The sequence below is a fragment of the Brassica rapa genome, chromosome A10, assembly GCF_000309985.2.
Source record: "Brassica rapa cultivar Chiifu-401-42 chromosome A10, CAAS_Brap_v3.01, whole genome shotgun sequence".
Classification (NCBI taxonomy): domain Eukaryota; kingdom Viridiplantae; phylum Streptophyta; class Magnoliopsida; order Brassicales; family Brassicaceae; genus Brassica; species Brassica rapa.
Window position 1 is genome coordinate 20248604 of NC_024804.2, and position 219283 is coordinate 20467886.

The 219283-nt window shown below is 36.7% G+C and overlaps 55 protein-coding genes, 2 long non-coding RNA genes and 2 other non-coding genes across 73 annotated transcripts; 33 read left to right on the forward strand and 26 right to left on the reverse strand.

Annotated features, from left to right (window-relative positions):
• Positions 1–6056: 6056 nt before the first annotated feature.
• Positions 6057–8259, reverse strand: LOC103847389 (serine/threonine-protein kinase PCRK2). The gene is made up of 4 exons (XM_009124467.3): positions 8010–8259; positions 7026–7669; positions 6829–6951; positions 6057–6748 (listed from the first exon to the last, which is right to left on the reverse strand). Exons 1-4 carry the CDS (start codon positions 8029–8031, stop codon positions 6248–6250), a joined length of 1290 nt encoding a protein of 429 aa, XP_009122715.2. The 5' UTR covers positions 8032–8259; the 3' UTR covers positions 6057–6247.
• Positions 8260–8503: 244 nt separating this feature from the next.
• On the forward strand, positions 8504–11914 carry LOC103847392 (auxin-induced protein 15A). Its single transcript, XM_009124469.3, has one exon. It carries the CDS (start codon positions 11322–11324, stop codon positions 11643–11645), a length of 324 nt encoding a protein of 107 aa, XP_009122717.1. The 5' UTR covers positions 8504–11321; the 3' UTR covers positions 11646–11914.
• LOC103847390 (adenosine kinase 2) lies at positions 11836–14480 on the reverse strand. Its single transcript, XM_009124468.2, has 11 exons — positions 14222–14480; positions 14011–14064; positions 13644–13690; positions 13516–13547; positions 13324–13425; positions 13064–13208; positions 12872–12969; positions 12706–12776; positions 12552–12618; positions 12276–12459; positions 11836–12153 (listed from the first exon to the last, which is right to left on the reverse strand). The coding sequence occupies exons 1-11, from the start codon at positions 14311–14313 to the stop codon at positions 12011–12013; spliced, it is 1035 nt and encodes a 344-aa protein (XP_009122716.1). The 5' UTR covers positions 14314–14480; the 3' UTR covers positions 11836–12010.
• Positions 14481–14724: 244 nt separating this feature from the next.
• Positions 14725–16865, reverse strand: LOC103847393 (isocitrate dehydrogenase [NAD] catalytic subunit 5, mitochondrial). Its single transcript, XM_009124470.2, has 7 exons — positions 16438–16865; positions 16051–16371; positions 15805–15966; positions 15609–15683; positions 15417–15526; positions 15265–15337; positions 14725–15154 (listed from the first exon to the last, which is right to left on the reverse strand). Exons 1-7 carry the CDS (start codon positions 16618–16620, stop codon positions 14963–14965), a joined length of 1116 nt encoding a protein of 371 aa, XP_009122718.1. The 5' UTR covers positions 16621–16865; the 3' UTR covers positions 14725–14962.
• A 432-nt stretch (positions 16866–17297) lies between these two features.
• LOC103847394 (ethylene-insensitive protein 2) lies at positions 17298–22970 on the reverse strand. The gene is made up of 9 exons (XM_009124471.3): positions 22761–22970; positions 22043–22306; positions 21694–21957; positions 21503–21589; positions 21303–21413; positions 20996–21208; positions 20726–20911; positions 17954–20647; positions 17298–17884 (listed from the first exon to the last, which is right to left on the reverse strand). The coding sequence occupies exons 3-9, from the start codon at positions 21943–21945 to the stop codon at positions 17492–17494; spliced, it is 3936 nt and encodes a 1311-aa protein (XP_009122719.1). The 5' UTR covers positions 21946–21957; positions 22043–22306; positions 22761–22970; the 3' UTR covers positions 17298–17491.
• A 447-nt stretch (positions 22971–23417) lies between these two features.
• On the forward strand, positions 23418–29964 carry LOC103847396 (laccase-11). The gene is made up of 6 exons (XM_009124474.3): positions 23418–27550; positions 27679–27830; positions 27913–28157; positions 28245–28373; positions 28451–29374; positions 29687–29964. Exons 1-6 carry the CDS (start codon positions 27446–27448, stop codon positions 29815–29817), a joined length of 1686 nt encoding a protein of 561 aa, XP_009122722.1. The 5' UTR covers positions 23418–27445; the 3' UTR covers positions 29818–29964.
• On the reverse strand, positions 29900–37760 carry LOC103847395 (BTB/POZ domain-containing protein At5g03250). Its single transcript, XM_009124473.3, has 5 exons — positions 37621–37760; positions 37459–37528; positions 36768–37123; positions 35811–36612; positions 29900–30566 (listed from the first exon to the last, which is right to left on the reverse strand). The coding sequence occupies exons 1-5, from the start codon at positions 37677–37679 to the stop codon at positions 30135–30137; spliced, it is 1719 nt and encodes a 572-aa protein (XP_009122721.2). The 5' UTR covers positions 37680–37760; the 3' UTR covers positions 29900–30134.
• A 1347-nt stretch (positions 37761–39107) lies between these two features.
• LOC103847397 (polyubiquitin 3) lies at positions 39108–40750 on the forward strand. Its single transcript, XM_009124475.2, has 2 exons — positions 39108–39333; positions 39612–40750. The coding sequence occupies exon 2, from the start codon at positions 39612–39614 to the stop codon at positions 40530–40532; it is 921 nt and encodes a 306-aa protein (XP_009122723.1). The 5' UTR covers positions 39108–39333; the 3' UTR covers positions 40533–40750.
• A 1681-nt stretch (positions 40751–42431) lies between these two features.
• On the reverse strand, positions 42432–43328 carry LOC103847398. Its single transcript, XM_009124476.3, has one exon. It carries the CDS (start codon positions 43314–43316, stop codon positions 42696–42698), a length of 621 nt encoding a protein of 206 aa, XP_009122724.1. The 5' UTR covers positions 43317–43328; the 3' UTR covers positions 42432–42695.
• A 248-nt stretch (positions 43329–43576) lies between these two features.
• Positions 43577–45550, forward strand: LOC103847399 (mediator of RNA polymerase II transcription subunit 7a). Of its 3 annotated transcripts, none has more exons than XM_009124478.3 (6): positions 43577–44201; positions 44308–44446; positions 44531–44600; positions 44692–44858; positions 44943–45016; positions 45104–45550. In XM_009124478.3, exons 2-6 carry the CDS (start codon positions 44312–44314, stop codon positions 45117–45119), a joined length of 462 nt encoding a protein of 153 aa, XP_009122726.1. In that variant the 5' UTR covers positions 43577–44201; positions 44308–44311; the 3' UTR covers positions 45120–45550. The 3 variants fall into 3 exon arrangements, with proteins under 3 accessions (XP_009122726.1, XP_009122725.1, NP_001288979.1); XM_009124477.3 differs by having other exon boundaries at positions 45144–45386; NM_001302050.1 differs by lacking the exon at positions 43577–44201 and having other exon boundaries at positions 44312–44446; positions 45144–45204.
• Positions 45551–48391: 2841 nt separating this feature from the next.
• On the forward strand, positions 48392–49691 carry LOC103847400. The gene is given in 2 exon segments (XM_009124479.3): positions 48392–48650; positions 48652–49691. Coding segments are annotated over 2 exon segments (192 nt in total). The 5' UTR covers positions 48392–48632; the 3' UTR covers positions 48826–49691.
• Positions 49692–52542: 2851 nt separating this feature from the next.
• LOC117128910 lies at positions 52543–54457 on the forward strand. The gene has a single exon (XM_033281766.1). It carries the CDS (start codon positions 54110–54112, stop codon positions 54299–54301), a length of 192 nt encoding a protein of 63 aa, XP_033137657.1. The 5' UTR covers positions 52543–54109; the 3' UTR covers positions 54302–54457.
• Positions 54458–54698: 241 nt separating this feature from the next.
• On the forward strand, positions 54699–57668 carry LOC103847401 (probable E3 ubiquitin-protein ligase LUL1). The gene is made up of 3 exons (XM_009124480.2): positions 54699–55475; positions 55603–56059; positions 56137–57668. Exons 1-3 carry the CDS (start codon positions 55144–55146, stop codon positions 56239–56241), a joined length of 894 nt encoding a protein of 297 aa, XP_009122728.1. The 5' UTR covers positions 54699–55143; the 3' UTR covers positions 56242–57668.
• A 3337-nt stretch (positions 57669–61005) lies between these two features.
• LOC103847406 (dnaJ protein P58IPK homolog) lies at positions 61006–63582 on the reverse strand. Its single transcript, XM_009124484.2, has 9 exons — positions 63276–63582; positions 62885–63050; positions 62604–62805; positions 62358–62518; positions 62196–62289; positions 61906–62118; positions 61758–61835; positions 61454–61672; positions 61006–61364 (listed from the first exon to the last, which is right to left on the reverse strand). Exons 1-9 carry the CDS (start codon positions 63403–63405, stop codon positions 61173–61175), a joined length of 1455 nt encoding a protein of 484 aa, XP_009122732.1. The 5' UTR covers positions 63406–63582; the 3' UTR covers positions 61006–61172.
• A 1293-nt stretch (positions 63583–64875) lies between these two features.
• On the reverse strand, positions 64876–68282 carry LOC103847405 (zinc finger protein JACKDAW). 2 transcript variants are annotated; one of them, XM_009124482.3, is made up of 5 exons: positions 67829–68281; positions 67083–67482; positions 65992–66257; positions 65789–65917; positions 64876–65758 (listed from the first exon to the last, which is right to left on the reverse strand). In XM_009124482.3, exons 1-5 carry the CDS (start codon positions 68013–68015, stop codon positions 65220–65222), a joined length of 1521 nt encoding a protein of 506 aa, XP_009122730.2. In that variant the 5' UTR covers positions 68016–68281; the 3' UTR covers positions 64876–65219. The 2 variants fall into 2 exon arrangements, with proteins under 2 accessions (XP_009122730.2, XP_009122729.2); XM_009124481.3 differs by having other exon boundaries at positions 64876–65917; positions 67829–68282.
• Positions 68283–69017: 735 nt separating this feature from the next.
• LOC103847404 lies at positions 69018–74000 on the forward strand. Of its 2 annotated transcripts, XR_004452325.1 has the most exons (3): positions 69021–69261; positions 69439–69640; positions 69720–74000. It is a non-coding gene; the product is annotated as an uncharacterized LOC103847404 (long non-coding RNA). The 2 variants fall into 2 exon arrangements; XR_001956786.2 differs by having other exon boundaries at positions 69018–69261; positions 69439–74000.
• Positions 73724–75631, reverse strand: LOC103847407 (lipid phosphate phosphatase gamma). 2 transcript variants are annotated; one of them, XR_004452324.1, is made up of 2 exons: positions 74612–75631; positions 73724–73999 (listed from the first exon to the last, which is right to left on the reverse strand). XR_004452324.1 is itself a non-coding variant. In XM_009124485.3 (2 exons), exon 1 carries the CDS (start codon positions 75372–75374, stop codon positions 74694–74696), a length of 681 nt encoding a protein of 226 aa, XP_009122733.1. In that variant the 5' UTR covers positions 75375–75595; the 3' UTR covers positions 73730–73999; positions 74680–74693. The 2 variants fall into 2 exon arrangements, 1 of the variants encoding a protein (XP_009122733.1); XM_009124485.3 differs by having other exon boundaries at positions 73730–73999; positions 74680–75595.
• Positions 75632–76161: 530 nt separating this feature from the next.
• LOC103847590 (importin subunit alpha-9-like) lies at positions 76162–78514 on the forward strand. The gene is made up of 9 exons (XM_009124685.3): positions 76162–76218; positions 76445–76591; positions 76711–76815; positions 76924–77003; positions 77085–77235; positions 77334–77415; positions 77505–77563; positions 77629–77934; positions 78050–78514. Exons 1-9 carry the CDS (start codon positions 76162–76164, stop codon positions 78212–78214), a joined length of 1152 nt encoding a protein of 383 aa, XP_009122933.2. The 3' UTR covers positions 78215–78514.
• A 498-nt stretch (positions 78515–79012) lies between these two features.
• LOC103847408 lies at positions 79013–80580 on the forward strand. 2 transcript variants are annotated; one of them, XM_009124486.3, is made up of 3 exons: positions 79013–79189; positions 79545–80085; positions 80167–80580. In XM_009124486.3, exons 2-3 carry the CDS (start codon positions 79563–79565, stop codon positions 80424–80426), a joined length of 783 nt encoding a protein of 260 aa, XP_009122734.1. In that variant the 5' UTR covers positions 79013–79189; positions 79545–79562; the 3' UTR covers positions 80427–80580. The 2 variants fall into 2 exon arrangements, with proteins under 2 accessions (XP_009122734.1, XP_009122735.1); XM_009124487.3 differs by having other exon boundaries at positions 79076–79194.
• An 82-nt stretch (positions 80581–80662) lies between these two features.
• On the forward strand, positions 80663–83822 carry LOC103847409. 2 transcript variants are annotated; one of them, XM_009124489.3, is made up of 6 exons: positions 80663–80830; positions 81065–81134; positions 81240–81374; positions 81455–81528; positions 81598–81734; positions 83638–83822. In XM_009124489.3, the coding sequence occupies exons 2-5, from the start codon at positions 81084–81086 to the stop codon at positions 81731–81733; spliced, it is 396 nt and encodes a 131-aa protein (XP_009122737.1). In that variant the 5' UTR covers positions 80663–80830; positions 81065–81083; the 3' UTR covers position 81734; positions 83638–83822. The 2 variants fall into 2 exon arrangements, with proteins under 2 accessions (XP_009122737.1, XP_009122736.1); XM_009124488.3 differs by lacking the exon at positions 83638–83822 and having other exon boundaries at positions 80664–80830; positions 81598–82253.
• A 295-nt stretch (positions 83823–84117) lies between these two features.
• LOC103847410 (protein IQ-DOMAIN 1) lies at positions 84118–86498 on the forward strand. Its single transcript, XM_033281768.1, has 6 exons — positions 84118–84493; positions 84676–84757; positions 84832–85104; positions 85196–85417; positions 85502–85621; positions 85689–86498. Coding segments are annotated over exons 1-6 (1302 nt in total). The 5' UTR covers positions 84118–84491; the 3' UTR covers positions 86292–86498.
• Positions 86499–88010: 1512 nt separating this feature from the next.
• LOC103847412 (mitochondrial import inner membrane translocase subunit TIM14-3) lies at positions 88011–89066 on the forward strand. Its single transcript, XM_009124491.2, has 3 exons — positions 88011–88167; positions 88370–88548; positions 88760–89066. The coding sequence occupies exons 1-3, from the start codon at positions 88165–88167 to the stop codon at positions 88914–88916; spliced, it is 339 nt and encodes a 112-aa protein (XP_009122739.1). The 5' UTR covers positions 88011–88164; the 3' UTR covers positions 88917–89066.
• A 40-nt stretch (positions 89067–89106) lies between these two features.
• LOC103847413 lies at positions 89107–91939 on the reverse strand. 2 transcript variants are annotated; one of them, XM_009124492.3, is made up of 7 exons: positions 91696–91939; positions 91074–91532; positions 90728–90919; positions 90401–90640; positions 90055–90272; positions 89721–89975; positions 89107–89632 (listed from the first exon to the last, which is right to left on the reverse strand). In XM_009124492.3, exons 2-7 carry the CDS (start codon positions 91486–91488, stop codon positions 89369–89371), a joined length of 1584 nt encoding a protein of 527 aa, XP_009122740.1. In that variant the 5' UTR covers positions 91489–91532; positions 91696–91939; the 3' UTR covers positions 89107–89368. The 2 variants fall into 2 exon arrangements, with proteins under 2 accessions (XP_009122740.1, XP_009122741.1); XM_009124493.3 differs by having other exon boundaries at positions 91074–91518; positions 91696–91867.
• Positions 91940–92121: 182 nt separating this feature from the next.
• On the forward strand, positions 92122–93432 carry LOC103847414 (40S ribosomal protein S23-2). The gene is made up of 4 exons (XM_009124495.3): positions 92122–92362; positions 92663–92818; positions 92904–93030; positions 93131–93432. The coding sequence occupies exons 1-4, from the start codon at positions 92358–92360 to the stop codon at positions 93269–93271; spliced, it is 429 nt and encodes a 142-aa protein (XP_009122743.1). The 5' UTR covers positions 92122–92357; the 3' UTR covers positions 93272–93432.
• Positions 93433–93487: 55 nt separating this feature from the next.
• LOC103847415 (F-box/LRR-repeat protein At5g02910) lies at positions 93488–95735 on the reverse strand. The gene is made up of 3 exons (XM_009124496.3): positions 94543–95735; positions 94123–94296; positions 93488–93992 (listed from the first exon to the last, which is right to left on the reverse strand). The coding sequence occupies exons 1-3, from the start codon at positions 95407–95409 to the stop codon at positions 93663–93665; spliced, it is 1371 nt and encodes a 456-aa protein (XP_009122744.1). The 5' UTR covers positions 95410–95735; the 3' UTR covers positions 93488–93662.
• A 335-nt stretch (positions 95736–96070) lies between these two features.
• Positions 96071–99672, forward strand: LOC103847416. 2 transcript variants are annotated; one of them, XM_033281769.1, is made up of 3 exons: positions 96071–97452; positions 98209–98686; positions 98921–99672. In XM_033281769.1, the coding sequence occupies exons 2-3, from the start codon at positions 98216–98218 to the stop codon at positions 99527–99529; spliced, it is 1080 nt and encodes a 359-aa protein (XP_033137660.1). In that variant the 5' UTR covers positions 96071–97452; positions 98209–98215; the 3' UTR covers positions 99530–99672. The 2 variants fall into 2 exon arrangements, with proteins under 2 accessions (XP_033137660.1, XP_009122745.1); XM_009124497.3 differs by lacking the exon at positions 96071–97452 and having other exon boundaries at positions 97733–98686.
• A 170-nt stretch (positions 99673–99842) lies between these two features.
• LOC103847417 (60S ribosomal protein L4-1) lies at positions 99843–101546 on the reverse strand. Its single transcript, XM_009124498.3, has 2 exons — positions 100382–101546; positions 99843–100055 (listed from the first exon to the last, which is right to left on the reverse strand). Exons 1-2 carry the CDS (start codon positions 101486–101488, stop codon positions 99942–99944), a joined length of 1221 nt encoding a protein of 406 aa, XP_009122746.1. The 5' UTR covers positions 101489–101546; the 3' UTR covers positions 99843–99941.
• A 3792-nt stretch (positions 101547–105338) lies between these two features.
• LOC103847418 (mediator of RNA polymerase II transcription subunit 4) lies at positions 105339–106964 on the reverse strand. Its single transcript, XM_009124499.3, has one exon. It carries the CDS (start codon positions 106828–106830, stop codon positions 105568–105570), a length of 1263 nt encoding a protein of 420 aa, XP_009122747.1. The 5' UTR covers positions 106831–106964; the 3' UTR covers positions 105339–105567.
• A 103-nt stretch (positions 106965–107067) lies between these two features.
• On the reverse strand, positions 107068–109509 carry LOC103847419 (protein REVEILLE 4). 2 transcript variants are annotated; one of them, XM_009124500.3, is made up of 9 exons: positions 109224–109509; positions 108782–108839; positions 108561–108684; positions 108333–108494; positions 108109–108225; positions 107917–108026; positions 107724–107783; positions 107441–107584; positions 107068–107328 (listed from the first exon to the last, which is right to left on the reverse strand). In XM_009124500.3, exons 1-8 carry the CDS (start codon positions 109412–109414, stop codon positions 107534–107536), a joined length of 873 nt encoding a protein of 290 aa, XP_009122748.1. In that variant the 5' UTR covers positions 109415–109509; the 3' UTR covers positions 107068–107328; positions 107441–107533. The 2 variants fall into 2 exon arrangements, with proteins under 2 accessions (XP_009122748.1, XP_009122749.1); XM_009124501.3 differs by having other exon boundaries at positions 107441–107562; positions 109224–109508.
• Positions 109510–109739: 230 nt separating this feature from the next.
• On the forward strand, positions 109740–113713 carry LOC103847423 (pentatricopeptide repeat-containing protein At5g02830, chloroplastic). The gene is made up of 12 exons (XM_009124503.3): positions 109740–110298; positions 110376–110463; positions 110541–110745; positions 110890–110997; positions 111178–111342; positions 111417–112007; positions 112097–112162; positions 112254–112334; positions 112552–112649; positions 112765–112975; positions 113088–113148; positions 113280–113713. The coding sequence occupies exons 1-12, from the start codon at positions 109740–109742 to the stop codon at positions 113606–113608; spliced, it is 2562 nt and encodes an 853-aa protein (XP_009122751.1). The 3' UTR covers positions 113609–113713.
• On the reverse strand, positions 113690–115395 carry LOC103847420 (DNA topoisomerase 6 subunit A). The gene is made up of 2 exons (XM_009124502.3): positions 114776–115395; positions 113690–114632 (listed from the first exon to the last, which is right to left on the reverse strand). The coding sequence occupies exons 1-2, from the start codon at positions 115310–115312 to the stop codon at positions 113880–113882; spliced, it is 1290 nt and encodes a 429-aa protein (XP_009122750.1). The 5' UTR covers positions 115313–115395; the 3' UTR covers positions 113690–113879.
• Positions 115396–115480: 85 nt separating this feature from the next.
• Positions 115481–115562, forward strand: TRNAS-UGA. The gene has a single exon. It is a non-coding gene; the product is annotated as a tRNA-Ser (tRNA).
• A 311-nt stretch (positions 115563–115873) lies between these two features.
• On the forward strand, positions 115874–119674 carry LOC103847424 (two-component response regulator-like APRR7). 3 transcript variants are annotated; one of them, XM_009124505.3, is made up of 9 exons: positions 115874–116030; positions 116425–116740; positions 116824–116985; positions 117077–117210; positions 117316–117480; positions 117634–117811; positions 117913–118312; positions 118390–119047; positions 119215–119674. In XM_009124505.3, the coding sequence occupies exons 2-9, from the start codon at positions 116443–116445 to the stop codon at positions 119332–119334; spliced, it is 2115 nt and encodes a 704-aa protein (XP_009122753.1). In that variant the 5' UTR covers positions 115874–116030; positions 116425–116442; the 3' UTR covers positions 119335–119674. The 3 variants fall into 3 exon arrangements, with proteins under 3 accessions (XP_009122753.1, XP_009122752.1, NP_001288808.1); XM_009124504.3 differs by having other exon boundaries at positions 115912–116153; NM_001301879.1 differs by lacking the exon at positions 115874–116030 and having other exon boundaries at positions 116443–116740; positions 119215–119334.
• An 888-nt stretch (positions 119675–120562) lies between these two features.
• Positions 120563–125088, forward strand: LOC103847425. Its single transcript, XM_009124507.3, is given in 2 exon segments — positions 120563–124739; positions 124742–125088. Coding segments are annotated over 2 exon segments (2253 nt in total). The 5' UTR covers positions 120563–122659; the 3' UTR covers positions 124915–125088.
• A 1858-nt stretch (positions 125089–126946) lies between these two features.
• LOC103847427 (protein MODIFIER OF SNC1 11) lies at positions 126947–128915 on the forward strand. The gene is made up of 5 exons (XM_009124509.3): positions 126947–127343; positions 127464–127694; positions 127770–127830; positions 127937–127997; positions 128096–128915. Exons 1-4 carry the CDS (start codon positions 127033–127035, stop codon positions 127958–127960), a joined length of 627 nt encoding a protein of 208 aa, XP_009122757.1. The 5' UTR covers positions 126947–127032; the 3' UTR covers positions 127961–127997; positions 128096–128915.
• A 73-nt stretch (positions 128916–128988) lies between these two features.
• LOC103847426 (probable protein phosphatase 2C 67) lies at positions 128989–131570 on the reverse strand. The gene is made up of 4 exons (XM_009124508.3): positions 130260–131570; positions 129822–130186; positions 129491–129727; positions 128989–129406 (listed from the first exon to the last, which is right to left on the reverse strand). Exons 1-4 carry the CDS (start codon positions 130549–130551, stop codon positions 129209–129211), a joined length of 1092 nt encoding a protein of 363 aa, XP_009122756.2. The 5' UTR covers positions 130552–131570; the 3' UTR covers positions 128989–129208.
• A 218-nt stretch (positions 131571–131788) lies between these two features.
• Positions 131789–135930, forward strand: LOC103847428. The gene is made up of 2 exons (XR_628772.3): positions 131789–135481; positions 135625–135930. It is a non-coding gene; the product is annotated as an uncharacterized LOC103847428 (long non-coding RNA).
• Positions 135931–135980: 50 nt separating this feature from the next.
• LOC103847429 (E3 ubiquitin-protein ligase SGR9, amyloplastic) lies at positions 135981–138043 on the reverse strand. The gene has a single exon (XM_009124510.3). It carries the CDS (start codon positions 137106–137108, stop codon positions 136224–136226), a length of 885 nt encoding a protein of 294 aa, XP_009122758.1. The 5' UTR covers positions 137109–138043; the 3' UTR covers positions 135981–136223.
• A 357-nt stretch (positions 138044–138400) lies between these two features.
• LOC103847430 lies at positions 138401–140257 on the reverse strand. Its single transcript, XM_009124511.3, has 6 exons — positions 139988–140257; positions 139719–139860; positions 139537–139621; positions 139409–139456; positions 139219–139319; positions 138401–138844 (listed from the first exon to the last, which is right to left on the reverse strand). The coding sequence occupies exons 1-6, from the start codon at positions 140184–140186 to the stop codon at positions 138712–138714; spliced, it is 708 nt and encodes a 235-aa protein (XP_009122759.1). The 5' UTR covers positions 140187–140257; the 3' UTR covers positions 138401–138711.
• A 175-nt stretch (positions 140258–140432) lies between these two features.
• LOC103847431 (pathogenesis-related protein PRB1-3) lies at positions 140433–141114 on the reverse strand. Its single transcript, XM_009124512.3, has one exon. It carries the CDS (start codon positions 141066–141068, stop codon positions 140508–140510), a length of 561 nt encoding a protein of 186 aa, XP_009122760.1. The 5' UTR covers positions 141069–141114; the 3' UTR covers positions 140433–140507.
• Positions 141115–141222: 108 nt separating this feature from the next.
• Positions 141223–143059, forward strand: LOC103847591. Its single transcript, XM_033281692.1, has 4 exons — positions 141223–141708; positions 141917–142092; positions 142202–142397; positions 142503–143059. Exons 1-4 carry the CDS (start codon positions 141639–141641, stop codon positions 142736–142738), a joined length of 678 nt encoding a protein of 225 aa, XP_033137583.1. The 5' UTR covers positions 141223–141638; the 3' UTR covers positions 142739–143059.
• On the reverse strand, positions 142103–144292 carry LOC103847433. 3 transcript variants are annotated; one of them, XM_033281690.1, is made up of 5 exons: positions 143643–144292; positions 143468–143546; positions 143237–143390; positions 142934–143049; positions 142103–142427 (listed from the first exon to the last, which is right to left on the reverse strand). In XM_033281690.1, the coding sequence occupies exons 1-4, from the start codon at positions 144048–144050 to the stop codon at positions 142953–142955; spliced, it is 738 nt and encodes a 245-aa protein (XP_033137581.1). In that variant the 5' UTR covers positions 144051–144292; the 3' UTR covers positions 142103–142427; positions 142934–142952. The 3 variants fall into 3 exon arrangements, with proteins under 3 accessions (XP_033137581.1, XP_009122761.1, XP_033137582.1); XM_009124513.3 differs by having other exon boundaries at positions 143303–143390; positions 143643–143990; XM_033281691.1 differs by lacking the exon at positions 142103–142427 and having other exon boundaries at positions 142933–143049; positions 143303–143390.
• Positions 144293–144784: 492 nt separating this feature from the next.
• On the forward strand, positions 144785–145741 carry LOC103847434. Its single transcript, XM_009124514.3, has one exon. It carries the CDS (start codon positions 145030–145032, stop codon positions 145510–145512), a length of 483 nt encoding a protein of 160 aa, XP_009122762.2. The 5' UTR covers positions 144785–145029; the 3' UTR covers positions 145513–145741.
• A 1651-nt stretch (positions 145742–147392) lies between these two features.
• Positions 147393–150518, reverse strand: LOC103847435 (ankyrin repeat-containing protein At5g02620). The gene is made up of 3 exons (XM_009124515.3): positions 149384–150518; positions 148904–149313; positions 147393–148481 (listed from the first exon to the last, which is right to left on the reverse strand). Exons 1-3 carry the CDS (start codon positions 149703–149705, stop codon positions 147630–147632), a joined length of 1584 nt encoding a protein of 527 aa, XP_009122763.1. The 5' UTR covers positions 149706–150518; the 3' UTR covers positions 147393–147629.
• A 340-nt stretch (positions 150519–150858) lies between these two features.
• On the forward strand, positions 150859–150932 carry TRNAR-UCG. The gene has a single exon. It is a non-coding gene; the product is annotated as a tRNA-Arg (tRNA).
• An 85-nt stretch (positions 150933–151017) lies between these two features.
• On the reverse strand, positions 151018–152340 carry LOC103847436 (60S ribosomal protein L35-4). The gene is made up of 4 exons (XM_009124517.3): positions 152128–152340; positions 151911–152046; positions 151419–151575; positions 151018–151301 (listed from the first exon to the last, which is right to left on the reverse strand). The coding sequence occupies exons 1-4, from the start codon at positions 152129–152131 to the stop codon at positions 151227–151229; spliced, it is 372 nt and encodes a 123-aa protein (XP_009122765.1). The 5' UTR covers positions 152132–152340; the 3' UTR covers positions 151018–151226.
• A 161-nt stretch (positions 152341–152501) lies between these two features.
• Positions 152502–154124, forward strand: LOC103847437 (protein SODIUM POTASSIUM ROOT DEFECTIVE 1). Its single transcript, XM_009124518.3, has 3 exons — positions 152502–153579; positions 153661–153736; positions 153834–154124. The coding sequence occupies exons 1-3, from the start codon at positions 152755–152757 to the stop codon at positions 153965–153967; spliced, it is 1035 nt and encodes a 344-aa protein (XP_009122766.2). The 5' UTR covers positions 152502–152754; the 3' UTR covers positions 153968–154124.
• Positions 154125–155802: 1678 nt separating this feature from the next.
• On the reverse strand, positions 155803–156868 carry LOC103847438. The gene is made up of 3 exons (XM_009124519.2): positions 156496–156868; positions 156247–156352; positions 155803–156138 (listed from the first exon to the last, which is right to left on the reverse strand). Exons 1-3 carry the CDS (start codon positions 156634–156636, stop codon positions 156011–156013), a joined length of 375 nt encoding a protein of 124 aa, XP_009122767.2. The 5' UTR covers positions 156637–156868; the 3' UTR covers positions 155803–156010.
• Positions 156869–157130: 262 nt separating this feature from the next.
• Positions 157131–160653, forward strand: LOC103847439. The gene has a single exon (XM_033281700.1). The coding sequence runs from the start codon at positions 160126–160128 to the stop codon at positions 160483–160485; it is 360 nt and encodes a 119-aa protein (XP_033137591.1). The 5' UTR covers positions 157131–160125; the 3' UTR covers positions 160486–160653.
• Positions 160654–167663: 7010 nt separating this feature from the next.
• LOC103847440 (short-chain dehydrogenase TIC 32 A, chloroplastic) lies at positions 167664–170454 on the reverse strand. Its single transcript, XM_009124521.3, has 8 exons — positions 170195–170454; positions 169658–169889; positions 169036–169115; positions 168727–168880; positions 168534–168612; positions 168303–168387; positions 168184–168230; positions 167664–168035 (listed from the first exon to the last, which is right to left on the reverse strand). Exons 1-8 carry the CDS (start codon positions 170310–170312, stop codon positions 167835–167837), a joined length of 996 nt encoding a protein of 331 aa, XP_009122769.1. The 5' UTR covers positions 170313–170454; the 3' UTR covers positions 167664–167834.
• An 8208-nt stretch (positions 170455–178662) lies between these two features.
• On the forward strand, positions 178663–179928 carry LOC103847592. The gene is made up of 2 exons (XM_033282952.1): positions 178663–179281; positions 179423–179928. Exons 1-2 carry the CDS (start codon positions 178663–178665, stop codon positions 179926–179928), a joined length of 1125 nt encoding a protein of 374 aa, XP_033138843.1.
• Positions 179929–180195: 267 nt separating this feature from the next.
• Positions 180196–181696, forward strand: LOC103847441 (THO complex subunit 4B). Its single transcript, XM_009124522.3, has 5 exons — positions 180196–180452; positions 180549–180740; positions 180813–180881; positions 180945–181174; positions 181301–181696. The coding sequence occupies exons 1-5, from the start codon at positions 180285–180287 to the stop codon at positions 181470–181472; spliced, it is 831 nt and encodes a 276-aa protein (XP_009122770.1). The 5' UTR covers positions 180196–180284; the 3' UTR covers positions 181473–181696.
• An 86-nt stretch (positions 181697–181782) lies between these two features.
• On the forward strand, positions 181783–184831 carry LOC103847442 (protein PAF1 homolog). The gene is made up of 12 exons (XM_009124523.3): positions 181783–182424; positions 182491–182559; positions 182640–182747; positions 182817–182997; positions 183090–183166; positions 183249–183368; positions 183533–183638; positions 183778–183864; positions 183942–184010; positions 184104–184175; positions 184257–184400; positions 184481–184831. The coding sequence occupies exons 1-12, from the start codon at positions 181871–181873 to the stop codon at positions 184622–184624; spliced, it is 1731 nt and encodes a 576-aa protein (XP_009122771.1). The 5' UTR covers positions 181783–181870; the 3' UTR covers positions 184625–184831.
• Positions 184832–185981: 1150 nt separating this feature from the next.
• LOC103847444 (probable mediator of RNA polymerase II transcription subunit 37e) lies at positions 185982–188660 on the reverse strand. The gene is made up of 2 exons (XM_009124524.3): positions 188283–188660; positions 185982–187947 (listed from the first exon to the last, which is right to left on the reverse strand). The coding sequence occupies exons 1-2, from the start codon at positions 188494–188496 to the stop codon at positions 186221–186223; spliced, it is 1941 nt and encodes a 646-aa protein (XP_009122772.2). The 5' UTR covers positions 188497–188660; the 3' UTR covers positions 185982–186220.
• A 2192-nt stretch (positions 188661–190852) lies between these two features.
• Positions 190853–192913, forward strand: LOC103847445 (dolichyl-diphosphooligosaccharide--protein glycosyltransferase subunit 4C-like). The gene has a single exon (XM_033281701.1). It carries the CDS (start codon positions 191602–191604, stop codon positions 191716–191718), a length of 117 nt encoding a protein of 38 aa, XP_033137592.1. The 5' UTR covers positions 190853–191601; the 3' UTR covers positions 191719–192913.
• A 4206-nt stretch (positions 192914–197119) lies between these two features.
• LOC103847447 (probable mediator of RNA polymerase II transcription subunit 37e) lies at positions 197120–199654 on the forward strand. The gene is made up of 2 exons (XM_009124526.3): positions 197120–197424; positions 197753–199654. Exons 1-2 carry the CDS (start codon positions 197211–197213, stop codon positions 199477–199479), a joined length of 1941 nt encoding a protein of 646 aa, XP_009122774.3. The 5' UTR covers positions 197120–197210; the 3' UTR covers positions 199480–199654.
• A 652-nt stretch (positions 199655–200306) lies between these two features.
• Positions 200307–202627, reverse strand: LOC103847448. The gene has a single exon (XM_009124528.3). The coding sequence runs from the start codon at positions 202038–202040 to the stop codon at positions 200493–200495; it is 1548 nt and encodes a 515-aa protein (XP_009122776.1). The 5' UTR covers positions 202041–202627; the 3' UTR covers positions 200307–200492.
• Positions 202628–206140: 3513 nt separating this feature from the next.
• Positions 206141–208578, forward strand: LOC103847449 (transcription factor-like protein DPA; the record flags this gene model as incomplete). Its single annotated transcript, XM_009124529.3, has 9 exons — positions 206141–206203; positions 206565–206754; positions 206857–206900; positions 207151–207222; positions 207311–207451; positions 207531–207599; positions 207808–207906; positions 207992–208062; positions 208148–208578. Coding segments are annotated over 9 exons (948 nt in total), but the record flags the coding sequence as incomplete, so codon positions are not given.
• Positions 208579–208968: 390 nt separating this feature from the next.
• Positions 208969–210947, forward strand: LOC117128901 (dof zinc finger protein DOF5.1). Its single transcript, XM_033281694.1, has 2 exons — positions 208969–210142; positions 210397–210947. Exons 1-2 carry the CDS (start codon positions 210089–210091, stop codon positions 210874–210876), a joined length of 534 nt encoding a protein of 177 aa, XP_033137585.1. The 5' UTR covers positions 208969–210088; the 3' UTR covers positions 210877–210947.
• Positions 210948–219283: the final 8336 nt, after the last annotated feature.

A 219283-nucleotide genomic window follows, 5' to 3' on the forward strand; every position in this document is an offset into this window, starting at 1 on the left:
CAAAGGCACTTAACTGCTCCTTATACTCCACAACAAAACGGAGTAGTGGAAAGGCGCAATAGGACCTTAATGGAGATGACCCGGAGTATCTTGAAACACATGAACCTACCTAACTACCTATGGGGAGAAGCCGTGAGACATGCGTGTTATATCATTAACAGAGTCGCAACCAGGTCGTTGAGCTCTCAAACACCATATGAAGTCTTTAAAGGGAGAAAGCCAAGTGTTGGGCATCTTAAAGTCTTCGGTTGCATTGGATATGTGAAAGTTGATAAACATCAACTTAGAAAACTAGATGATAGGTCAAGAAGTTTGGTACATCTTGGAACAGAACCAGGCTCTAAGGCGTATAGAATGTTCGATCCAACAAGCCAGAGAATTGTTGTGAGCAGAGATGTTACTTTTGATGAAAATAAAAGCTGGAGATGGAGCAACAAGACAAAAGGCATAGAAGAAGAAGAGCCGGGAGAGTTCCAACTGTTCTTTGATCCAGATGGGAATCAAAGGATAGAAACAGAGGATGATAATGTGGATATCACAGAAGATATCCACAAGGATCTTGAGGACAGTAGCGAGGTTGTTGAAGAAACAACACTTAGGAGATCAACAAGAGAAAGCAAGAAGCCGGCTTACTTAGATGACTATGTGTTACTCGCTGACGACGAAGCAGAACGCCTGCTTCTACTTTTGGATGAAGAACCGTGGAGCTATGAAGAAGCTGTAAAAGAAAAGGTATGGAGAGACGCTTGTCAAGATGAGATAGAATCTATCATAAAAAATAGAACATGGGATCTTGTAGACTTACCTAAAGGAGCTAAAGCCATAGGTCTCAAGTGGATATTCAAGATTAAGAGAAACGCAGATGGAAGTATAAACAAATATAAATCAAGGTTGGTGGCTAAGGGTTATATACAACGTCATGGTGTCGACTTTGAAGAAGTCTTTGCTCCTGTAGCTCGGATAGAGACCGTCCGATTCATTATTGCCTTAGCTGCATCAAGAGGATGGGAAATACACCACCTAGATGTGAAAACCGCGTTTCTCCATGGAGACTTGAAAGAAGATGTTTACGTTCAGCAACCAGAAGGTTTTAGAGTAAAAGGCAAGGAGGAAAAAGTATATAAGCTAAGGAAAGCATTGTACGGTCTGAGACAAGCGCCTCGAGCATGGAATGAAAAGCTTAACAAAGTTCTAGAAGGCTTAAAATTCGTCAAGTGCTCTAAGGAACCATCCTTATACCGCAAGGCAACGAGCAACCAGTTCCTATTAGTCGCTGTATACGTCGATGATCTCCTTGTTGCAGGGTCATGTACTAAGATGATCAAAGAATTCAAACAAGAGATGTCTGATGTCTTTGATATGAGTGACCTTGGGCTGCTAACGTACTACTTGGGAATCGAAGTCGATCAACAGGAGGATGCAATCACATTAAGGCAAGAAAGATATGCAAACAAAATTCTTAGCGAGACCGGCATGGAAGGATGCAACTCAACGCACACTCCTATGGAATTTGGTCTAAAAATCTCAAAGGCACAAGAGGAACAGAGCATCGATGAAGGGGAGTACAGACACAACATTGGGTGTCTCAGGTACCTCTTACATACGCGACCTGATCTTTCTTTCAGCGTGGGGCTACTCAGTAGATACATGCATCAACCTAAACAATCACACGCAGCAGCATTGAAGCAAGTATTGCGATATCTTAAGGGTACGACGACTCTTGGTCTTAAATACACTCGAGCAAAGAATGAAGTACTGGTCGGATATAGTGACTCAAGTCACAATATCGATGAAGACGACGGCCGCAGCACTACTGGTCACGTCTTTTATTTGAATGAATGTCCGATCACGTGGTGCTCAACAAAGCAGGAGACTGTGGCGCTATCATCATGTGAAGCCGAGTTCATGGCCGCTACCGAAGCTTCCAAACAGGCTATCTGGTTACAGGAACTACTTGAGGAAGTAACCGAGCAGGAGTATCAGAGGATTGTAATTCATATAGACAATAAATCTGCAATAGCTCTTACCAAGAATCCTGTATTCCATGGGCGTAGTAAACATATACACAAGCGCTATCACTTCATACGGGAATGCGTCGAGAACGGGCAAGTAGATGTTCAGCACATACCAGGAATCGAGCAACGAGCTGACATCCTAACTAAAGCACTTGGGAGAATCAAATTCAAGGAGATGAGAGAGCTTATTGGAGTTCATGATATAAGCGAAGTTAACATCAAGCTTAAGGGGGAAAATGTTAAAAGTAAACTTGATGATAACTTGGAGATCAAGAAAGAGTAATCCTATTTGATTTGGGTTTAGAAGAAAAAGGAAATATGTTTTGTTAAATAGGATTAGGATCTATTTTGCTTCTATATAAAGAAGATATCGACTAGCGATATAGTGTGTGTGTTAAATAAGATCATTGTGTGAGCTAAAGATTTGAGTGTTATCTTTAAGCTAATTATAAGAATTGAGTTATTCTTATCTAAGATCTTTGAGTTATATATTGAGGTTTGAGTTTCATACATTGAGGTTGAAACTACAATAATAAGTGAACTAGGTTCTACGTTCTGGCGGTGAATTGTATGGATGCTTTTGTGAATTCTTTAGTTTATTTAAGAGAATGAATTGAATATAATAAAGTAGTTTAGGCTTAATTTCAGGATTGTGACAAAAAAAAAAATCACTACCTATACACCTAACCATATTTCAACCAATATAAAAATAAACTAAAGAATATTGTTAATAATTTTTTGCACTGAAAACATAAAACGACGTTTAAAATGAAATAACATTTTAACTCTAAGACAACAACTAATATGAAACAGAAGGAGTATTAAGTAAGATAAAAAGGTATTAAGTAATATGGATTAAAAAGGCCAATTGAAATAAAATAGTCAAATTGTTTGTAAAAAAAAAGAGAGAATAAAAGTGTTAATTTATTTTGAATCAGCATGTAATAAACTAATAATACAACATACTTTAATAGGCAAATCTCATAAAAAAAAAATATATTTTTTTACTAAAAGAACATATAATGTAAAAATGATCAAAAGATGTTTTATTAAAGAGATAAATAACAATTATATTCTAATATATAAATACATAATTTAAATAAATAATAAGAAAAATATATAAAGTTTTGAAAAATTATTATTCAATATTCAAAACTTCTTCGATTTTTTTCATATTTGGAAAAAAATATTTCAAATACCGATTTTTTTTTAAAAAAAATTCTTATCATCATAAATTCAAAATTAAAATCCCACTCACTTCCAAAATCTTATCCTAAAATCTAAATATAATTAGTTAATACTAAAGTATAAATGTGTTTTATTTCTTGAGTGAAGTCTATTTTTTATCATTTTGATCATTAAGAGATCATTTTTATAATAAAAAAAATAGTGCTATCTTACAATGTTTCTCTATTTTAATTATGTGGCATGGGTCATGAACGATTTGAGAAACTCAAAAAGCTAGTTCTTATGTAATTTATGTATTTTACAAACATTAGTCGTTGCGAAGATTATGCTGATGTAGTCATTAGCAACACTGTTTTGTCAATCATCATATCTGCATCATATATTATATGTTACATGTCCATTATCGAATATTATAACTAAAATGGTCCATTTCAAAAAGGGTCAATGCATAATTGAGAAGCAAACATATTAATGTATTGTTTCTTATCAACTCTATGTTCAAACCTTTTTTTTTCAAACATACCATGCCATAGAAATAGATTCAGAAAGCTAGTTGCAGTTGATACGTTATTTATATATAACTCTAAATACTGAACAAAAAAATATAACTCTAAATATAACAGAATAATCAAATGTTGATTTAATTATATAGTACCAAACAAAGTACAGTGAGATTGAGATATCAAGGTGGTCTAATGGTTTTTTGATATTTTCATAGACGACGGAGTGGAATTAATCACTATAAAAAACCTACTCACAACAGTTTTTTCATTAAAAAAAATCTTCATAAAAAAAAATACTGTGAGATTAACCTGGGTGCTTGTATAAGAGAATGGTGCGTATCATCCAACAGATATAAGAAACTTAAACATGCTTTGGGATGCAACAAGGGTTGATTATGTAAATATAATATAACTTTATAACTAAGTTTGCATAAATATACATAATGTTTTAACAGTCTGTAACTAGATTCAATAAGAAAATTTTCTTAAACTTAACTATTAGTTGACACATTGATATCATTAGCTCTCAAGTGTTTTTCACTGTAATTTTACACAGAAAAGCAAACATATTTGATTAATGTTAAGCTATTTATAGGTTTAATTGCCTACTATTTGCTTTCAAGATTACTTTTTCCTGAAATTATTCTTTTGTTTTTCTTAAGAAGCTATGATAAATCTACTAAAAGCTCTACATTTAATGGCTTCCCCTGTTTTCAGCCAAAAATCAATGCTTCAGAAGTCAAGTTGTTTGTCATTGTTAGTACACATGAGTTAATACAATCTTATCAAAATTATTACTCCTGATGCCTCTTTTTGCTTCAGGTATTTACATTTCAAAGTTTGAATTCTTAAAACTAAATTAAATTATCCTCGATCTTTTTTTAAAATTAAATAAATATGAATATAATGATAGATAAATATACTTTGCATAATGCATTCTATCAAGTCGTACACGATCCTCTCTTGATCCAGAAAAGTTTAGATTTGAGCCGTTTGTTATTAGACTGGAGTCTCAAGTCTCAACCTTAATGAACCTACTTACTGGGCCTTATTTAACGTCCTTTTATACTGCAACTAGTTTCCACTAATGGTCTGTTCATAGGAAACATTGACAATTTGACATGCTGCCAATATAAGACCGCCAAGTCGTATAAGTCTAAATATGTTCATCTTCGTCCCAACAAACCATCAAAACAAGTATTTTCTTGCTTTGCATGTTAGGAAAGTCTATCGTGAAGCCTCTTACACTTTTGGATATTGAGAACATTGCTGCGTGACAAAATGTATTTAAGAGTTGAAGAAACAGAATCATGGATGTTTTGAGTTGTTTCCGCCAACTATTTTAAAAGAAACAATCAAACATGCAAAAACGTTAGATTTTAAGATTTTAGAAGAGAAAATTTTATTGCTATATTGGATAGGGGGAACTTAATAATCATAAATGTAGTGGCAAATAAAACATAATGATCAAATCACTGATATGACGCAATATTTAATTTGTTTTCACACATTATGAATTAGTATAAATTTTCATTGTCAGTTAAACAATATAAGAAAATCTCCTAAAAACTTTAACAAAAAACAATATTAAATCCATAAAATAACATAATGCAAATGAATACACACAAAGTTTTTTTTTTGGACATCAAAAATACTAGTTAGCAACTTCTTGGTTAGGGTAAGGAGTTAGCCAACCTGGGGCAAAACAGTTGAAAGAAGAACCGAATACGCGTAACGCGTGATCTTCCTCTTTTAGCAAGAGAGTCGGCATGGACGTTCCATAATCTTGGAATGTATGCTATAGAGAAGTCAGTAAAGTCTGCAGATAAAGCTTTGATCTCATCCAATACACACAAGTTCTTATTTTATATCTCATCCAATACACACAAGTTCTTATTTTATTTGTTTCTACACATTATGACTAAACATAAGTTCCCATTATCAATACTCCCTCCGTTTTGTTTTATATGACGTTTTGAAACAATTTTTTTGTTTTAGTATATTTGACGTTCTCATAAACCAATGTAAACTATCGTAATAAAAGACTCTATTTGCCCTGCATTTATTATATTACTCATGTGTTTTACGATACAAATAGTTAATTAATGAAAGGCAAAAAAGATATTGGACTTAGTTTCTTAATCTTTGTGTAAGTCTGTCTAACGTCATATAAAGAAAAACAGAGGGAGTAGTAATGTAAAACTCCTTCAAACAAAATTCTTTGACAAAATTTATTTTTCCTAAAATAGTTTAAAATCTACAAGGAAACAAAACAAATAAGCAACAAGCAAAGACGTTCTTTTTTTTTTTTAGAAACCATGAAAATAAGCTATTTTTTTTTATTAATGGATTGACTAGGAACAACTTACTATTATAAGTGTGGAATACATTAATTTGTTTATTATATTGCTTATTATGGAAACAACACAACCACTTTTAAGTTACAAATATTAAATTAACAAACCAGAAATAAAAAATATTTGAATTTGTTGAATTACAGAAGATAAGCAAAGGCTGTAGTAGTGTGTACTTGTATCCGAATCAACAAGCTCTAACATTCTTTGGGTTCCATAACTTATCCAACCAACCTCCTTCTCCACCATCAACAACCTTGTTGCTCTTCTCTTCCTCGTCTCTAGATAGACTCCTGAGTGGAAGCAGCTGCTTCTTGCCACCACTCCTAGGCGAAGAAGTTTCCACAATCTTCGTCACCATCTCCAACACCTCACTCATCTTCGGACGTGCCTTTGGGTTCCTAGCAAGGCAGAGGTTGGCTACGACAGCTAGTCTCTGAACCGGTTTGATCAAGTATTTGCCTTCAAGCCTCGGGTCTATAATGAGCCTAAACCTCTTTGTGTCGGTTAAGTAAGGCCTCACCCATTCAAGAAGCTTCTGCTCTCCTTTAGGCCTGTTCTTGTCTAGCGGCCTCCTCCCTGTGATGAGCTCGTAGATGAACACTCCATAGCCCCACACGTCGCTTTTCGACGTCAGACGACCTGTCTGGATGTATTCTGGTGCTGCGTAGCCCATTGTTCCTACCACCTGTTAAACCCCATTAAAAAAAAGTATAACTTAATGATTTGTATGAACCAAATGAAGTGTGAAATGTACAAAAGACTTACACCAGTAGAGACATGAGTCGATCCTGGTTCAGGACCTAACCGAGCCAAACCGAAATCAGAAAGCTTTGCTTTCCAATCCTCGTCTAGTAGAATGTTGGAGGACTTGAAATCTCGAAATATTATCTACAAAATTATATTGAGTTGTAATCGAGTCTGTTTATGTTGATGACAAAAAAAAAAGAGTTCATGTTCCTTACTTGGAAGTCCATTTCTTCATGGAGGTAAGTTAAACCCCGGGCCGCGTCTTGCGCTATTCTCAACCTGAGATCCCAAGTAAGCACAGTGGGCGAACGAGGAGCTAAATGAAACTCAACGCTTTGGTTTGGCATGTATTCATAAACCAAAAGCCTCTGGATCCCACGTTCGTCGTCCTCGGCGCAATGGCCCAAGAGCTTCACCAAGTTCGGATGCTCCACCACCCCAAGAAAGTTCACTTCCGTCACCCACTCCTTATGACCCTGCAACCCTCTCTTGCCGAGCTGTTTCACGGCGACTTCGATTTTCTTGGAAGGGTCTTGCGAGCTCTTGATGGTTCCCCAGTAGACGCAGCCGAACCCGCCTTCGCCTATCATGACAGAGCGGCTGAAGTTCTTGGTAGCGGATTTGAGATCGGCGATGGTGAACTCTCTGAGGTTGTTTTCTCTAACGGGCAAGGAGGTCCTCCCGGTGGATGAAGATACCGTGCTGGTTCCAGAGCCGCTAGTAGAACCGTTATTGGTGAAACCAGAACGGTGGTCGGAGAGGGGTGAGAGAGGTTTAGGGCTTCTCTGTTCGTCTCTCTGGAATAAGAAGCACTTCATTCTCCCGAGGAGAGGAAGGCACCCACTTGGAGGCTTCTCCACTGAAACCAAAACAAAGACAAGAACTAAAGTAATCAAATGGAACTAGTTACTTAGTTCGATTCATTCCTGATTTGATCTATTGAATCAAACTGATCAGCAACAGCACAGGGAACGCTATGAATAGTACAAAGATCAGAGATTGAAGAAAAAGCCCCAAAATTTATTTAGCAAACGAACCCTAAATTTCGAGCTATTGCAACTCGCAAGCAATTCGCAAGTTAATAAATTTAAAACTAGAGATAAAGAATAAAAACGTTTCCTTTCTTCTCTAAGCAGAGATTTGAGCAAAGTATGAATTTCGTAAAGTAAGTTGGAGACGATGATCACAGCTCAGCTCACCTTTGAGATCTTTTGAGTACATAAACAAAAACCTTTTTCCACAGAATCGCGAAATGAAGGAGTTAGATTGCGAAATTGGATTGAGGAGCTGGAAGAAAAATCAATATGTAAAAGGGTCTTTTGATATGGATTCGGAAATAAAAGTTGGAAGGAGAAGAAGACGAAGACGACGACTAGGAGAGGAGATGGAACAAGTCAACGTTCTTGACTGCATAAGCAAACGACTTGTCTTTTTTTTTAAATCATCAAATATACTCCCTCTAAATTTTAAAAGATCGTTGTTTTAAGATATACACACACTTATTAATAAAAATAAAATACATACTTTAATTTATTAATTTTTGTTAATTTTATTTGCTTTCCAATAAAGTTTTGTCATTCATATTTTTAGGTTTTAATTTACATTTTATTTTTAAAACAAAATGTATTAATTAAAGTTAGAACATCAATTTTAATATAGAAAGTAAAAACTAAAATATACATAGAAAGAGTATAATACTGTATTTAAATTCTCTCGTGAATCTTGGTTTTAAAACTAAATTTATGGAGTATACAAATCTTCCGTAAGTAAATATTTAACATGGAGCTTGGATTTATTGTTTCGTGACAATGATCAGACCAATGAATTCCATTTGCATCTTTTTAATATGAAAAAAGGTGAGTAAATGTTTTATCATTCATGTGTCTCATCTTATATGGGGGAGAACTGTGCAACCAAGCACACAAAATAAAGTTGTATTCATCACACTTCAAAAGTTTAATGCGTCTTTGTCATAAATCGAGCACATGTTCGTTTTTCCTGAATTGGGTATGAACAAGGGATATGCCAGTGCGAATGATGAACGTATTACTGCTGTATTAGCACACCGTACGTGCTGCATAAAAAGAAAATACATATTTGAAACCGAAAGAGTCGAGGTGACAGAGTTCGCACACGAAGCCAAGAACCATTTATTTGGGCTCAAGATGGTTCAAGAGTGTAAGTGAATAGGCATGCTTCATGCAGTAGAACATAATCACATTCTATGCGAAAGCAGGAAGCATGCACGTCTTTTCTTAAAAAGCTTTTTTCATCCTACAATGTTTTGATATCTTCATCAAATCGCATTAGATATTAACTAAAATGTAGGCTAAGCCCATCACTTATCTCCTCATAATGATGGCTTTTATATATTTTCTCTGGCTCTCTTTTTCATTCACTCCCACACATTTGATCTCGTCGCACATTTAGATTAACCTTATCACAGTTTGGAAAACAAGTCACTGAATTATCTAGTCCTTCCCCGCAAGACACGATACGAACTGTAGAAAAAAATACTTAATACTTCTCATCAGTTACATCTAGAGTATCATAGATAAAGATACCTATCATCCCTTCAAAGATCAGACAATTTGCATTTGTGAACAAGTATTTCGAATTCAAATTTTAATTAACGCATATTTACGGGAATCTTCCTGCATGCATGCATGAAAAGGAGACACTTCGGCTACACGATACGTCGATACGTACTACTAACAAACCATGTACAGATTACATGTATGCAATTCTGAGTATGTTAACAATTTTCTCCGTAAAACATCTAAGGATTATGCGAATTATGTTAGGCATCCACCGTATATTAACACAAAACATATGGTCAACCACCAATTATATATAATGGTTCATGGTTGACAGCCTTTAACCACTATTGAACATGCTTACGCGTGATACCATGATTTATAAAATACTATTTATAGGTGTATGTTAAGATTTTGGTAATCACCAGTGACACATCACGATGGTTAATTCCAGCATTACAAATCGGTTCGGATAAGATATATATTAATTAGTTTAATAATTTGATGATATTTTAGCAGTATTTTGATTTTGGTAATCGCCAGTGACACATCACAATGGTGAAATCCAGCAAAACAAATCGGCCATTCGATTTATATAACACAACCAATTTACCTTCAAGTTATACACATATAACGAATTCATGCATACACCTTGTCTCAAATTTTGAATTTAAAAATGCTTAGAATTCTTCATTTTGGATGATTACATGAACAACTTTAAGAACGAGGGTAACATATCGATGCACTATGTCCAAGAGTCTTATCCCATTTCTCATGTCTTTTAGATCTTATCTTCCTCCTACATTTAATCAAACCGTGGGGATACCCTTATTTTCACAGCTTCAAAAATAATGCATATCTCCTTTTAATCAGAAACATAAATGTGTCTCCATAAGTTTTAGTTATTTGTTTAAAATTTTGATAAAGGTTTCCTACATAAAAACTACACAAAGCTATATGAATTACTTGATATATGGGTATAAACTTCCAACTCAAAAATCAGCTGAGATTGCATAGGGTAGTCTACATCATCATTCATATATTAGATTATGCTATTTCTTACATTACCAATGAATACATGTGTAATGTTTGCATCTGATTGGGCCGGATTGATAACTTTATTGTTTCACTTTCAATCAAAATGGTACTAAAATCGTAAGTTGATAAACTGGATTTGAATATAAGAATAAAAATGAACAATAACCTAATTAAAGTGATTCTACCACTTAGCATACTTGTGGCTGAATGGAGATGCGTGTACAGCATTTACGGTCTCCTGTGTGTTTTTTTTGGGCAACAAAGGATCGCATTAATAAAACATGTAAGTGGTACATGGGCTCCTGTGTGTATTTTATCATAATATAAATGGAGATGCGTGTACAGCATGTACTTTTATGTATATATGGGCAAACACACAAATATACTTTACTATTTTTTTTAGGGTTTTCTTTATTAAAGAAAGGTTTATATATTATTATTTTTTGTTGCCCAATAGTTGAGTGCCAGGGCAAGCCATGCCCATAGAGATTGTTTGTTTTCATGAGAAATTAAAAGATTACAAAACTAATAAATTAGGGAAGATGCATGTTCGTGCGATCTCGTATGTCAAAGTACAGCATGGCCGTAGTTGACAAACGAATGACACATATTATAGGTTTTTTTAGTAAATATCATATGAATATTTATATATCTTTTTCATGGTAGTAAAGTATACGGAATGGAACATTTATATAGTTTTCATAATAACTATGTAGATCATGTATTATTGCAAAAGAAGACGACATGGTCCAAAACAAATCATTAACAATACACATTCATCCATATATATATACACAAAAACACATATAGTGGACCTACGTTTATGACTTTGTGTATATATATACAACGTACGAAACTAGTACCTCTATACATTTCATCTCACACTAAACCTCCAAAGAAAACGTCCATCTCTCTTCTCTCTCATAAATCATAACCATGATGAAGAAGAGCAAGCTGATCACAAAGGCATGGAAGCAAATGTCTAGCAGAATAGCCAAACATCGGGCTTCCACCGAGAACCTTCATATACCACATGACGTACCAAAGGGACACCTAGTGGTGTACGTAGGCAAAGAAGAGGAGAGTTACAAGAGGTTCGTGATCAAGATCACGTTGCTTCACGATCCCACCATCAGGGCTTTGCTTGATCAATCAAAAGACGAAGCTTACGATGATTTCACTTCCGGAGATTCTAAGCTTTGTATCCCTTGCGATGAAATCCTCTTCCTCGAGGTCCTCCGTTGCGCTTCTCCCCGTTAGTCTTGACTTTTGATCTTGATGAGTCTCTAATTCGAGTAAAGGTTTAGTTGTTCGGCTAATGTAACACGGGTCCTCTTGAGATCTATGTAGAGTTAATGAAGAGATTTGTAATGTGAACCATTTTTAGCTGATATAAGACCTTATTGATTGCGTTGCATCAACTTATCATATACTTTATATTACGGAGCAAGATATAATTTTTCTCAACTGATATGTAGTAATAATGATATTAAAGTATCAATGATTATGGTAAATAAAAACAAAAGCCAGAAAAATAAAAAACACTCGTTGAGAGATTGTTGAATCAAAGATGCTTGTTTTTATTTGGAAGAAATCACAAAACTGAGGATGGCTCAGTATATAATTTAGTTGAAGTCGGGCTTCTCAGGGTAAGTGCAGCCAGATCTTTGGATCACCACGTTAGACGCGTAGCATCCGGCCTTCACGCACTCCTCAATCGATTTCCCTTTCACCAACTGTGACATGAATCCTCCCACAAATGCATCACCTGCCAGAGATATGTCAACAGACAACGGTTAAGTTGCTTGAAATGACAAGGATGCGCTTATTCTATGGTCATATCACTAAGCCTATAGTTGAATGTTGGAGGTTTGGCTATTAAATGAGTACCTGCACCGTTGGTGTCAACAAGCTTCTCCTTCGAGAGAGGGATCACAGGGTACTTCGTGACCTTTCCATCTTCAGCAACAACCACTGGGTCTGCGCCCTGTGTAATCACGGTGGTCCTCTTGTATGTTCCGGTGGCCTTGGGAAGCTGTGAAATCTTGATGGCTATTTGTTCCACATCTTCGGTCTATATATACATTATAAACAGGTTAAGTATTATCTCTTTTATACAAAAACAGAACAGCTTGTTGAAATTTAGTGGTGTAAGAGAAATGGTACCTCCCAGCCATGAACCTTGGAGAAGGTTCTTGCCTCTGTCTCATTGCCAAAAACAAAGTCCATGTACCTGACCGAGCAAGGCAGGGTGCTTTTAAGTTCATTTACGCAAATCATAAACTCTTCAATATATTAAAAATGATTAGAGATTGCTTACGGCAAGAACTTCTCCTGCGCATCTTTGAAGAATTCACAGATGAATGGAGCAGAGAGGTTCATTGTGAACACCTGAAAGATTAGTGAACACGTCAAGGATGTTAATACAAAAAGTAAAGACTCTGTGCAACAGGGTCTCATGGAATGGATGATCAAATGAAGTATACCTTGTTGTTAGCAGCAGCGTGCTCAGATACCAACTGAATGGATTCGGGAGACACCGTGAGGAAGAATCCAGCAATGTAGTAGAACTTGGCCTTCTCAACTATCCAAAACATATTTGATGACAGATACATCAGCTCATGAAGAAACAGAAACAGATCTTTTTAACGCATGCAGAAATGGGAAAGGGATCTTACCCAATGCCCAGTTTTCAGGCTTCTTAAGGTGCTCAACCTTGTAGCAGTTAGCAGCTGAAAGATTGGCAATAAGCGACCTCTCTCCACCAACAACACAGACACCGCAAGTTCCAGTAGGTGCTGACTCATCCTCATAGTAGTGAACCTGATACAAAAGCATATTGTCATGTTAATACACCTTGGTTTCAACAACTATGCCCAAAGACAAACAGAACATAGACTCAACATGAAACCAGAGGAGATAAGGACACATGGCTTACATTGACACCAGCAGCTGTAGCATCCTTCTTCATAGCCTCACCGTATTTGTCCTTTCCAATGGAACCCATGTAACTGGTTGCCCCAGGAATTTGAAGCATCCACTGCAGGCCAGCAAGTAAAAAAAAACACTTGATTTAGCAGTTGCATTGATACATCCCAAAAAGAAAGCAGAAGAAGGCAAAAGAATGTACCTGAGCCACTTTGATAGAGTTCTGAGTAGCACCTGAAAAGGAATGAATAAAGAAAATATCATCACCAGCTTGTCAACGAATATACGATTAAAGTTTTAGAGGATACTCAGAAAGAAAAGATGAAAAACCTCCGGCAATGTATTCAACATTGAACTTGCTACTCATCTCATCATACCTATAAAAAAAACAAAATTGAAAATTGCATTGTTGAGCTCATGCATAATAAAACCCATCATCTATGTGTTTAACAATGAATTTGAACACAGTGTGTCAAAGGGTAGCCGTAAAAGATAAAACAAAGAGAGATTAAATATCCTTTTTGTTTACTGAAACAGTCCACAGACTTGTCAGTTTATATATAACATGATAAACATTATTGATTACACAGCCTAATTTATCCAATCAATATGCAACATTATTAACACGACTTGTAACGATTCCACTAACATGAAAACAAAGTTTAAACGTAGAGCAAAAAGCAGCAATAATGCTTACATGGGCAAATGTTTTTCCTCGGCGAGAATCGCATTGTTCAGCTTGACGTCGTATCTGTTCACACACGGTTACAAACGCAATCTTAGAGCTGACGACGCCATCGGAAAAGATTTAAACGATCAAATCTAGATTCAAATGAAACGATTGCGATAGAGAAAAAAACAAACAAACAAACAAACAATAGAGCGATTTGAAAAGAGAGGGATCTGACTTGGTGAGAAAGTCCTCGTCGACGACGGCAGAGATGTCGAGGAGTGGGTTCCCCATTCCGAGAAGGATTCCATCGTAGTTAGAGGATGACATGATGTGATGATGATGAGAAGAGAGGTTTAGATTCAGATCTGCTTTTTATTTGTATGCCGAGTTGAGTGGTGAGTGTGTGAAGGCGTCTGTTTATATTCAAAGAGCTCGCGGAAGGTTGGTACACCTACGACATTTTCTTCTTTCTCCCTTATTGGGTTTCTTTTTTTGTTTTAAAATGTGTTTATTTTGTCGGTAGGCTTCGTGGGCCGAGTAATTATGCCCATTCATTGAATGTTAATTAATCTAAAATTTCCACAAAAGAATGATTACACGGCATGAAATTTTGTAATTAGTTTATTATTATTATTTTTAAACATCATTCTCTAACGTTTTTTTCCATGCGAGGACTGTACCACGTTTGTTAACGATCAATTGATGTGAATAACAACAAACAAAGATAACAAGTGGGTAAAAATAATTCAAGCAAGAAACCAAAACTCTTGTCAGAAAACCATCATCCTTTTTCCCTGTGTTAATAATCTTGCCTTACGGCAGCAGCACAGAAAATTGTAAAGAACACGTGTTGGAGGCAGAAACAATGAACTTCCAAAGGGTATATAAAACTTCATTAGCCAATACCTTTTTTATTCTAATCGTAATCGAGAAAGGAAAAATTCGATAAAGAATTTGAGTACTTTTTACGATTGTTTCAGAGATGGTCACAGATTGCCTTTGTGAAGTCCGTGGTGGTCGAACTTCCTCCAAGATCCGCGGTTCTGTATTTTCCCTCTGCTATGGTGTTGATGATTGCTCTGTGGATCTGTTCTGCTTGTTCGTTCAGCTTCAGGTGACGCAACATCATCACTCCACTCAGTAGCAATGCTGTTGGGTTTGCCAAGTTCTACATCATTCCCCAAAACAACAAGGACACTAAACTTGATCAGCTTTATTACGACAAGAGCTGATGGGAGTTTACTTGCTTAGTAATATGAAGATATACAAATGGTTTACCTTTCCAGCGATATCAGGTGCAGAACCGTGAACTGCTTCAGCAAGGGCCACTCCATCTTCTCCTATATTACAACTGCGTCAAAGATTAAAAAAAGGCATTTCAGTTGATTTAGCTCATAATCATACTAAAGATGAAGGAACGAATGTTTCACCTTGGAGTCAATCCTAGTCCTCCAACCAATCCAGCACACAAGTCGCTGATAATGTCACCGTACAGGTTTGGCATCACCAACACATCAAACAGTGCTGGGTTTTTCACAAGCTGCAGGCCCATCTCAAGATTATCATTCACACGTTCCACACAAAACAATAACTGATAGTTTTCCCAAAGTAGGCTAGCTTACCATCATACAGCAGTTGTCAATGACTACTTCCTCGTAAGTGATCTCAGGATACTTCTCAGCAACCTCACGACAACACTGCAAAAAAAAAAAAAATAATAAACAAGGTCTCAGAACAAACGGTAAAAAAACACTAAGCAGACACTTGTAATCATAACAGCATTGATCTCCTTATAAGAAAATGTTAAAATGGGCAGACCTTGAGGAAAAGACCATCAGTTTTCTGCATAATGTTAGCTTTGTGAATAGCAGAAACCCTCTCTCTCCCATGAGTCTTAGCATAGTGAAAAGCATACTCCGCAACTCTCAAACTCGCCTGACGTGTAATGATCTTAAGACTCTCCACCACACCTCTAACAACCTATCAACAACACACCTCCATAAATAAAATAAAAAACACTTCTTAAAAGAAACTTAACCATAATTACTCAAAACTTAAATAAACCTGATGTTCAAGCCCACTGTATTCTCCCTCAGTGTTCTCCCTAATGGTGATGAGATTCACATCATCGTAACGAGTCTTGTACCCAGGAAGACTGTAGCAAGGCCTAACATTGGCGTATAGATTCAGCTCTTTCCTAAGAGTCAAATTCAAAGAACGGTGACCTTTCCCGATCGGAGTCGCCATTGGCCCTTTCAAACCGACTTTGTTTCTGCGCACGGATTCGAGACTCTCCCAGGTTAAAAAACTCTGCGTTCTCGGATCTATCTCAGTCCCAACGAAGTGTTCTTCCCAATCAATCGGCACACCGGCCGTCGTAAAGACCTGGATCAAATATCAATTCCCATCAATCAACGATCAATAGGTGATGATGATGATGATGATGATTACCTTTTTGACGGATTCAGCGATCTCGGGGCCGATCCCATCGCCGGGGAACAAGGTTGCGGTGATTGGAGTGGTGGACGAGCAGAAAGCCCTAGTGGTTGCGGTTGAGGTGGAGTTCACAGTCCCGAGGATCTGGCTCGATCGGCTTCCGATTAGACGTTTCGCGAAGGTTGCTGCCATGGTCATCTCTTCAAAGCACCAAAAGGACGCAGAGAAATGATTCGAGAGGGAGACTTTCTGCGTTGGGACTAAAATTTTTGGAAGACTTTCTTTAGAGCGAATATTATAAAAACGGCATGAAGTAAGTACGCTAAAGTACAAAACGGAACGAAGTGTTTTCTCAAAATATCTAGGCCCAGTAAAGAGCTTATTTGTTTCCGCATTGGCCCAATAACGAGTGAAATACACTTCATTGAACAAAGTACAAGTTTACGTCATATTATTACATCATCGTTTACAGACAACGTTTGCTAAACCTCCGGTGTAGCTTTTTGCGGCGGTGCAGGTGCCGGCATACCAGCCAACGGCGGACCGTAGTGAAGCTGCGACATACCTTCTCGCCGGCCGATTTTTCTTCCGATGAGGTAAAAAGCGATGGCGACGATCAAAAGGAGAAGGATCGCCGAAAACGATATGTAGATCACAAACGCCATTAGAGTTATTGCTCTGCTGGTTGGTTCCTTTTCCTTGAGCTTGAATGATTTAAGTAACCAGAAGACTGATAATAACTGACTCATGCAGCCACGTGTCGAATGTATCAGCCACGCACTGAGACCTGGTTAAGGAGATTTTAACCATTCAAACCGACGAACTAGTTTATGAATCCGGAACAAATTACACAAACCGGATTCGGTTTGTAGCTATGGTCCTATATGATATGTATGGATAACATAACACTCGATAACATAACATTACAACCAACTTAACAAGAAAGAAAAATTCTGAAGCAACAAAAATTCATTTTTTTTCTTAATACACAATAACGAAGCAGAGGTTTCGACTCTTCGGCTTCTTCTCGACGTCTCTTTGATCATCATGAGTTTCAAATGGTCCTTCTTCAACCCATTGGTCCGTACGCGGAAGCTGCAGCATTCAGGCTCTTTCTCGAACCGGGTCCATCCTGACTCATACCTCCCGGTTTATTCGATAACCGACGCTTATACCGCTTCAATACAGAAGCCAAATTCTCTTTCCCCTTTGGGAAAGCCACGTCTCCAGCAGCCGTACCGGTCCGGCCTTTCCTACAAGAGATTGATATCTCAACGTCTTTGATTAGATCAAGAAGTGTGACTGCTGTTGTGCATTTGCCTTTGGCTGGTCTTGCAGCTGGAGGTAACATTCCGTTTGAAGCTGAAGGCGGACTCGCTCTTTGGTGGCTCGCCGGAATCTGAAGGCAGAAGCATGGTGTCATCGGTGTCCGCAGCTTTGCGAACGCCGGTTCTATAACTCCCTGTTGAATCAAATTTTAGTCAAGCTTGCGGTTTCAGTGAAGAAGAAAGAATGAAGGTTTTGTTTTTACCTGAAGGCGGTTGAGAACGTAAGTGTACTTTCCCCAGAGCTCAGGACGACTCTCCATGAGAGACAAGTCAAGGACACGGTGAATGCACCAGACTCCAAAGCTCACTATCAAATCAGCTCTCCAAACGCAACCATCTCCACAGTTAGGAACCGATGAAACCTGTGGCTCTCCCATGTGACCCGCTTCTCGTGTTTCAGCTTCATAGATAAACTTTTCTCTTGCAGCTACCTTGTCAATCAGTTCTTCATCGACTCCATCGCTTTGCCCAAACAACCATTCCGATCCTTCCAGTTTAATAAGCTTCAGTATACAGTTCCTGAACGACTGAAGAAGCTTAGCCTCTGCATCGACGGTAGAAGCGTTGTTGTTGTTGTCTATATTTATCGGAGCTGATCTATTCCTGACTTCCTCACCAACAGCGCCATTCCTCTCCGCTACACCAAACTGCTCAAAGGGCTGTCTGGACCAAAGCGATCCAGTCCCTGTTGTTGCACTCTGTGGCAACGTATATGCATCTCTGTAGCCTCCTCTCGACTGAGACATGGTTTCATAACCTGAGGCTACTCCAACCCTTGACCCCAAATTAGAATATAATGATGATGATTCATTGCTTAACCGACCATACGAAGAAGCGCTATACCCTGCTCCTCCTCCTCCAGTTGATGCATCCCAGTACCCACTCTTGTTGTTTGGCGAATGCATGTTCCTTGCTGACATAGACAATCCAGATATATCTGGCATGCTACTATACTTCTTCTCATTAGCAACTACTGCGTTTACAGAATCGGTGTTTCCAGAAGATGGAACACCGTAGTAAGATCTTTCAGATTGTCGCGATACGTTTCTAGACCCAGCAAAGTTCTCAAACCCAGGAGCTGGTCCAGGGGTTAGACCATTCTGGGACTTCTGTTTCAAGGCTAAAGCCAGTTGCTGTGTGTAGCTCAAAGAACCCAGGGCCATAGATCGAGATGTTGGGATCTCTCCACGGGACTGTAAAGCTTCAAGCCTTTCTTTTGCCAAATTGTCAACGTAGGACTTAATCTGGTATCCATGAATTGTAGCTGGTTGTTGGTGTTCCCGAGACTCTGAGGACGATGGAGCACGCAGGCTAGAGTATCTTCTCTCACTCAATTCATAAGCATTATTACTATTGGGAGTGTTACCGTATGCAGTCAACATCTGCATACGGTTGACCAGCGGTGATGATGACGGTGATGAACCACCTCTTTGTAGTCCATATAAAGAATCGATACTTCCAGGTGTCCTCTGCTGCTTCAGTGAATCATACAAACTCGAATTCATCTGTGATTCCAATCCCTTTGTTGTTGGTGACATGCAATATCCACTGCTAGTGTTGTCCCTTACAAAAGAATCCACTTTCACAGGAGAGGGTGACTTTTGATCAGCGCCAAACAACTGGTCTAGTTTCTTTGCCCTGGCTTCAGCAACTAATTGCCCATGAAAATCATATAAATGTCCCCAAAACTCATCAAGAATCGCAGACAAGTGTCGTCGAGCAGCACGACCCAAACCTTGCAACCGGGAAAGGCTTCCGGTACCACTTCCCCCTTCCTCGCTTCTTAGGCTGCGGAATGAAGGTGGACCGTCAGATACAACAGCAGGAAAGTTGCTTGCAGGGGAGGCAGCTTTAGTAGCTTCTTCTGTTTCCCATGAAACTCCTTCAACGTCCTTTGCAATGAACTTGATATTATTCTCCATGCTAACAGTCTTCTCCACAGGACTCGTCGGTTCAATCTTTGCCATCTTTGTTTCAACAACCAAATCCTTATCATCAGTAACCTCATTGATCACCGTTGACTGCAAAACCGTCTGTTCCTTCACATCTGAAATTTCCCCAAAACTAGTAAGTTGAGAGGCGGAGACTTTCACGTCCAACTTGCTTTCCTCTAGAGGAGACGAACGGATTTTTTGATCCGTCATTAGAATGTTATCTGGCAGATCATAGACCGAGCTAGTGACAGACGTAGTATCTAACTGATCTTTTACCCTGCTTTCCAGCTGCTGCACTGCCGATTCTTCTTCATCCTGCCTTGTTTCAAGTTTTCCAGTTTCCTCTTCTTGAACAGATGGATAAGATAAAGCATTTTGAACATCCATGTTCCATATCTGAGCTTCTACTAGGTTACTGGCAGATTTCAGCGGCGTAGCTGCAAGCCAGAGCATCAGGCATAAGGATGCACAAGACGATACAAGCAAAGTGGTGTACTGAACAGAGGTGCCCGTCAAGGTGTTCCATCTCAAACCGCCAGCCCAGTCACTGTTCCCAAATACCATTTCCACAACGAAAACGACATTCAAACCCAGAAACCCCAAAAGCGTTGCAAGTGCAAGGAACTCCCCAACCTGTGAAATTTTATGGACACCCATTATTTGCCTGGACGAGGCAATGCGGAACAGCGGTATTGCAGCGGACGGCAGCATCATCGCCACGAGGACCTGGGTGAATATAAGTAGCTGGTATATACCGTCTGCACCGCATGTCCACACGCAATAAAGGGCAGGAGCAACTGCAAGGATTCTGATTGTAGCACGATGAAGCCAACTAGGTATTTCTATCTTCAGGAAGTCATGCAGGACTACTTCTCCACCGAAAGCCCAAGCTAGTGCCGTGATTTGACTAGAGAAGAACAAGAGCATCAAAAAGACCAACGGAATGAGTGGGCTCCCAAATACCTGTGCTCGAAAAATCAAGAACCAAATAGTTAATAATCAGACTGTCTTCCTAAAATTGAATTAATTGTCAGAACAAACCTGCTCCATCAGTGACATGGCGTCCTGAAATGTCAGTACCACAAGGCCAGTACTGTGGAACACATTTGCTGCTGCATTCATCAGTACATAATTCACAACTGAAAGTCCGCTGAAGACACAAAAGATGGCGAACAAATGGTCTTGACACAAGCTGCTCTTGTCGGCATCCGACGAAGATGTACTTCCCTGCAATAAAGCGTTCACTGCTTAGCAAGACTATTGTTTTGCTTAACAGAATTATAAAAATTAGTAGGAAAAGATAGAGGTTACCCCAGCAAAATAAGAATGGATATAAAAATTGTGAGGGGCGACGCTTGCTCCAAGAAGACCCATCAGTGCGAATGTGCTTTCTCCATTTAAGCGAGTTAACACCCCGTTCATAGAGAATGGGATCTCCGACTGACTCAGCAAGACACCAGAAACATATAGAAATAAAAACAGGCCTGCTGAGCAAATGGATACTGTATTTGCCATCCCATTTTCCTGTAAATTTTTGATGCAAATCAGCTAATTTTCCAAATAATGCTACTTAAAAGAGAACAGAGAAAAAAAAAAGAAGATGAGAGGCCAGTCATACAAGGAAAGAGGCGAAAACAGGGAAGAAAAATGCGTCCATGGCGGCTAAAAACACTCCAGTGGATAACTCCACCCCTAAGAGAAGGTTAAGTGCATGTGCAACACCCAAAACCTGTTCAATTGAGAAGCTCAAGTCAGAGGGATAGAATAATCATTCTCGCATCAAAAAAAAAATTTAACTTTAAGATTGTAAGTAACTACCATGGTAAGGTCGAGTAGAATTGCAGAGAATTCCGCCTGAACGCCCAAGAACATGCACGTCCACTTATCATATTCTTCATTGCAGATCTGTCCAAGTAAACAACATTAAAATGTTATAATTGCAGAACTGAAATTCATCCAAAATAGCAAATCTGACAACAACAAAGCGCAGAGAAAGAGTGAACAAATACCTGAGCTAAGTTTCTACCAGTTGCAACGCTGATTCGAGCAGCTACATACTGACACAAGATGGCAGCTAAATTGAAGAGCAGAGTAACTGCCACCAAGTCATACCCAAAACGGGCACCTCCTTCGATATTCGCAACCCATTTTCCAGGATCAATATATCCGACAGAGACCAAAAGGACTGGTAACAGAGCAGGAACCACTCGCTGGACGAACCCTTGCTGAGGAGGTCTCACACTCACAGCTTCACCTTCCATCCTATTATATACCTGAAAATATAATTATAATCAAATTACTCAAGAGGAAGGTTAACACTAACAAATCAAATTAGTAGTTACACTGAAAGAGACTCACCGAGTTATATAAATAACAGATTATTATGATCTTAAACAACCCCTCCCCTGGCTAAATTAGACTCCCTTTAACGCTCATCCGCAGATTCTTCTGTTACTATCCGCTGTTGTCTCTTGCTTTACAGCTCTGTACAGTCTTTTACTTAAATAACCGTAAGATTCCTTCTAGTAACCAACTTCCTTGAGCTAAGTCGGCCCAAATGGAGCCAAGAACAAAATACACACTCCCATATGATCCTTAAACTATCCACAAACAGCTTCAGAGCTGAAAACAAAAACAAAAAAAAATGGTAAGCTCAATTAATTGGAAAAAAAAATAGCGAATCCCAACGCAGCTTCAGTGAATTGAAGATAAGCAGAATCGTAACGGTGACGAAAAGGTGAGATCCGCGTATGATGTACGCATTCAGATTTTCGAGATTAGGAAAAAAAAAGGTCAACCACAAAAAAAAATACACACAGTAGAGAAGATTAGCTTCAATCTCCTCTCATTGATTTTAAAAAAAAAAAAAACTAGATCAGAGAAAACAATCCTAACGTCTGCGAATCCACAAATATCGAGAGAGGGAGATCTAGCTCGAATACGATCCACCTAATTAAAAAAAAAGCTGAAACGAGTGTATACATAGGCAAACAACAGCTCCATCCGAGGATGAAAGTCCGTACAAAATCCCAGAAATTAGTTAGGGTTTCTGTGAAGAGGAGATAGTAGTAGTAACCTGTGAAATCGCTATGATCCCAAAGTTTGACCTAGTAATTATCCAGTGAGGGAGAGAGAGATGTGTAGAAACGGATCTTCTCAGAGAAAACTCTTATAGGTAGAGAGAAAAGGAAAGAGAGAACTTAGAGATCAGTTTCGTCCAAGAGAAAGAAAGAAAAGAAAGATGAGATTAAAAAAAAAAAAAAGAGATCCAAAATGAAATATTATATAAATTGTATATTTACATACACACTCACATTATGGGTGCTTGTGCCACCTTCAAAGAGAGAGAGAGATATTTTTTACTGTATATAAAAAAAAAAACAAAATTTAAGAAAGTAATATTCTTTTTTCTTCCGACACAAAAAAATAAACGTCTTTTTAATTAAGTTCAGTTTTTACAAATATCTTAATGTTTTGATTCCGATATAAGTGGACAAGAGATTTATTAATTTTAATATTCTGGTCCCCCTCACATTGCATTGGTGATCAAAACTAATATACCTTTTTAATATCAACTTAACATTTTTAAATTGCTATATCAAATAACTATTTCTCGCAAGGGCCATCGGAAGAATGAATATGATCAATTGACTATTTGCAAATGTTAGCTACAGATGTGTAGGCCTTTGGTTTTTTGTTAGGTGTGTAACTTAGATATATGTTATACTTGTTTCACTTTTAACGTAACGTTCTTTCTAATAATAATTTATACATTTTAGTTTATCTAATTTTTATAAGCAAATCTAAAATATATAAATACTTTTGAAATCCATGCAAAACTTAACTTAGTGGTCTGAAAATTTGGACTTCTAGATATATTACATTGTTCACTTAGTCAGCTTGTGGTCTTTCTGGTCCAGGATCGACACACCTGAACGGCTACTAGCTATTACTCTAGCTCGGTTAACAACTTCATGATTTATCCGGGAGAATATAGCACAAGTCATTCTATAAGAAAAAGTTGGACTAATTAGAACAAGCAAAATAAAAGAAAGAGTTAAGTCTTTGTTCTGGCCATAAACTCTTTTCAGACCGATATTTTTTTATGTTAGCATTAAATGGTTTTAAAATATAGAAGAAATATATTCCTGATACTTGAAATTAAATGCCTGAAAATGTTCCATAAATTAAATCTACCATTTACGTATAAAATAATAAAATTGCGAGTGGCAAATTACGTTATTTGACACAATATAACAAAACAATTTGGTACAAAGGGAAGTTATTTAAGTTGTTGACTACGAAAAAAAATGGAAGAATAAATGAGAACGTTAATGTCGTCCATGAATATATAAAACCGGCAATTAAAACAGGATTAGTTAGTTCTTCAAAGCCTCCAAGTGTTCTCGGACTCTCAGGTCCTTGTTTCGACCCTTGATGCAGGGGTGGATTTGAATGAGATTGCAGGTGTCCTCCAGGATATCAAAAGCCTTGCCACTCTCTTCTGTCCTTTGTCGTTTATTTTTATTCCTCGTGTAGAAAACTCTCAGGCTGATACTCTTGCTAAGTCAAGCCTCTCTAGATTGTTAATTGCTGTTTGAACTGGTTGGATTTGAAGTAATGCAAGTGGTTTGACAAAAAAAAAAACAGGATTAGTTAGTATACTCCACGTAATACTAAAAATAGCATGTCTTTATATGGAAAGCTTTTATGTATAACTAAAATAGATATCATAGATGTTACAAGAAAACTTTAAAAATAATAGATATCATACGTTTTTTTCTTTTGGAACATAGATATTATACGTAAATATGTGTGTATAACTCTGTGTATTCATATTTTACCAAAAAAAAAAACTATGTATACATATTAAGTTTAAAAAAACAACTATGTATACATATTTAATTATATTTTCCAAGCGCCATGTTTGTTGTCATATATTTTTCATCTTCTTTTTTTTTAAATAAGTTATTTTCATCTTGTTAATTGTTTTATAGTCGTTTTCTTGTCATTTGATTCTAATATACTGGAAAGTACTTAAATCTCATTAGTATTTGATAAGGATATCTTATCGTCTTCAACAAAAAAGAAGAAGAAAAAAACTCATTAGTTATTAGATGTAACATAATTATCATGATAACTTACGTCAAACAAAAATATAAATTACATGTATATACTCATACGGTTTAAGGTGAAACAGAAAATAAACCATGTCATAATTTACTAACCTGAACCAAACTAACGAAACAACAAATCAAACCAAAAACCAAAGAAGAATTTCTCCTACTTATAATCAAATATAATCCACGTGTTCATAATCATCTCCAACATAAATGGAAGTACAGCTTGGGCTTTCGTTACTCATACATTGTACCTTACTATATTTCCCGATTGGATTTGTTTTCCGCTTTTCATTTAAGTTGTCCCTATATATTTAACTTACTCATCACTATCCATGCTCTTGGCATATATGTATACTGGATAGGAAGCAAATTTAAATACAAGAAACTAAAACTTTGCAGCAATGTAAAGAACATGGGCTCCTCCCAGTCCTATGTTTGATGTATATGTTCAATGAACCATAACATAGAAAGTACACTTGTTTTTATATACACTCACATTATACATAGCTTTAATTGTTGAAACAAAAAACAAAATGAAATTTCTAATGTCAAAAAGAAATTAATTGAAGATAGCTTCATGATTTGATCAATAAATCAACTTCAAATATTTTAAAAAGCCTCAGCAATGTTGTTTGGGCAGTTAAGTAAGCGTAAACACCCAAAAAGGGAACAAAGCTACATGGTACAGATCATCCATCAGCTTAAAGAATCTTTCTTGTCTCTCTTTATTAACTAGATCGTAATCTTTTGGGCTTTGTGTCCAAATAATTAATTATTATTAACGTATTAATTAATTGGATTTTGTAACATAACCTTTCATTAGTGTAAGAGACACAATTGAAATTATTTTCCTTCCTGGTTCACTGAATCTCTCTTGGACTTAAAACACATGCAGGGTGGATTCATAAGAATTAACGATATGATCATTTTCTAATTAACCTCGAAACAAGATACGTCAGTTACAAATCAAACTCGCTAATTTCTTAGTTAACCAGTTTGATTCAACGAATGTTTTAGGTTAAACAAGTGGCTTTTCTTTATCTTTCGGTTTTCTTTCATTTACTAGAGTTTTTTTAACGATAAGGATAAGATCGACTCGGAGTGTTTAGCCTTTTAGGCAGAGATATATGTTAAACTATGTGATATTATGTTATGATTCCATTTATAGTTAAAGAATAGTTGACTCGTGACTTGTCACTTGTGAGAAGGTGGTAGCTCAGGTAAATATTTTGAAAATTGATTTCGAAACTTTAAAGAAAAGTTATATATACAGTTAAATATTATAACAAGATTTATGGAGCAAAATTATGTAATATCACAAGCGATATTGTAGTCTAACAAATTTGTTTATGTTGATTGATTCTTTTTTTTTGAGCAAATGTTGTTGGTTGATTCTAAATATAATATATTATCAACAAATTGTTTTAGTTACAACTAGACAGTAGATAATTCACTAGAAAAGGTTCAAGACTAATGAGTTTCACTCTATAAAAGATCCCACATGAAAAAAAATGTATGGTATATGATGACCAACCGTTGGTCATCTTTTTTTTCCTTCTTAACACAGCCAGTAATTATATTTTTAGCTACCAAGTATTAATGGATATCAGGGTGACAAGGTTACATTAATCTCAAGGAAAATGCAGTTATTAGATATGGCTAACACATTCCATTTGGGCCTGTGGACATTACATTAACTTGGGTTTACTTAGCATGATAATGAGCTGTCTTATCGTTTTGCATATGGACGTTTGGACCAAAGTGTGGTCAGATAATTCAACTAACTAGTATTACATTGACCGGTCAGTAGCGTAATTTCCTGATAAATTGATAAACAAAACAAAAAAAAAAACATGATTCAAAGACCAGTCATTTTCCCTTACCCAATAACATCACTATCTATTTGCAATGTTTACCACAATAAAACTAATTATATATAGACTATAAACGATTGTCTAAGCAACATGTTACTGTAAAGCGAGTCAAGTTTGTTATAGGAGGATTGTCTACTAATATCGAAATATTACCAAAACAATCTTCAAAAAGCAATACACAGTTATTTATTTACACGTAGAATAGGTGAATTCTCAAAATGTAAAATGTAAAAACTCGGTTTTACGGAATTCATTATTTGATTTTGAGGGCTTATGGAACAAGTACAAAACAGGTATGGGTAGACATCTACTAGAAACTTTCTTGAATTAAAGAGACTTGAACCGAAATATTGATATTTTTAAATTTAAAAAAAAAATCATGGTAAACGAACAAGTCAAAAAGATTATAGTTTAAAGCTCAGATATCAACTTCGAAGGTACTCCATATTATTAACAAACGTTACGCTGATCCCCCAACGTCTTTCAGGAAGTTGCTTAAAAGCCTTCTTCTTCGATTATTGTTTTCAAATTTTCTTGATAATGTATTTTAGTCCGGTTTTCACATTAATTTCTCATTTAAAGACGTAAACATGAGTATTTTATATATATTTTGAGAGATTCACCAACCTTTTATTTACACCATGACGCTATATAAGAATTTGTACTCAGCCACGATATCTTCAATACAATCTACATAACCAAAACAAGAGATTTAATACAAAGTACAATCTCATCATTGCATAAAACCGGAAAATTAACCGGAAATGAAGATGATCCGGTACCCCAGTTTTCTCTTTCTCTTCTTGTATCTTCTTGGGTTTCTTGGCCAATCTCCGGTGGATGCAGCGGTGAAGAAGTACCAATTCGATGTACGTTTTCAACTTCCTGGTGACAATAAGTCCAAACACAAATTATATTGGTTTAACTAAGCCGATTTATATGTTTGAGTTATATTCGATATGTACGGTTATGCATAATGTTTGGCAATTTGGAACAGGTTCAAATGAAGAACGTAAGCCGGTTATGCAATGCTAAACCGATTGTCACTGTCAACGGAATGTTCCCTGGACCAACGGTTTACGCAAGAGAAGGTGATCGAGTCATCATCAACGTCACCAACCATGTACAATACAACTTGTCCATCCATTGGTAAAGATCCTCTTTCCTACGTCTCAAACCGGTTTAGTCATATTTATATAAACCAAAATGTAACGGTTTGATTTTCTTATAGGCATGGGCTTAAACAGTACCGGAACGGTTGGGCAGATGGTCCAGCATACATAACTCAATGTCCGATGCAGACCGGACAGAGTTATGTTTATGATTTCAACGTAACCGGACAACGTGGGACTCTCTGGTGGCACGCACACATCCTCTGGTTACGAGCCACCGTGTACGGAGCTATCGTTATCTTGCCTCAACCAGGAAAACCGTATCCTTTCCCACAACCATACCAAGAAACCAACATAGTCCTCGGTTAGTGAATATAAAATAACCGGTTTAGCCTGGACTGGTTTAATTTACCGAACTTTTTTCTCATTTCCCGGGCTTTTTTAAATATAGGAGAGTGGTGGAACGGAGACGTTGAGACGGCGGTTAACCAAGCCAACAAGCTGGGCGCACCGCCTCCGATGTCGGATGCTCATACCATAAACGGAAAGCCCGGACCGCTCTTTCCATGTTCAGAGAAACGTAAAAAAAAAATCTTAACCTTATAAAACCGGTTTTAACCGGATTGAATTTTACCTAAATTATTTGTTTTTGTATAGACACGTTCGTGGTGGAGGTGGAAGCAGACAAAACATACCTTCTAAGAATCATCAACGCAGCGCTAAACGACGAGCTATTCTTCGGTATTGCAGGCCACGACATGACCGTGGTGGAGATCGATGCAGTCTACACTAAACCGTTCACAACAAAATTTATTCTACTCGGACCAGGTCAAACCACAAACGTTCTAGTCAAAACCAACCAGTCTCCAAACCGTTACTTCATGGCAGCTGGTCCATTCATGGACGCTCCAGTAACCGTAGACAACAAAACCGTAACCGCGATTCTTCAATACAAAGGCGTACCAAACACGATCATACCGATTCTACCAAAGCTTCCTTCGCCTAACGACACATCGTACGCTTTGGACTATAACCAAAAGCTCAGAAGCCTCAACACGCCAAACTTTCCAGCTCTTGTTCCTTTAAAAGTCGACCGTAGATTGTTCTACACGATCGGTCTAGGCATCAACGCGTGTCCGACATGTGTGAACGGGACAAATCTCGCAGCTTCGATAAACAACATCACATTCGTTATGCCTAAAACTGCTCTCTTGAAAGCTCATTACTTCAACATCCCGAACGTTTTCAGGACGGACTTCCCTGATAGACCGCCTAAACCGTTTAACTATACCGGTGTCCCACTCACGGCTAACCTTGGAACTTCTACGGGGACTAGACTGAGCCGAGTTAAGTTCAATACGACAATTGAGCTTATTTTGCAAGATACCAATCTCCTAACCGTTGAGTCACATCCTTTCCATCTCCACGGCTATAACTTTTTTGTGGTTGGAACTGGTGTTGGAAACTTTGATCCCAAGAAAGATCCGGCTAAGTTCAATCTCATTGACCCCCCTGAGAGAAACACAGTTGGAGTACCTACTGGTGGGTGGGCTGCCATCAGATTCAGAGCTGATAATCCAGGTATGATAAGTCAATGCACATATATGATGAGAATGATTATACTCCCTCCTTACATAAAATGCATGTTTAAAAGAAAAAAAAAATTGTTTTAAAAGATTTTTTTTTATTTTAATGCATATTTATCAATTAGATGTAATTTTTTTTTAAAAATTAATTACATTAACTGAATTTTTATTGGTTTAGCTAGATAATAAGAATAATTTATGCATTTATTTTATTAATATGTGTGAAAATTTAAAATATTTTATCTATTTTGAAAGAGATGGAGTATATGATAAGCAGATAAACTGATCAATGCATATGTTGTTGTAGGTGTTTGGTTTATGCACTGTCACTTGGAAGTCCACACAATGTGGGGTTTGAAGATGGCTTTTGTCGTCGAGAACGGGAACACACCTGAGCTTTCCGTTCTACCACCGCCTAAGGATTATCCGTCCTGTTAAGAATCTGATTATTTGTTTATTGTATTTCCCTTTCTCTGTTTATTTGTGTGTTTGAGATTGTTTCATGTGGGGTTGCACAACATCAACACCACCACAAAATTTGCATAAGAAATGTAACTAAATGTTTTCCAACAAAGATCTTCAATAGGAATCTAAAACCAATCAAATCTCTCAGCGAGATACTGAGAGAAAGATGAAAGATTTTGAAAAACAGAGCTACTCTGTTTCGAACTTCCTACCTAAGTGAATAAAAACAGAGATACTCTGTTTCAAAACAGAGTAGTTTGATCGATGGATCTAGCTGAGCCAGTTGTTTGCTAAACCGCTGGCTTAGCTTGATCCTTAGGGTTGAAGCATTCTGATTTCTTCTTGAAGTTAAGCTTCCTCGTAAAATTCTTCCAGCTTCTCTTCGACCTCACCAGCTTCTGAAGCTCTTCTTTCATGTTCATGCACTCTTTCTCCAGCTCACAAACCTTTTCTCTCACGTTCTCACCTCTTGGTTTTAACAAACCACCGTTGCCCCCACTTTGATAGAGCAGCTCAGGGTTGTCTAGATTCTCAGAGACAAAGAACCAACCCGATATAGATGTCCTGAGCCTAAGCTGCTCGAAAAACAGAACCTGAACTATCACACGAAGAGGCAGCCTCTCGTTCTGAGCCGCGTGCGTGCTAGCTTCAAGTGAGAGCTTCTGGCAGTTCATGAGTCTGCATATCTGCTCTCTTTCTGAATCCGTAATCCATGCATGCGCCTGCAAAGTAAAGCCTCTTAAAAAAATAATAATATGCAAAGTAAAGCCTCTTAAATAAATATTAATACAGTAAAAACTCCATAAATTAATGAGGTTTGGACTTTTGATAATTTATTAATTTATACAGTTGTTAATTTACAGAATCTTTTTTTTATTTTTTAGACTTATATATTTTGAAGTAGGTTTTATGTAAAACTAGGTGTCGCGGGCATAAACATTTTCATAAATTTTTGAAAAGTTATTTACATACTATACTAGTTATATTGTGTTTTCCAAAAAGAATTCTTGCGATCAATTTAGTATCATCTATGCATTGTCTACTCTCGAATATATAAATATATATATTTCTGAACAATTAAATATTAAAATATTTTAGTGGTATAATTTAAACTTGAGTCTCTAGTCAAAAAACAAAACTTGTTTCTAATTTATGTAAAGAATATTTTTTTTTGAATGAGCAAAGATTTAAGGATGGTTATTGTTTTAAGAACATTAACTTGTTATTTCTGAACAATTAAATCTTAAAATATTTTAGTGGTATAATTTAAACTGTGGTCTCTAGTCATAAAACAAAACTTGTTTCCAATTTATGTAAAAAATATTATTTTTTGTGAATAACCAAAGATTTAAGGATGTTTATTGGCAAATATACGTTTGAGAACTTTAATTTTGTTTTTTTTTTTAGATTCTACTGCTATAATAGTTTAAGGGTTTTTGAAATATTACTAATTAATTGTTATTGATTCGAAGATTTTCAAATTTCATCAAAATTCTTTATTTATTCGTGATAATTGTTTTTCATTCTATTTTAACAAAATTTAACGTTATTAAAATATAATTTACCTTTTTTATTAAAAAGATACAACTTTCAAAATATTTTTGCAATTAAAATAATAGATAAAAGATTTAAAATCTGCTATGTAATTTGTTATTTGAATATCACAACAACAAATTACATAGCGGTAGAGTTTAGGTTTTTTTAGCTTTAAGTTTTGAGATTATTTTTTCGTGTTTAGGGTTGGTAGAGTTTTAGCGTTAGATAGGATTTATGTTTAGGCAGGGTTTAGGGTTAGCAGGGTTTAGGGTTAGGTAGGGTTTAGGGTTAGGAAGGGTTTAGGGTTAGGTAGGATTTTAGGGTAGGTAGGGTTTAGGGTTAGGTAGAGTTTGGGGTTAGGTAGGGTTTAGGGTTGGTACGGTTTAGGGTTAGGTAGGCTTTAGGGTTAGTAGGGTTTAGGGTTAGGTAGGGTTTAGGGTTAGGTAGGGTTTAGGGTTAGTAGGGTTTAGGGTTAGTAGGGTTTAGAGTTAGTAGGGTTTAGGGTTTAGACAAATTATTTGTGATAATTGTTTTTCATTCTATTTTAACAAAATTTAACGTTATTAAAATATAATTTACCTTTTTTATTCATAAGATGTGACTTTCAAAATATTTTGGCAATTAAAATAATGGATGTAAGATTTAAAATTCACAATATAATTTGTTAGTTGAATATCACAACAACCAAATTACATAGCGGTATAATTTAGGTTTTTTTAGCTTTAAGTTTTGAGATTATTTTTTAGTATTTAGGGTTGGTAGAATTTTAGCGTTAGATGGGATTTATGGTTAGGTTTAGATAGGGTTTTTGGGTTAGGTTTAGGTAGGGTTTAGGGTTAGAAAGGGTTTAGGGTTAGGTAGGGTTTAGGGTTAGTAGGGTTTAGGGTTAGAAAGGGTTTAGGGTTAGGTAGGGTTTAGGGTTATCTAGGGTTTAGGGTTAGGTAGGGTTAGTAGGGTTTAGGGTTAGGTAGGTTTTAGGGTTAGAAAGGTTTTAGGGTTAGGTAGGGTTTAGGTTAGGTAGTGTTTAGGGTTAGTAGGGTAGGGTTAAGGTTAGGTAGGGTTTAAGATTAGCATGGTTTGGGGTTAGAAAGGGTTTAGGGTTAGTAGGATTTAGGGCTAGAAAGGGTTAGGTAGGGTTTAGGGTTAGGCAGGATTTAGGGTTAGGTAGGGTTTAGGGTTAGAAGGGGCTTAGGGTTAGATAGGGTTTAGGGTTAGAAAGGGTTTAGGGTTAGGTAGGGTTTAGGGTTAGGTAGGGTTAGGTAGGGTTTAGGGTTAGAAGGGGCTTAGGGTTAGATAGGGTTTAGGGTTAGAAAGGGTTTAGGGTTAGGTAGGGTTTAGGGTTAGGTAGGGTTAGGTAGGGTTTAGGGTTAGGTAGGGTTTAGGGTTAGAAAGGGTTTAGGGTTAGTAGGGTTTAAGGTTAGTAGGGTTTAGGGTTAGTAGGGTTAAAGGTTAGGTAGGGTTTAGGGCTAGAAAGGGTTTAGGGTTAGAAAGGTTTTAGGTTAGGTAGGGTTATGTAGGGTTAGGGTTATGTAGGGTTTAGGGCAGGTAGGGTTTAGGGTTAGGGTTAGATAGGGGTTTAGGGTTAGGTAGGGTTTAGGGTTAGGTAGGGTTTAGGGTTAGAAAGGGTTTAGGGTTAGTAGGGTTTAAGGTTAGTAGGGTTTAGGGTTAGTAGGGTTAAAGGTTAGGTAGGGTTTAGGGATAGAAAGGGTTTAGGGTTAGAAAGGGTTTAGGGTTAGAAAGGTTTTAGGTTATGTAGGGTTTAGGTTAGGTAGGGTTAGTAGGGTTTAGGTTTATGTAGGGTTTAGGGTTAGTAGGGTTTAGGGTTAGGTAGGGTTTAGGGTTAGGGTTAGGTAGGGTTTTAGGGTTAGGAAGGGTTTAGGGTTAGGATGGGTTTAGGGTTAGGTAGGGTTTAGGGTTAGGTAAGGTTTACGTTTAGGGTTAGGTCGGTTTGCGGTTAGATAGGTTTAGGGTTTAGGTAGTATGAAGGGTTAGGGATTAGGGTTAGGTTTATGTAGGGTTTAGGGTTAGATTTATGTAGGGTTTAGGGTTAAGGTCTAGGTTTAGGTAGGGTTTAGGGTTAAGTAGGAAAAGTTTAGCGTTTGGTTTAGGTTGGGTTTAAGGTTTGGTTTAGAATAATGATTAGGATTATAGGGTTTAGGGTTTGTTTATGCATTTAATGGTGAGTTTTTCGGATAAAATTGTATATTAATATTATTGATTCATAATTTTTCTTAAAAAGTTAAAAATTTTAATGTGATTAAAACATAGTATGTATTTTTTTATTAAGTTTTTTGTGACAATAAGTTGAATATATCTTAGACCACAAATCATAAATATTCTGAGTCTTATACATTTTGTTCTTCAAGTTATTGTTACTTTTATTTCCTTTTATACATTTCTCTTAACATTTATGTGTTTCCATAATATTTTTAAAAAGGATTTTTCATTAACTAATGTATTTATTGTAGTTTTAAATATATTATAGTTTTCGTGTAGTTGATTAAATTTTTTTGGCGTTGGTGGTATTTGAAGTGGTTGAGAACCTGAATGGATATTTACTTTTATAAAATTTTTGGTGTATGTTTAAAAATAAAAATTTGTAAAGACTTTTAAATCATATGAATATAATATTCAACACACTACTGTTGACTGTTTATATACTTAAAATTCTGAAGTAAGTAATTGCAAATTTGCTGAACTCATAGATTCGTTGCTAATTTATAAATTATCACAGAATGAGGTACTTATGATAAAGATTGCTTTGATGATAATATAACATCCATATCGTAATGTATTTTTTTTGTTTTATCTATTATGTATTAAGAAATAATTAACACATTGAATAATATTAAAGAGTAAAAAGTTATGTCAATTGTTCATAGTATAAGTCCAAAATTAAACTCAAGTCTAGCCAAAGAAATAAAACCGAGAGACACATGTCGGTCTGTCAGAGAGTGAGTTTCCACGTGGATAGCTTAGGAGAGAGGCAAACATATTTTATATATATATATATAGATAGATTCATTACTAAAATAAATCTTAAAATAACTCAATATTATATTTTTAATTATATAATTAAAAAATTATTTGATTAATATTTAATTTATGTTTTTAACGTTTTACTAAAACACTTTTTCATATAACAATATATATATATATATATATTATCTTTTTAATTATAATTTTTAGATTTTGGATAATTCAATATTCTATTTTAATTATATAATTAATAATTTTATTTAATTAATATTTAGTTATAGAATTTATGTTTTTAAATTTCTACTTAAAGACTTTTTCAGATAACAATACAATATATACAGAAGTTATCTCTTTTTTAAATTATATTTTCAGATTCTAGATAATTCTTACTATTCTTAATATTAATCAATTATCTAATCAAAATCAATTAAAGTTTCGTTCTTATTTTTTAATTTATTTATACATTTTATTCATTAAGGGTTAAACGATATTAACCACTCTAACTTTCAACGTGAGAACTGTATTGCAAAAAATTACTTCTCAAATAATAGTTTTAAATTATATAATCAAAAAAATTGTTTGATTGATATTTAATCATATAATTTATGTTTTTAACGTTTTACTAAAATATTTTTTCAGATAACGATACAATATATATATATAGAAATTATCTTTTTAAATTATATTTTTAGATTTTGGATAATTCAATATTCTATTTTTAATTATATAATTAATAATTTTATTTAATTAATATTTAGTTATAGAATTTATGTTTTTAACTTTTTACTTAAAGACTTTTTCAGATAACAATAGAATATATACAGAAGTTATCTCTTTTTTAAATTATATTTTCAGATTTTGGATAATTCTTACTATTCTTAATAATAATCAATTATCTAATCAAAATCAATTAAAATTTCGTTTTTATTTTTAAATTTATTTATATATATTATTCATTAATGGTATAAACGATATTAACCACTCTAACTTTCAACGTGAGAGCTTCATTGCAAAAATTTACCTCGCAAATAATAGTATAGATTAAGAAAAATACTTGATTTTTCAATATATGTATTAATTAAATTTTACATATTCAAATTTTATGTTATTCTTATTCGATTATTGGTGTATTGAATGTACTGTAATTGTAAATGAATTTTTAGGTTTAAAATGAAAAAAACAACATCACTATATTTACAAAAACTAAAGATATACTTCAATGTGAATAAAAATAAACTATACAATATAATTTATATTAATATAAATTATATATAATCTATTAATTACTAATTTATGTTTATATTATTTTATTATCTTATTGAATTGTATCATATTTTATACCGGTGCAACTCGAACTATTAAATTTATTAGTTAACGTATTTATTATTTATTGAGTACTAGTTTATGGAATTTCTACTTTTAACTAATAGCAAAAACAGCATTGTGGTTACCTTCAAGTAGACGTCTATTGCGTGGTAAACTCCATCATCAAGTGGTCTTGCGTAATCAGGTATCGCAGCAGCGATAGCTTCGAACTTTGTTAGCTTTAGATTCACGTCAGGTGCCACCTCAGCGAGATAACCGTCGACAAGAGTTGCTACCAACGTTGTAGGAGTTAGCAAATCGTCTCCATCCTTCCCCAAATCACCTTCAGTGATGGAAGGAGAAGGGACAATGCCTGCTTGTTCTGTCGAAGAGACAAACTGTTCGATCATTCTCAAAACGCATTCCACGTCGTAAAGCGTTTCAGAGTATCCCATGTTCGGTATGAGAAGATCCACTAGAGCAGCTTGGTCGAGCTGGTTACCGATCCTCGTCTCGAGATCTTCTCTCGAGGATTGGCTTGCGTGAAGCACCATTGCGGTCTGGAGCAGCCTGAGGAGAAACTTTGTCGGGTTTACGCCTTTCTTGCTAGGAAGCAACTCGACTATCTCTTCGAGAGTGGTCTTCTGTTCGGCTTCTGAAGGACTCGTCGCTTGCTCTTCATCTCTGTTCATCAGAGGGATATGTTTCCTTGTGTAGTACATAACCGCCATGGCGATGTTCTCGGGCTTCATCCCTCGCGATTCGATGGCGGTGATGAGTCTTTTGAAGAGAGGCAAGATGAGGAGAGAAGCATCATCGAACCACCAGTCTTCACCGTTCGGTTGCAGCATTGAGATACCGTTCCAAAGATGCGTTTCGTCTTCGTTCTTCTTCTTTCCTAAAAGGCTCGGGTCAGCACAGGCCTTGCTAGCTAAAGAATCAACGCACCTGTATTGGAGTTAATAGAGAACCGGTTAGCCATGTGGTTATGAAAATGTGACTTAACGTTCTGTTACAATTAATATCTACTTATATACTATATGAACCCGGTTTAATACAATCATAACCACATGGTTAACCGGTTCTCTATTAACTCCAATAACCTGGAGATGATGTTGAGATCTTCGGCGTGATCGGTGACTTCCTCGCACGTCTGGAGAGCTTTGATGGAGTCGGTCCAGTTGCTAAACACTTCGTTGAGGAAAGTTTCTGTCGTACCGACGAGGTTCCTTTCTCCGTAGCTATCGGTCATGTCGAGATACTCGGCTGCGCATCTGAGGGCGACGACGTTGAGTGCTGTGAGCTCGATTTTGACGCCGTAGCAGAATTTTGTAATGAGCTCGAACGTTTTGCCGCCTCCTGGTATCTCGTCTAGAGTTAAGACACAGGCTGGTCCGTCGTCGTTTGATGACTCTTCGATTAGTCTCTCGAGAAGCCCACTTCTAGAGAGCAATGGGAACTATACACCACAAACCAAGACACATGAAATGACACACGATCAGAAACAGCCTAGTCAATCATCAAGCTTTCACATTATGCATAACAAAAATTTATACAAACTAATTCATAATTTTCATAAAATTTAAGAAAAAAAAATCATATTTAAATAATTTTATATTATTCATATCTAAAGCTTAATAATATGAAATTAATTTTTTTTACCAATTATCCTTTTTATTTGATTTATAAGTTTTATATTTACATATCAAATACATATACATATACATTTTTTTTAAATGTGGGGCCTCATAAAAGTGGAGCCTCGTTAAAATGTTTTTAAATCTTCCTTGTTACCTTGTGAAGGTGAAACTTCATGTCTCCAACTTCAATGGTAACATCACTCACGAGTCCTGTAGTGCAAAGCCTGCAAAACAAGAAAGAGCTAAAGCTTTATGCGTAACCGATGGAAACCCATGTCAATTCAGGACTAACAAGTAAAATGTGGGAAAGAAGTACCAGGTTTGGCCTTCGCGATGGAAAGCTTCGGATTTGGAGCCAAGTCTCATAAACGCCATTTTTGGAAGAAGATCAATCTCAGAGGCTTCTGTGCTCGTAATGATATATAGTAGTCACAACAGAGAGGAGAGAGAGTAGGAGACAAGATTTTTCGGACAACGATCGTCATCTATTTTTAGCAGATTGTACAGAGAAAGAACGAGTCTGTAGCAGAAGAGTGAGGAGAAAAGTGGGGTCTTTGGACTTAGAATTTTAGCCTCTTGAAAACTTCAATCCCGAAAACCGGTACTTAATTTTCCCCCGCTGGTCCGGTTCTACGATTTTCGGTTTAATATTTACATTTTAATTCAGTTGTGGCCTTGTGGCCATCCATGATAGAGTTTGATTTTGAATACATATATAGTCCACAAGGATCGTACTACTACGCAGGTGTCTGTTCATTTCAAGTACTGTACTTTCGTTCTTTGTATATTATAATTTTATCTTATTTGATTTTGCAAATTTTCTTTTATAAATAAAGTACATTCTGGAGTACAAAATGTTAATAATCAGATAAAATTACATTTCAAAGTACATTATGTGCATGTTGGTGTACAAATTCTTATTGTTTATGTTTAAATGTTAGGCAACATCTCTTACCTAACATACCTTTCAATTTCTTAACTATAAATAAAAATCTTATTTAAAAATGGGGAACAGACGTTGGATTTTTATGTAGGTAATTCTTAGATTGTACGCAAAGTTTTATGACTATCAAACTGATACGAATTGCATTACTGGATTTATTTAGCTCAGGTTAGTAGAGTTTACCACCATAGTTAAAGCAAGTCAACATATAAGCAGCTTTTTGATGGGCCAATGACTGAAGATCATTATAGCACAACAAACTGGGCTTTTAAAACAGCGTGGGCCTTCTAACATATATATAAAGTGATGCAACTCATAGTCTTTGGGCTCGATAAAGACTACATTTTAGGCCTTATACGATTTTCAGCCTACCAAAATATAACCTGTTTATAAAGAAAAGGCAAAAGTGTTATTTTTTAATTATTGAATCTAACAATCTTAACTGTATTTCCTAAGATTAGGTGAAAGTTTTAGGAGATTAAATAATTTTAGCAAATTAGCTTTCTTTTTTTTGGTCAATGGTAGATAAGTTCTATTTTTAATAGAAAATCAAATTAGATGAGAATCTTATATACCAAATATTGATATGTTAATATCAAAAAAAGAAGATATACTATCATAATCAATATAGTAATTTACTATTTATCATGATTGCTTATACTTGTTGGGTTGGGTGAACCAAGACATATTCTTAGTGGCAAAGAATATTTTTTGTAATTAAATAGAAAAAATCTGGTAGACAAAAAAAGTAAATATAAAAACAAAAAGGAAAGATAATATTTGAGTTTTGCCAGTGGTGCATAAGTCATCAATGACCTAATCCAACCACCAATGGATGTTTCTAGTTGAGTCGGTCTTTGTAAAACGAACGGTTGTTAACATAGACACGTGTAAATCCCTTTAAATGTTAATTTTAATATCAAGAGATTTTCTCAAATTGATATTTAACATTTTTTAACAAAAACTCGGCTATATAAGAAAACCTTCTCGCTACGGATCAGAATCATCCCTTCGTCTCTCTCTCTCAGATTCAACATCAAATCTCTCTCAGAAACCTAAATCGCTCTCTCGATCCTCTCTTTCAAGGTATGTATATGCTTCAACGATTGCTTTTGTTTTTGATTTCGCTTATGATCGTTCGTCTCGTATCCTGTGTTGCTTAGATTATTGACTCCTTGGTTAATCGATTTGTAAAATTCTTTGTTGGTTTCGCCGATCTAGCTTATTGTTATATGAACGATGATGATTAAGATCTCAATCTGTAGTTTCTTCTGCGAAATTGCATGATCTAATTCGATTTAGGATTTGCTAGCATACGGTTCTAATCTTGGCTGAGTGTTGAATACTTGTTTTCTTGTTTGCAGATGCAAATTTTCGTGAAAACGCTCACCGGCAAGACCATTACTCTCGAGGTCGAGAGCTCTGACACCATCGATAACGTCAAGGCTAAGATCCAGGACAAGGAAGGCATCCCTCCGGATCAGCAGAGGCTCATCTTCGCCGGTAAGCAGCTAGAGGATGGAAGGACTCTCGCTGACTACAACATCCAGAAGGAGTCTACTCTCCATCTGGTTCTCAGGTTGAGGGGTGGTATGCAGATCTTTGTCAAGACTTTGACTGGCAAGACCATCACCCTCGAGGTTGAGAGCTCCGACACTATTGACAACGTCAAGGCTAAGATCCAGGACAAGGAAGGTATTCCTCCGGACCAGCAGAGGCTTATCTTCGCCGGTAAGCAGCTAGAGGATGGACGCACACTCGCTGATTACAATATCCAGAAGGAGTCTACTCTCCACCTTGTTCTGCGTCTTCGTGGTGGTATGCAGATCTTTGTCAAGACCTTGACCGGTAAAACAATTACCTTGGAGGTTGAGAGCTCTGACACGATTGACAACGTCAAAGCAAAGATTCAGGACAAGGAAGGCATCCCACCAGACCAGCAGAGACTCATCTTCGCTGGGAAACAGCTTGAGGATGGTCGTACGCTTGCGGATTATAATATTCAGAAGGAGTCTACCCTTCACCTTGTGTTGCGTCTCCGTGGTGGAATGCAAATATTTGTGAAGACTTTGACAGGCAAGACTATAACCTTGGAAGTTGAGAGCTCAGACACGATAGACAACGTGAAGGCTAAGATTCAGGACAAGGAAGGGATTCCTCCGGACCAACAGAGACTCATCTTCGCTGGTAAACAGCTTGAGGATGGTAGGACTTTGGCTGATTACAACATCCAGAAGGAGTCGACTCTTCACCTTGTGTTGCGTCTTCGTGGTGGAAGCTTCTAAAGCTTGTTGATCTGTGTGGTCAAAAGTTCTGTTCTTTGAGCTTTGTTAATGCACTTGGGAGGTGATCTTTGTTTGCTTCTGCAAAAATGGATCCTCTGTGTTAATGTTTTTTTATTTTCTGTCCTTTATTTTCTTGTCGTTGTGAACCTTTCGGTTGGGCTCGTAATGGCCTTTTGTGTTTGAAGTTTTAATAATAATCCAAGTGCATTTTATGAACTTTGTTTATGCTTTAAAGTTGTACGTTTATTGTTGATAGGAGAGAATCAGAGATTTTCTTGAACTCGCTGGCACTTACATGGTTAATGGGATTTGTGTTTCTGCTCATGGTGAAATTTAATATGACTAATTAGTCAACTAGTTGCTCAAGAAATTGAAACCTGTGGGATTAAGAAAAATCTTGGACAAGTAGAGCAAAGACCGAGAAGAAGCAACAGATGTGTTTCATAGAATTCCTTGATGAGTACCTCGAAACATAACATACAAATTTGTTATTTTCTTTATTGTATTTTATTTCAGCAGGTGTCAATTCTCAATGCTTACCTAGGCCAATATCTACCTAATTGGCGTGTGAGATCATACACTTATCTCGTTGTCCAGCCAATATTTTTATTTGAAGAGCGTTAATATAGTCCTAAACATAACTAATATATATATATATAAATATATATATATATATTTAGAACATACAATTAACTTTTGTGAACTGTATAAATATTGCAACAGTCCAAAACCAATGTCTCTTCTCATACCAAGAAACCAAGGGCGCCGCTTGTTTACCACTCTGTATGCGACAGTGTGATTGCCACTTCTCCACATTCCATAACACTATTCGATTTTGATTGCTCATTCTTTATTCTACCAGACCATTGTTTTCTCAAAATCTTGGTTGTTTTCTTTGTGCTACTGCGTGTTGTTCATAAGTCAATTTGTGTAACCATTTAATATCCTAGCTCTCGAGATAACTTTTATCACACAGGTTTTGCGTTTGCTGAATGGTTACTAGGAAATTTAAATTTTCTGTTTGAAGTAGTGTATTTGCGTTTAAAACCAGTCGGCTCTATTTGTCAAAACTTACGAAGCAAGTAACGCGTATTAACGAGGGAAAAAGGAATATTACAACTTTTTGACAAAAACAAGAAAGAGAAAAAAAAAATACTCTGGTGATTGGTGCAGAAAGAAAATGCTGTCAAATCTTGAACTCTATGTTGCAAAAGCATATCAGAAAGTGGGAGACACAGAAATAGAAATTGCAATAATTTTCAGTGAAAAAGAAATATCACTTCAACTTTTTAATACAGTATGTTATTGAGTGTTTCTCATAGAAAAATGTATAAACACACATCATTTCTATCTGAGGACTTTTGTGGCCTAATAGTACAAATCGCGACCTTCAAAAGACGTGACACTTGGTATATGAAACATTTTGAGTAGATGTTTTGTGGAGAATTTAGTTAAAATGTTGGAGTGTCTAATCCTGTTTTTATATGTTGGTTGGTTTGTGACCTATTTATAGATTGGTTGGTTTGTGAAAAACTTTATAATTTAATATGTTGAATAAAATCAGAATTCAGAATTCTTATCTAACAATACATTCCTCAGTTCAAATACTTCTGATATAAATATTTAACATTCGCTTTCTTTCTTTCCTTTATTCTAATACATAGTTAACAAATGAATAATTTGAAAATATTTTTGCTTCTGTTTAGGTCACCGTTCAACAATGAATCTTACATTTTTTTTGTGTATCTTATAATGTATATGATTAATCATTACATATTATGAAAATATTACTATACAATTGCTTTTGTTGTTTTTGATTATTTTATTTCTCGACCGTTTTTGATTGATTTTATCATTGAATTTTTGTAGTGATGCAAGGACATACCAATTAGTTTTAACTTTTAAGACACAAAAACATAAAATTATCATTTATCATTTCCGAACACGAACAGGGATAGGATGATCAAAACTTCAGAAAAAACAAGAACAAATATGCAAAAAAAAAAAGAAAATAGGATATCGAAAAATTCTCCTTCGGACCGAAACTATAACCGATCCTAACCCCCCCCAGAAAAACACGAAGTCCTCCTTATGTTCTAAGTAATAGTTTTAACATAATCTATATAACCTATCACAGTTTTATTATTAATCCTATAGTTGTTATTAATCCTGAAACCCAATCTTCTCCCAAATCGCGTTCCTCAACAGCCTTAGATCTCTTCCCTTTGCCGTTCCACCAATCCCTTCGTGCACCGTGAACGAAGATCCCCTCCGCCGCGCTAAATATTCGTGCGGCGGAATCATCCGTCTTCCTCCCGTCGTGTCACCGTCGTTGATCTCTTCATCGTCCTCGTCGTCTTCGTCGCTGTCGTAGTCTGGTATCACAACATGGCTCCTATACTCACTCTTCAGGATCTTCGACCAATCGGGGATGTTAACCGGAACCGAACCGGTCTTCGCCGTTTTCCGGTTATCGAAACCGGAAGAATCTGCGACTTTCGCCGGTTTTCTCCTCAGTCGCGAGATTGATATTGATCTCTTGGCTTCAAATGAACTCGGCTTCTGATGATCGCCTAAATTGTGAATATCAGATTCCTCGAATTCGAAGACATTCTTGTCGTTTTCGGACATAACTGGTTCTGGTTGTGGATATGTGTGTTTAGGCTTGGCAAAAAAATGCTTCATTGACGCCATTGATGAAAAGAGAGCTATTCTGGGTTTTGTGATCAGCTTGTCGCCGACGACTCTTAGGTGGGTTTTGTTAAATGAAGGAGTTGAGATCATTTTATAGAGAGATGTGGTGAAGAAGATAAGCCCATTGGTTATGTGAGTTACGACTTATTACAAGTAAACGACAAAGAAAAGTGTTCAGGTGTGGCCAGTCTCACGTTCTTATCGTGAGCTCTTTACCTCCTGATTCTCACATTCTCGTCCATTGTTTTCTCTCTTTATTATAAAAAGTAAAAAAACTTAGTAAGAATATGTGATCTAAATTATTAATTTAATGGAATTATACGTTTTCATTTAGTTTCATTTATCATCTAATTTAAAAAAAAATCACCATCAAACTTATTGCTGTTTGATGCATTCATAAAACATGATATTGAGAATTAAATGCTGTTAGATATGAAGTTTGTTGATATACAGTTAATTAGTTAACAATCTTCTAAATTTCTATTTAAATTAAAGAGCTGCTGATATTTATTTTATGTAAATTTAATTTAAAGTCCTTTTTTTAAGATTTGATTTCCACTAATGTTTATAGCTTAAACCTTGGCTTGAAAAAGATATTTGCCTATTTATACCGAACCAAACCTAGTCTATCTAATTTGTTGATATACAGTTAAATTAATTAATAATCTGCTGAAATTCTATTTAAATTAAAGTGCTGCTGATATGTATTTTATGTAAATTTATTTTAAAAGTCATTTTTAAGATTTGATTTCCACTAATATTTTTAGCTTAACCTTTGCTTGAAAAAAGATAATTGTTTAATTATACCGAACCAAACCTAATCTATCTAAACCATTGATTGAACCATTTAACCGGTTATCTACAAAGGGGGAAAATCTATTAGTCCTTCCTTCTTCCTCGTTCCGCTCCGGCTTCACATTGTCGCCGACGCAAAGCAAGCTTCTCCGATCTTCGATCTTCCGCATCCGCCAAAAGGTTTGTGTCGATGTAAACCTTACTTGCTGTATTTCAATTTTTAACTCCACTCTTTAGATTAGGGATCGCGAATGTTATGGAGTGATGATTATATGATCTGTTGTAGGAGAATGGCTACAGCTACGTATCCGCCGCCTCCTCCGTATTACAGACTCTACAAGGATTACTCTGAAAGCCCTAGCTCTGTTCCTGAACCTCCGTCTCCGATTGAAGGAAGCTACGTTTGTTTCGGTGGCAATTATACTGTGAGATTCTCTCCCTTCGCATTTCCTCTTATCAAAGTTTCAAACTTTATGAGTTTCAGTTTATAATTTTTTTTTTTTTTGCAGACGGAGGATGTTCTTCCAAGCTTGGAAGAGCAAGGAGTTCCACAGCTTTATCCCAATGATTCAAATGTTGGTATGTCACGTACTTGTATATTGCAATGCAAATGCTTTTAAGCTTCTTGTCTCTTTGTTTTTGTTGACGAGATTCCATTCATCTTGTGTAGATTACAAGAAGGAACTCCGGTCTTTAAATAGAGAGCTCCAGCTACATATATTGGAGCTTGCTGATGTTCTCGTTGAGAGGCCTTCTCAATATGCAAAGAGAATTGGTGATATATCCTCAGTCTTCAAGAACTTGCATCACCTTCTCAATTCCCTGAGGCCTCACCAGGTAAGAAGATATTGTTACAGCATGTTTTCATCGGTTTTTGGTGTTTAATTGTTTTTTTTTTATCATCTCTTTATGTTCTGTCAGGCGAGAGCAACGCTTATTCACGTTATGGAGCTTCAAATTCAACAGCGGAAGCAAGCTGTGGAGGACATTAAGAGGTTTGTGATACTTTTTAAGTTTTCTGTATTAATGTTATCAAAGATCAGTCTATTAACTAAGTAGTCTTTAAAACTTCTTTGTGTCAACACAATTAATTGGTGATAGTGTTGATTTGGTTGTGTGCAGGAGGAGAGAAGAAGTACAGCGACTTCTAAAGGATGCGTTCATCACTTTAGATGGACAATAGAGTGACCCATTTCATGTAAAACTTATTTCTCTGATTGCTACCTTCCAAGCTTATTTGACCAAGACTTGGGTAGATACAGTGTACATGGAATGTATTATACCAGAACTAACCGCTTCTTTTCTTCTTGAGAAAAGTAAACCGGTTATATAATACGCCCAGAATGAACCGGAGTTAGATATGAATTGATTGGTGTGTTGGTGAAAAAAGACTCAAGTGGGATTGTCCGCAGGGGAACATAACCCAAACTCCGTGTTTTTTCATTTTGTCAACAGACGTGTCAAAAGCTGAATGACACGTCCTATTATCTTCACCTCTTATTCAGTAAAATAAACACGTCGGATTACTTCACGTGGACTATAATAGGGACATGACTTGTCACTCGATAGTTCTATTAAAATACTACCATTATTAGTAATTTTGGGATTCATTTGTTTCCACTATTATTTATTATTTGTTCTTGTGAAAGATAAAACAAGAACGAATTTCAAAACCAAAAATAGTAAATAAATAAAATTGTTGTTTCTGAGAGAAGAGAACCAAAAACGATTGGACATCACATAATCCCATTTTTGTTTTGTCTGAATTTCTCACATCATCCCAATTTTATTATCATAATAAAATGCTATTATATATTTACAAATGTCTTAAAAGTGGACGCATGCAATGTGAGAGGTCATAATTTATGATTATTTTTTTAAGAGTTGAACATAAAAATATTAATATGTATCTTAATTTCAAACCCGTAATTCTTTTTTTTTGTTATCTGTTAAATTATATTAAAAACATGAAGTTTTACCCAAGCCAACAAAACACACTTTCCTTCTGGAGTTGAAATCTTTTAAGAGCCAGACAGATAAAAGCACTACAAAGATAAAACAAATTAGAATACTAAAACAGTTGATTCTTGAACAATTGATTTTTCACTATATATTATTTCACTTTGATTAACGTTTTCTTTATTCTACCTTTAGCTCGAGTTTGTGCTCAATTTGATTGATATGACTCTTTAAATTATACCATTTACAATGCATTTTTTTATGGAGGATAACAAAGAAGACCTGGGCCAATAATAGGTGAGATGTCGCTTGTCAGCAAACGCTGGCCCACTGGACATCATCTCATTTTGAAACGATCTTTCAGATGTCAATATCTTGACGCGTCACCCAGGTCCCTCAATTCCATTATTTAATTTTTATAATGTAAACCTACAGTATGGACAAAAGATGCCAGATTTTTACAACGCGCACGTACATTGTATGCTTATCAGTTATCATCTTTTCCACTACTACTTCTAATTACTAGTACGTTATGAAAATGAAAATGCAATATCCAACTAACAAGATAATAATATAAAACATATATAATTGGTAAATATGCTGGACAATTTTCTGATAATAGCAAAACACTTTGGGATCGCGAATAAATATTCTTGCCAAGATCGTGTTCAGTATGAATTTTAACTGTAGTTTAAATATAAATATGTAGTTGTAAAGACTTTCGTTGCCAATGCAGTACATATATGGTAGCTAAAAGTCTTTGACAAAAAAAAGACCAATGCAGTATACATATGGTAGTAGACTAAAAAAGGTAGTAGACTGGTATAGCTGTGAAATTGTTGGATATCATCCACATCTCCATGATTTTCTGCGAACGAAGAAACTACAATTGGTACTATATTAGCTAGTTTAATGTATTTTCGAGTCATATATGTATACTGTTGAAATAACGTGAACAGTAGCGTGGCCAAGAAATTATTGGCCGATAAGACCTCTCCATAATTAGAGCTTTAGATAACTTGTAGCAAAACCGAAGTACCAATGGAAAAAACAAATAAAAATAATGTTAGCTAAGTCAATAATTGAGCTTCTTAATTATTAAACACATATTTGGCGGTATATACTTTATAACTATATACCTGATCTATAATTTCCTACGTTATTTTAAAAAGGCAGCCAGCCATATTATCATTATCTTATTTGTTTTTACATATTTTTCTACTTTTAGGATTTTATTGCTGCTTTTTGCCCAAACCAAATAATTCTTGGAAAATGTCATATATTTGTCAAGTGACCTGCTGCTTGTTGCACCTTTGTATCTGCTATATTTAAGAACTCGACTCATAGACCAAATGATTGATCACTGATTCATTTTACATTTAAATCAATTTTCAACTAAACTGATGAACCCAAAAAGAGAGGAACAGAAACACATAGAATATCGAAATGTCTAGTGACAACTTGGCACCTACCTATTCAGTTATTATATAAATGTTATGCAACCTATATTATAATGTTATATCTATTTACAAGGTACACACAAAATCAAGAAAATATTCTACATGTCAAGGAACAAAAGCAAAAGGACTGATATCAATCTTTCACCTATCCTTATCTTATCCAATCTTTTCAGGTCATTGACTAATTGTCCAATTAATCTAAATATTAAAAAATTACGCATCCAATATTTATATATTTTATATACATTGTTAATATAACTTTAGTTACATAAAATTTGATTAACTTTCCAAGTGGCATAAACGATTTAAGCCAATATTTAAAGAAGATGGTTTGTTGACAAAAAAGAAGCTTATGGTTTACATCATCACTAAAATTGTATAATTTATTTCTATTTTTCCGGAGTATTCGTCTTAATTTCGAGATTTTTTTTTATCAAATTGTTATGCGTATGTTGTACGTCTCAGTAATTGTTATTGCTTTGGAAAAATATGTGAGAAAAATACGAATACAAGACGAATCTCTACTCTTAAAAATGTAAATGTACGCACATTATCTGAGGAATTTTTGAATTAGCGCCGAGAATAACCCACTTTGCCTAGAGTGATTAAAATGCATCTCTGGACTATGGGCCTCATTTAATTCTCATAATACTAAGCATTTCATCTCATGGGTTTCTAATATCATGAACCCACATGAATAAAAGTATAAACGAGCCCTTGATACTCTAGTGTGTGCCTAAACAATTGTCTGCACTGCTTGAAACGCTTAATCATAGTTAAAGCTGAAATAGTGATTAGAAAAACGACATACGACGCATAAGCATGGGTTGATATAACTGCACAAAAGCGACATACGACGCAGAAATAAATATCTTAACACTTGAAAGAAAAGTGTAGGAACGTAAAGATACACGCGTGTCTCTCATGCACTACCAAAAACTCATGCAAGACAAAAAAAAAACTAGAGGTTCTAGAATATTCTTGTTTGTTTCATCGTTTTGTAATTTATAGCAAACAAGACCAAGTCGTCAACAAACAACGTCGTTCACTATGGATCGTCCATTTGTCTAGCTTTCAAATCAACCAATCATGGCTCTTTCTCTATTTATATCATTCAACAATAACACTTCTTCAACCTAAAACGTAGTATTTTGAATTTAATTCTGCAGCTTCAAATCTAACTCTCGATCGAATGTGTTTCTTTGATAATTCGGCGCGATCAAAATTTGACGGTGGTGAAGATGGATGTGGCTTGGTGGATGGAAGCGGCTCCTCCGCAGATAATTTTCCCTGAGAAGCCATCAACTTGTCCGATTCTAGAGACCATTTTAGAAGAACGAGAGACCGAAGAAGACGATGATGAACATGAAAAGGAAGACGTCTAATGATCATTTGATCGACATTTCGTCTTGATTATAGATAGACCCGACCTTTGGTTGTATTTTTCTATGAATGTATAAGACGAGATTTTGTATATTTATAAATCATATCATAAATCTTATGATAATTATATAATAGTCCTTTTGGGGTAAAATACCTCAAGATAATAGTTCTTTGTGTGTGTGTTTTAGAACTCTTATGACTCGTAGTAATTAGATGATCACTTCAAATATACCCACCCATACAAAATGTTTAGTTCGAGCTAATAGTTATTTTACGCGTCACTCCTCCTCTTGTTCTAATCAGAAGCGAGGCAATCTCGATATGAGATATACATTTTTTTTTATGATCCGCATATCCGAACTAGAAGTCCTACCTAATCACCTGAACCAACTCATCAGTGACATGCAAGCTCCGGTACGTGTAGATATCTACGCCGTCTTACTACACATATGGATAAATCTAATTGTTAAATTTCGAACCAATGACACTAACACAATTTTTCGAACCCACTGTACACATTTCTGCACGTGACTTTTTGTATCTTGTTCTTTTACCCCCTTGCATGTTTTTTTCCTCATTCTTGGTTGTATTCTTGTTGAAACTCCTTTTGCTTTAAAAAGTTATCAACAATCTTTTATGGAAGTGACTGGAAGAGGCTTATTTCTACAGTCTTCTTTTAAAACAATCATGTTTTTTTTAATTGAATCTAAAGGCAAAACATTATAAAATGAAATATAAAATATTGCTTCTAAAAATTAATTTCTCTAGAGTTTTTATTCAATGCTTTATAAGAATCTACAACAAAAGAAATCAAAAGCCATAACTAAAAATCTAAACATAAATATTAAAAAGCAAAAAAAAAAATAAAGCCACAACTTCAACCAATCAAACCCTATATAATCATAATCCAAGATTTAAAATCTTATTCTATCTAAAATTCTTAAGAAAATATTTTGCTGTATAAAGTGGGAGGATATTTTTATAATCAAAACATTACAAAATTAGAATATCAAAGAAATATAAAGGAAAACTCTGACTTTTGACTGATACGTAATCCCGCCAAATTCAAGCTTTAAACAAATGTTTTCGACCAAACCTAGCTACCAAATGCTTTAAACTCTGAGTTTTGACTGATATTTTTTTTATCATATGTTTGATTAATAAATTTCTCTAGAGAATAAAAGGTTAGTCCGGGTTAGTCCAAATTAATTATAAGATTGCCACATAAGCAATGTAGAAACCTAAGGTATTGACGACTTATCAAGATTAAAATGTAATTAATACAAAATAGAAGATTACATTTTTCGAATGATCCTTAGATAATGTACAGTAGAAAATTTTATAAATTAATATTTAATAAATTGATATTTGATAAATTAATAAATACTATAAATTAATAAATTTTCTAGTCTCAAATTGGACCAATTCATAATATGACACAAATCAATAAAATAATAAGATAATATTTTTTAGTAACTTTTACGTAAATATATGGTCTCATTAAAATTATAAATTAATAATTTATATGTATATACATTTTAATAAGTATTAACCAACCATTATATTGTTTATCTTTATATTTCTTAACACTTAATATATTTTGATGAGATTTAATAATATTATATCTAAAACCGTATTTAAATTCTATGAGACATATTTCATATACACTAAATAACATAATAAAACTAATATAAGTGCCAAATTTCAAAAATATAATTAATGTATATAGACTAAAATAAAATATTTTTTTTATTTTATAAAAATATATTTTAAATAGAAAAATCTAAAAAAATGAAACTTTTTGTAAGTTAATAACTCTATAAATTAATAAAATACCAAAGTCCCAACATTATTAACTTATAGAACTTTACTGTGTATAGGATTAAAAGAAAAATTAATATCAATTTTATTTATCTATATATATTAGAAGAAAAATAAATTAAAATATCCACTTAAACTATAAAATATTATTATGGTTTGGGTAACTTGCCCTCTAGGCCGTACCAGTGTAAGATATGTATCTAAAATTCTTTAGAAAAGATTTTGTTGTATGAGTGGTGAGATACTTTCTATAATCAAATTCTTACAAATTTAGAAGAGTTATTCTTGGGTTCACCCCATAGGATGAACTTATAGGTTCACAAACAATATGATTTCATTATTTTAAACTCGATATCTTTTGGAAAAAGAAATAAAATATTGTCAAGTTATATTATATTTTTAAAATGAAAAGATAAAAAAAAAATAGTAGCTACAGAAAAAAGAAGTTAAAAAATAGCTACAGAAAAAAGAAGTTAAAAAAATATTTTTAACATCGTCATCAAAACACTAAACCCTAAACCCTAAAATCTTAAACTCTAAACCCTTGGATAAACCCTAATTCCTTGGATAAATCATAAAATCTAAATCAAAAACACTAAACACTAAAACACTAAACTCTAAATCCTAAATCCTAGTCTGTCACGGGAGGAACCTAGCTTCTTCAGCAAAACTGGAGGAACCCCTTGAGTCTCTAACATCAGAATCCGAACAAAAGACCTACAGGTCGGCCACAGCTGCCTACGATCCAGTGTGCAGGGTGCTCGCTTAAAAAAAGTGATCGGAGATATATCTTTCGATCGAGCTGCTATCTTATTGAACATGCGCAGAGAGTGGCTACTGCTAGTGTTTAGTGTTTAGTGTTTTTGATTTAGAGTTTGAGATTTATCTAAGGGTTTATAGTTTATCCAAAAGTTTAGGATTTAGTATTTAGGGTTTAGAGATTAGGATTTAGGGTTTAGTGTTTTACTGACGACGTTAATTTTTTTTTTTTTGTAATTACTACTATTTTTTTATTTTCTATTTTTATTCTTTTAAAAACATAATATAATTTGACAATATCTCATTTTTTTTAAAAGATATCAAATATAAAATAACACAATCATATTGGTTGGTAAACTTTAGGAGGTGAACCCAAAAATAAGTCAATTAAGAATACCAAAGAAAAAACAGACTTTGACTATGACTGATATGTAGTCCTGACTTTGACTATGACTTTACACAAATGTTTTCCACCAACCACCTAACACAATTAATATAAAAGGCGAACTTGGTTTTCATCACAGAAAGACACACTACTTTTTGAGTCTTACATCACTCAGTCATGGGGAATATCGTCGGCTACTTCAGCATAGGATGGAGAAGAAATGTTCCTCCAACGACGGAAACATCTACTGTTCAACCACGATCACATTCACAGAGTGTAGTTAATCAATCTGTATCCGCAGCCTCGAAGTCGAAACCTTCTTCGTCCAGAACTATGGTAGAGCCGCCTCGAAACGGAGCAAGGTGAGATTAAGTCAAGTGTGATGAAGTAGTTGCTATTGGTGAATGTGACCAGTTATAAGTTGTAGGACATTTAATAATATCCAAACTTTATGACATGTAATGTAATATTATGCAACTTTGTGATCATACTCTTACTTTTATTTTATACAATCCTTCTTCAATATATATGTGTCCTCTCTTGTGCATTACTTCTTATTTTTAGTAGACATAAAACAGCGAAGAAGATAAGACAAAGGTAAAGGTTACATTCATCATCTTAGGCTGCTTAAACACCAATATTGAAAACTAACTTTGACATGTTACGAGTTGACCACCTACTAGCAAAAATAATAAAATACATGGCTGTAAATAAAGATAGGCTAATTTGGGTGAATAACCAAAACAAGATTGTTAATTAGGTAAGTGGACATTGTTTTTATTAATTGGCGAACAAGTGAAACGAGTTAGGAGAAAGTCGATATTAACCTCCGCAATGTCTAACGCATCCGATAATGTGTTACCTGCAACCGGTTACTTCAAAGACAAGGGTTTCTTTAAAAAAAAAATTATATTACTCATTTCATCTACACGTGATCACACAAACAATTGTTATGATAGTATAAAAGTGTGATGTATTTGTCGAGTATTTGTCCTCTCCTCGACAAACAGGTATGCTTCCCATAAGTGTAGAGGATAATGGCTGGAGTTTTGAGGTTGCAAACCGGCAATAAATACAGGGCAACATAAGAAGGCGAAGATTTGGAAGAAAAGACAACGTTGAACCGGCAGGTTGTTGTACAAAAATTTCATCAGTTGATGAATAAATATTTTCAGGCTTGGTATAACAAATATGGTGTATATACGGATTAAAAGTAGTGGCTGGGAGTGCGACGATGCGAAGAAGATATTTTCGTAGACGTGAAGCGGGAATGTATAGAACTCTTGATTCAAGAGCTTCAAGAATTGTGTTTAGCGCACGCGACGACTGGTATGTCAGAACCCTAACACCGACGGGTTCCTCTCCCTCGGCGAACATCATTTCCGGTAAGGGTACGGTGGTTTCCTCCAGGTCTTCTTCGGAAAAATCACGACTCCGTGAAGACGCCATGTCGATTACCATAACTGTGTGGTTGATAGAGAAGTGAAAATGAAATGCCTGATGAGAGATGATAGAAAATGAAAGGCGTACAATACGAAGGAAACGATAAATATATTATAAAAAGGGATAGACATAAATATAGGTTTTTTGCACGCTTTGAAAGTACAGTTTTATTGTACCAAAGATATTTTCATCTACAGTACAAAGCGTGTTCTACCGCCTTCTCCCGGTTGTCTGCACAAAGCGCCATACTAGTTTTGTGGCCCTACATCCTCCGTTCTCTCTCATAGTAAGGATACTGTCGGTATTACCGAAAACTCAACAATACGATGCCCACTTACCTAATTTACATCTCTTCCATGTATATCTAGTGCAAAAATCCATAAAGATATATACATTATCGTACGACATACTGACAAAAAATATTAAAAATTAATACTATTAAAACAGAAGAACTATGTATGACACACTGAAATAGTGATTAGAAAATCGACACACGACGCATAAGCTTGGGGTGATGTAAACTGCACAAAAGCGACATACGACGCAGAAATAAATATCTAAACATTTGAAAGAAAAGTGTAGGAACGTAAAGATACACGCGTGTCTCTCATGCAGTACCAAAAACTCATGCAAGACAAAAAAAAAACTAGAGGTTCTAGAATATTCTTGTTGGTTTCATCGTTTTGTATGTAATTTATAGCAAACAAGACCAAGTCGTCAACAAACAACATCGTTCACTATGGATCGTCCATTTTTCCAGCTTTCAAATCAACCAATCATTCTCTCTTGCGCTATATATGTCCTTGAACCAGAACACTTCTTCAACCTAAAAAGTAGTATTTTGAATTAATCTGCAGCTTCAAATCTATCTCTCGAATATGTGTTTCTTTGATATTCAGCGCCATCGAAATTTGACGGTGGTGAAGATGGATGTGGCATGGTGGATGGAAGCGGCTCCTCCGCAGATAATTTTTCCGGAGAAGCCATCAACTTGTCCGGTTCTTGAGACCATTTTAGAAGAACGAGAGACCGAAAAAGACGATCATGAACATGTTAAAGACGACGTTTAATGACCATTTGATCGACCATTCGTCTTGATCATAGATAGACCTTTTGTTGTATTCTTCTATAAATGTATAAGACGAGATTTTGTATATTTACAAATTATATCATAAAATCTTATGATAATTAATAGTTATTTTTTGGGGGTAAAATATCTCATGATATTAGTTATTTGTATTTTTTTTTAAGAACTCTTATGACTTGTAGTTAGACGATCACTTCAAATATCACCCATACAATATGTAGTGTTCGTGCTAATAGTTATCTTAGCGTCACTCAGCCTCTTGTTTTAATCATATCCCAACCAGAAGGCACTAGTCCCCGTGGAAATTGATTTACCGGCGCCATTTATTTTACGTGAAAGTTATGTACCCATGCCGCCTTACCACGCAGAAAGATAACTATAAATGGTAGGTTCCGAATTGGGGCGTTTACCACATTTCCGAACCCACCGTAAATATTTTCCCATATGACTTTTTTTATCTTCTTTTTTTTTAACCACTTGCATGTTTTATTTCTCATTCTTGGTTTGTATTCTAGTTCAAAAACTCTTTTTGCATTGAAAATTATCAATGATCTTATATAATCATAATCCAAGATTTATCTAAAATTCGTAAGGAAATATTTTGCTGTAAAAGAAAGGGGTGGGCTGCTTTCAAAACGTTAATATCAAAGAAAAAAAAAGGAAAACATTGACTTTTGACTGATACTAATCCCGCCAAAATTCAAGCTTTAAACAAATGTTTTCCACCAAACCTACCACACAACACAAACTGATATAAAAAGGCCAACTTCGATTTCATCGCAGAAAGACACACACCACTTTCTGAGAACCTGAGAGATCGAGATCATGGAGAATATCTTCTGCTGCTGTGGTGGAAGAAGGCGGAGGAGCAATGTTCCTCCGGAGGCGACGGAAACAACTCCTCCTCAACCACATCCACCCAAGATTCCAGTTAATCAATCTGTATCCTCAGCCGCGACGTCGTATTATCCGCCGGGAACTATGTCGAAGCCGTACGATCATCCGATGCCGCCGCCTCGTGATGTCGTGGACGAGAACCCCGTCACGATTCGCAACGACACTAATCTGATGAAGGAGACTCTGAGCCTCGAACCGGACCCGGTTAACCCGGGTCGTCTTCTCGTTGCATTCACGTTTGATGCACTCGTCTCCGGAAGGTTTAAACTCTTTACCACTTTCGTTGCGTTTTTTAAAAAAAAAAAGTTTTTATTTTTTTTGGTCGTAAAGTTTGAGTCTTTATTGAATCTTAGTTAACCCTTTTGTTTGTCTTGGGGGAGAACACAGGATCACAGTCGTTTTCTTTGCAAAAGAAGTCCCAGAGTTCCAGCTCACAGCAACAAAGGCAGACACTTTGCAGCCAATCACATTTGATTTTGAGAAAGGACTTGATCAGAAGTTCATACAACCATCTGGAACCGGTGTGGACTTATCGGCGTTTGAAGATTCAGAGCTATTCAAGGAGGCAGAAACAGATATTTTCCCGCTGGCAATTAATCTGGAGGCAGCTCCAGAAGGAGGAAAGTCATCTAGATGCATGCAGATTACGCAAGTGACTTATGTGAAGGAGGACGGTGAGATTAAGCCAAGTGTGATCAAGCAGTTCATATCGGTGAATGGGACCAGGTATGAGTTGCAGGATATTTATGGGATTGGGGACGCTGTTGATGAGAATGCAAGAAAGGAATGCGTTATCTGCTTGTCAGAACCACGCGATGTGCTGGTTCTTCCTTGCAGACACATGGTATGTAATAAAGTTTATACTACTGAAGTTCTTTTTTGTGTTGTGGAGTTTTGAATTGGTTTATGTGTGTGTAACAGTGTATGTGTGTCGGATGCGCTAAGGAGCTAAGGTTTCAGACAAATTTGTGTCCGGTTTGCAGACAACCTGTAGAGAGGCTTTTGAAGATTCCGCTAAAATATTAAAAGCAGTGGAAGAAATGGAGATGGAGATGAACAAAATTATTTAAGCAATCAACTTGTGTTTTGTAATAATTATGCAACATTATGATCATATATCTTTATATTCATCAGATCCTTTCATATTTTTTTGGTACTATGCTCATAAATCCCATTTGTGTTTTACTAATTTATAGGTCTAGTTCGGTTCGGTTTCTTTCAAATTTGGTTAGAATTGAACTATAACTAATTCTGAAATCGCTCCAAAATACTTCTAAGAAACTTTAAAAATTAACAAAAATACTCAAAGATATAAATTATTCAAAAATGTAATTAAAGCTAATTAAACTACCTAAACTAACTAAAAGATATTCGAAATAACGAACATGAAAATACCAAGCTCTTAAATCCCATTCGATATTTTTGTATAACGGTTTGGGTATGAGACATATTTTATATACACTAAATAATATAATAAAACTAATATAAATGTTAAATTTGAAAAACGATTGTTAATGTATATAGACTAAAATCAAGTATTTTTCTTATTTTATAAAAATATATTTTAAATAGAAAAATCTAAAAAATAAAACTTTTTGTAAATTAATAACTCTATAAATTAATAAAATACCAAAGTCCCAACATTATTAATTTATAGAGTTTTTACTGTCTTTAGGAATAAAAAAAAATTAATATCAATTTTATTTATCTATATATATTAGAAGAAAAATAAATTAAAATATCCACTTAAACCATAAAATATTATTATGGTTTGGGTAACTTGCCCTCTGGGTCGTACCAGTGTAAGATCGTATGTATCTAAATTTCTTAAAAAAAGATTTTGTTATATAAGTGGTGGGATACTTTCTATAACCAAATTATTACAAATTTAAAATATCAAAGAAAAAAACAGACTTTGACTTTGAATGATACGTAGTCCCGCCAAAGTCAAACTTTACACAAATGTTTTCCACCAACCACACAACACAATTAATATAAAAGCCGAACTTCGATTTCATCGCAGAAAGACACACCACTTTTTGAGTCTTACATCACTCAGTCATGGGGAATATCTTCAGCTACTTCACCACAGGATGGGGAAGCAATGTTCCTCCAGCGACGGAAACAACTACTGTTCAACCACGATCACATTCAGCGACAAAAACAACTACTGTTCAACCAAGATCACATTCACAGAGTGTAGTTAATCAGTCTATATCCTCAGCCTCGAGGTCGTATTATTCGGCCCATTCTTCCCCCAGAACAGAGTCGTATCGTGGCGGAGCAAGGTGAAATTAAGTCAAATGTGATGAAGCAGTTGCTATTGGTGAATGAGACCAGTTATAAGTTGTAGGACATTTAATAATATCCAAACTTTATGACATGTAATGTAATATTATGCAACTTTGTGATCAAACTCGTACTTTTATTTTATACAATCCTTCTTTGATATATATGTGTCTTCTCTTAAAGTGCATTGCTTCTTATTTTTTAGTAGACATAAAACAGCGAAGAAGATAAGACAAACGCAAAGGCTACATTCATCATATTCTCAGGTCGCTTAAACACCAATGCTCATAAATCCCATTTGTATTTTACTAATTTATAGGTCTAGTTCGATTCGGTTTCTTTCAAATTTGGTTAGAATTGAACTATACCTAATTCTGAAATCGCTCCAAAATACTTTTAAGAAACTTAAAAATTAACAAAAATACTCAAATATATAAATTATTCAAAAATGTAATTAAAGCTATTTAAACTACCTAAACTAACTAAAAGATATTCGAAATAACGAACATGAAAATACCAAGCTCTTAAATCCCATTCAATATTTTTGTATAACGGTTTGGGTCTGGTCTTGGTTTTTCGGTTCGGGTTAAAGTTTGAGTTTCAATTTGGGGTAAAACACCCATTCCTATTTGTATCTTTATTTTTTTAACCACTTTACATGTTTCCCTCATTTTTGGTTGTATTCTCGTTAAAACTCTTTTTGAATTGAAAATTATCACGATCTTTTATATAATTATAATCTAGGATTTAAGATCTTATCTTTATCTAACATTTAATTAAATATTTTGCTGTATAACTGGTGGGAGACTTTCTGTAATCAAACATTACAAAATTAGAATATCAAAGAAAAAAAGCTAGTTTTGACTTTGACTGATAAGTAGTCCCGCCAAAGTCAAACTTTACACAAATGTTTTCCACCAACCACGTAACACAATTAATATAAAAATATATTTTCAATAGAAAAATCTTAAAAATAACTTTTTTTTGTAAATTAATAACTCTATAAATTAATAAAATACCAAAGTCCCAATATTATTAATTTATAGAGATTTACTGTATATAGGATTAACAGAAAAATTAATATCAATTTTATTTATCTATATATATTAGAAGAAAAATAAATCAAAATATCCACTAAAACCATAAAAATACTATTATGGTTTGGGTAACTTGACTTCTGGGTCGTACCAGTGTTAGATCTTATGTATCTAAAATTCTCAAAAAAAGATTTTGTTTTATAAGTGGTGGGATACTTTCTATAATCAAATTATTACAAATTTAGAATATCAAAGAAAAAAACAGACTTTGACTATGACTGATACATAGTCCCGCCAAAGTCAAACTTTACACAAATGTTTTCCACCAACCACACAACAAAATTAGTATAAAATCCGAACTTCGATTTTATCGTAGATAGACACCACTTTTTGAGTCTTACATCACTTAGTCATGGGGAATATTTTCACCTGCTGCACTGGAGGAAAGGGAACAACCGAATCAACTAATGTTCAACCACAATCACATCCACAGAGTGTAGTTAATCTATCCTCAGCCTCGAAGTCGAACCATTCTTCGCTGACAAGTATAGCAGAGCGATACAATCGTGGCTGAGGAAGGTAAGAGATTAAGTCAAGTGTGATGAAGCAGTTGCTATTGGTGAATGACACCATACAAAAGTTGAAGGACATTTAATAATATCCAACTTTATGACATGTAATATTATGCAACTTTGTTATCATACTCTTTACTTTTATTTTATACAATCCTTCTTCAATATATATGTGTCCTCTCTTAAAGTGCACTGCTTCTTATTTTTTTTTTGTTTTTCCAATATTGAAAACTAACTTACATGGCTGTAAATAAAGATATATACATACACCACAACACGTTGACAAAAAGTATTAAGAATCTATGCTTAAAAAGTAATAGTATATTTTCACCCCCAAAAAGTAATAGTATATAACTTAACGTGGACAAAAATTCAAACCCAAATCTAGGCCTTATAGTAAAGAGAAACGGTGGGGGCATTCACTGAACCGACGGATGTCAAGACGATACATGATTGAAGAGTTATCATCATTTTACCTCAAAAAGGGTCCGACAGATTCATCCTTTTTATTATTAAACTGTCTTGGCTCTGAGTTTAGTTTTGAACTAGGATGATGGATGGTGATCAAGATAACATTCGCCAAGTAGAAGAACATGATGATGGTTCCTGCCAAGATATTTCTCCTGCTGTAATGGTAGAGTTTTTTTAATTTTTTAGCTGAGCCCTTGAGGTCTTTTTTTAAAAGGTTTTAGGTGTGATCTTCTGCAAAGACTTTTAATGGTTTCTCCTTGATCGAATTTTTGTGAGGAACTGATACGAAAACTAAGTGAATAATCTTCTCTTCTTTTGTGTGTTTTGTAGAATAAACTTTCTGCTGAGATTACTGAAGAGATATCACCAAGCCAACATGAAAGATGGAGAGACCTTGTGTTTGATATACAGTTGAGACCACAAGAAAACGATTTCTTGAGAGCAAATGGATACTTTACTCCTCCACTCCCGTGTAGAAAAGGTTCAACTTCTCTCCCATGGCAAGTCCTAGAATCAGAAGACGCGTTGGATCCATCAGTCCTTCCTCGTCAAGAATAAGGACTAATCTGAAGAATGTCTTTAACTTCAAAAACCGGAACAACAATGCAGATATTGAGGAAGGCGTGGCTTTGGTGTATAACGGCAGAGATAAGTCTAATATTCCAAGAACATGGTCTCTCACTAATCTCTTTAACTCCTAGAAAATCCAAGAAGACAGAGTCTTTACCCGTTACCCCTTTAGCTCACTCAAATCCTGAGTCCATGCATGGGAGCTATGCGGTTGATGATCATGTTACATCCATGGTCAGTATCCTATCTTAGAGAACCTGGTTATACAATAAGCAGAGTTGATCAAGTTACAGTCATTGTACAAAGGTTTTTTTTTACCGAATAAATTTAACATTCATTCAAAAAAAAATATCAAGTTACGGTTATTGTAAAAAAAAAATTTTTTTAGTGAATAAATTTAACTTCCATTAAAAAAAAGTTGATGAACTGCCATTAAATTTAACTTTGGTTCTCACAAATTTTCAACAACTGGTATGCAGGTTAAGCAGCCGGTTTCGTGCATTGCTTAGCCACTATGGTTGGATTTGGACTCACCATGTCCGGCACAACGGTTATTACCATGTTTATCGAATGGAGGAGAAGCCATGCTCATCACCAGCCAACAAACACTCATGCGACTACACCACCGTGTTTCAGACAACAGAGTAGGAAATCCTAAATGAGATTGAAAACTATAAACTGCTCGCTTTGTTTCTTACCGATTGGTACTCTGACATTTTTCAGACTAAAAAAATGATTGAAATATATTTATGTTCTTATTAGTTATACATATTTAATTAATAGTATTTTAGATAAATAAATTTATTTGTAAAATCGATAATGAGTATGTTTAAAGTTGAGACAGTGTTAAAGATTGTGCTATCATGTGTTATTGTTTTGATTCTAAATGAAATAAACATTAAGATTGCAGTTGAACAAAAACTTTTTTGAAGAAAGAATGCAACAAGTGTTTTTGAGTATAGTTTGAAAGAAAAAAGCTTAGTCTTTAGGTTACATGATGATGCCTTTCATGCCTAAGTTAGAAACCAAAACCGCCAAAACCACCACCACCACCACCACCGGGAAAACCGCCCTCGAAATGGAAGGTGTATCCACCACCTCCACCGCCGCCAAATGGATCAAATCCTCCATGATGGCCGCCGCCTCCGCCCATCTCTTCAAGATCCTCTCCTCTGTCAAATCTCGCCCGTTTATCGTCATCTCCAAGAACCTGATCAATTTTACAAAAGTTAGATATTATACCCTCACTCTCTCTGTATGTGTAAGTGAATGTGAAAGAGATTTTTGTTATTTGGGAACCTCATAAGCTGCAGCGATCTCCCTGAATTGATTCTCAGCTTCTTCTCTATTGTCAACGTTTTTATCAGGATGCCATTTCAGAGCAAGCTTCTTGTATGCTCTTTTGATTTCAGAGATGGATGCAGTTTTGGAAATGCCAAGGATCTTATACCAATCTTTTCTTTTGCTCATCTTCAATGCCTTCTCTGCTCTACCAAGTGCTTCATGAATCTCCATGTCCTAAATAACAATTAAACATGTGTGCTGCTGAGTTCTAAAAGATCCAAGTTTAAGGTTATTACAACAAAGCTTAGCTTTAACTAACCTGGGAGCTTTGAGCGGCTTGTTTCAAATCCTCCACAGCTCCTTCCCAATCTTCAAGCAACAGTTTAGCTTCTCCCCTCTGAGGAAGTCGTAATAATCAGATCAGTAACCTGATGAGAGTTAATGATATGATTTAATTGATATGAAACCTGATGTAATGCTTCGGTGAGTTCTGAATCAATGTTAAGTGCTTCGTTACAGCTATCTAAGCCTTCTTTTCCACGGCCAAGCCTGACGGAGACCTTGCATAGTCCAAGGTAGAGATGAACGTTATGTGCAGTGTGTTCAGGGTCCATAGCTATAGCTGCTTTGTAGTCCTCTATCGAAACTCTCAGCTTTCCTTTGCTTGCATTATCTTCTGCCTGCAAAAAAAAAGAGAGCAGGTGGTTAAAGCTCAGTGTTCTATAGGAAGACTAAAGAGGTTTGCAGGAGGACTCACGCTTTTTGTTTTCTTGAGCAGTTTTTTCAGACCGAAGTATGCTTTCTTCAGCTCACTGTGTTCTGGATCAAGACGAAGCCCTTTTTGGTAATGCCTGAAACAGAGAGTTTATCAGTTTTGGATACAAACATTCCCTCTGATTGAAATAAGTTTGAAGTTAACCTTTGGGCAACATCATGATCTGCTAAATAGTAATAGGCACGGCCACGGAGGAGAAGAGCTTCGAGGTTGTTTTCATCTTCCTTGAGGATATAACCAGTCTCTGAAATTGCAGCTGAGTAGTCTTTAGACACCATAAGCAGCTTCACTTTAAGAAGCTTCGCCTGAAGTGACAAAACAATGTTGACAATAAGAAAATTGTAAGATCAAAAGAGTTATTAAAAAGATATTAGAAATAGGATCGATCACCTTAGAGCAAGCTGGGGAGAAGACAAGAACAACTTTATCAACAAACTCAAGAGCCTTCCCAATATCCTTTGACTCATAAAGAGACGAAGCAGTCTCCAAAGCACTCTTAGCTTGATGAAGCTGAGAGAGCTCTTTCTCAGCATTGGAGTCGCCTGGATGTAGCTCTAGATATTTATGGTAGCTATTTTCAGAGTCTTCGTATCTACAACAACACATGAAACAGAGAATATAACTCAAATGCCAAACCAAAGATAAAAACTTTTAGCCATTATCTAATATACCTGCAAAAATGACGAAGCACGGACGCACGTTTGAAATAAGCATCAGAAAGTGCAGGGTCTACTTCAATAGCAGCATTGAGATCATCGAGGGCATCGCTAAAACGCTTGACCTTGATGCTCTGTGAAGCTCTCTCAAATAACTCAGCAGCATCTACAGATTGTCCATCTGTACAAAACAACATAAGCTAAAAATTTAAAAAAAAAATGCATTATTATTGCTTCACTCTCACAAGCTCACAACACAACCTAAGCTTCCAAATTTGATCAATTCTCGAATCGGATCCAATCACAAGCCCAGGCCCAACACCAAAAGGAGCAATTCGCTAATTAGTGACGATTTGTAAACCCTAAATCAACTAAACAGCTAATCAATTTTACGAAACGAATTTACCTAAAGCGGAGACGAGAGGATGGAGAAGAAGAAGCTGGCAAGCGAAGACGAAGTTGAGGAGGAGAAGAGTGTACGCCATTCCTCTCCACGCTAACAAATCCATACCCGACCCGACTCGTAACAGATCCATTCTTCGATTTCAATTCATACACATACAATTTGGAGTATATTCTGAATCAGAGAGACAACGAACGACAACGAAGAAGAAGAAGAATAAGAAGAATCTCTGATTCAAAGCTCGCACGAACTCGAGTTTTCAGATTATCGTCCTCGATCGATTTTTAAGCTTTAGATTTTGATTTTGCAGTGTGACTGGTAAGAACACGTTGGTTTATCCAATAAATATGCTCCACGTGTAACGTGTTTTAAGTAGGTCCTAATACCGTATACGCCTGCTAATGAAAAGCTAACACGTGTGAATGAGCTATTTACACGCTGGCCTAACTCTGCCACGTAAGGGTAGAAGGCTATTGGGCCCCTATTGAGATTCTACACGAGATTTTGAAAATTGAGGGTCCTAAATAGAACCTGACGAGGTTAATATGGGCTTCGGGCCTATAATGTTAACCGGATCAGTAACGAGTTTTAACAAGTAAAAGGGAAATTCAGGTTTAGCAAAAATGTACGAAATCCTATCTCCATGAAATAAATCGGATTTTTATTTTCATTATTTTTTTCATAATTCTCTTGATTTGGATGAAAACAAACATTACTTTTCCAAAGACGTTATTAATCTTAAAATGTTTTTAAATTTTAAAAGTAGCTATTTTAATAGTAAAATAACATATACAAAGCCCTACATATATAGAGACTAGAGAGGTAGGTAGAGTGCTCTTTCTTTTCATGAATCCCTGCATTTCTAGCTTATGGTTAAGTGGCACTTAGGATTAGTTAGTTATTGGTGGAGAAATTAACTTTTACAATTATATATTGTGTTTGACAATGAAAAAAGAATAGTGCATGGATCCACAAAACGACATATTTCATTTTTTCTCTATCTCGTGGATGAGTTAGAGATAGTCAAAATAAAGACAAGGCCTATATGTCTACTGAAAGCTCATATCGTTAAAAATAGTTTTAGTTTTTGCAGAATCCAAAGGAACATAGACCTCGCATCTCGAGAACATGGGTCTGCATCAACTACCTATATTAAAAGGAAATTTAAACAATAATGTCGTTTTTAGGTTTATGTAGTTCTATATAAAATTAAAATTGCGTCACGAACTAAAGATTACATTGAAGAAACAGTTATGTAAACGTAACTGGGATATTACTCTGACGTTAAAAACTAAGTTTACTTGTTTTCTTTACCTTTGTTGCGACATTGTGTGTCAAGGAGAATGTTTTTAGGTTATTAATTGGGATATATCAAATTTGTTTGTGAATTAAAATTCTAGACGTAATTTTTTTGGATTTAAGTAGATCATCATGAACATACCACAATATATTTAACATATGATTCTTTTTTTTTTTAACATATGATTCTATGAACAACGTAACCAATTTCTCTTCATATGCATCACTACATTCAAGTTCGGTTGGTGACAAACTGACAATGAAAAGCATTATCTGGTAGTAAATAGCCTGGAAAGCCTGAAGATAATTATACGGACCAAATACTTGAATATCCCAATAATTGTAATAACGAAAACAAATAACATTTACGAAACGACAATATCGCGAAATACAAACCCATGCATGTCATGGTATACATATATGATGATCATCATGAACATATTAAAAGTACATAACATATAATGTATGACGATGTCTTGTCAACCTTTGTCCCTACATTCCGACCGCTTCACAAGGGGGGTATGATTCTTAGACTTGTCTTCTCAAAGAAACTTCCAGTCCTAAACCCCAAAAATTGTCCCCCCATCTCTCTCTTGATTCACAGTCCACATATGTAGTGGATCAGATCTAATAACATAAGACAATCTATCAACCCGATGGAGCAAACCTTGCGAGTTCCTGAGGCAAAAACGGACGATGACCAGTTTGGTGAGGGTGGTGCTCGTTGCTCACTCCAAGAAAATCCCGGGTTAGACCCATCTGCTGAACCGGGGTTATACCTGACCGGTTTGATTGAAATCGATGGTTATTATCTACACTACTCGTGGTTACACCACTGCTAGGAGGAGCAAGATTATGGATCTCTCTTGGGACATTAGTGTTGAAGTTGTTGTTGAGCTGTTGTTGGATCATCATTGGAGAAGATGATCGAGGTGGAGGAGAAGCGGCGGATGAGGATGACGTCATTGTAGGGCCGGCAAAGATGGACGGAGCCGTGGTGGAGTTGCTTCTAGTGGATCCCATTTGTGCAGCTTTTTGTAAGAGAGCAGTGGCAGACATTGGAGAGAGAGGCTTGTTTTGTTTGGTTTCGGAGGAGGATGAGAAGAGTGGGGAGAAAGAAGAGTCTTTCAGGGTTTGGTGTTGTTGCTGTAGTGATGGTAGTGAAGCTGAGGTTTGTTGTGATGTTGAGGATGATGATAAGGTGAGATTAGGGTTTGTGGAAGTAGTGGGAATTTGGAATTGTTGGTTGTGGTGGTGGCCGGAAAAGTCAGGGAGGACTGATGATGAAGACAACGGAAAGAGATGGTGGTTCCCAGAGGAGGTCATTTGTACCATCTCGGATAAACCTATATGAAATTTAACATTTAAGCAAACAAAAAAATAATATGAAAATTAGGAATATGGTTGAGATATGATGTACCTTGCGGATGCATTCCAGTTAGGTCATGTCCAAACCCTAAACCGAACTGAGAGATAGCAGCATTAATGTCGGGATGATGAACTCCTCGGTGGACAAATCCATGTGGAAGATTTGAATTATTCATAACATGTGAATCATTTCCAAAGTTAAGATTCGTCGTCATCGTTGTTGTAGAGATCGCTGAATTATTACTAAGTGAACTCATCCTTGCACCTTCTTCTGTCAATGCATCGCAGAACGCTCTATGCGTAATGAAACTATCTTTCCTATAATAGAAAACGATTAAGGTTTTTAGATAAATTGATAAGATGTGATAATAATAATAATTATTATTATTATTAATTTAACAGTTGTAAAAAAAAATTAAGAAGTCAGATAATGGCATTGATTACTAAACATAGCATTGAATTTGAAATCATTTGTAAAACAAACAAAGACATTCTTGCCGGATGAAGCATTTATTTCTCCTATGCAAAATCAAGACATGAAGACAGAAACAAACACAAAACTCGATTATTAAAATAAAAAGCATACTGTAAAACACTAAAACTCATCAGACATATGTACATGTGTGTTTGTGTTGTCGATATATATATATGTATAGTTCCTTGCCATATTGATCGTGTGAATAGGGGAAAAGAGTGAAGCCAAATAGACATGTACACATACAAACACACAAAATAAATAGATGCTCATACCATCAAAAATGTCATAGAATATCATACTCATAATTCATAAAGTATGCAGCTTTTTTTGTCAAAATCTTAGACTAAAATAAAATAGTGCTCCCCAAAAGTCAGAAACTCTTCAATTAATGCTCTGCACTCTATCAAACTTCTCAACAGTATCAAATCACAGGATATGTACACACACAATCATACTTACACTATAGCTAGATATCATACATATACATCATTTCTATTAGTTTTTTCACACAAATTTCTTAGTTTCTAACACTTACATTATTTCAATGCCTTGTTGTCATTCGATATTGCAATAAAAAGATTACCGAGTTCGAGTATAAACTTAATTAACTTCTACATCAACTAGCCAAAAGCCAATACCAAATAAATGATCAAATGTAGTAGTACCTGGAGAACAACGTGCCACAGTCGCACTTATACTCACGAGTGCCACAAGTTTTCGCGTGCGCCTTCCAATCAGATTGAACAGCATATTTCTTAGAACACTTTTCGCACTTAAACTTCTTTTCGCCGTGCTTGCGGCTATAGTGTTTCTTGATTCCAGTGAGGTCTCCAAGGGCCCTAGAAGAATCATGGTGAACACAAGTCTTGATAGGACATATGTATACTTTCTTCTTTATCACCTCTTTGTTGGACCGTTGCTTCAGCTTCCATGGAAGGTTGTGGCCACGGCGATGGAGTTGTAGGTTCTGGTCCCTTTGAAATCCTTTGTTGCAGATCTCGCACACGAATCTGTTTGTTGCCATGAGGGTGGTTGGCGATAGAGCGATGACATCCGCATCTGGATCTGTCCATATATATGTGTATAAATATGATGTACTATTTTCTTGTAATGAATACTAGTATGTGTGTATAAATATGATGTTTCTATTTTCTTGTAATGAATATTTTGTTATAATGAATTCAACGATCTCTTACTTATATAGAGACTATAAAAGAAACACACTTATACGTATGTTGACCATTCGGATATAACCAAAGAATGGAATATACACAATATCCATATGCATATACATAAATATATGGGTAAGTATTTCAGCAAAACATATATACATATATATATGGGTAAGTGTTTCAGCAAAACATATATACAAATATATATAAGTATATTGTGATGATGATTAAGGTAGTACCTGGGGTGCCAGGCTGATTTCTCTTCTTCTTAGCTGATGAAGAGTTTGGTTTAGCATTAGGGTTAGGGTTAGAATTAGGGTTAATGTCCTGGATATGCTGCTGAAGATGATGAAGATGCTGTTCTTGATGGACAAACCCTCCCATCGAAGATGAAATAGAAAATGGATCTCCTGGAATCATCTGCATATTTTTGTTTTTGATGTAAAACAGAGCTAGAGAACAAGAACTGGGTTTTGTTTTTTTTGTTTTTATAAAACTTTGCAAGAAAACAAGAAGGTGGTCAGGAGATTTAGAACAGTATACAAACAAAATAGATAGTTAATTAGGGTTTAGTTTGTAGAGGGAGAACAAGAACAAGAGCATATAAGTTTCTTTTGGGATTTAGGGCTTGAGAATGTTTGAATGTGCTTGACTCTTTGGTTATGCCAAATGACAAGAAAATACCAAAGAAGATGAGGAAGAAGGCACGAAAGTATATGTATATATAAAGATTATATTGAAAGATGATTTGTTATTTAAAAAAAAAAAAAAAACAGAACTAACGCATGAATAAAGTTTTTTTTCTAAATAAAGTTTTCCGTCTAAATAATGGAGAGATTTGGGAGATGTTCTTATAGAGACCTACCTTTTTTCTTTTGGTTTAGTTGATCTATAATTTCTTTCAAAAGGGAAAGTAATTGTTTACAATAGTATATAATACTAGTAATTTCTTCGGAAATGCCAGTCTCTCCCTTTCTAGCCGATCGCAGTTACATAGACACACGTGCATGTGTAAATCTTTTTTTTTTTTGAACTGGCTTTCATGTGTTGTACATCCATGGGGTGTTTAAAAGTTGGGGGAACTTTTTTTAAGGGAGATCCACATTGATACATTTATGATATTGTTATAAAAAAAAGTGTATGTATATGTGTTTTAGTTATGTTATGTCGATATTTTGGAATTTAATTATTTTATCAAAAGAAATTAATACATTTGAATACTTTATCAGTATGATTTTAAATGATTGACTTATTAATTATTACATTTATCTATCACTTTTTATTTGGTATTTATTAAATTTATCTATCAGTCATAACTTATAAGATTTTAATTAGTTTCTGGTATTTTTGTTATTTATGATAAGTTTAGTTATTTGTTGTTGATCCTTAGAGCATCATTATCGGGCTTCTTAGCCCGATTCTTATTTTTACTTTGGGCCAAATTTAAATAAAAAAAGGAGTTAATTAATGGAATCGATTTTTACCTAAGAAGTTTTTGGTAGTGTTGCTTGTGTCACGTGGCGAGTTGTGATAGGAGATAGGAGACAGCGAAGACGATGGCGATGTTAGAGACCATGAGCAAATGCTTCTCCTCCTCATCATCATCCTTTTCGTCTGCAAGCCATGGCGCTTCCTTCTCTGTTCCTGATCCTCCCCTTTCTCTACCTTCAAGGTAACCTCCCTTAATCTCCCGATCTTTGCTAAATGATCAACCTTTAACGCTTGATCATAACCAATGACTTGGTGGCGTTACATTGATGTATCATGGCTCCTTTGGCTTTTTTTTGATCGATTAGCCTTGGATCAACTCTTTATAGCTATGATACTTATTATTTTTTTTACTTGTCAGGTGGGGGATTTGCAGAGACCGCTTGTATCTCATGATGAGAATCTGATCCAAGGCCAAAGCAGTGAGGTCTCAAGGGAATTTGATTTAGAAGAAGCTTGTTTCCAAAACGAAGGCCTGTTGCGTTCTTCTCTCACTGAGGGACGAGGGGTTTACAAACCAAGGCTTCCTTCTTCTTCTTCTTCTTCTCCCCATCTCGCCCAAGGTAAAGTCTTTCAGCATCCCTCTTCCCTATCCAGTCGGCATTCTTGAGCTTATCCATCGGGTCCTTAAAATTTATGAAGGTGAAAGCTTTGATCTACAAATAATCTCTGAACCTTCTGACAATGCTTTGGTGGGGAAGACGCTTAAGCATCCAGCTGATAAAGTTAGCTCCCAAGAGGTGCAAACCTATGGCTCGCAGCAACCTGATTTGGAAAAGGATATACTTTCCCAGCTTTCTCCAAGAGTTGTTGTTAAAGATCAAAGTAATTTCCTTTTATTTTGTTTTCCTAAGTTTATAAATAATACAACTTCAATCTATATCTTTAATTAGTCGTGCAAGATATATAACATATCTTGTGTTAGATATACACCTAAGCATTGTATATCTAAATGGTCTCTGTAAGTTTTATCTGAATGGTCTCTGTAAGTTTTATCTGAATGGTTGAACTTGAAGGTGTTGCTGATAAATTCTTAAGTATGTGGATGAACTAAGATTCCATTGATAATGTTGTATTTTACTTAAGTATCTTAGAAAACTTCTTAGACTAAAAATAGTAATTAAAAATTCTAAGATGTTTGCTAAGAGTTGCCATTGATAATGTTGCTCTTAGATATATAGAATTATTCATTTTACCATCTTCAAACACATATATGCATGCATCTTAAAACACATGCATATATAGACTCCTTTATATGTGATCGCCTAAATATGTAAAATATATACTCTTTTTAAGTCTAAATCTTTATCTTACTTATGATAATATTTTTTGCATGACACAGAGTTGCCTTTCAAGTATGGTTTCTTAACGATATCAATTTCATTAGGTTAATAAAATCTTAACACTTCGTTGATAGATTTAGTTGTCAATTCCTCACAGCAGTTTTTGTTAATTAATTTATGAAAAACTACGTTAATATGTACTGTACTTGCTATGTTTTGGACCTATATATAATTTTAATTGAACATAGTTTCAACTCCTACTTTATTATAAGTAGTAAAAGTTTTGTACATCCAAGAAATTGTATTTCACAAAGAAAATGTTCTGTGTCCCAAGAACAAAGCATATAGGTAGATGCAAAAAGTTCCCGGTTTTTTAAGGGAGCACCATCTTTGACTCCCAAAAAGTTTTAGGAACTCAAAAAGCCTTTTTGTAATTTGTATTCGTTCAACTATAATCTATGCAAATATTTTTTTTTTTTAAACTGGAAGTGCAAACTATGATTCATTGTCATATGCCAAGAAAAGTGACTTAGTTTTCAACTAAATGTGATTTAGTGTTTTTTCTAAAAGTGATTTAGGTTCAAATGTAATTAAATGTACACACAAGAGAAGTCAACATGTGGTACTAACGATCAGTATATTGACACGAAAACAAAGATCTATTGATGACCATGACACCAATAATACAGCGATCAAATGATATATAGCCTAGTACTACCCTTTTTTTTTTTTTAATCTGAAGCCTATTACTATACTACACGTAGACACGTAGTAAAACATGTAGTAATGTTAGCCGGAATTAAACTAAAAGTCTTGTTGGAAGCAGAACATGGTTCAATCACAGGTGAATTATTTATCTTTTGTGTTATCAATTTGAGCATAAAAGAGTAAAACAGGTCTGAAATATTACGAATTTGGATTTCCAAAATAACGATCATGTGCGTGGACATAATAAAGCTATTTGATAGATCTTGAATGGACTAAATGCTTTTTTTTTTTTTTGAACGACGAAGACTAAATGCTTTCTTCTATCAACTTATCATACAAGTTAGATCTTCCTAACTTCTTCTTCTTTAGGTTTGTGATATCGAGGAAGTGAGAAGACGGGAATGCCTTTAAGGAGATACTGGAAAGAAATGATTAAGGCATAATTACAGAGTTGGCCCAAACATGGCATGTTGCATGTTGTTTTGTACTGTGTTAGAGAGAGGATCTTTGGCATTTCCCGATGAAGACGATAGGACAGTCCGTGACGCCTGTCTCTCTGTCTGTGGGACCCTCTTTCTGAAGCTATGATTTTCATGCACATTTCTCTTCTTCTTCTATTATCAATGTAGTACTCCTTCCGTTTTATAATAGATGATATTATTCATTGGTGCACAAATATTAAAAAATTTACTTTTCTCTAAAAAGTAATTTTAAAAATATAATTTAAAAATCATTCAACCAATTACATAAATGACTATAACATCTAATTGGTTACACAGTTTTCAATAAAATTAAAAATAACATAAAATATCAAAACATCATCTATTTTGAAACAATAAAAATCTTCTAAAACATCATCTATTATGAAACAGAAGAAGTATAATATTTTCTTTCTAATCTTCAGTCATATAGACTTTGACTGAATGGTATACCTTGCGCAACTGTCATTAGTGGAAAATTTGATTCCTAGTTAAGCTGTAAAACTGCCAATCAGGTAAAACTACATTTTCCTACATTTTCTCTAGTTACTATTCAATCAAAAGTAAAGTTACACTCATTGTTGGGCTACATTTTACGAAAGTAATTCTTGTGTTTCATTTTTCCTCTTTTTTATTTTCTTTCATTTCCACCTTTTTTGTTACTTTCATTTACTCCAAAAGTTCCCAATCAGGCTCCTAGAAGTTCATGAGCATCATGGTGATAACGATAACTGTCACTTCCAGTTTTTAGATTTGGATCCAAATCTAAAATAGTGATGGCTTTCTAGTATTTGCTTACGCTGGTATAAACAACTTTTATATATCTTTGATTGTATTACACATTTTAAAATTGTCTACTGAACATGGTTTACGTTTACAATTTTGATGCTTGATAAAATAATTATAGAATTTTCAAATTCAACGCTTAATATGTGTGAGAGGTTGTTATATGAAGGTGATGGTTTGATATATCTCTATTTCAACTCATTTAAACATCGATGTTGTTTTTTTAATAAATAGATATATTATTTGGAAGTTATGTTTATTTTATATTTATATCAACAGTTTTGAAAGGTGAATGCAAGTTTAAAATTCTCTGGCATCACCACACTTCGCGCGAGTCCACTAACTACTACAATTACATCAAAATCATTAAGAATATTAAGGTCTGTTTTTTACTGGTAAAAAATCTTTGAAAAAGGTAACGCAGACATGCATATATGAGAAGATCGACGGTAGTATTAAATATAATTTCTGATAGTTAATTCTCGAAATGTAACATAAACGAACAAGTATACAATAATTATACATATCTTATAGATTAGATTACATTGAAAATTCCATAAATAATGCAACTCAACCTCTATTTTGGCTTTTTGTGTTTGCCTTCTTTTGGTCCATTGGATGCTTTAATATTCCCTTCTTGGTATCCAAAGTTTGTATATACGACTTTAAAATCTCATTATTTAGTTTTATCATATGTAATTGATACGTCTATACAATTATACAAAATAATTTTTTTTGATTCAACCGTAAATTCTGGAACTAAAACTTTGATTCCAATATAGATCGGATTTATCTCTTTTTGTATCTTTACAACACAAAGTTAGCATAAATATTGTTATATAAACGTCATATTATGACTCCACTTGTGCCTTGTTAATTATTACTTTGTGTAACAATTGTATTTGAATATGGATGCTGGTGTTATTATTAAACTCCCTCCGGTCAATATTCAAATAAGTTAGACGTCACGTCATTATAAAAATATGATTTAGACGTATCAAACAACATGATGGATATATAGCATATCTGCAAAAGTTGGTTTCTGGTTAAAAACTTGGAATAAAAGTTATTTTAGTTTAAGCTTTGAAAGACAGAAAAGTCGCGGGCTGTGTTTCAGCTAGAACACAAGGAACCGACATGATTCTACCGACCCTTGAAACACTATAACATTCACTTTGGATTAAGTTGCATGGCTCTGTAACCTGACACAGTTAACAAACTTGCCTATCCATATACCCGCGAGATAACACTTTTGTAGTATTTGGGCTAAAGTGGTTTGCAACCCAAGTCCATAACGTATAGCAGAGCGTTTTGTACTTAAAATAGGACTATGCAGCGGTGAATAGTGTCTTACTGTTTGTTCATTAAACAACTCCGAAAATTTGAAAACTGTAAATAATGTGTAATGTGTCCTGATAACTAAAGAAATACACACAAGAGTGCTTGAATCCCGAAACGAGAGATCAATAAGTCATTAACTTTTTCTCTTTACGATTATGAAGCAATGTCTCTTTCAATATAGATCAAAGAAAATGGAAGTAAAGATGACATAATAAATAATAAGTGTGAAGAAGGCTCTTCTTCTTGTGAGTTTCATGATTATATGACAGCTAATCTCACCAATGTCATAAAGTCTTAGACAGTGGCTAAACAATGCTTTCCCGACCTGCAAGCAAATAAGACGCGTTTCCGGAAAAACATACAAGAAACTGAATCAGATCTTCATTTGTTGGCGGTATTAAGCAATGCACAAAAATAATAATGTTATGAGGGATGATCACAGAATAGCTCAATGAGCTACAAGAAGAATGGTTCAGTTCTACTATCTTAAACAACCGAGATGGGAGAACAAATTGTTTGCTCATGCATCCATTATTAGTGTTTTAATGAATCAATCAAACTGCTTGAATATAGTTCTCAAAATCTTTTGATAGCGAATAAGTTATAAAAGCTTATAATCAGCATGCAACAAGCACTCCATGAACGAATACATATGTCAAAAGTATGGCAAGCAACTCCTTAGTACAAAATCTAAACTGCGCCAAAACTGTAAAATGAGTAAAAAACAAGTTCTGAAAACTTCTTTCGATAAATGCATTTCATTAACTTTCACCCTGTTCTTCATGTTTGTATCTACTGCCAAAATTGGCACACACACCTCCAACGAACAAAGATAACAGATTCTTATCCACAAGTACTCTGACTAGCTATTCTATTTCCATTCATTTAATTCGTCCTATAGCAAAACAAGATGAACCAACAAGTAATGAGCATTTACCATTGAGCAGTCACCATTGATTCCCCATATGCTTATTCTAACAAACAGTGATGAAATTTCAGACTCACCAGAAAAAAACAAATCAATCAGACTTTGGGCCGCCCTCCATGTTCTTCCTAGCAGCCCTAGCATTATCATACTCAAACTTCAACACATCAGGAATATGAGAAGTATCCTTAACACACAGCATCCTCCCCAACGCACTCTCCTCAATCACCTCAAAATAACGATACAACACACTATTCACCACCCAGAACCAACTCCCCCCAACAACCACCCCCAACGCCGCCCCCGCGAAAACCTGCACCACCGTGTGATACCCCAAATAAACCCTAGAATACATCGTCACAACCGCAAGACACCAATGCAACAGATTCAGAATCCATCTGCTCCTCAACCCGAACCAGAACCCGATCCCTTTGCACCCCATCAAACTAAAGTACGTCGCGAAGAAGAACATGAACTGCGAGTGGCTCGACGGCCACCCGTGCGAGTCGCAGGCCTCGAGCAGGGCGCACGTCTCGGGGCGGGCCTGCTCGACTGTGGTCTTGATGAACTCGTTGATGAACTGCGAGATCACGAGGCCTACGCCGAAGAAGATCCCCTGGAGCTCGCGGCGGAAGAGGAAATGGGAGACGAATCCGCCGAGGCTGATGAAGACGGGGACGAGGGAGATCCAGGCGAGGAAGTGGCCGAGCTGATCGCCGCGGCGGTAGCGGACGTGCGTGAGAGTTACGGCTTTGAGCTGGTGTGGTAGGTCCATTTGGGGTGGGTAGATCCAGAGGAATCTTTGAGCTTCTTCGTCTTCTCCCTTGACGGAAACGTGGATGAGAAAGAAAGAGCCAGACGGTGAGGCTCCGGAGGAAATGTGGATGCGTGACACGTGTCACGTGCGTCACGTTACATTACGGTGTACGCAATCGACAAGTTAGAAGTCGACACGTTATGTATAGGGTTTGCCACATCAGCAACAGCAGGTTTGGTCAATTTGTTATTTGCCGACAAAAGACGAAGAAGCTAAATTGCTATTTTTTTTTTTAATTTTATCGTTGACCAAAATAAATAAAAATTGCTATTTTATCTACACTTGGAAATACGAACTAGTCATTCAAAAAAAAAAGGAAATACAAACTTGTTTTATACTCCTTAGCTGTGAAACCTAATTGTCTCACCAACCAAAGTTAGAGATGGTGGACGAGACACGAGACGGAGTGGCAGCATCATCGCTAGTGGAGTCGCTAGACACAGCTCCGATTCTTCCCCAGACACCAAACTAGTCGACAAAACAGTGGAAGGTGTTGATATCATCAGCTGTATGCCGCATGAGATCATCCACTATATGTTTGGTGCATCACAGTGGAAGGTGTTGATATCATCAGCTGTATGCTGCATGGAGGCATGTTTGGTGCCACACACCTTGTCTCGACTTTGATTGTTTCAACAAATATGGACATTGGGCACAGTTGAAGGCTCCAGATATAAACCAAACCCTACGTTCCTACAGAGCACCGAAAATCACGAGGTTCCATCTTCAAACAGGGGTCTTAAAGATGCTAGCCAAATTACAAAACGCAGAAAGGCTTTCTTTTGGGGGTTCCCTTTTTCAGGTTTGTATGCTCATCCTATCTAGTTAGTTAATTAAGGTCGGCTTAAAAACTTTCTATAACGTAGAATCACTGTTTGTTTGATGATTAACTAAGGGTTTCATTGTTTAACAAAACGTTTTAAAGCCAAATAAACATCATCCGTAATATGAACGCTTTCTAAACATCAAGCTGGTCTGTAACAAACATTTTCATTAACCCGTGAGACCTTCTCATTATTTTTTGCTAGATTCTGTCTCTCGCTGAGCTCCGTGGTGTTTCTTTCCCAACGTTCAAGGTCCAAACATTGACGCTTAAAACCAGCTTTGCAAAATCTTTTGTTCCTGGTATAACAAGGTTACTACATAACTCACCTGGATTAAAGAAGCTAATAGTAGTACACACATTTATGACATTGACATAGAGGTATTTTTTTTTTCTTTGTATAATAAACAATGCATGCTATTATGCTAATATGTATGTATGCGTTGGAGTAACTCTTTTGATGCTCTACAGGATTGGTATCTGGACAACTATTTGAATTCGCAAGGCTTGAATCCAGATCAATGTTGGAGATCAAAATATGATGTGTTTCCTACCTCAGATGAGTCTGATATGATTGTACGTAATGAGGCATCATTATGGGAACTCGTGGTGTCGTTCGTTGAAATGGTGCTCAAAAATTACATTGTAATCTGAGATTACTAGTCTCATTATGGATTAGTATAGGGACCTGAATCAAAGGCGGCAGCACAACTTGTCAGAGTCGATGGGATAGTTGACGTAATTCTCCGACATTTAAAAAAATCGTGAGCAAAGTTTCATCTCTCTTATCTCTTATTGCAGCAAGTGATAAATTTATCTTAAATGTTATTGATTTTTGGATTCAGGGATGAAGAAATTGCCATGGAAATTGCTTGGATCATTGTGTACCTTTCTGCCCTCTCAGATATCGCTACAAGTATGCTTTTGAAAGGAGGCATTCTTCAACTACTAGTCGAAAGATTAGCATCGTCAGATAGTCTACAACTTCTCATTCCGGTAACTTTCCGAGAGTCCTAATTGTTCCCAAGAGACAGGATTCTAGTTAGCGCAGTTCATATATTACCGTGGATTATGAAACTTGAGTTTAGTTTCAGGTTCTACGAAGTTTAGGCAACCTTGTCTCTGTGGATCCGAAAGCAATGTTAACCATCCTTATCGGTGGAAAGAACACTGAAGGTTAGTATCTGTTAACTATTTCGGTTGAAACACCATTACCTTAATCATTTCTCTTGTTCAAGCTACTGACATTCCGGATGTAATTCCAGAAAGTGTCATTGGTGTGCTTGCAAAGTGCTTAAGGAGCGATCACCGTGTCTTAAAGAAGGTCAGTTCGTTTTTTCTATTTTATCTGAAGATTTCCCTTTCTCATCACTGAACTCATTTTTTTAGGAAGCTGCGTGGGTGTTATCTAATATAGCTGCGGGATCTATTGAACACAAGAGAATGATACATTCTACTGAAGCAATGCCCTTGTTGATAGGGCTTCTTTCTACATCACCCTTTGATATAAGGAAAGAAGTTGCGTACGTCTTGGGAAATCTCTGTGTAGAATCTGCAGAAGGAGACACAAAACCAAGGATAATTCAAGAGCACTTGGTCTCCATTGTCAGTGGCGGTTGCCTCCCGGGTTTTATTAACCTGGTCAGATCTCCTGATATCGAAGCTGCTAGGCTTGGTCTTCAGTTCATTGAGCTGGTAAGCAACTAACTGAACGGTCCAAAAAGCTCAGTGAGACCCGAGGTTGAGTTTCCTTCTATGTTTTTGGATCCAGAATCATCCTGATGGATTTTGATTATTCTGGTATGGTTAGGTATTAAGAGGAATGCCAAACGGAGAAGGTTCAATGATTGTGGAAGGAGAAGACGGCATAGATGCAATGGAAAGGTTCCAGTTCCATGAAAACGAAGAGCTGAGAGTGATGGCAAACAGTCTTGTGGATAAATACTTTGGTGAAGATTATGGAATCAATGAATGAAATCTCCTCGGAGTTTAGGGTAATCCCTGTGAGAATAGAAAGAAAGAAAGTCTGGATGATGGAATCAAAGAAAAGCATTCATCGTGGCTTTGCTTATACGGAAAGAAACTGAGAGAGAAAGAGTTGACAACATTAGGGCTTGGATCTTTTTTTTTGGGTTGTGTTGTTGTATTGACATGTGTAATACAGTTTTGCCTCCCCAGGTGGGATTTTTTGTATTAATATTACTAGCAGGCCAATATGAGTGCAGGAGTAGTAAATTGCTCAACCTTTGCTATTGGCGCACAAGGTTAACTCTAATCAATTTATTAGCTGTATGCATTTTCAAGGATTTGAAACCCAATTCCCCCAAAGACAAATTAATTTAGTGAATTGTGTTTTTAACAAGAAAATACTTTTTCCATTTCATATTAAATGTTGTTATAGCCAAAGTTTTCGTTATGAAATAAATGTTTTATGATTTCAATACAATTTTTTCTTAATTTATCCTTTTCATCTTTAATTAAACTAAAATAAATAATAAATATATTATATAATTCTAATGGTCAAAGTAGAGTAATTTGAGCATTTAACCAATTTTTTAATTTGTTGCAAAACTATACAACATAACTAATTTGCAAAGGAAGGAGTATCTAGCAATCACCATGGAATGAAATTAATTGAAAACTAAGGTAAGTATATTAAAGAAGTGCACGAAGGGTTTAAGAATTTGGATTAAGTTAATCTAACATTAAACAATAGTTTAGTTTGAAATTAGTATTAGTTCAATGCGAGATAATGATCAATGGATACTGTCTTTTCGTATTCCCGCTTCATCTTCTGTGCTTTTAATAATTTAGCGCTGAGTTTCTTCCTCTCTAGCCACTTCCTCTCTCTCTCTCTCTCTCTCTCTCTCTCTCTCTCTCTCTCTCTCTTGTGCCCTTTTTGACTAATTGCTCTCTAGCTTTGAAGAAGAAGAAGAGAAAGAGATCCTGGGTAAGGTTCTCGTCACAATTATTCTTCTTTCCAGTCCACATTTTGTTTGGTTAAGAACTTAAGATTTTGAGAAAATTACTCTAAATCCGAGATTTTTTTTTAAAAAAAATTGTTCTTTTCTTCGTTGCAGCTTAGAAAGATTCAAACTTTAGGTTGCTGCTGGTTAGAACCTTGTTGATTTCTCTTTTATTGTACATTTCTGACTCAAAATTATGAAAAAAATTGCTGGAAACCCGAGGCTAAGTAAGCAGCTTAGAACGAAAATGGGTTTATGATTTCTTCATAATCTGTGAAAAAGTTTGTAAATTTGAGCTCTAGCGAAAGCTTGGGGATGATTCTGTTTGTGTTGTTTCAGGGTTAGGGTTCGAAGGCCATGTCTGCTGCTCAGGAGGACTTGTTGTTGACGACAAGACACCAGATGCTGATGGAGAATCACGAGAGCCTGAAGCAAGACTACGCGAGCCTCGAGCAAAGGTTTAAGCTTGTGGAAGATTTGAATGCGATGATGAAGCCGCGTCTTCAGAATCAGAGCCAGTCTAAGGAGCTGCGCTTGCTCAAGGATCTCGAGAGGGAGAGGAAGGAGAAGGAAGAGTTCAAGAAGATGGTCGAGGTCCTTGAGGCCACGAACAGTGAACTGATGCTCAAGAACGAGGAGCTTTTGACTGCGTTGGAGAAACAAGAGGATGAGGAGAAGAGGCAGGAGGAGAAGTTTGATGAGTTAGCGAGGATATGTGATGAGCTTGAAAAGGAGTGTTTGCATTTAAAATCACTCTATGATGATCCTAAGAGACTCAACGGTGGGCAAGGAAAGAGCAATGTGGGTTTGGAAGATGATGTCTTTGTGGTGGGTGAGAGTCATAATGCTGTGAAGAACAACAACAACAACACAGTGGCTGGTATGTTTGATGAAGCTCTTGTTATATATGTTATGTAAACAAAAAAGGTTTTGCTTTGAATCTTTCTCTGTGTGTGTGCAGATGCGATTGTGCTCAGTGACGAGAGTGATGCTGAGTCTGATAGACCCACGAGAGAGAGCAACGTAAACACTCCATTGCGTGGTGTTATAAAACAAGAAGAAGAAGAAAGCAGCAATGGAGTAAACTCATCACAAGTAAAGCGTTCATCAAAATCAAAAGTGAAGCATCCATCAAGCTCCTCCTCGTCATCATCATCATCAGATGTATATGTTGTTTCGCTTAAAGGATGCAGGGATGATGGTTATAACAAGACGTTGTAGAAGCCGTCGGGTGCAGGGTTATTATATTAAGTTTCATCTTGTTTAGGTGAATTCTATTTGTTTTCAAGTACACTACTTAGACCGTATATATATACGGAGTATTATTCGGCTTAATATCTAATCTGCTTCCTAATCCATGCATGGTTTTAAGTTCTTTTTATTTTAGTATCGTATTAGGAATTTTAATCATCCACTAGTAATGAGGAAGTGGTGGTTTTATACTCGTAATAATTAAAATATTAATTAATTATACCAAACTTAAATGTTCAAATGGTTAATTCGTCGCTCGCTGCTTCCCATTTTCTACACTCGCGCTCACACTAAACCTCCTTCATCTTCTTCTCTCAAGCTCCTCCCGAGCGAGCGAGCGATTCTTCGCTCTTCTTCATCGCGTTTGCTAAATCGTAAGTTTTCTCTCTGTTTCGTTTGTCGATCTCGATCTAGTTTCTCTTTTCGGTTCGATTGTAGAATCTTCAGAGTAGATTGATAGTTCTGGATGTTAATTACCGTATACAGTTTTAGATCGGGAATCGAGAATCTGTTGCGATGCTTTAGGTAGTGATGGATTCCATCGATTTGATTAGAATCCTTAATCGAAACCTGCTTATGTTCATGAGAATCGTCTCCAACTGCTGCAGGTTTAGGTGATCACTGAAAATGGAGGAGGAAGGAGGAGACGGAGGGTCTCGTAAACGCGTGAAACCATCTGTATGTTTCTTATCTTCCGTTGATCATCTTCTGATTATGATGATCTGATTGATTCTCTAGTAGTGGATTTAGTTAGATACTTTTTTTTTTGAAAATTTTTGATAGGATGAAGAGGAGAAAGAAGGAGAGACGAGAGATGGAATGAGGCTTGATGAGAATGAGACGAAACTTGTTGCTTCTGATGAGATGGAACTTCGCATTTCTCAAATTCTCGACAAGATTGAGAGCTTCACTCACACTGTAAAAGCTCTCTGATGAATTACACAACGCATTATTGTTATTTTCGTCATCACTGATGATTATGATTCTGCTTGCTGTAGGTTTCTAATCTGCTGGATTCAGGAAAGACGATGTTCAAGGAACTGAGTAACGAATTTGAAGAACGTTTGATCATGTAAGATTGGAAAAGAGACTCTATAAGGTTTATGTATGTACCACAATTTGAGATGTTGAGATGAAACAGGATACACAAGGAACATGTTGAGAAGTGGCAGGAGGAGATCAAGGAGTTGCGTTTGCTTGATGCATCAAACGAGGAGACTACTTCCCTCTTGCACAACGCTCGCTTTCTGATTCAGAATCCTAACATTGAGGCTTGAGGTAATAATCTAAAACCCATATAGGACGTACTTATCAGCCATTACTAAGTACAGATTATCTTCTGCCGAGTGGTTTAAGAACTGATTATATATACTATTACCTTAGACCAACTATATATGTTTGGTTGGGAAATTTAGACTTGCCCAGTTTAAAAACTTATATGATGTCTTGAAGGGAACATAGAACAATCTTATCATGAACCTTCTCGGATTAATTACTCCGCGACCAACCCATTCAAATTTTTTTACCTGAGACTCAGTCATGAGGATTTAAGAAATTAGACAAGTATCTGCATAATATGCATGTTGCTCTATTGAGTCACCGAATCTTCAGAAATAATAATACTATCATAGCATATTTCTAGTTCCATTAAAATCCAGTGACTTCCCATCCTCTTTACTGATCTTTGATGTTGTTTTTAGTTCTTGTTTTAACTCTACTGTTTTTAAGGAAACTGTATACAACCTCTTTTTCCTGGTCGTACTACTAGTTTGTAATCATCATCTACATGTTTAGCTCTATCTTCTCTACTGCCTTTATTATACAACCTTATTTTTAAATAATAATATTTAACAATTCAAACAACATAGAGAAAAGTATTTGTTAGTAAAAAAAAGAGTTGAATAAGTTTATTAGTTTATATTCAATTAGATTCACTGCAATAAAAAGTATGGGTTATTCATGATAGTGAGGTTTAAGTGTTAGTTAATCGTCTACCGTCATCCTTCAGCAAAAAAAACATAAAATAAAATAAAAATGTTCTACCGTTGTGTTATGTTGCAAAACGACAAGACATGATGTCGGGTCGTTACCAAACTCTCTGGCTCATCTATCTATTCACATGCTAACGGCCCTGACTATTTTACATGACCCACTGACATTGCATATAACGCCAAGCCGATTTTTGGTTCAATTTACACTTGCTTTTGTTTCCTAATTTCTATTGGTTTATAAATATTATTAGTCAAAATTAAAACAGTAAATATAAACATAAGGTTTGTCGATATATATATTTCACTTGCTGCCGAAAAACAAAGTGGAGCGACTCCTGGAAATGCCTCGCACATTATCTTAAGTATTTTACAAAAAAAAAAAAGTGGAGCGACGGAATAAACGTTTCATAAGGGAACAAATTGATTCATATTTTCGTGACAAACATGATAGAATTATACTTTAGTTGAATGTCTATATCCCCAAATCAACTACCAGTTTTGGCGATAAGTTAAATATTATAAATTATCAGAAACATATTTTTAAAACATACACAAATGTTGGAATATCGCATATTTAGTTGAAATTATTAAATTCCAACGGCTAATTCTCACTTGTTTTATATTCATATATGATAATATGAGAACAGCTTTATTATTTAAAAATGTTTTCTGTTAAGAGAAGACGCCACATGGAGTGATGGGAAATTTAAAATGCAAATTCGTTTTTAATAAGGAAATTAGTAAGAAGACTGGTACAACTACAAGCTGGCCAGTGATAAGAAAACTCATTGGGCTTATCTTTTGGTTCCAAAATAGTCAATGATCTAGGCAGGTATACTTAATCCATATCACAAACTATATACTGTTTCAATAATCATTTAGTTCCTTGGTGCATGAATTTAGGTATATATGTCAAATATACTATTTGATCACTCATTTATTGGAATTTTATTTAGAAATCAAAGTCGGGGGATAAAGCCAAATGGAACATTCAATTCTAGTTTCTAATTTTTTTTTTGGAAAAAAATACATAGATAAAACCTTTCAAATTTGTAAAAAAAATTATTGAAACTTTTAATAAATCGCTTATAGTAATTGTGGTGGAACTGACCATAAAATAGGACGTGGTGAATAATGATCCACTAATTTTCATGATATTTGTCAATCCTGATAATATTAACATTATACAGGTGGCTTAGTAGAGCATACTGTATTTAACGGCTGTCTCATTGGAGGATATTTTTGTTCACATGTTTTGTCGGTTCTACTTCTAGTTATGTAAGCGTGTTTTAGCTAAACGATGTTATACTAATGCTAATTATTTTGCGAGAAAACGATGTTGATTCAAAAATATATTTCGGTGTCTTATCAGTTTTACCCCCACTAAAGACGAATAAGCTTCCAAAGCTTTTTAGCCGTAGAGAACTGATCTTACTGGATAACGTTATTTTTATCAGTTGTAAATTTAGATGGTCACTCTATTGCCGATCCCACATCTTGACAAACTTTAAGTCATTTGAATACATCGTTAATCTTTGTTATAACTTCATTAAATGTTTGTTGGAAAAAACAAGATTCATATAGCTATCGTTGACATCATTGACAAGTTAATGAACCTTAATGAATCAAACTTATCACGGCAACAAGTTTACCTTTAGAAAAAAAAAACTAAATAGAAATGAGTAAAGAAGAAGCTGGTAAAAGAAAAAGGCAAGTGGGATCCATAGGAGGGGCCAATAAGTGGCTTCACGCACAAACACACACATAAACACCTTCACTGACAGCCTTTTGAATCCTCCTCTGTCTCCTCTCTCTCTCTCTCTCTCTCTCGGCAATAATGATAACGTGAAGAAGAGGCACCTCAGCAAAGATCTAAAACTCACCCGCTCCCATTAGCCTTATCGTCTTCTTGCACCGGTTAGCTCACAGAGCAGCGCCCTTGAAGTAGTTGGACTTTCTCGAGACTTTTGTTGTGAAGACTTTTGGAGCTCTTCCTCTTCTTACAGATCTGGTGTTGCTGTCTACCGCAGGTACGCTTTTCTCTATGTTAGTCATTGAGTTTAACAGAAGAATTTAGCTCATAGATATGGAGATCTGGCAATAATCTTACTGATTTAAGCTTAGTATCTTCTTGAGTGTTTGCTCAGGAGGAATGTGTTTGAGATCACTACTAGATTAAAATTTTCTTTGAAATAACTTATTTTTTGTTTTAATTAATCTCTGTGAAGGATCAAAACAGAGGACGGTGAAGGGATGGGCAAGGCAAAATGGTTTTCTAGCGTCAAGAAAGCATTCAGCCCAGATTCAAAGGTAACGGATAAGTTAGTGACTTTATGCAAATTCATATGTCTCTTGACATCTTTGTTGTTTGATGTTTTTTTCAGAAGTCGAAGAAGCACAAATCACCCGAGAGCCCAAATGGCGTCAGGCAATCTCCTCCTCCTCCTCTTGAGGTGAGAGTAGCTGAAGTGGTTGCTGAACGGAACATGAATCTTTCCCCTGTGAATGCTACGACCACTGATGTTCTTGTAGTCCCATCTTCATCCTCTGCTCCTCCTCCTCCTGAGGTGGTGGTTCGTCCTCGTGCTCGGTTTGCTGGAAAGTCAAACGAAGAAGCGGCTGCAATCTTGATCCAGACTGTATTCAGAGGCTATTTGGTATGTTCTCTGGTTCCTGGATCTTTCAGTTGTTTGTTTTACTGTTCTGTTTCGCTGTGGTGTATTAACTTTTGTCTTTGCGTGATACAAGGCAAAAAGAGCAATACGCGCAATGAGGGGTTTGGTGAGGCTTAAGACATTGATGGAAGGATCTGCTGTTAAACGTCAAGCTGCAAACACTTTAAAATGTATGCAGACTCTCTCCCGTGTCCAGTCCCAAATCCGAGCTAGGAGAATCAGGATGTCAGAAGAGAATCAAGCTCGCCAGAAACAACTCCTTCAGAAGCATGCCAAAGAGCTTGCTGGCTTGAAGGTTAGTCACTCTTTTCTTACAATTTCATCTCATTCACTTTACAATCTTTGAGCGAATCTGACTTATGCTAATACATTCTCTTAGAACGGGGATAACTGGAATGATAGCATTCAATCAAAGGAAAAAGTTGAAGCGAATCTGCTGAGCAAGTACGAGGCAACGATGAGAAGAGAAAGGGCATTGGCTTATGCTTACACTCATCAGGTAATCTCATCAAATATAACAATTAAAAAGTGAAACACATAACATTAATATGTTTCATGTATTGCAGCAAAACTGGAAGAACAATTCTAAATCTGGTAATCCGATGTTCATGGATCCGAGCAATCCGACATGGGGTTGGAGCTGGTTAGAGAGATGGATGGCTGGTCCTGGTCGGCCATTGGAAGAACCAAACAATAACTTAACTCAACCTACCACACCATCATCCGCAAGAGGTGGCACTACTCCAAGAAACAAAAACAAAAACAAAAACAGTTTCTTCTCTCCTCCAACTCCCTCAAGACTAAACCAATCCTCCAGAAAATCCAAAGACGAGGACGACGCCAAAAGCACGATCTCGGTTCTGTCCGAGAGGAACCGTAGACACAGCATCGGTGGTTCGTCAGTCAAAGATGACGAGAGTATGGCTGGATCACAGGCTCTACCGAGCTATATGGTTACCACTAAATCAGCTAGAGCTAGGCTGAAGCCGCAGAGTCCGTTAAGTGGTGGTACCATCACACAGGAGAACGATGGGGTTGCTGACAAGGCGTCGGCTAAGAAACGCCTCTCTTATACGAATTCACATGCGTTGCCTAAACCAAGGAGGTTCTCAGCTCCGCCTAAGGTGGAAAGTGTCGACGTTGCCGTGACCAATGGAGGAGGAAGCTAAGCTATTTATGATTTGTCTTAAAAAAAAAGAAGATATATTTTCCACGTTATGGATCTGTCCGAGATTGTTGTTGCATGTTGTTATGTGTTCCCTTTCATTTGATAATTCATTTGTGCAGAGTGTAAGCGTCTGTTATTTAAAATTTTACTACAAATTTGATTATTCGACGATAAAGTTTACCTTATAACTTCAAATTTTTATTTTATTCTGTTGAATATTTCATAGATTTTGTATATACTGACAAATCCATTTCTATGGCGCCATTTGCGACATCTTTGTTCTATTTTTCTGCAGCATTTTTATTCGAATGTATGAATTGAAATATGAGGTCGTAACGATGTCTTACAAAACAGGGTTAGGAGTCTATAGACGATCCTCTGAAAGATGAAGAAGGTGTTGACTTTGACTCACCTAACCGACCTCAAAATCTATTCTATTAAAACAGCAGATTGACCAATTGATAAAAGTTGTGTTCAATTATGTATTCCTATTATTTAGGGGTAATTTTTATAACTGCATCATTTATTACTTTTTTATATAACCAACTTTTATTTACGGGTCATTTTTTTGTAACTGCACCACTTATTATTTCTTTATATAACCATGATTTTGTTTATAACTTCCATTTGATTCTCTCATTTCCGGACCCACTTATGTCAAAGTCTACGGTTTCATTCAGCAATAATCAGTCCTTTCTTTTTTCTGACATCATTTTTTTCTTTTTAATTATATTACACTGTTCTATATTCGAATTATAATTATTAGAGCAAATTATCATTTTAATCTATTATGGACCATATTAAATTAGGACCCATATGAACACCATTAACACAGTCCCAATAATAATACTAATATCAACATAGTTAATGAATGTTAAGGTATATATTAGCCTATTTAAATCATATACTGTTTTTTTAACAATCGTATATTAAAATTTAAATCTATTTTATTAAATTAGAATCATGCCAATTTATAAGTGTTATGTCCAACTAATTATTCCCATGTTTTACTCTTTCAAAAATGAAATATAATTCTTTATTTTATGTAACTAAATATAATATTCTGGTTTCAGAGTTAAAAAACTTAACTCTCTATTAATTTACAAAGCACATAATGTTAAAATAAGATTTAATAGGGTTTAACTGGATTTTTAATAGAAATAGAAAATTTATATAAACTCATTTAGCTTAACAGAGTTTAAATAAGTTATTTAATTAACAACATTTATTAAATGTGATTTTACTTAAAGTTATTGAAGACCATATTAACCATATATATAGATATATAACATAATATATTAGAATTTATCTTTTTCAAACACTTTTCAAATATTTTGTTCAGTTTTCGGTGCAGGTTGAATTTCATATTGGTTTTCGGATATAACATTTTTTAAGGAAAGTTTAAGTATATAGGTCTAATAGAGTATGAGACTTTAATTTTCAGATCTTTTTAAGTACGGATATTTTTGACTATTATGTTAGGTAATTAATAAAAAAATATAATATATTGCAAACTTTATAATTTTTTTTTAAAAAAATCTGAAATGCATATAGTATGTGAATAGTTATGCAGTTTGACATATTTAATGTAGTTACCAAAAATTATATTCAATTAAATCAACATTTAATATAAATACGATTACAAAAAATAACATAAATATAAAAGTGTTATTTCTCAAAAACGTTAAAACAAAAATATACCCGCCCTTTCAAGGACGGGTCAAAATCTAGTATAAAATTAAGACAAGGAGAGGACGTGGCAGACCTCCTCGTTTTTTTTTCCTCTAGAAGAGCCCTAAACCCATCCGCATCCCCCAATTGGATAATTTTTTTGGAGAAATTATCATTTGTTTAATCCGATTGATACGTGAACGATGGTAAGTTGTTGGGTCTATCTATCCCTTGTTTCCGTTAAATCCCGATGTTCTTCATCATGAACATGTTTTGGTGCTTTTCATTTTGGATACAGAGAGGATAGATCTTTGCTCATCTTCTTCTTGATTCCAAAGCCATGTTGGTTCCTTTTTTATATATATTTTGTATCTGACGTTTTGCTTGTCGTTGTGGTTGGTTATACAGGAAACGCCAATGGTTGCAGGTGCTGCTGTAGCGGCAGCTGCTTTAGCTGGTAGATACGGTATACTGGCTTGGCAAGCCTTCAAGGCCAGGCCACCCGCGGCTAGGATGCGCAGGTTTTATGAAGGTGGTTTTCAAACTGCCATGACGCGGCGTGAAGCGGCTCTCATTCTTGGTGTTAGGTCTGTCATTCATTCCTCTTGCTTCTCAAATTGAAAAAAAAAAAAGATGACATTAGCTAGAGTATGTTTAATAAATCAGACAAAAGGCAATTGCACATTTGATTTAGTAGGTTTTGAAATTATGAGAAGAACTTTATAAAAAGATTTGGGTAAGCGTTCTCCAGTGGTTTGACTGTGTGTTTTTGTTTATGGTGTTTTACAATAATAACAGGGAGAGGGTTGTGGCTGAGAAGGTGAAAGAAGCTCACAGGAGAGTGATGGTTGCAAACCACCCTGACGCTGGAGGTAGTCACTATCTCGCTTCCAAGATCAATGAAGCCAAAGATATTTTGCTTGGCAAATCCAACAACTCCGGCTCTGCTTTTTGATTGATACCAAACCCAATATGAAACTCTTTTTCATTTGATTATGTTTCTGAATTTAATACCATTTATCTTGTTTGTATCTCATTATTATGTTTCGGAAGCAGATGCTCAAGATTTTGATATATATGAAGAATCATTTTTTATGGGTTCTTTCTTGACACATCCATGATTAACTAACAGAAACAAAAACTGCGACACTAGGAGAAATCTTTTTAGTTAAATGTGTGACAGTAGTCAGTAGCAGACGTGCTATACGAAATTGGACTGAATCCATCAGACAGACAACTGTAACATCAGAACGAGAAAAGCATTGACAGATTCTCATTCACCACTGCTTGTAGAATGCAAAATGTGATCCAAAATAAAATTCTGTTTGGTGTAAAGCCCTATAGAATCCGAAGCAAAAAAAAAAAAATGTAGCTATCATTTCTATAGTTATCCACCTCTTTACTTCTTTACTCTTTGGTGGTTGTTGTAGCAGCACTAGTGTCCTTATGTGCGGCCTCTGTTTCGACTAGCGTCTCCTTTGTTTCTTTTACTTTCTCGAGCTGCCCTTTTGGTTCTCCGAATAAAGCAAAGAAAATCTGTCTATGGCACTCATCACAGAAATAGAAGAACGAGAAGTGACCTTCATTTGGAATCTTATGTACAGTAGCTTCCGGTATCATCCTGCCAATGTAGTCACTCATCGATGGTGGAGCCACCCGATCTTCCATTCCCTTTAAGGACTCAAATAGTAAACTTGTGTTAAAGATACACATAGACAGATTAACTAAAATGAGTTTTACAGATTTAACTATGCATTACCTGCCATATGTGAATAGGCTTTCGAAACCCGACAAGTTCACATTCAGCTTCACTGTACATTGACATGAGCCAAGAGAGGACACCATTAGTTGTACATTTCTTCTGTGTGCGGAACTCTGAAAGAGTAAAGCCCCATCTCGACACTTGAAGCACGGATTCTTCTACAAATGGCTTTGTGATTCCTTGACGGACGGATTCCTCCACGTTCCGTTGGTAAAATTCTTGGAAAGTTGGGTCTTTGAGTAGAAGCTTATCCTTAAAGAAAGAAAGAAGAACAGAGTTAGCAAGCGTGAGTCTCTGCTTTGTAACCTCTAACCACTGATGAAATTTATACCTTTTCTCCTAAAGAGAGTGACATCCACTGATCGAGATGATCAAGTTTACCAGAGAGAAATGATCTACGGTAGAAGAAAGGGAGAAGAGCTGGAAACCGGCGAGCTAAAAAGTACATGAACTTCCTCTTTGTTAACCAGTGCTCCCATGTTTTCACCATCTCTTCCTTGGCCATGCTTGGCTCATAAGGATTGATCACCGGAGCCACCATTGCAGCTCCTATAGTTTCACAAAACCAAACCAATTGAGCAACACTCTAGACGATTCCAATACAAGTTTTTCTTGCAAACAATCACAGTGTCAAATGATATGAAACGTATAAGTCGTTATAGGGACATTGTTAGTACCTGCAATTTTGTCAGGGAAGTACTTCATTGCAGCCCATGTATGCATACTACCAGTAGAGTAACCCAGCAACCAGAATTTCTCATCAATTCCAATAGCAGCCGCAAGGTTAATCAAATCCGAGGCAGATGAGCTAAGGTTTCGACCTCGGTGAGGATCACTCTCTCCAGACCCTGGCAGATCATACGAAACTAAACGGACACCATACTCCACAAGCAGTGACTTCTTCACTCCAGGTATACCTTAATCAGGTAAAAATTTCAACCATTAGAAGACAAAACTAAACGTAAACAGAAACTGATGAAAAACTAATTGAATATATCCATTACCTGCAAGTCGAGAGGAGATAAAAGAATGAGGAGTAACTAAAGAGTATCTCGCTCTCTCTGCTGAAACACCAAGCTCTTGGTAAGCTAAGTATCTACCATCAGGAAGCTGTACACGAGCTGCATTGGTGGGATGTACACGCAGTTTCTTTATCACCGCCACTGGTCTATCCTGCTCGGGGCTAAAGCTTAACGCTGCACTTCAAAGATCAACATGTCACAATGCAAGGAACATAGAGTCTCTTACATTTGTAAAACGGCACGCAGTTATCAGGCTTAGTACACAGGTTACTATTTGTAAAACGGCATGCAGTTCTCAGGCTAAGTACAACACATTGTGATGATTTACCTGCGAGAGCTAAGAGGAAGACGAAGAAGATCACAGGCCACGCGTGAACCGGATCGCGATCCTCCGGCAAGTACTCGTTCATAAAGCTAAGCTTCTTCGAAACTTTAGCCGCCGGTTTCGCGAGCTTCCGCACGACGTACGAGTCCTCGGTGACCACCGTCTGCTCCACGATGTCCTTGCATCCTTTGGCGAGGTGGAGAAGCATCTCTCCCCACGACTTCATAAACCCCGTCACTTGATCTTTCAATGTCTCTCTCGCCTCGGATCCGGATCCATCCAAGTAACCCGACGATCTCTTTGCGGTGGATTCAGTAGCCGCCGTTAGATCGATCGGCGCGCCGTCGTATCGCAATCCAGCGTCGACGAGACTCGCGAGCTCTTCCTGCCACGTAGGCACTCCTCTAATCTCATCCATTCTTCGATTTTAAAATCCCTAATCCGAACTCTAAACCCGAACCACTGTGAAAATCAGTTACATATATATAAATTTAAAAAATGAATGAGCTGACACCTTTACAAAGCGTGAGTTTCAAGCTCTCTTACTAACGAATCGTTATCTCTCTCTCTCTCTTTTTTTTTCTTTAACTAAAGAAAGCGAAAGGAGACAAAAGTGTTCTCTTACCTCCGATTCGTATCTCCACCTAAACTTTATTCTTCCTTTACAATATTCTCCATCGCCTCCTTGATTTGACTGGTGGCTACTTAAGGTTAAAAGTCACCCTCCGCCATTGACGAGATTCTCCAGCTCTCTTTCTCTCTGTTTCTTTGTAATTTCCTCTTTTCGTATTTTGCTGGCGCATTAATAAAATAGAAATATGGACCACAGAATCGAAATTGCCTTTTTTGAAATAAACGGTTGTTGTTTGTACACGTCGGTCTGCCGTGGTATCGACGGTTAAGTGGTGGGGGACCGGTTCAGCCTGTAAGGTGTTGTACGGAGTGGGTTACTAGAGCCGGGTTTTGTAAAGAGTGTGAGGCTGACGTGGCGGAAGTTGTAGGTAGGTACGGTGGGGTAGGTTGCATGTGACTTGTATTCTTTAATAAGATAAAAGGAGTATTTATACACGAGCGTATATGTATACATCATGTTCAAAAGAGGTTATTGGCAATTTATAAGCCCAATATGAGATGGGCCGATTAATTTGTAAATGGGCTGAGGTATCGCGGATCCTTTACATATATTAGGAGTCACTGATATAACTAGGTTTAGGGTTTTCAGTATCTTCTCTTGCTTGCCGCATCAACCTCTTTGCTGTTGATCTTCTCCTCCTTCGAAGAACAAACATGGGGTACGTTTCACCTCTCTTAGATCCTTTGCTGTTTTCTGATTCTTTGAATTACTAGGGATTTAATCGAGTCTGCTATTATTTTTCTGCTGGAAATGGCTTCACGATTCACATTTTTGTTTTCATTGTGGTTTCTGATTATCATTGAGTTCTGTAATGATTGTGACACAATGCGTCTCTCTTGATTATAGTTAATTGACCTTCTATTCTATTCTAGAGTCTTCATCTAGTAAATGCTTATTTTGGATGACAGTTCATCTTTTGTCTCAATTGTTTTGTTGTTGATGTGATGATATGGAACAGTAAGACAAGGGGTATGGGAGCTGGGCGCAAGCTCAAGAGGCTTCGTATCAATCAGAGGTGGGCTGACAAGCAGTACAAGAAGTCTCATCAGGGTAACGAGTGGAAGAAGCCTTTTGCTGGTTCTTCTCACGCCAAGGGTATCGTTCTTGAGAAAATGTAAGGCCAATCAAAAATATTGTAATTTTAGTTTCTTTAGTATATAGATATTGGAGCTGATGGGTCTTTTTGATTGATTATGCAGTGGTATTGAGGCTAAGCAGCCTAACTCTGCTATCCGTAAGTGTGCTAGAGTTCAGCTTATCAAGAACGGAAAGAAGATTGCCGCTTTTGTCCCCAACGATGGTTGCTTGAACTACATTGAGGAAAATGTAAGTCTGATCGTCTTAAAGCCTTTGTAACTGATCATTTGACATTAGTATTTTTTCTGTCAAAATGTTGAATTTTCCTCTGTTGCTGTTGTTGTTGCAGGACGAGGTGTTGATTGCTGGGTTTGGTCGTAAGGGTCACGCTGTGGGAGATATTCCCGGAGTCAGGTTCAAGGTCGTCAAGGTTTCTGGTGTCTCACTCTTGGCCCTCTTCAAGGAGAAGAAGGAGAAGCCTAGATCTTAGATGATGCATCAAGCTTTTGAAATTTGTTTTGATGTTATAAGCACCTTTTGTTAGTTCAGTTTGTTTTTGAAAACTCGTATGTTCTGTTCCATTCTAAACAAAGGTTCCTGAACTTATTGTGTTTAATTACGTTTTCAATGAATCTTGATTATATTTGAATTTACCAACAAATAATCACTTTTGTTTTTCTCATTTTTTACTTTTGATCATTATCAATTACTCTTAAGACTTTTCTTTATCATCTTGTTTAAACTTTATATGAAATACAATTAATCTAACGTCAAAGATTACATACAAACTTCTGTGGAATTCAACTCTAAAGCCTTATGACACCTATTTAACAATGACTTTTGCTTAATCAAATAATTAATGATACAAAGTTCATTACGACTTACGAGAAAGTGTTGGATACATTTTGAACATGGCTTTGCTTGATGGAAATGAAGACATTGCGCTTGTGAGAAAGTCTTGTAGCCATTGCAACAAGCTCTTCAAAACCTGACGCATCGAGGTAACCCACCAAGAGCACAACCATTGTCTCCAGACTTCTTGTGCTTCTCAGCAAACGCTCCACGAACGAAGCCACAAGATTGGACTCTGCGTACTTACCCACCAACATTGAAATGGTCTCCATAGATCCCGGGAAGGCCATGTCTTTTGATCTCCAGCACTGACGCTGATTCAAGCTATGTGAACGCAGGTAACTGTTCAAATGTGCTTCCTGCGACACAGAAAAACAAAATATTCATAACAAAAACTAAGACATTTCATCCAAAATAAATGTCAACATCTCACATAGTAACAGTATATTAGAAGGATAATAAAAAGAGGTTTTTAGTTGGTAAAGATACCGATATGATGCTGCATTTCACGGTATGTATCGTTAGCTTTCGTAATCCAGGTGAGTTCTGTAGAAGCTTTGTTATACCAGGAACAACAGACCGAACAATCATCGTTTCAAGAGTCAAATACTCGACCTTGAGCGTCGGAAAACGTACATCACAGAGCGCAGCAAGAGACAACATCTAAAGGGCACATGCACATAAACACAAAAGTAGAACAAGACAAGAGCCATTGGTCAAAATTGCACTTAGAAACGTTCACGTTTTCAGAACATCTACAAGAGAATGACAGAGAAGGATCGTTTCGAATGTGATTATGCATTTGAACAAAATGCTCCTACGCGCTACTAATCCATCAACTATGCACACCAATTATTGATTCCAGGCTATGTGATTCTACTGACATAGAGAGTTGTTGGCAAAACATACCTGGAGAAAGGTAGCACCAACAGTAAGCTTCTCAACATTCTGCAACTTTGCTAACATCTTCACCACGTTACCTTGAAGAAAATCAGCCGTGAGGGTCCCAAGATCGCAGAAGTAAATGTTTAAGTTCGCTTCAGTTAAACAAGACACATCCACTAATCTACACGGTAGCCTAGAATGTCTCAATCTCAAACAATGCACATGCGGTGCCACAATCTCCGTTGGCCCGAGAAACCAATCGCTTCGATCCATCTCCAATCTTATCAAACGCGGTGAACGACTCAGATCAACACATCGAAACTCATCGCAAAACATCAGCTCCAAGCTCTCAAGCAGAGGACAGCCACACAGAATCTTGACAAGTGCATCGTCAGAGAGCTTACAGTAACTCAAAAACAAGTTTTTTAAGGAAGTCCACGACACGTGGCACTTAGGTTTCATCACAACGGATCCAGACTCGATCAAGAGCTCCTTCACGGTAGAGTTCGCGTAGAAGGAGTCGGGGAAGTCGTAGTCCCTGACACGTGTATCACGAAACTCGAGAGAGAGCTTCTCCGCGTGACGGTTAACGGCGAACTCGATCCAGGCGTCGACGTGCTGGGTCCTATTGGCTAAGCATGTTCGGAGGTGAAAGGTCGCGACTTTGGGAGATGAGAAGGCGGATAAGGTTTTGTTTATCGATCTGGCGACCACTCTGTGGCTGTCGATGGAGAGGGAAGGGGTCTCGGACCAGACGTGTCTCCATCGTTTGGACAGGGCGGAGGTTCTGATCGCTGACTTTGTCGGAATTGAGGAGAGGATGAGGTGGAGAATCGCGTCTGGTAGAGAGCTGATGAAATCGTGACCGTCGGTTGGATCGTCTCCGTTCATTTTGTTTTCGGTGAGGGATGATTGGAGAGGTTGATAAGGGTTTCAACGGCTTCCGGTAGTGACGCCGGCTTGCTGTCGGAAGTTCTCAGCCAATGGCTAGGCTATCCATCGAATCTCAAAATATCTTTTTGCGTGTAAGAAAGTGGTGTTAAATGTCACTATGTATTTGATTAGCATATTCTCCTGAAAATAATAAAAAGTTAGGTACTTAAAAGGTAATATTCCATAATATATCATTCTTTATTACAAAATCTGGTTTTAAACTTTTAAAAAACACTTCGAAGGACCACACTGATTTTGCAAGTAGACTCATCTTAGGAACCACTGTTGCAGAATAGTGTTAGATTTCACGATAAGTGAGAATCAATACTATGGATTGGTTTTTGAGAGACAGAGTGTGTGTATTCTTGGTGTGAACTATGAGTTGTTAAATGATCATTTAGCTTGAGAATAGTGGAGACCTTGTTGTTGCGTCCGTGAAAGTGATGAAGCCACTTGAAACATCTCGTGCAAAACTTTGTTACAAGTTTAAATGGGCCTGAGGCCTTCTTTTAATTTAAATGAATGCATGTGTCACAAAAAAAAAAGTCAAAGTAAGCTTGTATATCGTTTATCAGCTTAAAAAAAGTTTTGGTTATACAAGCAATTATCTAGGAATATATCGTACAACGCAATGCCCTTTCTTCTTCATCACACTGAGAAGTTCTTGTAGAAAATGTTCCTAGCAACAAGGGTAGTTGTCCCTGAGAGAAACTTATTTTAAGATCATAACGGATACCTTGTCCCTCAGAAAAAAGTGTTGAGGCCAGAAGGAGCTCTTCAAACCCTGTTTCATAAGTATTCATCAGAAAATAATGTAAATATATATAACCATTAAAGACAATACTATAACTTCTCAGTTTGAGTTGCTTTCAGTAAGGATTGGCATAGTGCGGACCTGGAAACGTTTAACTATATGTAGCTAGAACGTACGTACGTACGATTTTTACTGGATAATATAATGTGTATAGGTTTACAACTTTGGGTTATGTGTATATCTCTGTGTGTTTAATCAAAAGCTAACTAGAAAATTTGAAAAATGTCATGTGTATAAGAGGTTGACTTGTTTTTTTGGTTGACTTGGTTTTGTAAAACTTGATTGATTCTCACATCTAAGCTCTAACAAAAATATGCAATGGTTAAATAACTAAATAAATTTACAAGCAATGGCTAACAATGTCGCGATTGCTACGTGCTGGAGGACCTATAAAAGTTTGTTGCTAATGGGTGGCATTTATTGTGAGTATCCAAAGCTTCGAAAGTAGATTAAAAGATTACAGTCTACATACGGAAATCATGGGTTCAATTCATTTGGTTCGAATTTTAGCTGGGCAGTCTCACAATAATACAAAAAGTAGGTGGAAGGCTGGACGCTGAACACTTTCTTTTTGTAGAAGTATCTACTGTCTACTTAAAGCATTATGATACAATAGAGACTGTATGATATTTTGCTTTTTAATTAACAACACCTAATCATAACGTTTAAGTATACATCAGTACTTAATCATATCTAAAACTATATTTTAAGATACTCAACACTATTATTTATCATTTTATTATATTTTGAGAACTTCTCATAGATATCCTCAACTAAGAGCATGATTATCCAGGTTGCTTAGGTAGATTGCTTAGATTAATTTTGATTAAAAGAAAAAGAAAATTATCTTTTAATTCAAGCACCGTCGCTTAATTAGGAACAATAAGCTACGTTGCTTATCTCCTTCTCTCTCTCATCTCTATCTCAGTTCTCTCCCCACTTCCTGAAATCAATAGATTTCGATTTCCATGTTCCTTCTGATCCCATTTATGTTTCTCGTGTAACCACAAAAATGGAACACACTTTTAGTAGTCCTATCTTTTTTTCAAGTCTCTGTTTTTTCTTTTTTTTTGGTAGTTGTGCCATCTCTGATTGTTTGCTTTTTGTTTATGATGGAAATGCAGATAACTTCTTGGGGTTTGAGGAGGTGGTCTCTTATTCCCTGGAGGATGGCCGGATTCTAACAAGTGAATACTCTTCTTCTCTTCTCCTCTCTTGCCGTATGTTTTGTGTATTGAATTGTCTCCTTTGAAGAACATAATATTGGCAAAAGAATCTTTAAAAAATTTAAGCACCCTAAAATAAGAGCCTTGCAATGGAGGAGGAAAAATGTCAAGTTGCTTAGCTAAGTCTCTTACCCAAATTATCTCCTTAAATACTATTATTATATTATTAAGCAACCCATTATGAGTTGGTAGGATAATGATGCTCTAAGGTGTTTTACAATACTATATACTCTCTTTAACAGAAAAAGTTGGCGGTAGTACATACACATATTAACGTATTAATGTTATGTATGTAGTTTCAACTTCGTATTGAATATTCACACATGCTAGACTGCTAATAACATAACAGAGGTCCAGTCATTAACTGCAAAGTTTACAACCATTACGGTTTAATACTTACTACCTTTCCGCATCCAACTGCAAATCTTGGACTAAGGTCAAATGCTCATTAAAACTCCATACTTACATTTTACGCAACTGAGAAAAAGAAAATGGATAAAGAAGATTTGTAAAATAGTTTCAATTAAATGCAGGTCGGCTCAGATTGGATATGTATCTACATATTACCGTTGGTTTTCTTTTATGAAATTAAAGCACATCTCTTATAGTTTACAATCAATTAATTACAAAGTTGATTTGGCTTTGTATAACCAAACATAATTTTTTTATGCTCCTATAAATAGAAGAGGACTAACTAATGCCAACTTCACAAATTAGAGCTAAAATGGAAACCATAGTCCACAAGTCGATGATCGCCGGAGTACAGAGCGTTATGCCGGTGGAAGTGACGCAACACCGTGAAGTACGTTCCATATCCGTCGGAGATCCCGTCGGAGCAGGAATATTCAGGAGAACACTAAACATAGTTACGTACTACAAGCAATCCGGTGATAGTGGTGAGAGAGGGTGGTTAGTCGCCGGTTGGATAAAGGAGTCGTTAGGGAGAGCCTTGACCGAGCAGCCTTTGCTTTGTGGTAGACTGCGGCGGAGGAGGACGGTGAAGGGAGAGGAAGATGGTCTGGAGGTGGTGACCAACGATAGTGGCGCTAGGCTGGTGGAGGCTAGGTTCCCGGCGAGTTTGCCGGAGTTTTTTGAAATGGTGAAGAGAGACAAAAACATAGCTGAAGCACAGACTGTCTTCTGGAGAGACATTGATGAAGTTGATCCTCAGTTCTCTCCATTGTTCTATGTTCAGGTAACTAATCAACAGTAAAACTATTCATAAGATAAACTGAGTATTCAGAAGAAAAAAAAAGTATAATATAACTTTACAAGTGTAGAGTTATATTATATATATATAACAATTATATTAGAGCTATATACTATATCTTAACACGTTTTTGATCAGCTATTTCTATTGATATTGTTTTCATTTTTCAACTTTTAAATGTGGTTGAGGTTGTTTTTGGTATTTTATATATCTTAATAGGTGACTAATTTCGAGAGTGGTGGATACTCAATTGGGATAAGCTGCAGCATCCTAATAGCTGATCTCCTCATTGAGACAGATTTCTTGAAAAAATGGGCTAAAATCCAAAGCTCTTTGGCTCATTCTCAGACCACACTCAAACCAATCTTCTACCTCCCACCAGTCAAAAGAGATAAATTCATCAATGAACTTCCTAGGCCAGTCTCGGTTCTTGACCGCGGTGGACCCCTTGTAATCCGGGCCAAAACATGCTCGAAAACGCCACTAGCATGCATGAAAAAATCTGTTAAAGCTGCTGAGGATGTATTCTTGTTCCTCAAGGAACAAAGCGCTGGCGAAAATACTACTACTGAGCGTCATGGTATGAAGGTAGAGATACACTCGAGAGATGAAGCGATTGGCGATTGCGATTGTGGTGACCATTTGGAGGAGACAGATGTTGGATTACTACTTGATGTGAGTTTAGCGTTCGAGGATAAGTTTGAATTCAATTCATGTTGGGTTGGGTCTGTCGCGAAAGGGCTTGTGCTTATCGTCCCATCTACTTTGGGAGGTACCAAGTCGCTTGTCAAATTTATTGCTGCATCGCCAAAAAATGCGACTCATTAATATCAGTGGCATTATTATTTAACTTTTTATTGTATGGTTTCTAAAATTAAATAAATCGACGATGAAATAACTCCTTACAAAAATATGGTTTGTTAGAATAATGTCTTGATAATATTTACGTATTTATCTTTTAAAACCAAGCATACCTATATTCGCTTTGATTAATTCAGATCTTTAAATAGACTTTCACTAATACTGATTGTTATGACGAAGATGATCAAAGAGATTGGTTTATAAAATTGCGAATTTTAGGGGGGAAAAGAGAAGCAAAAGAACTAATAATTGAACAGAGTTTAAAACATGTTTCATACTCTTTAAATTCAAAAAGACCAAACAACTCCAGAGATTAAATCCAACACAAATGAATATCATAAAGCGACAACCAAAATCTTTGCCTAAAAACCCGATAGAACTACTGACTGGCTCCGAGCCACTTGGTGAAGTTATCAAACTCTGTGTAATCACTGTCAGAGATCATAGTCTGGTACCACGCCTTGCCTGCAGCTTTAATAGCTTGTGCCTCCTCCTAGAGGAAAAGAATACAGCAAAATGGTTAAAGACATGAGACAGCTTTGAGATTCTAATTCACAACAACCTATGAAATGTTCAGAAAAGAACATGATCTTCTCTCCAAACTTAATCTTATCAATCAAAGAACAATTTCCAGCAACAAATCACATCAACAGACACACAGATTATTTGCAACGCATACGAATGCAACAGAAGATAAAACTTAATCAACACAGTATAGACTGCTTAGCACAAAATGAAAACAACCATCCACTAGAAGTGACTTAAAAGTACTAACAAAACTTTAACCAAGGTAAAGAGAGAGGAGAGCGTTGAGCATACCTTAGTGACGGGTTTCCTCTTTTTCTCGAGCTTCTCCTTCTTAGACTTAACCCTTTGTGCTTCAGCCAAAAGAGACATCCTCTTTGCAGTCTTAGCATAAGGATTCAACTTAAGCATCACATTAAGGTTCTTCAACGGATTCTTCTTCATCACAGCCCTCTTTGCATCCTTCTTAATCGGCTTCACCACGCTCTGAACCTCATCAGAGTTAATAATCCTAGCCAAATCAGCATTCACCATCTTCGCACGAGGCAAAACATAACCCTTCTTCTTCTCAGACGGCTTCTCGAAAGATCCATAGATAGACTCAAGCTTCTCAAAAGCAGACTTAGTCCAAATCACAAACCTCCCAAGGTGACCACCAGGAGCAAGCTTCAACAAGTTAAGCCTCTCAACGTGACAAAGCTCAACACCAGTAATGTTCCTAAACGCTTTCACAATCTTCGCTCCCTCGGTTCCGTAAACCACAAGAGGACCTTTCCGACAAATGTAACGACGGTTCCTCATCTTACCAACACCAGACCTAATCCCAATACTATCCTTAGCCTTCTCGGCGTCATCGTAAGCACCGATCTGCTTCAAAACCTTGATCGCAGCGGAGGTCTTCTCAACAGCCTCAGCTGAATCGCTGACAACGAGAGGCATCTCGGGGACATTCTCGATCTTGTGACCACGAGCCATCACAAGAGAGGGAACAGCTGTCGCAGCAATGGCGGAGACGATCGCGTGCCTCTTCATGTTGACGTTGACGCGACGGTGCCAGCGTCTCCAGATCTTAGTCGGAGCGAACATACGACCACCGCGACACATGTTTCCGAAGGCCGCTTGACCGGCACGGTGAGTTCCGCCGCCGGGAACACGAGGGATACGGGAGACGGCACGTCCGGTTCCCCAGGACTCGGCGGAGGTCTGGTGACCGGCTTTCTTGGAGACGGCGTAAGGCTGACGGCTGTTGTTGGAGATCTGGGCGTGGACGAAGTTGACGATGTCTGGCCTCACGGGAGCTGTCATGACGTCTGGTAAACAGACGGTGGTGGATTGGTCGGTGGTCATGTCACCGTCGAGTCCTTGGACGGAGACTAGAGGGCGTGCGGCGGCGGCTGCCATTGTTTTTTGGAGGGAAATGAGGATTTGGGATCGAGGCTGTGCGTTAGGGTTTTTGGGGAAATCCTTACTAATAAAAGGGACCTTTTGAGGCTCCATAAAGCGTCCACATCAGCAAAAAAAACTTCTCACGTAAGATGACACATGGCATAAAATATAGTTTTACATTTTAATATTACTAATTTTCGAAAATTATAAATAATATGTAAACATACAGCATAAAAAAATGAAAAAACTACATTAAACATATGTAAGATTATAATGTAACATTACCGTTTTATAAAAAAAATAAAAAACATTATATATAATTTGGAAAATAATAAATATAATATAAACATACAACATAAAAAATAGAAATACTACATTAAACATATGTACGATTACCATTTTACATTTTTATTTTAAATAAATAATAAGTAAACATACAATATAAAAAATGGAAAAACTACATTAAACATATGTAAGACTACCATTTTTCACTAAAAAAAAGACGTCTTATCTCCATAATGTAACATTACTATTTTGTAAAAAAAACATTATATATAATTTTAAAAATAATAAATAATATGTAAACATACAAGATAAAAAAATGAAAATACTACATTAAACATATGTAATATTACCATTTTACACTTAAAAAAACGGCTTATCTCCATAATGTAACATTACCATTTTATAAAAAAAATAAAAAAACATAAATATAACTATTTGACTATTTGTCCAAGTTCTTCTATTAAATATTACCGTTTTACATTAAAAATGGAAAAATACATTAAGACTTAAAATATAAAATATAAATATTAACTAAATATAAAGTATAAGAAAGAGAAATACTCAATATATAGAAAAATAAATAATAATTAAATATTATAAATATATTAATATACGAATTATATATACAATAATAAGTAAATGCACAATTTTAAAAAAAATGGAAAGAGTACATTAAATATTAAACATCTATCTTAAAATGTAAAATATAGATATTAAGTAAATAGAAAGTATAAGAAAAAGAAATACACAACTTAAAAACATTGGAAAAAGTATATTAAGATTTAAACATCTATCTTAAAATGAAAAATATAGATATTACGCAAATAGAAAGTATAAGAAAAAGAAATACACAATTTGAAAAAAATGGAAAAATTACATTAGTATTTAAACATCTATCTTAAAATGTAAATCTATCTTAAATTATAAAATTATTAGTAAATAGAAAGTATAAGAAGTAGAAATACACAATATAAAGAAAAATAAATATTAAGTAAATATATAATATAAGTAAATCCCCAATTTAAAAAATGGAACATTAAATTAAGATTTCAAAATATATCTGAAAATTTAAAATATAGATATTACGTAAATAGAAAGTATAACAAATGGAAATATACAATTAAAAAAAATGGAAAACATACATTAAGATTTAAACATCTATCTTAAAATGTAAAATAGAGACATTAAGTAAATAAAAAGTACAAGAAATGGAAATACATATACAGGAAAATAAATAATAAGTAAATAATATAATATATAATATATGAATTATATAAATAATAATAAGTAAATATACAATTTTTTAAAAAAATGGAAAAGTTCATGAAGCATTAAACATCTATCTTAAAATGTAAAATGTAAAATATATAATAAAAGTAAATACACAATTTAAAAAAATGGAAAATGTACATTAAGATTTAAATATCTATTTTAAAATATAAAATATAGATATTATGTAAATAAAAAATATAAGAAATGGAAATAAACATTTTAAAAAATGGAAAAAGTACATTAAAATTTATACATCTATCTTAAAATGTACATCTATTTTAAAATGGTAGTAAACTATATAAAAATGGAAATACCATATTAAACAAAAAAAATAAAAATGTATAGTTTTACATCAAGAAAGTCTCTATAAAACTCACTATTCCATCAACATCAACCTCACACTATCAAGGAAAACTTCAAAACACTCGAGCAAAAAAATGGTTCCACCATCAACTCTTGCCGTCCCAAAAACTTTTAATGACCTTGAAGGAGATTTTTTATAACAACGAACTTTTTGTTAGGTGGATTCATTGTTGGGAAACCCGCAACTTCCAAAAGCCAAACTTATTCATGGGAATTGAATTGCTTTTCATAGACTCAAAGGTATTCTTACAAATTTAAATTAATCTAATCCATAATTTTATTGTTAATATTCATACTAACTCTTTCATGATCAAACCATTACAATTAATAACTATTCAAGCGTTTATCCCGAAACCATTACATCATGTTGGTTTAGTATTGTTTTTGGTTTAGTAACCGGTTTAGGATGGTCCTATTGTAAATATAATTTAAGTTGGTTTAGCATATTTTATGATTAAAATAACTTAAATTAAATAATAGTAATATTATGCTTAAAATACAATTTTAGAGAGTTTTCAAATATAGTTTACATAACATTATAGGTGATGAATTTAATTTATTAAATTTTTTTATTACTTAAAACTATTTTTTTTAAACATACTGAGTTATAAATATCAATGATGGATTGGTGAGTATAACATGAAGACAAAAATATAAATATTTGATTTTCAAGATAAGAAATTCAGCTTTTATTCAGTTACTCAATATATAATATCTTAAATTATTTTTTAAAAAATATACATAATTTATATATATATATATATATATATATATATATATATTAATCTTCCAAACTTAAACTATTATATTATATATGAATAATGTTTTTAAATAAAAATCATTTCTGATTTAAAAATAAAATAAAAACAACAAATGGTATTTTCAAATAATGGATATAATTTACATTATACTATCATTTAATAAGTATTACATACGTTTTGATATATCATTATTTTCTATTTCCAGAAAACAATAAATTGTTAAACATCAATATCACCTAGGTTAAGTATACGAACAACACAAATTCAAACATCACAAAAATATATTTACATAAACATTATAATACAATGATTTAATCAGAAAATACAATTCAAAAAAAAACAATATTCAAAAGAATAGTAATATTTAAAAATCAAAGATATTTTTGCTAAATTTGTACTTACCTGGCTAAGTAGATCGACCATCTTTTTACGGATCGATCGATTGTTGAGCATGTGGTCGATCCGAAAATACTCTGCAGTTTGATTAAATTTCTAAAACATTTATTCCAACACTCAACAGATAGTTTTGATAAATATGATAACTAGATAGCCAACAAAATTCAAAAAAAATATTTAAATAGTAAAAAATATGTTAATTTAATGTGTTATAATTTAAAAATAAATTTTAATTATGACATGCATCTTAACATTTATATAAATATATATCATAACCTAAATATAAATAATTTAACAACTTAAATTAAAGAAAAAAAAAATCCCGGGCGTAGCCCGGGTTAATCCCTAGTATATATAGTAAATGGTTGATGTATCTCTTGTCTGAAAATCTATTGTCTGAAAAGCCCATAGGCCCAAATATGAGAAAATCCTATTTTCTTGGGCCTTTCCTCAAATTATACTGGGCTGAATAGTTTTATAGTATTAATTAGTTTGGAAATGTATAATCCTTGTACTCGAGAGTAAAATGGCTGATATTAGTCTGAATAAATTTGAAATATGAGAGTACTGTATAGTTTTAATATATACGAAAAGTAGGTTACAGTATGTACTCTGATAGTTTTTTTGAGTATGTGGTATGTGGCATTTTACTCTGTAGAGAAATCTGCTGAACATTCTGAACTTTTGCTACAAAACATTTAAATTTCCAAGTTCCACACTTCACTTGTGATCATTTGAAACAAGATCAACGACGATCCAACTTAACTTTGTAGCCGAACGGCATCAAATGCTTTCATGAAAGTTAGAACTTTTATTAGAAACACGCTAAACACTGGCTCTCTAGAAAAAGATGCAACAACTCTTTCTGTAAACAGAATTCGAATCCATATTTTGGTGCGAAAAGCCTCTAGAGACTTAGCAAGTAGAACATTTTACATCAGTCACACAAACTTTAATCAAGAACTATCAGTAACATAGGATAACCATTACCTTTATATCGAGAATCATAGTGTTTGATTATTCCTCGTCGTCTGAACTCTCATCGCTGCTGTATTCACTGCTATCATCCTCCATAATGTCAAGCTGAACCTCTCGGACATGTATGACGTCAGGCGGCCTGTGAAGTCCCTGAGGAGGCCGCTGCTCCTGGGCTCTAGGTGCAGGAACTAACTCAGGAGGCAACACAACAGGGTCTCCTGGTTTCCATCCAGGAGGCGGAGCCGGCAAGCGCCAATCTTTCGGCAGTTCCACCGGCATTCCCGGTTTCCATCCCGAAGGAACTGCGATATTCGGTGGAAGCAGGCCCTGAATCGCAGAAAGATTCATGCTTTCTGGTGGAGGTGGTGGCTCCATGAGTGCTTCAACCTTCTTCTCGATGTTCTCCACGGTTTTAGGTAGACCAATGTCGAGATCAGCGAAGGCGTAGAGCTGAGAAGCTCTCATTTGCTCGTCTTGTGGAGCTGGTGGCAATGCGCCACGGAGAGGCGCTTGCCCTGCGCCGAACTCAGGAGGAGCGAATGTTGTGTAGCTGATCTTGTGAGCGTAGGCTAAGATGTCCTTAAGCTTGAGCTGAGAAGAGACTGTGGTGGTAACAGAGGGAGAAGACTCATTGTCATTCTCTTCGTCTTCAGTTTTGGTTCGTTTTGGTTTGCGGTAATCGGCGTAATCGTCAACGAGCATATCGAGAACACGTTCAGCTTCCTTGAGCTTGTTGGCGAAGGCGAGGAGAGACGAGTCTTTGGATTTGATCTCACGCGCGAGCTTCTGCTTCGCGTCCTGGAGATCTAGGATCTCTTGAAGCTCCGTGACGGCTTCGAAGAGCTGCATCTGGAGGGAATTGAACTGAGAGAGGATCTCCTTGGTGGACGAAGGATTAGGGATTTCGAGCGGCGGAGGCGGCGGGAGCGAGTGCGAGGTGAGGAACGAAGGGAGGGAGCCGCGGAAGGCGGAGAGCCAGAGCGCGCGATTAGGAGAGACGTCGAAGAGCTTGGATGATAAAACCGCCATCTGCTGGAGAAGAGCCTGCGCTCGGGGAAGCGGCGGAAGGAGTGATAGCAAAGCGGACGAGGAAACAGCCGCCGAGGATGAGGATGAGGCTGCGGCGGAGGAAGGTGGTAGGTTAGGAGGTTGTTGGATCTGTTGTTGTTGGTGGTGAGATTGGGAGGAGGAAGAGGAGGTTGGATGGCCATGACGAGAAGGCGTTAGGTTTTGTACGGAAGGAGAGCCAGGGCCTGTTAGCCCTAGTCTCGCCGGAGATTGACCGATCTGATGCTGTAGCATCCTCGCCGCCGGCGAAAAATTGAGAACAGTCTAGGGAGAGTACATCGAAGAACTTCCTTTGGTATATAGATCGACGGTTGTGATCAGTTGCGAAAACACCCAAACTTTCAAACCTTCAGGCCACGACAGAGGGTTTTAAAGACCCTTGCGGCCCATAAAGACCCTCTCGGCCCATACCAATTCGATCCTTTTCTGGTTACCGTTAACCGGGTTTTCAAAATATTAAGAGAAGCTGGATACAGATACAACAATGCGACGGTTTGGATACTTTGCCTTTGGTTTCAGTATATGTATGTATGACCAAAAAATAAATACAATCGTGACTACAAATTACAGAACGCATGAACAAATAAATAGATATCATTTTTTTAACTACATACACACACATTGATAAATATATATAGAGATCTACCATTCACCGAACTGGTTCTGACCAAAACTGCCATATTCCCCTCTTGGTCAGTTATGTTCTCCTCAGACAACAACCGCAAGCAACATCTGACACAATCCACCAAATGCAAAGAGATTAGATAGCCAATTGGTAAGCTCCTTAAGAGAAATGAGATACGGATTATAGGCAGCAGAGGGACGAGATCAAAACCAGACTTACTTGATAGCTGATAGACAGTTGTTGTGAGCAAGAAGTTCCCCAAGAAGATATATCACTTGTTTGGTTCTTGACCAGGGGTCCCGCACTGCCCTGCTAAGAGCTTAATTGTTCAGGACCTTCCCCTGCAGCATCAGAGTATTCAGACTATTTCAAGGTTAAATTACATTTGTTGCAATAATCCAGAAGTCAGTAGTTCATGTGCCTAACGAGCATGAACACAAACCAAGATAGAAATAGACTTATTTCCAACGAGCATGGAAGTTATGATCAACGTAACACTTACAGCAGGTTCGAAGTCAGGGTTTGACAAGTTCACTGTGAGGTTTCTCATCAATAGCAGAACCTGCAAGGCATACTGCGATTAGTGAAGGGTACTCAAGGAGAACGCAGAGTTCAAGACACGCTTAAATGATGAATATATTACTGTCACACACATGATTTTACTTAAAAAGGCAATCAAGCAGGTTCTAACTCACAGTTTCGAAATTAATAGGATCCATTTCCTTGAGTTTTTTCATGCGGCCTTTGCTGTCAGGATCGAAGACACTCCCAATGAAGTTATAAACTTCAGCAAAATCAGGAAGACCTGCAAAAACTACCAATTAGAACAATGTCTACCATAAAATAAAAGCTCAAGAAGTAGTTTCCACAATTGTTTGAATAATCACCGTGCATTGAGGGAGCTTGATTCGCCGTTTTGGAATCAGATAGTGTTCTGCTTGAGCTTCCTATACCAGATGCTGAAGGACTACCCCCACTTGTTGACCCATTCGATTCAATAACATCTGAAACAAATAACATATTTAGCATATGAACCTTCATCATGTGGAGAAACTCAAATGCCAAGCAAAATACAAAAAAAAAAAAAAAGAGTACAAATGAGAATGCATGCCTTCTCCTCCTCCACAAAGAGTAGTAAGTTCATCTTTTGGTAGAATAACCTCGCTTACGGCTATGTTAAGCAATGCAGAGGTATCATCATCCCATGAAGTGAATCCAGGCACGTTATTTATTTGAGTAGGAAAGGACATTGAAACATGAAGCGACATTTGAGCTGCAAACAATTGAGTTTTTAGTTCAGATCCGACTCAATGTAATTTCTAATCATAATAGAACTAACCATTCTTCGATGCCTTTTGAGGATAAGGATGAGCAGCTTTGCGTTTAGGCCTAGGAGGTGGCACGTGTGCTAAAGTCCCGTTTTTCTGGACCTTCAAAAAGTATTTTTGCGCATGGCTCCTGATCTGTTGTAAATCAAGTAGGCACATTAAGACTGTGTGGAGAAACACGCCAATGTATTTTATTACTAAAACCAAAATCGAAAGCAGCTGGATCTCAAACCTGAATAACTGTCTTTGAACCAACAAAATCTTCAATCTTTTTCCAGTCACGATCAAACCTAAGAACCGCAAGAGAATTGTCAGATACCAGTAAGTAGTATCAGCAACAAAGTGTCTGAATAAAAGACATAGGCTTTTGCAATAAAAATTCATTAATTAAGGAAAACCACTTGCTAAATCCTCTACTGAAACATGTTGACAACGTAAGATGACAAAGTAGCTTCTGCAAAATCCCAATTAACATTCATCTGACACGCAAAAATCTAGATGATCTACTACATAACCAGACCAAAAATACAAACTTTTGTCTGATTAGTGTATTAAGCACAGACTAAGAAGAAATGAAGCAAATTTAAGCAGATTCAACTACAATTAGAGCTCAGGACGACACGAATTCAGCAAACCAAATCCAAAGGTAGAAGAAGAGAGAAAGAGATTTTTACAATTGAAGAGCTTCGAGGAACTTATCGTGCTCTCCTTCCGTCCAACTCTCTCTGGACTTAGTGATCGTGTAGGCTTTCCTCACCTTCTTCTCCGGAGCTTCCGTCGTCGTTGTCTCTATAAGATCTGTTGACGTTTCCATCGGTCTTTCTTCTTCAGCGACCATCGGATTGCTTGAAAGCGACGAAGTCATCGGTTTTTCCAAGATAGCGATCGTTTAGAGAGAGAGAGTGAAGAGAGAGAGAGAGATGAGGATTATCCACATGGCGGGCAAGAAGTTGGTGATAAATATGTGGAGACGGTTCGCTTCGATTTTGAGGCCATACATTTTTCTCCCTTTTTTAATTTTATTAAAAATTAAATGTCAAACCGGTGTACTGTACCACCACAAACCCGGTCCGGTTCAGTAGTCGTAAGAACAGCCTCTCAAATCCAATCCAATAAAAATAAAATAAAATAAAAAGCAGAGAGAGTGAGCCAGTGTGATTGATGATGATGATCCTAACCGTTGGCGAGGAATGAGAGACCTTGTCATCGTCTTCCCCTCCTCCTCCCTCATAACCAATCCTCACCACCACCACCACAATCACCGCCGCCGCTACGCCACCGCACCGGAGCACAACCGTAAAACTAAATACACTTCTTCTCTCACCAAGCAACTGCCTTCACTTTCATCGGCGAATCATCTCTCAAATCACTTCCCCGACGCCGTGAGATGGACTCCAGACGGTTCCGTGGAGTATTACGCCGATTTCGCCTCGAAGCTCGCCGAGGACGGCAGAATCCAAGACGTAGCGCTCATCGCCGAGACCTTAGCTGCGGAGTCCGGAGCCAATGCGGCGCGATTCGCTTCGATGGTTGATTCTGATCTCTTATCGAAAGGGATTGCATTGAATCTTAGGCAAGGGAAGGTTGAGAGCGTGGTTTACACTCTGAAGAGAATTGAGAAGGTAGGGATTGCTCCGTTGGACCTCGTCAATGATGACTCGTCTGTGAAGCTGATGAGGAAGCAGTTTCGCGCAATGGCTAACTCTGTGCAAGTTGAGAAAGCTATTGACTTGATGGAGATACTTGCCGGTATATATACCATCAATCTTGCTGTTACATTGTGCTGTTAAAACAGACTTTGAACCTCGGATGATTGATATTTACAGGTTTCAGATTCAAAATCAAAGACCTGGTGGATCCGTTTGATGTCATCAAGATTTGTGTTGACATTTCCAATCCCCAGTTAGCTCTTAGGTAAGGCTTGTTCTGGTCTTCTTTGGGCCAATAACCACGAGTGTGTGTGTTAATGATTTGATGAATATGCAATGCAGATACGCATGTCTTTTGCCGCATACAGAGATACTGCTTTGTAGAATTATTCTTGGTTTTGGGAAGAAAGGAGATATGGCCTCTGTAATGACAGCATATGAAGCCTGCAAACAGATTTTGGATGCTCCTAACATGTATATATACCGCACTATGATAGATGTTTGTGGCCTTTGTGGTGATTATGTCAAATCAAGGTACATATATGAGGTAATTCCCTGATTATACTGGCTTTTCACGTAAGCATCACTTAATTGAAATACTAAGTTGCTACTACAGAAGTGCATGCGCTCTTCAAGTTTTTTTTTTCATTTGGGTACATTCACTTGAAGTTAACTCAAATTCTTGTGGCAGGATCTACTGAAAGAAGACATTAAGCCAAATATTTATGTTATGAACAGCCTAATGAATGTTAATTCCCATGATCTTGGGTACACACTAAAAGTATACAAGAATATGCAGGTGTGTGCTTCCTTCTCTCTTGATAACACTATGTAATTTAATGAGTAGGTGAACTGTCCTAGATAGTTTTTCGAATTGGTAGGTTATATTTTGATGTTGGTTCTAGTTATGAGTAGGTGAACTGTTTCAGATTTACGAGTGCGTATTGACTGACCTTCAAACTCTACATGTCATGCGCAGAAACTTAATGTTACAGCTGACATGACATCCTACAACATACTACTGAAAACATGTTGCCTGGCTGGACGGGTTGATCTCGCCCAGGACATATACAAAGAAGCAAAACGAATGGAATCCTCTGGACTGTTGAAGTTGGACGCCTTTACATATTGTACTATTATAAAGGTATATTATTGGCATGTTTGGTAAAGCAAGACATATTGTATCCCTTGGGTCTCTAAATAATGCCTCGAGATCAGGTTTTTGCAGATGCAAAGATGTGGAAAATGGCTCTAAAAGTCAAAGAGGATATGCAATCTGTTGGTGTAACCCCAAATACTCATACATGGTCGTCGTTAATCAGCGCATGTGCCAACGCAGGCTTAGTGGAGCAGGCAAATCACCTATTTGAAGAAATGCTTGCATCTGGTTGCGAGCCCAATTCTCAGTGTTTCAACATCCTACTGCATGCTTGCGTTGAAGCTTGCCAGTATGATCGAGCCTTTCGACTTTTTCAATCTTGGAAGGGAAGCTCCGCAAAGGAAGCCTTGTATGCAGATGATATAATTAGTAAAGGTGGCGTTTTCAACCCAAATAAATTGAACCATCATGGTCCAGGGTCTTTGGTGAAAAGCAATTCTTCACCTTATATCCAAGCTTCAAATAGATTCTTCTTCAAACCAACAACAGCAACGTATAATATACTCTTGAAAGCTTGTGGTACCGATTACTATAGAGGAAAAGAATTGATGGACGAAATGAAGAGCCTAGGTCTTGCGCCTAATCAAATAACGTGGTCGACTTTGATTGATATATGTGGAGGTTCAGGCGATGTAGAAGGTGCCGTACGGGTGAGTCAACTCTTCTCTTGATATTTTTTGAATTTGTTATATGCAGAAAGGTTATAAGTTCCCTAACAGAAATTCTTCTTCCAGCACAGATTCTGAGAACTATGCATTCAGATGGAACCAGACCTGATGTTGTTGCCTACACAACAGCTATCAAGGTTTATTCTCTCTCTTAGTAGTGCTGACATTTCTCCCTTGTTCTTAGTTATTGCTCAACTCAGAGGTGTAAAGTTTCAACATGTCTTGTAGATATGCGCGGAAAATAAAAGTTTAAAGTTGGCATTTTCTTTGTTCGAGGAGATGAGGAGATTTCAGATAAAGCCAAACTGGGTAACTCTCCTTGTCGGATGGCTTTATTGCTTTTTGTTCTCTTATTTCCTGTATATTAATCCTTCAGCAAAAGGATTTAACTGTTTACGCCACCTTAGCAGCAGACCGGAATTAAGTAAATAAAGTCTTTTAGCTAAACGAACTACATTTAGATAGGACAGGGTAAGCAGTTTCTCAGTTGTTTCAGCATTTCTGATACCAGAAATTTGTTTCTCAGGTGACCTATAATACGCTTCTCAAAGCACGAAGCAAATATGGTTCTTTACTTGAAGTGAGGCAATGCTTAGCCATATATCAGGACATGCGAAAAGCAGGGTAAAGTACAATCAAGTTTTATAATATACTTCTATTTCTCGTTTGATCGTTCTGTATCTTCATACAACTGAAGAGATGTTCCTCTTTTCTCACAAGCAAAACCACTATACTGCAGGTACAAACCTAACGATCACTTTCTCAAGGAACTTATTGAGGAGTGGTGCGAAGGAGTCATTCAGGAAAACAGCCAAAGCCAAAACAAAGCAAGCGACCTGGAAGGTACTGACTTTGGGAGACCTGTTAGTCTACTCATTGAAAAAGTAGCTTCGCACTTGCAAGAGAGAACATCCGGACACCTTGCAATTGACCTTCAAGAACTTACCAAGGTAAGTTAATGGTGACAACCAATGAGGCATTGAAGTATTTTATGTGCTTATACTCCTATCAATCCAACTCCTGAAGCATATGCTCATGTCAACCTTATTCATCCATTAACAGGTTGAGGCTCGACTTGTTGTTCTAGCAGTTTTGCGAATGATCAAGGAAGACTATACACGAGGTAAGAATCAATACACATAAACCAATACATCCTCTCTCTTTCATTTACTGTTTTGACTCACTAACCACTTCAAATTGGATCATACAAGTATCACATGCACTATTGTAACTAACTGAATCTCCCTCTTGCAGGTGATGTTGTGAAAGATGATTTGGTGATCATCCTAGGAACCGGTGAAGCAAATACCGATTCAGGGAAGCAAGAGGTTGCTGTAAAAGATGCGCTAGTAAAGCTCCTGAAAGATGAATTGTCTCTGGTGGTTCTTCCTGCTGGACAAAGACGTGTGCTAGATATAACACAGGATGCAAGATTTGTGGATGATGCAGACCAAAATACAGAACATACTTCAGAGAACACCAAGTCGATTGTCGGTATGTCCACTACGAGGAGGCCTGCAATTCTGGAGAGGTTGATGGTGACAAAGGCGTCTTTGCATAAGTGGCTGCAGCGCAAAAAGTAGTTGATCCTGACTGGTACATAACTAATCATCTTTGTATTCTATGCAAATTTCAAACTAAATTGGAGAAAAATAACGAGGAAAGATTGCAGAATATCTTGATGCAAATATCTGTGTACATTCAGAAAAAACAGCTTACAAATATCTTCCCAGTTCTGTGTAAACCGATACAACACAATTTAAAACCCAAATATCGATCTCTGCGATAACACATATCAGTAAACTTGTTGGTCTCTAATTGAACAGTAACTCAATAAGAACAGCAACCTGAAGATCAGAGCCAATCCTGCTGCTGCAGTTTCAGGGGCAAGTAAACTTCTGATAAATACTGGAAACCAAAAGAACTCAACGCCTGAATCTCAGCCTTCTGCTTTGTCTTCACCATCAGGTTAAGTTCTTCGACCCACCCAGGATTCTTCTTCACGAAATCCTCCTCCAGCATATCCTTCCCGGTCTTAATATCCTGCTCAGTCATCGGCAACCTACACTGCTCAGGAATCTTGTACTTATCCAAATCACTTGGCCTGATCCCAAGCCACTTAATATCAGGTGTAGTCAAGTTTGCGCTATCGTAAGACATGTTCTTCGACCCGCATCCATAAACCGACAAGATCTTCAACCCGTAAGGATCACTATCCACCAAGGCAAGCACCGGAAGCTTAAGCTCCATTTTCATCTTCCTCAAGAACAGCCTCGTGGCTACATCGGGCTGGCCTTTTGCAGTGACGATGATGCAGGGGAACCGGTTGTAGAATCTGTCTTCAGCTAGCCTTATGTAAGCTGCATCTTTCTCAACTAAGAGTATGAACATAGCATCACTCTGCATGTCTCCAACTCGATCGATGTTCGGTGGAATGGCTTTCCCACCCATCCCCATCTTTGTGCAGTCTATCATGTCTCCGTTGTCACTGAATATGAGCCTTCCCACCACCACACCTTTCTCCGCTGCAATTACATTGAGGCTTGACCTTGTGCAGCCGAGCATACACGACACGTCGTCCAACACAGCATCACTCTGTGTCTGGTCCTGAGATTAATCAAGGTTGCAAATTGGTTCCAAACTATTCCACATAATCAATGCGGAGAGTTTCTTTCGAATCAAAAAGTGACAATCTTTATTATCAAATCTGAGAGCTTGGAATGTGTAAAACTGAAAGGAAGAAACTTTACCTGGAAAAGCTTAACGTCAGTGTAGAAGAGATCACGCTTGGTGACGTGGATGTTCCTGAGGCAGAGTTGGTGGATAAGGGCGAGTATCCGCGTGGTGATAGTTGTCTTCCTGACAGAAGAAACTGATGCAAAGGGACGGAGGGTAGATTTGTCTTTAAGCACTATGCGGTCTAGCTCAGGGACATAGAGCTGGTTAGATGCGGCGCGCGAGGGAACGCTGAAGGAGAAGCCATCGCCTGCGAGGATTGAACGGGCGATCTGAACGATGACCGTCTCTATTTCCGTCTGGACGGAGGAGAGGGAGAGATCAGCAACTTCACGGCAGGAAGATGAGAGGGAGAGGTCAGCTAGAGTTAGCGGTTTCGATGAAGACGAGGAGGAGGCGCCGCTACTTCCTGCGGCGGCGGCGGTTAGAGAAGAGGAGATGTAGGATTTGAGAAGTTTCAGGATAGCTTCGTCTGATTCAAGGATGCTTTTGAAAGGAAGATCCTCATCTTTGTCCTCTTTAGTTCGCTTTCGCTTCTTCTTATCCGCCATGACGGCGACGGAGATGCGGCTGCGGCTGAGAGAGTTCTGGTACTAACGATGGCGGGAAAATATTACACTAGGTCAACGTTTCTGGTGAGTGAGAGGCTTATTCTAGGTTTATATAAGCGATAATAGATATGATTAGTGAGCAATCTAGTGAGGAAGAAACAACAAGAAGTCGATATGTCCGAGTGGTTAAGGAGATAAAATTGAAATCTATTGGGCTTCGCCCGCGCAGGTTCGAACCCTGCTGTCGACGTTTTTTTTTATTGGATTTCTTCTTAAAAGCCTGATTTACGGCCCATATATTGAGCCCAGTATTAATCACATCTGCTAAAATCTTTAAACGGCAGCCTCTTTGGCCAGAATCAAGTCGACGGTCCAGATGAGATTAAACTTGGCGTTCCCTACCCACTACGCGACGTGTCAACCCAAAAAGATCTAAAGATCCGCCACTAGCGTCGGGAACGTGTGTTTTTGATATGCTCCACGTCAGCAATCCCTGCGAATACGTGATGTGGAAATATCCGATCAGACGTGGGTCTTATCGGACGTTCGGGACCTCTAGTTTTATCCACGTCAGATATTTCAATTTTTATTTTCTTTTTTTTGGTTCCGCGACAAACTTTCTAATATCTATCCATCTCCGGGAAAGAAAAAAAAACTTATGGTCGTCTCCGATATCCACTCTCTGGGGAGATAAATCAAATTGGCTCACTCTCTTTGTGTAATTTGTTCTTCTTTCCATAAGCAGAGAAGCTCAGATTCTCTTTGTGTATTTGCTTTCCTTTCTTAATTATTGATTCCATGTTTAGCTGCTTGTGCTGGATCTGAATTTCTGGATGCTAAGGTAGAGCTCGATTCTTCGTTTTAGAATCTGATTATTGTAGGAATTGGAATTCAGATGATTTTGTTTGATGTGATTAGGTCGAGAATCGAGATTCAGTTTTTTAGGTTTTGATGATTTTGCAGTAATCAAGTCTTTGTTTAGTTAACTTGAGTTACTCTTTGATTCTTATATAACCCCTCTAGCTTTTTGCGTTTATCGAAATTAGGGATTCAGGTTTGTGCTTAGAGTGGTGAGGAGAAGCGTTTTAATATTTTGATTATTTTGAACACAGGGAAGCAGAGCTGGTGTGATGAATGTTAATGAGGAGGGTGAGGGTTCGCGTTACCCAGTCACTGATCAGAAGCCCGTTGAGACGAAAGAGAGGCTTAGTGGAGAAGATAAAGCTAATGGAGTTGTTATGGATGTGAGAAACGGGAGTGCAGGAGGGGCTGGGGGTGGACTGCAAATTCCAATTTCGCAGCAAACACCGGCCACTGTTTGTTGGGAAAGGTTTCTTCATGTGAGAACAATAAGAGTGCTGCTGGTGGAGAATGATGACTGTACTCGTTATATAGTTACTGCGCTTCTTCGTAATTGTAGCTATGAAGGTCAGTTTTGAAGCCTATATGTGTATATATTTGCATCCATTAATTGATAATGAGAAGTAACTTCTTTTTTTATTTCATGGCAGTTGTTGAGGTAGCTAATGGTGTACAAGCTTGGAAGGTGTTGGAAGATCTAAACAATCATATTGATATTGTGTTGACGGAGGTAGTCATGCCTTACTTATCTGGTATCGGCCTCTTATGCAAGATCTTAAATCACAAATCCCGTCGGAACATCCCTGTCATTAGTGAGTTCTTTATCTCTCTTGTCGTTGTGCATCAGTCACTTCCCCTGTGATGCTTTTTAACTACATTCCCCTGTGAGATTTGTTGTTGCAGTGATGTCATCTCATGACTCAATGGGGCTGGTCTTCAAGTGCTTATCAAAAGGAGCTGTTGACTTTCTCGTTAAGCCCATAAGAAAAAACGAGCTTAAAATCCTTTGGCAACATGTTTGGAGAAGATGTCAGAGTGTAAGTGCTTTGCTCATATTTGAAACACTGTTGGGAGTTGTTTTATCTGTTTGATGTGATGAAGTCATTTTCAAATTATTGATTTCCTTGTTTTGTTGTTCACAGTCTAGCGGCAGTGGAAGTGAAAGCGGAACTCACCAAACTCAAAAGTCTGTGAAATCAAAGACTATTATGAAATCTGACAACGATTCAGGACGCAGTGGTGAGAATGAGAATGAGAGCAATGGCCTGAATGCTAGTGATGGAAGTAGTGATGGCAGTGGTGCTCAGGTTAGAAAAATGTGCAAATATCAATAATCTAATATATTATCTGATAAGTTGCCTTCCCCGTGATGAATTAAATGATGTTAACCAATTCTGAAGTTTTATTTGTAAAATCTAGATTTGTTTTTGATATATATATATTTTTTTTTTTTTCTTCAGAGCTCTTGGACGAAAAAAGCTGTGGAGGTTGATGATGACAGTCCACGAGCGGTATCTCCATGGGATCGAGTTGATAGCACTTGCGCACAAGTGGTACATTCCAACCCCGAGGTTCCCGGTAATCACTTGATCGCAGCACCTGCTGAGAAGGAGACTCAAGAACAGGATGAAAAATTTGGTAAAGAAAAGAAGTTGTGATCTCTCAGTTTCTTCCATACTCTTCTTTATCACAAACTTTAAAATATGTTATTGAATAAATCTTTTAAATAATTTTTGCAGAAGATATCACAATGGGTAGAGACTTGGAGATTAGTATACATGGAAATTGTGATCTGACACTGGAGCCAAAAGATGAACCCTTAACCAAAAGCACTGGCGTTGGAAAGGGACCTTTGGACCTCAATAGTGAAAGCCGTTCAAGTAAACAAATGCATGAAGACGGAGGCTCGGGTTTCAAAGCTACGTCTGGTCATCAACTTCAAGATAACAGAGAACCCGAGGCACCTACTACCACACACTGCAAAACTGTAGACACCAATGAAGCTGCCATCAAAAACCCCGAAGAGCCAATGCACGTTGAACATAGTTCAAAGAGGCATAGAGGAGCTAAAGATGATGAGACAATAGTTAGAGATGACCGCAATGTGCTGAGGCGTTCAGAGGGTTCAGCTTTCTCAAGGTACTTACTGTAGAATCATAAACAAATCCTAAAAGTTCTGTTTTTATATATAATGTTATATTGTTGGACTTGAACAGGTATAATCCAGCCTTAAACAACAATAAGCTTTCTGGCGGGAACTTGGGAAGCAATGCTCGGCATGATAATAATTGCCAAGAACTTATAAAAAGGACTGAAGCGGCATGTGATTGTCACTCAAACATGAACGAGAGTCTCCCTAGCAATCATCACTCCCGCGTCGGTAGCAATAACGTGGAAATGAGTTCCACAACTGTGAACAACGCTTTCACAAAGCCTGGAGCTCCAAAAGTAAGCCCGGCAGGATCTTCATCAGCAAAGCGTTCATTGTTTCAGCCTCTACCGTGTGATCATCATCACTCCTCGCATAATCTTGTTCACGTCCCTGAGCGGAAGTTACCACCACAATATGGATCGTCTAATGTGTACAATGAGACGATTGAAGGTAACAACAACAACAACAACACAGTCAATTACAGTGTGAATGGAAGTGGATCAGGTAGTGGTCATGGAAGCAATGACCCATATGGAAGCAGTAATGGCATGAATGCTGGAGGAGTGAACATGGGAAGTGAAAATGGTGCTGGCAAAAGCGGAAGTGGTGATGGTAGCGGAAGTGGAAGTGGGAATGTAGCAGATGAGAATAAGATCTCTCAAAGGGAAGCTGCTTTGACAAAGTTCCGTCAGAAGAGAAAGGAGAGGTGCTTCAGAAAGAAGGTAATTTGATTGTTAGATACTTGTGTGTTTATGTATTATAGTCATCATTTAAGATACACAGTATATAACGCAGGAAACTTAAAGATATAAATCCATTGTATTTGAAAATATTGACAATTGTTGCCTTAGTGGGTGATAGATAAAAGTGGTTTGTTATTTTTACTCAGGTGCGATACCAAAGCAGGAAAAAACTAGCGGAACAACGACCTCGTGTCCGTGGCCAGTTCGTCCGAAAAACAGCTGCTGCAACGGATGATAACGACGTAAAAACGCCGAGGGATAGCTAACGGGAAAAACTGCTAAACCAACACTTGTCCGCAGGAAAAAAAACTTGCAAGGTTCTCATCATCCTTGTTGGGATCTGTCTATCAGTCTATATATCACTTCTTTTTAACAATTTTTCTTTACCCTCAAAGTGTGATTCTTTGATACTACTACACTAGTATTCCACGAACACACACGACAGACAAATTGATTGTTTGTTATTTTGTCATCGTATAGTGTGGTTTGTGGATTCAGGACAGGATTTGGTTCATGAGTTGGAGGGTGTGGTTGTAGATGTTGTAAACTTCTGTAAAACAATAACCCACTGTTTGTTTGTATAAGCTATATTGGTTTTGGAGCATATATATTGTAGTTTACTGATATTATCTCCTTTCTTTTGTTTTTCAACAAATATTTCAACTCCATTTCTAAAAAAGAACACTCTTATATCAATTGATTGCAACCGCTATGATGAACTACGGTTGTTGCGTATACAAGTTGTGTGTGATTAGTCACTACAACTTGGAAAGAATATTCTATCTTGTGTTGAAACTCGAGAAAAAAATAAAATTCGATGGGTAGTTAGTTGGTTCTACTTTGCTAGAAACCCAATTAATTTACTTATATTATTATTTTTATTTACGAAGTGATTATTCGCATTTCTCGCTATTAAAAATTAATATGCTAAAGTTTTTACTATGTTTTCATGTGCAGGTATCTCTACAGTTTTGTAAAGCTTGTTTCTTTAATATTCACTTGGGATAAAATTAATTATTATTTTTTCCTATAATATTTATAATTATTTTTAGTCAGGTATATTAAAATAGATAAATTTGTGTGAAAAATAGAATTTCAAAGACAACTTATTGAATTGAGTTTTTTTTATAAGAAATATAAACTGTGTTTAAAACAAAAATTTTAATTATCACACATTTGTTTGAAAACTTATACTCTCTCTGTTTCATATTAAGTGTCATTTTGATATTTTTTTTTTTACTACATAAAAATGTTATTTTAAAATTCTAATGCAACTTCCAACTTAAAATTAATTACAAATGTATTGATTTTATAAATAATTTTATTTATCTTAAATGCTATTGGTTGAATATGTGTAATTTATAAAAAAACTTTAAAGTATTTTAATCATTTTTTAATCTATGTAAAAAATGTAAAAGTGGTATTTTTTATGAAACGGAAAGAGTATAATTTTCAACTGCTACTTAAGAAAGGAACTATATCATGTTAAATATTTTTTATTATAATAAAAAAGAGGGACAATACATATTAATCAATCAAATATGCAAAATTAGATAGAAAACGTATGCATTGGAAAAGTTAATAATTTTCACTACCAGAAGCAAATATCGAATGTGTCGCAGAACCTACGTATAGGATTTCGATAAGGGCGAGTAAGAGGGAATTGATTGATGTTGTACTGTCCATTTTTCTTCGGATCCCACATTATCTTACAAGAGGTGTAACATATCCCTGGAATAGCTAGTTTCGGTACTTTTATGCATTGGTTCATGATACAATTTTTCATACATTCCTTTGTTACGATGGAATCAGAAACTTGTGCTGAAAGCAACATTGTAAATAAATTTACAACAATGAAGGCGCGGTAAATATTCTTTGACACTTGAACTGCCATCATGTGAATATACAAAACTTCGAGACAATTTTTTTTTCTTGTTTGTTTATTTTAGTGAGAAAATAGATGATTTGCTGAGGATGTGTGCATGATCACGATGATTTATATAGAAAATTTGTTTTATCAAATTTTGGAAGTTCGTCACAAAATCACTTTATTTCCTATTCCGTTTTTTATACTTGACGTTTCAGGTAGTTTTTTCATTTCAAACCTGATAACGTTAGTTTTTATTGTAAAATTTATTAGTTTTAAGTTATTAAACCATTTATATTTAATAATTGTGGTTTTGTAGATAAATTATTTAAATTTTATTTTTAAAAATAAATATTTTGTTAATTTGTGTATACAACTATAAAATGTCAGCTAAATAAAAATGGAGGGAATATTATTTTGTTAATTGGTTTTGTTGATTATGTTTTTTGAAAACTTTAGTGTATAATATCTTTGGTCATTTAAAGAACTATTTTGTATCAATAAATGTAACTAATTTTCATATTGTCAATTTTAGCTTACAAACACACATACAGAAGCGTCATTTTTGTAGCCACATCTTTCTCTGAAAAGTGAAAACATATTTTAAAACTCATAATATTTACCTATAGTTAAACCCATGACACGTTTTGTATCAAATATTCACAAACATTTATTAAATTTAGAAAGAGAAAAAGAAAAAGAAAACAAAAGTCCAGCGATTGGCGTATCCACATTTTCAAAGTTCCGGACTTGCATCGAAGAAGATAGAGAAGCTAATGGGTTGGATCCCGTGTTCAGGGAAGAGTTGTAAGAGAAGGAGGAACATAATTGACGAAAACCATGCCTCCAGTCATCTACCGGGATTCGAAATGCTCCAATATTTTGCTCGGGATGACTACTATCCGAAGCTATCTGACTTTGGTTTGGCTCAACTTGGCCCGGTGGGTCACAAGTCTCAAATGAGACGTTTATACGTATACCAATAATAGGTGATGTTCTTTCACATGTAATGTTTTGTAGCATTTGTTTCAGTATATGGTATTTTGAGTAATGTCTCTATTTTCATTTCCAGAAATGTTGTATTACATGTTATAGTTTTGAATTTTGACACTATGTTTTGATGGTATTATCATGTGTTTTGTGTTTACTGCTATAAACTGCGATGCTAGTGTATTAGTTTCTTGGTCTAGCGATAGAATCATAAGAGTAACATTGTGGTTCTGTCGGAACAGAGCATGTCGGAAGCTAGCTGAACGAACTATCTTCTTACAACACTCAACACTGTCTGAAAAGGATCAAGAATGCAAAAAAAAAACGACAAAGTTTAAGTAAAGACATCAACTCATCTAGTAGAAAAAGTTCGATAATTTGTCAGAGTTTCTAGTTAGCGATAGAATCATAAGAGGTAACATTGTGGTTCTGTCGGAACAGAGTATGTCGGAAGCTAGCTGAGCGATCTTCTTACAACACTCAACACTGTCTGAAAAGGATCAAGGATGCAAAAAATCGACAAAGCTCAAGTAAAAAACATTAACTGACCATGACCATGACCGCGACTGATCTAGTAGAAAACAGTACGAAAATTCAACAAAATTGGATCTTTAAAAAAACCCAGAATCCCAAAATTGACCAAAACTCATCACAAAAAGAAAAAAGAAAAAACAAGACTCGTCTCCCCCATCTATGGAGTCAACAGGAAGAGCTTCTCGATAGAGAAACCACCGATGAGTACCCTCGGATGCGACTCCCATGGCGTCTTAAACGACGCAGAGTTCAGCAAACCTATGCCTTCGATTGGTTTATACGTAGCTATCGCTTCGCTCCTCTGCGCACTAGCCATGGCCGCCGACCTTCTCCACGGCTTCCTCCACCGAAAATTCTGGTTCCCCTGTAAGTTCTTCTCTCTCAACGCGACTTCTCTGACTTTCATCGGCGTCGGGATCAAACTCTCAGTAGATCTCAACACCTCCATGCCTAGTCGCCACGACCAGCTATCCAAGCTCAGCAGCAGCGTCTTCGTCTGCACAGTGATGGGCAACTCGATGCCTTCTCTTGGTTCAATGGACAACAAAGATCTTTTAATGAACCTCGTAGCCTTAGCGATCCTTGTGGTCACGGACGTTGTCAACATCTGTATCCAGCTAGGGACAGGCGCCATCTACGTCTTCAAAGAAGAACACTTCATGGTCGTCCTCCTCATGATGCTTATGCTGATGATCTTGAGTTTCTCGGCGACCACGGTTCCCACCACGAAGAGGATCCTGGAAGCTAAGTACAAGAAGAAGTACGAGGTGGCTTTGAAGTGTCCTTTGGCTACAGAGAGAACAACTGTAGCGAAAAAGATTCAGCAAGATTTGTCAAAGTTCTGGATGATGGCTCACACTAGTAGTCCTCAGTTCGTGATGGCACGTTCCGTCACGTGCACTGCTTCTGGCTTCTTCTGTCTTCTTAGCGCCGTTACGCTTGGTGAAGCTGTTGTCCGGTCTTACTTGCTGAGACCGGGGACGACGACGACGCTTGAGTTTTGCCGAGGTGATTCTGATTATAAATGGTCGACCTCTCTGGTTCTCGTTTGTCAGGGGAGCGCTGTAGCTGTAGGGACTGTCGCTCCTGCGATTCGTTGGTTTACAGCTGTTAAGTTCAGGTGTCCGATTAGAGGGAGTAGGAGTTATAGAGACGAGTTTCGAATAGAGAGTTACTGGACGCAGTGGTTCTCTGAGAAGAAACAACGTCCCTTACCCTTAAGCCGTCTTTCGATTCTCAAAGATCGCAGCTGCAGGAAGACAGCGCACGATGCGAAACGCTGGCTGTTGGATGTGTGTATAGGTGTGCAGTATGTTATAGTGTTTGCCAGCAAGATCATCCGTTACGTCTCTGTCTACTGCGTGAGCAGAATCTTGATTTGTCTTCATTTGGCGTTCAGAGCGACGGGTAGAAGTACAGTCTCTCACGTTGACTCGGAGATGTCTGGTGGTGGTTCGAGACAGGAGCTGGCGAGCTTTGTACTGCATCTTGAAGGAGAGGACGAGCTTGTGGATTTGATGGTGAGGAGCAATAGGGAGGCTACTGATCATTGGGTAAAGAAGGGTAGAAAGAACCAGCCGGTGAATCTGATAGAGCTTTTGGAAGCGACGACGAAGATTTCGAAAGGGTTTGAAGGGATTAGAGAGTTTGACAGCAGCGAGGTGGCTTCTCTTGCACCGTCGGGAGAGCCGCCTAACTGCTGGGCTCTCCCGTTGGTGACAATGACAGCCATCGCTCTAGCTCTCGCCAACGTCAAGCCGAAGTTGCTTAACGCTGTCAGCGAGGCGCTAGACTCTGTTAACAAGTTTGAATGCGTCTTAGATACAGGAGGAGAGTTGGCTAACCTCAGGAAAGCTGCTGAGGTGGTTTGGCTAGGAGTTGATCTCTACCATAAGTGGTTCGATGTGGATCTTCGGAAACTATCTAAGCAGGAGAAGAGTCCTGAAGAGACGCTTAGGGAGCTAGCGGAAGTGGCGAAGAGAGAGTTTTCGGAGTCGTGGCAGATGAACTTGATGGTGTGCATGAAGCACAAGCCTTCTCATTGGCCCATCAAGACTCTAGCTGCCAACTCCATGTACAGAATCTGTCAAACCATTCTTCTCAATTACGAAACGAGAGACTACGGAACAGGGGAAGCTCTGTTGAGGAAGCTGGAAACCACGATCTCGGACATAGTTTCAGGCTGTTTCTGCAACGTGGTACAGGTTGTGTCTGTTAAGTGTTTGGTGACGGCTGTAGAAGTGAGGGAAGAATCGGTTAGAGGAGCGGCTCTGCATCTCGGAAAACAGAGAAGATTCTAGAGATTGTAGAGAGGAGACGATTACCTGAACTGAGATGTGATCAGATGAAGAATATTGATGAGTGGAGAGCGTTCTACAAGATGAACTCTTCTGAGTGTAATAGCAGCAAGGCAGTTTCTTCCGAGTCAAATGAAGTGTGCATCACTGTTGACTAATTTGTAAAAAACTGTTTGTAGATAAGAGACCGTTTTATGATTGTTATTGGTGATGTATTACTCACATGTAATAATTATATGTATTACTTGCGTGAAATGTAACAGTATCTCACTATATGCTATTTGTAGATATATAAGAAAATAATAATTTTACGAATAAATTTTTATATTTTTTTTTAAAATGTATATATTTTTGAAAATTTTAGTAATAAAATTGTATAATTTAAAAATATATAATTATATTATATTTCGAAATTTATAATGACATATTTGAATATATTTAATTTAATGATGATTTATGAGTTATTCTCATATTCTAAAAAAAAATTAAAAATATAAATTAACATTAAATGTAATATATGAGTTATTACCATATTTTAAAAAGTTTACCAAAAATATAAATTAACAGTAAATGTAATTGTCCATGTCATTTAAGCTATAAGACATGTCATCAGTTTCAGTAGTCATGCCATATTTGTTTTGTGAAATTGATTGTAGAAAAAACATGTGGCAAAATCACTTCGTAAATATAATCTAGAGAATTGGTTGCTTAAATAAGATATTTTTTTTGTTAGCATGGTGACTATTTCCTTTTTAATCTCTTGACCAAAAAAGGAAAATAATAATAATTTAATATGCAAAGTTAAGTTTTACGATCTCAATGTTCATTGTTCTTCAGAGTGATTATCTACTAACTTGGCTAAACAATCAATTCGGAAGATTAGAAGATGAATGCTTTGTGTTTCCAAAACTTGTGAGTACACACAGATTTGATGTTTGGTTGGCTGCTTTGAGAACCTACTAGTTCATATATAGGAATTTGGGAACCGAATATGCAAAGATAGTGCAGTTTTTAGAAGATGTTAAAGCTAAGCAAGGAACTTGTGGAGTAAAAGTCAACACAAACAACTTGTATTTGTTCTATCACATACGTGTGAAAATATAAGTGAGAGGAGCAACTACTTCTTATGTGCGGTTCTTGATGTCCTCAACGGAGAAAACCCATTTGTTGTTGCCTATCGAGATGGTAGCGTTGATGTTACAAGTGATTTGCGTCAACAAATGATCGATGTTGATGATGCAGTATTGAAGTCCTTAGATACTTTTCAGTCGGTGGTCAAAGAGAAGGTTTTATGATCTGAACTTTTCTTTCATTTTAACTTCATAGACATGTTATTTACCTTGTTTTTTGTTTGCAGATTGCTCTAACAGATTCAAAGATTACTCTGATTTAGTGTTTAAGGATCAACTTGCTAAACCAACTCACTGGACTTGCTGCTTTTGACTATCTCTCTTATATTCATCGTCCACTGAAAAATTTCCTACGTGTTGTCTGACAGAGCGGTGGATGCACTGAACCGGGGTTGATGGAGTACGGTCAGTCTCAAAAATGAAGTTTTAGGCATAGAAAAGATAGAGATGAAACAGTGTTTTTTCTGTCTTTCTTTAGTTGTTGAGTCCATACATTCTATTGATATGAGCGGTGATGTTCGCATGTTGTTCTTGGTGGAGAAATGATGGTTTTGGCAAAGAGATTTTCTTTTGTTGATATAGTATAATTAAAACAATGACATATGTTACAGCCAGAGTCGGCTTATGCATAGGAGCAAAGAGGTGTGGGTCTCGGACCCCAAACATTTTTTGAATAAATAGTGTAGAAAAAAGGTCTAATTTTTTTTTGAAAAAGTTAAAGATAAGTATATGTAAAAAAAATATATGTAAAAAAGTATTTAAAACTATATTGTCCATGGGCCGAAGATATTATTTTTGAGCCGGCCGTGGTTACAGCGTGTTCCTTATGACTGAGATTATATCTTGTGCTCATGTTATGGTTCATGGTTACTCATTCAATAGAAAAAGTAAAAAAGATTCCAAGTGTATGATGTTATCTCTCGTTGAATTTTCCAATATTCATGATGTGAAGAAATGTTAGACGAATATACTGGGCCCATGGACCGGAATACTTTTGATCCGATCCGGCCCATAAAAATCGATTTTCTTTAATTTGACGATAGTACCCCTTATTTGAAGAGAGACCGGCCTCTTCGACGGATTTATTAACCCTACAAAGACCGACGAAATAGATAATCTCACAAATCTCTCTCCCTACGATTCACAATGGCGAGCAACGGAGTGAAGGACACGACTACGGCGGAGAATGGCTCGGGGCTTACTAAGAAGATCCTCGACCTCAACACGGCGGAGCCAGATGACATCCTCGACGGAGGAGAAGTCAAGGGATTATTATCGGATTCTGCTGATGTTTCCGGTGAGAAGAAGGAAGAATCCGACTCCAAGGCTATTGGAGCTGGTTCTGGTGATGTATCATCTCCCGTCGATGATGTTCAGAAGAAGATTCGACGTGCCGAGAGGTTTGGCGTTTCTGTGAAGCTAACCGAAGAGGAGAAACGCAATTCTCGTGCTGAGAGGTAACATTAACACTTCGATTCGTCGATTTAGGTTAAGTTTATTCGTTTGATTTCCCCTAGATTTGCAAAATTAGGGTTCCTGGAATGTATAATTGAAACGTGTTTCACTGTGGATTACAGGTTTGGGACTGTAGCAGCAGCGGTGAAAGGCTCAGAGGGAACGAAGAAAGCTGAGGAGTTGAAGCGAAAGGCTAGAGCTGACAGATTTGGGGTTCCTGCATCATCATCATCCACTACTAAAGCTGATAACACTGAGGAAGAGGCCAAGAAGAAAGCTAGGCTCGCTCGTTTCGGGAAGGATACTAAAGCTGATTCGGCTGAGGAAGATAAACGCAAAGCTAGGGCATTGAGGTACTTTTCCATTGCAGCCCAATGTCCTTTAGTACCTGAGTTTTGAAGTACTGATTTTGAATTGCTTATCTTTAGGTTTTCAAAGCCTGCTTCTGATTCATCTTCAGAGTTACCTGGGAAGCTTAACGTTGGCAAGGTATGAACTCCTTTAACTTGTTTTTTGTTTTCTTCACGTCTGTTTGAATGAAAGAATAACTAGAATAGCTAACCGTATGTGTTTTTTATATTCTTTGTTTCATCAGGAGGCAGCAGGAAACGCTGCATAAGGTTCCTGAATAAGGTTCCTTCTATCTTTTTAGTTAGGTGAGTTTAATTAAATACTTGTGATTCCATTGCAAAAATCTAGTGGTGCCTGTTTTATTTCTCGTATCTAACTCCACAATCTTTGTGTTTTTTTGCAGGTAGTGTTCTAGCGTTTTATGATTCCCTCTCTGGCTGCTTGATTCTCTCTTTATGTTTCTGCATTAGAAGTCCCCCGTAGGTAGCGTCTTTATTAAGGTCGAAGTTTGGTCGTGGAGTTATGTGGTCATGCAATGGTTCTCTCAGATGGACGGAAGCTAAACTGTCACCAGATGAGATCATGAGAAACCAATAAAGTAACCTATAGTTCTGATTGTCTTAGAAAAGCAAATGTGTTAGGACCTCGGAGTTCTGAAGTGGCTCGTTTTGATGTTTTTCATGTTGCAGGTGCTTGAATTGGTAAGTTAGAATGAGTAGTGCCTTTATTTCGTTAAACTATTTGGAAATGTGGATGGTCTTTCTGGCACTTGGCATCAATAGAGATTGTTATATGATGTTCTTGAGAATGTGTTCCTAGGCTTGTTAGAAATTAGTAATGTTGAATCTGTTGATTGCTTTTGAGTTCTGAGAATGCCTATTTTGCTAGCTTATCCATCAAAAGTATATTGCAAAACGGTTGTTTGGTTTGCTTATTATTCATATGACTTGTCAAGCCGCTACTTCAGAATTCCTTTGCTATCTAAGACTTATCATTAGAACTATAGAAGTGCTTGTTGGTTTCCATATCTCTGGTCTCTATGGCAGTGGAAGCGAAGGGACGTTGAATCTCTGTTCGTGGGACTGGGACTTTGCTGGCTTTCTGATGCTACACAATTTCTTATGCGTCTGTAATAGTTTTTAGATAAAACTTTGTTGTATAACTTTGGATCAAGCGCCAGAAAACTTTTTATTGAGGGAATACAACATTCAGTTTTACTTATTTTCGAAATGTTTCTACTTATTATAACCCACGCATGTCGTTTATGTTACGTGTTATGCTCAAAACACTATTTTATTGCTTCTGAAAAACTAGCATCATTGACAATTGATGAGGTATACCTCCTGTGTAATTTGCATACAGGGGTAAATTTGAATTTATGTTATCTTAAAAACAACATAACATATCAAAGATATCGCAATGTAATATTGTTCTAGCTATACTAATTGTGGCAACCGGTTCCAATTTCGTCTGCCCCTGAGGCATAACACAGGCAATAATGTAGCGAGAGATAGGTTCATGGGTAGCCACCTCTAATTGACAGTGGAGAAGCCCAACCATTGGTTTGTGTGTTGAGATAGACAACAATAACAGTTATGTCGTCATGGAAATGCCTTCTGACACCAGGAAGGATCTCTTGCAAGTCAGAGTATCTCATCTCTCGTTTCTTTGCTGCTTCCTTCAGTGCAGCTTTGAGTAGTTTCCTTGCTATTCCCTGGAGATTATGAAGATATTAACAAACAATACTACAAAAAAAGTATCACATTTAATATGAGTGAGACTCAGGCATGGAACTTACTTGACGAGGGGAGCTATGTACAATATCAACAGCGTCCTGGTTGCTAAGATGCTCCCAAAGCCCATCTGAAGCAAGAATCATAAACTCGTCTTCTGGTTTAAGCCGTGTAACCGTGACTGATGGATCCGCGCTAAGGATTGGCTTGGTGAAAGGTTCTGCTACTCTGAACTTAGGCAGCAAAGGCTCTCTGTTGAACTCTGCTCTTTTGAGGTATGCATCCCCTATTGATTTTGTGACCTGATTAAAATTAAAAACACATTTTCACGTGAGTTTTTTTTTTACATCATGATACCAACTAGTTTTTTCACAAGTGTTTGTAATGGTTTTTTACCTGGATGATGCCTTTCACACGCCACATACGGTGCTTCATCACAAGGATGTCAGGGTCATTAGGATGCATTGACCACAACTCTTGTCTCGCAGACTCTACGTTTGCATTGTGCTCTACTGATAACTGAACAGCTCTCACTCCACCACCTCTCTCATATCTTCCCAACACAGCCCTTGAGTCTCCTGCGTTTGCGATGTACACCAGACCGTTGCATATCACTCCTGCCAAGCAACATGACCCCACTGATGCCATCTGCGGGTTCTTGCGCCATTTCTTCTTCACTGCGTTGAGAAAATCTTCGTCCGTCTCTGCAAACGCGTTCCTGATCACCTCCTCTGAAACCTCTCCACTCTCTGAGGCAAACTCTGTTGATATGTGAAAACATGAGTGTTAGTATGCCCGACAGTTTTCAAGAATGAGGATGTAAAGAGTTCTTACTCTTTAAGTTGGGGAAGAGGTTGTCTGCAATGAATCTAGAAGCCTCTGGACCTCCATGACCATCGTAAACTCCAACGAACGTGCCTTGGACTGCAAGATTGTTGAACGTCAATGGCCCTGATTCGATCTGGCACTGATCCTCCATCACACTGTTGGCTTGGATCATTGCCATTGAAAACTCTCCAAAGGCGTGAAGGCCAAGGTCTTTATACCATGTCAAGCCATCATTCTTTGTTGGACTGATCTTACTTCTTTCCGTACCGGAACCTTTTCTCCAAAAGGGTTTAACCATCTTCGTGCGCTAAATTAATATATACAGGTAAGACTATAAAGATCGTATTTGGTGTGATAACAAGTAGTACAACTGATGAATGTTGAATTATGAGTTTCAAGTTAAAGGAAGGGACCTATATATATATAGCCGTGGAAGCCCTAGAGTAAATAGAAGGTGTTGGAGACTATGGGAAGTGGCCAAAAATGTTATGGGTCAAAATAACTGAATTAAATGACTCTTGAGAGTTGAGACAAGAGGGCAGTAGTTTAAAGTGGATATTCAGAGATTCTCTTCTTTCTTTACTGTTCAATGTTCATTCTCTGTCTTCAGTATGGTTTAAGTAAAAGCTGTCATATTCTACTTTCTGCTATATTTAATTCATGCGACGTTTTCCCCCTCTTGAGATAATCTTTCCTTTGTTTCTTACAGGTTCAAAATCTTGTAAAAGTAGGAAGCGAGAATGTTCACAGCCGAATTAGTTACTTGATTATATATTGTTTGTTAACTTTTGGTTTGAATCAGTGGTTGCTATAATGCCTTCATATTAGACTCTCTTTTTTTATGGGTAAAATCTTAAGTTTATAAGTATTAGACTTTATGTTGCAGTTGGAGACCAAACTGAAACATAGATAATGATCAGCGTTTATATGAACTTTTTTTTTTTGAAACCTCAGAGTTTATATGAACTTATATGAGGACTTCTAATATCATGGAAAATTATGTTTTCACAGTTGAGATGGTGTGTCACAGTCTCTCCTTAATTTCTCATCTTAGTAAATAATGTTTTTGGCATTTGGTGTCGTAGTCAGGTAATTTGTGGGAAGAAAATGGATAGAAAAGGAAAGGTCATAGGATGCATGTGTGAGGGGAGATGAGGGCGTGGGTTTCTGGAGCATTGAACTTGGAACCATTTAACAAGAGCTGAGAGAGACTTAAGAGAGAGGAGAGAAGACATTTTTGTGGGGCGACTGAGGAACACTCTTAGCTGTCTTAACCCCTACTCGTCTTGCCCTTTTCTCAATCTCTTTTGTCTTCTTTGTACTTCAAAAGAAAGTTATTACAAAAATATATCTTTGCTAGTGAGATTTAGATCGAAATTTATTTCATGGATTATGGGGGTTGTAATGAATTTTCCAAAGAGGATGGATCTTTTTGGTATTTTTCCTAAGTTCCAACTTGTATTTGGCCCTCCTTCCATGACCATCATTGTCTCTCCTCGTTTTCTGTTCATAAGATTCCACAGTGTAGTGTAATGGTGGCGAGAAACACTGACGTGTGTTGATCGTCATATTACATTGATGAGTAGTTTACATAAACACTGACGTTTCTTTTCTCTTGATGCTTTGAAATTAGGAATTCAACAAGTGGGGTTACGCAACTTTCACTTCCACTTGTTTTTATTTTCTTATTGACAACGAGTTGTATGTTCTGTAGCTTTTTCGGGTTAGGACCCAAAAACATGTACACGATACTTGTTAATGGGTCTCAATTTTTCATTCATTTGCTGATATTTGATTTAGCATATGACGGTTTCCACTAGTTGGAGATGGCCAATCTTATCGATGGTGTCGGCTAGATCGTGTGACTTGACACAGAATTTAGTAAACAAATTGAAAATATAGATCGAAAGTCAAATCAAAGAGTAAGAAAATCACGTGTAGGTTAGTCTAAATATAAATAGAAAGAATGGTCCAGGTACATTTTCTCTACAGCATATCAAAATAACTTTCATAGATGGACCGATTAAATACTGAACATGTGGCATTGGGACTAATTGAAGAGTCCTTGAATGCACCATTACAGTACAATGTATTATTATCATGTGCATGCTCTTTATCCTTGAATTAAATTCCTATCATGTAACAATATTAAACAAACACAGTCTCGTTTTGATTAAATAAGAAGAGTATATATATATACGCAAATAAAAAAATAAAACAAGTTCTTATATATATGTTATCATTTTAAAAGAGAGTTGTGTTGACAGCTAGGCCATTCATGCTGCACTGAGTGTTTTGTCTTTTGGTTGAGGGAGCATGGATGTCAGTCTATCTCTTTAGCTTCTTACTTCGTTTTAGTTTTTTTATTTCTTTCTCTTGGGTTTAATATTGACCTGAACATTAACATTAGTTATCCCTTCTTTGTTACTTTTAACTTTGTGTAGAACGAAATGCAACTACAATTCAGAAACCTCTCAAATAAATTGATTTAGACTAAATATTAGTATAGTAGGAAACTAACTGTCTACAAACCTAATAGCCAACGTTTTACTCTTTTGTTTACTAGTAATAACAAGTAACGAAATGTTGTGTAGAACGTCAGTCACTAATGTAACCAATGTTTTACTTCTTCTTTTTTGCTGTAAATGTTAAGAACCAACGTTTTACTTGTTATACTAGTGCATTAATATATACCTCATCCGTTTCCTTGCAAAATGTTTTGTAAACAATTTCTAAATCAGTTAATTACGAACGATCTAGTATATTTAACGATATAGCCAGGTCGATCGACTGTTTCATAGTGTTACGTAATTTTCCTTTATTTACACGGCAAAAAAGTTTTAAATCAATCGAAACTAAAACCGTTATACTTAGAAGCGAATAGGACAACAAAGAACATATTATCTTGAAAAGCCGTTCTACGTAAATTTATTAGATAATTCGTAGCTCGATTTGTTTCTACAAAAGTTATATTGCATGCTTCGAATCAAATTATCATTAGCAAAATGTCAATCAGTTAAGTATTTCCGGTTTTTTTTTATTTAAATGCTCCATATATGATAAGAAAATTGAATGCCTAACGTCGACGTTCTATTTCCAGTATTGAAAATGTTTCTGATGTTATCTATTGAATTTGGAGTAGAGTTTAAACAAGCATTTACGTGCATCTCATCTTTCAAGAAACTAGCTTACTATAATGTATTATAGCTAATTGAACCTACCTTTTTAAAAAAAAATGAACCTACCTTTAGAAGAAAGAATCTTCAATGCTAATTATACGAGATTAATCGTACCAACATGTAAGAAAAGAGATCCAGTTTAGCATATATTCTAACTTTATTCACAAGTTTTAGTAATCACAGATAAGAAAATGAATAAAGGTGGAGAGGTGGGCACGTAGAGAACGAAAGAGTAAATAGAATGCATGGCATGCAGGAAACATGAGACAGACATCGTGAAGGTCCCATATTGTCTGGTCTAACCAAACCTTGACATTTTATTACAACACTATCTATCTAGTAACTAGCGTTCTTCGTAGTGTCGTAGTACTTTATTTTTTTTCATATTACAATCAATCTAAATTCGTATAATACTAGATTTGATTTTGTTATCTAGCTCATTTCTTTGATATTATATCTAGACGTACTCTTATCAGTTTAATTTTTACTTTTTAATAGATTATACTTTTCATTTCATCTAGCAAGTAGCAAGTAACTATCAATCATCATCGTTAGCAGTTTTATTAAAAATCTGTACATCTAGTAATTGCATATTATAGTCTTTGTAGCTTCAACTCTATAAACTCGATCGGAAACGTTGATAATATTTCATATATTTTAGGAAAGTAATATTCGAAAATGATTACTATTTATTTAAGCCTTTTGAAATTTGTTACTAGCTTACACATACTATCCTCTAATAGTGAAGTTTCGTGGTTAACAAATACAAATTCAAATCATCTATTAATAGTATAAATTATTCGTGATTTTTAAAGATGGAATATATGCACATGACTATGATTACTCTAGTCAATTGATTGATCAAATTAAAAACGTATATATTGTATTATTGACGGCTGTGCGATTACCAAGTGGAAGATATTTTTTATCATTTTCTTTTATACGCATATTAGTCTCAGGGAATCTTTCTTAAATTCGAAAACACTTTGATAATAAAACTTTTTCACTGAATAACTTAGCTAAAATCTATCAATTTTAGTAGTTAAACGATCTTTTTATTGAAATCTAATAATATACCTTGTTAAACTTCATCTTATACCACTGACATGAGCCTCATACATTATATGATATTTCCTGTTATATTATATGATATTGATACTCATTAAATTTTGGTTCAAATTCTGTTTGGCTTCAAGCGTTATGGTTCAATAAAAATTTCTCATTTTCACAGTTTTGAGTAAATAATAAGAGAACATAAAGTTAATAATCTGAAGCACAACAAAAAAAAAAAAATTTGATCGAAATTTTAAGCAGAAAGGAAAAACGAAAACACTTTGAAGTTAAATTGTTATATGAAAATAGGAATTTGGCACAGACCATAATGAATGTGATGCCCACTCAAAGCCCAGTAATAATATTACATCAAAAATCTTCCCGAATTGTCAATCGTATAACTCGCACTAGTTACAAAAGGCCTATTTTTAAATATCAATGTTTAGCTCGCATTAGTTACAAAAGGCCCAATTCTAAAAATATTAATTTTAAATATAGGCTCACTAGTCCCTTTCATTTCAACGTTTTTATTTTCTTTTATATCATCAATGGAATGGAAACCAATTAATCGTCTGTACAAGGATGCTACATAATATATGTGAAAAAAGTTATAAAAAGAAAACCATATCAGACATGATGGATTTTACTTGATATGGTAATGAAACAGTCCCAAGAAAAAGAATGGCAAAAATAAACAATATTGGAATAAGATGAGGACATCAAGTCATCATCAGAAAAGGAGAAAGAAATCAGGAGAAAACCAGTGGAGAACATGAAGCTGAGAAGAGCTAAAGAAGCCGATCAGGACATATGTGCAATCAAAACTCCGTATTTTACCAACCAGGAGGAATTTATTCATGAAACTGGTTTTGATGGATTCTGCACTCAACAAGAGCACGCGGCGAATTGGTTTTATATCAAAACGATAAATGGTTTGGAAGATATGTCATTTTCAAGTCAAGGGCCACGACTTATAAAAGCTCACTCTATTGCTTTGTACAAATTACCTTTCAATCAATCAAAAAATTATTCAGTTTATTTTGTTTTATCAGAGTTTGTCTTTACATAAAATCTGTCTTTAGAATTCAGTGAGAGATTCATTGTTTTTCTATTGATTTGTCTTGTATTTTGTTTGTTAGATTTAAGCAACTTCAAGATCCAAAGATTGAGAGAGTCAATCAGCCCACCAAATTGAGAGAGTCAATCATTTTCACCACCATCTCTACCATCAGTCCATCTTCCGTACAAGCTTATTTGATCTCTTTTGATCTCCATACGAGGACATGTTCATGGAGTGATTCTGTGCCTACATCACAAAGTATTCGACGCATATGTGTATTCGATCGCTAACGAGTAAGACGTCTGGTTACCATAATAAGAATGCATCGTGAATTTTATTTCTTTGTATATAGCGCACATAAATGGTTATGTAATAATTTTAGTTTTGTGATTTTGTAACTTTGATATAATTCAATAAAATTTAGTCGAAGAAAAGAAAAGCAACAAAAAAACATTGTTTTAATATACGAAATTCGTCGTTGTCACAGTTTATAACAAGAAATGTTGTCATATTAGTCTAAAACCACATGTGTCCTTATCAAAATGAAAAAAACTAGCATAAATTCTAGAGATCAAAACGGTCCGAACATTCCTATCTATACATACATACTTATAGTACTTGACACATCTAGTATAGATAACGATATACTCATATACACGTATCATGCACGTGTAACCATCACGCCACGTGTAACTCGCTGGTCTTGACGAGGATGTCCCATAGCCGCTGGATCTCGGAGAAGACATCGTCGGTGGGAAGTTGAAACCTACAGAAAGGACACGTGTTCCTCTTGCTAAGCCATGGCAAAATACACTTCCAATGGAACAAATGCTGACATGGCATTTCACAAACATCTCTTCCTTCACTCATCTCTTCCTTGCAAATCACGCATTCTACTTCTCCGGCGGCGTTCAACACCTCAACCCCGCGTAGCGCCACCACAGCCGCTCTAGCCGCCGGGATTTCATATCCTTCTTTCTCTCCTCGTAGACGACGGTGGTGGTAGCCTCCCATTATGTCGACGAATCTTTTGCACCTAACTAGAGTTTCTATGTAAGGCATCAAGATTCCGGCGTCGCAAGTCCATAGACCGGAGATACTGTTTAACATAGTGTCAGAGCACATAGCACCGAGGATTTCCCGCCAATTATCAGCTGAAGCTTCTAGAACATCTGGATCTAGCTGATGCGTTTCGCAGAGAAAGAGGAGGAGCACCACCGCGTCGAGGTCCCGGAGCTTCATAGCGGCGGCGGAGGAGGGGAGAGAGTGGTGGTTACGGTGGAGTAGGAGAGGGTGGAGAAGAGAAAGGAGGTGAGTAGCGATGAGGAGGGTTTTCTGAGGAAGGGAGAGAGAAAGGAGGTGGCGGAGAGTGAGGGAGAAAAGCGTCGGAGAGGAGAGGACGGAGGCGAGACGACGGCGGTGGTGGTGGGAGAGAGAAAGAATGGTGTGAGTAAGATTCGTGAGGTGTGAAGGAGAAAGAGTAGAGAGTGACGTCATGATGATTGTGTTGTTTTCTTCTTCCATATTGGATCTTGTGTGTGTGCTTCGTTTCTCACTTCTCATTGCACTTTTAACCTTTTGATGAATCTTTGCTTATATACATGTATTAAGTCATTGGGAGTTTGGTAGTGGTAATAATAAACTATTGTCATTTTTCTATTAGGGAAAAAACAAAAGGTTGTGGTACAAAAGAGATTATTGTCGGCTTTACTTGTTTGGTTTTCGATTTTAATTGATTGATGCCAATATGGAATTGGAGAATAAAGGTGAAGAAGCTATGAATGGAGAAGGGTTGGCAAAAGTTCACTTTAGTAACTGTTGGTGACAGGAATAATTAGCTTGCCAGACTTTATCCCAAAAACAAATATTTCATCAAAACTATAACAAGAATTTTTGAAGAACAAAAGATTTGTGCAACTAATTACGTTTACCATCCATTAAAAAGGTTGGTCATGTTGAACTAGTGGAGCAGACAAAGTGTGTGGAATAGATAAAGCATTTGGATAGGCTCTGTATAAATCTACTTGCCTTGTGGAGTTTGTCTACTTTCATAACACACATCATATCATTCAATACCAAATGATCCGATAAGATTATTTACCAGACTCGTGTTGCCGTTTAGGACAAATAGATCATCCTGTTGGGGCTTATGACAAAACAATAACAACAAGAGGAAGGTTGTCGGAAGTCAAAACTATATAGGATTTCAGGAACAAGAGGTTTGGCTAAATCCACGGCGTCTTCCACTTTTTAATTGTTGTATTCAAGGAACAGTGTTGAAAGATTAATAATTCACATGACCACACCAATTCACAACTCTAGTCTCTATGCATTTGTCCCGGTGTGTTGTCCATACTTTCACAAACTCTCATGTCTCTCTAATCCCAAAGAAATTTCGGTGATCAAATTATCAAAGACTTATTTACATTTTCACCCCTCTAAAACAACTTACCAATCTCTAACACGAATCTAAGTTCACTAGTTTGATCTCATAGCTCAATGATGATCCTAATAGATTGATTTGGCCATTGAGTTTACTAAATCTTGCTTAATTATTTAACCAACTATCGAAATATTACTCATCATAAGCATATCAGAAGACTTGCAAGTTTATAAATATCAATCAATGCAATAAAGCTATCAGATCTTCCACACAACCGGTGTAACTCATGAAGGAAGTTCGATAACAGTGAAAAGATATGATAGCAAGATGCTTAAACTACAAGCAAAGATGACCCACTATAGAAAAGCAACTGATCAATAAAATAATCATAATATTATTCTAGTCTGGTCGATTTCTATGGCCCTGGTGAAAAGTGTACCCCACGAAGCCCTTATAGTACAAAGTCATTCACTTTCTAAAGCAAGAAGGATCACTTCACCACATGGGCATCCAAAGTTAGTCAAATACAAAGAAGAAAAAACATCACATGGAGTAGCTGTAATCTGCTTATATCAGACTTTCTTCTTCTACTTAGACACCAAGAAGTTTTTTATTTGTGAACTTCTAACCGAACCAGAAAAAACGGACAACTGTAATTTCAGAATCCTGGAGTTTGCAGATAAAATCTCAGAGAATCAAATTGACCTAGAATATCAAAACAGGAAAGACAAAGGATCTGTTGCCATTGGAACACACCATGAGAATGAAAAGAGAACTAAGCAATTACTGCAGAACTTGCAACGTGATTCGTTGGTTGAGAAGGAAGTTCCTGTTCTTTGTAATGTACGCATTCATCGCCTGGGTCTGTGATGTGAACCGCACCAGTGCCACCCTCTTAGGACTTCCGAGTCCTTGACTGCATGGTCAAAGAAAGCATTCAAAATACTTCCATGTCATTCATTATTTCAGAAATTCAGAAATTTAAAAACAACACATTAATCGAGCACAAAGAGCTCTAGACATGATGAATCAAACAAGATGACAACAAAAAAAAAGTAACGACGGTCAGGAGATAGGTGCTATCACAGAGAAATGGTGTGTTTATTCTATAGGGATCTGATTAACCCAAGTGTATAGAAAAAGCACATTGTAATTGATTAATCATACATGAGAATGAAAGAACAGTGGGTTTGCAAGATTGTGGGTCCAACTAATATCTATTCAAGTGAGCAAGCAAAGGCAAACATATACGACAAGAATAAGTAAAAAAAAATAAAAAATTTTACTCACATGGTGAGGAACTGGATGGATCCAGGATGAAAAAGACAGCCGGATAAGAACCTATCTATGTCTTCGATTATAGCATTCGGCGGAAGGCCATGTAACGCAATCTAAACAACATAAAACCACATCAAATTAGCTCTAATCAATTGTCTCTGCATACAGGAACTCGATAATACTAACAGAAAACATAGCTTACCACTTTGCCTTCATAAGGAACAATGGGATCCCACTGAGACTGAGTAGCCTAATCAATAACAAGGAACCAGGTTAAGTCAGATGCATATAAATACGGACTCTATTAGTTTTGTCAAAAGGATTAATTACCCTTTCTAATCTGTATAGCCTTCCCTTCTTGGCAATCGCCCGCATTGCACTATCATATGATGAACGGGAAGGGAATTGCACATAACTGAAAAACACCAAACATTTGTTTTGCAATCCAATTTTACTAAAGAATATAACTTTGTAACAACAAGGAGAAGCATTAATATAAAGCTAGAACTCACACTCCTGCAGGATTCAAGTTTCCACCGCGCATGTAGCTGAACTTGAGATCATCTGATGTCACATTGCATCCTTCAAGTATGTTCATGACATCACTCCTCAGCGTATGTTTTGAGAAGCCTGAAAATTTCCCATACAACCTCCCTGAAACAACAAAACACACAATCCTTCCTTATTCACATTCATTGGTTCATCTTCAAAATGAGCTAAAGTCCCACAATCATAACAATCCAGCTCACATTCTACACTGAATCAATAAAAATAACACAACCTTCTGACGCAGGCTTCTTTACTCCGTCAACCGGAGAACTTCCCGGAGGCGGTGGTGACGGAGAGGAAGGAGGCTGCTCTGCGACGGTAGATAGACATTTCCGCGACTCCTGAAGAAATGGGAGAGAGTTACGACTGATCACCGGATCCGACGTCCGGAGGCTGAAACTCGATCTGATCGCGTTGCGGATGATACTCATCGCTCGCCGGTAAATGCTTAGGGTTTTTCTCTACCGAGTCTCAGTGACGAACAACGACGAAGATGTGAAATTGAGCTACATTCAGATTATTAAACGACAACGTTTTACGCACTTGAACAGAAAAGCCTTATAATAATTTTTACCAGACCATGATTCAAGCCCAAGCCCAATAACAAGCCCATTAAAAACACGATCCACGTTAGTACAATACATTGGTTGAAGTAGAACATTAGCTAAAAACATTGTGGAAGAAAAATTGTTTCATTTGAATTTGAGAGAACAATTAGAGAAAAACAACATTGAAGTTGTATGATTATAATATCATTTAGGCGAATCAAATGGACTTTCGCCATCGTAATTTCCACCAGGTGAATACTCGCAAACCACTAGGAATCCAAGCTCGTTGTCACACTTGACACGTGCGCATCCAACGGCTGTGGTTGTGCGCCAAATGATCTGCGTATAGTGACCGCACATCTTACCAGCTCCGCACGAGTTAGTCGTCCGATCGTAGTGCAAGCTTTCGTCCACCCACGTCGCAACCACTCTCTTCGGCGTCCAGTTCACACTCCTTTGGTACCAGAATATATTCTCCCCGTGGGGCCCACCCGAATGGGTCATTTTACAATCCGATTTGCGTTGTTTGGCCCAATCGTTTGCGAAACGGGCCAGGCCTTGATCCCACCTGAGATGCGACGCGCCTGAAGCTACCCGCGCTGTGTTGTGCGCGTTTAAAAACTCCATCGTTTGCAGCTTGTTCCGTCTTTCTCGCATCATCGCACGTGTAGAGGGAGCTCCGGCGGCGGAGGGAACATCGCCGGAGAAGAGAAGGACGAGAGAGGAGATGCAGAGAAAAATTTGACGAAACAACGAAGACGACATTCTCTCTTAGTCGTCTCCGCGTCTCTCATTCCTCGATCTCTCTGTTCTGTCTCAGGTTTTTCCTTTTTTACTTTGGAGAGATTCATTATTCGGTTAGTAGTTTGCCATTTTTCTGACAAGCTTTGACAGAGTGTCTCATCTGTTCGTTTTCAGTTTTTTTTTAATGTTCTTAATTTGTTGAAAAGAAAACGGCCATACAGAACATATGTAAACTGATTTTGTTCGATTTATTACTGAAAGAAAGTTTCAAAAATTTAACTAAATAATTTCGAAAAAATGTTTTATACTCTTAACGAACCTAAGAATGATAATAAGGTCTTTATGAGTTGTTTTGACTGAAATATTCATTTTGTCACTGTCGATATTCTATTCGAACGTTACCAATTGTTGTGTATTGAATATGCAATTGAAGATGGAGAATGTCTAAGAGGATGTGTGCGTGGCACGCACGTGTCGTTCTGGATCTCTCTCCCTCTTTTTCCTCTAATGCTTTCTTCTTCATCCTCTGTTTCCTTGGTAAAAAATAAAAGAGAGCTTTGAACGAAAACAAATCAACAAAAGCAAATAAAAATGACGATTATGAATATGTTGATCTGGAGAAATCTTCTATTCTGGCTCCTCTCAAATACGTTGATTCCAGGTAACGTACACAACAATTTTCCCAGGGAACAAAACAGCTTGTTGCCTTTACCAAATTTGTACCCATGTCTTCATGTTCTGTTTCCATAGAACGATTTGCGTGGGAGAGTTTTGCATTAGGATATCAAAGATTTGGAGTATGTCTCCTTTGTGCATTAGCCACCAACATATATTATTATAGAAATGGGTTTCTATCTTCGAAATTGCAGGATCTGTTAGAGCACAATCTATCACACTGAACTCCATCGAGATATTCACGAAGCATGACTGGTTCAAACTCAAACACACGGTCTACTTCCAATGCAAAGGAGAGAACAAGACTGTTCTTCCTGATGTTACCAAATCAGATATATTGTACACTTTTCGCGGTCAAGAATCATGGCAGGCAAGTTTCATTTTGCTTTTACATATGTTTATATTACTAACATCAATTAATAAGAGTCAAAGATTGTAATAACTTAGATGTCTCTTTTCTCTATTTGCTTATTACACAGCCTATGACAGAGATCAGTGGCGAGAAATGTAAGAGATGCGGAATCTATGAACAAGGCAGTCTGATATCAGACAAAGAGTTTGATGAATGGGAGCTTTGTCCATCTGATTTCTCTGCTAGCCAAATCTATATGCACTTTAAGGAAAAAGAGATTAATGCTACTTTTGTCTGCCATGGTTGTGCCAAACTTGACTCCGGTGAGTAATAACCTTTGATTTATCTGTTTCCTGTCAAAATAAACGAAATTGATGAACAGAAGTAACAGATATGAATCTAAATGCAATAATGTGTGTGTGTTGCAGTATCTGCTGGAGCAACGACGGGTTCAAGTTCAAAAGAGGAAGGAGATAATGGGTCAAAAGTTGCGATAGCGATTGTGGCAGGGGTGTTGTGTGCAACTCTTGTTGTGATTGGAGGGGTATTCATGTTTAGGCACTCAAAGAGGATGAAGCTGCAGCGAGATCAAGCCAGGTTTATGAAGCTGTTTGAGGAAAATGATGAACCTGAAGATGAACTTGGACTTGAACCTGTGCTATGACATGGCCTTTGCACAGGAACCTTTTTTGGTCTTTCATGATTTTTTTGCAGGTTATTTTGATTTTTAGGGAAGAGAGATGGCAGTAACGATCTCAGTTTTTGGTATAACTTTCTAATACTATAAGGCTATTGTACTCATTGCATTACACAAGTGCATTGAGGGAACATTATATAAACGTAGTGAATCAGAACCTACCTTAGAGTTAATCAGGCTGCTAACTCGAGCTTGGACTACTTCTGATAGCACGGTTGAAATTATCTAGTTCTTTGGAATCTGGGCCATGAATCGTCTTAATGGTATCAATGCAGCAGCTGAAACGTAAAAAAAAAAAAAACAATAATCAGTTCCTTCTCACATTTTAGCGTCCCACATTGTTTTATTACCGGTAAGAAAATGAGTTGTGGAATCATCCATTTATCTTAGCAAGTTTACACAGCTGAACCCAAGAGTTTCTTAATAATATTCGGATATAAATTTAGAGTTAGCATCAGATAAGACCTTGTGAAAGAGGCTTCTTGCAAGGGAAAATGATAAAGACCAACCAAAGAGGAACACTGATGATACCTGCAAGCTTCCTTGTTGAATTTCTTTTCTTCGATCCCATACAGAGTCTTGAAAACCTCTGGCTCAACCCGGCAGAAATATGGACGATCTGGACTCACAAACCGTTCATCATTGTCTCAGTCTTCAAATCAGATATAACCACAGAGAATTGCTAACAAAATTTACCAGCATAAATGGAGCATTTGCGTGTAGCTTTGTCGTAGTTTATGCACCATCCATCATCACCAATCATACTTCGATACAGCTATAATATATTAAAAAGCAATAACATCTCAACTTTCAAAAGCAATTAACAGAGGACTTTCGTCGAACAAGTGGTGGGTGACAAAACAAAACAGACCTCAACGTCATCAGGGTCGTCGAAGATTTCGTCAGGTGTGGCGAAAGCGAAGTCCTTCGCAAGCTTACAGCAAGCTCCACAGCCTTCTATGCACTGCCACGTCAGCTCCTTCGATGTTCTTCCCGAGAAACCGCTCGTCGACGTTGTCGTTGCCCGCTTCTTCTCCGGTTTGGTTTTCTTTGCGTAAAGTTGCGTGACTTGGGACCGTCTCCTTGCAGAGATTATCGTCAAGGCCATTGGTGCCGTCGCTAACGCAAGCGAAGGAAACATTTTTTTGGCGCAAAATGTTTCTTTCGTCAAGATAAGCTTTTTACCTCTGCGAAAAATGTTTAAAACAAAAGCTTTTCTTATACAGGCCCATTTAAAGCTAAGCAAATGTGGGAGCTTGATTCTTGCATGGCCCATCATATATTCATATCAAAAACTGAGGCCATGAGAGCTTGACGAATAATTTAACATTTGTGGTTATTAATCAGAATGTATTATTATACATCGTTCGGTTGTTTTGTCGTTTACAGTTCACTCAGTATACACTACCACATTTTAAGCCATGTTATGATACGTTAGAATCACTAACACTATTTATAAAGATTAACAATTCAAAAATTAAGTCGGAACTTTGATTTTTAAACTATAAATATGACTATGAGTGAGTAAAAGAAACAATTGCTTACATGACATACCTAATGTTTAAAATATGCGGAATGAAATGACCGACATTACCCAAATTTTGATTTTCTTATTTGAAATAGTGAAAAATCTATAAAAATATTATTGAATTTAAGACCTTGCAAATCACATATTCATTATGTTATACTACTATTTTACGTATTACTAATTACTTATCATTTTCAACAAGAAAAAACACCAACTGTACATTTTAATCACACCAAATCATAACAACCCATTCTCGTTAATTACTACTAATATTGCTTTCATTTTAAAACATAACAACAAAAAAGCAGTCATTACCACCCCCACCACTACTAATTGTCATATGTATTCTTTTGAGTAAATTAGCTAAATATACTAACAAAGGTGGGATATCATTGAATGGGGGGAAAATGGTATGTTGAGGGAAGAAAATTGGAGGGATATAGGGTATGAAGTGCAAATAGGAGAAAAGTGGTGTGTAAGGAGTACAAATTCTCTATTCTTTTTCTCCTTCTCTTCTATGAAAGTAAAATAATATCCCCTGCCTCCCTTAATCATGCTCTTTCAACATTTCTTCTTTCACCTCCACTTATCTTTTCTTTAAATTTAAGCTTCACTTATTCCTCCACGTCTCTAAACCTTTTTAAAATATACACTCATATATAGTACACATACACAATACAGATTCACCGGAGAGGAAAAGTCACAACAACAACAACAAATACTAGAGAACATGAACTCAGTATGCATCTCTAGCTGCATCGACGATGCACGTGATACACGCGTGCCGGTTCGTACCACTTATGTGAATCTCTATAAGTGGCCTGAGTCGGACGCAGAGTTCGTCCGCTCCGTCCGACGTGGAGGCGGCGTACCAACGGCGCGTGTAGTGGATAGCATATCTTGCCGGCAGATGTATCTCCGAAGCTACACGTTCTCTCGGGAAGATGACGACGACAAGAGCAAATCGGCGAAGGTACTGCCATCAGCGACGCAAACCTCGTGTCTAGGGAGGTTTAAGGAAACGGCCTCGTTCAGGAAGGGGAATAAGGAGGAAACTGATGTCATCGTTGAGATGTCAAAACCGGGTCGCCGTCGTGAGAAGAGGAGAGTTAGAAAGAAGAAGAAGAGAGAACAAGCTTGTTCTGTTATGTTCAGGTTTTTTCGAAGATTACTCTCTTGTGCTGCGACCGTAGATGTTGTTGATCCAAACTAGCTAAGTTCATGCATTACCTTCTTGTATCAAACTTTTAATTAATATTTGAGTTTTTTTTTCTTTGTTTTGAGAGTATCTTAAACTGGTCTTTTTGCCTCCTTCTTTTTCTTCTTTCTTTACTTTTGATTTTGTTTTGTATTTAAATTTGTAGTATAGAGAATTTTAATGGCATATCTTGGTTTTGTATAATTATTTTGTAGTATATATAGATGATCTTTCAATTCATGCATGAGTATTTTGTTAACTTCAGGATGATAGAAAATAACAAAAATATATCGGTTGCGAGTTAAAATTAATGTTAAAATCTTAACAAAAAAAAAATTAATAACAATTTTTTGAAAGAATAGTTATTTTGCAATGTTTTCATATAAAACCTCGAAAAAGTCTATGAACTTGTGACAATGTATTACTTTGCATTTACATATGATTTTCAAGAAACGTTTAAGAAGAAAAACCTAAAATAGGGGGGACTATAATGTTAGAATTGCAAAGTATACATGTTATGAGTTTTTTTTTAAATATGGAGCTTTCTTACCCCCAAAAAAATAGTTATATTGAAAAACTGTTAGGCGGGGAATTCCAGCATCGGATGCCCATGGATTACTAAAGGTGTAAAAAAACATTCCCCGTAAAAGTGTAAAATAAAGTTGTTCAACACAAGTAAAAGAAGAATCGTAGCTAAAAACATATATTATTTTCCAAGTTGTTATATCTTTCAAATTAAATTACTAGATAGACCATATAGATGATCATGTATGTGTTTCAAGATTCAACTAACACGTCGTATATATAAATTTTAACATCAATCATACACCAAAAAAACTCAACTTCTGACGTAGGAATAGATAATCTCAATAAACCTACATTTTCGTTTCGAATATTATTTATGAACGGAAAAGGTACCATGTTGATTCATTTTCCTTCGCAGTGTTAACCTATGCATATTCAGTCACCAACATTCTTTGTGTTGACTTTGAAGAGAATGAGGTAAAGTATTCATTCAATTAAAATATGTGTCCCATTTAATTAGTTGGCATCGTCGTGTGTAATACTGGAAGAGTCAACAGACCGTCGTTTTACAAATTAACCGCATTATAAGATTTAGCTTGCACAATCTACAAATTATAAATGATACAGAAATATATATTAGTCACACTTATACGAAGGTTGTTTAGTGCATGATGGATAGTTAAGTGGAACAATTAGAGGATTTAATATTCAAGTGCTTACCAAAATCCGTGTCACGCCTGCTATGATTATTGATTAGTGGGGGCTTAGAGAACCACACATAATCACGTTTCACGACCACGAAAGAAACTAATATATGAAAACCTTTTGTCGTGTCAAGAGTTTTCTTTTAAACAATAATATTACGTGGAAGATAACCAAACCTGAATGTATTTCCTAAAACTCGGAAATGAATACATAAGATATTTTTCCTTAATTTGTTATACATTATTGATAAATCGAATTTAGATAGACGTGGTCCCGTGGACAAGTAATGTCGCTTAATTTGTACAATAATGGCAGAAAGCTTCAAACTCCCAATTAATAATTTCCGGATGAAACAGAGATGGTGGCAAAATTTTCTTGAATAAATGGGGTTTTAAAACAATAATTGGATATAAAATTACAAAAGATATTAAAAAACAAAAAAAAATCATGATATTGCCATACACCAAACATGGCATGCTTGATTTCTGACGCTTAAGCTTCAAGACTCATCAACGAGACAGTATGTCGCCAGACTATATATTATCCAGCTCTCTTATTCTTCGTTAATTTATTATTTGCTTATATCTGAAATCATTATAATCATTGCATAAAATTTTCACGTAGTCTGAACTCGGAAGGTCCTAGATCACCTTAGAAGAGTTAGGTAGGTAGCCTAGGTCATACAAAGCGAGACCCGGCTGATAAGTAATCCATTACTTTTCTTATGTTACTTGCAACGTAATGTTTAGGTAAAAGCTTATACAATGGTATATACTATTTTTCATTTCTTACATTACATATACAGAATCTTCACAAACAAAGAGATCTCCTTTTATTTCTGGATACAAAAATCTCTCTGTTCTTGAATGTGTCTTCTTCAACTACTATCTCTTTCACTCCAATCAAACCGCATAAAGCTTCCGGTTATGCTTGTGATCAACTAAATCAGCATCTGACATCATTGAAGCTGGAGACGACTTAGACCCTTCAATCCTATTAGCAACAACCCAATAACACATAGTCCCAAGTGTTGAAACCATAATCAAAGCTCCAATGGCTGTTATACCAATCGCCAACGGCCTCTCCTTATCACCCACAACTACGAAAGACAGCGACAAGAACGCCACCGAGATCATTATGCAAGCCATCCACATTAGCTTGTTGATTATCGCCATCATTTGCTTCTTAGCCTTCCTCTCTATAACCACAACCGATGTCTGAACCACAACAACAGCTAGAGAGATGAAGAGCGCGAAAGAATCAAACACTACAAAGATCAAGAACTCGGGTCTCGAAGCTGCTCTCGCCTCTCCGAGTGTATACCCTGAAGGAACGTTTTTAGGATCGTCCGTGTACTGGCCTGGAACGTTGAAGATAGCTCCAAAGGCAACGGTTGCTATGAGAATGGCTACGACAGTCGTCGAGTTTATGGCGTTGTTGAGTCCTTCCGTGTGCATTTTGTTGACACGTTTGCCGATTCCTTGGATCTCTCTCCTCGTTCTCACGGTTTGTTCGAGCTGAGTGTGCACCTCGTGGCCTATCTCGCTGACCGTTTCTTTCAGTTTCTTAGAGGAGCCTGATGGTTCAACACTTGCAGCTGGCTTGATGGATCTTGCGTTCTGCATACCGATCTTCTGAAGAAGCGGTACAATCTCGTGAAGGCTGGTCTTCTCAGCGATGTCAAGAGCTGTCTCTCCTGATTTGTTAACCGCCACTCTACTCACTTCATCGTACTGTAAAACCGTCTGAACAATCTGCAAAGAAAACAAGAAAAGAGTATTCACTTTGAAACAACATTAACAACAATAAACCATGAAAAATTCTATAACCCCTGACCGCCCAAGGACTAATGGTTTTTCACGCCCGTTCACTCGGTTTTGGGTTTCATTCCATCCAACAAGTGGTGCATTAATTTTTCAAAAGCTTTAAATACTTGTTTACTGAATCTACAATCACTACGTGACTTTTCTTGGTGCTCTGGTCTTACTACATAACGAATCAATTTTCAATAGATCACACATCGTTTCACTACATAGAGTTTTTTTTATGGAGATATGACCGAAAAAGTAAATATAATTTGGTGATATACGTAACCAAATAATTTCTCTTTAGCCTTTTAAATTATACCAAAAACCGAGATGTTACAATAAGTAACTTTGAAACAACAACAACTTACCTCTGCTCTGTTTTTACGGACAGCGATATGCAGAGGAGTGTTTCCTTTATTATCAGCAGCATTGATCAACGAAGGATCTGCTTTCATCAACGCATCAACGATCTCAGCGTTCTGTCCTTTAACCGCCATATGAAGCGAGGTTTGACCTTTCTTGTCGACTCTCGTAACCATTCCAACTTTCTTCCCAATCAGCTCCTTCACAATCTCCGTGTGCCCGTTTCTAGCGGCAGAGTGCAAAGCGGTTTTACCGTTGCTTCTCGCAATAGCTGCTAAGTCCACACCTTTGTCCAACAGGAAACAGACAATCTCTCCATGCCCTTGTGAAGCCGCCGTGTGAAGCGCTGTCGTTTTGGATGAATCGAATGTAAACGATAGCTCCGGGTTTGCCTCCATTAACACATCAAGAACCTCTACAACATTGAATTCGAATTAAAATTCACAAATTAACTAAAGTAAAGATTCACATGGAAGTCAACTCACTTAGATTGCCGTTTTTGGCGGCGATGTGGAAGGCGTCGAAGCCGTTTTTGGCTTTGGTTCCGGCTAAGACGGAGTCGGAGTGTTTCATCAGAATCTTGACCATGTCGGTGTGGCCGAACTCAGCTGCAACGTACAGAGCCGTTTCACCTGACTGGTTTTGCTCCGCCAGCAGCTCTTTCAGCTCTGCGCCGTCGTCGTCGTGTTCGCCGATCATCTCTAAGAGAATCTCTGTTTTGCCTTCTCTGACCGCCGTGTGTAGCGGCGTGTCGTCGCGCCTCGTAGTTATCTGCTTCGTCATCGTCTTCTTGTTATCCTCTTTCATGATGACGATTCTTGTTTCAATCTTTGGGATTTGAGATTTGGCCAGACAAATGAAGAACACAGATCGAAGAAGATGAATTCGACAAGAGTCACATGAATTTTGGAGAAGAAACAGAACTTCTCTGCTCGTGGTTTTGGCCTCTTGTGCTGTTTCGTATCATAATTATCTTCTTATTACAATAACATTATCAGACCTACTTACTGTCGACTCAAAATAGTACATCACTTGCTCGTTGTTATTGATTTCCAATTTAATTTTATATACTAAACAGTTGTGAACCTAAACATCATATTTGCTTCGAGTCTTTGAGATATTGCAAACTGATATAACACATGTACTAAACTCGGTTTTATTTGGTTACTAATGATTGTTTTTAAAGCTTAGAAAAACAAAAGGTTAAACGACAGTTTGAATAAAGCTGAATGAAACATAAAACTTAAATCTAAATTTAACATTTTAATTTAGAATTTTCATTCAATAACAGTTTTACCAAACATCTGATATATAAGTCAAAAGCTTATCTAATCTATGATGCATAAAATGAGGAGTACCCTTTTTCAGATATTGGTTGTCAATCAGAGAATTAGAGAAAAGTGTTATCTTATAGATTTTAATCTTTTATGAAGAACAATCAGGAAGATGCCAAAAATTATAGTAAAAGTAAGAATACTTTTCTCCATTTTTAATTTATTACCATTCAAGTTGATAGAACAGACTATAATTTATTGAATATCATGAAGTGCAGAGAACAAAGCATGTTATCGGCAAACAAATAGTATCAACTTTAAATAAATAAGTTGATAGAAAACAAAGGAAATTGAACTGAAATGAAGTTTTTCTCTGCGCCACTGAACAATATAGATAAACAAACTTATCGTCACTGCCTATTTAAAGAAAATAAAACTATTGTCACTGGAACATGACATCAAGATATTTTTAATAAAGGACCCTCCATTATTGGGGTATTATCTGTGTGGACGTGGGAAAACAACGGACACTGATACAAAACGTTACGGCCATTTAGTTAGTTAACTCTGGTTGGAATGCTGAAAAATACTTAATTATCGTTGAAAGTTGGGTTGAAACTCCTAAATCGTACCATGGCAAACATGATATAAGCGAATGAATCAAACGTCAAACACTTTATCAACAAGACCGCATAGCGCAGTGGATTAGCGCGTTTGACTTCGGATCAAAAGGTCGTGGGTTCGACTCCCACTGTGGTCGTTAAAGTTTTTTATATTTTTAATCAACCACATTCAGCTGCAATACGTTACATTTATAATCCTAAAAAGCTCGAACCATAAAGCTATTAACCAAACTGACTTGTTTTCATTTATCCTCTTCAACTAAACGATGACAAAATGAAACGTTCAATTTCAACAAGGTCTTTGAAGATATTCATAACAAAACTTGAGTAAAAATGAAAGGTGGAAAAAAAAAAAAAAGAGGAGAATACATAAGCGAAACAATCAAGAAGCAGAATCACTTCTAGTAGCGCTAAGAAGGAGAGAAGGAAAACTAGACTTTGATAGCATACTTCCTCAGAGGGAAATACATCTCTTTCTTCTTCTCACGCTCTGTCTTCAAAGAAGACTGCAACACAAATAACCCAATGATATACAAATGTCAGATAAGGATAACTTGCAATGATGGAACAATTTTATAACAAGAACCAAGCAAAATGTGGACGTTGGAAATGAGGATAAAGACCTGATGCTTGGTAAGACGTCTGCGGATAGCACGAGTCTTCTTGGGACGGAGATCAAGAGGTAAAAACTTCTTGCTCTTGTATGCTTCCCTTAGTGCTAATTTCTGCTTCTGGGAGATGACTGTCAATACCTGAGCGATTGATTTCCTCACCACCTTGCTGAAAGATCAAAGTAAATATTACAAGTAATATATTTGTCAAATAAAAACCCAACAAAAACTAAGAATACAAATAATATAGTTTTGAGATATAAGTTTGTTTGCATATCTACAACACACATTATATATTCAAAATGTGAACTATTCCTCCAAATGCTACAAAACCAAAACATATGCTAACTTTCTCTGACCTTCTCGATTTAACTAACAATAAAGACAATGCTAAATAATGCTTTTGTCATCCTAAAATTGAAATGATAAATTAGACTAATTCGAAACAAATGTATACATGCTCTGTCACTGTGTTATGAGTAAATGTAGAAGGCAAATACATACATTTTGGAAAGCTTGTTAGGGGCACCGCCGGTGACTTTAGCGACACGGAGGAGAGCGAGCTCAGCCTTAAACTCCTGAAGCTGACTCTGAAGATCTGTCTTCGATCTCTCTCTGAGCTCATGAACCTTAATCCTTGCTAAACAACAGTTAAACTAATCAGAACTACGTAATTTAAAAAGGAAGGATACTCAATGGATCTATCTATTCATCTTCATACCCATCGTGAGCTTGCTGGTGTTGAACTCTGCTTCCTCGTTTCTGGTTCCAAATGTTGCAAAACCCTAATTTTGAGTAACAATGCAAATTTATACGATGCGAATGAGTTGAAAACCCATTTATGAGTCAAATATAATGGGCCGTAAAAGCCCAAGAACCATATATTTGAGTCATGGGCTATATAACTAAAGGACACACTTCATGGGCTGTATTTGTAGGCGAAAAGATGAGAGAAAAGTGGAATAGTGAAAGCAGAGAGGAATAAGTTCGTCAATAAGCCCCCAAAAGAGCATCAGATTCTGAACTTTTTTTGGTATGGTTTTTATGAGAATTAGATTCGAAATTATCAGTAAGGCATGGCCATCAACTCATTCGAATCACAATAATTCGACACGGTTTCAAAGTCCACCTAACAATCTCAATACATTGGTTTGATAAGAATCCGAATAACAATACTACTTTTTTTAAAGTCGATTCTCTCAACCAAAAAATTATCTTTTAACAGAACCTAAATATATACATTTATGTCACCAAAGCAACCTCTCCCCATTTTTATTTCTATACAACAACTATAGACTGTTTCTTAAAACTATTTTACATCGTAAGAAAAAAAAAAAGAGCATTAAAAATGTTATGTGCATCTCAAGCATCAACAAGAAACATTTGCTCAACCATGGACCAACCCTCACAACCTTCTTCTTCTTCACCCACGGTCCGGCTCGGTGGTCGAGCCATCGACCGTCATAACCCAATCATACGTGACGGTCGGAGGTTCACTCCTCCACCTTCTCCTAACCACAACTCCTCATCTGCTCCTCCTTCTTCGTCTTCTACGTATCATACTCCTCTCAAGACTAGACTTGGTCTAGAGAGCAGCGAGACAACACGTGTTTCGAAGAGGAAGAGCAAGAAAAGTCAATGTGACGCTGGTAAGTCGTCCATTAGTTGTTTTACCAGTGACACTCCTCAAGGTTCTTCAAGGTACTTACTGAGCAACCCGGTTTTCTTTGACGGGTTTGTGGACTCTGACCCGATTCCAGTACCTATTGAACCGGAGATAACCATGGATGAAGATTTGGATAAGACTCATGAAGATAGATTGGTAATAAACGCCTCTAAGCATCTCTCTTCTTCTTCTTTCTTGGAGAAGAAGCAACCTGATTTCTTCGATGGATTCTTGGACTATGACCCGGTTATGTCTCCGAATAATCCTTTCTATGAATCCACAAAAGCTTCTCCGATAGCATCTCAAAGCTCTCATGAAGATAAAGATGTTTCATCTCCAGATAATCCTTTGTCCGAACACACAAAAGCTTCTCCGACAGCATCTCAAAGCTCTCTTGAAGATAAAGATGTTTCGTCTCCGGATTTCAAGTTCTCTCCTCCACAACCTCCACCACCTCCTCCTCCACCGTCGCCTCCGCCAACAGAGAAGGACCCGTCTTCCGACCAAGTAAATAATCAAACACTACGTTAATTTTTGCAAGCATGAGGTTATGTCTGAAACAAAAACTTAACAATATTTCTTTTAAAGGTGGTAGTCTTGAGAGTGTCACTTCACTGCAAAGGCTGTGCAGGAAAAGTCAAGAAACATCTTTCGAAACTGAAAGGTATTAACAATTAATTTAATTATATTGTTGAATTTTATCTTTCGATCTTTAAGGTTGTTAAAATACCTGTTTTGGTGTTTTTGGTCGTTGTGTGTAGGCGTGACGTCGTTTAACATAGACTTCGCTGCGAAGAAGGTTACTGTGACAGGAGACGTAACGCCGTTAGCTGTGCTAGCGAGTATTTCCAAAGTTAAAAACGCCCAGGTGTGGCCTGAGACTATTCAGAAGTAATCTCTCTTTACATGTATTCCTTTTTCTGTTAAGTTTATTGCTATGTTTTCTTCAGTGTTGTTATGTTTATTTTGGAAGACAGTTTGTGAAAAACGTTACTCTCTTTTGTAAGTTCATTGTGTGTGTTGGCATCAGAATTTACAAAATTTCTTAAGTAGTTAGTATCGAGCAGTTTACCAAAAAAAAAAAGTAATGATTCTACCAAAGGGGAAGATACCAAAATCTTCATTGACAAAACTAAAAGTTTAATATTTGGTTAAAGTGTGTATGAAATGAAAAACATCCTTTCATCGCGATAGAGGCATCATTTAGATAGTAGATTTCATCATCAATCCCTTCATATCAATACAAATAAAACAAAATCTCATTGTTTTTATTCAATGTCTTTGATTCGTTTTAAACTTTTAATCATTTCGCTGGTTTCCATTCTAATAAACCTAGTTGTCATGACGTCTAAGAAGTTAGTCCTCTTTAGGTTACCGCTAGTATCAGCATTACTCATACAAAACAAAAGTCATAACTGAATCACAACAAAAAAGAATCCCATCATTTGCTGATTTTTTTTCTTCATTGGAACTCTTTTTCGTCTTATACTCGTGTGAACTTGTGGCTACGAATTTTTGTTTTGATTTCTACGTTCATGAAAACACTTAGATTGAGCAAATGTGATGTTAACGTTAGAACAACAAGTATATGCGAAGTTTACGCAAATAAAATGGACCGTCCAAAACTTTTTTCTAATAACAAATAGAAAATAAAATAACTGAAACTGCATGAAAAACATTACATTACGTATTCATTGGTGTTTCCAAAGTTTGTCGTTTTAAACATTTCGTTTTCTTGCTTGCTCTTTTTCTCTTTTGTGGTGTTGACATCTTTTCTTGTTCGCTTTCTAGAATTTAAATTTCGTTTTGCAAACTCTGAAAGTAAAAAAAATGGTACCACACTCAATTTTGAAGAAACAATGTTGACTGACTTTTACATTTAGGTACTTGTTTGTTCTTTTAAATTTGGCAAACGGTGTAAAGGAAAAAAAAACAAATTGGGCAATCCATAGGGGAAACATTAACAGTGTCTTGTAAAGCAGATGTCCAAGATCAACAATCTGAGAGAGGAATTTAATCTCGTTTGTAATCACTTTGACATGTTTTTATCTATAGAAATATAAACAAAGATTGTATGTTGTTTGATATGTGATTTAACTTCAGTCATATATTTTAACAAATACGATCCTTTTATTTAGGAATACTTTAACATAGTATAGATGTCTATTGGTTCAGTTATAACGAGTATAGACCATGTCGAAGTTTATTTACAAGATGTTGTTTGTCACGCTTCAACTAACAGCCAATGAAAATCAATTGGCCAAAACTATTAACTTTTACAGGCTCACAAATCAGAATGAGATTAATATTGTAAAAGTATATAAGAAGAAATGAATAACGTATATAACTTATTTGAAACTAAATTTGTCATCTCAAGTACATACCGATGTTCGTCCACTATTATTCATCTCTATACATACGGAAAAAGTTAAAGAATGGTCCAGTCGGGTCGGTCCAATTAATAGACCGAAAATACGGTGTTTGAATATGGAGGGAGCAATAAATAAAAGATGAGAGTAATAGTTCTTCGCCATACAAACCAACCTTTAGCTTCAACACTAAAAAGACAAGAAAACAAAAAGGCAACCATAGCTTTTAACAGTCATCACCAAATCCTAACACGCAATCCTATGCAGTGACGAACATTCCCACGTCATTCCACGTGTATTTCACGTGGCATATCCACCATTCGATGTCTGTCAGTTTTCTTACCGTAAAATCGCCACAATCTAAACAAATCGTATCATAGTTATAAGATGATACAAATCTTCAATTAGGAAGTAAAATGAAAAGCATATTTTCCATTGGTGAAAGCTTATTCATTCCCTTCTGAAAAATAAAAGTACATATTTTAAAGCATATAGAATCGGTTCATTCATACATACATATATAAAAACACATGCATATATGTATGTGTAAGTACGAAGGTGTCGTGATCTTAGATTGTAGTTCGTGAGAGCAAATCTTGGATTATTCGAGCTGTCTCTTTCTCGGTCGCTATTTCTTCTCTTCTTCTCTCGTATGCCTCGAAGAACTCTTTGTTCTCTTTCTCTAGCTCCTTCCACACTGCCAAATTTACCAGTTATCGTATATTCATATCTAATATATCTATTAATTTCCATATATATAGATATATATGTGTGTGTGTCAGGGATGTGTTTTGTGTGTGTTTACCTGTGGAAGTGATGATAGGCTTGATATTAGCATGCTTGAACAGAGCATCCATACACTCTTCTTTGCCCATGTTGAGTACTATACATTCTTCTATCAAATGATGCACCTGCGTCCCATAAAAGACAATTTGTATACTATGATGAGGAATGACGATCGTATAGTATATACCATATAATCAGCATCAACCAAGAGACGACATGTCAAGATCAGAGTGATTTGAGAACAAGAAAAAGTGATTAAAATCGGTACCAAATGTATGTAAGATGCTTGTGAGCTGTTATGATCACCCATGATATGAGATTTAAAGAGTAGTTTCGTATGTCGAGAGAAATGATGAGGGAAGAAGAAGGCAGGTGAAAACACTACAAGAAAAGAAATGAAGATGGACATCAAAAATATTTATAAGACAAAATATCTAGAAGAGAAAAGGAGAAAATGTTTTTTTTATTATATAGTGACGGAATGGCCTAAAATGGACAAGGGTTTGTTTTATTTTTATTGATTATAGGTAACTAAAATTCAAATCACGTATGTTGCTTTTTAATTTAAATTGACATGTTTATGTTTATATTCATGGAATCAGCTAATAGTGATTATACAACCTGATAACTGATAATTAGAAGAACATAAAGTAAAAAAAGAGACTCAAAGAGCATATATCAGTTAGAAATAAAAGAAATGATACAATGACATATTCCTAATATTTTAATAATTAAATATATTATCCTTAATCGAAAGGGGGTGGTGGTTTCTGCTAGTATCAGCTGCTGAGAGCTGACTTGTAACTTTGGGATCGTGATGGGTCCCATAATCCCACGTGGGCTTCTGCTTATGATTGGTTGAGAGGAGATTACAAGAGATTTTACGGGACGGGACGGGGAATGCAATGAACTATGCATAACTGGTAAGCTTACGTGACGATGGAGCCCGAACCACGTGAAGTTAGACCCACCTATATGGTTAATACTTAATAGTAAAAGTATGACCGTAATCATTATCCTTTAGCATCTGTTAAATAGTGCTTTTATGTGTTCATGTCATTAGTATCTAATTAATCATATTCTTTTGTATTTTGCCCTGTAGTAATGCCACCAAATTCTAAACTACTTCTATTGATTTACATGGTCTTTTGTCGATAATTTACATGTTTGTTCGTACCAGCTACCGACAATTTTGGTTTTGAACTGACATGTTTAGACCGTGAGAGTTTTATTTTTACAAAATATATCTTACTAATGAATACTATTTACAATTCAACTCAAAACCGCTGTTTTTCAATTATGATGGTTCAAATTCTTAATTTGATTTGAGCTCACCTAACAAAAACCGAAGTAAGAGATTATTTCATGGCCTAGTTTTACACCAGCATCAGATTGAATAATTAAAATTATAGCAAAAAGTAAGACAGTTTAGATCTTGTCTGGTATTGGTTGATAGTGCTACGACAAAAACAGTGTTGTGGAATAAAAAAGCCCCTTTTAATGTTAGGTTGATAAATGAAAGTTTGGCTAAATTTTATGAAGCATTTTACAACAACAATTATGCCATTTCATTATATATAAAATCAAACGTCAGCCTAACTTTTTCAATGAACCAAACAACAAGTGTGTATCAAATAAAGTATACTTATGGAGATGGACAGTTCACGGGTGTGTGTGTGTCCGGAACCCATATGGACGGGTAATGGTAATGGTAATGGCCAAGAGAGGTTGTAATATGATACCACATTATATAATGAATAATATGGGTTTTATAAAAAATACATATGGAGATGGACAGTTCACGGGTGTGTGTGTTTGTCCGGAACCCATATGGACGGGTAGTGGTAATGGTAATGGCCAAGAGAGGTTGTAGTATGATACCACATTATATAATGAATAATATGGGTTTTATAGAAAATAGTCTTACAAATAACAAATCCAAAATGCAATTCCCTGACAAACGTTGGTTGGAAACAAAATACTAACATTCGTACATTCAACTCACTTACTCACGTACTATTATATGACGATGTGGTTTGTTATTTTCTCAACCCATCATTCCGATAAAATCAAAACTAACCCCCAGTACTGTGTTCCACAAAATTATAAGTACTTAGTATACTAGGACATGAGTTCGATGTACGTGTGTTTCCCCCACATCTTCTGTTGTTGGATTCTCGAACCTTTTGGCCATTTGGGGGACCACCAACACCAAGTTTGGTAACGGTATTTTTCGAAGGACTCCTTGTTGGGAAACTCAATAGCTGGTACAAAGTTCACAAGATCACTAATACAATATAGTTATTGCAACACACATCCATCAGCTGGTACCGGTTTCAACAAATACTTTGGAAGTGGAAACAATAAGAATATATAAATTCAAAATAGCTGCAGTATATATATATATATATTTATTTTGAACTGGTATATATATATATATATATATATATTTTTAACTGGTATATATATATATATATATTTTTTTTTTTTTTGAACTGGTATATATTTTTCTGTTTAACGCAATTTCATTCGCAGTGTATGCATAAATACTCATCTATTTATAAACCATCTAATCTAATCTCAATGCATATTTAGTGAACAAACCCTAATATGATTTTTTTTTTTTGTAAAAGCAGTCAAAGCTAAACAATTTCAGAGAAAACGAAAATGAAACCCAAATAATTAGCGCTGTTATCATACTTCCAAAACAATTTTTGCTCAGTTATCATCCGAGTTTGATTGGTAAACGTTTGTCATATCTACGGGCCTAAACTATTTTCACGTGTGCTGAGAGTCACAAAGCCCAATAAAGCCCAACTCAGTGCAGTGGCACAACGAACTACTGAAGTTGCTAGAGATCCAGCGAACTTCCGAGTTCATCTATAATTAGCAGTGTCCATAACTCTCTGTGTTTGTCTTTGGTCTTTACCTCTTTACCCTCTGTGTATGTAGGTTCCCATTTGTGTTTGAATCATCTACAACAATATGTACTGTAACTTCTTTAGATCATTTAAAAAAAAAAACAACTCCAAATTTTTAATCATCATACGTATTTGCATACGTGTCTGTATGACTCTACGGGACTTGTAACAACATTTACTTCCAATGAGACTGACATCTCCCCACATGGGGGAGAAATGTTTGTCCTCTAGGCAGGAAAAAGTAAAGTTATTACAATCATAAAATAATTGAGGGTTCCTAATTTAATGTTCAAAAATCTTATCGGGAGTTTTTAATATCTGTCAGACCTATATTTTTTTACATGTCACATGTTCTCAGCAAATGCAGTGAACTTATCGGTTACCACTAAATGCAATGAACTTTGTTGGTTATTGGAGAAGATTACAATTAATTGTAGTAATTACTTTTTTCACCAATAAGATACTGCAGAAGTATTACTATTCAGATACAACTAACCATGTATCGATCTCCTACGCCGTGTGGACTCGTGTATCTGATGGATACATTGCAACTTATTTACCTAAAACACGTATAATTTTATGGTCAAATCTTAGTTAAACATTTGCCTAAGCAAAGTCAGACCTTTTTAGGTAACTTGTATTTTGACTTGTTGGAGATGTTTACTATTCATAACTTTGGATCTGAATCATCTGACCATGCACAAAACTATGAAAACATTAAAGATAATTACTAAATACATAGAACCAATGGTGGTACACGTTGGAAAGAGTTTTTAAAACGAATTCTTCTTCAACTCTGATAATCACTTACTTCAAATGTAGTAGGATCGAATATCTTTCTACTTTGCAAAGAGTTCCATATTTCATTTAATTCATACTTTTTATAATAGTTAAAAATTATAAATTGACTATTATTTAAACAAAAGAATTTACCATTGCATGCGCTCAATTCGGATAATCACCGTCTACCTAACCCCATGTGTTTTAACCCTCCCTATATAAACTCACTATCTCGATCTCATCACTCGAAACAAATCAAACACTCTCTCTCTATCTCTATCTCTCTCTCTTTCTCTGCTCCCTATCCATCTTGTCTGAATCCACAACTCACAATGTCGGAGAGACCAAGCCGTCACCAGAGAAGACCTTCTCAGACCGTTTTTCCTATCTCTCTCGAGGATCTCTCAGACATCTCTCTCACAGCAAATCCTCCATCCTCTATCCCTTCTCAGCCACCACGCCATCAGATCCCTCCGCCATCTCCGGCAGCTCCTCCGGCAAACCGTCACAGCAATGACGACAATGTTAGCAAGGAAGGGAACGCCTCTTCTAATTGATATCAAATTATCCTTTGTTTTAATTTAAAATATAAGCCATTTTGTTGTTGTTCTTCTGTCTTCTTTTAAAGCTCTCGCTTAATGATCAGATTTGTCTTTGTTTAATAACTGAAATGATAATGAATCGATCGTAATTTTGTATTTACATATGTTAAATGATTTTGGACTTCTGCTGGTGCTGAATGAATAATACAGGGGAAAGCTTATAAGTTTATAACATATTTTGATGTTCTAAATCGTGACAAGCAAAATTTACTGTGGTAAAACTGTGATTCAGAATTGCCTTTTTCGTGTAAATATTAAGAAATTACCATATTTTGAAAATTTTATCTGAATCTTACAAGCTATAGTTGACATTGACCGCGAGATTCGTGGGTCTTCTACATTGAAATATGAAAAGGCTTTGAAGTCCGGAAACAATTATATTAAAATATATCAACTAGACGCAAAACTCAATAATAAATACAGAATTTTGTTAGTATATTAAATCTTTTTTTTTTTTTTTTTTTTGTCGTCAACTTTACAGACTCATATAGACTCTGTAAACCAAGCCGGAAGATATTGATCCATGTGAACGACGAAAGACGGCTGAATCCTAACACTGCGTGCTAGGCTATCCGCCTTTGTATTCTGCGCTCTTGGTACATGGACGATCTCTGATTGTAGGAAACTTGCTCTCAGACTTTTGATGTCTTCCAAATAACTTGCAAACGCTGGCCACTCTTCTGGTTCCGAAACCATCTTCACCAATTGAGAACAATCCGTTGCAAACGTAACCTGAGATTGACGTAAATTCCTCATACATTCCATAGCCCATAGTAGTGCTTCCATCTCCGCATGTAGAGGAGAAAGGCTAGCCCGAACATTCCTCGCCCCCAGCAACCCAGCGAAGCCTTCTAAAGTGCTGTGCCAACCCTGGCCGGAGAAAGTATCTTTCTCTTTCCAGGAACCATCTGTGAAACACCATCGTCCTGGATTTAACAGTGAAGACCTAATCTCTTCCTGTGGGACCATTCTCTGTTCATTCACTAGTTGGGCTTCAGCCCAAAGGGTTGATTCTGTTTCCGCCAATTTGAGCGTATCCCTAGGATCAATATCCAGATTACTAAAAACCTTACTATTCCTTCCTTTCCAGATATACCATAGTATCCATGCGAACTGATGATCATCTAACTGCGGAAATACTCTCCAGAAAAGATGATCCATATTTGCAAAAAGGGATTGTGTGGGAAATGTAGTTGGATTTGATGGTATCTTTGAGAGAGCCCAAACCTGAAGTGCTGGAGGACATTCGAAAAACACATGATTTATCGATTCCTCCTCAGCTCCGCATCTTGTACAACATATATCGCCAGTTATCCCTCTCGCTTGTAAATTTTTCTTAACCGCTATACACCCTGTCACCAACTGCCAGAGAAAATGTTTAAGCTTTGGTGGACACCTGACTTTCCAGCAGAATGATTTCAAACCATCGACCGTAGGTCCAAAAAATGCTGGTGGTTTTGCTCTATCCGGGTAAACTCGTTCTACCTGATATCCCGATTTAACCGTGTATTTCCCAGTTGTTGTGAAATGCCATCCATCTTTGTCCTCCAACTGATATCTACTCAGTCGTATACTCTCGATAATTTTCACATCCTGTGGATCCACTAGAGCCTGAAGTGCCTGCGAGTTCCAAATTCCCAAAGTGGGGTCTATAAGAGAAGCCACTGTGAGGTCAGGGTAAAGATTGTGTTGGTTTTTATTTGCTGGTCTCGGGCGAGTGGTTGGGAGCCAAGGATCATTCCATACAGAGATAGAAGATCCTGATCCCACCCGTTTGATTAGTCCTTTGCTAACCAGAGATCTAGCTGATGTAATACTCCGCCATCCATATGACGGAGAGTATGAGCGAATCGGTTCCAGGGGTGAGGCATTCCTGAAATATCGACCTTTAAAAACTCGAGAAAATAAAGTATTTGGCTTCTCGATCAATCGCCAAAACTGTTTACCAAGCATCGCTGTATTGAAATCAGTGATGTCTTTAAAACCCAGTCCTCCTTCCTCCTTGCTAACACATACTTTATCCCAAGATTTCCAATGCATACCTCTCGTACTTCCCCCGGGGCTCCACCAAAATTGGGCTACCGCACCTGTCAGTTTCTTTACGGTTGCCTTAGGCAATCGATAGCAAGACATCACATGATTTGGTAATGCCGTAATCACCGATTTAATAATCACCTCTTTTCCTCCTTTTGTAAAGAACTTAAAAGTCCAACCATTAACCCGTTTGTTTAGTCTATCCTGCACAAAACTAAAAACCTGAACCTTTGAACCCCCAAGATTTTCTGGTAATCCTAGATAAGTTCCCATTCCTCCATGATTCTGAATGCCCAGGATGTCTCTCATTTCCTGTCTGTTGGACTCTTCAATTTTATGTCCAAATTGGATCGAAGACTTCTCAAAATTAATGAGTTGACCTGACACCATCTCATATTCCTTTAAGATTCTGAGAATAGTTTGACATTCCTCTCTCTGGGCTTTGCAAAAGAAAAGACTATCATCCGCAAACAGTAGATGTGAAATGGAAGGACATGCTCGAGCTACCTTCATTCCTGTCAATTGTTTCCCATCCTCCGCCTTTTTAATATTTGCAATCAAAGCCTCAGTGCACAAAATAAATAAATAAGGAGATAACGGATCTCCTTGCCGTAACCCTCTATTCGGAATAATAAGGCCTCTTGGTTGTCCATTTAGTAAAACCCGATATTGAACCGATGATATGCATTCCATCATTAATTTAATCCAATGAAGATCAAAACCCATCTTCTCTAGTAAAGCTTTAATAAAGTCCCATTCCACTCTATCATACGCTTTGCTCATATCCGTTTTAATTGCCATATATTTTCCTTGACATGATTTGTTAGTCCGTAATCCATGAAACATCTCCTGAGCTATAAGAATATTATCAGTTATCAACCTCCCTGCCACGAATGCCGATTGCGTTTCCGAAATAAGAGACGGCAGACAAAGTTTCAGCCGCTGGCACAGAACCTTCGAGATAATTTTATACCCGACATTACATAGACTAATGGGTCTCAATTCCGTCATCCTAGTAGGCCTCTCCGTCTTTGGGATCATACATATATTAGTAATATTTAACCGTGGATCCAAGTCCCCAGACACCAAAAAATTATTTACCATTGTTACCAAATCATTCTTAATGATATGCCAGGAATGCTGGAAAAAAAGAGCCGTCATACCATCCGGTCCTGGCGCCTTCTCTGGATGCATCATAAACAAAGCCTCTTTTACCTCACTCTCAGTCGCCACTCTCAACAATCGTTGATTCATCTGAGGAGTGATACCCGTTGTTACCTCTGAGAGAAAACTATCAAATCCTGTCGGCGAAGTGGTACTAAACAGCTCTTCAAAATAGTCAACAGCCACCTTTTCCACTCCAATATCTTCTGTAATCCAGTTCCCCGCAGCATCATGTAAGCCAACAATCCTATTCCGAACTCGTCGTTGCTTAGTTAAGGCATGATAGAACTTGGTATTTAGATCCCCCGAAGAGTACCACATATTCCTACTTTTCTGGTGCCAATAATCTTCTTCATCCTTATAAGCTTCTTGTAACTTTCTGGAGACCTCCACAATATCCTCCTGTGACCTAGCATTATCTGTCTGAACCTCCTCGAGGGCCTTTTGTAAATCGCTTATTTTCTCCTTGCCATAAGGTGGATTATTTTTCCGCCATTTTGCAATTTCATGTCGACAATTGCTAATTTTTGCTACTATATCATCCTCGCTACGAATCCTATCATCTGACCAACCCGTCGTAATGGATTCCAGAAGCCCCTCTTGCCCTACCCACCTCTTATCAAACCGAAATTGCCCTTTCCTTCTGTGAACTTTATCGTCTAGATACGCCACCACTGGTCGATGATCGGATGCCACCAAACCTAGATATTCTGTGTAAGAACAGGGAAATAGAGTATGCCACTCCTCATTTGCTAGAGCGCGATCTAACCGACACCTTACAGTCACAGCCCCTTTTCCTTTTCCTCTTCTCCCCTGCCACGACATTTTGTTCCCTCTAGCCGGAAATTCCAGAAGTCCAGTATTTCTTATCATGTTATTAAAAGGGATAAAAGAATCCGCACTTCTCAAAGCTCCTCCATCTTTTTCATGATTTCCCGTAATCTCGTTTAAATCACCAATAATAAACCAGGGCTCAGATCTTGCAATGCCATACCTAGTTAATCTTTCCCACACTTGTTCCCTCATTTGTTGAACCGGATCTCCATAAACAAATGTGAGAAACACCTTTTTCCCCAAAGCCACCGCCTCCACATCTATCATTCGATTACTTGAATAGAGTATATTAACTTGATACTCATTATTATAGAAAAGTGCTAGACCACCACTCCTTCCATTTGGTTCCACTGTAACCAGATTATCAAAACCCGAATGTAATTGAAATCTGTGTACAAAGTCATACTCCTGTTTGGTCTCTGATAAAAAAAGAAAATCTGGTTTATGTTTGTGCCATATCTCTCGCAGATAACTCATTGTCCATTTACTTCCCATTCCTCTACAGTTCCAACTTAGTGCTCTCATTAAAAAATATAAAAATACTCCCAAGAGTTAGCAAAATTGGGTTTAATGATACCCTGAAATCCCAACCACCAAAACACCATAACCCCATAAAACACCAAACTTTCACTCCACCCGTCACAATAAAACGGCTTCAATATAATAATGGTACGCCCTGTCCCTATTCCAATGATATACATTATTTCCAAATCCACCTCATCATCTAGTTTGAAACCAATAAACACCATGATAGAAAAAACAAACATATGAGACTTGTTCTTCACGTAAAGCAGAGAAGAATAATCTGTATACATTTCTAAATCATCTTCAATATCTATACCAAATATCAATTCCTTTATTTCCAAAGTAACCACTCTAATCTTCACCAAATAAACCATCTGCGACTGGTTTAAAGAGACCAGCCACAGGTCTCGAGTCGATACAACAAGAACGTTATGTTCTGTCGTGAGCCACTTCCCAAAACCAACAAAACACACAAGTGCCAAATCATTTATTTGTCTTTTAAGAACAATAACCAGCATAAATAATACCGCTTCGAGAATACCAACCCTCCTGTTATGATCACATACGCTCAACAAAATAAACCAAATCCAAAAACCAATACCAAAAATATTATTCCATACGTTCCAAAGACCAAACAAACCACATTTTAATAAATGCCCATTTAAAACCCAGACATACCAAATAAAACTTGAACTGCTCGTAGAGCTTATTGAACCAACAAAAAAACTGAAAGTAAAAAAAAACAAACAAACCCGTAATATAGCTGTCTTCAAAACACCCACAATCCATAAACAGTTAAGGCTTGGGTAGCTGTTTCGGGTGTGAGGTACCCTTTTCTTCCACTTGCTTAGCACCACCACCCCTGTGGAGGCTCTGTTTAGCTTGTACCCGTTTGCGAGGCTACATAAGCACTTGAGCAAACTTGGAGTTGTGTCCACCAGTAACTGAAAACAAAGGCTTGCGCAGCCCCGTTTTCTTCTCCGCCGCCGTTTCCCCCTTACCCTCAACAATGCCTCCAGTTCTATCTTCTTCGACAACTTCTGTTGTCCCCACCTGATCCATATCTGTTCCTTCTCCATCTGTAAGATATTTCCAGTTCGACCCCTTAATGATTGTGCTTGATCTTCTGGATTCCGCATCCACTCCGAGGATCTGAATGATAACCATATCCTAAAAAGCCCAATCGTATCTCCATTCCCAACCCCTTTCGATTGAAACTCTATCGAACTCGTTATTAGGTAATTGATTCGCAGATCTCCGCTGAGTTCCCCTAATTTCCCATCTCCATATGATTCTCCTCGAATCGTGAAATTCCTATGAGCACCCGGATCCCAATCTCGATCGAACATCCAAACCCTAATTTGAACTCGCCATCACCCAGTATATTAAATCTATTCAAAGAGTAGTAGTATTCTCTCCGTTTTAAAAATTAAATATTCTAAAATAATAATTTTTTTTAAAAAGATATATATTTTATATTTAAATATAATTTTTGTCAATTAATAATAAAAATTATCAATTTCAAGAACATTAATTACGTTTTTAAGTTTTACCGATTTAGAAATATAGGAAATATAAAATTACAAAAAATTATATACTAAATTTTATTATGTTTTATTAATAAATGCAAAAATCCTAAAATATGTATTATTCTTAAACGTAGAGAGTATTTGCTTATATCTTATGTATAGATAGATGATTTTATTCCTTTTTTAGTAATAAAATGTAGTTTGACCAGAAAAAAAAAAAGAAAGATAGATGATCTTCTTCATTTTTCACCCTTCTTTCTGACTTAAGATGTATTTTAAAGCATTGATTACATATTTTATTTTATTCATTTAAGCAAATAGTCAACATAAATTTTAATTTCCAAGTTGGTTATAAATTTTATCGTCAATGTATTATTTAAATTTTATAAAATATACAAAATGAACTGCAAATGACAACATGCTAATTGATATCTCAATCGGGCACTTTCTTTTGAACGTCTATTGATTATTTTTCCAACTGTGTAAATAATCAGTTTCTCTCTTTCCAACTATGTTACTTACTTCATAATGAGTGATGAACAAAAAAAAAAGATGAAATAAAGTCTATTATAATATGAGATATGAAGTTGGACTAAAGTATTGTTTACTCCATAATCAGTTTTACTCTATTTTAAAGGAAAAAATGGATTGAGGTTGGAGATGCCCTATTACCGTTACAGGATGTGAGATGTCACTAAAGCACATCATATCATTTGAGTTGGTTTGCTATTACCGACTTCTAGACTGGACCGAACAAAATAAACCTAATCAGGTTCGCTTCACGTTCTGTTCCATGGTTGCTTTCTTAGGGTGTCTCGTTAATAGGAATGCTACGGTAATAGAAATTACAGATTAATAGTGGATGGTTTAACTATTGACTCTCTGTCTCAGAAAATTATCTCCTTTTAGAACAGGTAGGACGTAGGAGTATTCGTACGGCTAAGAGTTTGTCACGTTGCTGCATGCTCTTCGTTGTCATGTATATTTATTTCACTCTTTTATTTCTTGATTTTTAGCTGTTAGGTTAGAGAAAGTGAATCTTCCACGTAATAATCAAGTTGTGAACAACCCTTTTTTATTGTCCATGCTATGAAAAGATGATCACGAACATATTCACTCGATAACATCGTTTTTTTTGAAACAATACATCACATCCATATCTCACACATTTCACTCTTCACTCTTAAGGGACAACAAGAGATTCTTCTTATTAATTCTTTAGCTTGTGTCCTCGAAACCAAGGTAGTTCTTTTTCGAGACAGAGTTGATGAGCTTAACGCTGAAATCCCAGAGTTTTTGTGCCAAAGTCTCATCTCTAGCAAGTTTGCTTGGAGTCACTTCATTGCAATCTGCAAAGTACTTTCCCGTTACCTCCTTCAGACTTGGGTGCAGAGCAACATAACATGTTGTAGCTGCTCCCTGACAGAATATAGTATCAAAATGTCATACTCATAGTATTTGTCTTTTATTTCCCACATTTTAAGTACGAGATGTTAATTAGCATTAATGTCATAGGATTATATCTTGAATCTGGCTAAGTCTAAGGATTCTATTAGTATTGTAGTACCTGAGGTATATTTTTCCACAAGTAAAAGCTGAAGAACTTCAAAAACCCTGTGAAAACATGGACGTTAGAATAAAATAAAAAGGATATTATCTATAGAAAAACAGAGAAAGAAAGTTTACTCATTAAAATAGCAGTGTGTTGGAAGAGATTGGTGAGGATGAGGCCTGGGTGAACTGAATTCACTGTTATGTTCACTCCCTCTTCCTACCAAACAAAACAATGTCCCCAAAAAACATTTTGATCAGTTCTTTTGTTCTTCCAAGTAACTAACCAAAGACAAAATCCGATTTTGGGTTTGTTTGTTCGTTTGTTATGTACTTAGATGTATTGTTCATGTGTGTGAAGGCAACCTGAAGCTGACGCGAGAGCTCATTAGCGTGCAATATATTGGCTAGTTTCGATTGTCCGTAAGCTTTTTTATCCGAGTAACTGGAAAACAGAACGAGATGGTTATATAAGATATACAGTGTGAAAGATAGTAAAGGTTTTAAACGCTGCAAATTGCAAGATTAATCTAAGTTTTGGAACAACTAAAGAATTTACCTGCAAATGTCATTGATGCTGTTGAATTGGATTCCTTCTTGGTAAGTATAGATATGAGCTATGGATGATAGGTTCAAAATTCTTCCTTCAACACCACTGGTTTTAGCAGTGTTCTTCATTGTGTCTAGGAGCAAGTTTGTCAACAGAAAATGACCTACATTGTATAAACATCAACAATTAACTTTTCAATCTTTTAGCTAACCAAGATGTTTCAGTTTTTAGATTTTTTTTTTTAAATACTAAACTAAAAGCTTATGCTCCAAAAAAGCTTCATAACTTTATATATAGACATAGAAAAAGGACAATTACCAATGTGATTTGTAGCAAACTGCAGTTCGATTCCATCTTCAGAGAGTTGGTACGGACAGAACATAACTCCTGCATTGTTTCTGCAGACACCTTTTTTGTACATTAATTTATATCCATATAGAGCCTATTTATACAGTTTCATACTTCCACTGATAAACTTGTGCTATGTATATCAATATTAACAGGTATCCATAAGTAAAAAGAATCATTTTCCTTGGTAGAAGTTATAAATGTATATATCAATCTGGTCATAAACACTGCTAGGTTAGGTTCTGGGACTGGGATTAATTGTGGTTCTCATGTGGTAGGTACCACCAGGAATTGTAAACTTAATAACATTACTAGCAGTTAAATGGTATTACGTTAAAATAGCAACGTTAAAAATACTAGTAGCAGTTAAAACTAGATGGTAACATTAATATCATTACAATAGTTTGGGACGTTGTCTGTTCATAATATCAAAAGTAAAAAAAAAACGCTAAATGTTGGATGATGTTAGTTAACTTTATTTGACTCTGACGTGCAACATTTACCATAATATAACGTAAAATCAACGATCCAAACGCTAAAAATGGCCGTCAAAATGCATTTAAAGGGTGATAGAAAGAGAGAGAAGAAGTACATGAGTATATTGAGAGGACGATGGAGGGCATGAAAGTCGCGAACAAAGGCTTTGATGGATTTGAAGGAAGAGAGATCTAAGTGGAGCAGGGTGACACGTGCGTTTGCGTTTTGTCTGAGAATCTCAGTTTTGGCGTTTTCTGCAGCTCCCATGTTTCGGGCACCAATCACCACATGAGCACCTCTCTTTGCCATTACCCTTGCTGTCTCCATCCCTATTCCTCCTGTCCCTCCTTTTACAATGACAATCACACGTCAAATTAATATAATTTTTGTTTAAACAATTTTACATTGCATGTTAGCAATGAATATGGCTACGATGGCATTGACTTAGTTTTGCGTTTGCGACTACATTCCTCTATGATATGACCAACAAATATAATAATAAAAAAAACTGAATCAAACGAATTTGGTAACCGGAAAAACCACAAAATGTATCTAGTGAAAATGATGTTATGGTATCATAACTGTAATCTAAATTGTTTCATTGATAGTTAAACACAATCAACTTATCGTACGCGTATATATATGTATGTACCTGTGATAATTGCAGTGAGATGAGTTGCATCAATCCCTTGAGTAACCTCTTCAGCAGTTGAAGCTGAACCAAACCCACTTGGCCCTCTTCTCCCTGTGATTAGAGAATATATTCCCATTTTTACTAGATTGGCCTCTTTATTTTTTTAGGTCCACGGATATCTCTCAAGAACCAATATGAGAGAGAGAAACAGACGAAGAAGGAAGAGTGAAGTTAGAGAATAATATGGTACTATGGAGAATCACATATATTATATACATATATATATATATATATATATATATATATATATATATATATAAGTGGCGAAACTATCATTAATGCGTTTTTGGTGTCTTCTAGTTTCATGGACACTATTATGTGAATGGATCTATGAATAGTAAATACACAATATCAGAGACATACCTATTTCCACACAAATACAGATAACTATATGTGTATTTACTTTTCATACGTATATGTATTTTAATTGTATGATGTTTTTTTTCTGGCGATGGACAGTGCATGCATATTAATTTTAGATCAAATTAAGAAACTGTTTATTCATATCTCTTTCGAGGGAGAGAACACTTGCCGTGGTCAAATAGAACATGTCCACTTCTCAATAAGTTGTGGTTAATTAATGCCTAAACTTTTAGTCATTTTCCTCTACGAAACCCTGCCATTGGGTTTTAATTTGCCAACAACGGCAATTTTTTCCTCTCTATTGAACCAGACTATTCGAAAACATTTAATAAAGCATGTCTTTCTAATCTATAAGTTATACACATTTTTCGTTATAATGATATTTGTAAAGGTATTAAATAAGTTATACCTCGTCATTTGCACAAGTTCTAGTAGTAGTGTCCACTCCTTTTTTAGGTTTTAGTATCCCCTCGTCCTTCTAAAGCTACAACAACAGGATTTAATTTATCGGGTAACCATGACTGAACATAATCTAAGTAACGTAACATTTGGGGATTGACGACTAATCCCAAAATTTTGGACGTTATTAAGGTGCTAACTGTTGAATCTAAATAGGGTTGACCTAATTATTAATGAATGTTTGGTGAGAAGCCGTTGGTTTCTTATTACTGCTATACAATACAAGTGTGCAGCTACTTGACATCCTTCTTTCTTCACGTGATTCCAGTGAATATTACCACTCACCCGATTCCCTCCTAATTATTATAGGGGAATTCGTTTAGTTTAATAATTATTTTTTGCATCTTACAAAACAATTGGTGAGGTTATGCAACTGAAGCAATGAGTTCAGTTCAAACGAAAAAACTACAACTATTAAAAATCACAACTAAGAATTATCAAATTAAATATATATAGTATTTGATTATTTCAAGCTTACAATACTATTCCATATGAAAGAAATCTGTTTTTTATATACACATTTTTGTTTATTGCAAACCTACACCATACCTTCTTTTTTAATATAACAACAGTATGAGAAAAAAACAAAACCATGTTAAAAAATATTGTAGTTTGACAAAATTACAAACTTTTTTGATAAAATGTTAAAATTTATTACCAATTTTAAGATTTTTGATAGAAGAACAGGGACGACACAAGAAGTAGAGCAATTAAAAAAAAACTAAACAAAAACTCAAACTTAACTACACAGAGACTGACTACTAGTACAACATCTAATAAGCTAAGCATACATCTAAATTGGAACACTTGTTTACCGCAAAATCGAACCCGCATTGATAACGAAAACTGAGCCCGGTAGAACAAAATTACAAATTTCATCAAAGTGAACAAATCTTAGAAAAAAAAAGAAAACCATTAAATTTCATTAATTGGTTGTTAGCTGACTGAAAATCTAAAACAAAACCTGATTTATGACTAGTTGACATTTGAGATGAATCTATATAACATGATATGACTCAAGATTTATGAGAATGTATGAACTTTGGCCTATAAACATTCTAGTGATCAAGCATATTTGAGTCGTTTAAATTTTGTTTGGACCGGCAGTTAAACTGTTAAAGAGAGAGCTATACTAAGATAAAGCACCCATACAGAATGTATTATACTATTATTTAATTCATAGCCCGTGCTCATAGATGTGTTCCTTTCACTTCCCGTTTCAAGTTCAGAGAACCCATCTAAGAGATTTGGATTTATTTGCTTTTTCTTGCCTTCCAAAATTGATTGCTGGAAGCCAGAAAATGACACGCTAGATGTAATTAATTACATTGCCCCAATTGGCGGGAATTTTTATAGTTAGATGGTAGATTTACACCACTACCGAGATTAGTGGCAGATGTATAATTATATGACAGATAATTGAACAGCTTGTCCTGATAGTTGAGAGCTTTATTTTTTCTTGTACCAAAGGACGTTAAGTTAATAATTTAAGATTAATATAAGAAGTTTGATATTTTAGCAATTGATTTGTTGTGTACTAAACCAATATTTAGGTGACATATAAGTTCACCACACTTGTCATGCTATTAAGATTTTAACTTCTTCGAACTTTTATACCATCTCACACAAAGTCAGCATAGCCATTTTTTTATAGTTGTAGTTATAAATATATTTTACTCAGAAGACAGAACGAGAGTCGTCGTAAAAAAAAGACAGAACGAGAACTAAAGCCGAAACTTTTTTTTCTTCTAAACTTTCTAAAACCAAAACTTTTTTTAACCAACTTGAATAATACTCTACTCGCAACTTTTATAATTTTTTAAAAACGATTTACTATAATTAATAAAAAAACGAACGGTGTGTCGCCCTCACGACTCACGAGCATGCTCAGATTGTAGTCCTCGCTAACCGGTTAACAACAAAGAAGTATTTTGTATGGCCTGCAACGACAAACCTAACAGCTAGTTAATAACTAAACTACTTTATAACTGTTTCAGTAAATAAATACATACTCCATAAAACGATGGCATTTACTATTCTCAGCGGCGAGAGGCACAGCCGCACACGATGTCCGGCTCGTGGCATGGGGAAGTGATGTGACCATGTGAACCGCTAGTAAATACACTCTATATTTACAACTAACTACATTATTATTATTTGAAAATACAACTAATAATATATATTTTTTTTTTGCTAAAAATAATATTATTCTGTTAACAGATCAAAACTCAAAAAGATTAGTTTAGTGTTTTGTATTAACATCGTTGATGCCTTCCCATTTGATCAGATAACAGATAAAATTACCGTATAGTGGTTACGGCTTCTTAGACTTAGATATGGATGGATTCTTGTTAAATTAAATCACACATCGTTTTCTTGATCAATATATAATCCATTTTTTTAAAGGAGATAGAATTCAGATATGGATTGTAAGTTTGCCAATGTACATTAATCTGTATGTACGTACTGATGATATATTCATTCACGAACACGGTTGCCCATACATGGAATGCGTGTGACACATGGCTTGTGCACTTCTTTGACTAGAGGTCTTTCACAATGGCTGGAGAAAAATGGGCAAGGAACGTACGTTGGATAGATCTCCAAGGAAGGAGTATGGGGCCATTGATATTTATGATTCATTAGGCCCCATTAAATAGTCGCTTTAGCTAAAAGTAAGCGTGGCATGTATCGTAATTCTTCCCGATTTATAGCCTACTGCCCATACTAGGTCCGAGGGGGTGGGGAAGAATTTTTTTTAATGAAATGAGTGAATCTTTTGCGTGGTCTTACACTAAAATGGGAGGGATTGAAGGGTCTATTTAGCAAAAGAAAAAAAGTTTGTGGCAAATAACAATATCTACGAAAATTACGAGGCCTTAATTCTCGTAGTGTTATTTTCCTCTTGAGTAATCACCATTACCAAGGAACTAGAGCAAGGTTCTTATCCTTGTACATGAGGTATCTTGTGCATAGCTTCTTTAATGTTGCAACCGAATGCTTGTACATGGACTGGTTCAAACGTGACCAAGTAGTTAAATCTGGTAGTAGATCATTAGAGAAGTAACCAGCGCCACTCTCTCTGTTTATACAACGGAGTCTCGGACAATGAATAAGAGTGTAATGTGTAATTCTTATAATAAACATGTCTCCGAATCCCTCCCTGGCACTCCCTGGTGAGCAGCGAGTCTCCCTCAGTTTCTTTCTATTATAAATGATTGTTGTTTCTTCTCGCCTTCATAGTGACTAACTCTTTTCCTTCATCTTAATGCCTATTGATATAAGGAAAGCATCTCTTTTCGTGTCAAAGAGCGACGTCCCACGCGATTACGACTAGGAGTCGCCTGAGAAGAGGATGGTGTCGTTGGTTGATGTATACCAAGTATGTATCAAGTAATTTTAACTTTAGTTTCTATTTTTCACCATAAAAAGTTATCACCCATTTATTTATTTAATTTTTAAAGCTAAAAGAATTAGTCATATAAACTTTATTTTCTAAACCAGAAAATATTATTATAGAAATATATAATACATTTTTTAATTTTTTTTTGCAACTACATTAGATACATGTAGAATTTATACTTTAACCAATTTGTTTCTAATTCGTTACATTATTTATTTATTTTTGGATTTTAAAAGCTATATATATTCTCATACAAAATATTTTTAGATTTAACAATAAATTTTCATTATTTTAACAAATAAATGTTTTACACATTTTGGATTTTACTAAAACTATTGTTCATTTTGTAAAAAGTAGGTGATAAACTTTGGTTTGTTGAAAACTAACAATGTCCCGTCCTTACGGTCTGTCAGCGATGCAAATGTTTAACATATTTTTTTTGTATTGTGAATGAAAACAAACCAAACTATAGCATCTAGTCCTTGCAAATGTTTAACATGTTTTCTTCTTATTGTGAATGAATCCAAATTTCGTAAGCTTAAAAAATTTGAATGGTTAATACTTCCATTTGTGAAAATAATTTTTTTTAATCTGAAAATATCTTGTATTTTTAATATACATTCACTTGTGAAAATATATATAGCTTTAAAATCCAAAAATAAATTCATTGAATGTAATGATTTTGAAACAAAATAAATAATTGGCTAGAGTATAAATTCTATTTGTATCTAACGAAATTGTAAAACTTAATTTAAAAATTTATTACGTATTTCTATAATAATAATTTTTGTTTAGAAAATAAAGTTTATATGACTAATATTTTTGATCTAAAAACTAAATGAAGAAATGATTGATAATTTTATGGTGAAAAATAGAAACTAAAATTTAAAATACTTAATACATACCGGGTATACACACCTACCAATTGGCAGTAAAATACTAAACTTTCGTAGAACAATATATTGTACATCAATTTTTTTTTTATACGTGTAACATAAATAACTAATTTTGTTTTTATTTTTCCTTGGTCGATATAGAAAGTGTGATAGTGTATATAACTATTTAAAAAAAACTAAATAAAGAAATGATTGATAATTTTTTACGGTGAGTGAAAAATAAAAATTAAAGTTAAAAAATACTGGATACATACTTGGTACCAAAATTAAATAAAATTGGCAGTAAAATACTAAACTTTCGGAGAACATAAGCATCTACAAATAGATTGTACATCAATTTTTCTCTCGATGGGCCGTAAGTTTATATGCTTCTAATAGCCCATTAAGAATTGAAGGGTCTATTAAGCAAAATAATAAAAGTTTGTGGCAAACATCAATAATATACGAAAACTACGAGGCCTTAGAGCAACCCCATTGAGGGTTTTAAACAGGTTCATGGGCTCAGGTTTTGAGGCCTTTTGGATAAAAATAAATGAGAAATTGGGTTTAATTTGGCGACCCGCCTCTTACCTGTGATCCCGTCCGATACGGGTTCAGCACAGGTGTCGCATTCTGGTTGGTGAAGGGGAGTAGAGGTCACGCGCTTGAACGCGGAGAGAGAATCATTTCTCTCATTTTTGCGAGAAAGCTAGGGTTTGCTCTGTGTGGCGATTTCATTTGCGACGCCGAGCTCTCACCCATTTTCTCCTCTTTTCTCGATCGATTCGGCGCCGGATTGTCTCCTCCAGGACCAGAGGTGAGTTCCGAGTCGATTGACGTTTAGATATTAGCCTTCTGTTGTCGAGATCGCCATTGTGAATTGTCAAAAGATTTTATGATCTCGGGTTAGGGTTCGAAATCGAGATGTGTTTGGATCTAGGGTTGTATAACCTCGTCTACGGGTTCTATTTATCGATTAATGGTCCGAGATTTGCGGATTGAAAATGCAATAGGGGTTTTCGATTAAGGGTTAAAAAAAAATTTGGGGGTTTCGATTTGTGGTTTGATATATTAAACTGGGTTGGATAGACGGTTGGTATGATCGTATTTTACATTTTTTTTGTGCTAATCAATTCTTGTTTTGTGCTTTAGATGGATCCCGCAGATGAGAGAACAGATTGTAAGAGGAAACTGGAGCACATAAACCTCCTGAGTTACGTTTCCGATTCGGAACATGGGATGCCCAAAAGATGCGCTTGTGGTGGGAGAATGATACACGAGGTTCGAGTGAAGGATGAGTTCGACACTCAGCCAGGGAAACGCTTCTTCAGCTGTGTAAACTACGAGGTTAGATACAAACCTGTTACCCAGTTGAATTATTAGATACAAACCTGTGCTTTAGTTCAATATTTGGAATGTGTTGTCTGATGTGTTTATTGTTTAACCAAGGCTGATGGGTTACATTATCGTCAGCCTTGGGTTTGTGGTGTGCAGGAGGAGATCGAAATGCTGCGTAAGCGTGTGGAGGAGGCTGATGAGGTGATCAAGTCGGTGCCAATGCTGGTTGAGAGTGTCGAGGTTTGTCACTTTGTCTAAGAGTTGATTTTTTTTTTTAATTAAGGTTTTTAAAAAGTCATTTACAACGTTTCTTTTTTTCTTGTGCAGGCACAAGTTAAAAGGCTGAGTTTGCTGCTTGATAAGCTCACTGGTGACGTGTATAACCTCACAGTGCAGGTGGCTGCTCTGGAGAGGGTGTGTTTCGAGTGAAATCCAAACAGGTAAACACAGAAACTAAACCGAAGTAGTTCTTTCCGTGTACTGATAGGTGTGTTGTTTGCTGTAGTTGAACTGAAACTTAACTAGGAACTCATCTAGGTTCATTTAATATGTAGAGTAGTATCTGTACTAGATTATAACTATGAACTCACCTAGGTTAATTTAAATGGGTGTTGGTTGGTTGCTGTGATGAATGTTCATTAAAAATATTGATTTGATGTGTAATGAATACATTTTGTGAACTACTTCATCTGTAATTAAGGCTAATGAATGTTTGGTAGTTAGAGACACAAAGGAAGTAAATCGTTTTTATAGATACTGAAACCAACCACTGTAAACACAAACCAACTTTAACAAATCACTCTAACTCACCACGCTCTTGTGAAAACTCCCAAAAACCTGAAACCACAATGGATCACTTTTCTCTTAATTCTGTCGGGTTTGTGATCCTATTATCTTCCCAGTGCACTCAAACCACTCAAAACACTCAAAACACTCAAAACACTCAAACAACTCAAACCATAGATGTAGGGTCCTCAGGTGTTCCTAAACCCGTAGAGAGGAGAAAGTGGACAACACAAGAGGACATTGTCCTCATCAGTGCCTGAGATGCTCTAGGTGATAATTTGACAACTGCTTGTGCTTAGTTGAAGATTTTCTTAGTTCATTAGTTGATTCTTTTGTTCATTACTTGATAACTTTGTTCATTACATGATGATTTTGTTGATTACTTGACTTTAACTTATATTCTTCTGTCTCGTTTTACAGGTGAAGGTTGTTGGTTGTGGAGGTCACGGGTTCTACAAGGTTTGTTGGTTCTACAGGTCACGGGTTGTTGGTTGTGGAGGTCACGGGTTCTACAAGGTTTAGTCTGAGGTTGATGGGTCATCTCACGGCTTGTACTACTGAGAAAACATGTGCTCAGTTCACGGGAGAAACTCGTTTGTTTTTTTTTTTTAATGATGTACTTGTCGCAGATGATGTCAAGAAAGACACTATATAATCTATCTCTCATTTTATGCATTGCTCTCATCTTCATCTCGATCTATTCTCTCAAAACAATCAGAACAAAACCATCTTTCCAATCTCTTCTCTGTAATTAATCACACAACAACACTGAAGCACACATAAGCCCACATCTCGAATTTGGTAATTCCTTTCAAACAGCATCTCTTCTCTAGTAAGCACACTCACACACTTTGCTTAATTTCAGACAGCCACAGTCTATAATATATATGGGAATTGTTTTTCCACTCTCTTTGTTTCTAAATTAATCAGACTATAATATATATGGGAATTGTAAATCCACTCTCTTTGTTTCTAAACTCACATTTATTGTTGTATCTCCATTTGAAAATACCACATTTTTTCTAAAACCACATTTATTGTTCTATCTCCATTTGAGTCATTTACAAAAAAAACAATTCATCTATCTCCATTTTTTCTTAAACCCCATTCATATATTGTTCTATCTCCATTTTTTCTTAATCTATTTTATATTTTCTTATCTAACTATTCTTTTTTATCTTAAAATCAAATGTAGCCAAATAATGTCGTCCTCATCATCCGATGGAGTAGATGAAGCTTTTGAAGAATATTTTGACGAAGAATTTGATAATATCCTCAACTCCCTACTTGATGAACAAGCCACCAACCCAAAGAAACGGAATTATATCGAAAGAGATCGGGAACAAGGCCACATTCAACTATGGAACGACTATTTTGACGAAAATCCTACTTACACAACGGACATGTTTAGGCGGCGTTTTAGAATGAACAAACCATTGTTCCTTCGCATTGTCGAGCGGCTAACTACAGGTGTTCCGTACTTTCAGCAACGAGTAAATGCTCACGGAAGGAAAGGGCTCTCACCACTTCAAAAATGTACGGCAGCTATACGTATGCTCGCATATGGTCAATCGGGAGATACGTATGACGAATATCTCCGACTCGGTGAAAGTACTGCTCTTTTATGTTTGGAACATTTTACTAATGGGATAATACACTTTTTTGGTGATGAGTATCTAAGAATACCTACGGCAGAAGATCTTCAACGATTACTCGATATTGGAGAGGCACGCGGGTTTCCCGGGATGATTGGCAGCATTGATTGTATGCATTGGGAGTGGAAAAACTGCCCAACGGCTTGGAGAGGGCAGTACACACGAGGTTCAGGAAAGCCGACAATTGTCTTAGAGGCTGTGGCATCAGAAGATCTTTGGATATGGCACGCATTTTTCGGATTACCAGGTACCCTTAACGATATCAATGTTCTTGATCGGTCTCCTGTTTTTGATGACATCATAAAAGGTCGAGCACCTAAAGTTAAATTCAAGGTCAACAACCACACTTACCGTATGGCGTACTACCTTACTGACGGAATTTATCCAAATTGGTCGACATTTATCCAATCTATCTCACTTCCTCAAGGTGATAAAGCAGAGCTGTTTGCTAAACATCAAGAATCCACCAGAAAAGATGTCGAACGAGCTTTTGGGGTATTGCAAGCGAGGTTTGCAATAGTCAAAAACCCAGGCCGACTATGGGACAAGGAAAAGTTAGGGAAGATTATGAGATGTTGTATCATATTGCACAATATGATTGTGGAGAACGAACGAGGCAAATACAGTCTAACTGATACTTCTCAGTTCGAGTCAGGAGAGTCGAGCAGAGGTTCGAAGGTCACAAAGCGAGAAAGTTTGCATTCCACTAACATGCTAGGCATGCGCAATGAAGTTCGAGATTCAGGAAAACATGAACGTTTGAAAGCTGATTTAGTTGAAAATGTATGGCAAACATTTGGAAACGATCAATAATCTTTGTATGTTCATCAATTATCAATTATCAATGTAATGAATAAATTATATTTAAAAAATTTACTGCATAATATTTTATACATGTTTTCAAAATAATTTCAAAACAAAAAAAAAATTAAAAAAAATATTATTTAATTCCTGTGAATCCCTTCTCAGGTTCACTAATGCAGAAGCACAATACTAAGAAGTTCAATACTTTTCATGACCCTACCTAAAAAATATAAAAAAAATCCTATGAACCCCAAAGGGGGTTCACTAATGTGGATGCTCTTACTTCTCTCTCTCGAGTCATCACTACAACGAAACCCTAGCTCCCTTCTCCCCATATCGGAAGCAGAGAAAAATCTCCGGCGAAGATGGCAGGTGGCCTGGATATGTCACTTGACGATCTCATCAAATCTAATCGAAAACCAACGGGATCTCGCGGCCGAGGCAACGGTGGTTCTAGTAGATTCGGCGGTGGCTCCGGTCCGTCTCGGCGATTTTCTAACAGAGTAGGGAACAGAACGGCGCCGTATTCAAGGGTCAGCGATTGATTTTGATCTCCTCTTAACATCTTCCTTCCACATCAGAGAATGAATTTCCTTAATAGCTGAGATCTGTTTTCGTTTCTTCTTCAGCCGTTGCAACAACAGCAAGCTCAAGACCCAATGTGGCAAAACGACGTTTTCGCTACCGACGCGAGTGTGGCGGCGGCTTTTGGGAATCAGTCTGGAGGCTTTGGAAGCGTCGGAGGAGGATCTTCAATCGAGACTGGGACGAAGCTTTACATCTCCAACTTAGACTATGGTGTCTCCAACGAGGATATCAAGGTTTCATTTTATTCTACTCTGAGTAAAGATGGTGGCTTTGAGATTAATCTAGAGCTGGGTTTGTTTTTGTAGGAGCTCTTCTCAGAGGTTGGTGACCTTAAGCGTTATGGGCTTCACTATGATAAGAGTGGAAGATCCAAGGTATAAGCTTTTCTTCTGCTACAGAGTTTTTTAGGGTTGTCCTGATCAAACCATGCTTTTTAGGGTACTGCTGAAGTTGTTTTTTCACGGCGTGGTGATGCCTTGGCTGCTGTCAAGCGTTACAATAATGTTCAGTTGGATGGGAAGCTGATGAAGATTGAGATCGTTGGAACGAATCTTTCAGCTCCAACACCTACTACACCTCTTGCTCCAGTTCAGTTTCCCTTTCCTTCGAATGGGATACTTGGCAACTTTAACGAGAACTACAATGGAGGTTTTAATGGAAACTTCAGGTTTGTGCTCTTCTCAGATATGCTTTGTTGATATGGCTGATGTCTTGTTATTCAGTTAGTGAGCTATGTAGATTATGATAGGTTGATTAATTCCCTTTAGGTCTTATTAAAATTTTTGAACAACAGGGGAAGAGGTGGTTTTATGGGGCGGCCTCGTGGTGGTAATTTCCGAGGTGGTAGAGGAGGCAGGGGAGGAGGTGGTCGCGGCAGTGGAAGAGGACGTGATGAAAAGGTGTCTGCAGAGGATCTTGATGCTGAATTGGACAAGTATCACAAAGCGGCAATGGAAACAAGCTAAGAGAAGCGACTAAAGTCCCATTGCAATGTATTCCTTTAGTGCATGATAATGCTTTTGTATGAGTATGAGATTTAGATTTATATCAATTGTCTTTAACATTATCTGAGTTTAGCTTTTTCTTTTACATTCTCTTTGTAAGCGTTTCAGAGAAACCAGTTCTGTGTGTCCTGAGGAATTCAAATCCTTATTAAGTTCGATATGGTTACTATGTTAATTTTGGATAATTTCCTTTTGTTTCATTTAATGAAGGACCATATTGTAATTTTCCCTATCATCTCCTTCTTATTTGACCTAAGATACTGTCGACAAACAAAACAAAAAAAAGTTTTTTTTTTTCATACATCACGAATTTTTGAGATATTAAGGATCTAAATCTAACAAACCTCCGATCCAAAAGAATGGCGTCGTACCGGCCGCCGCCACCTCCGTCTCCTCTCCCACCGCCGCCTCAAAATCCCCCACCCCCTCCTCCCCTTCCTCCGTCGTTACCCCCTCCGGTTCCTCCCCCACCGCCGTCGCATCAACCTTACGCTTATCCTCCGCATACTTACTATCAGCAGCCGTCTCACTATCCTCCTCCTCAATTCAACCAGCATCAAGCTCCTCCGCCGCCTCCTCCTCCCCCGTCAGCACCTCCTCCCACCGTACCCGAGCCTCCTCGGAACCAATCGACCAATGACCGCCACAAAGCGGCCTCCAAGCCGCCGCGGGAGCGTCCTCCATCGAAGCAGCACCACAGGCCTCACCATCCGCATAGTAAGAATCCGGAAGAGGAGAGGAGGCAAAGGAAGAAGAGGGAGGCCGAGAAAGAGAGGCAGCAGATGAAAACAACGTCTCACAAGTCTCAGGTTCCCAAGGGGCACACGGAGGAGAGGAAGCCTACGCCTCTCCTCACAGCCGATAGGGTCGAGAATCGGTTAAAGAAACCAACCACCTTCATCTGCAAGCTCAAGTCAGTTCTCCTTTTCTCTTTTCAAGCTGCTTTCTTTTGCTGATTATCTTCTTCTTCTTCTTGCAGGTTTCGGAATGAGCTTCCTGATCCTACTGCTCAGCTTAAGCTTATGACCATCAAGCGTGATAAAGATCAGTATGTTACTTACTCTATCCTTTTTTTTATTCACATTTGTGTTTCTTCTTATATCTGATTTAGCTCTTTGATCCCATTAGATACACAAAGTATACCATCACGTCTCTGGAGAAGTTATGGAAACCAAAAATATTTGCCGAGCCTGATCTTGGAATACCATTGGATCTTCTTGACCTAAGTGTCTACAAGTATGATCTCTCCCTCTCTCTCAAAAATCTTAGATTGCTTCAGTTTCTTATTGTCTTGGCTCGTTTCAGGCCACCCAAAGTGAGGCAGCCTCTTGCCCCTGAAGATGAAGAACTGTTGCGTGATGATGATGCTGTTACTCCTATCAAAAAAGATGGCATCAAGAGAAAAGAACGACCTACCGATAAAGGTGTTTCATGGCTCGTCAAAACACAGTACATTTCTTCTATTAATAATGAATCCACAAGACAGGTATATCAATCTCTCTTGGTTCTTGGGAATATTCTGCTTTGTTTTTTTAGTGTGAAGACAGTGTGAAACCTTCTGTCTTTTACTATGTGTAGTCTCTAACGGAGAAAAGAGCAAAGGAACTGCGAGAGATGAAAGGAGGCGTCGACATCTTGCAGAATCTTAACAATAGGTCTGTGGTGGTATTTGTGTTTCTCTATAGAAAGTGAATAAAAATTATTGGTGTAATGGGTTTCTGTTTCTTGGTCTTTTAGAGAGAGACAGATCAAGGATATTGAAGCATCCTTCGAGGCCTGCAAATCCCGACCAGTTCATGCCACCAATAAAAAATTGCAGCCTGTTGAAGTTTTACCACTATTGCCATATTTTGATAGGTTGGCTCCTCCTTACTTTTCCCTGTTGAGGTCTAACTGTACAGTACTTAAGAGGGGGCGTTGGTCTGCAAGAGTTATAGTGGATGGAAAACCAGTAATAGTTTTCACTGGACTCGTAGCATATGCTAATCTGTTTCAATCTTCCTTTTTAATGTTCGACACAGGTACGAGGAGCAGTTTGTGGTAGCGAATTTTGATAGTGCTCCTACAGCTGATTCTGAGTTTTTTGGCAAGTTGGACTCTTCAATTCGTGATGAACATGAATCACGGGTGAGTTTGTGTTGTGGTTGGTCCAGTTATTACTTTCCTTCCTTGCCTAGTAATATGTTCAATGAGATTAATGTGAAAACGATATCACTTTCCTTCCCTGCGTAAATTGACATCAGCTCTGGACCTTCATCCTTGACAGGCCGTTTTAAAAAGCTATGTAATTGCTGGATCGGACAATAGCAATCCCGAAAAAATCCTGGCCTACATGGTTCCTTCCTTGGACGAGGTAGACATGCTTTTTTCTCAATTTGTTTATGCTACCTACATTTTTTATATCAACTTGTTTATATGTTGCTGTGCCAGTTGTCTAAGGACATGCATGATGAAAACGAGGATATCTCTTATACTTGGGTCCGCGAATACCTCTGGGATGTATGTACCTTAGCCCAATGTGATTTTGAGTAACTTTGATTGTTTTTTTGGTTGCAAATCGAAATTAAAAAAATATTACCTGTTTTATAACAGATACCACCAAAGGAACCAAACGAGCGTGACACATACCTGGTGTCGTTTGAGGATGGGACCGCTAGCTATTTGGTATTCTCTAAACTACACCTGCATCTCTTTTTGTTACATTCGGTTGTTCCATATGAGATTGACCCTGTGAGCATGTGGCAGCCCCTACCAACAAGGCTGAACATGAGGAAGAGAAGGGCCCGGGAAGGACGAGCGTCTGATGAGATTGAACACTTACCAGTACCTTCAAGGGTGACTGTAAGGAACAGATCGTCTGTATCAATAATCGAACATAAAGATTCAATGGTAACAGTAAAATCCAAACGTTTAATCCTTTTACACAAGAAGTGTATGTGGAAGATTCGACAACTCTTCTTTGGATGTAGGTTAATACAAATTCTAGGAATGGTGCGTCGAGCTCCAAGATGAGAAGGTTAGAGGACGAAGAAGGCCTTGGCAGATCTTGGAAACACGGGTCGGAACAAGATGCTAATCAATATAGTGATAATAATGATGATTATTCTGAGTGAATGTGTGCGCCGTACTAAACAATTATTATGTGTCGGAATCAAACATGCTTTTAGCATTGCATTCCATAGGGTCGAGACATGTTTTGCCAGTAATGTATTTTGGAAATGTGGGGTTTAAGAGATAAAAGACTTGTGTGTTCCCTAGTGCTTTCATCATGCAAGTTACTTGTTTAAGCTACCATATAGCATTTATGCGCATTTCTTCTCTATGGCTTGTGTGTTCCCTAGTTGATATAAGGCAGAAGCTTCAAAACGACGGAGTTTCAGGGAAGAAGAAGAAGAAGAAGAAGAACATTGACTGGAATAACTAATCCAATAACTAATCACATTCATAACACATTAACTTGTACGTCGGCCCATCGGGCTTTGCCTTATCCTTGTTGTGTGAACTAATATTGTTTTTTTTTTTTGAACTAATAATGTTGGCTTTGACTATGACTGACTGCACTAAGAACTTGTTGAATTTAAGATCGAGGCATATGTCTTCCTTCCGAATTTGTGGCATTGTATCGCTGTAATGTTATACATCACCAGTATATTAGTAGTATTTTAAGAATTCAACGAACTTGCTTGCACTTTGATCAAAAAAAAAACGAACTTGCTAGCACACTACAAAAACAAACAAATCCAAAATTAATGCTCGTGAAGCTAATCACGAGATTTAAGATCATTAACATTTAAGAAAATCGTAACACCTTTGAAAATATGGATTTTTATTAAATAAAAGCGTATCAAACAGTACAGAGAACATAAATCTAAATGTTTCTACAAAAAGAAACATGATAATATGATATTTGTAAGCTAAAAAAAGACAATGAGTCACTGATTTGATGTTCTGTTTAAGACAGGGATTCTGGTTGTCAGTCGCATGTAAAGAAAATAAGAAGTACAAAAGCATGGGATTTTGTAGCGTTTCTCGGCTCAAATTCTAACGCGTACATTGAAGCGCGTGTAGTGTCTAAAACGAATCTCACCGTCACCGTTATCTTTGTCCCCTAATGGTCCGTGCACATCAAAGGCCTTTTGCTCTCTCCCAAGTGCCTATGCTATGGGCCGGGCCTGCCAATCGGTTAAGAAAACCGGGTCGTTACAAGCGCGTTCTCAGGCTTGTCACTGAAAGCCCACATGTACATGTTCTCCATATCATGCACTTTATTTTATACGAAGCCTTTCGTCATATATAGTCTGCTGGTAAGGACTAAACAAAGGACTTTGTTTACTTCATAGTTTCACATTGACAAAGCCGTGTTTGCATTGTAAAAAAGCTGATGCAAAATGTCTTTTTTGGCATTAATTTTTTCTTCTTATAACATTGCAGAAAATACTCTATTAATGTCTACACTACATTTCAATATCGCGAAAACAACAGCTATTATAAGCTCTTAGCGGAAGAAAACTAGCTAAATGCACACCAAGATAGGAAAAGCCAAAACGTTTACTTATCCGTCATCATAGCTGGACAGAACATCCAGAGTTCGAAAAAGTTCAAAAAATTATAACAAAACGGGCCTTTCAAAAAGGCGCAACATTCAAAAGTTCTTAGGAAATCGAAAATAAGCAGGGAGAGAGATAAGAGAGACGTCAAGAATCAACAGATTAGTCGACCTCCTCGATCTTAGGGCCAGCACCGCCGGAGGCAGGAGGAGCATCATCGTCCATACCTGCAGCTTCACCGCCAGCTCCTTGGTACATCTTGGCAATGATTGGGTTGCAGATGCTCTCCAACTCCTTCATCTTGTCTTCGAACTCATCAGCCTCACCCAGCTGGTTATTCTCCAGCCACTGAATCGCCTGCTCAATAGACTCCTCGATCTTCTTCTTGTCTGCAGCCGGTAGCTTCTCACCAATCTTCTCGTCCTGGATGGTGTTCCTCATGTTGTAAGCGTAGTTCTCGAGAGCGTTCTTGGCTTCCACCTTCTTCTTGTGCTCCTCGTCCTCCGACTTGTACTTCTCAGCCTCTTGAACCATCTTCTCAATATCGTCCTTGGACAAACGACCCTTGTCGTTGGTGATGGTGATCTTGTTCTTCTGTCCGGTGGTCTTGTCCTCAGCAGAGACGTTGAGGATACCGTTGGCGTCAATGTCGAAGCAGACAGTGATTTGGGGGACACCACGTGGAGCTGGAGGGATTCCGGAGAGCTCAAACTTTCCTAAGAGGTTGTTGTCCTTGGTCCTGGCTCTCTCCCCTTCAAACACCTGGATCAACACACCAGGTTGGTTGTCGGAGTAGGTCGAGAACACTTGCTCCTTCTTGGTCGGAATGGTTGTGTTTCTTGCGATCAAAGTGGTCATGACACCACCGGCGGTCTCAAGACCGAGTGAGAGAGGAGTGACATCGAGCAAGAGAAGATCTTGGACCTTCTCGTTTCCTTCACCACTGAGAATAGCTCCCTGGACGGCAGCACCGTAAGCAACGGCCTCGTCGGGGTTGATAGACTTGCACAGCTCCTTGCCGTTGAAGAAGTCCTGAAGCAATTGCTGAACCTTGGGAATACGGGTGGAGCCACCGACAAGGACAACATCGTGAACGGTGCTCTTGTCCATCTTAGCATCACGGAGACACTTCTCCACTGGCTCCATACACTTCCTAAAGAGATCCATGTTGAGCTCCTCGAACCTAGCACGGGTGAGTGCAGAGTAGAAATCGATACCCTCAAAGAGAGAGTCAATCTCGATGGTGGTCTGAGCAGTGGAGGAAAGAGTCCTCTTCGCTCTCTCACAGGCCGTCCTCAACCTCCTAAGAGCTCTCGGGTTTCCGGTAATGTCCTTCTTGCTCTTCCTCTTAAACTCCTGAACGAAGTGGTTCACCATTCTGTTGTCGAAGTCCTCACCACCAAGATGAGTGTCTCCAGCAGTCGCCTTAACCTCAAAGATACCTTCCTCAATAGTGAGAAGGGAGACATCAAAAGTACCACCACCAAGATCAAAGATCAACACGTTCTTCTCTCCAACGCTGGTCGCCTTCTTGTCAAGACCGTAGGCAATAGCAGCAGCGGTGGGCTCGTTGATGATACGCATAACGTTCAAACCGGCAATCACACCAGCGTCCTTAGTAGCCTGACGCTGAGAGTCGTTGAAGTAGGCAGGGACAGTGACGACGGCGTTCTTGATGGTGACGCCGAGGTAAGCCTCAGCAATCTCACGCATCTTAATGAGAACCATGGAGGAAATCTCCTCGGCGGCGAACTGCTTCTCCTCGCCCTTGTAGTTGACGACGATCATTGGCTTCTCGGCAGGTCCGGCGATGATCTTGAATGGCCACAACTTCATATCGCTCTGTACAGAGCTGTCGCTGAAACGACGACCGATCAACCTCTTAGCATCTGCCACGTACACACAAAATCAATCAATAAACGCATCTCAGAAGCAGTTACAAGCTCAATCAAACGAAAACGAGCAAAATAAATTCGAATAATTAAATAGGATTCAACACTCTACCAAATTTTGATTTATGGATAGAACCAATAGATCTAACAAAGTTTAATTAGCTCAAAAGCAATCAATAAACGCATCTCAAAAGCACAAGCTCAATCGAACGAAAACGAGCAAATCAAATTCGAATCAACACTCTATCATGAGATCTACTAATAGAATCCTAGATCTAACATACCAAAACCTCAGATCTAAATTCAAATCAGGAAGAAGATGAGATACGTACCGAAGACGGTGTTGATAGGGTTCATGGCGACCTGGTTCTTAGCGGCATCACCGATGAGCCTCTCGGAGTCAGTGAAAGCGACGTAAGAAGGCGTGGTCCTGTTACCTTGATCATTAGCGATGATCTCAACGCGGTCGTGTTGCCACACTCCGACGCAGGAGTACGTAGTACCGAGATCGATACCGATCGCTGGACCTTCTCCTTTACCAGACATTCTAATAATCGGAAAGAATGAGCTACAGAGAAGGAAGAGGGCGGCTAGGTTTTGAGTTTCGTAAATTGGTAAGCAACTAGGAAGAAGTGATTTGTTTATATAGACTTTAGCGCGGGGCTTGGGTTTGATTGGACGGTCACGAATTAACTGAAATCAGATCTAGGGCGCCAGGCTGTTTAAAAAGGGTTCGAGAATGTTCGATGGCTGTGAGGTTAAAACCCTAGTTGGCAACTTGTTTTACCTAATGGGCCGAGCTAGCTTTACTTATTGGTTTTAGTGTTGGCAGAATGGGCCGAGCTAGCTTTACTTGTAGGTTTTAGTGTTGGGGAGTGTTATTTTTTTCTCTTCTCCACGAACAAGTGAGTATTTATTCAATGTTCATCCTAAATTTGAGGATTGTAATTTTCCTTATTTGAAAAACTCAGCAAATGTTTATTTTCTTTTTTATTGACCCAAATAAAATCTACTTTTTCCATTTGTTTTAAAATTTACCCAAATTTACAAATCAATTTTTGAAAATAAATGCAAAGTATCTGCATAATGGTTAAATTTTGATTTTTTTAATACTTACAATGAACTACACAACATGATCACAATTGCCATATGATTACAGAAAGAAGCTTCACTCTTTCATCAAACTACATTCATCTAAACCCAATTGAAATACATCAAGCATTGGTGCAGGTACATTATCTTAGCAAACAAACGACACACTACTCTATTAAATAGAGTCCTATTTGAATTTAATAGCATATTTTTTAAATTGGAATGAAAGAACAGGTTGTGATATAATATAACAAAACTAATATATACAATTTGATATGGTAATATATATTTATATTAAACCATGGATTTTTGGTAAAAATTTAAGTAACAATTAATAAAAAAAAATATCTGAACAAAAAAAAACAAAAAAAATAAATGAATTATCAAGAGAAACAATTGAACTTATTAGAATCACCTAATAGATAGATTGGTTATTGTTGCTCCACGTTTTGAAACCTATAGGTGAAGAATCATAACAATTCCAAAAATTAAAACTCAAAAATCAAAAAATATTTTGACCAATTATAGGAGTGTTGACCTTTATTTTTTTTTATGAAGACCCACATACCTAGTAATTAATAATATAATAATTAACATCGACTTCTCTTCTTAAACCATACATATTTTAACCCAAAATCTATTAATAAAACAAACAAACGTGTTATTCTGCGATGGTAATATTCCTAAGAAATATAGCATGCTATAAAACATATTTCAACAATATCATTCTATATAGTTTTAGATAGATTTTTATGTATTCGAAATTCAAAATCTATTTTAAAAATATAGAACATGTCACTGAAACAAATATATCCCTAAATCTATGTATTTTTAATTTTAATTTACCAGCTTCCATTGATACCAAATTTTAAATTTATGCTATAATAGCGGGTTAGAATGAATATTCGGTAATTTTGATAATAACTTCTATTTTCGGAATTTTGTGGTTCTAAACATCGAAACCAAATTAAAACTACTATTATGTAATTAATACACAACAAACATCATATATTATAAATATATATTCATAACTATAAATAATAAAAAATAATCCTTGCAATCCCACAGACACTATAAATAAAGTATAACTAGGTGTTTTCCTACACCATGCGTAGAAATAAAGCTTTAAAATTATATTTATAAATAACTTATTGTTAATTTTTGGTTTTATTATTTGCGTACAATATTTTAATTCTATGTAAAAATTAAGAAAAAATAAATATTTTTATTTACATCTATACTTAAAAATATATATATCTTGGAAATATTTTTATTTATTTATTTTGGTTAATATATATTAAATACAATTCTATAAAATTAAGGGAAAGTTTTGTTATGATAATTAATAAAACATAAAATAAATAATGTTTCTAAAATTTGTAAATATTAAAAAGATAATCATAATTTGATTAGAATTTTTTTTTTTGAAAATTCATAAATGTTTGAAGATTTGTTTTGATAATAAAAATTATAAAATCATTTAATAAATAAATAACATTTTCGAAAATTATTATATATTACTATATTTCTAACTTTACTATTATTGTTATATTAATGGTGACTTATGTCCATATCATAATTAGTCCAAATCATGTGATGTTTATTAGTATGTCATGTCATAATTTTGCTTTTAAAATTAATGTGGTGATGACATGCATCAAAATCACTTGGTAAATAATGTATAGGAGATTGCAAAATTAGATGAACCAAACCAAAATAACAAAATAACAAAACTCAAATTCATAAACAACCGAACTATTATTATTTCTTAAACCAAAATCAAAACCTGTAACCAAACCGGAACTAAACCGAAAACTAAAACAATCATCAAATATTCATAAAATATTAATTTTAAAACATAAATTATAAATACAAATATAAGTAATCCCGCGCAACAGTGCGGGTCTGAATCTAGTTTTGGTTAAAATGAAGAAAATCCTAACACAATAAACAACTAAATTTGTTACATAATCAAATAAACGACACATTTTGGTTAAAATGAAGAAAATACAAACTATTTAAATCTGACACACTTTATCTAAATAGTACCACAACGACAAACTGATTTGGGCTAATTATGGCAAAAAAAATTGTGGTTCGGTGAGAAAATTTTGCCAAAACCCATAAAATACATCTATCTAAAGTTGAAAATCCGATGGAAAGAAAGTAACAACTCCATGTTCAAAACTTGACCGTTGTGATTATTACGCAGACACACAGGTATAAGAAACAAGTAACAAGTATAAGAATATCAAGATATATACGAAACACATAACGAGTATAAGAAGAGTAATGAGTATTTGTGTCCAATCATAAATGCAATTATAAAAAAAAACAAAAAAACATATATATTTTGTATTTGTTCTTACGCATGAATCTATTTCCTGCGGTAGAGATCTGATGAAATTCAATTAATTTCGTTTTCTTTTCTTGGCGTGATCTAAGGTTGATGTATTCATTACGCAACACCTTTGGTCGATCTGGATTATGTGCTCTCCTTCTCGTCTAGTGTAGTAGAGTTCATGTGTGATTTTCATTTTCTGATTGTTGATCGTTGTAATGTTACAAATGTTTGATGATCAGGACCTCGGATTATTTGCCAATTTTCTCGGCATTTTCATCTTCATTTTGGTCATTGCTTACCATTTTGTGGTGGCCGACACAAAATTTGAATGAGGTTTTTGTATTTTAGTTTCTTACTACAAAATAATTATTTATGTGTCGGAATCAAACATGTCTTTAGCATTCCATAGAGTCGACATGTTTCGCCAGTAATGTATCTTTCACAATGTATTTTTTTTATTATGAACAATAGATAAAGACTTTTCATCATTCAAATTTTTATCATGCGAGTTACTTGTTTTAGCTATCATACAGCTTTCTGTACATGCACATTGTCTTTTCTCTGCCTTAGTCGCTTGTACCACAGTTCCAACTAGTTGTTGAGACTTCATGGTATGAGTCAGCTTAGATTTTGATGCTTGTGAGTAACCACACACTTGACCTTATGAATTGTTATATCTAAAGTTAGTTTCTTCACATTGCCATGATAATTATCCTGTTTACAGATTTATTTGTTCCACATTAGCATAAGTTTTTCTTTTTGCATGATGTTATGTGCTACATACGCAGCATTAGCCTTTGTTTTGTGGTACTCATTTTCTATTGACGTCAATCTTCCAAAGATCAGTTTCATTCTTGAACCTCTCCGCATCTTCCTGGTTGTTGCTAGATTATGTACCTGCACCAATTCTAACTGTACTTCAGTGTGAAGCTTCTTTTTGTAAGCGTGTTAGTTGTGATCATGATGGGTAGCTCTTTGTATGTTACTATAATATGGGATGGGTTTTTGAAGTAATCCAAAGATAGGGACAAAGAACTCAAAGGCTGATTGTTGTGTGGGATAAATAGCTTGTAGGCTCTGTCTCACCTTATGTATTGTTTTGACTTTTGTTAAATACAAATAATCAGGGAGAGTTTGTGGGTGTAAATCTTTGTATAAAGCATGTATACTGCAACAAAATCTCCAATACACATTCTTGCAGTGTCAAGTGCCAAATTCTTTGTTTGCCACATATATAAAGCGTCAGTTACTAATGTTTTTAGCTACTATGTGATTAGAGAAGAAAAATAGCACATCGGCATATAAGCTCACCTCTGAAAGTGGACCAACACAGTGAAAAGAAAAGTAATGGCTGATGCAAAAAAATCCAAATTAAACCATTCTACATAAGTATGGTTTGTTAAAGGAGAAACCTATCTTTACTGCAAAATTAGGTTGATCAACACAAACATATACTTCGTATTTATTTTGGAAAGATTGTTATGTAAATTTTAAAACAAATGGAAAAATACATTTTATTTGGGTCAAGAAAAAGAAAATAAACATTTGCTGGTTTTTCAAATAAGGAAAATTACAATCCGCATATTTAGGAAGAACATTGAATAATATACCAGTTGTTCGTGGAGAACTATAACGTATAGCTAGCTCGGCCCATTATCCCAACACTATCACCCATCCTACTATATAAAAGAGACTAATTTAAAACTCAATTAGAGGTGCCATGTAAGATGAAATATTCTCATCCAATCATTCCTCCACGTCATTACGAATTTAATTGTTCAAAAAATTTCTTTATTGTTGTTGTGTCGCCTCGATTATCGTCTGAGGAACCCTCAACGTTTTGTTTTCCATGACGCCATAGATGTTAATGATCGGAAGCAATCAAAGCAGCCCACTACTTGGTCACCCTCACGAAACCCTCGAACAATCTAATCGTTTGACATTCTTCTTCACAACCTCTATTTCTCTTAAAATTTGTCCGATTCAAGCTCTCAAGTCTCAACTGCCTCTCGCCAGCCGCCATTGCTATTAGGTTCACGGAAGTCCACCTTCGTTGATATTCTAAACGGACACTACCAAAGATGAACACTGAACATCGTGGAGGTTTTAGAGGTCAGAACATGGTTTCAAATCGGAAACACATTCACCGAAGATAAAAGTCACCCCCTCACAAGCAGTTTGTATATTGGCATCGAGTAATCTCCACACAGGTTCTTTCTTATAAAGTTACAACTGGGATCAGATGTTTAAAATAGTTTCAGTCTTTATTTGTGTTTTGGTTTCCGCAAGATATGACGACGGAGATTCAGAATTTCTTCTCACATTTTTGGACAAGACCAACATTAAAAGCCGGTAAAAATGCCTCTTTTGGTCGCTTTTCCACATATCAGTAAATCTATTGCTTTTTAAGTTTTTGATTTTAATAGATCCATGGGCATGATGAGTTGAAAGCGATACATGTAGGACCATAGCTACGCTACCAAGGGGTCACACTAAAATAATGAGAAGTCCTGCTCTTTCTCTATCAAACAATCCTCTATTTTCTACCAGGTGCTTCTTACATTACTACTATTGTTTATTTCTTTTGCAAATACTGAACACAATATGTGAGCTACTATATTTATTGTATAAGATTTCTACTCATGTGCTCAAGCTTCTTCTTTTTCTCTCTTCTATTTGGTTTTTGTATATTTTTCAGTGCATTGGATGAAGTGGTTTATTTTTGTAAGCTTCAGTCTAATAGGTATGTGAGTATGTCTGCCTTAAATTTCCATGGTTTACTTATTTTTGTATCCTTTCTGATTTCTATATACTTAGTTAATTGTGTAGAAATAGTTTATGATGGTTATGGGATGAAAGAGTTCCTTGATTTCAAAAGTCTATGAAGTTAATATGTATTTCTGTTGGACATCATTTTCATCTATACCAAGATAAGTCCGTTAAATGCAGTGTCCATTAAATTTACCGATAATCTGCTATATGTATTTCCATGACACCTTAAAAGATAGTTTTCTACAATGTTCGCTACTGGAAAATTATGAGTCTCATGAACCCATATGGCCCTATCTTATCCAGTCTCTTATTTCATGCACCTTTGAGCATATTTCATTGATTTAGACAGTTATTGGGCAGGATAGATCATAAGAGATGGGCAGAAGCTATAGCTTAGAATCTACACAAAAGTTATCTTCTCGCTTTCTATACAGCAGATGAAGGTCAAGCTCAGATATCAGCCTTACATCTAATCGAAGCTCGAGAGGTAAAATTGTATTTGAAAAGCTGTTAGGCACTTTAGCGTTTACCTTAATAATTGTTGACTGTAAATTGTGAATGGAATGTGTGTTCAGTTCTTTGCCATCAAAACTATTGCTTCAAAATCTGAGATTAAAAAGCGTATCTACCTTTTCCTGTTTGGATTCTAATTCAGGCAAGGAAAACTCCTCACGTAAGAACCCCCGAGATCTTCAAGCTGCAAATTTTTTTCAGGTGATGGTTAAGTGTTTATGTTCACATGCTACTGTTTCTTGGGGTTTAGTCTATTGTTTACTGGATCGCTAATGATGTAACAGCGTGCTCCTCTCTCGCATTATTTTCATATCTTCTTTTAATGAACTGTATTAGGCTAGGCTCACAAGGTTTTGAGCATACCGAAGTGAGCATCTAATGACAAATATGGCAAAGATGTTCAATAGTAAGTTTTTGTTCTCTTTTTTACAACATTTTTATATACCGTCTTAGTTGAGAATGTTGTGTTTGAATGCAAAGGTTGATCCTGCGGCTGTATTTGTATGCTTTTTGCAAGCATCGTCTGAAGAATGCGTTTGCAAGCTTGCACTTGCTTAGTCAGCATCCAACAAAGCTGATCTAGAATCACAAGAGCCCTAAATTAGAAAGCAAATGCTTCAGGACGATCAACGTATACTGTTTTAATTTCTATTTCTTCCTTATTAACGCTTCGATAATTTTCTATTTTTCTACATGTAAAATATGTATATGGGAATTGTGTGCAGAATCTGAAGAAACATACTCGCTGCTACATTGAAGAACAGTCTATATCTAATTGGAATGATCTCTACTCTTTTGAGAACAAAGTTTGGCACAAACAAGAATTAAACTTTGTGATGATTATTAGAAGATAAACAGTTTCTTTATTATTAATTATTCTAAGTGTCTATTGCTAAAAAGGGCTAAGTTTTATACCCTGAGATGTATAGGCCGCACCAACTCCAGAATGTCTTTTGATATAAAAACTTTTAGGGTTATTAATTCTTTTCAGATGTAACTGAGTGAAATGGGTTTGTTTCTTACGAACGTGGTCAAAGGTGGAACAACACGTGTTCTTTAAATGTTGAAAATCGAAGTTGCTTTTTATGAATTTGTCATCAAATGATCGCCAAGACTAGACGATCAAGTACACACGTCATCATCGATTTATTAAATCATATTTTCTGCAAGTAAACGTACAATGTTAGCGGGGCAACAAAAAAACCAAGGCATGGAAACAAAAAAATACTAAGGCATGATACACACTTACGATATAAAAAAAAGATGTTTATGATCTCAGAAGAGATTGAGCGATATAAAGAAATAAAACAAAAAAATTCAGGCTCAAACAACTAACCGAGGATGGTGATACCACCCTTCCCAATTCATCCAATCAACAAATTCAAAATATTATTCACCACATATCTTAAAACATAATAATGTTGTTTAAAAACAAACAAATACGACCACACATACAATAACTAGGTGCAATCGAAGATAAAGAACCCGCCCGTAGGGCGGGCCAACCCCTAGTAAGTATAAAGTATAGCTAACTCGCCCCATTAGATCAAACAAGTGGCCAACTTGTAACCAATGTTTTGAAACCCGACCCAGATTCGCGGTTGAACCGGTAAATCCGGTGATCCAAAATAAATTTGGTGGCTTTTATTAAAAACTAAATATTTAAAAATCCGCAAAAATTACTAAAACCAGAAATTCAATACCAGTTAAACCATTGGTTGAACCAAATAGATAATTTTTACATTTTTTAGTTTTAAAATATATTTTTATCATACATAATTACCAATTACACTATTTTATTTGTGATGTTTAGATTTAAGTGAATATTTCACTATGCCACCTAAAGAACATGAGATATGAGATGGACAAAAAAATCAAAATTGGTTAAGGTGATTTGGTGTTAGTTTATTTTTGTTATTGACAATTTATTAAAATGATGTTTTGCTTTTGGTTTATTTTGAATTTGAAATTTAATTTATTATTCACATTAGATATTTAAATTTAAATATTCTAACCTTTTTATATTTATTTAGTCTAAACTATTTTTTGATATTTTGTATGTCAAATAAAAATAAAATAGAAACTAAAGTTCAATATTTTTTAAATGATTTTTTAAACATAAAATATATACATATCCAAATTATTATTTTATATTTTAAAAAATATTCAAAAAATATTTAACGTAGTTTTTATATTTTTATTTTATAACTAATATCTTATTATATAATAAGATTAATTTATTTATTAATCTGCGGTCGATCCAATGATCCGTAAAATAGTCCGGTTTAATATTTGGGTCGAGTTTAAAAACATTGTAACAAACTAGGGTTTTACCTCACAGCCATAGAACATTCTCGAACTCTTTTAAACAGCCTGGCGCCCTAGATCTGAATTCATTCGTGGCCGCCCGATCAAACCCAAGCCCCGCGCTAAGGTCTATATAAACAAATCTCTTCTTCACAGTTGTTTACCAATTTACGAAACTCAAAACCTAGCCGCCCTCTTCCTTCTCTGTAGCTCATTCTTTCCGATTCTTATAATGTCTGGTAAAGGAGAAGGTCCAGCGATCGGTATCGACCTCGGTACGACGTACTCTTGCGTCGGAGTGTGGCAACACGACCGTGTTGAGATCATCGCTAATGATCAGGGTAACAGGACCACGCCTTCTTACGTCGCCTTCACTGACTCTGAGAGGCTCATCGGTGATGCCGCTAAGAACCAGGTCGCCATGAACCCAATCAACACCGTCTTCGGTACGTATCTCCTCTTATTCCTGGTTTGAATAGCTAGATCTGAGGTTTTGGTATGTTAGATCTAGGATTCTATTAGTAGATCTCATGATATAGTGTTGATTCGAATTTGATTTGCTCGTTTTCGTTCGATTTAGCTACTAAGTGCTTTTGAGATGCTTTTATTGATTGCTTTTGAGCTAATTAAACTTTGTTAGATCTATTGATTCTATCCATAAATCAAAATTTGGTAGAGTGTTGAATCCTATTTAATTATTCGAATTTGTTTTGCTATTGAGCTTGTAACTGCTTCTGAGATGCTTTATTGATTGATTTTGTGTGTACGTGGCAGATGCTAAGAGGTTGATCGGTCGTCGTTTTAGCGACAGCTCTGTACAGAGCGACATGAAGTTGTGGCCATTTAAGATCATCGCCGGACCCGCCGAGAAGCCAATGATCGTCGTCAACTACAAGGGCGAGGAGAAGCAGTTCGCCGCCGAGGAGATTTCCTCCATGGTTCTCATTAAGATGCGTGAGATTGCTGAGGCTTACCTTGGAGTCACCATCAAGAACGCCGTCGTCACTGTCCCTGCCTACTTCAACGACTCTCAGCGTCAGGCTACTAAGGACGCTGGTGTGATTGCCGGTTTGAACGTTATGCGTATCATCAACGAGCCCACCGCTGCTGCTATTGCTTACGGTCTTGACAAGAAGGCGACCAGCGTTGGAGAGAAGAACGTGTTGATCTTTGATCTCGGTGGTGGTACTTTTGATGTCTCCCTTCTTACTATTGAGGAAGGTATCTTTGAGGTTAAGGCCACTGCCGGAGACACACATCTCGGTGGTGAGGACTTCGACAACAGAATGGTGAACCACTTCGTTCAGGAGTTTAAGAGGAAGAGCAAGAAGGACATTACCGGAAACCCAAGAGCTCTTAGGAGGTTGAGGACGGCCTGTGAGAGAGCGAAGAGGACTCTTTCCTCCACTGCTCAGACCACCATCGAGATTGACTCTCTCTTTGAGGGGATTGATTTCTACTCTGCCCTCACCCGTGCTAGGTTCGAGGAGCTCAACATGGATCTCTTTAGGAAGTGTATGGAGCCAGTGGAGAAGTGTCTCCGTGATGCTAAGATGGACAAGAGCACCGTTCACGATGTTGTCCTTGTCGGTGGTTCCACCCGTATTCCCAAGGTTCAGCAATTGCTTCAGGACTTCTTCAACGGCAAGGAGCTGTGCAAGTCTATCAACCCTGACGAGGCCGTTGCTTACGGTGCTGCCGTCCAGGGAGCTATTCTCAGTGGTGAAGGAAACGAGAAGGTCCAAGATCTTCTCTTGCTCGATGTCACTCCTCTCTCACTCGGTCTTGAGACCGCCGGTGGTGTCATGACCACTTTGATCGCAAGAAACACGACAATTCCGACCAAGAAGGAGCAAGTGTTCTCGACCTACTCAGACAACCAACCTGGTGTGTTGATCCAGGTGTTTGAAGGGGAGAGAGCCAGGACCAAGGACAACAACCTCTTAGGAAAGTTTGAGCTCTCTGGAATCCCTCCAGCTCCACGTGGTGTCCCCCAAATCACTGTCTGCTTCGACATTGACGCCAACGGTATCCTCAACGTCTCTGCTGAGGACAAGACCACCGGACAGAAGAACAAGATCACCATCACCAACGACAAGGGTCGTTTATCCAAGGACGATATTGAGAAGATGGTCCAGGAGGCTGAGAAGTACAAGTCGGAGGACGAGGAGCACAAGAAGAAGGTGGAAGCCAAGAACGCTCTCGAGAACTACGCGTACAACATGAGGAACACCATCCAGGACGAGAAGATTGGTGAGAAGCTACCGGCTGCAGACAAGAAGAAGATCGAGGAGTCCATTGAGCAGGCGATTCAGTGGTTGGAGAATAACCAGTTGGGTGAGGCTGATGAGTTCGAAGACAAGATGAAGGAGTTGGAGAGCATCTGCAACCCAATCATTGCCAAGATGTACCAAGGAGCTGGCGGTGAAGCTGCAGGGATGGACGATGATGCTCCTCCTGCCTCAGGCGGTGCTGGCCCTAAGATCGAGGAGGTCGACTAATCTGTTGATTCTTGACGTCTCTCTCTATCTATTTTACTCTTTATTTCGATCTCTTAAGAACTTTTCGTATGTTTGGCCTTTATGATAGGTCCGTTTTGCTATTATGTTTGTTACAACTTTTCTGAACTCTAGATTTTCTGTTCTGCTATGATGATGGATTATTTGGCTTTTCCTATTTTGGTGTTCATTTTTAGCTAGTCTCCTTCCGCTAAGAGCTTGATAACTGTTGTTTTCTCGACAGAGAAACGAAATGAAGCCATTAGAATATTTTTTGCAATGTTATTAGAGTAAAAAATGTAATGCCAGAAATTCATTTACCTTCTACAATGCAAACAGGTCATTGTTAGTGTGAGAAATCATGAGGCAAACAGTGTCCCTAAACTACAGTTACAATAAACTTGCTTAGAGAAGGAAAATTTAAACTTACAAACTTTTTTTTTTCGTTTAAACAATCTTCTTCCTCATTATTAGCTAGTTTTCTTCGTCTAAGGGATAACTGCTGTTCTCGCGATAGAGAAACGAAATGAAGACATAAGAGTAAAAAATGGAATGCCAAAAATTACATGTTGCATCAGGCTTGTACAATGCTAACAGTGCTTTGTCATGAAGTAAACAATATCCCTTGTTTGGGCCACCAGCAAACGATATAATGACGAACGGGCTTGCTATAAAATTAAGTGCATTAAACTATGGTTTACAATTTACAATAATAATAAATTTGCTCAGAGAATGAAAATTTTAAACTGAACTTATTTTCGTGTTAACAATCTTCTTTCTTTTCATGCCAAAAAAACAATTTTGCTTTTTCAAAAAATAAGGCTACTGACAATCATCAACAACTATAATCTTTTAAAATGGAAATATATAAACCATACATTAAAAAAAAAGTGACAAAATTACACTATGACGACCAAAAGAAAATTTGAAAATGTTACAGTCGGGATGGTAGGTGCTGACTGCTTTTGCTTATTTCCCCATAATGCTTTCTATTAAGTACATAAAAACATGTTTCATCATGTCAACTTAAGCTCGCCTGCTCCTCCGAGGTGGTGTTGTGGCCGTAGACAGACCCTAACCTCGTGTTCTTCCTCCACTCCTCCCCTCAACTTCGGCACCATAATCTCAAGAACCGGTCCCGTCCCATCAAAATACGCTTCAATGTTTGCTTCTTCCGGAATCCGATTAGGCAGCTGTATCTCCCTCATGAACTCCCCCGGAGGACAATGCTCAGCCGTCTGATCAACCAGCTTGAAAGTCCGCTCCCGCCTCTTCACCAAAGGAGCCCTCGACGTGCTCGATCCAGTCACCTTCACGATCCCGTTACTGATACTGTTCCTCCATGAGACCTTGACGCTGTTTAAATCCACAAATGGTAACGTTATCACGATCAGGTAAGCTTCTTCGTCTTGGTAGATGGTCTTGGCTGCAGTCGAAGGCCCGTGAACGTTCTTCATAACTCCAGTGAAGTCCTTTACCCAACCAGGAGGTGTCTCAACGTTGTTAACAGTCAAGCAGCATTCTTCTTCGCTGCTTCCCGGAGATAAAAACTCTTTTCTCTTCTTACTAACATTGCCTCCTCCTCCTCCTGGAGATTGATCTGATGAGTCACCATTACTGCTGAAAGAAGCGTTGTTTGTCAAATGCAATCCTGAACCGTTAAGTATTATCTTCTTAGCGTTGTTCAGCGCCGGTTTCGCCACGTGAGGCTGCCTCTCGAGCTCGAACTCCGTGTTGGGAAGGTTCCTCCAAGAACCGAAGTCACTAGCATCAGGAGGGATAGTGAACTTCAAATCTCTACCCGTCAGCTCCATCCACCTCTTCTTATCTTCTTCACTGACGCACAAAAGACTCGGAGAAGGCACGAACTCGATCCCGTGGAGACACTGAGGGTTCGAGAGTCCTCTGTAGTGCTTCCTCTGCATCCTGTGAGACCTAACAAACCCTTTCTCCGCGCTGAATGGAAACGGACGCTCGCCTTGACGCGAGTGCCCGTTCATATAGCTTCTCAGCTGCATTTTACCGAGGGCGTTCTCGGGCTTATCCTTGAAAGCCCACATGTACATGTTCTCCATATCATGCTGAACGAGGAACACATCGAGCTTGAGATCAGACTTATCAAACCCTGTAAAGCATCCCCCTCCTCCTCCTGCTCCACTACTAGTTTCTCTAACGACCTTAGACTTTGACTTCTCGTTCAGTGCCGGTCTGAAGTAGGAGGTGAAGAAGAACCAAGCTCCCCACATGCTATCTCCACGTTTCAAGCATTTCTTACTGACTTTACTCGGAGCCACCACGTTGAGGAACGTCTCCGTCTCGTAGACGTGCGAGCTAAGGCCAACGTCTAAGATATTATCGCAGGAGTCCAAGTTCCACGTGGGGGAGCTTCTTCCGACAGACAAGGGGAGGTTGATGTCGGGAGGGTTGTAAAGAGTGATCTGGTGGTGGTTAACATTGTTGATGTCGAGATCGAGGAGCTCTTCGTGAGAGGAGCCGCTGGAGTCCATGGATAAGAGCGTTGAAGGGTGGTGATTCTCCATCGACAATAGAATCGAGCCTTTCATTTCACAAAATCGAACCGAAGCTTGTTTTTTCTTTTTTAAATACAAAAAATGGAACTTTTTCAATCACCCAAATCCCAGATCTCCCAATTAGCCATTAAATTGAGATTTAAAAAGTGAAGAAGAAGACGCTAGAGGAAGACGATGTCCAACCCTAACCCTAGAATTTCCTGATAACCAACCCCAGAAAGCGGCGGGAAACTCCGACTCAGACCCATCCGTGAAATATACATTTCGAACTTCAAAGTTTTCACCTTTTTTCTTTCCAATTACATCAAACTAACACAGCAACAAAGCCTAATACGAATCAGAAGTAATCGACCCCAGAAGATACCTTGAGGAAGTAGAGATTGGCGGATTCCATATTCAAAATGGGTTTTTCAATCTCTTGGATTCAATATTTTCTTCCCCAGTGATTTTGATTCAACGAAAGAAAAGGTTATCTCTTGTCTGAAATGTTTGTTTATGTTTTTGTCTGAAATGTTTGGGGGGTGAGGATGAGAGAGAGAGAGAGAGGTGTTTATTATGTAAGGAGGAAGGGGGAAGGTTCGTGGGTGAGAGTGAATGTGAATAAGAAAGAGCTAAATGAGAAGCCGCCTGAACTAGATACTACCTCTTCTCCCCCACTCTCTTTCTTTATTTGTATTTTTTATATAGTTTCAAATATAAATATTATTTCTTTCCTTTTCCTCTCTCTACTTATTTTATGGGTGCTTATCGTGGTACATGTGCTTATCAAACAACTTTTATTTTCCCTTTTTCATTCTTTTAAATTTTGAAAAATATCGGTTTGTAAATTTCTAATTAAAGTTTTTTTGAAAATTATTATTACATTTGGATCAATGAAATTTCACAATCGATTTCTTCCTTTCTTCAACTGTATAACTATGTCCAAAAACTCTGGTTTTGTGCTTAGGGGTTGTTTAATTAAGCATGGTTGGTGCTTAATTTTAGATTATTACTAGTGGACACTACTATTTGCATTATTGTGTTGTGTCCCTGTGAGTATAACAACATGTTACTTTTAATAATCTGAAATTGGTTTATCCATTGTAATAGGATTATACGCATCATCAGTGTTGGTATCCTACCGCTTACGTATTTGATTAATTAATCCATGTTTTTGACTAGTTAAGTGTATTACATGTTATAAATAACACCCAATTAAAAGGCTTTCATAATAATTACGAAGATAACATATTTTAAGATGTCGTTCTCAAAAATATTAAAAATAAATAAGATGAGATATTGAGATGTGTTATCCTCGTAAGAAATGCATTTTGAGTCAGTTATGTTAGCATCATATGTATCGTGTTGATGTATTTTACCATGTCAGTATTACTAAAGAGAGTTTTTGGAAGAAAAAAAGAAAAAAATATGTCTATTTTATACAGATATAAAAAGTTAAAAGGTAGAAACATATATTAAATAAATTGAAATTTTAATAATTAAGTAAAGAAACCATCTGTGTAATCTTAGTCTCGTGGATGTAGAAACAAAAGCCTATCTTTTAAGGTTTATGATTTTAATTTAAGACTGTTTTGCTCTTTATCCTTGCATTGCATCTAATAATAATAATCATTAATCATAACAATGGACAGCAAACGCAAGTCGCCAATCATATTATACAATAATGTTTTGTTTATGAAAGTTCGGTTTATGAAGGGACACTTAATATATTTACTGCATTAGATAGGAACAAAAGTTGACAAACCAAAATAAAAAAGACTAAAAGTGTAATTAAAAACAGACTTATATTGAAACCCAAAAGAGAAGAAAGAATCAAACATGACTTTAAACTCAATAATTGAGATCTGAGAGGACATTGAAAGATGACCCCAAAAAGATAATGGGAGTTGCCACCTCTCATACCCCCAAACAACGACAGGCAAACAAACAGCAATCAAATGTTAAAATATACCACACTACTAGTATTAATCTATAATGAGTTGAATATGTTTATATTTCTGAGTATTGACAGCACACAATACATATCAATTTTTCTACAGTTTCTTCTCTTATTTATTCTTGTGATAGTACATTGTTCTGCGTAGAGATTCATTAAGGATAATGTATTGATTAATCTGGACCGGTCTGGTTGTGTTATGATACGTCATGTGTTTAATTCAGATCATATTGATAATCAATCTGGACCGATCTGGTGGTGTTATGATATATGTCATCTGTTTTAGGATAAAGCTCTGTTCTAAAAGTCTCAGTTTCATATGAACTATGACTAGATCATAAAACACAGTAACACATGTTGTAAAATTGTTTTTTTTTGGGATGAATCAGTTTAACATTCTTGCAAAAAAAAATTCATGATTTGGTGTGTTTGGTCTACTTTTGACCATGTTACTGTAGTGGAGTTGATTTTTTTGTCGAATGAAGACGATAAAAATCAGGTTGGATAGTTCGATAACTTTTCACGTGCAAGAACATCTATAGTTTTAGGTTACAAATCGAACTTATATGAAAATACAAAACTGGGTTAATCAATATCTGCACATAGAAACAAAATGCTAACTCGTCCACCAATCATAGAGAACAAGTGGCCAATGTCAATAACATATCACTCCATACTATAGATAGTTTTTGGATCGAAATATACATATATATATATATATATATATATAAAATTTTAACCTGATTAAAAAATGTAGAAAAATTCAACCTATAAAAAAAACGCACATATATATATATATTTAACCGGTGGTTCGTATAATTATGATTTTTTTTTTGTAATAAGACATTTAATTTCCAAAGCAACATTCCCACACGCACCGGCGATAACGTGTAAACAATGTGCATCAAAAGAAAGAAAACCATATTAAAAGTGAATTACGAGGCTCTTTTCTAATAGTTTACAAGGAAATGCTATTGATACGGACCATGTCTTATTATACGAAGAATTAATAACTTTATAAGCGATAATATTTTCAAAAAAAAACTCGATGCCAACGTACCAAACATTTGAAGATTCATTGTACATAACAATATGATTATTTGTATGCAACTGGATCGAATACAGACACACCTGTCAGTACGTAATAGAGAGAGACAAAAAATTTATTATTATTTTTTTTCACAAAAATAAATGTATGTTAATGGACCAATGGGCTTAGAGTCAGGAAGAGGAAGAAGGCCCATTCAGATCCCCGCCATAAAATTTGAAAACGACGACGTTGAGAGTAACGTTTGGGTTCCGCACCACACAGAGAGAGTGTGTTGAGGCTTTGATGGGCTACGGGGAGAAGCATCGTTGTTTGTAGGGGTGGGCGTTCGGGTACCCGTTCGGGTACCCGTTCGGGTTCGGATCGGATATTTCGGATTTTCGGGTATTTCGGTATAGAGGTCTAGAACCCGTTCGGGTATTTCTGTACTTCGGATCGGGTTCGGGTATTTTTAGTTCGGATTCGGTTATTTCGGATCGGGTTCGGATATTTAGATTTTGAAAAAAAAAATTAAAATTTTTATTTCTCAAGTTTATTGTATTTAAAAATATAACTTTTAGTTAACTAATTTTTTATTTTTAATAGATTGAATGGTTAATAGATTTGGACATAACATTTTAAAACTAAAAAGACACTAATTTAGTTATTTTTTTTTTAATTTTGGATATAACTTTTTGTTAATTTTTGAAATAAAAAACTTGACATGCATTTTAAGTGAGTAGCAAATCATTTTTTCCGTAATTGTATGTATATCATATGAACTTAAATTATGTGTAGTATCAATATAAATATTTTATATAAAATGAGAGATATAAACTAGAAACATAAGGTTAATTATACATATGTTCGGTTATCTTCGGATATCCATTCGGGTTCGGGTATTATCCGTTCGGGTTCGGGTATCCAATCTCTCCTTATTCAATACCCGTTCGGGTATTTTGCTACTTCGGTTCGAATTTCGGTTCGGTTTTTTCGGATCGGTTTCGGGTGCCACTTCGGATATCGGGTAAAATGCCCACCCCTAGTTGTTTGCTTCTGCGTTTTTCTCATTGTTTTTTACTATTTGATCAGTTTTATTAAAGCGCGAAGACGCTAATTTAACCGAAACATCTGTCCGGTTTGTTGTTGTTGGCATCTCTGTAATAAAAAAAGACAAAACAAAACCCTAGAAGAAAGTCTCCAGTTTCCGCCATTGGAGGCGAGATCACACTGGTTCGTCTCTGATCCCGATTTCGAAACGAAATCGAGCTTTCTTTCTCGTCATGAACTTAATTTCTCTGACTACGGTTTAGCTAGATCTCTCATCCACTGAGTTTATTTCAATTTCATAATTTTGTTTATTGATAAAAAAAAAATGGAAATGTCTTACGGACAGCGACAATTGGTTTACTTGTTGTCTGAACAGATGCACAGATTATAAACAAATCTAGTTTTTTTTTTCTTCTTGATTTTGTTGACTATAGTTAGAGATTGATTCAAGACTAACACTTTAAAAAGATCTTTGCTTGTTTCTTTTTGATCTTTGATTGATTCGTCTAGTAGTGTTTAATTTGTTAATGGTGAAAATGTGTAGAGAGAAGTGAGGATGGAGATGGATTTGTTTGTCACACCTGAGAAGCAGAGGAACCATCCTCCTTCAGTGAGCTTGGGGAAAACTCCTGTGAGAAGGAAGTTGATAGTTGATGACGATAACGAGGTTGTGTCAGAGAAGAAAGGCCAGTCAAGAACTTCTGGAGGCGGCCTTCGCCAATTCAGCGTTATGGGTCTGTGAAGCTCTCTCTCTTAAGAACTCTCTCTCTTGTGTGTGTGTGTTTTAATTTAACTCTCTCACATTATTATTGCCTCCTATGGATTTTATCTCTCAGTTTGTCAGAAGCTGGAAGCCAAGAAGATTACTACTTACAAGGAGGTATTACACTCTCTCTAACTCCGTTAAAATTTTTTTTTTTTTTTTTTTTTTTTTGTAAAAAATATTGCTTAAAAGTTTTGTTATGATCTTAAAGTTTTTAGTTTACAAAGAATTATACTTTGAATATGTACACAGACTTCACCAACAAATCATCCAACTTTTGTTTAGCTATCCAAATACTTCTTCTGATTAGGAGTAAATAAATTTTAAAACTTTTTAATCACTGTTGTGGTTTTGGTTTTTGTTGCAGGTTGCAGATGAAATAATTTCGGATTTTGCAACAATTAAGCAGAATGCAGAGAAGCCTTTGAACGACAATGAGGTATATATATCAAGATGGAAAATTTGATTATAATTATGGAACCAAATACATAAAGCTGTAACTGCATTCCTTCTAATGATCAAATTAGTATAACGAGAAGAACATAAGGCGGAGAGTGTATGATGCACTCAATGTGTTCATGGCTTTGGATATTATCGCAAGGGATAAAAAGGAAATCCGGTGGAAAGGCCTTCCCATTACCTGCAAGAAAGATGTGGAAGAAGTGAAGGTGCTGCCTCTAAGCTGTGCCATTTGGATTTTCTTGCTCTTTGTCTTTGTCACTAATCTTTGGATACTCGTATTTGCAGATGGATCGTAATAAGATTATGAACAGTGTACAGAAGAAGGCTGCTTTCCTTAAAGAATTGAGAGAAAAGGTGATTCTCTCTTCTTTTATGTTTGAGGAAATCTAAATGAATTCAAGATCTTGTTATGTTGCAGTCACTCTAGTATTTGTAAACATTTGTTTATTTTGAGCCTAGCATTGAGTAGTAACTGCGTCTTTGAGTAATTCTATGTTGTCATGTGGAAACATAATAATTTATCTATCTGCGTTTTGTTTATATGATTCCTCATTGTCTTCAGGTCTCAAGTCTTGAGAGTCTTATGTCGAGAAATAAGGAGATGGTTGTGAAGACTGAAGGACCAGCAGAAGGATTTACTTTACCATTCATTCTACTCGAGGTACTTCAAACTCCTCTGGACCTCTTCCCTTAGTTCATGTATTTTCTATATAGTTTAGCTTCAACTTGAATCTCTCTCTCTGTAGACAAATCCTCATGCAGTAGTCGAAATCGAGATCTCTGAAGACATGCAACTTGTTCACCTCGACTTCAATAAGTACTAAACAACACATTTTCTGTTTTTCTGATATTAAATTCAGTTTTGCTATCTCTTTAACCCCTTGACTTTGCTGTGAACACAGCACGCCTTTCTCTGTCCATGACGATGCTTACATATTGAAACTTATGCAAGAACACAAGCAGCAGCAGCAGCAGCACAGAGTTTCTTCGCCTTCCTCTACACATCAACACTCTTCTGCTCATTCTTCCTCCAGTTCTTGCATTGCTTCTGGAACCTCAGGCCCGGTTTGCTGGAACTCGGGAACCAATGATAATCGCTGACCACCGAGAAAAACTGTGATTCTGCTCCTAGTTCCTCAAGAAAGAAGAACAAGCCATTTAATTTATACTTTAAAAAAAAAAAAAACTATACTTCTGGTTTAAGTGCCATTTGAGAGAGACTGTGAACTTATGATCCCATAGGCCAACAGCAAATGTTTGTAAAACCGATTCGGTTCACTCTTTGTCTGAGGCTATTGATTTTAACAAACTGAACCGTGTTGAACCGGCTGTCTTTATTGTTTCTCAGCTGTATTTGAAGACTTTAAAATCAAACAAGCTTAGTTACCGGTTTGGCTAGTTACCGAGGCTAGAAAATGCGATTTAGTTAAAATTTTATAATTCCCATGCAAAATAACAAACAAACAAATACTTTTTTTCTTTTTTGGAAAAGTAAAATAAAGAGACATCACGGCGGTTCGAGGGACAGAAAAGCGAATTTGGTTGGGACACTTTTTTTTGGTAGGACTTTGGTTGGGACACTAGGGAAGAATGTTGGACTGTTTTAATTAATACTTTATATTTATGTATAATTAATTATGGTTTTTTTTGTAACATAAATTAATTATGGTTTCTCACTAGGAAATAATTAGATATTGTTTCTCACTAACTTACTCTACTCATTCTCGATTCCTTTTTGTCATCCCATCTCTAAAGTGTCGTAGTATTATTTAGTAGTTAGTGTCGGCCAATTCAGTCCAATCCCTTTAGTTATTTTTATAATAAATGTATAATTGCTTAATTAATCAACGCTGGGGTGTACGTACTAAAGTTTTCAACAAAACAAATGTTTCAATTTATCTTTTTGCATAGATCTGAACACAGTTATATTCATGAGAACTTGGTCGTGAAAATAATTAATTATATATATATATACATCAAAATTTGCTCTATATTCTTTAACATTATTGATAAAGAAAATTCTCTCTCAGTGAATATTTATAATAATACATGACATGAGATAACTTTTACCTGAAAAAAGAGAGCACCTATCGATCTTTCAAAGAGTTATCATGTTACTTAAAGCCAATTCAGCAGAACGATATATACACATCCACATACAAATTTAATACAGACTATAATTAGCCTGTATTTATTCTATTGATTTCAATATTTTGTAAACTAAGAAAAATGTGACTTAGTTCATGACATATAACAATATTTTCGTTATTGGTGTTTCATCTAATCATCTTATGTATACACCAAAAGTAAGTTAAACCAATTGTTATAATTTTACCGACTGTATAACACAATCATTCCATATTTAGTATTGTTATATAGAGCGCACAGTACATAATATGTTTACCAGAAAGAAAGAATCACAATGAAACTTATGAGTTAAGCAAGTAGACACACTCCCGCTCCTCCACCTTCTCAAAACCCTAAGCAAATATTGCATAAAATATATAAAACAAAAAGAGTCTCACAATTACATTGTGGACACACTCAAATCTTATTTTATTCATCTATACATAATTGATATAATATTCAAACATATTCCATGTTTATACATGTGCATGTTTAGAATAAAGGGCTTTCCTTACCTTTGCCTTCTCTCTCTTTCGCTAAGCTCTTCTCTACTCTTCTTTTCTCTCTCTAAAGCTCTTTCCTTTGTTTTTATTGATGTAGTTCTCCACTTCTTCATAGAAGTCTTCACCAGAAAAAAAGAGAGTTCCATCTTTAATTCCTTCATTTGCTCAGAAAAGTTAAGGAGAAAATAGATCATCAAAGAAGAAAGATCAAAGATGGTTTTTTCTTCATTCCCCACTTATCCTGATTCATCAAACTGGCAACAACAAGTAAGTTCTTGATTAGGAATTCTTGGTCTATAATTTATGTATGTACTTAATTAAAATATAAAAATAAAGAGGATTAAACAAACAAGAAAAGATGATAATAATATTCTTGTTCCTTTTTTCACTTTTAATCTTTTGTATATCTGTGGTTGAATTTGAATATACTCATAAAATTAGTTCTTTCTTTCCTTTACTATTTTGTACAAATTCTAAAAACATTTTTGTATTTTTTTTGAATCACTTTTTCCCCTCTTTAGCATCAACCAATCACAAGCACCGTTGGATTCACGGGAAACAACAACAACATCAACCAGCAATTTTTCCCTCACCATCCCCTACCACCGCAACCACAACAAACTCCTCAACCACTTCACCACAACGGTAACGGTGCAGGCGGTGGTGGTTCGGGTGGACCTAGCGGATTAATCCGGCCAGGTTCGATGGCCGAAAGGGCAAGGCTAGCTAACATACCACTGCCTGAAACAGCCTTAAAATGTCCAAGATGTGACTCTAGCAACACCAAATTCTGTTACTTCAACAACTATAGTCTCACTCAACCTCGCCACTTCTGCAAATCCTGCCGTCGATACTGGACATGTGGGGGAGCTCTAAGGAGCGTTCCTGTTGGTGGTGGTTGTCGTAGAAACAAAAGAACCAAAAATAGCGGCGGTTGCGGCGGTAGCAGCTGTTGGATAATTCCAAGCTTGTGGAAACTTAACATATTATTAGATGTTTAATATGTTAAGATAAACACAATAAGGAAACCTAAAAATAGGAAAAAGAAGTTTCTATTTAGGTTAGGTTTGTGTTTTCCATATCCCACATGTTAAAGTGAATTGTCTTTCATATAAATATAGGTCTAATGGAGAGGTGTTCCATATGATCTAAGTGAAACATATTGAGAGCTTTAGTTTTGAGTAGTTTCTAAAGCTAATAAGAAAAGTTGTTCTTATAACTCTTTGTGTTTCTAAGAGATCTGAATTGGTATCAGAGCCTCAGGTTAGAGACTCGATCTAAGCTTAAGTTGTAGCTTAAGATCCTGGTGCTTGTGAACAAGAGATCGCGATGGCAAGATGGCTGACGTGACTAGGGCTCCACGCACGAAGGACTTTGGATCTACATCCATCCAATGTCCGATGTTGTCATCGACAAACTACACAGTTTGGTCGATGAGGATGAAGGTTCTACTACGTGTTCATGAAGTGTGGGACACAATCGAACCCGGTTCAGATGATCAAAAGAAGAACGATGTTGCGATAGCTCTTTTGTTTCAATCTGTTCCCGAAACATTGATTCTCCAGGTGGGAGAACAAACCGCATCAAAAGAGATCTGGAACGCCATCAAGTCGCGACACCTAGGAGCTGATCGTGTAAGGGAGGCGAGACTTCAGACGTTGATGACAGAGTTCGACAGGTTGAAGATGGATGATTCAGATACGGTCGATGACTTCGCGGGGAAGATATCGGGCCTATCATCCAAAGCAACCTCGTTGGGGGAAAACATAGAAGAATCCAAGATGGTCAAGAAATTCTTGAAGGGTCTTCCAAGACATAAGTATATCCAGATCGTAGCATCACTTGAGCAAGTCCTAGATCTCAACTCGACGGGGTTTGAAGACATAGTTGGAAGGCTTAAGGCGTACGAGGAGCGTGTAGGAGAAGAAACTCAGAAAGAAGACCAAGGGAAGCTGATGTTTTCGAACAATGAAGAGCATAGTCAGAGGGGCTATGAGAATTCTCGTGGTAGAGGAAGAGGAAGGAACGGTAGAGGCAGAGGTCGAGGTAGGTCACACAACCAAAACCGTGCGTCACACACCGAAGATAACAACTCGGAAAAGAATCGCTCAAAGCTGATATGTTGGAGATGTGACAAGCCTGGTCACTACGCAACTGTCTGTCCCGAGAAGTCAGAGAAGGATCAAGAAACCAACCTAAACGAGACAGAAGAGGCCGATGCACTCTATGTACACGAGGTGGTGTTTTTGAACGAAGATAAGGTGATTCCGAAGAATCTTGATATCAACAAAGGCGATGCAAGTGTCTGGTATTTGGATAATGGAGCGAGCAATCACATGACAGGGAATAAGGAGTTCTTTTCGAGTTTGAATCTCAACACCAAAGGGAAGGTGAAGTTTGGTGATGGATCGTGTGTTGACATTGTAGGAAAGGGTGTGGTTACTTTTGTGTGCAAGACTGGAGAGAAGAAGGCACTCAAGGACATATACTACATACCCGATCTGAAGCACAATATATTGAGTCTTGGGCAAGCAACAGAGAACGGATGTGAGGTTAACATGAAAGATGTCTACTTAACGCTCACAGATTCGCATGGAAGGTTGCTAGTTCGTGTGACAAGATCTCCAAACCGTCTCTACAAGACCCCTATGGAGATAAGCTACCCGGAATGTTTACATGTCAGGGACGATGATGCTACATGGAGGTGGCATGCTCGACAAGGACATATATGCAATGGAGTGATGAACATGGTAAGAAAGGAGATGGTCGTAGGAATGCAGAATGTAACACACGAAGAAGGCGTGTGTGACACATGTCTCACAAGGAAGCAAACGAGACACTCATTCCCAAGTGTAACACACGAAGAAGGCGTGTGTGACACATGTTTCGCAGGGAAGCAAATCAGAGATTCATTCCCGACTAAGGCCATGGTTTGTACATCAAAGCCATTAAGATTATTGCTTGGAGACCTGTGTGGAATAAGTGCACCACCAACGTCAGCAGATAATCGTGAGGCATTCTATCGGTTCAAAAGATCTCACACCGATAGAGGAGGAGAGTTTGCCTCAGCTATGTTCAATCTAGGTTGCACCGATAGAGGAGGAGAGGTTGCCTCAGATGTGTTCAATCTAGGATGCACCGATAGAGGAGGAGAGATTGCCTCAGATGAGTTCAACCTATCTTGTGAAGAAGATTGGGTTGAAGCTATGGAAGACGAGTTGGAGTCTATCACAAGAAATAAGATATGGGAGCTTGTAGATAGACCGACTGGTTCTGAGAAGAAAGGAGAAGAGGATCGAGTTTGTGTGTTACACAAGACGTTACATGTGTTACACCAGGCACCCAGAGCATGGAGTGTGAAACTTGATCAGGTACCATCAGTGTACCGCAAGACTGAAGGAGGAGACGTCTTGATCATAGCCATCTACGTTGATGATCTATTTGTGACAGGAACTTCGCTTAAGGTGATTAGGCAATTCAAGGAGGAGATGTCTAAGAAGTTCGAGATGTCAGATCTAGGTAAGCTAACGTACTACGTTGGTATAGAGGTGATTCAAGGAGCAGACATAATCAGAATTAAGCAAGAGAGGTATGCTCAAGGAATCCTGCGTGACACAAAGATGGAAGCGTGTAACGCAACTCAAATTCCAATGGAGGCGAATTTGAAGATCTCAAAAGCTGAAGATGAACAAGAGATAGATGCTACCGAGTTCAGAAGAATCATAGGATGTTTGAGGTATCTGCTTCACACAAGACCCGACCTATGTTACGCAGTAGGTGTTCTTAGCAGATACATGCACAATCCGAGAGACTCTCACGGACAAGCCATCAAGCACATACTGCGGTATGTGAAAGGAACAATAAACTACGGTCTGTTTTTCAAGAGAGATGGGTCAAGGAGTGTCGTTGGTTATAGTGACAGCAGTCACAACATTGATCTCGATGATGGGAGGAGCACGTCAGGACATGCATTCTACTACGGTTCATCACTGATTACTTGGACGTCGCAGAAGCAGCAGACGGTTGCATTGTCATCATGCGAAGCAGAGTTCATGGCAGCAACAGAAGCAGCAAAGCAAGCTATATGGATCAAGGAGTTGTTGAGTGAGATACTAAGTAAAGAAGGCGAGAGAGTCAAGCTTAGGATCGACAACAAATCAGCCATTGCTCTAACCAAGAATCCAGTTTTCCATGGAAGGAGTAAGCATGTACTCAAGAAGTATCACTTCATTCGTGAGTGTGTGGAGAACGAGCATATCGAAGTGGAGCATGTGCCGGGTGTTGAGCAGAAGGCCGACATCCTTACCAAGCCATTAGCAAGGATTATGTTCAAGCAAATGAGGAGCTTAATCGGAGTTCAAGAAATTGATCTCCCTAATTCAAGTTGGAATTAAGGGGGTGAATGTTGGATAATTCCAAGCTTGTGGAAACTTAACATATTATTAGATGTTTAATATGTTAAGATAAACACAATAAGGAAACCTAAAAATAGGAAAAAGAAGTTTCTATTTAGGTTAGGTTTGTGTTTTCCATATCCCACATGTTAAAGTGAATTGTCTTTCATATAAATATAGGTCTAATGGAGAGGTGTTCCATATGATCTAAGTGAAACATATTGAGAGCTTTAGTTTTGAGTAGTTTCTAAAGCTAATAAGAAAAGTTGTTCTTATAACTCTTTGTGTTTCTAAGAGATCTGAGCAGCACTAGCGGTAACAGTAAGTCACAAGACAGCACCACAAGCAACGACCAATACCATCACCGCGCCATGGCTAATAATCAGATGGGACCACCATCCTCATCGACTTCTCTGAGCTCGTTGCTATCTTCTTACAACGCCGGATTAATCCCCGGACATAATCATAGCAACAACGTACATGGAATTGGATCATCTTCGACACCTCTCAATCTCATGCCTCCCTTAGACTTCACTGACAACTTCACCTTACCGTACGGTGCCGTATCAGCTCCTTCTTATCACATGGTCGGTGGAAGCGGAGGAGGAGGAGGGGCGTCGGCTCTTTTCTCCAGTTTTGAGCAGTGGAAATTCCCGGCAACACATCAGCAACTTCCTTTGCTAGGTGGTTTAGACAATTCTTCATCTTCCGGGTTGTACCCGTTTGATCATCAAAATCAAACGGGCATGCACCAGCAAAATCCAAAAAATACCTTCTACAACATTTCTTCTGCTTCATCAGCTATGGTTACAGCCACAGCCTCGCAATTGGCTTCAGTGAAAATGGAAGATAGTAACAATCAACTCAACATGTCTAAACAACTTTTTGGAAACGAACATCATCTTTGAAATATTCATGGGGCTGCAACATCAACCGCAGCCGCAACAACTTGTTCGTGGAGTGATGCCTCTAATAATTTCAGTTCCTCTTCTACTAGCAATATATAATGAGCCATCGTTCTGTCGAATCTATTACACTTTTTCAATTTCTTAATGAGTGTTGTATGATTTTATGTACTTAGTTGGGAGTTAGTACATCGATCGATCTTGTAGGTATTGTTTTTTGTTTTATGTTACACTACAACTACTAGTTTTTTGTGTGTTTGTTGTTGATTCTCTTGGTTGCTTTTTCAAGTTTTAAAATTAGAGTTTTCTCTATTGCAAATTTTCATTTTTCATTTTAAGCATGAGGATATGATCATACATATGAGTTGTGAGGTGTTGTATGATGTTCTACCAATATAATTTTACTAATTTAATAGTATATTGTTGAATGAGGTTCAATGTTCTTCTTGCCCGTTACTGTATATCAAATGTTTATCGCCTCAACTTTCACTAAGAATGCACTTTTCGTTGGAAATGAGACGGAAATAAATGGAGTTTAAGTTGCATGAGGAAATGACGCATCAAATTGTGTAGAAACAAAAATGGAGTTTAAGTTGCTGTTTTTTCACCCAAAATATTGTCACGACTTATTTATTATATTTTTTCTATACGAATCAATTCTAGTTAAGATGATTTTAATCATTTAATTATTTCTTTTATGCCATATGAAGTTATGAACCATATCATTACTTAGTGTTCTTGTGGTGAGCATCTGGGGCTAGCTATTTGAACTTGGGTATTTATATATATGTTGTTTCTATATCAGTGATTACCTTATGATGATGACTTGCAGGCGATTTTGTTAAAGTTAGTAAATTAATGTTTCATGATCTTTATAACATATTGGTTTGAAAACATGTGAAGATCTAAATATCATTTACGTTATTTACTCAGCAAAACTTATAGGGAAATGCGTTTGTGTAAATACACTATGATATTGTAAAGTGATTAATTTTAGGGAGTTGTCTTATATTAATCCATAAATGATGGTGTGATTAGATTATGATGTATAGCAGTAAAAGACTAGAAGTACTAAGGGACAATGATTTCGTTATGCTCTGCAGATGGACGTTCTTTATGACTCCCGAGAAGTGCTTTGTCTGCAACCTAACTACAATTTTTTGCTTATATATGGAATTGCTTTATAATTTTCATTTATACATGACTTAGTTATAATAAATTATTTTCAAGTGTATATTTATATAATATGTCTAGTGGAGATCGACCCGCGCCAAGTGTATCGTATCACTAGAGTAAGTTGGTGCAATGCATGCATGATCGTCGATAATGCATATCGGTCTCGATCGAAAACGACAAAACCAGATTAGTCCACTCACGATCTTGATAAGTGATAAGCGTCAATTTAAATTGCGTTTCCGTGTAGTACATCTAGATTAAACATAAAATCGTGATTAATAGTTTGGATATATGTTCTCAGCAGTGTTTTTATACGAATTTTTCTTTACTAACTTGAAGACAAATCATGGAATTTCAATAACAGCGTCGGAAAGAATAGGACTTGTTTTTTTCAAAAAAAATAAAAATAGGACTTGTATAACTATAATATTTCTTGAAAGAAACATAATAAAAGTGAAGTGAAATCTAACGTCGTAACGACGACCGAATCAATGTCGGAACAATGAGCCTTTGAACAAGACCGACGCGCCTTGGGAGAGAGCAAGAGGCTCGTGATGCGTACAGACCACTAGGAGACAAAAGCAGCGGAGGCCCCATGCGCAAAGATCGAGAGATTCGATCTTGAACTCCACGCGCTCCAATGCACGCGTGAGAATTTGAGCCAAGAACAAACGCTACAAAATCTCAAGACTTCTGTACTTGTGATTTTTCTTACATGTGACTGACAACCAATCTCACTGCTTCAACACGTCATCAAATTATTGTCTTTTTTTTGTTTGTCAACAAATTATTGTCTTTTTAGCTTTACAAAATTATTGTTGTGATTAATTGTACCAAAAAACCAGATATATTTTCTCTATGCTGCTTAATTTGCTTAATTTAATAAATATCAATATTTCGATATATTTTAATGTATACAACACATGCTCCTAAGATTTTCTTAAGTGCTCATGATCTAAAAATCTTGTGATTGGCTACACGAACATTAAATTTGTTTGTTTTTGTATTGCAAGCAAGTTCCTTAAGATAAAAAAAAGTTCGATAAGATATTGGTAGAGAAGGACACACTTATATGGATGGGGAATCTTCATTTTACTTATAAAATTTGATAGGACAACTTGATATTCATCGCATTCGCATGTACTATTTACCATGTGGGTCATAGGCTGGATATTCACATATTTGAATATTTGAATCATATCAATGCTAATCTACAAAACATATTTTATATTTAATGGGTTTAAAAAAAAAACTCAAAATCAATAAAGTGTCAAATAATCATCATATTTAATTAGTGAGTTTATACTTTTTCTTGCAATTATATACTGTAAACATATTTTGACGTATACTTGATAAATTTTTTTTTATCTCATACTGTGTAAAATTTGATGTTATAATTTTATATTATTTTATTTTAGCTATATTCGATAATAATTTGTTAGCAACAAAAAGAAGAGTACGTGAATATATATACGTTTTTTTTTTTTTTTTGACATCTGAATTTTATTAGTCAACTGAGTTAAACAATAACTCAGAGAAATATAACAAAGACAAAGCTCCAAAGATATAAAGGAGACAAACCGAAAGCCCAAAGATGGAAGACTAAAAGTCAACTAAGACTTACACAACAAACGTACAAGCAAGGTTCAAACAACTCAATGGATAAGCCATGATTCAAAGAGTTCAATCGAATCCACTGTCCAGAACCACTCTCAAGACCACTCCATAAGAACAAAGGTGAAGCCAGAAAAGGACTGAGAAACAATGAGCTCGAGAAGATCCAAACTGCTACCAAGCGAAGTAGGAGACAAAACGAACTCAACCAATCACAATTCTAGCAGAGATGATCACAAGAGTAATGAAGAACATTGATAGAAACTCCACTACATCACCAAACCGAGAAGACAAAGCCAATAAGAAAGCCCAAGCACAAGGATAGGAACCTTGATCTCCGACGGGGAAAAACGCCAACCAAGACCTTCAGCTCTTACACGCGGACACTCGCACACCAGTCCCAGTATCTACAGACTAAAGACCGGGTACCTCCTCGCAAGAGAAGACCTGAAAATCGAGACCATTGCGACGCCATGAACCCCACCCAAGACCCAACAGTCTTAGAAAAGAGCTAGTAGATGCGTCGCAGCAATAACACGTCAGAAAGACGAAGCCCCGAACGAAACCTGGCCAAACTCACCAACCTGAGAACTCAGAACATCAAAGCAGAAAAGAAGAACCATGAACCAAGGCCAAACTAAGAGAGAGGAGAGCAGCGATGGAACAAAGCCGGTGAACCGATGCTAAACGAACCTCCGCTACACCATCAAACCTCTAAACAGATTAACTCCATTGAACAAGGCCTCATAAATATTAAATAACGCTTAGGCCCAGACCAAGCCTTTCAAGGCGGAAGGAAAAGACAAATCATTAGTCTTGAGAACACGTGTATGCTCATGTAGCAGCAAAGAAGACACGTGCCAAGAAAAATACAAATCCCACCGCCCAAACACGTCGACTCACAGATCGTCGGTGTAACCCCGACACCACCGGACAACCGCAAAACTTCAACTAGCTGATGGATGAGACCAAATCGGAGCAGCCAACATCACCAGAAACCAAAGCCGACATATCATTAACAAAAAATCAACGCTTCAATCTATGGAATGATAAACAAGTCTCAATCTCGATTTCGCAAATCAATCAAAGAACATCGGACATCAGATCTTGCACTTTCAACACCGAGAAGGATGAAGAAAGAAAAGAAGAGAATCCAAATGATGATTGACCGAACTGAAACTAGTAGAGAGTAGTAGAGAAGCTATTGAGCAGAAGATCACCGGAAAAAACCGGGACTGATGCTAGACAACACCACCGTAGAAGAACGAGGTGACGCTAGAGACAAAGCCGGCCAAACGGTGCTATAGGAGCCATCGTTT

Bases quoted from the DNA above. Each gene is read 5' to 3' on its own strand.
- LOC103847389 (XM_009124467.3), bottom strand. From the start codon at position 8,031: ATGTACTCAAAAGATCTCAAAG. The intron at 7,670-8,009 runs GTGAGCTGAGCT...TTTTGGTTTCAG, and splicing joins GTACTCAAAAGATCTCAAAG to TGGAGAAGCCTCCAAGTGGG. The intron at 6,952-7,025 runs GTAAGGAACATG...ATAATTTTGTAG, and splicing joins ATGAAGAAATGGACTTCCAA to ATAATATTTCGAGATTTCAA.
- LOC103847392 (XM_009124469.3), top strand. From the start codon at position 11,322: ATGATGAAGAAGAGCAAGCTGATCACAAAGGCATGGAAGCAAATGTCT.
- LOC103847390 (XM_009124468.2), bottom strand. From the start codon at position 14,313: ATGTCATCCTCTAACTACGATGGAATCCTTCTCGGAATGGGGAACCCA. The intron at 13,548-13,643 runs GTTTTTCATCTT...ATTCCTTTTCAG, and splicing joins TGTTGAATACATTGCCGGAG to GTGCTACTCAGAACTCTATC. The intron at 13,426-13,515 runs GTACATTCTTTT...GCTGGCCTGCAG, and splicing joins ACTCTATCAAAGTGGCTCAG to TGGATGCTTCAAATTCCTGG.
- LOC103847393 (XM_009124470.2), bottom strand. From the start codon at position 16,620: ATGACCATGGCAGCAACCTTCGCGAAACGTCTAATCGGAAGCCGATCG. The intron at 15,967-16,050 runs GTTTATTTAAGT...TGTTGTTGATAG, and splicing joins ACAGTGGGCTTGAACATCAG to GTTGTTAGAGGTGTGGTGGA. The intron at 15,155-15,264 runs GTAAACCATTTG...GGAATGATGTAG, and splicing joins CACCTGATATCGCTGGAAAG to AACTTGGCAAACCCAACAGC.
- LOC103847394 (XM_009124471.3), bottom strand. From the start codon at position 21,945: ATGGAAGGTGAAGCTGTGAGTGTGAGACCTCCTCAGCAAGGGTTCGTC. The intron at 21,414-21,502 runs GTAGTTACTTAC...TCAATTGAACAG, and splicing joins TTCTACTCGACCTTACCATG to GTTTTGGGTGTTGCACATGC. The intron at 20,912-20,995 runs GTAACCTCTATC...GCTTTATTGCAG, and splicing joins TCCATTCTTATTTTGCTGGG to GGAAGTACATCTTCGTCGGA.
- LOC103847396 (XM_009124474.3), top strand. From the start codon at position 27,446: ATGAAGATGATCCGGTACCCCAGTTTTCTCTTTCTCTTCTTGTATCTT. The intron at 27,831-27,912 runs GTAAAGATCCTC...ATTTTCTTATAG, and splicing joins TACAACTTGTCCATCCATTG to GCATGGGCTTAAACAGTACC. The intron at 28,374-28,450 runs GTAAAAAAAAAA...GTTTTTGTATAG, and splicing joins CTTTCCATGTTCAGAGAAAC to ACACGTTCGTGGTGGAGGTG.
- LOC103847395 (XM_009124473.3), bottom strand. From the start codon at position 37,679: ATGGCGTTTATGAGACTTGGCTCCAAATCCGAAGCTTTCCATCGCGAA. The intron at 37,529-37,620 runs GTACTTCTTTCC...CTTGTTTTGCAG, and splicing joins CATCGCGAAGGCCAAACCTG to GCTTTGCACTACAGGACTCG. The intron at 37,124-37,458 runs GTAACAAGGAAG...TGTGGTGTATAG, and splicing joins TGAAGTTTCACCTTCACAAG to TTCCCATTGCTCTCTAGAAG.
- LOC103847397 (XM_009124475.2), top strand. From the start codon at position 39,612: ATGCAAATTTTCGTGAAAACGCTCACCGGCAAGACCATTACTCTCGAG.
- LOC103847398 (XM_009124476.3), bottom strand. From the start codon at position 43,316: ATGATCTCAACTCCTTCATTTAACAAAACCCACCTAAGAGTCGTCGGC.
- LOC103847399 (XM_009124477.3), top strand. From the start codon at position 44,312: ATGGCTACAGCTACGTATCCGCCGCCTCCTCCGTATTACAGACTCTAC. The intron at 44,859-44,942 runs GTAAGAAGATAT...ATGTTCTGTCAG, and splicing joins ATTCCCTGAGGCCTCACCAG to GCGAGAGCAACGCTTATTCA. The intron at 45,017-45,143 runs GTTTGTGATACT...GGTTGTGTGCAG, and splicing joins GCTGTGGAGGACATTAAGAG to GAGGAGAGAAGAAGTACAGC.
- LOC117128910 (XM_033281766.1), top strand. From the start codon at position 54,110: ATGTGTTTCTTTGATATTCAGCGCCATCGAAATTTGACGGTGGTGAAG.
- LOC103847401 (XM_009124480.2), top strand. From the start codon at position 55,144: ATGGAGAATATCTTCTGCTGCTGTGGTGGAAGAAGGCGGAGGAGCAAT. The intron at 55,476-55,602 runs GTTTAAACTCTT...GGGAGAACACAG, and splicing joins GATGCACTCGTCTCCGGAAG to GATCACAGTCGTTTTCTTTG. The intron at 56,060-56,136 runs GTATGTAATAAA...TGTGTGTAACAG, and splicing joins TTCTTCCTTGCAGACACATG to TGTATGTGTGTCGGATGCGC.
- LOC103847406 (XM_009124484.2), bottom strand. From the start codon at position 63,405: ATGGATCTGTTACGAGTCGGGTCGGGTATGGATTTGTTAGCGTGGAGA. The intron at 62,290-62,357 runs GTTAACTTCAAA...TCTCTGTTTCAG, and splicing joins GATCATGATGTTGCCCAAAG to GCATTACCAAAAAGGGCTTC. The intron at 61,365-61,453 runs GTTCCCAAATAA...AAAATTGATCAG, and splicing joins AGATCGCTGCAGCTTATGAG to GTTCTTGGAGATGACGATAA.
- LOC103847405 (XM_009124481.3), bottom strand. From the start codon at position 68,015: ATGCAGATGATTCCAGGAGATCCATTTTCTATTTCATCTTCGATGGGA. The intron at 67,483-67,828 runs GTACTACCTTAA...ATATATGGACAG, and splicing joins AAATCAGCCTGGCACCCCAG to ATCCAGATGCGGATGTCATC. The intron at 65,918-65,991 runs GTACATCATATC...AATTTCATATAG, and splicing joins AACTGGAATGCATCCGCAAG to GTTTATCCGAGATGGTACAA.
- LOC103847407 (XM_009124485.3), bottom strand. From the start codon at position 75,374: ATGGACCTACCACACCAGCTCAAAGCCGTAACTCTCACGCACGTCCGC.
- LOC103847590 (XM_009124685.3), top strand. From the start codon at position 76,162: ATGCTAGCCAAATTACAAAACGCAGAAAGGCTTTCTTTTGGGGGTTCC. The intron at 76,816-76,923 runs GTACGTAATGAG...GGATTAGTATAG, and splicing joins CAGATGAGTCTGATATGATT to GGACCTGAATCAAAGGCGGC. The intron at 77,236-77,333 runs GTAACTTTCCGA...GTTTAGTTTCAG, and splicing joins GTCTACAACTTCTCATTCCG to GTTCTACGAAGTTTAGGCAA.
- LOC103847408 (XM_009124486.3), top strand. From the start codon at position 79,563: ATGTCTGCTGCTCAGGAGGACTTGTTGTTGACGACAAGACACCAGATG. The intron at 80,086-80,166 runs GTATGTTTGATG...GTGTGTGTGCAG, and splicing joins CAACAACAACACAGTGGCTG to ATGCGATTGTGCTCAGTGAC.
- LOC103847409 (XM_009124489.3), top strand. From the start codon at position 81,084: ATGGAGGAGGAAGGAGGAGACGGAGGGTCTCGTAAACGCGTGAAACCA. The intron at 81,135-81,239 runs GTATGTTTCTTA...AATTTTTGATAG, and splicing joins GTAAACGCGTGAAACCATCT to GATGAAGAGGAGAAAGAAGG. The intron at 81,529-81,597 runs GTAAGATTGGAA...GAGATGAAACAG, and splicing joins TTTGAAGAACGTTTGATCAT to GATACACAAGGAACATGTTG.
- LOC103847410 (XM_033281768.1), top strand. The intron at 85,418-85,501 runs GTTAGTCACTCT...ACATTCTCTTAG, and splicing joins AAGAGCTTGCTGGCTTGAAG to AACGGGGATAACTGGAATGA. The intron at 85,622-85,688 runs GTAATCTCATCA...CATGTATTGCAG, and splicing joins CTTATGCTTACACTCATCAG to CAAAACTGGAAGAACAATTC.
- LOC103847412 (XM_009124491.2), top strand. The intron at 88,549-88,759 runs GTCTGTCATTCA...CAATAATAACAG, and splicing joins GCTCTCATTCTTGGTGTTAG to GGAGAGGGTTGTGGCTGAGA.
- LOC103847413 (XM_009124492.3), bottom strand. From the start codon at position 91,488: ATGGATGAGATTAGAGGAGTGCCTACGTGGCAGGAAGAGCTCGCGAGT. The intron at 90,273-90,400 runs GTACTAACAATG...GTGAAACTATAG, and splicing joins CTTCCCTGACAAAATTGCAG to GAGCTGCAATGGTGGCTCCG. The intron at 89,633-89,720 runs GTAATGCATAGT...GAGTCCTTAAAG, and splicing joins AGCCTATTCACATATGGCAG to GGAATGGAAGATCGGGTGGC.
- LOC103847414 (XM_009124495.3), top strand. The intron at 92,819-92,903 runs GTAAGGCCAATC...TTGATTATGCAG, and splicing joins GGTATCGTTCTTGAGAAAAT to TGGTATTGAGGCTAAGCAGC. The intron at 93,031-93,130 runs GTAAGTCTGATC...TTGTTGTTGCAG, and splicing joins TGAACTACATTGAGGAAAAT to GACGAGGTGTTGATTGCTGG.
- LOC103847415 (XM_009124496.3), bottom strand. From the start codon at position 95,409: ATGAACGGAGACGATCCAACCGACGGTCACGATTTCATCAGCTCTCTA. The intron at 94,297-94,542 runs GTATGTTTTGCC...TGTGCCCTTTAG, and splicing joins TTGGTGCTACCTTTCTCCAG to ATGTTGTCTCTTGCTGCGCT. The intron at 93,993-94,122 runs GTATCTTTACCA...TCTGTGTCGCAG, and splicing joins TGAAATGCAGCATCATATCG to GAAGCACATTTGAACAGTTA.
- LOC103847416 (XM_009124497.3), top strand. From the start codon at position 98,189: ATGCCAACTTCACAAATTAGAGCTAAAATGGAAACCATAGTCCACAAG. The intron at 98,687-98,920 runs GTAACTAATCAA...ATATCTTAATAG, and splicing joins CTCCATTGTTCTATGTTCAG to GTGACTAATTTCGAGAGTGG.
- LOC103847417 (XM_009124498.3), bottom strand. From the start codon at position 101,488: ATGGCAGCCGCCGCCGCACGCCCTCTAGTCTCCGTCCAAGGACTCGAC. The intron at 100,056-100,381 runs GTATGCTCAACG...CTTTTCCTCTAG, and splicing joins AGAGGAAACCCGTCACTAAG to GAGGAGGCACAAGCTATTAA.
- LOC103847418 (XM_009124499.3), bottom strand. From the start codon at position 106,830: ATGCTACAGCATCAGATCGGTCAATCTCCGGCGAGACTAGGGCTAACA.
- LOC103847419 (XM_009124500.3), bottom strand. From the start codon at position 109,414: ATGACTTCGTCGCTTTCAAGCAATCCGATGGTCGCTGAAGAAGAAAGA. The intron at 108,840-109,223 runs GTAAAAATCTCT...TGCGGTTCTTAG, and splicing joins TTCCTCGAAGCTCTTCAATT to GTTTGATCGTGACTGGAAAA. The intron at 108,027-108,108 runs GTGATTATTCAA...TAGTTTTTGCAG, and splicing joins TCAAGCTCCCTCAATGCACG to GTCTTCCTGATTTTGCTGAA.
- LOC103847423 (XM_009124503.3), top strand. From the start codon at position 109,740: ATGAGAGACCTTGTCATCGTCTTCCCCTCCTCCTCCCTCATAACCAAT. The intron at 110,299-110,375 runs GTATATATACCA...TGATATTTACAG, and splicing joins CTTGATGGAGATACTTGCCG to GTTTCAGATTCAAAATCAAA. The intron at 112,976-113,087 runs GTAAGTTAATGG...ATCCATTAACAG, and splicing joins ACCTTCAAGAACTTACCAAG to GTTGAGGCTCGACTTGTTGT.
- LOC103847420 (XM_009124502.3), bottom strand. From the start codon at position 115,312: ATGGCGGATAAGAAGAAGCGAAAGCGAACTAAAGAGGACAAAGATGAG. The intron at 114,633-114,775 runs GTAAAGTTTCTT...GATTAATCTCAG, and splicing joins CTGACGTTAAGCTTTTCCAG to GACCAGACACAGAGTGATGC.
- LOC103847424 (XM_009124505.3), top strand. From the start codon at position 116,443: ATGAATGTTAATGAGGAGGGTGAGGGTTCGCGTTACCCAGTCACTGAT. The intron at 116,741-116,823 runs GTCAGTTTTGAA...ATTTCATGGCAG, and splicing joins TCGTAATTGTAGCTATGAAG to TTGTTGAGGTAGCTAATGGT. The intron at 119,048-119,214 runs GTAATTTGATTG...ATTTTTACTCAG, and splicing joins AGAGGTGCTTCAGAAAGAAG to GTGCGATACCAAAGCAGGAA.
- LOC103847427 (XM_009124509.3), top strand. From the start codon at position 127,033: ATGGCGAGCAACGGAGTGAAGGACACGACTACGGCGGAGAATGGCTCG. The intron at 127,344-127,463 runs GTAACATTAACA...TGTGGATTACAG, and splicing joins CGCAATTCTCGTGCTGAGAG to GTTTGGGACTGTAGCAGCAG. The intron at 127,831-127,936 runs GTATGAACTCCT...TTGTTTCATCAG, and splicing joins GGAAGCTTAACGTTGGCAAG to GAGGCAGCAGGAAACGCTGC.
- LOC103847426 (XM_009124508.3), bottom strand. From the start codon at position 130,551: ATGGTTAAACCCTTTTGGAGAAAAGGTTCCGGTACGGAAAGAAGTAAG. The intron at 129,728-129,821 runs GTAAAAAACCAT...AATTTTAATCAG, and splicing joins GTGTGAAAGGCATCATCCAG to GTCACAAAATCAATAGGGGA. The intron at 129,407-129,490 runs GTAAGTTCCATG...CATAATCTCCAG, and splicing joins TACATAGCTCCCCTCGTCAA to GGAATAGCAAGGAAACTACT.
- LOC103847429 (XM_009124510.3), bottom strand. From the start codon at position 137,108: ATGAGAAGTGAGAAACGAAGCACACACACAAGATCCAATATGGAAGAA.
- LOC103847430 (XM_009124511.3), bottom strand. From the start codon at position 140,186: ATGAGTATCATCCGCAACGCGATCAGATCGAGTTTCAGCCTCCGGACG. The intron at 139,861-139,987 runs GTTGTGTTATTT...TTGTTGTTTCAG, and splicing joins AAAGAAGCCTGCGTCAGAAG to GGAGGTTGTATGGGAAATTT. The intron at 139,320-139,408 runs GTAAGCTATGTT...TATGTTGTTTAG, and splicing joins TTCCTTATGAAGGCAAAGTG to ATTGCGTTACATGGCCTTCC.
- LOC103847431 (XM_009124512.3), bottom strand. From the start codon at position 141,068: ATGTCGTCTTCGTTGTTTCGTCAAATTTTTCTCTGCATCTCCTCTCTC.
- LOC103847591 (XM_033281692.1), top strand. From the start codon at position 141,639: ATGACGATTATGAATATGTTGATCTGGAGAAATCTTCTATTCTGGCTC. The intron at 141,709-141,916 runs GTAACGTACACA...TCGAAATTGCAG, and splicing joins CTCAAATACGTTGATTCCAG to GATCTGTTAGAGCACAATCT. The intron at 142,398-142,502 runs GTGAGTAATAAC...TGTGTGTTGCAG, and splicing joins TTGTGCCAAACTTGACTCCG to TATCTGCTGGAGCAACGACG.
- LOC103847433 (XM_033281690.1), bottom strand. From the start codon at position 144,050: ATGATGGGCCATGCAAGAATCAAGCTCCCACATTTGCTTAGCTTTAAA. The intron at 143,391-143,467 runs GTAAATTTTGTT...TTGTGAGTCCAG, and splicing joins CAAATGCTCCATTTATGCTG to ATCGTCCATATTTCTGCCGG. The intron at 143,050-143,236 runs GTCTTATCTGAT...TTTACGTTTCAG, and splicing joins CAAGAAGCCTCTTTCACAAG to CTGCTGCATTGATACCATTA.
- LOC103847434 (XM_009124514.3), top strand. From the start codon at position 145,030: ATGAACTCAGTATGCATCTCTAGCTGCATCGACGATGCACGTGATACA.
- LOC103847435 (XM_009124515.3), bottom strand. From the start codon at position 149,705: ATGAAAGAGGATAACAAGAAGACGATGACGAAGCAGATAACTACGAGG. The intron at 149,314-149,383 runs GTGAGTTGACTT...TCAATGTTGTAG, and splicing joins CGCCAAAAACGGCAATCTAA to AGGTTCTTGATGTGTTAATG. The intron at 148,482-148,903 runs GTAAGTTGTTGT...TTTTCTTTGCAG, and splicing joins TCCGTAAAAACAGAGCAGAG to ATTGTTCAGACGGTTTTACA.
- LOC103847436 (XM_009124517.3), bottom strand. The intron at 151,576-151,910 runs GTATGTATTTGC...TTGATCTTTCAG, and splicing joins CCTAACAAGCTTTCCAAAAT to CAAGGTGGTGAGGAAATCAA. The intron at 151,302-151,418 runs GTCTTTATCCTC...TTTGTGTTGCAG, and splicing joins GACGTCTTACCAAGCATCAG to TCTTCTTTGAAGACAGAGCG.
- LOC103847437 (XM_009124518.3), top strand. From the start codon at position 152,755: ATGTTATGTGCATCTCAAGCATCAACAAGAAACATTTGCTCAACCATG. The intron at 153,580-153,660 runs GTAAATAATCAA...TTTCTTTTAAAG, and splicing joins AGGACCCGTCTTCCGACCAA to GTGGTAGTCTTGAGAGTGTC. The intron at 153,737-153,833 runs GTATTAACAATT...CGTTGTGTGTAG, and splicing joins ACATCTTTCGAAACTGAAAG to GCGTGACGTCGTTTAACATA.
- LOC103847438 (XM_009124519.2), bottom strand. From the start codon at position 156,636: ATGTCCATCTTCATTTCTTTTCTTGTAGTGTTTTCACCTGCCTTCTTC. The intron at 156,353-156,495 runs GTACCGATTTTA...TATGGGACGCAG, and splicing joins AAGCATCTTACATACATTTG to GTGCATCATTTGATAGAAGA. The intron at 156,139-156,246 runs GTAAACACACAC...TAAATTTGGCAG, and splicing joins GCCTATCATCACTTCCACAG to TGTGGAAGGAGCTAGAGAAA.
- LOC103847439 (XM_033281700.1), top strand. From the start codon at position 160,126: ATGTGTTTTAACCCTCCCTATATAAACTCACTATCTCGATCTCATCAC.
- LOC103847440 (XM_009124521.3), bottom strand. From the start codon at position 170,312: ATGGGAATATATTCTCTAATCACAGGGAGAAGAGGGCCAAGTGGGTTT. The intron at 169,116-169,657 runs GTACTTCTTCTC...AGGTGTCTGCAG, and splicing joins CGTCCTCTCAATATACTCAT to AAACAATGCAGGAGTTATGT. The intron at 168,881-169,035 runs GTAATTGTCCTT...TATACAATGTAG, and splicing joins GTTTGCTACAAATCACATTG to GTCATTTTCTGTTGACAAAC.
- LOC103847592 (XM_033282952.1), top strand. From the start codon at position 178,663: ATGTCGTCCTCATCATCCGATGGAGTAGATGAAGCTTTTGAAGAATAT. The intron at 179,282-179,422 runs GTTCAGGAAAGC...ACATCATAAAAG, and splicing joins GAGAGGGCAGTACACACGAG to GTCGAGCACCTAAAGTTAAA.
- LOC103847441 (XM_009124522.3), top strand. From the start codon at position 180,285: ATGGCAGGTGGCCTGGATATGTCACTTGACGATCTCATCAAATCTAAT. The intron at 180,882-180,944 runs GTATAAGCTTTT...CATGCTTTTTAG, and splicing joins ATAAGAGTGGAAGATCCAAG to GGTACTGCTGAAGTTGTTTT. The intron at 181,175-181,300 runs GTTTGTGCTCTT...TTTGAACAACAG, and splicing joins GGTTTTAATGGAAACTTCAG to GGGAAGAGGTGGTTTTATGG.
- LOC103847442 (XM_009124523.3), top strand. From the start codon at position 181,871: ATGGCGTCGTACCGGCCGCCGCCACCTCCGTCTCCTCTCCCACCGCCG. The intron at 182,998-183,089 runs GTATATCAATCT...TACTATGTGTAG, and splicing joins ATAATGAATCCACAAGACAG to TCTCTAACGGAGAAAAGAGC. The intron at 183,369-183,532 runs GTTGGCTCCTCC...TGTTCGACACAG, and splicing joins CTATTGCCATATTTTGATAG to GTACGAGGAGCAGTTTGTGG.
- LOC103847444 (XM_009124524.3), bottom strand. From the start codon at position 188,496: ATGTCTGGTAAAGGAGAAGGTCCAGCGATCGGTATCGATCTCGGTACT. The intron at 187,948-188,282 runs GTACGTATCTCA...TGTACGTGGCAG, and splicing joins CCCTATCAACACCGTCTTCG to ATGCTAAGAGGTTGATCGGT.
- LOC103847445 (XM_033281701.1), top strand. From the start codon at position 191,602: ATGTTACAAATGTTTGATGATCAGGACCTCGGATTATTTGCCAATTTT.
- LOC103847447 (XM_009124526.3), top strand. From the start codon at position 197,211: ATGTCTGGTAAAGGAGAAGGTCCAGCGATCGGTATCGACCTCGGTACG. The intron at 197,425-197,752 runs GTACGTATCTCC...TGTACGTGGCAG, and splicing joins CCCAATCAACACCGTCTTCG to ATGCTAAGAGGTTGATCGGT.
- LOC103847448 (XM_009124528.3), bottom strand. From the start codon at position 202,040: ATGAAAGGCTCGATTCTATTGTCGATGGAGAATCACCACCCTTCAACG.
- LOC117128901 (XM_033281694.1), top strand. From the start codon at position 210,089: ATGGTTTTTTCTTCATTCCCCACTTATCCTGATTCATCAAACTGGCAA. The intron at 210,143-210,396 runs GTAAGTTCTTGA...TCCCCTCTTTAG, and splicing joins CATCAAACTGGCAACAACAA to CATCAACCAATCACAAGCAC.